Source organism: Astyanax mexicanus, chromosome 17 (genome assembly GCF_023375975.1).
Source record: "Astyanax mexicanus isolate ESR-SI-001 chromosome 17, AstMex3_surface, whole genome shotgun sequence".
In the NCBI taxonomy this organism is placed as follows: Eukaryota; Metazoa; Chordata; class Actinopteri; order Characiformes; family Acestrorhamphidae; genus Astyanax; species Astyanax mexicanus.
In genome coordinates, this window is record NC_064424.1 from 18,804,574 (window position 1) to 19,082,209 (window position 277,636).

At 37.2% G+C, this 277,636-nt stretch overlaps 8 protein-coding genes and 8 non-coding genes across 17 annotated transcripts; 10 read left to right on the forward strand and 6 right to left on the reverse strand.

The window, feature by feature from the left end:
• The first annotated feature begins 14,787 nt into the window (after window positions 1-14,787).
• LOC103034923 (actin-binding LIM protein 3) lies at window positions 14,788-149,910 on the forward strand. Of its 2 annotated transcripts, XM_022676244.2 has the most exons (23): window positions 14,788-15,421; window positions 46,976-47,095; window positions 80,032-80,215; window positions 87,610-87,725; window positions 91,375-91,501; window positions 93,669-93,762; window positions 99,495-99,582; window positions 103,587-103,645; window positions 107,499-107,570; window positions 110,558-110,713; window positions 114,151-114,180; window positions 115,439-115,568; window positions 118,119-118,217; window positions 121,566-121,616; window positions 125,361-125,474; window positions 126,216-126,280; window positions 127,479-127,632; window positions 144,069-144,098; window positions 145,790-145,848; window positions 148,244-148,304; window positions 148,421-148,428; window positions 148,548-148,628; window positions 149,713-149,910. In XM_022676244.2, exons 1-23 carry the CDS (start codon window positions 15,409-15,411, stop codon window positions 149,824-149,826), a joined length of 2,025 nt encoding a protein of 674 aa, XP_022531965.2. In that variant the 5' UTR covers window positions 14,788-15,408; the 3' UTR covers window positions 149,827-149,910. The 2 variants fall into 2 exon arrangements, 1 of the variants encoding a protein (XP_022531965.2); XR_007425027.1 differs by lacking the exons at window positions 110,558-110,713; window positions 121,566-121,616 and having other exon boundaries at window positions 125,343-125,474; window positions 148,421-148,628.
• A 2,396-nt stretch (window positions 149,911-152,306) lies between these two features.
• Window positions 152,307-160,204, reverse strand: cct6a (chaperonin containing TCP1, subunit 6A (zeta 1)). Its single transcript, XM_007231699.4, has 14 exons — window positions 159,992-160,204; window positions 158,237-158,300; window positions 157,958-158,092; window positions 157,606-157,779; window positions 157,161-157,264; window positions 156,830-156,940; window positions 156,531-156,690; window positions 155,792-155,874; window positions 155,439-155,535; window positions 155,184-155,331; window positions 153,824-153,957; window positions 153,539-153,641; window positions 153,003-153,075; window positions 152,307-152,677 (listed from the first exon to the last, which is right to left on the reverse strand). Exons 1-14 carry the CDS (start codon window positions 160,126-160,128, stop codon window positions 152,605-152,607), a joined length of 1,596 nt encoding a protein of 531 aa, XP_007231761.2. The 5' UTR covers window positions 160,129-160,204; the 3' UTR covers window positions 152,307-152,604.
• Window positions 152,794-152,926, reverse strand: LOC125782527 (small nucleolar RNA SNORA15). The gene has a single exon (XR_007425234.1). It is a non-coding gene; the product is annotated as a small nucleolar RNA SNORA15 (small nucleolar RNA).
• On the reverse strand, window positions 155,627-155,762 carry LOC125782526 (small nucleolar RNA SNORA15). The gene has a single exon (XR_007425233.1). It is a non-coding gene; the product is annotated as a small nucleolar RNA SNORA15 (small nucleolar RNA).
• Window positions 160,205-161,707: 1,503 nt separating the features above from the next.
• LOC103034276 (protein NipSnap homolog 2) lies at window positions 161,708-170,996 on the reverse strand. Its single transcript, XM_007231698.4, has 10 exons — window positions 170,838-170,996; window positions 169,490-169,629; window positions 169,259-169,304; window positions 167,840-167,934; window positions 167,427-167,497; window positions 165,599-165,739; window positions 165,388-165,419; window positions 164,372-164,466; window positions 163,245-163,328; window positions 161,708-163,156 (listed from the first exon to the last, which is right to left on the reverse strand). The coding sequence occupies exons 1-10, from the start codon at window positions 170,927-170,929 to the stop codon at window positions 163,092-163,094; spliced, it is 861 nt and encodes a 286-aa protein (XP_007231760.3). The 5' UTR covers window positions 170,930-170,996; the 3' UTR covers window positions 161,708-163,091.
• A 4,365-nt stretch (window positions 170,997-175,361) lies between these two features.
• tmlhe (trimethyllysine hydroxylase, epsilon) lies at window positions 175,362-192,609 on the forward strand. The gene is made up of 8 exons (XM_007231697.4): window positions 175,362-175,580; window positions 178,016-178,172; window positions 178,447-178,623; window positions 180,788-181,067; window positions 186,073-186,192; window positions 188,269-188,505; window positions 189,022-189,160; window positions 189,264-192,609. The coding sequence occupies exons 2-8, from the start codon at window positions 178,016-178,018 to the stop codon at window positions 189,393-189,395; spliced, it is 1,242 nt and encodes a 413-aa protein (XP_007231759.3). The 5' UTR covers window positions 175,362-175,580; the 3' UTR covers window positions 189,396-192,609.
• A 1,822-nt stretch (window positions 192,610-194,431) lies between these two features.
• Window positions 194,432-205,264, forward strand: dkc1 (dyskeratosis congenita 1, dyskerin). Its single transcript, XM_049466246.1, has 15 exons — window positions 194,432-194,498; window positions 196,302-196,360; window positions 197,140-197,226; window positions 197,648-197,739; window positions 197,937-198,121; window positions 198,254-198,318; window positions 199,350-199,476; window positions 199,700-199,830; window positions 201,201-201,344; window positions 201,502-201,622; window positions 201,816-201,934; window positions 202,931-203,034; window positions 203,378-203,426; window positions 203,517-203,702; window positions 204,414-205,264. Exons 1-15 carry the CDS (start codon window positions 194,483-194,485, stop codon window positions 204,486-204,488), a joined length of 1,560 nt encoding a protein of 519 aa, XP_049322203.1. The 5' UTR covers window positions 194,432-194,482; the 3' UTR covers window positions 204,489-205,264.
• LOC125782528 (small nucleolar RNA SNORD17) lies at window positions 197,278-197,489 on the forward strand. Its single transcript, XR_007425235.1, has one exon. It is a non-coding gene; the product is annotated as a small nucleolar RNA SNORD17 (small nucleolar RNA).
• LOC125782536 (small nucleolar RNA SNORD83) lies at window positions 197,780-197,859 on the forward strand. Its single transcript, XR_007425243.1, has one exon. It is a non-coding gene; the product is annotated as a small nucleolar RNA SNORD83 (small nucleolar RNA).
• On the forward strand, window positions 199,055-199,263 carry LOC125782529 (small nucleolar RNA SNORD17). Its single transcript, XR_007425236.1, has one exon. It is a non-coding gene; the product is annotated as a small nucleolar RNA SNORD17 (small nucleolar RNA).
• LOC125782514 (small nucleolar RNA SNORD83) lies at window positions 199,536-199,611 on the forward strand. The gene has a single exon (XR_007425221.1). It is a non-coding gene; the product is annotated as a small nucleolar RNA SNORD83 (small nucleolar RNA).
• LOC125782525 (small nucleolar RNA SNORA36 family) lies at window positions 200,978-201,112 on the forward strand. The gene has a single exon (XR_007425232.1). It is a non-coding gene; the product is annotated as a small nucleolar RNA SNORA36 family (small nucleolar RNA).
• On the forward strand, window positions 201,666-201,742 carry LOC125782535 (small nucleolar RNA SNORD83). The gene has a single exon (XR_007425242.1). It is a non-coding gene; the product is annotated as a small nucleolar RNA SNORD83 (small nucleolar RNA).
• A 1,841-nt stretch (window positions 205,265-207,105) lies between the features above and the next one.
• On the reverse strand, window positions 207,106-232,945 carry mpp1 (MAGUK p55 scaffold protein 1). The gene is made up of 13 exons (XM_007231695.4): window positions 232,825-232,945; window positions 232,441-232,576; window positions 214,000-214,128; window positions 213,817-213,895; window positions 213,022-213,107; window positions 212,662-212,730; window positions 211,344-211,540; window positions 211,075-211,181; window positions 210,893-210,973; window positions 209,652-209,732; window positions 209,260-209,462; window positions 208,768-208,842; window positions 207,106-207,859 (listed from the first exon to the last, which is right to left on the reverse strand). The coding sequence occupies exons 2-13, from the start codon at window positions 232,561-232,563 to the stop codon at window positions 207,683-207,685; spliced, it is 1,407 nt and encodes a 468-aa protein (XP_007231757.3). The 5' UTR covers window positions 232,564-232,576; window positions 232,825-232,945; the 3' UTR covers window positions 207,106-207,682.
• Window positions 232,946-247,266: 14,321 nt separating this feature from the next.
• On the forward strand, window positions 247,267-250,252 carry gpr34l (G protein-coupled receptor 34 like). Its single transcript, XM_007231694.4, has 2 exons — window positions 247,267-247,425; window positions 248,499-250,252. The coding sequence occupies exon 2, from the start codon at window positions 248,550-248,552 to the stop codon at window positions 249,564-249,566; it is 1,017 nt and encodes a 338-aa protein (XP_007231756.3). The 5' UTR covers window positions 247,267-247,425; window positions 248,499-248,549; the 3' UTR covers window positions 249,567-250,252.
• An 11,203-nt stretch (window positions 250,253-261,455) lies between these two features.
• On the reverse strand, window positions 261,456-271,789 carry LOC103032676 (V-set and immunoglobulin domain-containing protein 1-like). Its single transcript, XM_049466763.1, has 7 exons — window positions 271,666-271,789; window positions 270,632-270,792; window positions 268,434-268,641; window positions 264,765-264,920; window positions 264,533-264,649; window positions 263,280-263,403; window positions 261,456-262,388 (listed from the first exon to the last, which is right to left on the reverse strand). Exons 1-7 carry the CDS (start codon window positions 271,706-271,708, stop codon window positions 262,319-262,321), a joined length of 879 nt encoding a protein of 292 aa, XP_049322720.1. The 5' UTR covers window positions 271,709-271,789; the 3' UTR covers window positions 261,456-262,318.
• Window positions 271,790-277,636: the final 5,847 nt, after the last annotated feature.

The window sequence follows — 277,636 nt, forward strand, 5'->3', positions numbered from 1 at the left end:
ATCTCCTATACAAACATAGTATTTTAGAAACCAAAATCTGAATCTGAATCTTCTATGGCGTCACTGAAAAAAATAGACATTTTAAAGCACTTTTTAAAAATACTTTTTTTAAAAGATTTGGCTCTGATGTAAACACGTAGCAGCTCGGGATAGTAGTGGAGGGGGAGGGGAAATAATCAGATCTAAATATACTGTACAGTAATTACATCATGCTTCTCATATCTGTAAAGAATTGAAACATAACAGACAGAGCAATTTATTTGTGTAATATGTATTTGTGCTAATGTTTCAGAGATAGTATGAAATGATTTTGTGTCACAGATGCCTTTTATTCATCGTGCCATGCTTATTTCCAGTACATTAAATCATCCTAAAATGCTGTATCACTGAGCAGAGCACTGTTTATTTATTTATCTATGTGGAGCCAACTGCTGAATGTACAATATGGAGAATTAAATATGGCTGTTTGTAAAGCTGAAGTTGAAATGTGCTTGTTATAGACCACACTGCACTCTCTAGTGGTGACATGCTGTTAGCAATCCTCACCTCTTTCCCCTTCTCTTTCATGTTTTATATTTTATTAATTTAATTGGTCCTGACAGCAGGTTAGTCAAAACGTTGGTACAATTCTCAAATATATCATGATAGACACTGATAACTCAAATACTACTATTAACTCTTCTATTGTATTCCTTTCCACAGCTACCTAATGGTTCTTCAGTCCTTTTAGAACCAGCGCTTATGTAATGTTGAGTTGTTTTACTTATTAAAATAAGCTACTTATTGACTTTGCACATATACTGACCCATGTTTCTTATCCTTTTCATGTGTTTTTTCATAATAATTCTATTTTCCTTGGTTGCAATATACTAGAGGTCTGCACTCTTGCGGCGTGGGGCAGAATTGAATTGTTATTGGCGGGACCAGAACCACTTAAAAATGATGAGTTTCTTTTATTTTACCAAATTGAAAACCTCTAAAATACAATCAGGAGGAAGATGGATGATCATTGATTTTTGCACCAGGAGTGGCATAAAATGATCCAAAAGCAGTGTGTAAAACTGGTGGAGGAGAACATGCCAAGATGCATGAAAACTGTGATTAAAAGCAGAGTTATTCCACCAAACATTAATTTCTAAACTCTTAAAACTTTATGAATATGAACTTGTTTTCTTTGCATTATTTGAGGTCTGAAAGCTCTGCATCTTTTTGGTTATTTTAGCCATTTCTCATTTTCTGCAAATAAATGCTCTAAATGACAATATTCTTTTTTGGAATTTGGAGATATGTTGTCTGTAGTTTATAGAATAAAACGACAAAGTTCATTTTATCCAAACATATATCTACAAATAGCAAAATCAGAGAAACTGATTCAGAAACTGAAGTGGTGCCTAATTGTTTTTCCAAAGAAAAATCCCACAAATTATTAAATAGTTAAAAATATATATAATAATCACACAATCATTTCCATGCATAATGAACAGAAAATAAAACAACTAAACAATCAGTAATACTACTACTACTACTACTACTACTACTACTACTACTAATAATAATAATAATAATAATAATGCATATATTCTTTCATTTAATTGAATTCAATTTATATATATATATATATATATATATATATATATATATATATATATATATATACGTATATATATATATATACGTATATATATATATATATACGTATATATATATATATATATATATATATATATATATATATATATATATACGTATATATATATAAATCAATGAATTCCTGAATCAATTCCTTCAACTAGTGTACAGGCCTAAATCCATCTCTTCTGCAGGATTATTGATCTGCCTGCATAAATGCTTAAATCTTGATCAGTGCATTTAGCACTGAGAATAACCCAAAGAAATTCACTCTAAAATGTTAAATATACACAGAAGGGGTTGAATTTAGGGATGCAGAAATTAGCTTTTGAAGCCTCTTTTGTCACAATATAAACATACTTAACATATAAAATATAAACACATTATATTAAATTAGCCATTTTCCACTAATATGTTCTTTAATTAAGCCCAGGTCAGTTTGACCCACAATATAACAAAAGGATTTTTCAATAATGGTTCACAGTGAAAATGATTCATATTATTTGATACAAGTGATTGCCAAAGTTAAAACAAAGAAAAAATTAACAAAGATGCAAATAAATCACATTAAAACCATTTTTGATTCATGTGACCCTTCCCTCGTCACTGTGGAGAAACCCCCTCACTGTAACATAGCAGAGAACTTCCCAGCCTGGACACTTACAGACTGGAATGCAGAGTGTGTGTGTGTGTGTGTGTGCGTGTGTGTGCGTGTGTTCTAAAGTTGACTACCCGACTACTTACGCTGTTATAGTGTCACAATATGTTCTGCACATCCAAGTACCTGCTGTCTCATTTATTATTCCTCTGTACATTCCTGTCCCTCGTTTCTTTGACGCTATTTGCAGTTAAGAGTGATTCATTTTGAAAGCAGGACATTACTCAAACCTTCAGATACATCTAACCTTTTGCCCTTAATTTAATCTATGACTCTTCATGTTAATAAATCTCACATTGGGACTACATCTTCATTTATCTTGCATGCACTTGATTTGCTATTCGGCACCAAAGAAGGATAAATACTGTATAAAGGGCAGAAATGACTCCTATTAAAAATTTTCAAAGTGTTTTTACTCCCATCTTCTGAAGATGCAGTTGCCTTGGGATTGAAACCTGGACGTTATTTTGTTTTTGAGATTTAAACTTAATTAAACTCCAATTATCTCCTATCTCTTTAAGTTTAATTACCTAAATAAATAAAAAAACAGCTAATTATCATTATCTCATTCACGCAGCAGTGAGTTCTTTACCAGAGTTAAGTTACATTTGATTACGATCTGCTACAGCAAGTCGATACAAAATCTGAATATGGAGAGGTGGGATAATGTAATTAATACCACAGTTTTAGTATTAGTATTTGTAGTCCTGTCTGAATTTCCATTTCCGATTGTTCTGTGATACGTACAGGGGTTGGACAATGAAACTGAAACTGAATCGGACAGACGGACAGTTCTGGTGGAAACAGGAGAGTTGAGGTGCACAGTGAATTCTGCTGTGATTCGGGCAGCCGTGGTTTTATGTTTTTTGGATACAATCTGGGTTAACACCCGAACATCCCTTTCAGACAGCTTCCTCTTACAGCGTCCACAGTTAATCCTGTTGGATGTGGTTCGTTCTTCTTGGTGGTATGCTGACATTACCCTGGATACCGTGGCTCTTTATACATCACAAAGACTTGCTGTCTTGGTCACAGATGCGCCAGCAAGACGTGCACCAACAACAAATCCTCTTTTGTACTCTGGTATGTCACCCATAATGTTGTGTGCATTGCAATATTTTGATTAAAACTGTGCTCTTACCCTGCTAATTGAACCCTCACACTCTGCTCTTACTGGTGCAATGTGCAATTAATGAAGATTGGCAACCAGGCTGCTCCAATTTAGCCATGAATCCTCCCACAGTAAAATAACAGGTGTTTTTAGTTTCATTTTCTAACCCCGGTATGTAAACTGCTTTTTGCAAAATTTTGCAGTGTGCAAATCAAGTAGCCACTTCCATCCCAGCAAATCAGTCATAAAATAAGTTTGTAAATTAATACATGTTCAAATTATTTTCCTCAATGAATTTTTATGGTAATTTTGTATGAATCAAAAAGTAAAAAAAATCTTTAATTGAATTATTTACACTTTCATTTACACTTTCATTTAAACACAAAACACAAGCAATAACCAATCACAAGTTCTTATATTATCTATTTACCAAAAACTTGATCACACCCAAGAAAAAAAGAACGCATACTATAACCACCAAGTATGTTATAGTTACATTGCGATCCTCATCTGTTCACATTTGCCCTGAAGCATAAAATCAAGCTGTGGGTGGGCAAGACTCAAACGACTTCTAAAGCTTTGAGAGAAATGAAGCTTTTCAGGGAAAATGACTGTACTCACTGCGCACGGCTGCGTCTGACGTTATTGGGCTCATTAAATTCTTGTTCTGAAAACCATTGATGTTGCCCCCAGGCTATGCTTACAAAGCCTGCCACCTCTGAACTATCAGCTCCTGTGTAGGCACATCACTGCCCTGAAGATTTAACAATAAATGTACACTCTGAATTAAAAAAACTCCTTCAGGCTTTGTTGATCGACCCCGACTACGTTATATAAGAATATGAGGTTCAGCCATCATTGCTGAGAACTGGGAGTGCATTCAAAGTGAATTAAAGTTTCTAAAACAAATCAATGTTTTACTATAATGATTACATATTATAATGCCTATTAATTTGAATGAAAATACCTGTTTAATATGGTTACAATCATATATATTTAAGGTAATAATATCTAATACCATAATAATAACATTATTATGTAATAATAACAGTAATACTGCAATAGTAATACGACGATAGTAATAACATGATAATAACATGGTTATAACACAAACACAATAACATATCACAGTAATAATATAATGAAATCTAATATAATTGTTATAACACAGTAATGTCTTTATAAGAAAACTATGGTAATAACATGGTACCAAGTGAAATAACACAATATTAATAACATCAGCAGATTATTATATATTGTTATCTATTAGCTTCTTCCTTTTCTTATTCTTCAAAGATAACTAAAAAAGAAACTATCTATCTATCCATCCATCCATCCATCCATCCATCCATCCATCCATCCATCCATCCATCCATCCATCCATCCATCCATCCATCCATCCATCCATCCATCCATCCATCCATCCATCCATCCACCCCACCTATCTATTGGTCTGGTATATTTCTGCATATTTATGATGAGTATTAGTTTGAATAAAAAGACTGACATTAATTGTTCACGTTTTAGCTACAGACATACAACTCTGGAAAAAAAAGATTTTTATCAAATTGAAAACCTCTGGAATATAATCAAGAGGAAAATGTATGATCACAAGCAATCAAACCAAGCTGAACTGCTTGAATTTTTGTACCAGGAGTGGCACAAAGTTATCCAAAAGCAGTGTGAAAGACTGGTGGAGAAGAATATGCCAAGATGCATGAAAAATTATGAATTAGGAAAGACTTGTTTTCTTTGCATTCTTTGAGTAATGTTGTTATTTCATCATTTTCTGCAAATAGATGCTCTAAATGAGAATATTTTAATTTGGAATTTGGGAGAAATGTTTTATTGTAGTTTATAGAATAAAACAACAATATTGATTTTACTCAAACATCTACCTATAAATTGCAAAATTAGTGATTCAGAAATTGAAGTGGTCTCTTAATTGCTGTAAGCTGTAAATTTCAGGTTTTTTCTTTTGTTTCTCAGTAACACTTACTCAGTTTAGCTGATCCAATTACCTCTAAAATAATTACAAGGCTATAACACAATAATAAATCTTTATCATTTTGCCTGTTTGTCTTTATTTTCATTTTTTATTATCTAGTCTGAATTAAATTTTATCGAATGTTTCACTTTTTCATTTTTAGGAAACCCATATCTAGGAAATGCATGCATGTTCGTGCTTATAAAATAACTTCTTTACATGCTACAGTGATCTATAATCTACACTAGAGACAGGTTGCAGATGTACGCACCATGGAAAAGCTAGGAAGGTTAAAGTTACCAGTTAGATAAATGGGCCATGTTCTTACCGGGAAAGAATCCTGTTCAGGCAGCAGTATTTTCCCAAGCTGATGACCTGATGACCAAGCTGACATCCTCTTTTACTCCAGCATCAAATTGCTCAACACAGTGCAACTCAGACAAAAAAGGGGTAAAACTGCATAACTGACATAAAATCATTAACTTTATACAGGAACTAAATAACAGAGAGAGAAAGAGAGAGAGAGCTGACAGATGATACATTTGCCCAGGCAGTGTAATTAGCTTTAAATTTAACAAGAATAAAGCTAGCCAAAGTAAAGAAGACAGAGCAGACATAGAAAGTCAGAAGAAGTAAGCACAGTAATCTAAGGGCTGGAGAAGGTCCATTCATGGTTTTCTTTTCTTTTTCAGTTCTACTCAAGTTTTTCTCACAATCTCTCTGAATAGATGTATCATCTCAGCAAAATCCTGCAAAGAAAACCTCAACCTAACCTTTAAAAGTTATAATTAGCCGTTCCAACACAATCCAAGTTGTTGCATGCACAGGAGAAGGTGATCATTTAGTGCAAAGGTCACGCTGAATGGAAAGGCTATCAGTGATGTAACCTACTGGGCACAGATCAGATTTCCTGTCTCCAAGTGAACATTACAGATGGGTAGGAAAGAACTGCAGAGACAGTATTGCTAATGATGAATGAAAGCCCTGATTATGAAGTCAAATCCTTGATTGGCTGAAACTGAACAAAATGAAAGACTTAAAGAACACTGCTGCTTTTACACTGTTTTTTCATTTAATAAATCACGTAACCTAAATGTATTTTTGTCATTACAAAACTTCAATCTCAAAATATGTATTGACAGCTTTACATTCTTAGTTTCCCATCAGACAAGAACCTTAGTAGTTCAATTATAATCAAACATTTACTTCAGTAGTGCCATTCTGATCATAACAATCTCAGTAGTGCAATTTTAATGACATTCTAATCGCATCTTTTCTTCAGCCACATGTATAGACATGTGCACACATGTACATATAGTGTACCTAAGCAGTACAGTTTTAAGGATTAATTTACCTCAGCATTTCAGATTTAGTCATATATTTACCTCAGCATTGTTATCTAATCATAAGTTTCAATAGCATTTCAATTTTAGTCATAGATTTGCATTAGCATTGTTAGTTTAGTCATACATTTGAGAAGCACAGTCTGTCTTTTGGAAGTTAACTTTAGTCAGCTAATCCTAGCATTCTAGGATTCCAGCAGTTAGGTATACCGTAACAACCATTTCAACTACTTAGCAACATTATAGCAACCACGTGGGGCACCATAGCAAGACACCACAGAGACCAAATAGTAGCAGTACTGCATCCATCTGGGATCCACCAGGTCTACCATAACAACCATATGAACTACTTAGCAACACAATAGCAACCACTTAAGGCACTATAGCAACCACCTGGGATACCACAGCAACCACTTAGCAACACCACAGCAACCATTTTGGGATACCAAAGCAAACACTTTGCAATAGGATATTAACCACCTGAGACACCACAGAGACCAATTTGTAACAGCATAGCATCCACCCGGGATCCACCAGCTGTACCATAGCAATCATGAAATAACCATCATGAAAATACCATATTAACCACTTAGCAACATGACAGCAACCACCTGAGATACCACAACAACCACCTAGCAACACCATAGGAACCAGCTAACAACAGCCTAGCAACAACCTGAATGTGAAAACAAAACCATTCTCATTTTCTAGCTCATGCTATTTTTTTCGGCTACTTCAATCTGCAGTTTCATTGTCAATAAACACCATATATTAGTATTAATATACTTTTTTTAATAAAGTCTTAAACAGCTTGCCTGGTCACCAGGTCTCCATTTTTGGGGTATAAAGACTGCATACCAGGTACAATCCACGAGACCTGTCTTTTTGAAGATGATCTGACCCAGTCAAGTAATAATCACAATCTGGCTCTTGTCAGAGTGGCACTGATTCTTATTCTTGCTCATTCTCTCTGCTTCTAACGCATCAACTTCAAGAACTGACTGTTCCTCACTTGACAGGGGACACTGTAACCAGATTATCAATGCTATTTACTTCAACTGTCTATGTTGTTCATGTTACGGGCAGTGTTGGGAAGGTTACTTTTAAAATGTAATCCCTTACAGATTACTGATTACATCACTCAAAATGTAATTTGTAACGTAATCAGTTACATTACTTCAAGTGAGTAACGTAATCTGATTACTTACAATATTGTCGTTTTTTTAAGCCTGAATGAATGTAGCAACCACATACTGCATATTATTCTTTTATTTTTCTTTCCAGTTAACAAATAGATAAACAAATAAAAAAGCCTTTTCAATCACTCTATAAAAATACTTATGAAACCATTTCATCAAACAATTTTATGAAACACTTCTATAAATTGATAATAAAACAATTTAAAACCAAACAATGTAACAACAACTGTAAGCTATCTACTTGCAGGTTTGCCACCAGTGTTAATTTTGACAACAAATTTTGATTTAGTCTTAGTTATAGTCTTTTGACGAAAATAGCATTTAGTTTTAGTCACAATTTAGTAATTTAGTCAACTTAGTTTTAGTCGACTTAATGTCATAAGAATATAGTCTACTAAAATTACAGTAAATTTAGTCGACTAAAATGTAAAGGGTGTAAATGTAAATGCTTTTTCATGCAGCACAGATGTACACATAGTGAACGGAGTCGTGCAGCTGCAAGCAGTGAGCGCAGCACACACAGTGTGCGTAAACAGCATGGAGCAGGTTCATAGCTGTGGTAATTAGCATTATCTGGCCAATGTATCACATTAAACTGCGCCTTATCAGCAGTTTGGCTGAAATAAAAGGAGTATATTTGATAGCTGGGTTGGATCGAGAATGCTCCAGAGTTTGTTTGGGACCAGACCGAGACCAGCTAGTGGAGGTGGTCTTGGTCTGGTTGCTTTGATCCATACCTGAGTATGATTACTGTTTTCACACCTGCAAAATCCAATCACACTAAGGGTACAACAAAAAAAAAAAACAGAGTCCACTTTAACCGGGTGTGAAAATGCCAATAGTGAGTGAGTTGAATTGTAAAGATATCCGTTAAGTCGTTGCAGGATTTATCACAATAAATAATTTATATATTATATATTTATATATTTATTATAAATAATAAATTGTGGGGTTGTGTTTTTTTTGGATGTGTATACACATACATACTGTTTTTAAATAAAGTTCAGCTCAATCAAGTTAATGGGATTTCCTTACAAACTCATCGACCAGAACGGATCCGCTAGCTACATGTGACTTGAATAGCACAGCTGGGGTAGATTTATGACTAAAATTGCACTGCTGAGATAAAAAATATGACTAAATTAACACTGCTGAAGTAAATGTATGATTAGAATAACAAAGCTGAGGTAAATATATGGCTAAAATAGTATCGCAACATGCCTCTGAGTAAGCAGCCCTTGCTGAAGAACCTGTCCCACCCCATGCACCACTCTCTGACAGCACTGAACAGCTCCTTCAGTGCCCGGCTGCTGCACCCGCGCTGTGTGAAGGAGAGATAACGCAGGTCCTTCCTTCCACACGCCATCAGACTGTACAACACACCGCGCTCCCAGTAAACACTAGTTTACTATCTTAGTACTTCATACAAACTTACATACTACTCAGTATAGCTGTAATGCTTACCGTTGGCAATATTCATCTCGCTACATGTACTGTGATCCCCTTATCACCATTTGTGCAATATGTTTAACGTGCAATATTTTTTCACCTTTTTATTGACTATTTATTTGATATTTATTCACTGTTACTCTTTGTGCAAAAATACTGGTCCACCCTACCATAATCATATCTCTATGCACTAGATGTATATATTTTTTCTTTACTATATATCATTTTTAAAGTATCTTTTATATATTTCCTGTAATTGTTTTTTTTTTTTTTGTATATATAGATTTATCATTATTTGTTTATATTTTTTCCTGACCTGTTTATCTGTCCTTTCCTCTGTGCTGCTGTAACATTGTAGATTTCCCCATTGTGGGAATAATAAAGGATTATCTTATTTTAATCCTTTCTTCTTGCATTTCTGTCTAATTTCCATTTGCATAACATATTTTACATCACTGATAAAATATCTAAACCCTAAACCCTCATCAACACTTTGTAACAATTGCTTAAAAATAAAAAAAAAATGCGCTTTTTAATCTTGTTATGGCTACTGGTCCTGTGCATATATCCATAGCGAGGGGGGCCTTTCTGCTTTTGTGTTTGTTTAAGTTCAGGACTTTACTCACACACAGGCTCATAAACAAGCTCTCTGGCTGCACATAACCTGTCATACTGACCACTGTTCCTGTGTCACACGTCAAATCACTGCTGCTGCTTGATGATTAATGCTTTTGTTCCTTCCACCGTATTCTCAATCAGAGAAACCGTGAAAAAAGAAAGAGTTGAAAAAGTTGAAAAGGTTTCAGTGACCCTGTACAGAATGAAAAATGTGAAAAACAAAAAAGAAAGGTCTAAAAGACATTTTGGACACGCTGACGCTGGTTCTCTCCAATCTTCAGTGCACTTCCAGCACTTATTGAAGATGACAGCGTTTTTCTTGCAAGTGCCTTGCTGCTGTGTCTTCAAATTAAAGCTGTCAAGTCTGAAAAGCTCTATAAAACGACTTACATGTCACTCCAAAAAGCGGTGGGCTGTCCTTAACACTCAGCCGCCTGTTCTTTGTCTTTGTGATCGTCCTCATATTAGCGATGGCCATGGTGTTTATGACAGGTTAAACAGTGATGTGTGCGCGCCTATTGAATACAACTGTGAGTAATGTGTCTTGGAATGGAGTGCTAATCTACTGTATGTTCAAAATTAGCGACTCTGCACACCTAATACAATGATAATACACTCTTCTTCTAAATGCCATCCATCACGCTACCCATCTGTCCATGTATTCTCTTGTCTTTTCTCCATCTATTCATCTCTCACTCATTTGCCATGCATTGAAAGAGCGGCGTGTTCGTCACTGGTTGCCATGGTGTGATGTGACCACTGATGAATTTCTTGGAGGTGTTTTTTTAGTCTTTACAAAAATATGCTGCCGATGGTGCTACATTGATGTTAAAATGCATATTCATGAAAATACAGTATGTTTGTCCATTACCCTTTTTGTGCCTCTGTACATTTTTTACATTTATATTTAAATATACAAATCTCACATGTTAAAGCACATCTTTTCAGATTTTCAGATCTTCCCAACCTTATTTAAACAACAAACAGCAGAAGCCAGTTTTATTTAAATGCTGAAAGCTTCGAACACTTCACAACTGAGTTTGCGGAGGTAACCCATTAACGTGGTTGAGCTGATTTTTCAAACTTATTTAAAAATAGTCTGTATGTATATACAGCTCTGGAAAAAAATTTGAGACCAGTTAAAAAATGTAAACATTGTGGAATATAATCAAGAGGAAGATAGATGCTTACAAGCCATGAAACCAAGCTAAACTGCTTGAATTTTTGCACCAGGAGTGAAAGCATTAAGTTATTCAAAGGCAGTGTGTAAGACTGGTGGACGAGAACATGCTAAGGTGCATGGGCTAAACTACTAAATATTGATTTTTGAACTCTTTATGAATATGAACTTGTTTCCTTTGCATAGCGAAACTCCCAACACGATGTCAGAGGCAGTATTTGGAACAAACCTCTTAAAAAACACTCTTATTCCTGAAAGGCCAACATAAGGTGATTTTCATACAAAGCACACATTGCTTAAAATATAAAAACATGAAGGGGTTTTACAGGTTTCTAAGTAAATGTACTGATGGAACTGTGAAGCAACTCTTCAGTTGTTTCTGTAATGTGTGTATTTTGCGTTAGCCTGTGAGGGACTATCCTGTCAATGTTTGTCCTGGATCCAACACATTCCCACTATTGTTTTTGGACATCAATCATATGAAACAGACAGTGATTATAATTGTCTCTGGAATATTCATGTAATATTGTGTTTAATAATAATAATGTCTCCTGCAAAGCCCAGCTTTAAAGTCCAGGCAGTATCTTATCGCAGGGCTTAGAGACTGTGGCTTGGTTGGCTCCAGCTTCACTTTGGTAAAATGGTTTAAGAGTAAAATGTGGTTGAAAGAAAGACCTTCAGGCAGAGCGATTTTTTATTATGTTCCCTAAGGGGGAACTACATTTGATATCAGGGTTCATCACAACCTGGGGACATGCTTTATTCAACAGAGACAGAAAAGAGAATAAAGGCAGAGGATAAAGTGTAAGAACTTGCTAGTCTTGTGACATTTAATCACTTCAGTCTACCATAAAGAGGTCGGAAAAGTCTTACTCCTTATCCACATAGAGCACAGTTCATTTTTTCACTCCTACAGATTTGGCAGTGATATCCCTGGCTTTATTGTGAATCTATATCATTTTATGATGTAAAAGTTTTGATTCAGGTTTACACACTTATTCAAATATATTTTATATACATAGCTTTGGAAAAAAAATACGAGACTTTGATTTGATTTTACCAAATTGAGAATATTGAGGAAAATGGATTATCACAAGCCATCAAACCAAGCTGTACTGCTTACATTTTTGCACCAGAAGTGGCATGAAGTTATCTAAAAGCAGTGTGTAAGACAGATGGAGGAGAACATGCCGAGAATGCATGAAAACTGTGATATTAAAAACCAGGGTTATTCCACCAAATATTGACTCCTGAACTCCTAAAACTTTAGGAATATGAACCTCTGCATCTTTTTTGTTATTTAAGCCCTTTCTCATTTTCTGCAAATAAATGCTCTAAATGACAATATTTTTTTATTTTGAATTTGGGAGAAATGTTGTCCGTAGTTTATAGAATAAAACACACATATATATATATATATATATATATATATATATATATATATATATATATATATATATATATATATATATATATATATATTGAGTCTCTACATCTCTCTATCATTCCATGTATTCCTTCTAACTCTGTCTTCCATTTCTTCCACTTGCCTGTCTTCATACCGCAAGCAGGTTTAACCGATGGACTCATAAACAGGGACAAGTAACAAGAATTTGCATTTTTATATGAGATAAATCTTATTTTTCATTATAAATTACATTACAGTGGGAAATTTAACTGAGCCAGCTTGGATTCCATCCTGTGTGGGATCAGAAATGAGCTAATCTAACTGATAACTTAAAGGATTTTGCCTATTAATTAATTAATTCCATTATATACACAGGGATTACTCTCCATCAAACTTAGAAAATAAAATGAGAAGGGGTCACATTTACTTACTGTACTGTTCACACCACTGATTCCATTCACATTTTTCTACACAATATTTTAGGATTGCAGTGATATTACAACATTTTTGCACCACAATTTAGACAAAGTCTGATAATCTTATAATTCCTATTGACAAAGAATCCATGTTTCCATATCCATGTCATTTGAATTACATAACACATTAAAGATGTTTCAAGTATATTGACCCAACACTTGAAATGAACCAAACGTTGTCACTGTGTTTGTTAAAAATGTTGATACATTAATCTATAGATTATTATTAAAGAAAACAAACCAACAAAAAATAAACAAAGAAATGATTACAAAACTAACCCACATCAAATGTTACATGACAGGACAGTCACGGTTCCTATCTGCCTCTAAGGAGCTCTGAGTAAAAAAAAGTGAAAAGAGACGATCACCACAAGATGTCAGCAAAGGAGCAGCTTTGTTCACAATATAATTTACAACTTAAAAGGACTGAAAAAATGTAATGCAAATTAAAATAAAGTATTTAATCAGCTTAAGCTAAAATAAGGAACTTCATAAACAAAAGAATAAAACATTAATAGCAAAAACATAATTAAACCAAACAAACAATTAAGATTTCATTAATATGGATTAGAATTAATTTAAATAATAAAAGATAACAAACAAATAAAAATAATAGATAATAATAGCATGTAATACCAAACAAGTCCCGAGGGTTTAGATATTAGCTAGTTAGCTAGTTAAGCCTCTTTAACTAGAAGAATTTCTTTATTTACGGTGCTTTACAGCCCAGAACTTGGATTAATGCCTGCCTGGAAAACCGACTCTTAATTATGTTTGTACTTTTTATTTTCTGAAGTGTAATCAATTAACATTTTGTAATCTTTTAATAGGAGAAGAAAAACTATATGTATATTGCACCAAAGTTTTGCCACAAATTGTATGGGGTTTTGAACATAATTCTGTTTGGATAACTGACCACTTTTCTTGGCAGTAGCCCTTCTCTTTTATTACATCCACTTTATCCAGCCACTGAGCAGGCTTACCACCACCATGTTTCTGGACGGAAAATATTTAATTATTGGTATACATACATTATATTACTTTATTTTTTTAACAGTTAAAGTTTTTGGCAATTGGGAAACGTTGTGCCCTTTATATGTACATATATATTATATCTTTGATATCATCACATACTTTCAAGATAAGATGATTTGGGTGGGACAAAAATAGACACTTTTTTTTTAATGATCAAATACATCAATCAAAAATATATAATTAATAAAAGGTTATTTAATTTACTAAATAGTGAAGAACAATGGGTCCATTTTTGAGGCCCAAGTATCTACTTTCACACGAGCCATTAACCACCAGGGTAAAGTGTGTTTAATATTCTAAACTGAACAGAGGGTCCCTCAAAATAGGCCACTGTAAAAAGGGGTTAAAAAAGAGGTAACTAAAAAAAATCTAATTCAAATTAATTATCAGTCATGTTAAGCTAAAATAAGTAACTTCATAAACAAAACATTAATGGCAAAACATTAGAAAACCAAACAAACAATTAAGATTAAATTAAGATGGAGAAAAAAATATTCAGAACAAAAGGATAAGTGGACAGGCTAACATTTAAAGCAGTCAAATAAAGAGAAAATTAATTTAAATAATAAAATTACCAAACAATAGTTATTTTTATTCCATTCCCTCTGAAGCTACCACCACCATGCTTAACAGCTATAATATTTCGTTAAAGGTCTTGTAATACTGAACAAGTCCTGAGGGTGGACGTTTTCGCTAGTAGGCTAGCTGGCTAGTTATGCCTCCTTTTTCTCTGTGCTGAGAGCATCTCTCTGCACATGTAGACTCCTCACTGGAGCACGCGCGCACACACACACACACACACACACGCAGGAGGGGGCATGGCTCAGGAGCCAGTGACAGCATGGAGCTGTGAGCAGCACACCGCCACACACACAACTGCGGGACACAGGACTGCAGGAACCGGCAGAGTGCTTATACAGAGCAGCGTCCACCACCACCTCCACCACCGCCTTCCCCACTGCCTCCACCCCGGGAGCAGGCTGCTTTAATCGGCTTCAGGACGCAGGGAGCCTCCCTTCAGCACCGCTCTCCTCCTCCCCTACAGTCAGTGCGGCTCTGCTCTCCTTCAGCCTGACACCAAACAAAACTGAGCTCTGGGAGCTTTCGCTCAGCACTTCTTCACCCGGGGAAAGACTCAGCAACTCCTCTGTGTGTGTGTGTGTGTGTGTGTGTGTGTGTGTGTGTGTGTGTGTGTGTGTGTTAGTGTAAACAGCGAGCTAACTGTCTTTAAGCAGCAGTAAAAGCGCGGAGCATGGCGGGAGTGTAAGCTGCTCTGTCATTATTTCACTGGAGAAGCAGGAGGACACTTCTCAGCATGAACACCAACGGTAAGAACACACTTTATAACTATGGGATTTTCTCAGAGTGGCTACTTTATGGCTTATTATAAGCAGTATTACTGTACATAGTACAATACAGCACTGTAAGGGTTAGAGGAGCTATGATAACTACACTTATAGTTTCCTGCCATCACTCACCTCAGCACTGAGCAGGACATGGCTTTACAGTGGTATATAAAAAAAAGTTTGGGCACCCCTGGTCATTTTCATGATTTTCCTTTATAAATCATTGGATGTTCTGGTCAGCAGTTTCAGTTAAATATATCATATAGCAGACGGACATAGTGATATTTTAGAAGTGCCATAAAGTTTATAGGATTTGCAGAAAGTGTGCAATAATTATTTAAACAAAATTAGGCAGGTGCATCAATTTGAGCACCCCAACAAAAAAAATAAATGACATCAACATTTAGTAGATCCTCCTTTTGCAGAAATAACAGTCTTTTAAACCTTTCAGAGTCTGGCTGAATTCTGGTTGAAGGTATTTTGGACCATTCTTCTTTACAAAACATCTCCAGTTTAGTCAGGTTTGGAGACTGAGATGGCCATTCCAGTTAGTGTTTAGGGTCGTTGTCTTGTTGAAGTATCCAGCCTTGGCGCAACTTTAACTTTCTCACTGATTCTTAAACATTGTTCTCAAGAATCTGCTGATACTGTCTGAAATCCATGCAACTCTCAACTTTAACAAGATCACACAGCCCCACAGCATGATGATGGAACGGCCACCGGATTTTACTGTGGGTAGCTTTAAGTGTTTGTCTTGGAATGCTGCATTCTTTTTCCGCCATGCATACCGTCTCCAAATAACTTAATTTTAGTTTTAGCAGTCCACAGCACCTTATTTCAAAATTATAGCTGGCTTTTCTAAATGTGCTTTAGCATACCTCAAGCGACTCTGTTTGTGGTGTGTGCTCAGAAAAGGCTTCCTCTGCATTAATTACTCTGCCATACAGCCTCTACCTGTGCAAAGTGCACTGAATAGTTGAACGATGCACAGTGACTCCATCTGCAGCAAGATGATGTTGTAGGTCTTTGGATCTGGTCTGTGGGTTGACCATGACTGTTCTCACCATCCTTCTCCTCTGCTTATCTGGTATTTTTCTTGGTGTGCAACTTTGGGCCTTAACTAGAACTGTGCCTGTGGTCTTCCATTTCCTCACTCTGTTCCTCACAGTGAAAACTGACAGCTGAAATCTCTGAGATTTAAGCTTTTTGTATCCTTTCTCTAAACCATGATGTTGAATAATCTTTGTTTTGAGAGAGTTGTGTTTTGTGGCTCCCGTGTTGCCACTCTTCAGAGAAGATGCAAAGAGGGAGAATAACTTGCACCTTTCTCAAACCCTTTCTCATATTTGTTTTCACCTGTGTGAAAGTAGGTCAAGGGTCAGTGAGGTTACCAAACAAATGTTGTGTTCCAATAATTAGTGCTAAAGGCATTCAAATCAATAAAACAAGGGTGCACAAATTTATGCACCTGCCTGAAATTGGTGATCTGAACAACCAAAGATTTATAAGGGAAAATCATGAAAATCATCAGGGGTGCCCTTTTCATAATACAGTAATTAAGGCAGTAATAAGATTAGAAAGTAAGATATTGAATAAATATAATACTAACAATAAACCAGATGTAGTTACTGTTGCTGGTGGTAAAGAAAATACTTTTGGACAAACAAAATGCAACTACAATTTAAAAATAGTTATAGAATACCAAAAGTATAGTTACTAAATGTTCAGTTCATCCCTAGAATATGGCAATATTAGGTTTTAGGGTTACTTTTCCAGACAGAAATTTAGCTTAGTCCTAGACTACACATATCTTTCAGTGGAGAATCTCTTTCTTCACAGTTCAGTAAAGTCTAATACTAGGCTTAATCAATAGTTAGCACCTTGATCAGACACTTTTGATAGCCATCAACAGGCTTATTACAACATTCTGTTTGAATAGTTGACCACTCTTCTTGGCAGTAGCCCTTCTTTTTTTGTTCCATCCACTCTATACAGACCCTGAGCATGATGCTACCACCACCATGCTTAACAGCTGGTATGGCTCTGACCGTGTCAGTCTTTTTCCAGACCTTGGGAATGTTGCTCATGACCCAGTAACTTTACTTACATACAGTTGTTTGAACTGATGATTCTTTAGTCTGAAGAAATGCTGACTGTGGGTGGCCTTGTGTTGAGCCATAGTGCACCACATTATTACTTTTTTCTATTTAAGAGGAATGCTGTAGCTTATTCTGCTCCAAAAAGAACAGTTCCAATAAACTGAAAGACAGTCTGTGTTGTGACAGTCTTGTCCTTGATATGAGCATGTGAAAAGTTTCACCACAACTGCATATTTGTGTGTGAGCGTATGTGTGTTTGGCTTTGCATTTGGACTTTCAAATCAAGTCTCATAACTCAAACTGTATTTTGCACTCCGAGTGTGAGTATAATAATATAAACCATAAATAAAACATTTCATATATATTAAAGGGCCCATATCAGGACAGATTTTCTCTTTTTTCTAAAATGTAATTTTTAGGGTAGTGTATTGGCAATACATATCACGATAAAGGAGTTACAATCCAATATATTGCGATATAATGCGATGATATTTTTAATATGTTTAAATCAAATTTTAGAAAAAACTGTCAGTATAAAAAGACATTTTCTGAGTCAGCCAGTCAGGTTTCATAACTGGTCAGAATCAGTTAAAGAGTTTGTAAATTGGGAGCGTTGCCTCTTGGTTTGGTTTGTTTTTACACAGGGGAAAACGGAAAATACAAACAAACCATGTGAGAAAGTTTTCACTGCTTTTTGGCCAGACGTGTTTGGGGTGGGAGTAGGAAACTAAATACAGAGACCACTTTCTCTTAAGAGAAGTTAAACATGTAATATCTCTATCTATATATGTTACTGGAATAGACAGACATATCCCCTTTTTTGTTATAATTACGTTTTCAGAAGCCTTAATGCCTTAAAGAACCCTGTGATGGTCCTACTGATTAACTCCGCTATTTGTAAAGGTACAGGAGCTGCTGATTTACCCTCAGAGACACGTCTTATTTTAATCAGTGTGCAGTAAAATTCAACTACAGTCTAGCCTGTAAATCAACAGATACAGAGGGCTGACTTGGATTAAAACTCCATGCACCAGTGAATAATCACCCTTTTTATTTAATCACAGATTAGATGGAGTTTAATCCAGGACTTCCCTTTTTGCCTTAGGTTTGTCTGGCAAATAGGATGCCCAGTCTTAATCATTCCTGTCTATAAGCTCGAAGCTGCACCCTCCTTCTATAGTGCATCTCTGTCTGTCTTGATTTTCTACACTCTTTAAGGTTCTGGAACTTGTTTACGAATTGATTCTGGTTTCCAAAAGAACTCATAGAATTCAGGGATAAATGAAACTTCTAAATGTATAGGTTCTACTCTCATTATCGTTTTTCAACTTTGGTACTGGAGGAACCCTCCACTGCTCATTTTGCTGGTTTCTCTGCTTTTAAACTCCCACTGCTTGTCCATACATATCCATTTAGGTTTTAAAAAAAGTTTTTTTTGCATGTTTTGGCCACCTGTCCACATTAAACATTTTTTTCTGAAAATTGAGCTTTTTTTGAGACTTTGTTTTCAGAATTGTCATGTGGACAGAGAAATAGGAGCTCTATGAAAATCCTGAAATCACGATCTATGCATGTTTCTGTCTTTAAAGCAGACTCTCAACAAACTCTAAAGTACCTCCCTACATAAGGCCTAAAACAGCTATGTGCAGCGTCTGCACATAGATATCATTACGTTTTAGATTTCCTCCTGTAAATATATGAAAGTACTGCTCTATTACAAAAAACTGTCCTATTACAAATATATAATGTTCCGATTAGATTTAGAATCTGTCATATTGCATTTCGCTTGTGTAGTACACTACATGGGTAGTAGTGTGTGATTTGGGATTCAAGCTCTTTTCACAATTTGAAAATTTAAGTTGCAAAGGGACAGATTCTAAATCTAAACGCAGCATTATATATTTGTAATGGGACAGTACTTACATGTTCATATGTGAATAAATGAGTATTAGCAGCTTTTTGTGTGACTTTTGGTCCAAAGAAAGTCAAAAGCTGTAAAAGCTTTCTTGGTCTTTCCCAACCCACGCTGTGTGGGCTTCCCCTGTCCTTCAGTCCATCTGAAAACAGATGTTCTGCAAAGCTATGTCATTAAAAGTTTCTTTTTGAGTTACAAATGCAGGCTGTATATCAGAGCAGCTAATACTGTATTTTTCTCACTATAAGGTGCACCAGATTATTAGTGGCACTATCAATAAATATTTATTTTCTGGTCTATTTTCATACACAAGGCGCACCAGATTATGAAGCGCATTTTAAGCGGTACTTTTTAGAAAAAGGGTTATTGCCATGTTTCCCTTGTTATTCAGCAGGTCTTGCCGCTGGAGGGTGAGACCTGTAAAGCTAAGATAAGTTAAGTAAACAAAACTGTAATTCTTTTATATGTTTTCAGACGAGTCAGACCAGCGCTGGATGTTGATCTACACAGATTTCTCTCCTAAAAACAGTTTTTTGGACGAGTAAAGCATTTCCAATAATAACAGTAAGCTTAGATTTCCAGATTTCTGCTAAGGCTGAAGCCGCCTAACAGTGCTACACTGAGGTTTACTGGTTTACTGTTCCGGTAAACCAGGGTTATATTAGTTAGCGGTTCGTCCCACATAGCTTGTTTTAACACGATAAACACGCAGACTACAGTCCGATAATACTTACCTCTGAACGGCCGAATGGCTAGCATGGTTAGTGGATAATGCTAATAATGCTCTAGCAGTGCTAGCCGGGGTTATAAGAAGGCTACAGGCCGATAATACTTACCTCTGAATGGCCAAATGGCTAGCGTGTAGCAGGTAATGCTAATACTGCTAGAGAACTAAACTGAAAATATTACCATGCCATACCAATATGCAGATATTTGAGGACATGGCATTAAAGGACCTTTCAACTAACTAAAGAGTTAAACCAGCTGTGTTCAAGGTGCTTCCAGGACCAGAAGAAAGACTACTCTAAAGAAACATCTATTGATCTAATAAGTCTATTTTTAAAGTACAGAATACAGAGCCAGTTCACTCCACTGCTACATAAATACTCTCTTCTTTTCCTGTGACGTTTTGGCCAAAGAAAGCCAAAAGCTGTGTACTCTGTCTTGGTCCTTTCCAATCCAAGCTGTGTGGACTTCCTCTGTCCTTCCGAAACTCTCCTGCACTGAAAACAGATGTTCTGCAGGTACATCTGGAAGGCATAATTTCTTTTTTTTTTATTGTTTTTGAAACATGCTGGTCACACCAGGTCTCACAGTAATCAGTACATTTAAAATACCGCTCGGTCTACAAAGCTATGTCATTAAAAGTTCCTTTTGAGGAAGAAAGGCAGGCTGTAATTCAGAGCAGCTAATACTCGTTTCAGGGGTTCTTTGCTATTTTATAGTTTATATAAATCACATATAAGCAGTAGCCTTGCCACTGGTACTGAGGGTAAGCTTTGAAATATGGTATAGTTTAACTGACTAGGGTATAGTGTATACTGGTAAAAAAAGAATTAAGTATTAATAGTGTACATCCTCCTTCTTTAGAGTTGTAATAAGAGTTTTATAAGCAATAAATGTGTATTAAAGGCAAATTGCAACTGCATGTGTCAAGGTTGATATATCAAAATTGTTTGAATTAATATCATCAAGAGACTGACTTAGGGTTCTTTTAAATGTAGCGTTATAAGGAGCACTTAAACTCCTTAAATTTTTCCAAAACTCTGTTTTTCTGCGGGTTTATCTTGTTCAAACAAGCTATGTAGGATGAACTGCTAGCTAATAATGCCCTGGCTTACCGGAACACAGTATAGAGCTGTCGGGTGGCATTTTCTAGTCCTAACCGCAGCTAGTTAGCCGCTAATGCTAATGCTAATGCTGCTGCACCCAGTCTTACTGGAAATCTGGAAAGCTAAGCTTACTATTAATAAACAGAAGCACTTTACTCACCCAAATAAACAGTTTTCAGGAGATAAGTCAGTGTAGGTTAACACCCAGCGCTTGTTGGACAGTTTTGTTTATTTAGCTTTACTTATCTTACTTAGTTACCCCCTCCACCACCCAGCAGCGAGAGTTGTTATGTTATGTAAGAACTAAAAATAATCGTAATCGAGAATCCCTCATATATTTGAAGAATATCTGTTTTTTTTTTTTTTTACAATATCGCCCAGCCCTGCGTAAAATGTGCCGCAACCCACAAATAAACAGAACCATGGGCCAGCTCGCTTTGTAGCTTTCAATGTTCGGACCATTTACACAAAGTGTAAGGCAGGCTGTTGTTAACCAATTTGCAAATGAAGAAGAAAAGAAACTTTGTCGCGTTGTACCAAAATCAGACTCTGCTTAATGTGCACAGTCAGTATGCCGTAGCATAGATGTACCAGCTTTTACTTGCAATTTTTGTATCTACTATAACTGTAGATTAATCTTCATTTCTTACACATACTTTCTTATACAAACTTTCCATTTCTGTTCACAGACCAATATTTGGAACTGGAAAAGTTCCCAGCAACCAAACTATGTTATAGTCATAAATAATATATAAATACACATTGCTAAGTGCAGAGGCAGGGGAACCGTGGGTCTGCCCCAGACCATGATGTGCAGCCCAGGTCTGTCCCAGCTGGTCCACGTTGGACCAGCATAAAGACTTTGCCTCAGCCTTCCTTTCACTGTCAGCGTATCTCTCGAGTGAAGGCTCAAGAACCTAAGAGACACTAAAGCTGCACTGGGCCGTTCCTATGTTTCTTTAAGTTTTGGGTGTTGATTTTATTCATTTTTCCTAATAAAGATACGTTTTGAGATCACACCCACAGTCACAATGTACATGAGTGCCTTTTGTAAGTGCAAACACAATGGACGATGTCACGATTATTAAAATGATTGAGGTCATGTTCATTTATTGAACGATAAGTCGATAATGTAATTATTGTGACAGGCTTAACTGCCCATGTTTAACCATAACAGTGTAAAATACGTTTTTACCTCTGCTGTCACTTTTTACAATAATAATTCCATCAATCTAGACTCAGAGTTAAAAACATTAAAAACAGTGACAGATCTACAACTATGCAGCAGCATAGTTTGGAGACACTGGAGACTGCATTATTTGCTTAATTTAATTGTGTAATGAAATGGAATGGGGGAAGAGGGGGAATGATAAGGAGTAAAACGGAGGATAAGAGACGGTGAATCACCAATACCTCAACCTGTCAAAATAAAAGGCATCAGTACAAACAGAGCAGTAACACACAGTACTCCCAAACTAAAAATTTAAACATTTGATACCTTTTTCTGAAACTTTTTCTGAAATATATTTAAAGGACAGTTCACCTTGGTTAACTTTATTATTACTCTTTTATTACTACTGTTACAAGTCAAACAATGCTTTTGAGTACTGTATAAAATCCTGGCTTGCTTCTATTTTTTGGGGTTTTGTCATGAAAAACTGGCCGATCCGTGGTCTTGTAGTTCCAGCATATCCGCAGCCCAGTGAAAGAGGCTTGAGCGGCAGGCCGCGCGAGTGGCTCTCCGTGCTGTGTCGCGTGGGATTACACTCTCAAATCTCTCTGCTCTTCCGCTGCCCGCACTAGCCCATTACGTCAGTGGCGTTTCCCTGCTCTGGAGGCCTAGCCAAAAAGTATCCCTCATTAGAGTTAAGTGCTGAGCCCACAGGGAAACACTGGCACACGCTGCAGCTCTCTTTGTTTCAATGGATCCATTGTGAATGCCTCTAATGCCTGGCATTCTTTTACTAAGCTGCGGAACTCAGCTGACAGCGGGAATGTAGCAGGGGTGTGTGTATGTGTGTGTTTGTGTAGTGGAATAAGCATAGCCATGGAAAACAGAATAAAAAACAATTAATATTGCAGTAACACCCAATTCCGTAATATAATCACAAAACCCAGTCTATTAAATACAATAAAAGAGTGCATCTCATTGTGTCAGTCTGAAAGTAAGTGTTGACAAATATAAAACCCTACACGAAGCATGTGAACAGTAGAGGTTGAGTAATATTGCAGGATTTTACACAAGTATGCATCAGGTTATGTCTTGAGTTTTTGCAGAACAGGGCTGCACGATATATCGTTTAAGCATCATCATCACGATGTGCGCATGCGCAATAGTCACATCGCAGGACTTGTGATGTCACTTAAAGCAATTAAATCAAACACGTCATGTTGCAATGTTTTGATTCTTGACACAAGAAGTAGATACACAGCGCTGTCTCTGTGTCTGTGTAAGTTTGTAAGTGACAGGCTGCTGCTGCCTGCGCCAGAAGCACGAGGGGGGGCAGGAGTAAACACGAGGTAAACGCATGCCCTCCATCCACATGGCTGGGCACATGCTTGTAATGGCACGTGTCGAAAGCTGTGAACTTCAGTCCAGCACAGTTTTGCGCAGATATTTCCAATTACAGCTGAATTAGCTGTACAGCTAATTACAGCTGAGCTTGTAATCCTAGAAAAACGCTCTTATTTACCTTTTAAAAAGCCATTTAAATGCCTGATTAAAGGGCCGATTACTGTTTTTTTGCTTTTTTTCTCAGGTTTTGAGTGCTCGGTGCTGACTCAGCTTTTGGTCGGTCCAGACACGCGAAAGTGTGCGGGTGGGGGCGGGGCTGGTGACTTCATGGGCTCTGTATTGTTTAATATTGCGATATATGTCGTCGAAACAAGAACATTTGCAATTAAATTTTTTTTTCCAGTATCGTGCAGCCCTAGTGCAGAAGCAGTTTTCTAGAGATAATAACAGAGGCAAAGTAGGGCTGCAACTAATGATTATTTTGGTTGTCGACTAATCTGATAATTATTTTTTCGATTAGTCGATTAGTCAACGATTATTTCTGCCATGTTCTCCATCGCTAAAACGATAGAAACGGAAGCGGAACATGGGATTTAAAAAGGGGCATTTAAAGGTCTAGATGTGGTTTAAATGTGGAAAGTACTGATGTTTAGTGATTAACTATGTAATCTGTTATGTTTGGGCAGTACTGTTACAACTTAGGCATCTGGAGTGCTACTGCCATCAGACAGGTGTTTGACAACAGTGTCAGCTGGAGGAATAGAAAAACAAGGGAAAGAAAGGTGAATATCATTTTGCAATACATGCAGCGATTCATTTAAATTATCAGCCATAATTTAAATACATAAAGGCTTAATTTAAGGGTTCTTAACCTGGGCATATATTTTAAATCCTAACAAGGGGTCACACAGTGACAAAGGTTAAGTACCCCTAGCTAAGTATATAGATCCTGCAGACTTTTGAATTTTGTGCATTTTTCATGGCCAGTCTGAATAATTTCCATAATAATCATAAACAAATCAAATCTGCTTCATAAGTCTTACACCCCTTAAACAGAAGGTTGTTAGATTTACAGTAGTCAGTAGCAGACATCAGGCCCACTGTAAATGAACAGCAGTGCATTATCTTTCAAAGCAAACTGCAGGAGGTTAAAGCCAGCATCTGGGCTGGCAGCCCGCCATAGCATTTACATCAGGAGAGCAGGAGGAAAAAAAAACATGCTGAAAGAGGGACTTTTAATAGGAGCCAAGCGTGCAGGTTACTACAGCCCACTGAGCAGCCCTGCTGCTGCCTGTTTCTGTGTGTGTGTGTGTGTGTGTGTGTGTGGCTCCGAATTACAGATACCCTCACTCCATTCCATTAGACAGGAGGAAGAGCTGGGCAGGGCTGATGGAGTATTAGCTTTATGTTGTGGAAATGGGCTTCCCCATCTCATGCATCTTGTGAAGCACGGTCCTGTTCCACATCCTGTTCCACATCTATAACTTTAATGAGGCTGATCATTGGCTGATCATGAGCTGATCATTGCTGTGCCCCGTGAAGTTCAGTCTAAATTTAAAGTCAGATATAGGTATATATCACTTTTACAACAAAAGTCACAGAATAGCTTTACAGAGATCCTGGTCTGAGCCTCCTTTCAGTAAGCTAACGACAACAGTGGCAAAGAATAACTCTGTAATATCAAAAGAAAGAAATCTTGAGCGGAGACAAGATTGAAAATACAGTTATTGACTAAATGATCGCAATATAAAGAGAGCTTACTCTTTCATTCTATATCTGTGAATGGCCAGAAATAAACCGTTAAAATAGACTATGGCGCTGCCACTATGATCGGGAGATTGCCGGTTCGAATCCCGGTCATGCAGCTTGCCATCAAAGCCCTGAGAGAGCACATTTGGCCTTGCTCTCTCTCTCTGGGTGGGTAGATGGCGCTCTCTCCCCTCCCCTCACTCCAAAGGGTGATGTCGATCTGTGAGCTGCTGTATCGGAACCGAGTCGCTGCGCTTTCCTCCAAGCACGCTGTGATGCTACTTGGCAGTGATGCGTCAGCAGCAGTTCAAAAAGAGGAGGTGGCGTCTGACTTCACATGTATCGGAGGAGGCATGTGCTAGTCTTCACTCTCTTTGTGTTAAGGAATTACCAGTGATAGGGAATATACAGCTGGGTAGCAGCTGAATATGTGGGACAATTGGCTACATAAATTGGCAGAAAACCTGGAGAAAATTAAAAATGAAAATAAAAGTGTAAATGAGTGTAAAAACAAGAAGGTGGTCAGAATATTCTGATTTGAGTGTGAACAGTAAGACAGTAAGACTGCACATTGTGCACTAGATTGTAGGCTCTGCCATACATTTAGAGCTTATTCAACATTCTTGTCCAGCAGGACAGGAGAGAGAGACGTTTGGTCAGCACCCAGACCCTGCAGTTGTCTCCCGCAGGGCAAAAGGTTTCGGCCTTCGACTCAAAGAGCACGTGAAGCCTAGCATCTGTCACTCTCACACTGCAGTCAGCTGATTGAAGTCAGGTTCCCATTATGCCCCACATGGTATTCAGCTTAAACATACTGTATATACCACAGTAATGTGTAGCCATATTATTTACAGTCTCAAAATTAATCAGTAGTTTCACACACTCTAGAATAATGTTCCTGTGGGTTTGAGTTGGTTGTGCAAGTTTTAACATGAACCACTGCAGTCTTTGCTGGTAATAACAAAAGCTTATTAAAACGTTAAATTATATGTTTAAAGCATGTTAAAAGCTAGAACAAAATCAATAAAGGTGCATTAGAAGTTATTAATAATTAGTGGAGTTAGTGAATCTATAGGTACAGAATTTGAATTGAATGTGAAGGTAATTAATTATTATGCAATTAAGTTAACTTTCTCTGACCAAAATACATATTTGCACTGTGTGAGGGTTCATCTCAAATGCCGTCATTTTTTCATATGACATCTGAACATAGTTAATGTAAGGCTTCTGTTTTGTACAGAAGTAGTTTTGTAGTAGTAGAAGTTAGCCTCTCCACTGTGGCACAGTGGCGTAGTGGTCAGCAGCGCTGAAGGTCTTGGGTTCAAGTCCCTATCTGGGTGGAGTTTTTTATGTTCTCCCTGTGTCTGCGTTGGCTTCCTCTGGGGACTCCAGTTTCCTCCTGCAGTCCAAAAACATGGAAATCAGGTACATCAGATATTCTAAATTGTCCTGGTGTGTGTATGATTCTGTGCTCGAATATTTTCCGGATGAACGGTTGTTTCCGGTTGAGAGTACGCTGTGCGCTATTGGCTGCCGCTTCTCACCGGTCTGTGTGTGTGTGTGTGACGAGAACTGAATGTAAATGGTTGTGTGTAAAATGTGATTGTAAAATTTCTTCGGGTTTTTGACTGCACCTATTTTAAATAACATCATTATTTCATTTTTTTTACCTCATTACTAGCTTTTGGACTTTTTGGGAGTGTGTTAAAAGGCAGAAATAGCGAAATTAATGTATATTTTGCTAATTAAATAAAGCTGAGCAGATAAAACATAAAATATCTTGGATTCGCATTGTCTGCAATCAAAAGAAGGCCAAATAGTACATTTTTGAAACCTTTTTGCAAAAGGTCCCAGCCCTTTCTGTCAGATGAAAAAAATATATAAAATAGACGTTGTGATTGCTGATTTATTTCTTATTTTATTAAAAGAGACACTGCATGTTCATTATATAAATATTACAGAAATACATATCTAATACTGGGTTTTAGCTAAAGTATTCTTCTGAATTAAATGTTTTTCTTTGTAAATTTTGTAAATTTTCACCTCTAGAAGTTACACACGTTCTTCTGGCCTGTGGTTGGATTGTTGGTGGATTAAGCTTAGATGGCACTGTTTGTCCGCAAACAGAGAGGATTTAATCTGGCCTTTAGTGTGTGATTAAAATGGCATTGACTGGCACTCTTTGGGCACCCACTTTGAGTCCGTGAGCCCTGTGGATGGGCATGCCAGCCCAAATCACAAACGCAATTACACGCCACGTCTCAGGGAATGAGCTGATGTTCACCTGTTTCTTCCACACTCACATCTGTTCTCTCTCTCTATCTCTCTCTCTCTCTCTCTTTTTCTCTCTCTCTTTCTCTCTCTCTCTGTCTGAATGAAAATGGCATTCAGCCATTCAGAATGGCAAGCCAAGTAAACCGTGTTGACGGACAAATTGTCGCATTTCTCCTGCTCGTCTCGGAAGTCTAACAGAGTGAGTTATGTGATTTTACCCTGAGCTGGTGAAGAATGACATTCACTTGAGAAGGTGTGAGGCTATGGACAGAGAAGAATTGTCTCACTGCTTTCTCTCTTTCACTCTACTACTTTGCTACTATGTCCTTGCCTAGCTTAGACCTTCCCTTGACATATGAAGTTTAAATTCAAAACTGACATGGCTACTATTGTAAACCAATTTTTTTTAATGTGTTTTCACACTGTACATTACATTCTCATGGATTGTGAACCACAGAATTATACCACAAATCCAAGAAACAGCTCTTCCACTTTTTACAAGGGTCTTTAAGCTGTGGACAGCCTTGGTTAGACCCTAAAATATTTATTAAAACCTGACTGGAAACAACTATTTAATCAGAAATTGTTTCGCAAATATGTCTTAGTGGCATACATTTACTTTTGGTTCGTAAGCTTCCTTTTTTTTTCTTACTTTTAAAACAGAATTAACGCTGATTTTCCAAACCTCCTATATATATATATGCTTAAACTCATGGGGTAGTGCTATGGACTTTTGGTGTAGTAAGACATGATAAAAAGTACTTACCTTTGATGAATAGCACACATTTGTGAGATCCAGAAATTTTAACAGTTTGTCCAAACACCCTTCAGACTGGGTGACACGGAGGAAAATTTGCCCTGATAAATCATTTTTTCTACCTTTATCCAGGATTAACCCTAACCCTAACATTACAACCTGACTGGTAGAATTCATACATAAGGCACACTAAATTATAAAGCACACTGTTGATTTTTGGGAAAATCAAAGCATTTTAAGTGCGCCTTATAGTGCGATAAATACAGTATTTGTTTGCAATTAAATATCTTGAATATAATAGTGATGAAGGGCATAAGTTTCTCATTTCTCAGATGTGCATTCACATTGTTCACACCTCATACCTCTCTGATGTAGGTCTACAGCTGTGGTCCACACATGGTTTCTGTGATAACAATACATGGTGTGTCCACTGTGTACCTTCCATGGGCTTTATTAAAAAAAGAGCTGCATCAGCACTGCTTGTTGCAATGCCAGTGATTGCTGTGATAACTGTGAGCACGGTAACCTGGCGAAAATCCCCTGCAGACCTTTATGGTTTTCTCATACAGGCATCAGCCATATAGAGTTAATTAGATGCTGTAACGCGGGGATGAGACGGGAGGCGGATTTATATGCGGGTAAGACCAAACTTTTAATAAATAACAAATAAACAAATAAACAAACAGGGGAATAACGAATATAAATAGGTAAATAAACAAACAGGGAAAACCAACACTGAGCTAAGCTAAACAGAATAGAACAAAACAAGGTTAGGGAATATATACAAAGGATAAATACGAAAATATATACAAAATAAACAAAGAAACAAACAGGAAATTAACGTGACTAGAAATAACGTGAATAACAATAAACAAGAGCGAGTAAATATGAAACGTGGAGAAAGCAATAACGTGACGTGACAGACAACGGGGGAAGGTGCAAAGACCGACGGAGGACAAGGTGGCAGAGGAGGGCTATTTATAGTAACATGAAACACTGAACACCTGGGGAAACAGGTAACGAGGGGCGGAGCTACAAATTACACACACGTGATGGAAAAGTACAAGAGAAACACACTAGGAAACGGGGAAAACACAGGAAAACATAGCGAGGGCGTAACAGATGCTTACAGTATATAGCTATTGAACTCTGAACACACACCTGCAGTAATAGAAATTAACTTACTGTCTTCATCCTATTACAAAAGATATTTTAAAAAAGCAAATATTGCGGTTAGGTTCCAGGTAGGTGTCACCCTTTTTTTTATTTTTCCAATTTTCTTACCATCTTAGTCAATCATGTGGTCATGCGCAAAGAAATAGATTTTTCAGCCTTTTGTGGCTACTGCGCCTGCGCAGATCTCCACAGCGAGTGGGGACCCTCCTTGGGTCTTAGCGTAACCAGCAAGCTAATTGGATTTTTTTGTTGAAGGATGGAATTTCTGATGGTAAGGATCTCCCAACTTTTCGAGTAAGAAATTCAACTTGTTGGATGCATTCCAGTTAAAATGACCTACTTGACAATTCAATTACCTGAGTTTGAAAGAAATACAGCTATAAATACCACAGCATCATATCTCAGAGCACAAAGTAGAGTGATAGTTCTTATTAGGGGTGTGCGATATGGCCCTAAAATAACAATAACAATATTTTATGGTATTATGGTATTTTCACAATAACGATACTCTTGGCGATATGACAAAACACTTAAAACATGCAATAATACTGCATACCGCTAAGTGAGATATTAAAAAATACAAAAATTTTATCAGATTTGTTACAAAAGTCAATGATCCAGAATGTCAATAATAATGCACTCCAAATATCTCAATATATCCAGGATTAAAGTAAAATAAATGATACTGGACAGATACAATCTGTCCCTAGTAGATATATAATGGGAAACGGGATGGGTGATATGGCACGATATTTTAGGGTATAATATCGTTCACGCTATTTAAAAAGTTGACAGTATTATTGTGTATGATGCGATATGGCACACCCCTAGTTCTTAGGGGTCTTTTGACAATATCTTATTACAGTAGTTAGAAATTAGGAATTGTTTGGTCTCTGTTGTTTGTTTTTTAGTTTTACACAGATTCTACAAGGCTTTTTTTCCCCACTTTTCTTCCATCCGTAGTCAGTCGTTTAGCTCAGTCATGCCCAAAAAAATATTATTCGGCTGTATGCACCATATACAGCTCCGAAAACAAATACAAATTTCTTTGATTTGACCAAATTGAAAACCTCTGGAATATAATTAAGAGAAAGATGGATGATCACAAACCATGAAACCAAGCTGAACTGCTTGAATCTTTGCACCAGGAGTGGCATAAACTTATCCAAAAGCAGTGTGTGAGACTGGTGGAGGAGAACATGCCAAGATGCATAAAATAATGTGATTAAAAAGCAGGTTTTCGCTGATTTTTACCTTAGGTAAATGTGTAGGTCATGCAGTACCTGGCCTCCATGTTGTAGACTGTAAAAGAAAGTTATTATTTACTGAGCTGCAAACTCTGTGTTGGTTGTGTTCACAGTAATTTGCAACATTATGCATTATTGTGCAAAGAAAACTAAAAAACAAACTAGTTTTAAGGTTAATTAAGGTCTAACGAATTAGTGTTCATTAGACCTAGTAGAATATTTTGTCCATCTTTCTATGGTAAAATCTGTGAATAACAATCATAGCTCTAATTATATAAAAGCTGCTGGAAAAATCTTTATTTCTATGCAACTTATTCCACACACACAATATATGACACACATGTAAGTATACTTTATTATACATGAGTACTTCACCAATTACACTTTTTTACATGCATTGTTCCTGTGTAACTACACAGTTATTAGAAACACTAATTATAAAGTGGAACTAACATTTCTAAGGAAACCGGTTTCCTTAAATTATTTAGGGAAATTCAATTTATCCAGGTTTACAGTGCACACAAACACACACACAAAAAGTGGATCTAAGTTTATTTTCTTATTTCTTATTAAATTGTTATTTATTTAGTGAATAATCCACTATTTTTATTGTATAGACATAAGGCATTCAATAATTCAATTAAAACACTCAAGTATGTTAGTTTATCAAGTATGTCAAGTGAACTTCAAGTATTCAAGAATCTATACCTTACTCTAGAGTTGAGCCATAAGCAGTGCATATGAAGTGAATCATTGAAGCTCTGGAGGTTTTACGGCAGTATGTAAATGTAACTCATTGTGCATGCATGGCGAGGACATCAGCTATGGAATCATCTTGCCCAGTGCATTTACCAGTCTCGTAAAGAGCACCATACGGACAGACTTTATGGGCCTCCATTACACTTCCTGCTCTCGATTTTTTGCAGAGCAGCCTTGTGACACAGTAATTACACCTGGCCTTATGGATAAGGCGGATGTCAAAGCCCTTCACCACACTTCATCAGTCGTGACATTTAGAGATTGCTCTCCGACAAAATTTAAATCCCACAGTTACAAAATGTCAGTGAGCTCGGACTTGTTTGGTCTCTGTTGTTTTTTTTTAGTTCTTCAGTTTTACACATTACATAATTCTGCAAGGCTAATGTTGCTACAGTCATATGAAAAAGTTTGGGCACCCCTATTAATCTTAATAATTTTTAGTTCTAAATATTTGGGTGTTTGCAACAACCATTTCAGTTTGATATATCTAATAACTGATTGACACAGTAATATTTCAGGATTGAAAATATATCAGGAACTTAATAAGGAAATGGAAGACCACAGGGACAGTTCTTGTTAAGCCCAGAATGAAGAAGCCATTTCCGCAAGCACGCCACAAACAGAGTCGCCTGAGGTGTGCTTTTGCTTTTGCATACCTCAGGCGACTCTGTTTGTGGCGTGCTTGCAGAAATGGCTTCTTTCACATCACTCTCCCATACAGCTTCTCCTTGTGCAAAGTGCACTGTATTGTTGACCGATGCACAGTGACACCATCTGCAGCAAGATGATGCTGCAGCTCTTTGGAGGTGGTCTCTGGATTGTCCTTGACTGTTCTCACCATTCTTCTTCTCTGCCTTTCTGATATCTTTCTTGGCCTGCCACTTCTGGGCTTAACAAGAACTGTCCCTGTGGTCTTCCATTTCCTTACTATGTCCCTCACAGTAGAAACTGACAGGTTAAGTCTCTGAGACAACGTTTTGTATCCTTCCCCTGAACAACTATGTTGAACAATTTTTGTTTTTAGATCATTTGAGAGTTGTTTTGATGAGCCCATGATGCCACTCTTCAGAGGAGATCAACTTGCAATTGGCCACCTTAAATACCTTTTCTCATGATTGGATACACCTGGCTATGAAGTACAAGAAGCTCATTAAGTAACATTAAGTAAGAGCCTAATATCATTAAGTATGAGTCTAATACTGTTCTAATACATTCCCAAACAAGTTGGATTCCTGTTTCCTGGAAAGTCAGGAGATCATCACCATCATCCAGCTGATAAAGCACAGAAAAACTTCAGATATTAAGCATGTCTAGTTTGAGTATCTGACTGTGTTTAGGGTATGATAAAATTATGTAAATAAGGCTTATTTTATTCATTTGTAAATAGTTTACGCTGACCTATCGCTGAACCAGTCAACATGCCAGACTGCAGTTCTAGGAGGAGTTTGGTTGGTCATCTGCTGATCCCATGCCTGCCTGCATTTTGCTCTCCTCAGGCAGTTTTGGAAAGAATCCCAGTTAGGGCAAACTGCCTCAGACTGGGTGGATGAAGCTTAAATTTAGCATGCTTATAACAATATACAGTGGAACACAGATTTAAGGATGAAAACTGCTGTTGCATTTTTTCACACAAGCCTGTGTGAGATTTTTATTTTGTGAAATAAAGCTCTGGAAAAAAAGAGACCACTTAAAAATGATGAGTTTTTGATTTTACCAAATTGAAAACCTCTGAAATGTAATAGAGAGAAGGATGGATGATCATAAGCCATCAAACCAAGAAGGTATCCAAAAGCAGTGTGTAAGACTGGGGGAAGAGAACTTGTCAAGATGCATGGAAACTGTCATTAAAAACCAAATATTGATTTCTGAACTCTTAAAACTTTAAGAATATAAACTTTACATTATTTGAGGTTTAAAAGCTCTGCATCTTTTGTTGTTATTTCATCTATTTTTCATTTTCTGCAAATAAATGCTCTAAATGACAATATTTTTCTTTGGAATTTCTTTGCAAAATCAGATAAACTGATTCAGAAACTCAGAAACTGGAGTTTTATCTTATTTTTTTCCAGAGCTGTAGGTGTGCAGTTCACACAGTGCAAATTGGCCAAGTAATCATTTCCATTCAGGCTGAGAGTCCTAAGATTCCTAAGAGTCATTTTCTGGATTTGTGAGTTTGGTACTTTCAAAAGTTGACTCTAAAGCTTTGGACTTGATTTCACATTAGAGACATTTAGTTGAATCTAAATATTTTTCCATCAAAAGTGTCTTCTTAGTTCACTTCAGAAGAAAGCCTGTATTTTATGCCTGAATTTTCCTTTGGACTGGGTAGAAGACAAACTAAAGTGTTAAAAATTGAAGAAAAAAATGTGTCGTCTTTATCAGTGCTTAAAAACCTAACCTCCAAAGGAATAAACTGAGAAGATCAAAGACAGATTCTAAAATATCTGGATACGTATCTTGTAATGACTTGGTTTCCGTTATTTGTTGGCAGCATTAGCCAAGTAGCTTTAGTACAAATTTTAAAAAACAACAGTCTGTTCAATTCAATTGACTGGTTTACTTTTAAACCGAATTAAACACTTTATTTTTGCATGCTGTGTAAGCTAATGTAATTATCTCAACCAACCAATGATCTCAGAGAATAATTGTACGTAAATTTCTTAGCTAAAGCTAAGCGTTCTTAGCTAAAAACATCTAATAGGGATCTTTTGTTTTTCACCTGAATAAACAGACAACTGCAGAAACATTATTATTATTGATAGCATGTAAATAAACGATTTTGCATCACTGGAATTGATTGGGTAAAAACATTTAAACAGCTTTAGGGTTTTTTCTTAACCTACTCGCACTTGCATCCATCCTGTTATCATGTTATTACTGTTTAAATTTCGCAGGTTAGCTAGATTCTTGAATCTTAAAGCCTTGGTCATATGGCTAGTGTGAGAATTGGATGGCAAAAACTTAGCATTGTTGAGATTTTTGATGTGGTGTTAACTGTGAAATATCATTGTTTTTTTTTTATTAATTATTTTAATCAACTGTTGTGTTAAAAACTGATAAGTGTTGTCCCAGCTGCCTCACAAGTGGTATTTCTGCTTATTTTCAAATGCAAGATCACAAGAAAGAAACCAAAAAGGAATGTTTCAGACATTTCAGATAGTCTTCAAGACACAGTTAACACAAACTCCCACTGCTGTTGGCTCACACTGAAAAAAATAATCACTGCATTTACTGGCTTTTACATAAATAAAGTATGTATTAGTGCCAGAAGTAGCGGCAGGGAAAGGCTAAATATATTGATGCAGTAGATTTTATTCATGTCCAAATGATGTACACGTGTAAGTTAATTACATTACTTTTTTTTTTAATGTCGGGTGTTTGTTCTTTATGGAGAGCAGTGTATATCACGTCTTGCTTGCAGGGGCAGAGGAAAAGTTCCTGGCGAAGTTTCTGGCAGTTAAATCATAACTCAGGACAGTTGCTTACTAGGCTTGTAACTTACTGCGTCCCCACGCTATCTGGAGTCCTTTGATTAACAGCATGCTTTCGGAAGGAGAAAATTGCTTGGTCCTTCAAGTCGTTGGGGCTTGGCAGTACATCTCTGAAGAATTGGGGCGGAACGCTGAGCAGCTCTTCACACTAGCTTGGACCGTTTTCCAGAATGCTGGCAAAAGTTCCAAAGTTTTGCCGTGTCGTCAGTCATGAGGGCCCGTGATTGGTTCAGTCGCGGTGACGTTGCCATGGTATTTTGGGGAAGTTGATGGCTTACCTAGCAACACTACTCAGGATGCGAGCAACAGCCAAAGTAAAGACAGAAGCGGGTGCAGGAGGAGGCGGTGCCAGTTCCGGAGGGGGGCACCCCGGAGCCTGGCGCCTGTTCTGGACCCAGATGGCACAAGAGTGGCAGAGACAGTGGCAGCGCAGCCAAACCGGACTAAGAGCCACCTGGGATGAGTGTGTAGTGTGTGTGTGTGTGTGTGTGTGTGTGGAATTCATTACAGAGCAAAATGGGATCAATGCAAAATTATAGTGTCTTTTTTTTTTTTATATTTTCATAATATTTTCAGAACATTTCATAAAATTGATTGATTCAATTGATTAAAAAAATGTGCGAAAATTCATGAATTCTAGCTGTTGCTGAAAATATCACTATAATATTCATCTATATGCATTTCCACAAAATTAATTTTGCAATCTGTTCCCCAATCTTACCAATTAATTCGTGCTCCTTAGTTGCCCTTATCGTGTCTTTTTTAATGAACTACCTGTACAATTTCAAAGCTCTCAGTGCCTCATTTTAAATGTCAGGGCCCTCAGAATTCTACCAATGAAGTGTGAAGCTCCTTTAAGCTTTTTAATGGTGTATAAATAGTGATTTCTTTCCATAGGCAGCTCTATGCCCCTATCACTTGCATTGTAAGCTTGTTGGGAGCATCGGGTAAAAGCTCTGTATTTCAGAATGCCGCAGGCAAACAGAGGTGGGCTATTCAACAAAAGTTTGTACTTATTATTATATTTCACTACAACCCAAGTCCATTTCACACCGGAGTTCTCCTTTAACTTGTTCCTATTATAATAATTTTAAGTATTTCAGTGCATATCTGTCAGTATTCACAGTATTCCACATGACATCACTTACTGTAGATACAGTTTTTGAAGGAGCAAAGCATCATACTTATATTGAAAATTTGTACTGTAGCCTCAAAATAGTGCTGGGCAATATGACCTCATACAATTATTACAGTTCATTAGTTGCTTTAGTTACTTAAGTTGGCTCTGTGTGAGTAAAGGTACTGACAATTAACAATAAAAAACAATATAATTGACAGGGGCAAGATTATATCAGTCAGAGGTTCTGTATGTAAGATTAATGTAATTTTTGATTAATTGTTCAGCCCTACCCTGAATGTCCTCCATTTCTCAAATATCCAAAACACTGTCCATTACTAACAGTTAGTAATATTGTCAACATTTCTGAAATGATAAAAAAAACTCCATATCATAATATTGCGATATTCTTGAGAACAGAATTTACTGTAATTGTTTGCATGCGGTGTGTTTAAAGCCATTAAATATTCTGCACTTTATTTGGTAGACTAGTTTTGTTAATTTATTTATTTATTTTTTTTCATTTTGTTGCACTATTATTATTATTATTATTATTATTATTGTTATTTTATACAAAATCTTGGTCTTGGTATGATACTCTTTACAAAATGGAGAAAGGTTTCTACTGAATGTATGAAACTGTTATATTTATATACAGTATAATATAATATAATATATAATATAAAAAAAAACTTATTTGTTGCAGTAGTGTCACTTACCTTAACTGGCGTCACCTGTGTTCATTTGTAGGTCCGCCCCTCATTAGTCGGTCCCCAGGTGTTACCTGTTTACTTTCCCGCCGTGTGTGTGTATTTAAGCTCTTGTGTGTTCAGTTTTAGTTTGTCGGTTCTTGTGTGTGTTATGCGTCTGTCTCGGCTGCGTATATATGTTCGTGTTTGGTTTATTTGGTTTGTTTGTTTTCTGTTTTTAATAAATCTTTACTTGCGTGTGTGTCAGCTATCCTCGTCCTTCCTTTCACTCAGCCTGACAAGTAGTATATTTTTAAAATTAATTTGTACATTTTTTCATTTAGCCAAGAATACTGTTATTGCAAAAATACCCTGAAATATTGTGATATTATTTAGGGCCATATTGCCCACCCCTAGTAACCAGTGATATTGCCTTATTAATGTTATACCATTACTCCTCAGTATAGATCATCTTTATTATTTCATGTTTAATGACTTGGGTTTCTCCACATTGTCTCCCCTCTTCAGTCTTCAGTGAACTGTGAATGTTTTGTTGGTGGTTACAAGACACACAGCATTTCTACAGAGGCTGTTTATTCGATTCCAGTTGACCTTGAAATTGCATGATTGAGCCAATCGTTGAGATGGGAGATTTAGTCCGACCCCATCATCTGATTTCTAACCCTGTCAGTGAGGCAGGAAAATCCTCATAATTCTTGACGGACCACCTTTGACACACTGGAATCCCTTCTGATTAAGCCATAGAAGACAAGGTGACAAGGAGAGCGGAAGTGACAATGTAGGAGTGTGTGCAAATGTTAGAGAGTTAAGAGCACCTATGTCTCAGTAAAAATATCTAGAACATAGCACAAAAAGTTAGGATTTTTTGTTTAGCGCACTAATTTCTCTTTTAAATTATGTCACCTTCATAAGGAACATGCATTTGAGGGATGAGCTTATTCTGCCATTGACTCATCTGGTGTTGGACGATCTTCTTGGGGTGTTGTTCTTATAAAACGCCCAATTCTTGGCCTCTCTCTGAAATCCCCCGTTATATGAAACTTGGTCTTTAATTTGGAGATACTAGTACCAAGGCTCACTCCAAATAATGCTGCATTTTTTCTGTTTTGCAGAACTCCAGCTGGAAGTTGTCCTATTGCATGGACCCTATACAGATCAGTCAAACAAGCCGTGCCCGTTCTTAATGTCATTAAAAGCATTTATTTTCAGAAAATGAGAAATCGCTCATATAATAAGATAATACAAGATGCAGAGAAAGATGCTTTCATACATCAAACAATGCAAATAAAACAAGTTCATATTCATACAGTTTTAAGAATTCAGAAATCAATATTTGGTGGAATAACCCTGGTTGGTTTTTAATCACAGTTTTCATGCAAATTGGCATGTTCTCCTCCACCAGTCTTACACACTGCTTTTGGATAACTTTATGCCTTTACTCCTGGTGCAAACATTCAAGCAGTTCAGCTTGGTTTGATGGCTTGTGATCATCTATCTTTCTTTTGATTATATTCCAGAGGTTTTCAATTTGGTAAAATCAAAGTATATATATACAGTATATTACACTATGTTTCTGTATATATAATTAGTTATATAGTGATATGGATGTATTGATCAAGCCCTAATGGGTGATTCATCTGCCATCTACTTTTTTACGCCTCACTCAAGTTCCATTAATTTAGTTCACCTTGCCATAAGCATGTTGGCCAGTGTTCAACCTCAAGAAACAAGATACAAGATAACACCTCACAACTTATACAGGCATGGGTGATCTCTAACCGTTTGAGATCCGTTTACGACTTATGGCATGTCAGTGTATTTTACTAACACTGAAAAATGAGTGTTAAATATTATGAATTCCTGGCATTTACAGAATATACTAGGTAAGCAGAAAGAAATGGTTATTAGAAAGGTTTTAGACTGATCTTTAAATGCATTTTAGACTACAGAATGAATTTCAGGTATGACTCGCCATATATGGCAGGCCATTGCTCTTCATTTGGGTCAAGTAATGATGCCAGTGGGGGATAGATCTCCTGAAACAAAAGCAGTCCAATGTTTTATTAATGGAAAGTGGCTTGTTTTTCCCCCCCATGACCGTAATGCTTCTGCCAGCACTCTATGATGAAGCGCGGCCCCTCTTGTCAGGCAGTCATTTACACCTGTCATATAGCCAGTCAATACGCCAGGGCTGATAAATGCCTGTGCTTGTACTCGGCCAAGCCTGCAAGTCCACTGTGTACTCACACACCGCGCTGTGATCTCCCTTCAGGCTTCATCATGCTCCCACTTGCAGAGTCCTTTATAAAATGCTGCCTGTCTGCTTGTAATGGCTTGAGGGTATTGTGATGATTAGCGTTAGCATATTCAGTTCCCTCCAAAGACACAGCTCCTCATATCAAACCTGTTGTTACCAGGCCAGGCTAAGCTTAACCATCTTTCTGTTTAAATTTACATCACAAATTACTGCTGCTGTCGTTTTACAGGTGATTTCACTGTGCTTAGCTGAGCTTCTTGGTTTAGTAATGGTGGTGATGCTCTTTAGGATGATTGCATTGAATATGAGGAAATCAATGTGAGGTATCATCAATATAATGTAATATCATTAAAGAAATAATATGTACTAAATGACTAAAGCAAATGTGTAAAATGACTACCTGCAATCCAATCTCAAAAAACTGGAGAGAATGGTCATCCACACCTTCTTCTTCTTAGACCTGAAGTCTGAAGACACTTTAGCATTTGGAACACATAATCTAGAAATGCACCAAAGTTAATTTTTTTTGTCCAAAACCAAAACTAATCAAAATTAAATGTAAAAATGTTTTTTGTTTCCTTTTTTAAATATTAAAAATTCCAATGATAAAACTGCAGTTCTTTAAATCATGCTATTCTAATAATGAGTTTACATCAGCAGTGCAATTTAATCATACTAACTGCTCTAATATCATTTTTACTACTGAGGTAAATTGCACTGCTGAAGTAAATTCGTTATTAGAATGCTTAGAGGCTCTTTACATCAATACTGCAATTCTAATAACGAATTTACTTCAGCAGTGCAATTTTAGTCAAAAAGTTACCTCAAAGGTGCTGCTCTAAACATATATGCACATCAGTACTGCTTTTAATAATGTTTCTAATAATGAATTTACTTTAGCAATGCAATTTTAGTCATAAATTTACCTCAGTAACACTGCTCTATTCATATATTCACATCAGTACTGCGATTCTAATAATGAATTTACTTTAGAATTGCAATTTTAGTCGTAAATGTACTTCAGTAGTGCTGCTCTAATTATAATTTCAGATCAGCACTGCTATTCTAATGATGAATTTACCTTAGCAGTGCAATTTAAGTAATAAATTTACCTCAGTATTGCTGCTCTATTCATATATTCACATCAGTACTGTGATTCTAATAATGAATTTACTTCAGCAGTGCAATTTTAGTCATAAATTTACCTCAGTAGTGCTGCTCTATTCATATATTCACATCAGTACTGTGATTCTAACAATGAACTTACTTCAACAATGCAATTTTAGTCGTAAATTTACCTCAGTAGTGCTGCTCTAATCATATATTTACATCAGTACTGCGATACTGATAATGAATTTACTTCAACAATGCAATGTTAGTCGTAAATTTACCTCAGTAGTGCTGCTCTAATCATATATTCACATCAGCACTGTGATTCTGATAATACATTTACATCAGCAGTGCAACTTTAGTCATAAATTTACCTCAGTTGTGCTGTTCTAATCACAAATTGCCCACAGCAGTATTGTTCTAACCATGTATGTACAACAGTACTGCTATTATAATCACATATTTATTTAAGCTGTGCTGTTTTAATCATATATTTATTTCGGTTGCATGATTTTAATTATGAATATTCCATAGCAGTGCTACTTAAAATACACGTGAGTTAATTTCACAAAAAGAAAAGCAGCCATTCTTAGAAGAAAATTTGTCATCTCGGCAGTTGTCTAGTACTTCCTCTGGACTCTAAGGTGTCTTCATTTTTAAAATGTGTTTACCTGCTGTTGTGTTTTATACCAGGCAACCCGGGTGTGGAAATATGACTGAGAAACGGGCAGTGGGTTTCAGACATATCATAAATGAACATACTGACTGAAGCACTGTTGTTAACAGATGGTAGTGCTTAAACTTATCATGTTTCCCTAATATCTGATGACACGCCCTGACACGCCTTTCATATGTTTTGGTCTCACATTTACTTATCTAACAAGCTAGAAAAGCACAGCCTTCATGTGTACTAAAGTATTTAAAGTGGGATGTAGACTAGAAGGTCCAGAGGCAAACTTTGTCAGCTCCAGTCTTACCTCATCCCTTCCAACAGTGAGCTCCACTGTGACAGAGCTGTAACGCCACAATTAACTCCACACTCTCGTACTAATTGTTCTCATCAGTCTTAGGGAGGTTACTGAGTCCAACCACCTCCTGTAAAGCCAGTGAGCTGTAGGCCTTCATTTCACTGTGTGTTGCTGTGTATTAGTGACAGTGTTAGTGAAACGCTATCATTAGCGACTGTGTGCTCCACTCGTTACTGAAGCCTGTTTTCCAGTCATACAGTATGTTTGTACTTTTGCTACTTAACTTTAGATTTGCTATGAAGCTAATGTAGCTAATAACGTACCTTCAGTTAATAACCACCAGAAGGGTTGCACTACAGAGACACAAAATGTGTTATTCAATAAATCCCCTTAGTAGACTTCCACCAACAGTTTTCGCAATATCAGTGGTGTTCCAGAATCTTCAGTTTGATGTAGTCATGTATACAGACTTTTTCCCAAAGGAATGAATGAGGTACTGTATTTTTTTTTGCGTTATAAGGCGCACTGGATTATAAGGCACACTATCAATGAACGTCTACTTTGTGGTCTATTTTCATACATAAGGCAGACTGGATTATAAGGCACAATATCTAACACTAGTAAGGAACAGGGGTGTCACCATGTTTCCCTTCTAATTCAGCAGGTCTTGCCGCTGGGTGGTGGTGGTAACTAAGTTAAGGAAAGTTAAGCTAAGTAAACAAAACTGTACAAAAAAAAACACTTTCTTGTAAAGTCAAACAAGCGCTGAATGTTAATCTACACTTATTTTCCTCAAAAACTGTTTATTTGGGTGAGTAAAGCACTTATGTTTATTAACATTGAGGTTAGATGTCCAGATTTCCACTAAGGCTGGGTGCAGCAGCATTAGCATTAGCATTAGCAGCTAACCGTTAGCGCTAGCCGTCAGACAAAGGCTTTGAAAATGTATTTTTTTATCTATTACCAAAGCTCAGTTTATATCCATTGCTGCTTGCCAGCTGTAAGCTGTTTCTTACAATATTCTAATAATTTTTATTCTCTTTTTTGTACAATATTAACATTACATTTTAAGTTTTTAGTTGATTTCCCTAAAAGGCCCTGGCAGTTTACTGACACATTTTGTACACTGTATTTTGTACCATTTCCAGATATTGACTAGACCTGAAGCAAAAATGGCAAAAATAAAGGGAAAAAACACGGTAGTGTATCTCAAATACTTACTGCACACAGATTAGAGAGTATGAATGTGAGCACTTGAATGTTGAAATGACTGTAAATGCCCATCTTTAATATCGCTTATGATAAAATACCTAGCTAGCCAAGGTTAGCTAACCTTAGCTGAAGCTTAATGCTTACCTGTTTAGCAGATGTTTTGGGAAAGGTACCCAATAGGTCTTTAAGTCTATTTATTTTTATTTAGCCTGGTCTATGAAAGGTTCATCAGTCTATAATCTTCTGTTTTGTTTATCTGCCCTTTTGTAGGATCTTTGAGAACCTTCATCATTTGTCACAGCCTGCAAAAAAGCAAATTAACCCATTAACATGCCTTGTCGTGTATTAAGGCTGTAGGTGTAGGTAAAACAATACCCTTCTTCTCTGCAGTACAATAAGTTATTTACACTCTAAAAATTTTAAAGCTTTGAAATCTTGTACAGGATACTTGGAGAAGCTGCCTGTTTTCTCTTTACTTCACTTAATAATTCCAGATCGAGCATGTTTGAAAATAGACGTAAAAACTAGACAATCATAAAGAAACGACAGGTTTGAACTGGTTCATTTGTATTCAGGAAAATATTGATTTCAAAATGAAGTTCAGGAAAGAGCAAATTATTTATGATTTTATTAATTATATTTTGACAGTTGCAGATTTACTTGAATATTTTTCTATACTTTCTTTTACAATTACAATTATAATTTTTAGTAATGTTCCTTATCAAACATGAAAGCTTTTTATGTAATGCTTGAATCGAAATCCTGAAGATTTTAGGGTGTAATATCCGACAGACTATTGAGAAAAATTGTAGTGATAAGCTCTGTATTTTGCTCTTTTGGAGCAGTTATTTATGAGTGTTGGCTTATGCTAGATATCTCAATGGCTCCTTGTTCTTGAGGAGTATTTCCGTCGTTTGGTTTTTTGGCAAACACTCATGGAGATCTTTTGGATGCTGCCCACTCTCGCTTGACCCTTGCTCTTCTTTTGGAGCTTGTGGGTGTGAAGACTGTGGAGATATGCGCCGCTTTGTTGCTCCCACTTCTAGTCGTGTTCAGTCGATACGCAGCCAGGTTCACATCAGGACATCCACTTAAAGAGCCATCTCCAAAAATGCTCTCAGTGATGAAGTGATCTGAAATCCCACTTGATCTCCCCGGAGTGGGGCTCACTCAAAAGCCATTAGCTGTGATTGGCAATTTGCCCCACTGTTATTCGCGGACTTTCCAAATATACTGCAGTGCTCTTATATGTATGTATGTATGTATGTGTGTGTGTGTGTGTGTGTGTGTGCACATGCCTTTCTGAAAAACCCTTAAGCCACAAAGCTTTTCAGCACACTTCTGGCCAGTATAATCACATTGATGACTTGACTTTTAGTCTGCACTAGGCCTCATGGGAAATAGAGTCTTTAATGTGTTTAACTGTTTTAATGTGATATTGCCTTCGCATGGTAGAGATACTGTTCTAACTGACTCACTATTCTAAAGCATCTCAGTAAAAGATTATTTCTAAATAGTAGAGCAAGAATTTCACTGAAGACTTTCTCTACCAGTTAAAGAAGTTTTTTGGTTGACTGTGGCTTGATCAGTTTGTGGGTTGCAAAGTTGGCGCCAATCTAAAATCTGTTTCGGTAACATAAGGCACACTATCAATGAACATCTATGTTCTGGACTATTTTCATACATAAGGCAATAGTAAGGAACAAGGGTGCCGCCATATTTCCTTTCTAATGGGGAAACAAATGTTTTCTTTTAAAGTCAATCAAATGCTAGATGTTAATCTATACCGATTTCTCTTCTGAAAACTGTTTATTAAATCGCTTCCGTTAAGCTTAGATTTCCAATATTTTCAACAGCACAGTTAGCAGCATTCAGCGCTAGTAAATGACACCTGACAGAGCTACACTGAAGAACCCTGAGTGTTCTGGTGAGCCAGGGCGCTATGAGCTAGTGGCTCGTCCCACGTAGCTTGTTTCAACATGGCAAACAAGCACGTTACAGTCCGATAGAACATCAAAAGAGCTAAAGCTGCACTTAGCGGCTAATGCTAATACTGCTCCAGCCTCATTGCTGGAGAAACTTCACTGCATGTCCTTTATATTGCTGCAATTCAGCTCAAATTCCAAATACAAATATTGTCATTCAGAGCATTTATTTGCAGAAAATGGTGCAAAAATTCAAGCAGTTCAGCTTGGTTTGATGGCTTGTGATCATCCATCTTCCTCTTGATTATATTCTAGAGATTTTCAATTTGGTAAAATCAAAGAAACACGCCATTTTTAAGTGGTCTCTATTATCTTTTTGATCTTTTTTGTCTTTATTTTCACTTTTTTTATCACATTATTATGACTTTTCCAATCTATCCCAGCATATTTGCCTACAGTTTTTAAAATCTCCACCTTGGAGAGACTTTTTAAGGCTTTTTAAGTTTACAAATCAGATTTAATTAACTTTTATATCGGGATGCACAAATAGATATCAGGCTCAATACCATGCTAATGTACTTGTACTGGTACTAGCAATTCGTACTTCATAAAGTGCTCTGTGAAAAGCTGTGGAGCTCCAGCCCTCATGTGTTCCCCCACTCCACTTCTAAGACCAGCACCAGTCCAGTGGTGCCCACAGATCCAGAGCTCAGCTCCTCAGAGCCCATGCAGTGAACCCGAAGTGGACTTTATACACAGGCAGTAAAATTTAAACTTACTTTAAAATGCACATTAGTCACAACAAAAACAAATGAATTATGTGATATTTTCAGTCCCAAGCATTCATCAGCAGCTCTTATCTTCCATTACTGCTAAGTTTTTTTTTTCTGTAGTTTAATGCCTGTTCTGTTATATGATGGTTAATCAGGGGGTACTATGGCACAATGGACTGGGAGCATGCTGGTCTGCCAGCATTGTTGGACGTGACAATAGAACGACTGATACAGGGGAATGGCTTCCGGCCAAAGCAGATGAGCACAAAAGGCGAATCCAGAAGTGTCCATCTGACTGCGACAAAGCAGAGCATAGAGAAGAGAAAGAGAGAGAGAGACAGACAGAGAGAGTGCATTTAATCAACACTATTGGACATTACATCATTGCTCATTACATAACAGCTTTTTTTTTTTTACTGAGAGCCTATTTGCAATGACAATAATGTCTAAGCAGATATATGCTGTTCTGTGTTACTCCAATGTGTTCCAATTCATTTTCTATCAGAGATTTAGAATACATCATATTCAGCTCATGATATAGGTTTAGACAATAAAAATAAAATAAAACATATGATGAATCATCTTCTTGACCTTTTTTTTCAACATTGCGGCTGTTTTTAGTATTGGCCATTGTGCGTTTATCGTGATAGTTATTTAGACGGCAGGTCTTAGGTCTTAGGGACTGTACTAGTGAAATAGGCATCGTTGGTAACCAAAGTAATAGAAAAGGGTAGCCTTTGTTTAATTTCTATGCAAATACATTGTTTGATAACGTGTTGTGAATGCTTTAAACATTTTTCTTGGGCACATGTGAAAGACATATCTGCATACATACCGTATATTCCTCCATATTATACGGCCAGTGACCTTGAAAATCAGTTTTATAGTACATATCTTTCTCTAAATGTGATCTTATGATGTCAAACCAACAGTAAAATGCCCATATACAACTCTGAAAAAAAGAGAGTTTCTTTGATTTGACCAAATTAAAAACCTCTGGAATATAATCAACAGGAAGATGGATGATCACAAGCCATCAAACCAAGCTGAACTGCTTGAATTTTTGCCCCAGGGGTGGCATAAAGTTATCCAAAAGCAGTGTGTAAGACTGATGGAGGAGAACATACCAAGATGCATGAAAACTATGATTAAAAACCAGGGTTATTTCTCATTTTCTGCAAATAAATGCTTCAAATATTTTTTTTTTTTTGGAATTTGGGAGAAATGTTGTCTGTAGTTTATAGAATAAAACAACCATGTTCATTTTACTCAAACATATACATATAAATAGCAAAATCAGAGAAACTGATTCAGAAACTGAAGTGGTCTCTTAATTCTTTCCAGACCTGTATAATTTTACATTGGTTTGACATCATGAGATCATATTTTGAGAAAATTTGATAGATTTGTTCATTACTCATTTTGTCTGATCTTTATCCTACGGCCCTTAAAGCGGCACTTGGAGGGACACACAATAGTGTGGGAATATAGTGTGGTCTCAATCTTGTTTAAATATAATCATATAAAAGTTACACTTTTAAAAAAATAAAAGAATAGTTCAGTAAAGATGAGGGTTATGGTTTATATTATATATGTTTACATCTTTGTGCTTTGGTTTTGAAAATGGTTTTAAATGATCTTTTCCCCCAGGGCCTTACCAGCATCCTGGCCAAGCGGCCATCGCCTGCTTTCGTTGTCGAGAGATGTGCAAAGGAGAGGTGGTGCGAGTGCAGAACGTCCACTTCCACGTCAAATGCTTCACCTGCCAAGGTAAGGAATTCCTTTCCTAAGGTAACATCAAACTAACAACCGCAAAAATGCTAGCAAACAATGTATGAAAATCTAATTTGTGGAAAGCTTGCTGGGTGTAGCTGGCTTTACTCACATATGGATCAAATTTTGAATAGTTTTTAGATTTTTTTCAGTCTCATTTTCTTCTGGAATGGAAGGGCTCCCTCATGATGATCCATCTGTTAGCCCTAAGCTACACAAAGAATATACAATACAAAATCATAGAGCTGCACATCATAGAGCCTGCAAATCAGCTGACCTGTTCATAGTATGAATTATTACATGCAATATGTCCAGATCAATGGATTAGGCCATCATTAATATTTCATGGAAGCCTCTGGAGCTGATTATTAGGCTGATTCTTTGGGGATTTGGCTGATTGGCCATTTCTTTTGTCCAAAACCGCCTGGGGCTCACATGGTTCCTTGTTTATTATGCAAGCTGTTGCTGGGGTAACCATGTTTAAGGGTGGTTACAAACATCAAGCTCCAACCAATGGCAAGCCAACTTGGAGGCTTCTGCTACAGGCATAGGTGGAGTGGCCCTCTCTCTCTCTCTCTCTCTCTCTCTCTCTCTCTCTCTTTCTTTCTCTCTCTTTCTTTCTCTCTCTCCCCTCTGAATGCATTCCATAAGAAACCTTGCCTCTATGATTATGTGCCATGTCCATTTGAGGAAAAGTGAGGGAGAGATGAGTAAGACAGGCGCCTCTGACCCCTCTTTCTCCAGACCGCCGCCCCCTCATGTTTTATGAACTGCTCTTCCTCTCCATTCTCCTCACATGCTCTCTCTCTCAGGTCAGCTCTAAGGTTCCTGCCACACTCTTCCCAATCCCTGTTGCCCCAAATAAATGAGGTTTATTTGTCTCTGTCATCCACTGTCTATGTCCAGGAGGTGGAGGTGGAATGAATCACGCTCACAAGTGCACGCAAGGAAGCGTACACACACACACACACTCACACCCACACGTACACACACTAGTGCTGGGCAGTATACACACATTTAGAGCTGGGCGATTAATCGATTTTATCGATTAATTCGAATTTACAGTCAAGGACGATGTGTTTTTATAAAAAATCAATTTTCTCAGAGTTTTAATTTTCACCACCGACGCTCCTCTGTGGGCTGCTGTACTGAGCTTAGCCCCGCCCCTCTCTTCCGTGCACACCCCGCCCCTCTATCCCTCCCTCCCTCCCTGGCACATCTTCCAACCGTGTACCAGGTTCTGTAGGCACTACAGCTTATGTTTTTTTGCATATTCATGAGAAAAGATCATCTCATTTTACAGAACACTAGCACTTATTTAAAAGCTTTGTTTTCCAATTCAACCCAATGGGGAAAAGTCTTTACTTAATAGCATATTAAATTGTACTTGTTTTCTATTTTGTAAGTTTTGTCAAAAAGGGCACCATTTTATTTCTTTCTATTTGTTTTTTGAGGGTGGGTTTATTTCTTTATTTTTTTATGTTTGAGGGTGCATTGTGTCAGTACCTATACTTGTACCTTAAAGGGGACATTTAAGTGAAAAATAAATAAATAAAAAATAGTTTTTAATTTATTTTTTTAAAATCACCTTTACTTTGATTTTTAGTAGGGGAAAATCAATTTCAATTGAAAATCAGGTAATAAAAAAATCGAAGATTTTTTTTTTTTTTTGGGCCATATCGCCCAGCTCTAATATCGGTTCATACGGTATGCAGTATACCAGTATGCATTTTTTCCATACCGCCATACCACTAGAGGCGCTGTTGAGCACTGTGCAGAAGCACACAGTGTAGAACAGTGCCACCAAAGAAGCCCACAGCTCGCTACATAACGCTAGCCAGTTAGCATATCAAGCTAACATACTGCAGTGACTGGAGACTCCAGACAAGCCCAGACACGGTCATTTATTTATCCCAAAAGATTAAACTCCCTAAAACTCTGGATACGAGTAATTATAGCCCTTTTAAATATATTAATACTGTAGATGAAAGGATAATTTTAATGCACACTGACCTGAATTTATTTATTAACTAGAGAAAGAAGGGAATTGTGGCAGATTTTAATACTGTAATGCCTCTAATGGCTTTAGAAAAACATTATAAATATTAATATGATATTAAACGTGTGTTTGACTTGTGTAATAGAGCTTTTGAAAATTATCTCTTTTAAATACTTAAGATATATTATATATACTATTATATTGGTGGTAGACTCGACTACTGGACAAGACAAGCTGTGTTTATGCTTGCATTTTAGTGCATTTATGTCAGCAGCAATCAATGGGTGCATCCTAAAGTAGATGCATGCATTCATTAGAAGAGGTGTCCATAAACACACCTTTGGACATTTAAGGTCTTGTACTATACAGCATTTTAATCGAGATTTTAATTGAAAAGAAAATTATAGTCTATTACTAGCATGTGTCACTGTCTGGGAAACTGTGCCATAGTGTATATATTAAACATTTATACGAGTAAATCTCTAATGTTATAATATAAATAGGCATAAACGATACAACAATACATTATGATTTATTGTATATAAGTGTGCTTTCCTACCCTTTTCCAAAGCTCTTCTTGAGGAAGCCCAGTATTTACAGTTTCCATCCAATACCTACTTTATCTAATCAATACCTCATTAAAGTGAATCAGGTGAGCTGCTGCTGGACGAACTGAACAAATCCATACAGTGTCTGGAAGAGTTCACTGAGAATAAGCAAGCAGCCTGTGCTCTGTGCTAAATCATTTATTGGAATGAATCGCATTATTTGGTGTAGTCGTTTTATAATTGTGTGAATGCAGGGTGACCCCAAACACAAAAAAAAATCATGTGATTTTTATAGGGTGAACAGATTTTCCAGTTTAAACCAATTCTCGCCCAGTGAGAGCAGCAATGATTGCAGACCAGTTCTGATCACTGACTGTACAAATCACTTAAACCAACACAGTGCTGTTAAAAATGTCATCTGATTCTTCTACATAACAAATAACACATTTAAACAGGTTGTTCCAGATCAGCTAATTTCATAAATTCCAACAACTGTTTGCTCTCTGCTTACACTGGCACATTTTTCCTGAAATATCACATTTTTAAACATAATTTTTACTATAATGTATGAGGCCAGGGTTACACTTTAGATTTGAAGTGATTGACAAGCTTTAGTTGTAAATATTACAACATGCATTTAGATAAAAAGCAAAAAACTTGATGGGGTTATCACCACAGACAGATTCACAGTCGGATCAAAATTACTTTAATTATGGGAGTATTTTTTATTATTATTTCACAGATAGAGACCATAATACAGTAGCTATTTTTTGTCTATATCAATATCAATTTATTTTTTTTTTTAATATTGAGGCACATTTTTAATAAAACAGCATGACACACCAAAGTGTCATTCACAGTCATTACGGAATTTTTGAGTGTTAAATATGTTTTCAAAGCACTTACTATGGTTATAACTCCTCAATGATTGTAGCCTTTTGTTTAGCTTGTGTTCATACAGGTTGTGGTTTCTTGTTATAGTGGAGGGTCTTTAGGTGAACTGGAGCTCCACTTTGCTGTTGCTTTTATTAGTTTGTTGCTTTATCTAATGGCATTTTCACGCCTTCACAAGGTTTGTGTGTTTGTTACATTGTATACTTTTGGTCTAGTTAGTTTTGGCTTTACACTGCATTTTAATGAGCACATTAAAAAGCTTTACTGCTTCCTAACATCATCATTTATGTGGGCTGTGTCTACCTATACTTCACATGAATTGGTGTGTAGGATTCTGTCGATTGAGCAAGTTGCTTTCCCAGGTGTTGTGCTGAATTCTACCTCTCTGTGGGGGCATGCCCCGCATAAAGTAGAATGACCATAACAGAATCCTCTCAGATGGGATAATCTACAGTTACAGTAGATACAGGAATCACCAATGTACGTACTGAATACATTTGGGAGCATATGGGCTTCGGCCTTTACTGCTATGGATAGTCTTTATTTGAAGGGTCAAACTAGGAAAATGCATTTATGGCATTAAGAAAAATGAGTGGCATTAATAATTGAACATGTTCTTAACACATTAACTTTGACAGCACCATTAAATATTTACTTACTTTTAATTCATCCTCAAATGCCACTTGAACTGAGCTCTTTAGACCTGAACTGACTAAATCATCGGACAGCCTCTGTTAAAACGTGTGTTGCGGTGGGCACTTTTGCCAGGGTCAGCGTGCCATCATTTTCCAGCTGCCACTCAAAGTCTGTGAAAGACTGAGGTACCCGAGCATAGCGGCCCCTCAATGAAGTGGTGTTGAGGGCCCATCAGTTGCGAGATGCCAATAAAGAAGCTCTGTACTCTGTGCCGCTCCAAGTCATGCATGAAATCGATTTCCTCTTCCCAAACAAAAAGCCACTGATGAGTCACATTGCACGCCAAAGGACAGTGTGCTCGGTGCTCATCAGCAATAAACAACAACAAGAAGTCAAAATACGCCAAGCCCATGGCAACCAGAGGCCCAAAACTATTGAACCATTCATGAAACCAGCTCATGAAAGCAGGAGGTGCAGGGAAGTTTGCATACTTACGATTTTATACTTTAAGGGCCCTATCGTACACCCTGTCTTGTTAAAATAGCGTCAGAGTTCAGGAATATATCTACACTGATGGGCTCGATAGTCTAGAAATGATGTGTGTTCAGGTACATTTCTTGATGGCGGAAAACACAGGTGCGCCTTATTTAAACCGATTTAAACCCTGACAACCTGTCCATATCTATCTTCTTAGCTACACAGGTGTGTCATGCACGAGGCAGGCGCTCAGAGCACGTACATCAACAATAAATACAATAAAAAATAAAATAACTTGCTGTTCCTGTAAATTACCTGTTGGCACACATTTACAGTGTGAACGCACAGGTCAGTTTCCTCTGCAGAGATGCGCAAAGCAATACGCTGTCAAGATACCAACGCACCAAAGTCAGATTGCACCTGGCTCTTAAAGGGAGTGGCTAGTGAAATGCTGCTTAATTTGACACAAAAGCCAAGTTTAGGTCTTTTTGCACGCTTTGAGACGTGCAAAGCATATTTTTTTTGCGCCCTCACTATACCAAAGACACCATCACGCCCTAAATCCAGCTGTGCGAAGCCTTAAGATCACTAAAATAGGGCCCTAAATGTTTTAAATTAGACACTGAACTATTTTTACATTAGACATTGAGCTTATTTTGGGTAGTTTACTTCCTGGTGAGAGATCTTCTAACTTTTAGACATGCATCTATGATGCACTCTAAGACATTTTGGACAGTTAACAGGCTTTGGCGGGCACATCGTTGGACTGAGAGGAGCGGGTTGGTTGTTCAGAGAAATTACCCACCATCTACCTATATACCCAAAAGTATTGTATCTTGTATGAACAGGGAACTAGAGCCTTCTTTTAATTGTACTGTTTCCCAAATTGTGCTAAACTTCCCAAATTTTGCTTTAATAGTAATCAATTAACATACATCCTCACATTCACACATATACAAGTTTCAGTACATCTATTAGTCCAAGGTTTTAAAATGGTCTAAAGAAAGAAAAAGGGCAAAAAAGCATCTTAATGCAATTTAAAAAAAGCTTATTGGCAAAACACATACGAACATACAGCTCTGGACAAAAATAAGAAACCACTTAAAATATAAAGAGTTTCTTTGATTTTACCAAATTGAAAACCTCTGGAATATAATCAAGAGGAAGATGGATGATCACAAGCCATCAAACCAAACTGAACTGCTTGAATTTTTGCACCAGGAGTGGCATACATTTATCCAAAAGCAGTGTGTAAGACTGGTGGAGGTGAACATGCCAAGATGCATGAAAACTGTGATTAAAAACCAGGGTTATTCCACCAGATATTGATTTCTGAACTCTTAAAACTTTATGAATATGAACTTGTTTTCTTTTGCGTTATTTAAGGTCTGAAAGCTCTGCATATTTTATGTCATTTCTGCCATTTCTCATTTTCTGCTAATAAATGTTCTAAATTACAATATTTTTATTTGGAATTTGGGAGAAATAAAACAACAATGTTCATTTTACTCAATTATATATCTATAAATAGCAAAATTAGAGAAACTGATTAAGTAAAACTTAAGTGGTCTCTTATTTTTTTCCAGAGCTGTGTATTCCTTACTATTCCTATGATTTTTCTCCCCAGACAGCTTTATATAGCAGTAAAGAATCAGTTGGATGTTGGGGTCTGTGAGGGACAGGGTGTGTGGTAAAAGAACACTGGTTCTTAAGAAGTTGTGAGTCAGCTCTCGGTGACCACACAGTCAGCAGCTTCCACAGACAGAGCGCCGAGTGGGCAGTCACGCAACCACCCACCACTTCACTCCGCAAATAAAGACCAGGTGCTGGAGCTAATAGCAGGGCAAGTGGCTGATCCACGCTGCGGGTTTAAGAGTGTACTTAAGACTCAGTGTGTGTGTGTCTGTGTCTGTGTCTGTGCAGAAACTTTTATATTTTGGAATTTCACTGTATACACATAAACACATTATTTGAGCATTGGTTAATGACACCAAAATCTGAACAGAACATTATTATGCATTATTATCAATAAATGTGTCTACACAAGCCATGAGCATGCGAGACAGCGTTCTGACACCCTGTGTGCAAGTTGAGTCATGCTGCTGGGAGGGGTTCACATGTCATTTTTTGACATGCATGTAAAAATAAAAAAGACAGAAAAAGAAAGTTACAGTATGTGTCACTGGCTTGTTGTGGGTAAACCTTGATAACTTGATAACTGAGATATTTAAGATCTTTTAATTAAAGTACCAATTGCTGGACAGAACTTATTTATTTAATCAATTAAAAAAGCTAAATAAAAAAAGCTACAGTCCAGGTGTCATACACAGAAGATAGATAAATAGATAAATAAATACAAAATATAAAAATACATACAGATTACGAATTATGGGTGGAAACCTCCCTATTCAGAGTTGCCTTTTTTGTTATAGACCGGCTGTATAGATTCTGTAGTGACAACAGCTTGGCTCCCATACTTTAATGGCTTGATTAATCGCTTGGGCCAGCTCGTTCCTATATTTAATAGATCAGTAGATCAGTAGAAATGGGAATCGTGGTAATAAGGAAAGGGAAATCGTGGTATCAATAAAATTTACCCCAGATTTACCAATTGTCCAAGCATGACCTTTCACACTTGTCATTTTAAATATTTATCCAATGACCACTTGTAATAAAATAACGGAGTGGTAAGAGTCTTTCAGTTGTCTGGTTGCTTCCATTGCTTATGTGGCTGCTCACCTGAATATACAGTATGAGACCTACATGGATGTACGTATAATGACTTTCTGACCAAAGTAGAATGGGTCACCCCTTTATACAGGGGTTGGACAATGAAACTGAAACACCTGTTTTAAGACCACAATAATTTATTGTCCCGATGGACAGTTCTGGTGGAAACAGGAGAGTTGAGGTGCACATTGAATTCTGCCGTGATTTGGGCAGCCGTGGTTTCATGGGTTTTGGATACAATCCGGGTTAGCACCCGAACATCCCTTTCAGACAGCTTCCTCTTGCGTCCACAGTTAATCCTGTTGGATGTGGTTGGTCGTTCTTGATGATATGCTGACATTACCCTGGATACCGTGGCTCTTGATGCATCACAAAGACTTGCAGGATGCTCCAATTTAGCCATGAAACCTCCCACACTAAAATGAAAGGTGTTTCAGTTTCATTGTCCAACCCCTGTATATTATGTGAGCTTTGGTTCCTCTCAAGGATTCTTCTTCCTCCAGGTTTGAGGGAGTTTTTCCTTGCCTCTGTTGCTCACTTGGGGTTCAATGTTGTGTCATCAATGTTTTCTTTGATTGTCTGTGTTGCTATCACATTTCAGTAAAGCTGCTTTGCAACAAAATCAGTGGTAAAAAAGGCTATATAAATAAATTTTATTTGATTTAGTATGATTTTCTTTCAGTTTTATACCATTAGCAGCATTAATATTTGCTCAGGTAAACAGCAAATGTTGATATAGTCAGTAAAAAGTTCCAGGACCAGGATAATGAATAAATATGGTTTTGCAGGAATGGTGGCAGAAGATCACTCATGTCATTTATTATAATTTTGGCCTCTCCTTATTCAGGACCACTACTACTTTCAATTTAATTAGAAAAAAACCATAAGGACTGCTGCTGCTACAGGGTTCATTTTTACTTGGTTTACATGGAAATGTGGTAAAATCCCTGCATGCAGGTGGGCATTTTGAGGTTTTTGAGGGTTGCTGCCTGTGCCTCTGGCTATGCATGTTCATACCTGTCTGTAGTCCCTTCAGCACGGATTCTTAGTGGAACAACAATTAGCAACAGCATCCGGGAGCTGTGTTTTAAAACTGGAACTGAAGTTGCTTTGTTGCAGCGGTTGCCAAACAGAATGGTTGTCATGTGTTTTTTTCAATGCAATTAAGAGGCATTATGCACGGCCCTTCACTGTGAATTTAGCTGGCAAATAAGAGATGCGCTCGCTGCCTTTGTTTTAGCCTGTCAATCAACTGTTTCACATGCGAAAAGCTTTCACTAAGCATTTCTTCATAAATTGATTAAAATGGTGTTCTTTTCTTAATTGGTTTATATATTATTATGGTTATATATTATACAGCTCTAAAAAAAATAGGAGACTGATTAATGATGATGTTTTTCCTTGATTTTACCAAATTAAAAACCTCTGGAATATAATCAAGAGGAAGATGGATGATCTCAAGCCATCAAACCAAGCTGAACTGCTTGAATTTTTGCACCAGTAGTGGCATAAAGTTATCTAAAAGCAGTGTGTAAGACTGGTGGAGGAGAACATGCCAAGATGCATGAAAACTGTGATTATAAACCAGGGTTATTCCATCAAATATTGATTTATGAACTCTTAAAACTTTTGTTATTTCAGCCATTTCTCATTTTCTACAAATAAAGGACAATATGTTTATTTGCAATTTGGGAGAAATGTTGTGTGTAATTTATGTAATATAACAACAATGTCCATTTTACTCAAACATATACCGATAAATAGCTAAATCTGAGAAAGTAAAGTGGTCTATTGATTTTTCCTGAGCTGTATATTGCTGATTTATAATTGAAGTGTATACACAACAGCATCAATGTTGCTGAGAGAGCACAATTAGCCTTGCTCTCTCTGGGTGGGTAGATGGCGCACTTTCCACTTATTGCTCCAAAGGGTGATGTCAATCAGCACAAGGCGTCTGTGAGTTGATGTATCGGAGCCGAGTCGCTGCGCTTTCCTCCGAGTTCGCTGGCAATGCTACGTCAGCAGCAGTTCGAAAAAATGTATGCCTTGTTGTTTATTTACAACACAGTTTGCCGAATATTTAAGAAAAACTCTTTGTAGTCACATTTTTGGATGTTATTTTTTTAAATGTTGCATTACTGTTTTTCTTTTTCTCTCTGATCAGAGTATCGCAATATTGTATTATTATAATATTACCCACCCCTGTCCTGTAGGTATAATTTAAGCCCTGTGTTGATTTCAAAAAACCTTCTAAAATAAATTGTGCACTAGATTTTTTTATTACATAAAGAGACTATCCCTGAAAAAAATCTTTAAAGATATGGCCATGGTATTACTGACACTGTAGAAGAGCCTGATAATGTTAAGATGTGAAGCTTTGAAAGATCCCTTTAAAGCACAGTTGATCCAGAAAAGCTCTCGCACACAGACCCCTGTCCAACTGGAATAAAATGCTTATTTATAAATGCCTTCTTTTTACCCTGCTCTCTCGTTGTGTTTAGTAAGAGCTGCTTTCTCTTCCTGAAAGTAATTACTTAATAATATTGATTCAGCTGTTTTAACGACCACTACCACTAACGATCTTCCGTCCACAATTGCCCTTTCAGTTTCAGTCCCTTTCATTTCAGGGAAATGACCACTGAGAACCTGCAATAAATTAGCCATTTCTAAATATTAACCCTTAGTTGGCTATTTTTTTTTTTGGATAAAAGCCAAATACTGACAACTGGGGATGCACCAATGCAAAAATTCTAGGCCAATGTCTAAAAAAATTTATCATTTATTTGAACTTTTAACCAATTGTATGCAAATAAGAAAATAAAAGGTGTCTCCTAAAACAAAACCTTTTTTTTTTCTTGTTTCAAAAATTATTTAGATAAGTAATCCTTTCAAAGACTCTCCAGCTTCAAACCCAAGTTAAATAAAACAATAGATCTGTGGAAGCCAATGGATTTTAAAGTCCAGTGATTGCCAGTTGTAGTAGTGGGGCCAGCATCCTTTTCCAGCATAAAAATAATACATGAACAAGCATCAAACAAGATTTAAAATATCAGCCAAATCTAGCCATAGGCCCAATACCATTGATAAAAAAAAAGATATAATTCTGATATTACTGTGCATCCCTAGTGACAACAATATGGACAAAATAGTTACAAAGCAAGAAAAGCACTGCTCTATCTGCTTTTCTTAATCGTTTATTGCCAAGTAACTTTAGGCCAATAATCAAATATTCTGAATAATTGTGCAAATTACTGTTCACATGTGACATGGCAAAAAAGTTAATGGGATAGCAGTATGTAAGTTAGTCATGAAGTGTTGTCGCAGGGTATGGCTTGGGAATATTCACACCCATCTGTATAAGGTGAGAGGTGTTATCTTGTGATTGGGGTGTGCTTATAGCAAGGTGATTTAATCATCGGAGCAGAAGAGTGAGGTACCATACCATATGCTTACACGCCATGGAATTTGGCGGGTCCCATGGAACCTAAAAATACTGCAAAATTTGTGAGATGTTATGTCGTGAGTGAGGCTGAACACTGGTCAGTGTGCTCACGGCAAGGCAATGTGAATCATCATCAGAGTAGAAGACTAAGCCAAGCCAAGACATGCCAAAGTCACAGAACATGAACTAGTATCAAGTCCCATGGAACCTTTAGAATAATGCAAATCGTCACTGTCCAATAAAAAAAAACAGGTATCTCCATTTTTTTCTTGATTTTTAGTTTACTACATAATTTGAACACACAAACTGTCCCTTACACTGTAAAAAAAATCTTGATGAGTGGACCCATAGAATTTCTCCAAAATGAACTGAAATACACGTTTTTAACATTGACTTCAATTAAAAATTAAGAAGGTTTTTTTCTTTTTACTGTGATGTTGCCAGTTTGAAAATACTTGTTTTTCATTGGACAGCCATGAAATGTGAATATGATTTCTGCCATAGTTGCTGGATTGTTTGTACAGGCAATTTTAGCCAGATTTTCTCTGGTCATGATCATTAGCACCCACCGTGCTGTCCACACTGGGTGGTAATGCCTTCCATGATGTGAACAGTAAATGGCCACTATCAGATCTCGTTCAAATCCCTGCTAATTCACATTACCTTGCACACCAGGCGCAACTTATACAAATGTGGAAATTCCCAAGTTATCTCCTGAGGTAACAATTCATTATCATTTTCCATGCTGGCATCCTATGACTTTGGATGAAATGCCCCAGTAATAATAATAACTATATTGCTTGTCGCAGGAATTGTCTGCAGGCATTAATCATTAAACAAAATGTTAGAAGAAGCCCTTTTTAGGTGCATTTGCTGTGGGGTTTCCTAGAATGGTTTATGAATGAATGCTAATGGAGACCTCTTAGCATGATCATTTAACGGAAGCTAACGGATTAGCATCATTAGAATTTATGGATGAAGTGCTCGTATAAATGAGCGAATGCAGAGTTCATCTTCTGCTAAATGTAATCTTTGTATCTGTTTTGTTTGAGGCATCTGATGCTGCAGTGCAGCACAAAAGCTTCTACTGTTTTGAAAATACAGTAAGTTATTGTCGGCCGTGATGATGGAAATTATAGCAAATGTCCTTGGACTGCAGCCAGGCGTGGAGGAAGCTCTAGGAGCTGTGGTAAAACAATGGTAGCAGAGCTGGAGCCAGTTTCCAGCTATAAATTCCTATTTGTTTTCACTACCAGAGGATCTCTCTTTCTGTGTTTTCTCTCTCTCTCTCTCTCTCTCTCTCTCACGCTCGCTCTCTATCTCATGCTGTGTGTTTCTCTCTTCCTCTCCCTCGAGGCTACAGGGCAAAGCATTAGCGGAAGTCATCAGATCATCCGTAAAGTGAAGATAAACGAGTGCATGCTATAGCTGACAGTTATGGAAGCAGACCAGAGTGTCTCTACTGGGTTTTGAAGTGCACTCATGCAGTTAACACATGCTAACATGCAGTATGTAAACATGCGGCATATACACGTCGTGTTTACATGTACAGTACTCACTGTGCATGGACATCTAGCGACTCCTTCAAGCGCAAGATTGAAGACTTCCATCAATCATCATCTAAACACCAGCAGGATCACTGCGCTGCTGTCTTGACTTTAATTTGATTCATTAAATCAGTCTTGTCCTATTTCTTATTGATTCATTAGATGATCACCTGAGAGAGATTGATCGCAGGGTCACTCAATGACAGTTGCAATTGATTGTTTGGTTTACTGCAAAAGCTACCAATGTTTTACTGTATTTTTCACACTATAAGGCACACTATTACCAAACATCTTGTTTCTTGTATATTTTCATATACTAGGCGAACGTATTTATTTATAAGGCGCATTATGCGACACTAGTAAAGAACAGGGGTGTCGCCATTTTTTTCTTCTAATTCACCTGCAAAGCTAAGCTAAAACGAGGGCTCGATGCTAATCTACACTCTATTTCTTTCCTGAAAACTGTTTATTTGGGTGAGTAAAGCGCCTTTGTTTATTCACAGTAAGCTTAGATTTCCAGCGACAACGCTACACTGAGGAACCATACGTGCTCCGGTAAGCCAGGGAGATATTAGCTAGCAGTTTCTCCCACAAAGCTTGTTTTAACACGGTAAACACGCAGACTACAGTCTGATATACTCACCTCTGAACACAGCGAAAGAGCTAGCACTTACCGCGGTTAACGGGTTATGTTAATGCTGCTCCAACAGTGCTAGCCAGAGTTAACAGCAGGCTACACCCCGATAATACTCAACTCTGAACGGCAAAAGAGCTAGCGCTTGGCGTGGTTCGTAGCTAATGCTAATACTTCTTCTGTTTCAAACTCAAAATAAACTCAGATTAGACGACTTTAAACAGATTTGTTAGCCTTGGAGTAACTGCTATCAAATTTGGACTAACCAATTTGTGCCACACAAATACTTATAATTATGGTTGAGAGACAAGAAAAGCTGTACATGAATTTGGCAAAGACGAAGCAAAGATAATGCCTTGCCTTACCTTGGGATTCCCCTATATATTCACCTATATATTGGTGTGGCACAGTGGTATATAACACCACTACTAGTGATGATGACATCATGTGCATATGGGAAACTAGGGTTCAATTCCCAGTCTTGGTGACTAAATGCTGGGTTAGTCCTTGGGCTAGACTCCTAACACTACATTGGCCTATCTCTGTAATTGGACTAACTTTGTAAGTTGCTCTGGATAAGAGCGTCATCCAGCTAAATGCTGTCAATGTAAATGTATAGGATGTGAGGTGCTATCGTGTGCATATACACTAGCCACCATTGGTCATGGCAATGCAACGTGAATTATTATTGAAGTTTAAGAGAGGCATGAAAGAAGGTTTCAGATGCATGGGACTGGAACAGCCCCTAGTTAGCATGTTAGGAGAGTAACATAATATTATAATTTGCAATAGAGCATTTAGTAGAATAGGAAATGTACCAACCAATTCTACTTCTTGTCCAAGGTAGCTAAAAATTGACACTGTTGTAGTCTGAGCTTGTGTAAGATAACATAAAATAAGACCTTACTAATCCCAAATGGGAAATATGAGCTATGATAGGTCAGTTTAGTCCAGCGTTAGATTTTTGATAAGCAGACCTAAATGGCATCACATTTCTCTCTCTCTCTCTCTCTCTCTCTCTCTCTCTGTCACTGTCCCATTCCTTTACGGATTGCCCTCTAAAGTCTGAGAAAAAAAAACTGCCCTCCTAAACAATGCAGTCATCTGAGACAGATCAATAGACCTGGCTCAACATGTCTAGACTGTGAGATGAAGCACTCATGCCAAAGGATGGATGCTTACCTTCTTGCATTTTATAGGTCACCCCTTTCCTACTTTTAGATTAGTGTCCCTGTATAATCCACGTGAGATTAAGGTGTTGTCATTGAGAGGGGCAAATTAAGGCTTCGTCAGATTGTGTGTTTTACCTCCTCATAGATTCTTCTTCTTCCCTTCTTCCCCCCTTCAGCTTTCAGCTTGATCATGCATGATCGCTGACCAGCCGATTAGTTTAAAATATCAGATTCTGTGCTATGATTGGGTGGTATAATGATAATAACATATACTGTAGTATTTTAAAATTATGATATACCAGCAAACAAGGAAATAAAATAAACTGTAATTGGTCACTAAGTAGCTTTCCAAAGCTAAAAGCAACTATTCTTTTTGCCAATTTTAGTCAAACCACAGCAAATCAGTCAAATCAGCATTAATTAAACTTTGTACATATTAGCATTGATAAAGTTACTTTATTAGTGGTCAAATTACAGCTGACCTACTGTAGACCCTTGCAAGACACTTATATACACTTATACATGCATACATATATATTAGAGGCTTTCCAAATAATACATTTGTTGGATGCAAGGCATTGAGCAGGGTTTTTTTGTATCATTAATTTTGTGGCTGAAAATACACTTGTTTGTTGCGGGTGTACTTGGTGCACACTAAAGCTATGAGTGCTAATTTTCTAAACTGTTAAATTAAACTATAGATACATAGCTGTATAAATGTGCATTTATGTGTATAAATATACTTAATAATAAATAAGTGTACAATTTAATTTCAATACATACAGTGCAATTTTGCTCTTTTTTATATAAGAACTGTACATAACTTATCTTGTTGACAATTTTAGTCAAACCACATTCTAGCTTTGCTCCAATGCATTGATTAAACTTAGGCTAATTAATTAAAATAGGCTGATCTTCTGTAGACCCTTGCAATGACACTGCTATACAGTTGTATAGCCATACATATATTATTATACATATATTATTATACATATGTTTTTTGGAGTGCACTTTGGGTTTTTGTATATTTCTTTTTGTAGCTGAAAACACTTGTTTGTTGCGGGTGTACTTAACTCTTTTTCAAATAGTGCACACCAAAGCTATGAGGGCTAATTCTAAAAACTGCTAAATAAAACTATAGATAAATAAATGTAGAAATTAATGTTAATATACAGTGCAATTTTGCTGTTTTTTTTATATAAGAACTGTACACAACTTTTCTTGTTGCCAGTTTTAGTCCGTTTTAGGATTAATAATTTCAAGTAACCTTATCAATGGATCAGTTAGGGCTAAACAATTAATCTAAATTCTTTCAAAACCTACATGCAAAAACTCTAATCTGTGTTTCATTATTTTTTACTCTGTTAATGTGCATATATTGTGAAATATAGTGTGAAATATAATTGTTGCTATGAACTGAATATTATCATAATGCAACAACAAAGGGTAGAACAAATGTAACCCTGCATAAATTAGATGCATGACAAACAGCACAAATACTTAGCAGAATAGCCCATAAAGCTACTAAAGGTCTGGTTGATTGGATTGGGACATTATTGTTTTATTGCAACTTTCAAAAATAGCTTGATTTTATTTGCTATAACAATAATTAGTAGAGTAATCTGACTGAACAATAGTCAGTAGTGAAAGCTCTATTGTACATTTTAATCAGCAGCCTCCTGTTGTGTAGTTTGTTTTGTACAGACCTGAACTATTAGAAGAGATAAGCCAACATTGTCTTTCTCTGTCACTTCCTCTCTCTTTTCTTTCTCTTAACTTTTTAATTGCTTCTGATCCTCTCTCTCTCTTTTTTATCTTTCATTCCTAATAAAGCTGGATGGAGTTTTATGAATAGAGTACAAATGGTCAGTATAACCAGAAGGTTTCTATAAGGAACAGGTACTAATATAGAAGATATAGCGAATAATCTAGTAGATCTATATCAGTCCAATCACTCTGGCACCATATAGAATCTCAGTAATGGAAGGAGGTGAAGGAGAGACGAAGCTCTCAATGGGACCATTTCCTTTTGCATCTGAAGATGGGAGGATGTGTGTGTGTGTGTGTGTCACTGAGAGTCGAGCTGACAGAATACTTCTCTGTCGACCCAAGGTAAACTCTGCATGACTGCTCTTGCTGCTGAAGAGGGATGAGAAGCTTCAGTAATCCTCAGAGACTAAAGTGACTAAAATAAAGCAGGAATTTATGAATGTGGTATTAAAATGGTAAAAAGCGACACAGCGTTTTCTGAAATTGATGCAAAATTTATTTGTGATGCAGTGAAGTAGCATTCTAAACTGATTGGACAAACAAGTTTGTCGAACGCATCTTTGCACATACAGTAATAATCAAAAGTTTGAACCTTAAAAAACCTTAAATTCATTTATTTATTTATTTATTATTATTATTATTTTTTTTTTTTTTTCATTTTCTCCCCAATTTACAAGGCCAATTGCCCAACCCACTCATTAGGACTCCCCCTGTCACTAGTGATACCCCAACACCAGGAGGGTGAAGACTGACACATGCTTCCTCTAATACATGTGAAGTCAGCCACCTCTTCTTTACTAACTGCTGCTGATGCAGCATTGCCGAGTAGCATCACAGCACGCTCTGAGAAAAGCGCAGCGACTCGGTTCCGATACAACAGCTCACAGCTGCCTTGTGCTGATCGACATCACCCTTTTGAGTGATGTGTGGAAGGAGGGCGCCATCTACCCACGCAGAGAAAGAGCAAGACCAATTGTGCTCTCTCAGGGCTCCGGCAGTGCTCTCCTGATCATAGTGGCAACTCTTAGCCCGCTGAACCACTCAGAGGCCCAAATTCATTTTTTTAAATTATTATAATTGTAACTGAGTGACAAACAATAAAAAAACTTAGAATGTTTCCCTAATATCAGATCACACATCCTGATCATATTATGAGTTGAGTACAAATAATATATATAAGGATATATATAATGCATATTGGTTATATAACATTTTAACTAGATCTGTAAGCAAGCTGGAAAATGACACCCATCACATCTTTGGATCCAGGTTTTAAGAGATGGAGGGTTGCCAAAATCCTATAAAGTTGGAATGCAGTATAGGAGAAACACAGCAAACCCAACCCTGAGGTGGAGTAGGGAGGGGTTTGGTGCTGTTGTCATGGCAACTTTGGCCACTGCTTCTTATCACTGGTCCAGGCTCAGATGTTACGTGTGCTGCGATAAGGTAGAAAAGTGTGTGTGTGTGTGTTGTCCTGCAGGGTAGGAAGGCAAGGATTATCCTCCTGCTTACTGCTCAGCAGGTCTCAGACCAGAGAGGATTACGACAACACCCACACCCACACAGTTTCACTTTCAGTAATCAAACATACTTACACACACCAAAAATGACACAAACCACATGAACATGATATCTATTTATTCTCACACATGTAATGCTATTTTTTTTTTACTGTCATATTTAAAGTTGTGATTTTCATTTATTTTGTTACACTATTTAAAAATGGCTCCATACATTGTGTAGGCGTCTTCAGCTGCCTCGGCTTGTACCAGCTTGTACCACTTTATTATTATTATTTTTTTAATATTGTTTTAACTTGTTTAGTAATAGTCCCTTGGATTTCAGCAGCTTAAAACATTAAATCCAAGTGTTTCATTTCATCCCATTGCCACAAGTGTATAAAATCAAGCACCTAGAAAAATGTTATTGCAAAAAGAAAATGTATATTGAAGCTGATAACTCTGAAGAACTTATCCTTGTCACACTTAGAAAGATGGGAAGGCGGACTTAAAAGCAGGTATAAATAATTGAACAAAAAGAGAAACAGAAGCAAACCCAAAAGCAAGCAAGGTTAGAAAAATGAAAAAATAAAATAAAATAAATAAATAAACAAGACAAACCAAACTAAACTAGATTCATTTAACAACACTAAGAAAACAAGAAACAAAAATAACTGAAATCAGACTAAGAGCACAAAAAAACAACCCACACAAACCTGACTAGGATAAAACAAAGCATAAAACATTACATATGAGACAGACAAAACACTCCACAAGGAATACTAAAACAAAGGGGCTTATATACAAGAGGAGGGTGAGGAACACCTGGAGAAGGAAACGAGGGGGTGGGGTTACAAACAAGACATAAGCTGACAACACTAATGGCTAGACATGGCCATGTGCTTGCAGAGCACATGGGGGAGGAAAATAAAACAGTCTGAAAGGCAGGATAGAAACAGAAGGAACAAAAAAACAAGCTGACACACAGGCATACAAAGGCTGTGCAACAGAGATAACTTGTGGTCTTTCTTTTTTGGGGCATTCCTGATGAGGGCCAGTTTCATCATTTTTCTTTACTTGAATTAGAACATTGTTCAAATAGGGCTCTTCCTCTTCACAACTGATGCTCTCAAATACATTAAGAGGACTTAAAAAGGTTTACTTTTTACTAAACAAGGAAACAATTGGTTGACAACTTAAATCACAGCTGGTCCGTAGCAGTGAAAATATACTAAGATTTGGAAATGGCTGCAAAAAAGACAATTTACTAAGCTTTGTCTGTAGTAAAGCAGTGTTGTAACAGACTGTATTATTGCACTCACTACTCCAGCATTTACACAACACACAGCATATTCACACTTTCATCATAAACATTAGAAAACATCACAGAAACACAAAACTTTGCAACTATTAAAAATATAACTCTTTTCTTTAGTCCCGTACTTTCAGTGTTCAGCTGTGTATGTGTTCTCTGAAGAGCGTGCTGAGCTCACACCGAGAGTTAGGTAAGGTGTATTCTGGGCGTTGCTCTGACATCCCGACATTTCAGCTGCATTTGAAGCATGTAATTACATCAAAGACTGTTATTTGTGTGCAAGAAATAATCTAATAGGGACGTGTTGATGGAGATTGAAGATGAAACGGTGGGTACTCTCTCAGTTCCCTTAAACAAATTGACCCGAGTTGCTACACTGAAGATGTAATTATCTCGCAAAGGTTACTGTAATCTCAAATATCATTTGGTGGTAATGACACCATCTTTACAAATGTGTGGTGTAATTCTATATGTCTATCTACACTGAAAAGCCAAAAGTCATGGGACAGGAAATAACACTGTGTTAGCATGACGTTTGACTTGTCATGCTAGCCAGTGTTCAGTCTTAAAACTCGAAACATGAGTAAGATATAAATGTGCTAAAAATGAGACATATTGTTTAAGTTCTCTATAAATATTTGAGTGAGGGAAAAATATAACTTTTTCTCTCACTGGAATTTAAGGTGGAAGTGAAATTTCTGTGGAAAATGCTAATGCTAACTTGTTTGGTAAATGTGAGAGATAAATGTAATAGGAATGAGACACATCTTGTTTAACTACTCTAGTAGCCTCTTAGAAAAAATAAAATTAACTTACTACAAACTTGCTACAAATATGAATCTCCTTCACCCATAGCTCCGACATGCATTTAGCTTTGGTGTACTACCACACATTAGGGGGGTAGCAACTGTACTTATGTTTATAATAATTTAGACCCAACTAATCGATTATTTGGTTGCCAAATATTTTCATGATCTGTTTCAATCGATTAGTTAATGCAGCCCTAGTGTACATTGAAACAACACAAACAAACTGAGAATTAATGGTCAAATCTGATTTCATTCCACTTATAGCGATAGAAATGGACAGTAAAATATTATATGACTTATGACTTATTAAGGTGAAGTCACCTTCATCTTAAAAGGACACCTAAAAAGTATTCAAAGTTAATCTTTGAATAAGACTTGTTTTATCTAGTCTTTGTCATATAATAAAACATTTCTATCCTGATGCAGTGGTCAATTCCAGGATAATACTGCCCTTATCTACATAAAATGATGTAAATTATATGTGAAGGACTTCACAGTCAACTGTCAGGAATACCCAGGCAGGGAGACGAGGAGGCGGACACAAGTGCAGGTAAGGGAAAAATGAATAATTTAATAAATAAATATAAATAAACAAAGAAACGAGAAACAAGTAAACACTTAAACATAAAACAGGGAGATACATACAAGGAACTATGGAATAAACTAAATGACTGAAAATAACCAGAAACAAACGAGAGGAACCAGAGAACTAAAACAAACAAACTAGAGATAATAATAATGATAAACAAACAGGGAATATATACAAGGAGCTAAACTAGGAATCAACACAAAGCAGGGGTATGTACAAGGAACTGGGGAACACGGAGCTAAACAAGAAACTAGAAAAAACAAACAAGAAATAAACAAAACTAAACAGGGCAGGGATATATTACAAGGGAAACAACAAGAAGCAAAACACTAAGAAATAAACAAGGAAATAGACTAAGTATAAATATATGTATAAGGCAAAAACAGAGAAAAACACAGAGTAAGGAACTAGGAAACGAGGAGAATAAACTAGAGAAACGAGGAACGACAAAACAACAGGGGAAGGTACAAAGACCGACAGAGGACAAGTGGCACAGGGGATCTATTTAACAAACAGGAAACACACTAGAATTGGAAACACCTGGGGAAGAGGCGGAGCTACATTAGACACAGGTGGAAAAGTACTGAGACGGGAGACACAGGGGAGCACAGGTCACGTGGGGAAGACACACAGAGACACGAGACAAGACCAGGATGTGACATCAACAGATCTCCACCCATTTTAATAACGGCGTACCGTTACATTTCAGACTGATATGTTAAACAGCACTCTCCAACACTCTCCATCATTAAAACAGCTAGTGAAGAATGATGTTACATTCCTCCAGTACAATTCCAGAGACATGTCGAAATGTAGCACCCAGCTGTAGGTAATAAACACTTTGTAGTGAACCCCAAACTAAGGGCGTTTGCACACTAGCTTTAAGCAAATGGAAAGGACATCCCTTGAGATATACAAATAATACAGATAATAAATTTTGTTACAAAAGTATCACGTAATTGAATGTTGTGCAAATGTTTTAAATGCATGCTAAATTATTCATCCTACATTTTTTTCTGTTGTATACTGTTTTACTATGGTATGTAAGAAATGCAGACCATAGGGTAATTTTAAAAGGTCTACCAAATAAGCCGATGTACTGCCCAACACCAATTTGGCTTTCTGTATTAAATTATTAAGTTTATTAATATTGAGTTTACTGACTGCTGACACACTGATACATTCTTACCCCTTTAAAATGCTGGACCATCATACCTACCATGTGGAGGATGTTACTGATGTTACTGTCTGTTGTTTTGGGTGTATTTTTCTCACAACTCTCACAATACAATTAGCTACTGTTGTATAACTTGGCCTATCTGATAGATGTCTAGTTGTTAGGCCTAGTTCAGTGATTTCTCACTCTGCATTTACACTGCTCCGACCCGTCCACGCACAGCGATTTATTCCATTCATTTCCAATGGACTCCGTCAGATGCAGTCGCACAGTGCATCATGGGTCCGACCAGTTAAGTCCGGGGGATGCGATGCAATGAAAGTTGAGACGAGGTGAACTCTATGCAAATGAATTCTAAGTGCTCTATGCAAATGAATTCTAAGTGCTATTGCCCACTGTTTTCTCTATCTTGTCCTTCCAGCCATGTGCTTTTTTTTAATAACATGGCCTTGTTTTGTTATCATTCTGTCTCCGCTCTAGCCCCGCCCTATCCATTAGTGTTGTCACCTTATGTCTTGTTTGTAACCCCGCCCCCTCGTTTACCGGTCCCAGGTGTTCTTCACCCTCCTGGTGTGTTTAAGTCCCTCTGTTTCAGTCTTCCTGGTGGAGTTTTTTTGTGTGCTTCTAATGCTTGAGTTCTCATGTCAGGTCTGTTGGATTTTGTGCTTCTTGTTTATTGTTTCTGATTTTCTTAGTTACCTTTAATCTATTAAGTCTTCTTAGTTTTGCTTTCTCAATCTAGTTTTCTTGGTTAGGTTTTCCTTGTTTTTGTAGTTTAGTTTCCGTAGTCTTATATTGTGTTTTTTCATTTTGCTTTCAGTTTTGCTTTTATCTTGTTTGTTTAATAAATGTGATACCTGCAATTACGTTCGTCTTCTCACCCTTCCTGTGTGACAAATATACATTTGTATTTATTAGTTTGTAGAAAATAAAATCTTGTATAAAACCATTTCCCATTAATGAATTAATCCCATTTATTAAAATGATTTAATCGGACAAACGCTGGGAACGCCTTTGTAATGCCCACATATGTCCAGTTGGGGGGCAGCGTTACTTTATTGACCTGTCACTAGTCGTGGGCGATATGTATCGTTTGCGAAATTATCGTGAATGTTGATTTGACGATGTGTAATTTTGTAATATCGAGTTTTTTTTTTTTTTTTTTTTAAATCGCCAAAAATTAATAAACTGCATCGTATTTTAAGGCTGTTATTTATATATTTATACATATACATAATGTAAGTAAAAACAACTGATTAACTAAACTCAGAGTGCGTTGTGTATAAAGTAGAGACCTGCACCCGCTGGACCCAATGCATAGTAGTGCAGCGCAGGTCAAATTTTGAAAGCTCATTGCGGGCGGGTGAGGCAGACGGAAAGTCTCGGAAAGCTAACCTTAGCTGCTCTTCCTTTCGTTGTGCTGGTTCTGGTTAAGCTGGTGCTTTGCCAGTCGTTACATTGTTGTTTGTTTATTTCTTTGTTTCTGGGTGATTTGTTGTATTTGGTGTCGTCGTCCAGACGCAGTTTATTTACTTTATTATTTACTTATTTATTGTTTTCCTACTTTTGTGTGACGTTTTTATTTTTCATCTTTTGCAATTCGTTAGATTATAGTTTCGTTAGTTTCGGTTTAGTTTAGTTTGTTTTCTAATTTTATTTGTTTTTGCGATTTATTATTCATTTATTTTCCTTAAAGAGAGGGCCTTGGCCTGTGTCTTGTGTCTTGGCCTGCAGGCCCTGTTTGCTTTCAGTTGTGTTTGCTTTCAGTTGTGTTTGCTTTATTGTGGCGTTTATTTGTTTGGGTCTGTAGGTGGGTTTTGTTTAGTTACTTCTTTTTTTTAGTTCTAATTGTTTACTTTTTAGTTTGTTTTGTGTAAGAATTTATTTGTTATTTTGGTTAAATATTTCTGTTTATTTGAATATTTTGTCATTGCAGCTAGCTTAGTGATGTGTTCAGCTAAGTACATCACTTTTAATTCCTCAAGCCAATGACAAGAACTGCCTTGAGCAGTAACGCGAACGTCGGAATCATGCGGGAATTGCGGGCGGGAGTGGGACTGAAAATCATATTTTTTTGCGGGAGCAGGACTGGAAATGCTGTCCCGCGCAGGTCTCTAGTATTAACACGCCCTGTCCCGCCGGCGGGCCAGAAAAATATCATAATTCATATCTGGCTGTGTTTGAGTAAGTATAGGCTCAATATAGACACCCAATATGCCATTTTAAAGCTAAGAATCTCTACTTTTCAGTCACATTTAGCTGTATTTCGTTTTAGAGCTGAAAGCGTGCGCTAGACGGTCCGGTTTGTGATAAAAACACGCTCTTTGATCCGCCCGGGGTACCTGCAGAACACCCCCCACACCCAAACAGAGCGAATCAGCACCTACCTGAGAGCACTGGCTTCAGAATCCACCCAACCATCAGAAAATCCATCAATCCAGTCCCCAATAATCCCCATTTATGTCTGAGAAGCGCTCTTATAAATCCGACGCAGATTAAAACTATTGGAAACTCCAGCGCTGTGTTCTGAGACTTTCCCTTTGTTCTGGAGCGATCAAACTGTGCATGCGTGTTACCATGGTAGTTGGGCAGACTGAGAGCCCCCCTCTGCCCCCCTACATTCTGTCAGCCAATCAGGTGGCGAGTTATGTGGGACAGAGGAGAAGCCCGCTCTGAAACCCTCTGGGAAAAAAAAGCGCTCCCCCCTCCCTCTGGAAAATCTGCTCCAGCGGGTCTATTCTATAGGGAGAGAACAGGCTGAGAGACCTTCTTTATTGCGAAATAAGTTATAAAATTAATAGTTTTTATTCTTCTAAAGTTTCCAGTCCTTTTCAGAAAGAAAGGACCATCCCAGGTTCAGATCTCTATCATATCTAGGGAGCAGTTTATAATTTTACATGGTGATTTTAAAACTTCTAATAGCAGAATATAGAGCTACTAAAACACTTCATCCACATAAATATATCATTTTATGGATCTAAAAATAAAAAATAGAAATAGAAAATCTGAAAAGCGCCTAAAAAATTTCCTGTTTTTTACCATATTTTGAACCTTACATGTTCAATTGAATACTTTTTTTAGAATAGTTTTGTATTTTTTGGAAAATATCGTCAAAATATCGTTATCGCAAAAATTAAAAAAAATATCGAGATATTTTTTTTTGCCCATATCGCCCACCCCTACCTGTCACCAACTTTTTGTACAGCTTTTATGCAGATTTAAAGGTTGCCCATTAACGTTAACAAGCGTGCATGCTTGTTTGTGTGTTTGTTTTCTTGATTTATTCATGATGTAATTATTCCAATTCCAAAATCAGAATTTTCCTATTTATTAAAATTTTATCCCTTTTTAAAAGTATTTAAAGTGTTTAATGATTATTATGCTGCCATATTGTCATTATATCATTATATATATATTTTTTTTTAGAGCAATGGAATTGGGCTCTGTAGGCCAGGTTAAGACGTGCTGTCCCAGGTGAAGTGGTTGGGCTGCAAAAGGAATCAGCTGTTTGGCTCAGGCACTCAGTAGCATTTGTTCCGCCTAGACAGTGAAAGGTCGGACTGGTATTTGATTCCTGCCGACAGGAGCAGAATAATGGAGTGTGTGAATGTGCACATAAAATGGAGTGTGTGTGTGTATGTGTGCGTGTGTGTGGGTGTGAGAGAGTGTGCTGGGGATGGCCGTGGTGTGTGTGTTCCCATATGAACTGAGCGAATGCTAGAAATTCAGTGTACTGTTACCCTTTTAGTCTTTTTTTCATTCTCTGGCATTCTCTGACATACTATTAAATCTGGTATTACCCTGAATTTAACCCTTATATACCCATTTCCCCTTTCTTACAGCTCAGTATGTAATGCACTATGTTGAGCATTCAGGCTGAGTGTTCTCCCTGTCTCCCTAAAGATAACGTATTGATTTTGTTTAGACCCACACCGCTAGCCATACAGCATCGCGAGGCGCTGAGAGAATCCTTATGTGTCTCGACCCAATAAATGCGCTCAATACATGCAGATACCACCAGGGCTTTAACTGCGGTAACCTAAATAAATATATAAAAACAGTATATCTATCCAGGGACATGCTGGAACAGAGGGCTGAAAAAATAAATTAATAAATAAAAACCTTCTATGAACTCTTAATTAGCCCCAGCTGAACCCTGCTAGCATGCTAACTCTCCAAACTGAGTATATTATATACCTGCTCTCCTTTAGTCCTCAGCTGTACTGGGGTAATATATAGCTGTCCAGGGACAGGTGTTGAGGATATAAAATCCAATATTATGGTGTTAAGGAATTTTATTACCTTGTTTTGAGCTTTGTCTGCACACCAACAAGCTAAGTGGTTTGAAAGTAGAGCAGAAACAGAGCCATATTAGCGCATTTAGTGGAAGAAAAGGAAAACATGCTAGTTGCTAACTCCCCAAACTTAGTATATTATATCTGTTCATATCAGCACATTTAGTGGAAGGTAAAGAAAAACATGCTAGTTGCTAACTCCCTAAACTAAGTATATTATACCTGTTCATATTAGCACATTTAGTGGAAGGAAAAGGAAAACATGCTATTTGCTAACTCCCTAAACTAAGTATATTATACCTGTTCATATTAGTGCATTTAGTGGAAGGAAAATAAAAAAAATGCTAGTTGCTAACTCTCCAAAAAGAGTATATTATACCTGTTCATATTAGCACATTTAGTGGTAGGAAAAGAAAAACATGGTAGTTGTTAATATCTCAAGCTAAGTATATTATACCTGTTCATATTAGTGCATTTAGTGGAAGGAAAGGAAAACATGCTAGTTGCTAACTCCCCAAACTAAGTATATTATCCCTGTATATATGTGTTCATATTGAGTCCTCAGCTGTACAGCTGTACTGGGGAAAATGTATCTGTCCATAGACAGGTGATGAGAGTATAAAAACCAAGATTAAGGCATTTTATTAGCCTGTTTTGAGCCTTGCCTGTATGCTAACATGCTAAGCAAGTAGGATGAATAAAGAATGGGGACAGAGCTATAGAGCATGTTTAGTGTAAGAAGAAGTAAAGGAAAGCAAAACAGCACACATCCACTTAACTCAGACGTTTGCAGCTAGTTTTATAGCATCTAAAATTTGACAAATGACTCATTTAGGCGATAATTCTTGTCACTCTCAATCTGGAGGGAGAGAACCTTTCTGATTGATTGTATGACTGTAGAGACCTGTTTTGTGTCAATAAGGCTTATTTCTGATCCAGGATCAGGTCCTCTAGTTTCTTATAAAACTGTACGCAGTGGAATGTAAATGTAAAAAAAAATCTGAAGGGAAGTTTTGATTTAGTAGAAGATCACTTCTAGCCTGAGACTAGATTGAAAAGATTTTAAAAATTGGGTGGGGCTGTACCAATATGAAAATAGTGTATTTTCCATGTACAAATAGTATCAGTCAATTGGAACTACATTTGCTCCCATCAGGAAAAGTGCTTTTATATATATAAATACTTTTTTTAAACCTGTTATGTTTTTTTTCTTTGCTTTGACAATAATTTTTTTTTTCTGTGCTATGTGTTTTGATGGTGAGTTCTGTTTTATTTTTTGTTGATTTTGGAGCTGATCTCGAAGTTGAAGAAAGATTTTGTAAACAGAAATGTGCTGTTGATGATGAGTTTCTCAGTTTTGCAGATCTGTGTTTCTTGCTTGTTTCCTGTCATTCAGTGTACAGTATTTTTTGCACTATAAGGTGCACCTAAAATCCTTAAAGTTTCCCAAAAAATCATCAGTGCGACTTATAATCCGGTGTGTCTTGTGTACAAATTGTAGCAGTCAGATTGTAAGGAGCAGTAAAGCCACTTTGCTAAAGTAAAGCGTTATACAGGAGTTTCAGTGAAGTTTCTCTTCAGCACCGAGGCTGGAGCAGTATTAGCATTAGCACCACTAACTTCACTAAGCATTAGTTTGTTTGTTGTTAATATAGAGGTAGTATATTGGACTGTAACCTGCATGTTAACCATGTTAAAACAAGCTACAGGGGTCAAACTGCTAGCTGATAGCGCTGTCGAGTGGCATTTACTAATGCTAAGCGCTGCTAACCAGGACTAGCGCTGCTGCTAACCTCTCTGTTGAAAATATTGGGACTCTAATCATACTGTAAATAAACAGAAGCGCTTTACTCACCCAAATAAACTGTTTTCAGGAGAGAAATCTGTGTAGATTGACATCCAGCGCTCGTTTGACTTTGAAAGAAAATGTTGTTTTCTTTGTTTTTTTTACAGTCTTGTTTACCTGCTGAATGAGAAGGAAAACATTGCGACACCCCCTATTATAGCGAAAAACGTGCCTTATTATCGCTGCGCCTTATAGTTCGTAAAATACAGTAAGTGTTATCTGCCTGAATTCCTATTTACACCATTCTACACACTATATTGGCCTTCAAATCTGCTGAAATGTTTAAAACTTTCAAACTACTCTGCAGTGTGCAGAATAATACCATTCAATGTGCTGAGTAGGGATGTCTCAACCACAGAACATTTGTTTATCCTTACCAGTACCACTGAAGTTCAACAAATACCTATTTTTATCTTTTTTTATACCATTTTATAAACAATTTCTTTTACATGTATATAAAAGTTAAATTTAAACAAAAGACACCTTTTTCTGCTATTTTAATATTTTACACACTTCAGACCAGCATGAAACTTTGTGTGTCAAAAAAAACCCACAGAAGTTGCTGAACTCAATGTGCTAATATTCTTAATTATGGACCACCAGCAGTATCTGAGCTAACTGAGCTAATGTTTGTTTAATTTTAATGAAATATACATACCTTGACTGTACTAATCTGAGTGTTTTTCACTCTGTGTGCTCTCTGATTCTGTTTGCATGCTGAAACCTAATTATAAATATATGTTTTGGGATTGTTTCCCAAAAAGTTGCAGCAGACACCTTTCCCTGAGTTGATATTATGATTAACTCTTCTTTTTCTCAAGATTTACTATGTTGCCCCATACGTTTTGGAGAATTCACAGTCTTGCATGTCTATAGTGACAGCAGAAGTTCTTGGTTCCTTCTGGTACTACAAAAACCAAGGATAGTATTAACTTATGACAGAATTATTATATTTTATATACAGAACTAGTGCAATAAATTATATATGTGATAATTGCTATAAACAATGTTATTGCCATTTTAAGACCAGTGTAATAATGACTGCATAATTGCATAGGAATGCAATTACACCCTTTTGAAAGGCTTAAAATTATAGCTCTTAATTAGTGATATATTTTGAAATTATAAGGTGTATACTAATAATATCCTAAATTGATTTGATTTGAGTCATGCAATCCTGTCTGACAGTGTCTGTTAGCAATATTAGTATTAGTATTATTATTATTGCATCTCACATAAAGAAAATGACCATCAGATAAACAACCAGCATGTGTTGAATCATATTAATTAAATTTTTCTTCAAACTAACCCTTTAAATCTAGGTTCAGTAATTTATGAAATTTATGCAGAAGTCGATGCACTGGAAATAATATAAACCTGTGTGTCTAGCTCTTGCTTAGCATGGCAGTGAATAGATACCAGGGTACACCTCTCAGCAGCGGCATCGAATCCCAAACAGGAGCAAGAGATAACTACTCTCGCGCTCTTCCACTATCCATCCTGCCGAGGCCTCCTGTCACACATCCACCCACACTCTCTCTCTCACACACACACACACACATATATGCACACTGAGGAGCGATAAAAGTAATTGCACTGCATGCCATTAAGAAAGAAAGGCAGGGGAGGAGAGGAGGGCTGACCAGTCCGTCCCGCTGCGCTGAATTTTAATTGTGTCTGTTGGCTGTTGATAAATCCATAATCAACCTCTACGCTCGCAACACACTCAAACAGCAAAACGTTCACACACAGGCGCAGGCTGTACATACCTTCCATGAGCTAGTTCCACATCAGCCCAGTGTGGATAAGGGTGGACACACACACACACACATACACACACATGTTATTTATGGAGCTGCTGAATTATGCATGGGCCCGGAAAGCGAGGGTAAACTGTTGGGCGTGCAGATGTCTGTGGAAAGACTTGAAAGCTTCTTCTCTGTGGTGACTGGGGTGGCACAGGCTGCCATTTGCGTCTTTGGCACTTCAATAGCTGTAGCTGGGTGGTACTATGTGTGTGTGTGTGTGTGTGTGTGTGTGTGTGTCAGAGCCTGGCTGGTTGACTGAGGGCAGACATAGAGCAGGGGTGTATCTGATACAGATGTCTTAGTGAAGGAAGTACTAAAGGAAAAACACATCGCTTCAGGGGAAGGATGATGAATTGCAATGTTTTTGAACAGTATCAATCAGATCTTTTGAAAAAAATTAAAGACTGAAGTGGCTAATGTGATATATAGACTGTTAAAAATGCTTAAAATGCATTAATCAAGTATTTTTTGCTGCTTTGTAATGAATAAATAATAAATATGTGTTCAGATGCAGTTTTACAAGCCCATATACAACCCCTGTTATTTTTTATAAATTCATTTCAAATTTTACTCCATATTCTCCCTAATTGACAAGGTCAACTATCCAACCCACTCACTAGGACTCCCCCTAGTAATGCCCCCAATATAACTGTGCTGACCGATATCACCTTGGAAGTGTTGTGGGGAGAGAGAGAGAGTGCGTCATCTACCCACCCAGAAAGCTCTCTTAGAATCCGGCTGCTGATTGCAAGCAGCATGATCGAGATTCGAACCGGCGATCCTCTGATCATGGTCTGCACGACCACTTGGAACCCCACACCACAGAATTAAACTATTAATAAATTAAACTATTAATACATGACATTAAGTCTAAAAAGACAAAATATGATATATATTGGATTCACACGGTCTGCAATGATTTGATTTTTTTTTTTTTTAAATCATAAGCCCAATCTGGACAGGATTAGTTTCTTAAGGGGGCCTGGGGTAATTTTCTCTTTTATGAGGAGGGGTCCCCTGTGATTTTATTCCTGTCCGGAACGACCATATATGTGTTTTTCTCAGGCTGAATTACCTACTGTTTTTTCTCACCTCGCGTTTAGTAAAATAGCTATTTGTGCACTGCCACCTACCGTAATTACACTTTGGGTGAGCATTTCCACGGAAATCCACGCAAAAACAGTAGCGAGTGTAAATGGAGGAGCTACTGAACATAATGTCATGTGACTGAGAAAGCCAAAAGCTCACTGGTCCTCCTGTTTTTTTCAGTTGCATTCGGAAGCAAGAGTTTTTTTAAACAAGAGTAGACGTGTGAAATATTTTTCACAGACGTCCCCCTGAGAAACTAATCCCACCCAGATAGGGCTTTTTCAACACTTGGCCACACTGTTGAGTTGTCTCTTGGTCTTTAAAAACAATAGCAAAATGTGTCTTTTGACAAAGGGTACCAATACATGTGTATTTAACTGTAGTTTTTATCTGATATTTAAAATAAAACTCGATAATTTTCAGTACATTATTATATACAGTCTAGATATTTTTGGCCCATCAGCAGCACAGCCCTGGCTGAGAGTGGGTTGGTACGCTTGCATACAGTAAATGGAGGGTATCAGTTACCCAGCGAATACAGCTGCCTGCTCGGGAACACTGTAGCCGCAGGGTCCTGGGTAAGGCTGGATTAATAGAGATAGGAGCACTGTTCAGTCCTCTGGCATGACCTCCACTGAAAGACACACACACACACACCTGACTGATGTAATATGTGTTGCTTGCAGAGCGCAGGGATGTGGCGTGTTGGCCTCTGGGGAAGCGTGCATGCAGCAGCATGCTATCCGCGGACAGTTTGATGGCAGAGACAGCTCAGGGAATCAGGTTTCACACTGAGCAGGGTTATAGAAGTGGATATACAGCGGATGTGTCGGTCAGCTGAGGGCTAACACTCGCTAATGAACATAACAGCACTAGATTTTTATGTGGGAACCTTGTAGGAAGCTGGCTGATTCATATATTTTCACAGTTAATAATTAAAGATAGTTTAAGTAGTAGAGATTACCATTAGAGGGTGATGAAGTATCCCCACAGGGTGTAACCAGTAATATGAGTATAGAGGGTTTATATCCTTGTGCTGAAAGGAGAACTACGAAGAACCATGTCTGTAATAATGACATTATGAAGACTGAATGTGAAGATTGAGGGAAAAACATACATTTTCCTTACACTTTATAATCTGGTGCGCCTTATGTATGATTTTTACCAGTCAGGTATTAAAGAACAGTAAAGCCACACAGGATTATACAAGAGTATCAGTTTAGTTCTCCCACACCTTGGCTGGAGCAGCATTAGCATTAGCATTAGCCATTAACTGCGCTAAGCGCCAGCTCCTTCGCCGTTCCGTGTTAAAACAAGCTACGCTGGACGAACCACTAGCTAATATCACCCTGGCTTTATTGGAACACTCAGGGTTCCTCAGTGTAGCGCTGCCTAATGGCATTTACTAGCGGTTAGCCGCTAATGCTAATGCTGCTGCACCCAGCCTTAGTGGAAATCTGGAAATCTAAGCTTACTGTAAATAAACATAAGCGCTTAACTCTGTAGATTAAGGCGCCAGTATTGACAATTCTCTTCCAAGATAGCATTGAATGTCTGACTGTTTATGTCCGCCTAGGTTGTATTCAGTCAGTAGGTCACCTGTGTTCTCTGTTGCGAAGATAGCAATACGCCTGAAATTGACTGAACTCACCTAATTTTGAGACCACCATGATCATAGGTGCAGATATGTTCACAAGCATTGTTGTTATTTAAACAAAGCAGGCAGAAGGCATGAAAAATAGCAATGAGCATTGTAAAGTGGATGGCGCATGATGTAAGATTTTTAAGATTTTTTTTGGATGGTTTACACTTTCTTCAGTGTACTTTGTCATAAGCATGTCAGAGCATAGGCACAAATGCTTATGTATCTGTAACTATATGAACAGAAATAAAATAAATATGAGGGCAACTGACAACATTCTACAAACCAATCAGTGTCAAGTACAGGGAGATACAGCCCATGTGGTTAATGATGACAGAACATAGATAAATTCCTTAGGTTTTACACAAAGTCTTTATAGGCAAGTAAAAAAAAATCCAAAACACTCAAAACTAAGGGTCTTATTGCCATTTGAACAACATATTTTACGTCTCTGAAAAAAAAATATGGCTGCTGCGCCTGCGCACATCTCCACAACGAATAGCAATCCTTAAGCATTTTAACTCTCCTCTGCACAAGCAGCAAACTGATTGGTTCTTTTAGTTCAAGGGTGGATCTATAAACTGCCCCCATGATTAGAGGTACTAAATTGCTGTGTGAAACCAAAACTTTGTTTACTAGTTAACCAACAAAACATTCAGAATGAAAAAATACATATAGTATTTTTGTTTATTTTGTTTCAGGAAGAGTGTCTGTTGATTTAATATTAATGTCAGGATGCTTCAGACCACTACTGCAGCTTTAATGAGACTCTTATATAAGAGCCAAAAAAAACAGCTCAGTCCTGATCATCTCATTTCACTTAAAGCATATTTATTTAATGTGTTTACTCAGCCTCGCGTTTAAGATTTATGTCCTCAGAAGGCTCTCATTTGACGCCATCTTGTGCACTCCAAATGAATCAGTCTAAACTAATGGGATTATATAAAATGATGGTTATTATTCATCTGCTTGTGTAAATCTGAATGAAGAATTCTTTCCTGTGTGTTTTCTGCAGTGTGTGGCTGTGACCTGGCTCGCTCCGGCTTCTTCCAGAAGGGTGGAGAGTACATCTGCACGGAGGACTACCAGCGTCTGTATGGCACCAAGTGCGACAGCTGTGGAGACTTCATCACCGGGGAGGTGGTCTCAGCACTGGGTCGCACCTATCACCCCAGGTGCTTCGTCTGCAGTATATGCAGGTATGAAAACCTCTTCTCAACAAAAGCTCTTAACAAATAGGGTCAGAGAAAAACTATGGATCATCAACTTTGGATCAGGCTCATTCAGCACCAAGAACGAGATGTTAGCATGCCTGCGACCAGGCTCACATCGGTATACAGGGGTTGGACAATGAAACTGAAACAACTGTCATTTTAGTGCGGTAGGGTTTCATGGCTAAATTGTACCAGCCTGCTGGCCAATCTTCATTAATTGCACATTGTACCAGTAAGAGCAGAGTGTGAAGGTTCAATTAGCAGGGTAAGAACACAGTTTTGCTCAAAATATTGCAATGCACACAACATTATAGGTGACATACCAGAGTTCAAAAGAGGACAAATTGTTGGTGCACGTCTTGCTGGCGCATCTGTGACAAAGACAGCGAGTCTTTGTGATGTATCAAGAGCCACGGTATCCAGGGTCAGCATGCCACCAAGAAGGACGAACCACATCCAACAGGATTAACTGTGGACGCTGTAAGAGGAAGCTGTCTGAAAGGGATGTTCGGGTGCTAACCCGGATTGTATCCAAAAAACATAAAACCATGGCTGCCCAAATCACGGCAGAATTCAATGTGCACCTCAACTCTCCTGTTTCCACCAGAACTGTCCGTTGTGACCATAAATTATTGTGGTCTAAAACCAGGTGTTTCAGTTTCATTGTCCAACCCTGCATGTTGTTGTTTTTTTTTATTCTATAAGCTACAGACAACATTTCTCCCAAATTCAAAATACAAATATTGTCACTTAGAGCATTTATTTGCATAAAATGAGAAATGACTGAAATAAATATAAAAGATGCAGAGCTTTCAGACCTTAAATAATGCAAAATAAACAAGTTCATATTAATAAAGTTTTCATGCACTTTGGCATGTTCTCCTTTAACAATCTTGCAAACTGCTTTTGGATAACTTTATGCCACTCCTGGTGCAAAAAATTGATGACGTGTGATCATCCATCTTCCTCTTGATTATATTCCAGAGGTTTTAAATTTTGTAAAATCAAAGAAACTCATAATTTTTAAGTGGTGTCTTATTTCTTTCTAGAGCTGTATATTCAAAATCCTGCTTACTTCACAATTCTTTGTAGAAGAGCTTAAGCCATCTTTTGAGCTGTATTCACTTCCTCCAGTATGTTCACAGTCAAGTAAAAGGATGACTGTGTCTTTATTGCCCAAACCCCAGAAGCATCAGCTCACATTATGAAGGTAGTCTCACCTTTAAAAGCGGAACAGTGCAGGAAAGGGTCTCAGCTCTGAACCTGGCATCTAAACAAACTGGGGCATTACTCAGCCCCAGGCCTGGATCCCAACGTCAGACCCGCTCACTTCAGCCTGTGACGTAATCCCATAACTCAGCATTAGTGTAGTCGAAGTCCAGACTCCTATACTGAGTAGAACGCATGATGGACGGTAGGGACTGTATATGACAGCTGTTGGTTCTGGATATACTAAGCGATTTCTACTAATAATCCAGTGATGCTGAACAGATCCACAGATTGCACACAGGGAAGCTGCTGGAAGGCAGGTGGCTGGTGTACAGCAGCGGTGAGGCTATTTAAAGCCTGCCAGGGGAGCCGACACTACATTTGGCTTTAGATGAACAGAACACGAATAGACGGACCTACTAGGAAGCCAGGACACACACACACACACACACACACACACACAAAGTCAAACAAATAATCTTTACTACTTGCTTTGTTTTTAGCTGTTTTCTTATTTAGTAATGCTTGCAAAGATTTAAAAGCCTTTTCTAAGGCCTTTAACAGCACATTGTGGATAAAAGGCCCTTTCTGAAAGCTCAGTATTGTTGCTACACTATCACTCCATCTCTTTATAAAGTGTTTCACCAATAATGCACAACCCAGGTGGCCACTTTGCAGCCTAGCCTTTAAAGAAGAATCTACCAAAATTGCTTTTACAGCACTCTAAAGCAAGTTTACAAGTTTTGTTACACTTAATAATAATAGTGTTACGTTCATCCCGTTGTGCTAAAACATTCTAAACAAATCTAAAATGGGTTAGAACTGTAACATAGTATACCAATCATTATACTAAAGCCCTATCTGGACGGGATTAGTTTCTCAGGGGGACGTCTGTGAAAAATATTTCACACTTCTACTCAGTGATAAAACCCTTGCATGCGAAATGCAATAAAAAAAAGAGGAGTAACGGTGAGTTTTTTTGCTTTTTCGGTCACATGACATCGCGTTCAGTAGCTCCTCCATTTCCACTCGCTGTTGTGTTTACATGGTCTCCATGGAAACGCATGCCCAAAGTGTAATTAAGGTGCATGGCAGTGGACAACTAGCTATTTTATTAAACAGGAGGTGGCTAAACTCAAAGATGTGCTAAAAGGAGTTTAGCGAAAAAAAGTAGTTAATTCTGCCTGTAGTTTACTCAGAGGACGTCTGAGAAAAACACATACATGGTCATTCCAGACAGGAATAAAATCACCTCCCCCTATAAAAGAGAAAATTACCCCAGTACCCCCAGAGAAACTAATCCCATCTCGATAGGGCTTAATAGTGACATATGTAAACTTCTTATAAATGGAATTCTTGTAAATATAACTCCCCAAAAAATTAATACTTTCATATTATCCTTTCTACTCAAAACCATTGTGTCTACAAAATTAAAACTTTAAATGAGGACTAACTGTGGTATAATACACGTTATAGTACGGACCTCAAGTGTATTATTGCGATTATACCACAGTTCCATTATCACTGCTTATTGAAAGATTTTGAGTTAAAGAGGACGAGAAAATACGATCTGTTTGGTTATAAACACAAATTAAAATAGTTCCATTGCTGCTCTATTTGTAGCTGCGCTGTTTGGTTTGTAAGCACTGCATCGTTGCTAGGTTACCGCTAGGTTACTGCTAGGTGGCGGAGTAATACATGGATAGCTTCGGTTACAGTGCATTACTGGCTGATAATGGCACTCAAAAAACACCTCTCAGGCAATCACGTTACAGGGTCAGAACTAACTGTGGTTTAATGTTGTATAGAATATAGTTATGTGTTGTATAGAATAGCAAGACAACAGTAATAGGTAGATTTCTGAGGGTTAAACATGAATAGTGTGTGTATGGTAATTTGAGCATGTTGGTGTGTGTTAGGGTTCAGACCAACTGGGGATTCTTTGGCATGCTGGCAATGAACAGGTAGCTGACTAAGACCAGTTGGTTCAGTTGGCCAACAGCCACTAAGAGGTCAGTGAGTGCTGACCTGTGCATGTCCACAGGACCCTGACTGAGCTGTAGCCCCCCTGCCACTAACTGTAACTGGATCCAGCCTCCAGACCAATGATAGATTCATGAACGTACTGTCTGCAGATGTAATTATTTTAAAGGAGAACTCTGGTGTAAAATTGATTTTTGGTGTAGTAAAACATGACAAAGAGTACTAACCTTTGTTGAATAGTCTACCTCCGTTTTCCCACAGCCATCTGAGATACAGTCATTTTTACAGTTTGTCCAAACATGATTTATAGTGGAGGATATGGGGCATAATTTGCACCTGCAGATAAATTGCTTTTAACAACGTTATTTTGGCTCAAAGTAGCTCCCCACCTCATTGGTAGAATCCGGAGAGCTCTGACATTTAAAACGAGGCATTAATAACTTTAAAAGTGCACAAGAACCTTATAAAAAAAAACACTGTTTACAGCCTCACATTGGTTTTATCTCCCCACAAACATGCAAGTATATACTAGTACTTTGTTTGACAGCACTAATATAAATATAACTGCATTTTTAATTTCTTACATTCATTCCTTTATTTACATTTAAATATTCACTATGAAAACTTGCATTTTAAGAAGAACAAGTGTGATTAATTGCTATTAATTACAGAATATTGTTGTGATTAATCAGATTAAATTTTAATCGATTGATACCACTAATAATAAAATATAATTGTTTTTTTTCTATCAACTTTATTATATTTAATATATTATTATATTTTACTTACAAACACAAATGGGTCATTAACTGCACATTGTATTTTTTTGGTGAGTCATAATGAGATATAATTCAAATACAATTGCATGTTTTTGTTATTGAATGTGCAAACCTTTTTTTTCTTTTTTGTTATCCTGGCAGAAAATATAATTCATGCATCATGGATATTGTCAGTTTTCATCCAAATGCATTATTGGCATTGCAGAAAATAATAGTACAAAAATGTATATACATTCTATAGCTGAATAACTAAATATTATTATTATATATCATCCATCGAAAATGTCTTACTATACATTGCAGGGAGACGAGGAGACGGACGCAAGTGCAGGTAGGGTGAAATAAATAATTTAATAAATAAATAACAAATAAACAAGGAACAAGTAAACACGTAATAAAGATAAACGAATAACCAATAACCAAAACAAACCAGTGAAACAAGAGAACATAAACTAAACCAACAAGAGATAATAATAACAAAACAAACAGGGAATATATGCAAGGACAAACAACAAGGAGCTAAACTAGACTAGAATAAATAAACTATACAGGGCAAAGGGGAGAAACAAGGGAAATAAACAGGGAACTATAGGAAACAAGAAATAAACAAGAAGATATAATCATGGAACTAGGGCTAAGGCTGTAATTACAAAGAGACACGGAGAGACAAACAACAGGGGTTAGTGCAAAGACCGACGAGGTACAAGTGGCACATGGGGTCTATTTAACCAAACAGGAAACACACTAGAATTGGAAACACCTGGGGAAGGGGCGGAGCTACAAATGAGAAACACGTGGTGGAAAACTACTGACAAGAGACACAGGGGAGCACAGGTCACATGGGGATAACACACAGGCACGAGGACAGACAGGAAACAGGCCCAGGACATGACAATACTGTATCTCTTAGCTTCTTAATGTACAGTAATATTTGTCATATCTCTTAATCTTACTCTGATAGCATATGTGTACAAATGACATTATTATTAACACATGTATGATAGGAAAGATGTGCAAAACAAGCTCTTTAATGTGTGAATTGATGAATATGCGATCCCCCTTTCTCTCATGTTTTTTTCTCATGCTGGGAGAATAGCCCTCGTCATTACTTTTAATTGGTCTGTGAAACTGCCTTTGATGGTTTATTCCTAGACGGGGAAGCAGTTAATTGCTTTCTCTGACCAAATTCATCCTTTTTCCTCCGAAAAGAATTAGCTGAGTTTCATAAGCATAATCAGATCCAAATTCATGCAGGAATAATCTCCTCCATCTTCCCAGTGGTAGCGCACAGTAATTAGCCTCAGAGCTCGGCTGCAAAGATGACTTTGGTTACAGATGGTGCGGACGAGTTCTGGAGTGATCAGTGTAGAGTCACTCAGGTTACTGGCCTTGGAAACATTTGAATCAGTATGTTGATGGACCTTGGAAACATCCTAGCCACAGTGTGAAGTCGCATTGGTGACAGCCTTAAAAAACATCCAAGCTCAGTGTAGAGTCACAGTGGTTATGGACCCTAAAATATCCAATCCACAAAGTAAAGTCACTCTAGTAACGGACCTCAGAAACATCTGAGCCACAGGGTATAGTCACTCCAATAAAAGCCATGGAAAGGTCAGAACTGTGGTGTAGAGTAAATCTAGTAATAGGACTTGAAAACATCCAAGCTGCGGTGTAGAGTCACAGTGGTTATGGACCTTAAAATAGCCAAGCCACAAAGTAACGTCACTCTGGTAACGGACCTCAGAAACATCTGAGCCACAGTGTAGAGTCACTCCAATGAAAGCCATGGAAAGATCAGATCCGCAGTGTAGAGTCACTCTGCTAACAGGACTTGGAAACATCCAAGCCCCAGTGTAGAGTCACAGTGGTTATGGACCCTAAAATATCCAAGCCACAAAGTAAAGTCACTCTACTAACGGACCTCGGAAACATCTGAGCCACAGTGTAGAGTCACTCCAATGAAAGCCATGGAAAGATCAGAGCTGCAGTGTAGAATCAGTCTAGTAATAGGACTTGGAAACATCCAAGCTGCAGTGTAGAGTCACAGTGGTTATGGGCCTTAAAATATCCAAGCCACAAAGTAAAGTCACTCTAGTAACGGACCTCGGAAACATCTATACCACAGTGTAGAGTCACTCCAATTAAAGCCATGGAAAGATCAGAGCTGTGGTGTAGAGTCAATCTAGTAATAGGACTTGGAAACATCCAAGCTGCAGTGTAGAGGGACTCTGGTGACAGGACTTTCAAACACATTCAAACTGTAGTGTAGAGTCACTGTAGTAAAAGCCATGTAAATATCAGAAAAGCCATGTAAATATCAGAGCTGGAGTGTATAATCTTTATGTTGACATACCTTAAAAACATCAAGAAAAAAATCAAGCCACAGTGTCTCGTGAAACATCTGCCTTGGAACCATCTGAGCTGCTGTGTAGAGTCACTCTGCAGAAAACTAAAGAAGCTCAATCTAAAAAGTATAAATCTTCCGCCAAGTGGTCCAGCGGTCTAAAGCGCTGCCACTATGATCAGGATATCGCTGGTTCAAATCCCAGTCATGCAGCTTGCCATCTTGGCCTTGCTCTCTCTGGGTGGGTAGATGGCGCTCTTTTTCCTCATCACTCCAAAAGGTGATGCTGATCAACAAAAGGCGTCTGTGAGCTGATGTATCTGAACCAAGTCGCTGGGCTTTCCTCCGAGCGTGCTGTGAAGCTACTTGGCAATGCTGCTTCAGTGTGCTAGTTTTCACCCTCCTGGTGTTGTGGCATCATTTCTGCTTGGCAATATACAGCTAAGTAGCAGCTGAATCGGTGGGACAATTGGCCTAGCCAAAATTGTGAGAAAATTAGAAATAAAATTATTAAAAAAATAAATAAAAACTCTGAAGCAAATGCTATTCAGGACACTTAATTCTACAGTTTACAAGTTTGGAAACATTTGTATTAAAATACACTGTAAATAAACGTATTGAGATATCAAACACAGACGTAGTAGTAGTTGTAGCCGAGACGATGAGCAGAAAACTGAATAAAGGATATTAGCACACAGTCTTTGCCCTTGCTTTTCTTTGTCACGCTTTTGTAGTAACAAGATTATACTAAGACTTTCTAACAAATCTCAGTCTGACACCCACTGCAGTGTCTCAGGACCTGCCTCGTTATTAAATATGTGTGATTTCATGCCTGTCCAAACACATACGTGCTATCTGTCTATTAAGTCATTTGATCTGCTGCTCCTGGGTAAAAAAGGTGTCAACTGATTATTAGTCCTGTAACAGGAGAATATCTAAAGCAGTAAATGTCTATTATAATGAAACCGCCATGGGAAGAGCTGTTCAATGAGCATCATTAATAAGGACAGGTTTGTGCGTGTGCTTATGTGTGGCCTGACATGCTCCGTCTCACTGTGTCACAGGAAGCCGTTCCCCATTGGAGACAGGGTGACCTTCTGTGGGAAGAAGTGTGTGTGTCAGCAGTGCTCACAGACGCTCATCAGCAGCAACGAGCCCGTCAAGATCCACGGCCCCAGCCGTAAGTCTTCCTCCATCACAACAGCAGGCAACTCTATATCACCTCACATCACAGCAACCGGTGTGGTGCCCGCTGTAATAGGAGTGATCCACCTTTATGTGATTTAAAGCAAACATTTGTCCAAAAGTTGATTGATGCAAGGAAACGTCTGTTTAGAGAGACAAATCCAGTATTGTAAAAGAGATTTCAACAAGTGCTGTCCATTTTAACGTGTTAATGCATTCAGTTAAGCTAAAAATATGAATTTATTAGTTTTTTAAGCTTCAAATTAATAACATTACAAATTGCAGTAGCATTTTTTTATTTTTATGATTTTACGAAGCCTGGTACTGTATTATCATTTTTCTGACACATACACACACACAGCTTCTGGTACTGCATGTAAGTAAAAAGCAAAGCATTTTGCATATCGTCACTGTCCAATAAAAAAAACACCTCAATCTCCAAACAGCAACTTTACAGGAGAGAGAAAAAACTTTTTAAACTTTCAATGGAAGTCAATGTAAAAAGAGTTTGTTTCAGGTCATTTTTGAGAGTTTCTATTGGTCCATTAATCAAGAAATTTTGGCACAGTGTAAGGGACAGTTTGTCTGTTCAAATTATGTAGTAAACTAAAAGTGTTATATACTACTTTTAATGTGACACAACATAAACACAGTGTGACGACAAATGGGCCCCAGGCGGGAGAATTTGTCCACAGGACAGATAACTATAAGTTGTGCAATCGATAGATCCATAAATATTGCCCTTTATGGAAGAGTAGCAAGAAGAAAAAAAATCATTGTTGAAAGTAAGACATAAGAAGTGCTATTTGCAGTTTGCCACAAACCATGTAGGGTACCCAGCAAAAATGTGGAAGAAGGTGCTGTGGTCAGATGAGAACAAAGTTAAACTACACCATTCCCACTGTGAAACATGGTGGTGGCTGCATCATGCTGTGGGGATGCTTTCTCTCTCTTCAGTAGGGACAGGGAAGCTCGTCAGAGTTGATAGGAAGATGGATGGAGCTAAATTCAGGGCAATCCTGGAAGACAACCTGTTGGAAGCTGTGAAAAACTTGAAACTAGGAAAGGAGATTCACCTTCCAGCAAGACAATGACCCTAAACATACAGCCAGAGCTACAGTGGAATAGTTTAATTTAATATCAAAGAATATTAATGTGTTAGAATGGTCCAAGCAAAGTCCTGACCTAAATACCATTTAGCTTCTGTTGCAAGACATGAAAATTGCTGTTCAAAGACGCTCTCCATCCAACCTGGTTGAGCTTGAGCTCTTTTGCTAAGAAGAATGGGCAAAAATCTAAAAGTCTCTAGATGCTCACGGCAGGTTAAGATATTCCAAAAAAGACTTGCAACTGTAATTGCAGCAGAATGTAATTCTATTAAAGTGGAACTACAGTGTAAAATTGACTTTGGGTGTAGTAAAACATGATAAAGATTACTAACCTTACTAACCTGTTAAATAGCCCACCTCTGCTGTCCCCCACAGCTTTCCCAGATCGAGCAATTTTGTGCAGTTTTTCCAAACAGGCTAGAATGAGTTTTAATGGGGCATATTTTGCCCCTGCAGATAAATTGCTTTTTACACCGATACCCAGGCTCAAAGTAGCTCCACCTCTCATTGGTAGAATCCGGAGAGCCCTGACATTTAAAACGAGGCAATAAGAAATTTAAAAGTGCACAAGAAGTTTATTAAAACCACTGTTTACAACCCGTATTGTCACCTACATCTCCGGGCACTGCCATCTTAAAGGAAAGTCATGATTAATAGGGTGACGAGCACGTAATGTTGCAGCCTCGAAAGGCACGAACCATGTTTAAATGTCAAGGCTCTCTGAATTCTATCAGTAAGGTGTGGATCTACTTTAAGCCTGGATAACGGTGTAACAAGCGGTTTATATGCAGGGGCAAAATATGCCCCATTAAAACCCATTCTAGATTGTTTGGACAAAAAGCACAACATTGCTGGATCTGGGAAAGCTGTGGGAGAATGGAGGTGGGCTATTCAACAAAGGTAAGTACTCTTTATCATGTTTTACTACACCCAAAGTACCAGAGTTCTCCTTTAAGTTTTGATATAGGGGGCTGAATACTTTCATGAATACCCATGTAAAATCCTCAGCCTTTTCTTGTTGAAATAAGGGATATTTTTGCACCTTTTAAATTAGAAAAGTCAGGCCCCAGTTCCCTTTAGGGAGTGAGGTATATTGGTGTTCAGAAATGCAAACACTGCATTGCGGGAAGAAAACACACTTTTACTTTCATTTTTTGTACTGTGTGCACTGTGACTTCGCTGTACGATCTCCTGCTGCATTGTTCCTCGCTGTGGTCTGGGTCAGTACAGAGTGAGCGCTCTGCATGACTTGCCTTTTGATTATCCTCCTGAAGCAGATGTTGCAGGATGCAGCCAGATGGGCTAAAGCGGGAGCAGAGTAGAACTCAGCAGTGTGTCAGAGTGTGTGTGTGTGTGTGCTAAAGCTGTGTTTACCAAAGAGCTACAAGTGAATAGACCAAGCGATGTCATTACAGTGTAATAACATGCAAATTTAGTTTAAAATGAACTTTTTGCACAATTATTAAGTCAGAAAACATTGGGACAGTATGTAAAATGCAAATAATAAAAAACACTATATTTTATCTTTACTTGGCTCATTGCAGATATGACTGTGTATTGGCAATAACCTGGCGTTACAAAATGAGAGGATATATTAAGATTTTCATAGTATCAGCACCGTAATCTGCATACAATTGGATTAAAAAAATCTTTACTTTTTCCTTTTTTACCACTGTCTGACACCATTGTGTCCATGTAAACCATTAATTTAAAATTAATGCTGTGTTTTAAAAAAAAATATGTAGTATTGCAAAACATAATATCACAATACTTTACTATTTTCAATATTTTCTTACATCCTTAATTGCAGACAATATAAACCCAACACAGAAATATGGTGTATTAAAATTATTTAATTAAAAAAATGTATTTCTCATTTTTTAAGCTAGACCAATTGTCCCACATGCCTCTTCCAACACATGTAAAGTTAGCCACTGCCACTTTTCGAACTGCTTTGCCAAGTAGCAAGCACCTTGGTTCCGATACATCAGCTCACAGATGCCTTGTGCTGATCAACATCACTCTTTGGAGTGATGAGGGGAAAGAGCACCATTTACCCACACAGAGAGAGCAAGGCCAGTTGTGTTCTCTCAGGGCTCTGGTAGCTGAGGGCAAGCTGCATGACTGGGATTTAAACCAATGGTCTCACAATCATAGTGGAAGCGCTTTAGACTGCTGGACTACTCTGTAATTTAATGTATTTAGATACATAAATTCCTGCATTTTAGCCTTCGTACAAATAAAAAAAAAAGTAATAAATATTTGTGACAAAAATATTTTCAACGAAGATAAGAAACTGTACAACTCACTCAACAGTATTTGTCTACAGGGACTTGGTGGTCTGTAACTACAGTCTATTGCATGAGTAACCTACAACATTCTAAAACATTCCTCCATACTGTCTCATTGTGTGGAAAAGGACCTTGAAATCCAAGTGAACTACCCTTGCACACTGCCTGATACAATCTCTGCTGCTTCATTTTGCTCATTTATCCTCTCTCTCTCTCTCTCTCTCTCTCTCTTTGTGTGTGACAGAGTGTGCGGGGTGTAAGGAGGAGATAACTCAGGGTCAGTCGCTGCTGGCTCTGGAGAAACAGTGGCACGTCAGCTGCTTCAAGTGTCAGACCTGTGGAACAGTTCTAACTGGAGAGTACATCAGCAAGTAGGTCCACACAGTGTGATTTCTGCTCATCATCAGAAAGCTTTGTATCTACATACATTTTAAACACCCCGGTTGCCGAGTACAATATGGGAATTGGTCCACACTGCTTTAGCCAACTCTCCAGTTGCCATGTATAACCCATATTTGGTCCAGTTCCCTATGGCTGTTGCTAAGTCTTAGCCAATGCTGCCACGTGTTGAATAAGAAAAAGTTGATAAAAAAAAAATAAATTATTATTAGATTTTTAAAAAATTCTAGTGTTCATGTAACACTAACAGTTTTCTTTACCTGAAAAAACAATAATGCATGAGAGGGAATGCTATAATGTGATATAAATGGCACTGCCCAGATAGCACAAGTTTTCAGGCCAGATGCCACACACTGAGCCTGTGTTGCATTGGGTCAACTCTGGTTTGAATCTAGACCCATTTATGTCCAAAATACCAGAATTCGACCCAAACTGCTTGTGCAAACACAACAGTTGCTGAGTGTAATATGGGAATTGACCCGAGCTGCTCGTGCCGACACCCCGGTTGGCGAGTATAATATGGAAATTGAACCGAGCCGCTTGTGCCAACACTCCAGTTGCCGAGTATTATATGGGAATTGACCCGAGCCGCTTGTGTCAACACCCCGGTTGCCGAGTATAGTATGAAAATCAACCCGAGCCGCTTGTTTCAACACCCTGGTTGCCAAGTATAGTATGGAAATCGACCTGAACAGCTTGGGCCAACACCCCGGTTGCTGAGCATAGTATGGAAATCGACCCAAGCCACTTGTGCCAACACCCTGGTTGCCACTTATTATATAGGAATCAACTCAAGACGTTTCTGCCTACCCCTCGGTTGCGGAGTATATTATGAGAATCGACCCGAACAGCTTGGGCCAACACCCCAGCTGCCAGAATCGACCTAAGACACTTGTTTCAACACCCTGGTTGCTGAGTATAATATGGGAATCGACCTGAGCTGCTTGTGCCAACACCCTGGTTGCCGAGTATAAAATGGGATTTAAACCAAACAGCTTGTGCCAACACTCCGGTTGCCGAGTATAATATTAGAAATTGGCCCACACTGCTTTAGCCAACTCTCCAGTTTCCATGTATAAACCACATTTGGTCCAGTTCCCTATGACTAATGCCAAGTCTTAGCCAATATAGTGCCATGTGATAAATAGGAAAAGTTGATCAACAAAATGAAATTACTAGATAAAAAAAACTGTAAACAAATCATCCATAATGTAGCTCTTACATCAGCCTTCGTTGCCAGGTGATACCATAATACTTCCAAAAAATGCCATTATCGTGCAATATTGGCACTCCTAGAACATGTTTTAATCAATCACTAGTATAATATTTTTAAGTAAATGTAAGTAAAATGAAGTTTAAATTTAAGTACATTTAACATTTTAGACACACAAGCTATAGCAGGGGTCGGCAATTAAGTTTGGCCGCGGGCCAGATTGTTTCCAAGCCATTACATGGCGGGCCACAAGCACTTGGGGGTGGGGGGGCTCTTAAAATGACAAGCAGACATTCAAGTGGGCTGATGTGGGTGAAATCTGTGGACTGACCATTGGGGGCGCTATTAATGATATACCTGTTTGTTAAATAAAAAAAACCAAACAAATAAAAAAAATAACAGAATAAAGAAGCTAGCAGTTATCTAACAGCCCGTGGCTCTATCAAAAAATCTTTAATAAATTATTCTGTTTTGGAAAATTAAGTTTCTAAATAAAGAGCATTTTTGAGACGGACAGTCCAATTTTTTTTTTCATTATAGTTCAACCTCACGGGCCAGATGTTTCTAGCTTGCGGGCCGCATCTGGCCCGCGGGCCGCCTATTGCCGACCTATGAGCTATAGGGTTATATGTGTTCATAGTTAATAAGACATAATTATCACACTACATATACACTCAAATCTGAAATTTTATATTTGATCTATTGCAAACAAAGAGCATCGATTCATCAAATTCACACCGTCAGTAAACCCTGGATTTGGGTTTAAAAAAGCAGGGCTCAAATATTTCAATGTTTTAAAAGAAAATGAAGAAAAGCTTCAATGTGGGCTGTCTGCATGGCCTAATATGAGATGTTAGATATTGCAAAAGAATGACACTGACAGATTGATCACTCTGTTCTTTCTGCTATTTGTCTGTGTCGTACAGAGATGGGATTCCATACTGCGAGTCAGATTACCACAGTCAGTTCGGCATCAGGTGTGAAACCTGCAGCAAATACATCAGTGGAAGAGTGCTGGAGGTGAGCTTTGCCAACACTTGCCTTCTTATCTGTTTATTTGCTTCAGCAGATTACAATTAAGATTGTTTCCGTGTTCCGTGAGCATAAGTAGTCTTGTTTATTTGCCGTCTTATAATCTTGAAGGGACACACTGCTTTTTTGCCAAATTTTTACTTATTTATTTAGCTTTATCACATCATCTGGACAAAAGGCATTTCATTATCTTGGTTACACTTTACAATAATTAGGGTTACAAATAAAAGTACTTACAACAGTAATAAACATTGTTAATTGATAAATAATGTCTCAAATTCCGTATTTTTCGTACTACGAGATGCACTTAAAACCCTTTCATTTTCCATAAATCTTCAGTGTGCCTTATAATCCAGTGCACCTTATGTATTAATTTTTCCAGTAAGTTTATAAGGAGCAGTAGAGGCACTCCACTAAAAAAAACAGCATTATACAGGGGTTTCATTTGCACCAGCATCCAGACTGGAGCAGTATTAGCATTAGCCACTAAGCGCTAGCTCTTTCGCTGCTCAGAGGTGAGTATTATCTGCCTGTAGCCTGCAGCTAACCCCAGGATAGCACTGCTGGAGCAACATTAGCATTAGATGCTAACCATGCTAAGTGTTAGTTCTTTAGACGTTCAGAGGTGAGTTTCATTGGACTGTAGTCTGTGTGTTTACCATGTTAAAACAAGCTACGTGGGATTAACCGCTAGCTATTATCGCTCTGGTTTACCAGAACACTCAGGGTTCCTCAGCGTAGTGCTGTTGGGCGTAAGTGATAACCTATAAATCTAAGCGTACTGTAAATAAATGAAAGTGCTTTCCAAAAAAACAAAAAAAAACAGTTTTCAGGAGAGAAATCTGTGTAGATTAACACCCATTTCTCGTTTGACTCATTTGAAAAAGAAAATGTTTTTTTTTAAGCATTACAGTTTTGTTTACGTGACTGAACGCCATTTATAATCTGCCTTGTATAGATGTAATAGATCAGAAAATAGACGTTTACCTCATAATCTGGAGCGTTTTATAGTGCGAAAAATACTATAATTATTAATTGACACTAGTTAAGACAATTTTAAACATCAATAAATGTTAATGTTTAAAAATGTTAAAAAAAATAATAATTTAGACATTAGTTAAAAGAGTGCAATGACCAAAAATAACGTCTTAACTAGTACTGTTCATCTATGTACCCTTATTTTAATACCTTTTAATGATCTTTTTTATGCACCTTTTCTCAGCACCATCTTTTATCACACAACCTTTATTTCCTTTTTCATTCTTTTTTAATATTTAACCTTTTAATATTCTTCTCTTTCTCTCCTCATTCGTTTATAAAAGCTCTGTACTGTCCTTCTGATGTGGAACCTCAAAGTCATGAAAGGAGGTCAGGCACAGCTGTGATTAATGTAATTAGCAGTGTATTGGTACTTTAAATGATGATGAGGATGATGAATGAAAGTCCTTCATGAACTTCTTATGCTTTGCCTCTACTGTATGTTTCAGTTAGGAAGCACAAAATGAAGGAATGAAGGAATGAAAGAATGAATGAACGAGCAGATGAGTGAAAGTATCTGTTGGCACTCTTCAAACTTTCAGTCCTGCAAAGTGATTTAAAGGCTAGGCTGCTGGCTCCGGATCCTGCAGGCCCGGATTTAAGAGTGGAAAGTTCTCTGTGAATCAGATTTGGCCCAGTATGACGGGTCTGATCTCTGGATTGCTCTTCATTCCTGACTCAGCTGGTATGCAGTCTCACTTTGAGAAGTTTAGCATCTCAGCACAGTTAGCATACTGAGCTTTTTGGGCCATTTAGTTTTAGATTTGTTAGAAAATAGTTACAGCTGCTTGAGCAAGGTGGTCTAGAATGGATAATATAGCCACTAAGTTGCTGTAGTGTTAAAGTATCTATCTCTACTGTTCAGGTAAAACTTTGTAGTAGAATTTGGAGCCCTGCTGTGAGGGTTTGAGTCTGATTGCATTGAGTGACAAGACCCCAACTTCAAAACTACCAAAAGTATTGGAGGAGGGAGCACCATGATTCTACAGAACACAGTAAAATGCTGTGGGGTTTATAACCGTTTATAGCTCTTTATAACCCTTCTCTGGCATTATCAACAATAGGTTCAAGATTATCTGTTCTATTAGCAGTACTGCACTAGTTCTGGGTTCAAGTCCCTCTCTGGGTGGAGTTTGAATGTTCTCTTCCTGCCTTTGTGGCTTTTTTTCTGGTAATCTGGTGTTCCTCACAGCCCAAAAACATTGAGATCAGGTAAATTGGATACCCTAAATTGTCCTGGTGCATGTGTGTGTGTGCGTGGGTGGGTGTAAATGTGAATGTGTGTATGACTGTATCAGCGCCTCAAAGCCAGACGCAGGCCGCTTCACTGGTGTGTGTGGATGAGTGCTGAGTGTAAATGGTTGTGTGTAAAACATAAAATGTGATTGTAAAGCGTCCTTGGGCATCAGTCATGTATTCATAGACATTCGTTCATGTGTCAGCAGTGGGTGAATACTGTTTGACCCATGTAGAAATATGCAGAACACACATTAACTGGGATTAGATGCCATCCCCGATAAACTTTTTTCCTTTAATTAAGTATAGTCCACAGAGTGGACAGTGGGTGGACACAGTGTTTAAAAACTCCAGCAGCACTGCCATGTCCGATGCACTTGTACAAGAACAACACACACTAACACAAACAATATATCCTTCTGAGACCCAGACTTTTTGACTTTTAATTTCTCTTAAATTTGTGATTAATGGGACCTAACAAGTATATTAAACTGTTTTCGTACAGGAAAATGTTTAAAAAAACTTAAAAAAAAAAAAACAAACAATGTCTGCATATGGAGACAGTGGTTTATTTTATTGTTTAAAAATATCCTTGCCATTTGGGATCAGAAGGACCCATTAGAAGTCCAGACAAAATGTCAGCTTCCTACAGAAAGTAAATAAACTATTTTTTTTAATAATAACATTGGATGAGATTTTTATCTGGCCCATCTTTCTGTCAGGCGTGGCTGTAGAAACTTATGACTGGGATTCCGGCCCTTGTGTTCAATCAGTTGAGTTTAATTTTGTCATTGGACAATAGATGGTACGTGTAGTGTTTTTTTATATGAGGTCAAAGGGTCAAGGTTTTAAAAATATGGTGCAGAGAAGCTTAAATGTTATATCCCCTTATGAGCACGCAAGGTCTTAAGAGGTTATACTAACAACCACCACCATGCCAATCAGTGTCACTGCAGTGCTGAGAATGATCCACAATCCGATTAACAGCTGTTCTGTGGTGGTCTCTCCTGTGGGCTCCTGATAATTGAAGAATAGAGTGAATTGAAGATAATAAAGTATGCAGAGAAACAGAAACCAGACAGCAGTCTGAAATTATAGAACTGTGGAGCTGAAAAAGGTATGTATGTGCAAACAAGAATTAAAATTGTATTCTTGATCAATTTATTTCATTCATTGGCTTGGCTCAATTAATAAATTATTAATTCAGCTGCTTTGTTTTTTAAATAAATGCATACCTGGGCATCAGCATTACTGTTTATGTATTTGTCTTAAAAAATAAAATTTTACACCAAATTATGTTGCAAATATGCAATTTTTTTAAACATTAAACTTGTCAAAAATAGCTTCTGACACCACTTTAAAGTGAGGAAAAAAAGGGATGTGTGCTCAAGAATAGACTTTTTTTAAAGTTCATCAAGCATCCACACATAATGCTTGGGATTCTTTAAATCAGTCTTGTTTTCATGATGTTCTGAGCTGAGGTTGGACTGCAAGGCAAATGTATTCAGAGTCTACACCAACAGAGCTCTATAAATAGAGGATCCCCTTTAATGCAGTGTCATCATCACTTAATGTGAGTCTTCTCTGACAGCTCAGCCTCTGCTGTGCGTCTGTGTGTGTGTGTGTGTGTTTGTGTGTGTGGCTAGACAGAAGGTGGATTAATTTGTCTTGAGTGAAAGAGAGGATATACAGCAGCAGATCCGTGCACATGATTTTCTGGTGCCTTTTACCTTTAAAGAAGGCGGGTTCTGCAAAACCAGATCCAAAAACTTAGGACACTGTGTAAAATGTAAATAAATGTAAATAAAAACATAATTCAGCTATCTCATAGGCTCACTGTTTATTTAAAACAGTAACAACATTTTATGAAAAAAAAAAAAAACATTTAAAACTTATTTAGAACTTGATGGTAACAGTACATCTTTAAAAAGTTGGGACAAGGCAACAAAAGGCTGGAAAAGTAAGAGGTACTAATAAAATCAACTGTAATAGTTGCTATTAGCAAAAAATTAGCATTTTAAAGAATCATTGCTCTTTGCTATCTTACACCCCATCAGCAGTCTATTTTCACACCTTGCGCCCACGCCATTAAAATAGCGTTGGAGTTTAGGAACATTTCTACACTGATGCGTGTGGTGGTCTGGAAGTGAGGTGTGTTTAGGTAAATTTCTGGCATGTTTCTATCTTGGCAGCGGAAAACACAGGTGCGCCACTGATCGATTTAAACCCTGACAACAGTCGATAGTGACCCGTCCATGCCTATCTAATCAGTTATCCAGATTCATCGTGCACGAGGCACTGGCTCAGCGTGCGAACACCCCCACTCCTTACAAACAGATGCGTTGCAGTGCGAAAATCCCGCTTTTACATTAACAATAAACTGAGCAAATAAAATAACATTGCTGTTCTTGTAAATTATCTGCTGGCACACCTTAACAGTGTAAAGGAGCAGGTCAATTTCCTCTTCTGAGATGCACAAAGCATTGCACTGTTAAGATACCAATGCACCAAAGTCAGAGCACACCTCCCTCTTAAAGGGAATGACAAGTAAAATGCTGATTGTTTTTGTTTTTTTCATGTTGCGCCCAAAACACACCCATGATTAATTAAAGGAATTAGTACATGCGTGTTTTGATCTGGGCAAGGCATGTTTTTCGCACCCTCACGAAACCAAAGACACACCAACATGCCCTAAAATAAGCTGATTGAAATCTTGCCTATAGCTTTCAGAATCAAAGATGGGAAAAGGTTTAACCAATCCCTGTGAACAAGGGTCAAGGCCGACCACCAGTATTGGATGCTAGTAATAGTTGGCAGTGTATTAACAACAGGCATGATTCTGTTTTGAAAATCACTGGGTGGGCTCAGGAACACTTGTATAAAGTTGATGAAAAGGTGTTGCTGAGCATTGACTGGCTTTATATAGACACTAAACACAAAGCACACTAAGCACTTCACCACCAACACACGATCTCCACTTTGAAGCATGGTGGTGGTAGAGTCAGTTCAACTGTGGAGGAAGTGTCTCTTTTTTCATTTTTTCAAATTTTTTTTGCCCCACTATCTTTTCGAAGTCAGGACGACAAGAGAAGAGCTGGGACTGAGAAAGTCTGTGATTTTGAAAGATGCAGCTGCCGCTGAGAGAAAGTGTTCAGAAAAGACTCATTTACTGACTGCCTTCCTAATTGCCCTCTCAGAGTGGAACGGAGAGCGAGGCCAATTACTGGCGCACATTGGTTTTGATTCAGAGCTCCATCTTTTTCGTCTCCTGCCATCATTTTTCACTTCTTTCCCATTTCTCCTAATTATTTGCGTCTTTTCTGTCATCCTGTCTCTGGCTGTACTTCATCCAGAAGCTCTTCCCTGCCCATCTGTGTATCTTTTTACAGAAGAACACACTGATATGACTCTCTCTCTTTCTCTCTCTCTCCTTCTCTGTATCTCAGGCTGGTGGAAAGCACTACCACCCCACCTGTGCCCGTTGTGCCCGCTGTCACATGATGTTTGCTGAGGGAGAGGAGATGTACCTGACAGGTGAGCTTTAGAATATTTTCCGCCTAGCTCTGTGAATCCTGCAGATCACTGAGCTCCAAGTCAGAACCTCAATCGTATAACTTTTATGCCATATATATTTGACACATAGTACACACTGAATTATTGATGGTACATACTGAAAAAAATATCTTAAAAAAAGTCTTAATATTCCTAGAGTGAAGCAGATGTGTTAGATCAGGGGCATCTTAAAACACAGTAACTTTGTCTTTTAGAACATAAATCAAGCAAATAGTGAGTAATTTTATATCAAATTTATGTTATAATAGTGGTATTAAAGTGGGTCTTGTAATCTTGTAATATCCTATGAAGGGGAGTGAGTGTGGGACACCAGAATTCACTGCTAAGACTTCTGGAGGTGTTGTGGGCCTAATTCAGCAAACAACTGATGAAGGGAGGTGCCTAGCTGAAGACCTTGCTTCTTGTTTCCTGATTGGAAACAGCCACAGCAACCAATCTGAGTAGAGTATAGGGAAGGAGGGGCCCTACGTATAACTTTAGATTAAACCCCAGGATTTATCATCTTCCTGTATTATGTTATTTACACAATAAGAATTACATCCTTAACAGTTACAAGTTATTAACTTATGTCAGTTCAGGGGAACTGTGGAAGTCAAAGATCAAGAACAACTTATTATAAAGTGAGACCAAATGTTGCATAGTTAAGATGAGGGGTTGGACAAAATAATTGATACAGCAATATATTGTATTGCTTTCATTTGTAATACAGCTCTGGAAAGAAATAAGAGACCACTTCATTTTCTGAATCAGTTTCTCAGATTTTTTGCTATTTATAGGTATATGTGTGAGTAAAATGAACACTGCCGTTTTGTTCTATAAACTATAGACAACATTTCTTGTGTATATTTATTTTATTTATTGTGATTTACATTGTTATCTAGAGTTTTCAGACCTCAAGTAATGCAAAGAAAACAAGTTCATATTCATAAAGTTTTAAGAGTTCAGAAATTAATATTTGGTGCAATAACCCTGGTTTTTAATCACAGTTTTTATGCATCTTCGCATGTTCTCCTCCACCAGTCTTACACACTGCTTTTGGATAACTTTATGCTACTCACTCCTGGTGCGAAAATTCAAGCAGTTCAGCTTGATTTAATGGTTTGTGATCATCCGTCTTCCTCTTGATAATATTCCAGAGGTTTTCAATTTGGTCAAATCAAAGAAACTCTAATTTTAAGTGGTCTCTTTTTTTTTCCAGAAATGTAAGTTATTGATATGTCATGTCAAATATTGATGTTTGATTTGCATTTTTTGTATTATTGTTCTGTGAGCTTATGTTACACAGTTTGAAAAGATTATAGTATAGTGTTTAGTGTAGTGTCTTCTACTTTATATATTTTAACAGCAGCAGAACTGTTCTGCCACACTCAGAAAAGTGTACTATTTATCATGATATCGTTATCATTATCATATCATATTCAGAGATGCCTTGTAATTCCCACTCGTAGCTTATATTACTGAACTGTTAAGGACAGTTTATGATGGTACTGTTCATATTTCTTAAAAGGCTATTAAATAACTTTCTCTCTCCCCCTTTAAGCTCCTGTAAAAGTTTAGTTGGCACAAATCCCCAGAATCCTTTGCAGCGGCGAGCCAAGAGCCTCTATATATATAAAAACATTGCATAAAACATTTTTGTACGTTTTTATTTTGGGGCAGACCTGTGTGATTAATTGTCTCCTAATGGAAGTTGGGAGCTGATTGATTATAGGTTGTGTGGTGCTGAGCCTAATATTAATCCCCAGAGGGAATATTGATTTCCAAAATTTGCTGAGAGGGAACTTTTTTTTATTGATGATGGCAGGATTGACGGGCCCGATGTTAACTGTAGATTATGGTCGTGGAACCCAAATGGATTTGAATGAAGGCCAAGGGCCGTATATCCCAAGCTTCGCCTCCAGTGCCAGCAGAATTTGATATCGGGTAACAAGCCATTATACAGCACTGACTAACAAAGAGAGGAGGAAAGGTGGGGCTGCAGGGAGTGTTTTAAACTCACCTTGGACCACCCTGTCATGTAGGCCTTGAGTTACAGCTTTAATATACATAATTGGTTGAAATATTTATTACTCAACGGCCAATAAAGCTAGAGAACGGAAAAACCTTTGATTAAACTGATATCACATTTGTGTTTGTAGAATAAAGTTATTACAATATTAAAGTGAAAGTTTATAAGCTTATTGGGGAAAACATCTGTGCATCTGAAATGAGGCTCTAGGACTCTAAACACCTAGGCACCTCTAAACTGGATACAGTATGAGATATGGTTGGAGAATACATGATATAAAGGTATACAGGTTCTACATACAGCATCACTGCCCACAGGTGTTGCAGCTGGACCTGTAGATCCTGCACACTTACACACAGGTTGCTGAAGCTGGCATCGCAGCTGATCCCATAAATGCTTGACCGGCTATAAATCTGGTAACCTAGCATGCCAAGGAAATGTAGGTATTTGGCAGACATCCCTGGCTACCCCTATGTTGTGTTTGCGTGAGCATTATCCTGCTGAAACAATGCCAGCTGGAAGCCCTGCCAGGAGGCCAGAGCCAGAGCCAGCATATAATATTGCAGAATGCCCCACACTAGCATCTGTCATATGTTTTGCACTATTAGGTGCACTTAAAATCCTTTAATGTTTCCTAAAAAAATAGACTGTGTGCCTTATGTATGAATTTAGAGTTTCAGTAAAGTTTCTCCAGCACCAAGGCTGGAACAGTATTAGCATTAGCCACTAACACCAGCATAGCGATAGCTCTTTCGCTGTTTAGAGGTGAGTATATTGGACTATGGCGTGTTTACTATGTTAAAACAAGCTACATGAAACAAACCGCTAGATGATAGTGCCAGGGGTAGCTAGAACACGCAGGTTTCTCAGTGTAGTGCTGTCGAGCAGCATTTACTAGCGCCAAGCACTGCAAACCGTGGCTAGCGCTGCTGCTAACCGTGGCTAGCTCTGCTGCTAACTGCGCTGTTGAAAATATTGGAAATCTAAGCTTACTGTAACTAAACGGAAGCTCTTTCCTCACCCAAATAAACAGTTTTCAGGAGAGAAATCTGTGTAGATTAACATCCAGCGCTCGTTTAACTTTAAAGAATTTTTTTTTCTTTTTAAGAATTACAGTTTTGTTTATTTAGGCACCTTCCCCAGCTTCCCCATTAGAAGGGAAACAGGACGCCACCCTTGTTCCTTACTGTTGTCACTTAAAATGTGCCCTATGATCCAGTGCGCCTTATATATGAAAATAGACCAGAAAATAGACATTAATTGACAGTGCGCCTTATAATATGTTGCACCTTATAGTCTGTAAAATACGTTAAATTAAATAATTGAAAAATGCGTGAGCAAACCTAAAATCATATGATTAGATTAAAGCAGAAGATTGTATTAAAGCAAAAAAAAAAAAAAAACTTAATTATTACTAGTAGTAAATGGTATATTAGTACAGTTGCTATTTCAATAGTATATTATTAGTTATACTTTATTACAGTGTAATAAATCAAGAATCAGAAGTATCTGGAAGCCTGGTGGTAAGAAATGTGGACCAGCAAGTGGAAGATTGGGGGTTCAAATCCTAGGACTTGGTCCTTTTGTACATGTGTGTGTGTGTGTGTGTGTGTGGTGTATGTTTATATGTGTGTGTAAGCTACCGAGACCTGACAAGAGTTACAGCCCCAGAGCTCTCCAGCATCAGCTCTAAAATATGGCCTCCATGGCAGGTGTTTGATAAGTGGGAGTTGTTGAGAAGTGCTGATGCTCCAGTTCAGTGTCTGATCAGAGTGAGTGAGAGAGACAGTAAGAGAGAGAGAGAGAGAGAGAGAGAGAGAGACAGTATGTGAATACTAAGGAGAGAAAGGCTCTTTCTGCCAGACAAACCGGCTGGAGAGTTCTGCAGTCAGCCTGCATTGCTTGAACACTTTACTTAAATGGTCGAATGCTGTATGTGTCTGTTTGTGTGTTGCAGGTTCAGAGGTCTGGCATCCCATGTGCAAGCAGGCAGCGAAGATTGAGAGGAAGCTCAGGGTGAGGCTTAAAACACCAGCACCACACTGCTGCTGTCTATTGTAGGTGCTAGATAATTTAGAACATGTCACTAAGGGTGTTTTTCTCCCTGTTTGGTTTAGTTTCATACAGCCATAAACCTAAACGCACCAAAATGCGCATCAATAAACCATGCAAGCACACTAACGCCTCGGATTGGTCAGAGCTGTCTGGCACGGGAGCAAGAAAGTAAATATAGCAAGTAGATTCTGTGTTCCAGCGCAAATGTCTGTGCAGTGTGAGGTTGCTTTAACACTGAACACTGAAACACTGCTCTTTTAAACACAGTATTTTCAACAGGAAGTGCAGCGCAGATGTACACGTAGTAAACAGACGTAGTCGCACGGCTGTGAGCAGTGAACGCAGCACACACCGTGCATGTAAACAGCATGGAGCAGAGATAACATTTGTATTTAGCTGTGGTAATTATTGTTATCTGGCTAATATATCAGATTAAACTGCGCCTTATCAGGAGTTTAGCTCAAGTAAATGGAGTATATTTAATAGCTGGGTCAGATCGAGACCGGATCACGTTCTCACCACAAGTGAACCGATCCAGAATTCTTTTGGGACCAGACCAAGGCCACCTCCACTAGCTGGTCTCTAGTTTTGATCCGCACCCGAGTGTGATTAATGTTTTTACACCTGCTCAATCGAATGACACTAAGGCTACAAACGAACCAGAGTCAATTTTAACTGGACCAAATTGTGCTGTTGTGAAACCATCCTCCAAACTCCAATGCAGAGTTCAGACCCAAGGCTGCATTTACTCATCTGTGCGGAGTTTATTTTTTTTAAAGCAAGATTTCTCAGTTCAGCCAGATAATGGGGCCCCAGTATCAAGCCTGTCTCAAAAGGATCTGTCTAAACCCGTTTTTTTGCCCTCTAAAATATCCCCAAAGAGCTTCAGAGTCATGTTGATGCTTTACTCACTTGTAATAGTCAGAACAGTTTCATTGTTTTCCAGGTCCTGGATGCCCGATACTGCACTGTTTAACTTTAGTGGAGTTGCTCAAGAACTCTAGTAAAAACTGAGAAAACTGCAAAACTCATGTCATATTTGTGTTAAATCTTTATATCTACAGGGCTCAGAGTGGTCCAGCGGGCTAAGTGCTGCCACTATGATCAGGAGATTGCCGGTTTGAATCCTGCTCATGTAGCTTGCCATCGGCTACCAGAGCCCAGAGAGAGCACAATTGGCCTTGATTTTACATGTATCAGAGGAGGCATGTGCTAGTTTTCACCCTTCTGGTGTTATTACTAGTTATAGGGGGAGTCATAATGAGTGGGTTGGGTAATTAGCTGTGTAAATTGGGGAGAAAACAGGAAAATAATTAGAAATAAAATAATAAAAAGTCAGTCCACATGCTTCTTTTACAACAAATGCAAATACATTTGTATTTGTTCATGAGGGGAGGAATAAGTCATGATAATGTATTTACGTTAGTGCTGTAAACATGAATTACTCTCCATAAGTGTAGAGGGATCCCAGGAGCAAAAGAAACGCAATTTGTACATAATCCTGCTTTAAGGTTGATACATCTAACAATGTATATTTAATAGGGCCAATATCATGATAAAACTCTTTAAAAGGCTGTTGCTCCTGTATAAGCCAATCATAACAGAGGTAATATAAATGAATCAGTCATAAAGGCACAAAAAAAACATTATTTTTACATTATTGTTTTTATTATTAGATGAAAAGTAATAGAAAAATATTTTATGTTCAAAACACACAAATAAAGAAAACTCAATTTAGAGAGAGTTACTTGGACAAAAGTTATTTTGTAGCGCCCTTACGATACCAAAGACACACTGACATGCCCTAAATCCAGCTGTATGCTGCGTAGTTTGTTTGATGTGCTATAGAACACTAAAATCGAGCCCTTTAAGTCTTTAACTTTTTACTGTCAGCATAAAGATTTTTAGCACAATATTTGGTGTTGAAAGTTTCTGTATTTTTCTTCCTGGCATCAAAGCATACCAGTGACCTGGAGCATGCAAAGAACACAACATAAAAAAAAAAAGATGAGCAGCTGAAGCAGGTGTACAAAATAAACTCACACCTGCCTCGACATGCACAACAGGTTTATTATCCTGCCACAGGCAATTTCACTCAATAGAAAATTTAATCTCCTATAATTATCGATTGACAATGAGTGTTTACAGTAACTGAGTGCATGAATGCGTGCCGTCTTGTTACATAAAATCACTGATATCATTCAATTTCCTGTTGAAATGCATTTTGAAATGGTTTTATTAAAACAGGGAATTTTAAAAGTCTTCAAGGCTTTTTAATGGGGTTGTCAAAATCTTAACAATCAGTGTTCTTGGGAAAGCATATAATTTCATAAATAAATGTTTTTTTCTGTGTAAAAATGTATTAAATACATACTATTTTTAACCTCTATAAAAATTTATTATTTCGAAAGATTTACACTCAATAATGATTGATTTCAAAGGAAAAAAACATGCAGCCCCAATACTTTCATATAATACTGCCACCCCCATATTTCACAATTGGGATGGCATTCATAATATGTATGGACAGCATGTTTCAGTACCGTTCTGAGGTGTCAGGTACCTAAAACCATTATTTAAAGTGAGAAGGAGTACAGTAAACTATCAAAATGAAATTGCTTATAATAAATTTGCTAAAATTGTCCACCCTGTCTGTGTTGACCCTGTTTCTCATAACATGGATGATGCATACATGACAATAAATAAAAAGTGAAAAATATTTATGTGAAGTCTAATTCTATTAATATGAAAAATTAATAAACACTAAAAGAGAGCCTTTTTTTATTGAAAATCTATTTTTTAGATTTTCACAGCATTTTGATAATGACCCATTTGTGTTTAAATGAGCAAATTAACATTTACAAAACCTCAGCATACAGTACCAGTAAAACATTTGGACACACCTTTTTATATAATGTTTTTGTTTTTCCTAAAACATGGAAAATATATAAAGGAACCTATAAAGGAACATATAAGGAATAATGTAGTAACTTAAAAGTGTAAAAAAAAAAAAAAACTCATTTAGGTGCTCTAATCTGGGGTGCTGTTAACTTAACTCTGATGATCTTATCCTGTGCAACAGAGGAAACTTTTGATCTTCCTTTGCTGTGGCGGTCCCAATGAGAGACAGTTTCATCACAATTTTTTTTTTTTTTTTAATAAATTTATTTCAAATTTTTGTCCTATTTTCTTCCCAATTTACATGGCCAATTACCCAGTCCATTCATTAGGACTCCCCCTATCACTAGTAATGCCCCAAACACACCAGGAGGGTGAAGACTAGCACATGCCTCCTCCGATACATGTGAAGTCAGCCATCGCCTCTTTTCAAACTGCTGCTGATTCAGCATTGCAGAGTAGCATCAGCATCAGTAGCATGCTCAGAGGAAAGCACAGCGACTCGCTTCCGATACATCAGCTCACAGATGCCCTGTGCTGATCAACATCACCCTGAAATGATGTGGGAAGAGAGCGCCATCTACCCACCCAGAGAGAGAGCAAGGCCAATTGTGCTCCAGCTGATGGCAAGCTACACGGGATAAACGGGATTCGAACCATCAGTTTCTTAGCGATCATAGTGGCACTTGAGGATACTTTCAAATTTTTCGAATTGACTGATCTTTATTACTTAACGTTTTTTTTTCTTTGCTTAGTTGAGTAGTTATTGCTATAATATGGATTAGAACATTACTCAAATAAGGCTATTCACTGTATACCAACTCTACCTCTTCACAACTTCACAACTGATGCTCTCAAACACATAAAGAGGACAAGAAATAAAATTAATAAACTGTGTGTTTGTGTGTGTACATAGCTAAGAAGGACCTCAGAGGCCTCCATCTCCCCACCTGGCTCCAGTATAGGCTCTCCCAGCAGGGTCATTTGTGTAAGTATTACTCTTTACACACCCACACACACACACACACTTAGCGAGTGTGCATGCTCAGCATTTCTTAATTATGAACTCGTTTATCCCATAAAGCGAACATAAAGAGCCAGCATCACCCACTCTGATTATACCTAACAGTGTGAATGGGGTCGTATTAGGCTTAATCTTCCCCTGTCAGAATCTGGGCCAGGAATGAATAATGCTGCACATTTTTCAGGAGCGCTACTGTGTTTTCTGTAGCATTTACTGTAGTTTGTGTGAGCTACAGGCTTTGTGGGTTTATTTCCTACTCAGTGATGATCAGCAGGTGGTCTCAGTGACAGTCTTTGATCACTTTTTTCCCCAGTCCTCTCGAGCAGTGAGAGGGAGCATTAGGAAGTCATTATTTGTGGGGAGCTGGAGGTTTCAGAGACAGTGGTTTCTGTGTATTGGCTTTTTTTCACTGATGCATTTTTTATTGCGCTGGTGTCATTATAGTCTTGTGTACATGGAAGGGTTCAATAATAACATAATGGAATTTTCACTGTATTATACTAGACATGTGCCGATAGTCAGTAATAAGGGATGCAATGATATTCAGCACATGCCAGTCAACAGAGATGTTTGTAGATACACATATACACAGCTGCTCAGATTCACAAGCTTCTACTGTGCTCTCACACTATTTGATGGAAAAAAAAATAAGATACCACTTAAAAATGATGAGTTTCTTTGATTTCACCAAATTGAAAACCACTGACATATAATCAAGAGGAAGATGGACGATCACAAGCCAGCAAACCAAGCTGAACTGCTTACATTTTTGCACCAGGAGTGGCGTAAAGTTATCCAAAAGCAGTGTGTAAGACTGGTGGAGGAGGACATGCCAAGATGCACGAAAAAACTGTGATTAAAAACCAGGGTTATTGCACCAAATACTGATTTCTGAACTCATAAAACTTTGTGAATATGAACTTGTTTTCTAAAAGCTCTGCATCTTTTTTGTTATTTCAGCCATTTCTCATTTTCTGCAAATAAATGCTCTAAATGACAGTATTTTTATTTGGAATTTGGGAGAATGTTTTCCGTAGTTTATATAATGAAACAACAATGTTCATTTTACTCAAACATATACCTATAAATAGTAAAATCAGACAAACTGATTCAGAAACTGAAGTGCTCTCTTAATGTTTTCCAAAACTGTATAAATCTTTATATCCCAGTCAGTGTTTTTAAGCCATATACTGATCTTCAATAATATTCAGAATCAGGACTATGTGTGGTAATAATCTTATAAATTATGTTAAAGGTAGACCAGATGGGAAATAACAGGATATAGCAAGAAATGTCCGGATGTTTTTTTTTTTACTAATATAAAGTGTCTAAAGGTTCTTTTGTGGCATCACTCAAAGATTGTAGCATTGTAGCATCTTGATTTGTACAGTGTATTCTTACTTTTTAGAGTTTTACCTGTTCATCCAACTTATTAGCTCATTAGCATCTGGGGCCAGTTGTTCAGAGGTAATATGATCGGATTTTGGTTATCGGATTGGATCAAATCTGGAAAACGGGTTGTTCAAAAGGAAAAGAAGCATTCTGAAATCGGATGAGATCACGTAATCCAATCCTAGTTTGTAAATGGATCAAACCTTCAGTTTCTGTTGTTCAAAACTTTTCAGTAGGATTTGGATAACTTTGATCCAAAAAAAACAGGATTACCCTGATCCCAACAAGGGGTAGGATTTCAAGGGGGATTTCAGGAAGTAAATGTGGTAAAACTTTAAAATCAAAGTTTTAAAGTAAAAAAAAGTGCATTTGTACAATTTAGTGTATATACATTTACTTCTATTTTGCACCTGTTTAACCGTTACAGTAATAAAGTAGGAATTGGCTACCAATTAAGCCTTTTACTATAGTAACGTAAAAATAAAAACAATCTTGACCCCATTAAATAAACCCCCCAAAAGATTTCAATAACAAACAAAAATAATATATTCATTTTTTCATCTACGTCACTGTCATTCATCACTGTATATTAATGTCAAAGAAACAATTTATCAGATATGAAGCTGTCAAAAATAATTTCGAACAATTGAAAAGAACACCAGAGTTTGTTCTGGTTCTTCAACAGGCTCAGGTGCATCATGAACATCACAGAGAGGGACATTGCGTCTGGTAGCAACATTGTGCAGGACAATACATGCAAGTGTTATGTTGCATGCTCCCTGTGGTTCGACTGGCAAATAGTTAAGGCATGCAAAGCGTCTCTGCAGAACGCTCAATTGCTCGTATTGTTTTGCAATAAGCAGTATCTTGTTACTGCAAGAAAAGGAGTCATCAACCCCTGTTGGTTCTTCTATCTGTTTTTTACATAACTGGTAATCCGGATTAGGTAATCCTGAAAACTGTGTTTCTGGATCAGGTTGATCCAATCCAATATTGCTTTGAAAAACTGGCTTAAAAGTAAGACAGATCACCTGATCCTGGATAGCAAAAAATGTGATTACCAAATCTGGATAATTTTGATCTGGATTACATTTTTTGAACAACTGGCCCCTGATTATTGAGTTCAAGTGGGTGTATTAATGCAGGAAAAGCACTACAATGTGTAAGGCATTAGGGCTTGATAAGCAGGAGGGTTAAGAAACACTGGTGTCGACCAACCAACAGTGGCTTTGTGGGCAAAAAATGACTATGATGTGCATGGCAACAGTCTATAACTACAAACCAGAGGCTTGGCGTTTCTAATCTAAGTGGCCAATTAGTGTATATTTACTAAGCCAATGTATTATGTGTGTCCTAGGCATGTGTGTGTGTGTGTATCTGTGTGGTATGTGGCGTCAGAAGGCTGCTCTGAGGCTAGATCCAGTCTCCATCTGGATCTGAGTCTGTCCCTGTAGGCAGTCTGTCTGTCTCTCTCGCTCTCTTTCTCTGTGTGTTTGTGTCTCACGACCACTTTTTTCTTCTGTCCTGTTTCTGTCCTGTTCTTGTGTTTTGCTCCTCAGGCCAAAGTGCAGAATGAGATTCTCAATTACAAGGATTTGGCCTCAGTGTCTAAGATTAAAGCTATTTATGGCGTGCAGCGTCCAGATCTCATTCCGTACGAGTCCTATCACAGATACTCTTCTGATGACAGGCTAGAGCGCTACAGCTATGGGGAGGTACTGAGATGCTAGTCTTAGCGCTAATGCTACCCACTCTGGCTTCCCTCTGCTGCCCCAATTTGCTCAGTGCTGCAATGTTGTAGCTATCCATTTTGGTAATGCACTGAAAAAAAATGCTTTTTCTAGTGGCTGTTGGTTTTACATACAGAAAATATGCTGGTACAAGACAATTCAGTTACATTTTACATCTAAACAAGAATGCAAAGAATGCAAAAAACTTAAATAACAGGCTTTTCATGATACTTAGCTTTTCATGTAGACAAAAAATCATGTCCATAACTGACTACATTGTCTACTGAAGGTTTGGAGCTCAAGAACTTATGTTTGGGCAGCGTTTCCTTACTGTGTGCCTATCCCCCTGTCTCACCGTCACTGTCTAGTCTTTTTTAACCCATTTTCTGCACCATTAGTGACATTAAGCTGTCCAAAAGCAGTGTGTAAGACCGGTGGAGGAGAACATACCAAGATGCTTGAAAACTGTGATTAAAAACCAGGGTTATTCCACCAAATATTGATTTCTGAACTCTATAAACTTTATAAATATGAATTTGGGGTTTTTTTTGCGTTATTTGAGGTCTGAAAGCTCTGCATCTTTTTTGTTATTTCAGCCATCTCACATTTTCTGCCAAGAAATGCTCTAATTGGCAATATTTTTATTTGGAATTTGGGAGAAATGTTGAAAATATACTTCACCTATAAATAGCAAAATTACTTATGAAAGAGTGGTTCAAGGAGCATGAGATCATCATATTCACACATGGATTGGCCAACACAGAGTCCAGACCTAAACCCCATTGAGTAATTTAACTGTTTTAGATCAACATTATGACTTTATTAGTGTTAAGCAAAATTACATATTTTCCATTAAACACAGCTGTATCCTGTGCAACTGGTGTACATATTTTTTAATGTGAATCCAACAGACTCTTTTGTTTAGCATGGCTCATGCAGGGCTGGACAGTATGACAGAAATATAACATTATGAGTGTTAACATTGGCGTTATGCACAACATCTATTGTTATATCTATTATATGATTATATTATTATGAGATTAATTAAACCAGTTGGATCAACAGTTTAAATATATATATAAGAAAATGTATACAAGAAAATGTATACAAATCTATTAAAAGAGATCAAAATGAAGCATCTGATAAATATAAATGGATAAAAAAAAAATAATGTGAACTCATCGAAATTATACAGGGTGTCTCAAAATAAAGGAGAACAGTCTTGTCAGTTTGCCAGTTGCTGATCCAACTTTATATACAACCTGTGGCTGAGAACTTTTTCATTTTACTCTATTATGGGTGTGTCTTTGGGTGTGTCAGCCTGTACACTAATCAGCCATAACATTAAAACCACTGAGAAGTGAATGTATAACATGTATTATCTGGTTAAATTGGTACCTCTCAAAAGGTGGAGCATATTGTCTATGAGAATAGACATTTATCAGCCAATAGTACAGGAGCTTAGCCCTGCCCACAGCATTGGAAACATTAAAATCTGCACACTAAAGTAAAGCATGGCAGCATTCTAGCTAAGAGGCAGATTAAACACTTTTTTACTGCTTAGGAACAATTTGTGAAATAAAAATGTATATGCAATAAAATAAGTTAAACAATTGAGTCCACTGCAATAAACAAAAAATATAAATGATATAATTGATTATTATTTATGTACTTATTATTAAATTAATTTATTCACAGAATCTTGTTTCTGATTGCATCACATACAGAAACAGCATTAGAACTGAAACGTAATTTAGAACTGAAAGAGTTAAACTCGGACATATGGCTAACAAAACTTGACTGGACATTGTTATATTAGACTGGGTTAAAACATCAGGCAAGTTATTAATTCATACTAATTAATACAACCCATGAACATTCCACCTGGTAACTTACAGGACTGGGTTTAATATAAGGGTGGATCAGTGTATGGTACTGTTACTCTACAGAGGCTTTATTTATGTGCTTTGTGTTTTTGAACTACGGGTGATACTAATAACATTGTCACTAAATATATCGTCATATTGTCCACCCCTAGGCTCATGTATGTGTTAGCTTGCTTTGTTTGCTTTGGTTATGTGAGCAAATTATTTGAAGTGAAGTCTTAACTGCATAATAAATCTACAGAAAATGTATTGACTCGATGTAATAATATTAACAATAACAATAATACATTATATTGGACAATTGTAAAATATGGCATGTATTTAGAGTTCATTGTCCATATGCTGTAATCCAACAGACGAAAGTAAAGCATGGCTGTGCTTAAACAATGCCCAAATGCTGAAAATGTAGATGTTTATATACAAAACATGTATACATACATGCTATTTTTTACACTATAAGGCGCACCAGTTATAAAGCGCATTATGTGATACTAATAAGGGACAGGGGTGTCGCCATGTTTTCCTTCTAATTCTGCAGGTCTTGCTGCTGGGTGTTGGGGGGGGGGGGGGTAATGGTTCGTGCCACGTAGCTTGTTTTAACACAGTAAACACGCAGGCAATGCTGCTAGACAGAGTTAGCAGCAGGCTACAGACTGATAATACTCACCTCTGAACGGCAAAAGAGCTAGGGCTTAGCGGTTAATACTGCTCCAGCCTCGGTTTTGGAGAAATAAACTGAAACTCCTTTATAACGCTGTACTTTAGTGATTTGGCTTTACTGCTCCTTACAACCTGACTGCTAAAATTCGTACAGAAGGTGCGCTGATGATTTTTGGAAAATTAAACGATTTTAAGTGCGCCTTATAGTGCAAAAAATATGGTATGTCGAATGCACTGATCAGCCATAACTTTAACACCTCATCCTTGCTTATCACTTATGGTCCATTTCACCAGCTTCACTTCTTATTATCTTCCTTTTACCCTCGTCTTCAATGGTCAGGACTCCACAGCAGTGCTGCTGGAGTTTTTAAATACTGTGTTCACTCACTGTCCTCCACTCTATTAGACACTCCTACCCAACAGCTCCACATTGTATATGTAAAATCAGAGACAGAAACTCTTCTGTTGCTGCACAGTTTGCATTGGTCATCCTTTAGTTCTTCATCAGTGGTCAGAGGATGCTGGCCATAAGACGCTGGTCTGTGTTGGTGGTCCTGTGGGGTCCTGACCATTGAAGAACAGGCTAAAACAGGGTAAAAAGGCTACAATGTGCTCTTATGTGGAAAGTAGTACTTAAAAATGGACAGTAAGTGTAGAAACAAGGAGTTAGTGTTGTTAATGTTATACAGTAACAACAGTTAGTGTTGTTGACTCTTGTACAGTACTTTTACAGTACATTCTCTCTTTTCTTCCACCATCCTTAGGCTGGCATGGGCCAAGAAAGAACCAAGTAATAGAGTGTGAAATGCATGTATATTCTTCTGATCTGTACATTAACTTCTCTTTCTTCTTTCCTCTCTTTCTCTACCTTCACAGTCTCTGGGAACACTCTCTCCATATTCTCAGGTAATGGTGGTCTTTCTCAGGACATTCTCAGTTCCTGCTTTGACATTTGATGTTGTTTCTATGGCATCTTCTGTCTTATTGTGACGTCCTGTTTGTGTTGGTAACTCATGTCAGATCATCGTTTTGTTTAGTCTAGGTTTTAGGTCATGACGTCTGTTGATATTAGCGTTGCTGGCGTGTTTAGGCTGGTTTTAAATGTATTATTTAGTGTCTGCCAAGGTAATGTTGTCACATTGCTGTTTTAGACACTTAAGCCCCTTGTTAGTACGTGCAAAGGCAGTTTTCATAATATAAATAATAAAATCAGAATGATCATGTCACGTCCGTATCCTGTTTCCCTGTCGTTTCTCGTCTGTGTTTGTGTTTCTCTGTGTTTGTTTACCTTTTCCTCCTTCGTGCCAATTGATCTGTGGTTTTACATACAGAAAATATGCTGGTACAACACAGATCAATTACAAAAACTCTTGCATCCGGACTGCAATTGAAAAAAACAGGAAGACCATTGAGTTTCCTGGCTTTCTTGGTCACGTGACATCGTGTTCAGTAGCTCCTCCATTTCCACTCGCTGTTGTGTTTATTTAGATCTCCATGGCATCTTATGGTGTATGGCAGTGGACAAATAGCTATTTTATTAAACGTGAGGTGACGAAACTCAGAGATGTGAGTCTTGGCTGGAATAAAATTACCGGAGGACCACGGAGTTCAGCGAAAACAGTAGATAATTCAGCCTGTACGTCTGAGAGAAATACATACATGGTCGTTCCGGACGGGAATAAAATCACCGAGGATCCCCCACAAAAAAGTAAAGAATTACCCCAGGACCCCTTGAGAAACTAATCCTATCCAGATAGGGCTATCGTTGAGTTTAAGTGAATACTTTTTTTACTACACAATTTCCTGGTTTTGATGCCTTAAATATTAATCTTGATCTAAAATGTAGAAAATAAATTAAATGAAGTAATTAAAAAAAAAAAAAAAACATTGAATGAGAAGGTGTGTCCAAACTTTTGACTGGCACTTATTTGTGTGCGTTCACGGCACAAATGGGTTAAAAGCGAATGCCAAATTTGGTGTATATGGATGTCCTGTCTTGTCTATTAAAATCAAATTCATACCATTTCTTTTTTTAGCCTATAGATAAAAAGTTCTGGACAGTTTGAGGTCTCTTAGATGTTTGGACTCTTGAGCAGGCATTTGGTGTGTGTTTACCGATATCTCCAGCTCATGTTTGAGTAGGCCCTTGCACTCTGTTTGCCAGGATATCTTCGACAGCTGGGACTTCAGGCACCGGCGGTCCTCCAGCCCGGGCTACATCGACTCGCCCACATACAGCCGGCAGGGCATGTCTCCCACTGTGCCCCGCTCACCTCAGCTCTACTACCGCTCCGGTGAGTCCTCAATCAACCCTGGACCCTTCAGATCTCACCTCATACATCACCACACATATGCTGAAGGCTTTTGAACTCAGAGGTGTTCAAAGCCTCAGCCATGTTGCAGCATCTAGTGTAGGTGCTGTAAACATAGTCTGTTCTCAATAGAAATTAAGGCTAGATCAGGACTACACAGCTTTGAAAAGAAAAGAATAGTCCAGAATAAGACTTAAAACTTTAGAATAAGAGTACATTAATTAACAGTATTTATGAAAGTAACAAAAACAGCAAACATTATTAAATAATTATTATTAAATGATACTAGTTTAGACATTATTAAACATGTTTAAAAAAGAACGTTTTAAATAATAATGAATCCGTCTATCATCCGTTTTCTTATAATATTCAATTAAAAATCCAAAATCGGAAAATTAAAACACAATGCATTATTTAGTTTTTTGTTTTTTAAATATATAAAACAAAAAACAAATAACAGTTTGTATTTTGTGTTAATGTATTAATAATCTAAACAAAAATAGGAAATTAAAAAAAAACTGACCAGAAGACGAGTTTGATTTTGATTTTATACTTTACCCGCTAACCGCTACTGCTAGCAGTTAGCTGCTAAGGCTAATGCTCCAGCCTTAGTGCTGGAGATATTTAGGAATCTAAGCTTACTGTAAATAAACAAAAGCGCTTTAAAATGTTTTATTTGAATAAATAACAGTTTTGTTTACTTGGTTTAGCTTTACTTAATATATTAGGTTAATATATAATATATATAATACTTTATATATATATATATATATTAGTTTGGGGGAAAGAAATATTTCCCTTTTTTTTTGGTTTGGGGGTTATTTTTTGAATGAATTGTTTTTTTTTTATTTTGTTCAATTTTGGATTTTTATTTGAATATTAAAATAATGAATGTTACATAGATTAATTATTTTTTTGAGACATAAGTTGAAAATGTTGTAATGATTAAAACTTACCTTACTATTATTACCACTTAATTCATGCAAAATGTATAAATCTTTGTAACATCATTTCCTAGTTTTGTCAGACGTGTCATATTCTTAATAAATTAAGTTTACTAGTTGTTTTTTTAGCTTGGATGTGACGTGCTAGGTAAACTATTTAATGTACAAAGAACCTTTAGCTTATGCTTTGTTTTTTTTCATCATATATCATATCCTACCTATCACAAAATGTTATAATATTTAAAATGTAGGTTCCAAAATAAGTCTTGGGAGGATATGAAGTTTTAGAAAGCTCTAAAATCTTTTTAATAGACATAGAACCTTACGTTTTTGATGAGAATGTATTGGTAATTTCACTGAGCATAAAACACCTGTGTTTTAATTGTGCAAATGTGGCTTTGCAGAACTGGTAGCAGAAGCACATCAGTACCATTTAATATATATATTTCTCTCCTCACTCAGAAACACTACTACTTTCAATTTAAAGAAAAAAATCTTAAGGACTATTGAATTTAAGCTTATTTTATTTGTTAAAGATCCCCAAGTATCCCCAGTAAAATGTTTTGTGTTGTAACTGAGAAGAATATAGTATCCTATATTTTATTAGATGTTACATTTAATAGATTCAACCTCCAAAACTCTAGTTAATAAGACTTAATTGCTTAATTGAAAGGTGACTTGCTTGAATCTATACCTCTTTTGTTTGGTCATTTGTTTTGGTCAAGTTTGTTCATTGCATGTCTAGACAAAGCATAATTTCATGCTGCGTTCCATTTAAACTTGGATGTCGGAAAGTCTAATGGCTGCACTGCACATCAACAGTAGTAAAAGCAGCAGTTTAATACAGCTTACAAATACTTTTTTTTTAAATATGCGACTCTTAGGTTAGTTGTAGACACAGTATGGTTCAACTTTAATGTTTGGAAGTGCAAAATGCTGTATATTATACCACAGTTAGTTCTGACCCTGCAATGGATTGGCTGTGAGGCGTTCTAAGAGTGCCATTATCAGCCGATAATGTACTGTAACCAAATTACTCCACCATGTACAAGTAGCCTAGCAATGATGCAGCGCTTACAAGCCAAATGGCACAGCTACAAACAGAGCAGCAATGGAACTATTTTAACTTGCCAAACAGATATTATTTTCTTGTCCTCTTTAACTTAAAATCATGCAATAAACAGCGATAATGGAAGTGTGGTATAGTCACAATAATACACTCAAGGTTCAAACCTTGAGTGTATTATTGATTGTTAACAATGCTAACCTGGGATGTAAAAAACAAAATTGAGACATTTTTTGTTTAGATTAGCCATAAAAAACGGATATATGTCAAACTAGTTGTGGCATCCTCCAAAGTCTGGAAAGGATTTGAAGTAGTGTAAATTGATCTGACTGTTTAACTGAAACACAGGCAGCTCCAACTCCCAAGGTAAATGGAACGCAGCATTAGACCCAGCATTAGACTCATACTATCCCTCACTAGCAGTCACATAGGCTGAGCTTAGCTTGGGTTGATAACCTGGCTAAAAGGCTCATGCTCATGCTGTGCTTTCTGTCATTGTCATTGATCTTGGGCTGACCGCAGGCACTGAGAGTGGCAGAAGCTCTCCCTATTACACTCAGCTTGACGCCAGGTCCGGCACGCCCACCACCTACCAAGCACCCAAGCATTTTCATGTGCCAGGTAGGCCACTGCTTTTCTCCTCATCCATCCATGTCCATTCATCTCCATTACACATTACCACGACCTCAGCGGGCTAACGACCCAAAGTCCGAAGGCCACCGCCTCAGACAGCTTCACCAATCATAGCTTTTCATTTTTTCCTGTTCCACCACACACACAAACCCTCTCAGTTGCTCAGCTGTAAAAGAAGCTGTCACTCTCTACAGCATTTCTCTTTTTCTGTAGAAACAATTCTTTCATTTAATAGAGCTGCAGTGCTTTTGTTTGGTCTTCACACGCTTGTCAACGGAAATAACTTTTACAAGCTTTTGTGCTTCGACTGTGGTTTAGAAAAAAACACTAGAGAACAAACCATTCCATGGAGCTTTGCCTGTTATCCGCAGCCTTTAGAAGTACTGTTGGGCCTCCTCTAGGCTTTTTACAAGATTAAGTATTTGTATGGCATCTTGCTGGCACATTTGTCCGCAGATGTTGCAGCTGGACCTGTAGATCCAGGCAAGCTATATGGAAGTGTTGCAATCTGTGTTGCAATTTGCTGGGAAACGGACAAGCATTATCATGCTGAAAAATTCTAACTGAAATATTCCAATGCTAAAAAAAATCCAAAGCCCTGATGTGAAAGTGTATTTGAGAATAGATATATTTTTAAATACAACAGATATATTTTTAAAAGTATACTTAACATTAAAAAAGTACATACATTTTTTAAATATAAGACATGTACTTAAATACATACTAAATGTACGATTTTGGAACAACTTATGGCAACTTAAGTATATTTCAGTTGTAATTAAGCTCTATTTAAACACAACATAAAACTATTAAATTGTGCCTTTTAGGGCTTTTTTCGCACAACATCTGCAAACTTAAGTAGATTTAAGTATGTGTTTTTTAAACATTATTTTAAATACACTAAATAATAAGTATATTGTAAATCAGCGACGTCCAATGAAAAACAAGTATTTCCAAAACAGCAACTTTACAGGAGAGAGAGAAAAAAACTTTTAAACTTTCAATGAAAGTCAATGTAGAAAGAGTTTATTTCTGGTAATTTTGAAGTATTTCTATTGGTCCATTCATCAAGAACTTTTGGCACAGTGTAAAGGACAGTTTGTACTACTTTGCACATATAGCAGTCCTTAACACACTAAAGTGCACTTTAATCAGTATTTAATGCCTCTACATATATTTTCTCTCAACACAACATATAATTTAAAGCATGGCTTAAAAATGCATTTTATGGAAATACTAAGAACGCATATTTAAATGTCTATTTTCATAAAGTATGTTCAATTGAAAATGCACTTTTAGTATTCTTTACCTAATTTGAGGTATTCTTTACCTAATCACTTTTAATGCTTCCCATGTTTGTTGTGTAGATAAATGTATGTAATGTCTTCACCGCTGGGACATCTGCAGACATCAAAGACTGTGTTGATGGATCTTTTGCTGCTGACACCTCTGTTTTCAAAGCCTTTCATTCTCTTTTCAGCTCATTGTCTCTTGCATTTCTCCATTTTCCATCTTGACAAAGAGGTTAAAAAAGGTCAATTTTAAATTCTATAGAGAGAACATTTAGAGGTAACACTTAGGACTGTGCAGAAAGGAATACCAAGGCTGATGGTTCAATTTCAAGGGGGCAAACATTATGCAGTTTTAAGTTACACACAATTTTCCATGCATGTACAGAAAAACTATAAATGCTTCAGGTAAATTGAGCGAAATATGTGAACAAAAGGCTACTAAAAAAATGTCTTCATCTTACTATACCTCGACTGCAGATTTTGGAACACGGCAAGATTTAAAGTTTGTTTGTTTGTCTGTATGTCTGTCTATCTACAAGGTTTGTACGGTCATGAAAAACCAGGAAAAGTCATGGGATTTAAAAAAAAGCAATTTTCAAGGCCCGGATAAGTTTTGGAAAAATAAGAATACCTAGAAAGTTTGTGTTTTTTTGTGTTTCAGTTTATCGATGGAGAAAATACATTTTGAGCTAACAAAATACGCCAGCTCAGAGTAATTTAATTCAGTAATTTATCCCTACACATTATCTGATACATAATTACAGTTTTAGTTGGTTTATGGTTTTATTGTCCATGTCTGCACTGATGTTTTACAATCAATGGTCATGAAATTCTGCCTTAAAGGCATGGAAAAGTCATGAAAAAATCATTAAAAAATGTATTGGTTAAAAAGTGTATGAACATTGTATCTATTGCTCTGTCAGTCTTTCTATCAGTTCTTCTGTCTCTGATAGTTTGTCTACATATCCATCTGTCTATCAGCCTTTCTGTTAGTCTGTCTATCTATCTGTCTGTCTGTCAGTGTGTCCGTCTGTCCCTCTCTGTTTATATGTGAAATTGAAGGCAAGTAGCAATAATTGTAACAATATTGTTAGTGGAAAAATACCTTAAAAAAATTGTGATATTATTTTTGGGACATATCGCCATCCCCTACTGTATAGCATTACATTTTACCACTTTATTCCATTTAGCCTTATAACAAAGAATGCAAAAATTGGACTAATGCAATAATTCAAAAGAGAGAGAGAGAGAGAGAAAGATAAGCTAAAATTATCTCTTTCTTTGGGAAGGGCTTCGGATTTACAGTACAGGCCAAAAGTTTGGACACATCTTCTCTTTTTCAATGTGTTTTCTATATTTTTATGACTATTTACATTGTAGATTCTCACTGAAGGCATCAAAACTATGAATGAACACATGTGGAGTTAACAATATATATATATATATATATATATATTCTAGTTTCTTTAAAATAGCCACCCTTTGCTCTGATTACTGCTTTGCACACTCTTGGCATCATTCTCTCACTGAGCTTCAAGGGGTGGTCACCTGAAATGGTTTTCCAACAGTCTTGAAGGAAGGAGTTCCCAGAGGTGTTTGTTCAGCACTTGTTGCCCCTTTGCCTTCTTCACTCTGCAGTCCAGCTCACCCCAAACCATCTGGATTGGGTTCAGGTCCGGTGACTGTGGAGGCCAGGTCACTTTTTTGTTAAGTACATAAAACTCCACATGTGTTCATTCATAGTTTTGATGCCTTTATTGAGAATCTACAATGTAAATAGTCATGAAAATAAAGAAAACGCATTGAATGAGAAGGTGTGTCCAAACGTTTGGCTTGTACTGTATATAGAAATAAGCTAGTTTTAAAGTGGTACAGGCTGACTGAATCCTCTCTCTCTGATCCCTTAAAGAACCTAAAATACAGACTTTTGCAAAGCCATCGCTAACTAACATCCTCCCTTCCCTTTCGCCTTTGGGTCCAGTTCTCCACTGTTTTCCTGACTGCTTCTACTTCACCTGCGTTTTCCCTCTTTGTCTGTCTGTAGCCTCCGGGGAGTCCAACATCTACAGAAAGCCACCCATCTATAAGAGACATGGTATTTGTGTGGACGCTTCTCTCTAGATGAGACATACTATCCTTTCTCTCATTCTGGAAATAATTTAACAGCGTTTCAGTAGCTTGCAGTGTGCGGTGTGTGCTGTGTCTCCAATGCCAGTTGTGCTTATTCAGGGATGTCGGCACTGAAAATGTCCTTTTGGGTTGAACGTAAAGGAAAAAAACACTTTAAAAGTGTAATGTGGCCTCATGTAATGTACCGTAGCTGACTACCAGGCGTGCAGGCAGCTGCTGTTGGAGACAGTAATGCTTTGTTTAGAATAACGTGATTATTGAAAAAAAATAAAAAATGCTTGGCTTTAGTTCACACATTCGTGTGGAAGCAGTGCATGAAGCACATCATGCTTATGTGGCTTTGCTGTTTTTTTTTTTTTTTGTTCTTGTGCATTTGTAAATGTGTGTGTGAGGAGGGACGGGTGCTCTGCTCATTTTTTGAGATTAGTTTCTCAGGGGGACGTCTTTGAAAAATATTTCACACTTCTACTTCTACCAGTGAGTTTTTAGGCTTTCTCGGTCACATGACATCGCGTTCCGTAGCTCCTCCATTTTCACTCGCTGTGTTTACACAGATCTCCGTGGAAATGCGCGGCTAAAGTGTAATTACAGTGCGAAGCAGTGGACAAATAGCTCTGAGGACGTCTGAGAAAAACATATACATGGTCCTTTTGGAAGGGAAAAAAAATCACAGAGGACCCCCCCCCCCCCCCATAAAAGACAAAATTACCCCAGGACCCCCTGAGAAACTAAAAAAGTCCAATTAAGGCTTTTGACTAATAACTGCTGTTAAATGGACACTAACGTGCTGAAATGTCAATTTATTGCGGAAAATGTGTTGCCTTAATCTATATAGCTCGGGAATGCCCACGTCTAAGGTCATAAATTGTGAGGTGTTACCTTATGAGTTGGATGCAATAGGATATTCAAAATTGGGCTGGCATTTAACATTCAATCCACTTAATCCACAGCATGTACCACACAAATTTACCAAGAATATTTAATACAAGGCTTTACCACCTACCCAGTATTGACAGTGACTGGTGGTGTTATGCTAGAAAAGTCCATAATGGTACATTGTGCCTCTCACTTCTGCACAATTTCCTTTTATATTATAGATATTATAGATTTATTTATTTTTTTTACATTTTATTCCAGGGGTGCATTTCCTGAAAGCAAACCGACTTATCAAATAATAAATTAACTAACACATGATATGAGAAAAGAGTGAGCCAGTTCAAAATATATATTAATGCTTCAACTTATGTATATATAAAAAAAACATTAAGCTGATATATATATACAACTCCAGAAAAAAAAGAGGCAACTTAAGTTTCTAGATCAGTTTCTCAGGTTTTGTTTGAGTAAAAAAAAACATTGTTGTTTTATTCTATAAACTTTGAGGAACATTTCTCCCAAATTCCAAATAAAAATATTGTCATTTAGAGCATTTATTTGCAGAAAATGAAAAATGGCTACAATAACAAAAAGATGCAGAGCTTTCAGACCTCAAATAATGCAAAGAAAGCAAGTTCATATTTATAAAGTTTTAGGAACTTCAGAAATCAATATTGGGGGTAATAACCCTGGTTTTTAATCACAGTTTTTTATGCATCTTGACATGTTCTCCTCCACCAGTCTTACACACTGCTTTTGGATAACTTTATGCCTTTACTCCTGGTGCAAAAATTCAAGCAGTTCAACTTCATGGTTTGATGGCTTGATATCATCCATCTTCCTCTTGATTATATTCCAGAGGTCTTCAATTTTGTCAAATAATAGAAACTCGTCCTTTTAAAGTGGTCTCATTTTATTCTAGAGCTTTTTAATATTGGATATTGAAGACAATAAAGCTATACAGGAACTCATGTGGAATTATTCAACCAGAATATGTTTTATACTTACTCTTTTATATATTTGCAGTCTTAAGTACGAGTTCTTAGTGTGACAAAGCTTTTGGGAAAGGTACCCCAGTGCAGTAATCCATTTAACCCTAGCTAATTGTGGCTCTTAAAATACACTTCCTGATAATATCCAAAATCACAATAATGCTTAATAATTTCACAATGCCTAGACATGATCACAGTCACTTAAGATAATTATAAGGGTTCTACCAATCACATTACATCACCTGTACTCAGTCTGTCTGCATGACCTGTGTGTTGTGTGCTCTAGTCCATTACATACCTAAATAACCAGTGCTCCAACTTAGGGGTGTGTCATATCGTATCGTACGCAATAATACCATCAACATTTTTTAAATATCGTGAACGATATTATACCCTAAAATATCGTGCCATATCACCCATCCCATTTCCCATTATATATCTACTAGAGACAGATTTAATCTGTCCAGTATCATTTATTTTACTTTAATCCTGGATATATAGAGATATTTGGAGTGCATTATTATTAGTAGCATGACGTTCTGGATCATTGACTTCTGTTATAAATCTGATAAAATTCTTGTATTTTTTAATATCTCACTAAGGGGTGTGCAATATTATATTGTATGTAATATATATATATATATATTCCTTGCAGTGTATAGTGTATTTTTTTATATTTTATTTAAAAGTGTTTTGTCATATCGACAACAGTATCGTTATCGCAAAAATACCATGAAATATTGTGATATTATTTTAGGGCCATATTGCCCACCCCTCCTCCAACTCCTTGTTGTGTGCTCCTGTGTTCATGATCTATCCCTCATTCTATTCATTTATTCATTCATTCATTCATTTGTTTCTTCTTCTGATCTGCTTCTTTTCCCTCCCTCTTTTCCCTCCTCTCTGCCCTGCTGTTCTTTTCCTCGGTGAATCCATCCACCCTGTAAGTACCAATATCCTCCACCAGTACAGTACATCCACTGAGACTGCTCTGTTGTTTAAAACCTGCTTATTCACAAATTGTCTAATTACTTTTAAGAATGTAAAAATGTCATCCTAAACAGTTAATAATTTTTTTTATTGTATTAAGGCTGAGAGTTTGAACTGTAATCCATTGTTTTAAATAAAGCTTATACTGCAAGGGCTAAATAAATAATTTAAAATTCTTACTGTAATGTGTTCAGTCACAGAATGCATAAACATTGTATTAATATATTAATCTAAATATCTGAACATATATATCATACTGTTTTGAGAAAATACATCAGTTGCTGCAGATCTTGCACTCTTTGTATTTAATTCAGTATTTTGTAGTAGTTGGTCAGTATTTTTTAAGGACCAATGGCATTAACAATATTCACAGAAAAGTGTATTGTCTCTCATTAGAACTAATATTTAAATAATACATTTAAAATGATACATTTATTGATAAATGTATCATGGTTAGATAAAATATGTCATATTGCCCACCTCTACCTTAAACTCTTATTAGGCCTTACTGCACTGTGATCTTAAAACAGGTAATGGGATTTTTTAAGGTATGTGTGTTCTCCTCTTTCTCTCCTTCTCTTCTTTCTTCATTTCACCAGCAGATCAGTGCTCCCCTCAGCCTGAGTGATGCTGCGTCAGACGCTGCTCTGCCTTTTTCAATCTCGATATCCCTCTATCCTCATTTAATCCTTATCAACCTCTCGTTCGTCTTTCACGCTCAGCTGTTTCCCACGAAGGCTGCCCCGTCAGGGAGCAACTCATGCGATTGTCCATCAGCCTTTTTCAGGGCAACAAGCTCTGAGAGTAACGAATGCCTTTCATTTCTCTCCCAGATGACAACGAAAACGAAGCTGCGAAGAGTAAAACCAGTGAAGATATTTTGTCTTCCCCTTTTTCATCCTACTCTCCAGACCACTACCAGCATTCAGAGTCAGACTACTACCAGTACGGAGGCTCTCCGAAAGGTGGGTTTCTGAAAGAAACAAAATTTACATACAGTAGTTTTCTGCTTACCCCAGATGTACCTGATCAGCCCAGATGTGTCTGGCGTCCATATTTTGCTCTATAGTTAAAAGTCACTCAATTCTTTCCAGTGAAACCATAACCACACACCTCTCTTAACATTCTTAAACCACTTGCAGGCCTTCAATAAATCTGTGCATTCTTGTAGATACAGTTTTGTCCGCCATCTTGCTTGTAGTGAAAATTCACTACGGACTTGTTTCACGAACATGGTTGAAGCCTAGTTGTAGATCATATTTTCCTTTTAATGGAAAATCTCCATTTAAAATGCTGTGATGTCCAAGACTAGGTGTAATACCTCATAATGCATAACTAACCCTTAAAACAAAAACATAACATGCTTCATACATTTCTTATTTATTTGCAAATAATAATATTTATTTAATCCTGGGGACAAAATAGTAACAGCGCTAGTAACAGAATTAGTAACAGAGCTTCATGGAGAACACCATCATAATTACACTATTTACACATGAAATCACTCAGTTACAGGTTAATCTATAGTTATTCCATCTAACAGTTAAACCTTTTACACTGTACCTGGCGCTAATTGGTTTGTTAAAAGGTAGTTTGTTGTTAGATACATGTGTTTAATTTGCTTCGATTCTGAATTATGTACATAAAAACGTTATCTCTCTCTCACTCTCTCTCATTTTCTCTTCCTTTTTTTTACACTTTCTCAGTTTCTCGAGCTCGCAGATTCTCTTCAGGAGGAGAGGAGAATGGTTGCAACCAGAGCATTAACAGAGTAAAGACACCTTTCTTTTCTTTCTTAATTTTTGATTGTAAGCTTTTTGGCTTATTTTTGCACTTAATCAAATTAGTGTTATTTTGCTTTCTGCAAACAATTCTGCACACATTTTCTAGACAAGTACCCTCTTCTTTAGCAGCCATGCCTTTGTAATTTGTGCAACGTGTGGTTTTGCATTGTCTCGTTGGAAAATGTCTGTCAGCAGTGATGGGAGTAACAGCGTTGAAATAAACGGCGTTACTAACGCTGTTTTTTTTTTTTGTAATGAGTAATCTAACTAATTACTCTGACTGTAACTATAACGCCGTTACCATTTCCCACACCCCGTTACTGCACGTTACTTTAGCCGCTCAATGAACTTGTTTTTTTTTTTACAAAAGCATACCTGTCAAGTCTCCCGTTTTGGCCCGGAAACTACCGTATTTTACCCCTCTTTCCCGCTGTCCTCCCGTATTAGTATTTATGACCGTATTAATGAGAGATTATTAAATCTCTTAACGCCAATCATGGTGTCAGTTCAAGGAGAAAGTCCCGAGAAACCAATCAGCTTGCTGGTTTTGCGGAGCGCAGAGGAGGGTCAGAGTAGCTCCTCAATTTCCACCCGCTGTTGTGTTTACATGGATCTTCGTGGAAACATGTAAGTGTAATTACGGTGCGTGGCAGTGGACAAATAGCTATTTTATTAAAAGCAAAGTGACGGAACTCAGAGATGTGCGTCCAGATGGGACTTAAAATTCGGAGGACCACGGACGTCCATTATTTATATCATCGGGGTGGGACAATATAGTGTTAGGATTCTCTTATTGGTGTAGCACAGCATAGTCACCCAGACCTGGAATTGAACCCTAGCCTCCCACATTGTAGCTCACTAGCAGGAAGTGGTGTTATCCACTGCACCACATTAACCATGGATACTGCTTTTGTACCAAATCATATTTGTAATCATCATTATTAATCTTTTTTACCTCATTACTAGCCTTTTACTTGCTCCATCTCAACTTTTTTTGCTCATGAAATGCTAGCATGGAATATTAATACAATAAATGAAGTTGAAAAGTTTTCATATGCATATTTTCCAAACAATCCAAACTTTTTCTGAGTTGGGTTAGAGGTTAAACCCGCAAAAAGTTGGATCTCAAGAAGTGTGTCTGGTGTTCTGGTTCTAAGTTTTTCTAAATCTCATCCTGTTCTACAGATCCAAGCTGGGATTGGACGGATGATCCTGAAGGAAGAGATGAAGGCCAGGTCCTGTTCCTATGACAACGACCCTTGGGCCAGCGCTCGGAACTCTCGCAGTGGGAGTAAAGAGGCGCTACACAACCTCGGCTACAGTAACACTGTTAACGGCTGTAAGAACACAAACTCTCTTTCTCTCTCTCTCTCTCCCTCCTTCTTTCTTTACTACACACAATTACATTACCACAGTACAGTAGAGAGTACACATTTAAAGGACCAAAGAATGCATTTATTCAGTATTTTAGGCTGTTTTTATGTATAAATAGTAGGTATGTGTTTTTTAATGTTCTACTTTTTTTTTTTAGATGATGAAATTCATTATAATCATAATCTGGTCTTAGTCTTGACTTGGACTTGGATAAAATTCTTGGTCTTGACTTGGCCTAAGTACAGTGGCTTGCAAAAGTATTCGTACCCCTTGAACTTTTTTTTTTTTCTTCACATTTTTTCACCTTACAACCACAAACTTAAAAGTATTTTATAGAGATTTTAAGTGATAAGCCAACACAAAGTAGCACATAATTGTGAAGTGAAATGAAAATGATACATTGTTTAAAAAAAAGCTGTGTGTTATTTAGTCTCAGTATAAATACACCTGTTCTGTGAAGACCTCAGTGGTTTGTTAGAGAACACTAGTGAACAAACAGCATCATGAAGAACAAGGAACTCACCAGGCAGGTCAGAGATAAAGTTGTGGAGAAGTAGTTTAAAGCAAGGTTAGGTTATAAAAACATATTCCCAACCTTTAAGCATCCCAAGGAGCACTGTTTAATCGATCGTCCAAAAATGGAAAAAGTATTCTACAACTACAAACCTACCAAGACATGGCCATCTGTGGCGGCTCAGTGGTTTAATACCTGGTGCTAATTGAGATGTTGAAATATTTTTTTATTGGGCGCCAGTTATTAAATTAATTTAATTAGATTAATTAATTAATTAATTAATTAATTAATCAAATTAATTAATAACACAAGACATCTCAGGGTGTGGTTTCTACAGGTGACAGAAATTTTCATAACCAAGTTATCCAGAAAAACACACTGAAATGACAGGTTTTGTAAAATAAAAGTATTTATTAAATCACACAGATATGAGTAAATAATTCATTAAAAAGTCATAAATGTAGCCATTAGATATCAAATCATAGTGTAGAATGATAAATGAGAAATAAAAGAACAAACACGTTATAATGCTGATATGAAAGGAATAAAGATTAATATAACTATTAAGTGAGTATTTCTAAATAAGGGTCTAAGGCATTTTAAGTCTACGAAACCAATTCTTATTTCCAACCAAGCCACTCAAAATGAGTCATCTATACTAAAGACGCTCTATTAAAGACCCGACCAAACCATGACCAACAGACACCATCTGCCGAAAGATTAAACCCAGCTCTGCCTTACTCTGAGTTGTTGAAGTGGGCCTTGGTGAGTCCGCCTGGGTTGGTCGTCTGATGCTTCACCCCGAAAAAGGATCACGTGAGCCGGTCTGCAGGGTGGCTTGACTTCCTGTGTCAGCACGGAGCCCCAGTAGAACCCACAGGGAAATCCCTTCGCTCTCAGGTGGCTTGCTGGTGGCCTCCGGACCGCAGGTTTCTGGGTTGGATCTGGCGGATCTCCTTTTCAGCTGTACTTTAGCTAAACTTAGATGGAATAATACTTGGCTTCGTAGATTGTAAAATAACCTTAGATATTTTAACTAGGATAGCTAATATTAATATACTTGAAGATTAAATGCACTAGTCTTAAGAAAACTAACTTAAGATGACTAAACTAACAGTCTATCCTTTATCCATCTCTGGGCTCCCTAACCTCTCTCCTCTAACTGTTTTCCTCAACTCATCTTCTCCTCCTCTCCTCAACTCCAAACTGAACTGAACTGCAAACTCCTCCAACTGAACTGGAAACTCTAAAACTGGCAAACTGAACTGTGTCTGCCCAGTTTAAACTATTAGTCCCTGTGGCCTGTTTGGCCCCTGAGCTATGATTGGCCCTGTGGCCCAAATGTCTGTGTTTTGATTGGTCTAGGAGCAATTTCAAACTTTGGTGGGGATTCACAAAGGGCCATAAACCCCCCCCTCACATGGTCAGCATGCATCAGCTAGTGGTCTATTTGTCTAATAGACCCAACCAAAAGAAAACTCAACTAAACAGTGGATCAAAATACATTTTTCAGCATATCAGTTTGTGAGGATAAATTCAGGAAACACAATCTTACAATTGAATCACAATAAATGTAATATATATATATTGCCCACAAACAGTTTTGTAATACTCAAGATAATCTTAGAAATACAATGATGGATGGTACTCTGTCAGAAAGAGATCAAGAGTCATGATATTATTTAAACCCAATTAAATCACTTAAAAGAAAATACATGATTAAACCACTGATAACCAAATAAAGCTATATTATCAAATGCTAATTAAACCTTGTTGATTCAGACTTGAATGTGTAGGAGAATTCAATCAGGACACATCCAAACACATATACCATATACCAGACACATATACCATTATTTAGTAAACATTCTATAAAACACCTTTTTTATATAGTCAATATATATGTATTTTAAGCAAAATCTTCTTAGTGAGAAATTCCTCCCCTCTGCTGTGTTTAGATAAGCGGCTGTCGTCGGAATTTACGACCGTGGGGGAAGTTGGTGAAGTTGGTGTTGGGAATGTAATTTCCAAGCTAAGAGCATTCATTTTAACTTCATGAATCTTATTTCTAAGTGGTTGCAGAAAGCACAAACCCCTAAATTGGTATAATATATTTGGTGAATTAACAATTTCCAAGGCATTAATTAAGTTTTGACACTCTCTTAAGTCCGCAGTCCCGTCCTAGTGATGCAAATGTTGCAAATGTGTTGCAAATGTTCCAAATGTTTACATTAACTCCGAGGTTTATGACTTGGAGGAATGTAAACAGAATTTTACCCTAAACTCGCATTTAGGGCTCTCGGGCGAGGCTGAGTGAAGAAATAGTCAGTAAATGTCATTTTGAAATTTAAGGTTGTTTGAAAAAAGATTACTCCAAGGTTTTTTTAGAGTGTTCTGGGTTCGAAGTTTCCTTATAGGCCGTAAAGTGGGGGTAGTGTGTGTTTGTGTCCAAGCAATGAAGAAATCCTCTGGTTAATCCACTACATTCCCCCCCCATCGATCGATGGGCCACTGGACGTTGGGTCATCGGTCGATGTCAACGTGGATTTCTGTAGACAGAGCATGTTAGGGTACATCTTTCATGCAATTGGTGTCCTGTTGGTCATGCTTTCTTAAGACAATCTACTACAAGGTCGCTGACAGAGTTTTTGGTCTAATGGATATACAATTTCTCTGATGATCAGTTTTTTTTTTTTGTTGTTGTAGCTATTGGCTTTTGGTTCTGAATAGAATAGTTAATTTAATGTGATAGTGTGGCAACAAGCATATGAAAGGGTCACAAATAGTTTGCTAGCTATTTGTTCCTTTATAACTTTATCAAGACAACCTACCCATAAGGTATGCTTCAATAATTAGCCACTACTTAGTCAACAATTGAGAACAATATAGCGGAGCAAACGTAGTCAGAAGGGAAACAAAATATGTTTTGGGCACCTGAAGAGAAGAGAAAAAAAAAATTGGCACCCCCCCTTCTCCATGTATTTATTATACTGCTATGCTAATGGTTTGAAATGGTGATTCAAACACTAGGTTTAACAAAATATCCAATTTGTTGTGAGTTATGCTACTTGGATAGGTGAGTTCCAGACAGTGAATGTGTGGTACTTTCTCAATTTAACAATTGCGTCAGGTCAGAATATGGTGGACAATGAATACTCAGTGTGTGGCCCAGTATTATGATTTAACCTAGGGCATTATTGGTCCCGACTTGTCCCATGGGGCTTTTGCATAGTTTAATTGGGTTACAGTGAACTTGTTTGAGAATCGGTTTAATAAAACACTGACGATGCGGGATCTGGTTCCAGATGCGAGACAGTTTGTCTGCCTCTGCATGAGGACCAACCCAATGAGACCTGAGCTCGCGAATTGTTTTGCCAGTGCTGTGCTGGGACCTCACCAGTAGCTTGTCAGCAGTGTAGCACAATGGTTGGTATCCAAGCGTGCTTTTTCCCAGTTTTGGGTGTTTCCGCAGTTCTCCGCTAGAACGGTGAGATATACCAACACCTGAGAAAGTGTGGTTCAGCGAAAAAGTTGTGGCCTGGGCCATTTCAATAGGGTCTGGGGGACGTCCCCTCCATCTGGCAAATGCACCTGCCACAGTGATGAGATGTTTGTTCCTTCGAACAAATTTCATGAGTCTTTCGACCCAATCCATTTGTGGAATTGGCCATATACCCCACAGATCTTCTGAAGATTGGGGCTGAAAACACACTAGCCTTTTTCCAACAAGTGGCAGATATGTCAATTGTGGGAATGCTCTGTGTGTTTTCCCCATCATTTTGTGGTCCACCCATGGGTGATCGAGGGCCTGGGCTAGGCTCTCCCCCCCATGGCGCTGAGGCACCACGAATGAAGATGAAGCGTGTGTATCTGGGGCATAAACAAACAGGCCCTTGAGCATCCTGAAAGACGCACAGTAAGTGGCAAGTGGATCAAGGTGAAATGCCAGTGTTCTGAAAGAAGTGTTGTCACATGCACCAATTGTCATGTCAACTTTCCATTTGATTTGAGCATTCCGAAAAGCACATCCATCTGTGTAGATGGCGGGAATGTTTTTACCTTCATAAGAATCCAAGGGACTGTGTTTGTCTGGAACCACTGGTGCAGGAACAAGAAGAGAACAATCCTTTTGGTGCACGAACAGAGGATCACAGTTAGTCCGCGGCAAGGAACCTGCAGGTGTTCTGTGAACAGCTGACTTGTCAGCCCATGGAACAAAGATTTCACCGTTGACCGTTGTGTTAAGAGTGGATGACTTTCCAGCTTTTGGGTTGTACTCATCTACAGCCGTAGAGGGAGTCAATGCCCATGAACAGGTGTTTTGTTTTAGAATCATGGTAGGGGATTCTGAGGATGGTGGTTTCAGAACCCTGACAGTGAGCTTCTCATTGATTCCCGTGGAATTTGAAGGTTCAATGAGCTTGTGTGGCTCAATGTTGCTAGCAACATGATAGCATTGAACTCTATCCTGTGCCTTAGGACAGGGCAGGGGTTCGCAAACCTGTGCCCAGATTCTACGATGCTGAAAGTCAATCAATGGTTTGAACCGGTCAAGGAGGTCTTTGCCAAAGAGCAATGGGACGTTCTCCAATGGAGAAATGTGAATTGGATGGGTGAGGCTCATTGGACCGATGGCAACGTGCACCAGGGCTGCAGAATGCAGAGTGATACCAGTGTGCGAATATGGTTGAAGGTGAAGAGCACACTTTTTCAGAGGTATCTCTTTGTTGTTTCGGCGGGCTGTCGCCCTCACCTGGTCAAAAAGTGAATTTGACATTAAAGAAATGTCTGACCCCGTGTCCAAAAGAGCATCATACCCGAACACATCTTCCAGCCAGGTGGCTAGGTAGAATTTTGGTGTTGAACCTTTCTTGGTTAAGAAACCCAAGAATTGTTTAGGTGGTGGATCCTCCAGGCTGAGGGAAGGAGCTTCCTCAGTGTGGTTGTCTTCAGCGTCTGGCTGTACAACCAAGGCTGCATTGGAGTGGATGGATTTCGCACCCCCCCAAGCAGGTTGATCTGGAGCATGGACAATTGGCAAGAATTCAGATTCAGCTTGTCCTGCTTGCGTATTTCGTTACGAAATTGTCTGAGCAGACTGCCGTCTTTAGTGCTCAGGTTAGTTGGATATGTCTCATCCTTGTGCCCTTTAGGTGGACACCAACGTTTGTGGTGCTTTGGGCTCTTTCTCCTGAGCGGAGATTGAAGTTTGCTGGAGCTCTGTGCTCGAGCATGGTGCTGTGAGTGTTTGCCATTCCAACTGCGTTTTATCCTACCTTTCCTTCGATAGGAGGGCTTTTGGTCACTTTGCTGGGCCCAATGTAGGGACGAGCGACGCCAAGAGTGGAACACTCTCTGGTTTTTGTGGTTTAACTGGGTCTTAGGGGGCATTGGAGCCTTGTGTGCCCCTTTTTGCTTGACGTGGGAGGACTGCTCATTAATTATCAGGACGTCATTTGACTCTGATTTTTTATTAATGTTTTGTTGGAACTTAGCAAATCCTCTGAGAGCCAAATCACGCAGCTGCCGGCTTGTTAGCGTACGAGGGCAGGCTGCGACTCCAAAAGAGTGACTGGTGGAGGGATGGAGGTTTCTCACGAACAATGTTTTGAAAACTTCCTCTTCCTCCATTCCAGGCTCATTTCTATAGCCGAAATAAGCTAGCCTGAGGCGGTGATAGTACTGTAGGGGTGTTTCCTGGCGGCTCTGCTTAATTGCAAGAGCTGCAGCAAGGCCGGTTTGAGCAAGGAGGTTGGAGAACTCATTCTCTAAAGCCTTGCAAAGAGCAGGATAATCTCTCTTAACCTGGGGTGGTTGGCGCTCAATGAAACGTCCAACTTCCCGGCTAGAAGACACCTTAATGAGGTAGATTTTATCATCTACCGTGGCCTTGGGGAAACGGCGTAAGAAGAAGTCAATGTCGCGAAGATACTGGTGGACATCATTAGAACCGTCCGGTTCTGGTTCAAAGCGTGGGATGTTACGCGCAATTTTGTCCAAATCTCTATCAGAGGGTGCTTGAGGATGCACAGAGGTCCCATGTGGCTGGGAACGCTGAGTGAACCTTGGTTCTACTGGCGCTTCAGCACCTTTAAGGGAGACTAGAGGGATTGTATTTGTGGATGGTTGTTGCCTAGGATCCGGAACCCCAGGGGTTCCTGATTTACCAGCTGGATTGATGGGGGAGTCTCCCTCCATCATCAGCTCAAATGTTAACTCTGTTTGGTCTCGAGTTAATTTGACTGCATTGTTAGCATGTGCTAATTCAGTTTGTAGCTCAACCTGTCTTGCAATAGCATGTTTTAGTTTTTCCTGTGACTGAGCTGCAAGTTGGGTAGCTATGTTGGCTTCCTTTTGAAGCAGCTGCACTTCGGTTTTTAGGTCTCTTTGGTTCATTTCAGACTGTACAGTTTTGTTCTCTAGGTCTGCAACTCTATCATTTAAAGTCACAATCTCTGCTTGGAGATTTTGAATGGTTTTGGAGGAAGCAGCAAGTTGATCCTGTGACAACAGCAGTTGTTTCCACAGTATTAGGGAAATCGGATCCACTTGTTGCTTGCCCTCAAGGATTTTAGATACACACTCATTGAGGCTTTTGGCAATTAGTGCATGGAGACCCCCACTGTCCATTTGTTGGACTGGGATGGTAAGTCCTGGGGGTAGACCAGCTGTAAGCTCTAAAAGAGCTTTTTCGGTGGCACACATTTTGATTTACGTAAAGCACGTGGAATCAAACAATTTTGATGACAAACAAGTTTATTTTATGTTCGAGTCAATTAGCATTGTGCCTTTTCTAAGAAGAAAATCTGTTAAAAGTGGGCGACCTAAGGTTACAATTAGTAGATTAATTTTAAAAGAATAGTTAGATTTGTTGTCAGTGATGCTAGTGAACAGTTTAATAACTGTAGGGCACTATACACAATGTCTAAATCTAAATATGGGTATAGTTATTAACTATGTACAGGATGGGAGAATTTAACTATGTATTAAGCACAGGTGTGCTGGGTATATGGTTGAGTAACTGATAACTGGATAAGTTTTTTTTTTTTTTTTTTTTTTTATGGTTAATCAATTAATTAATTTCAATTAGTTATTAATAATTGATCTTAATCGATCAATAATTAATCTTGATTTATTTGAAGATGGTTGAATTAAATTGAAAATAATTAATTAACAAAAATTTAATTAACTTTACTTAATCAAATTGATTAAAATGACCAGTTAATTATTTTATGTTGTGATTAGTTACTCAATGGAGATAGCTATTTAGCTTGGTTCAATGTAACATAAAGAGTAATGTTTGAGAGAGCAGACCTGAAACTTAAATTTAACTATTTAATATTAACCGATTAAATGAATGCAGTTATTTGTTTACTTATTTACAAACCATTTAACCCAACCACAATGCAAATTCCCTTTATTAACTTAACAAAAAGTTTGTTTGAAATTGGCACCCTCTGGCGACAGAAACTCTAAATGCACTCTACAGGATGATAGCAATTACACAAATACAACACCAGGTGGCGACACAGCTATATGGCTAAGTGGCTCCCTCTGGTGGTCAAACAAATGAAATGCACCTTTCTGCACTGTATGCAGTTAACCAAATCAAACACCAGATGGCGATGTGGCAGTGTACCCCCCCTAGTGGTGAGGGGTAGTAAAACACCCTTTGAGTTTGAGTGTAAATAGTCAGGCTGTCCACCAGATGGTGGCAGAGGCCGACTGGTGGGAGTGGTCACGCCCACTGATGATGCCACGTTAAGGACCGCCCCTTGGGTCTGGGACCTGGTCAGCAGATTTGACTGACTCAGTCGACTGTGAATAGCAGAGGAGAAGGACTCGGCTGTCCTAAAGTTTAACACAGCAGCAACACACTTCACAAGATGAGCAAAGAGGATTTACATCCTGGCGTGGTTAGTTTAATCACGCACACAATAGACTTCCTGCCACTCAGGGTGGTGTTACGTAAAAGTTAGCTACTCTTTTACGCACGTGGAAGTGTCCAGTACTGCAGGGTTTTACGGATTTCGCGCAAAAACCGGCAGTTTTAACTGGAGCGCGGAGTCGATGAGCCGGAGATCCGCGACTCAGGGCTGCGCGAAGGCCTTATCAGATCAACACTGGCAAAATATGTCTATTTTACCGGAAACAGTTCGAACTTTATGTAAGTACACACGTATATACACGTATATACACCCGGGTTTAAGGTTGCCCACACACGGCGGTGTGTCAACCAAGCTTATTTTACAAATAAGCGTAATGTTTTCAAGAGCGCTCGCATACCACACACATAACTGTACACGTTATACAGACAAACAGGGCACACACAGCGGGGGACTGGCCAGTCCTGAATTGTAAACAAAAACACGTGTAGAACATGTGCGTGTGTTTCTAACACGCTGGGTTTATGCAGTTAACTCCAACTAGGCCAGCTAGCCAGCAGCTAACGCATTTAATAATAACAACAAAATACACTTTATTCTGCAACTTACAGCGCTATTTTCTGGAACTGGTTATGAAATGTGTATATATTCTGGTCTCGCGGCGGAGAACCAATAAGAATATAATCGGGCCCCACGTTGGGCGCCAATTATGTAGCGGCTCAGTGGTTTAATACCTGGTGCTAATTGAGATGTTGAAATATTTTTTTATTGGGCGCCAGTTATTAAATTAATTTAATTAGATTAATTAATTAATTAATTAATTAATTAATCAAATTAATTAATAACACAAGACATCTCAGGGTGTGGTTTCTACAGGTGACAGAAATTTTCATAACCAAGTTATCCAGAAAAACACACTGAAATGACAGGTTTTGTAAAATAAAAGTATTTATTAAATCACACAGATATGAGTAAATAATTCATTAAAAAGTCATAAATGTAGCCATTAGATATCAAATCATAGTGTAGAATGATAAATGAGAAATAAAAGAACAAACACGTTATAATGCTGATATGAAAGGAATAAAGATTAATATAACTATTAAGTGAGTATTTCTAAATAAGGGTCTAAGGCATTTTAAGTCTACGAAACCAATTCTTATTTCCAACCAAGCCACTCAAAATGAGTCATCTATACTAAAGACGCTCTATTAAAGACCCGACCAAACCATGACCAACAGACACCATCTGCCGAAAGATTAAACCCAGCTCTGCCTTACTCTGAGTTGTTGAAGTGGGCCTTGGTGAGTCCGCCTGGGTTGGTCGTCTGATGCTTCACCCCGAAAAAGGATCACGTGAGCCGGTCTGCAGGGTGGCTTGACTTCCTGTGTCAGCACGGAGCCCCAGTAGAACCCACAGGGAAATCCCTTCGCTCTCAGGTGGCTTGCTGGTGGCCTCCGGACCGCAGGTTTCTGGGTTGGATCTGGCGGATCTCCTTTTCAGCTGTACTTTAGCTAAACTTAGATGGAATAATACTTGGCTTCGTAGATTGTAAAATAACCTTAGATATTTTAACTAGGATAGCTAATATTAATATACTTGAAGATTAAATGCACTAGTCTTAAGAAAACTAACTTAAGATGACTAAACTAACAGTCTATCCTTTATCCATCTCTGGGCTCCCTAACCTCTCTCCTCTAACTGTTTTCCTCAACTCATCTTCTCCTCCTCTCCTCAACTCCAAACTGAACTGAACTGCAAACTCCTCCAACTGAACTGGAAACTCTAAAACTGGCAAACTGAACTGTGTCTGCCCAGTTTAAACTATTAGTCCCTGTGGCCTGTTTGGCCCCTGAGCTATGATTGGCCCTGTGGCCCAAATGTCTGTGTTTTGATTGGTCTAGGAGCAATTTCAAACTTTGGTGGGGATTCACAAAGGGCCATAAACCCCCCCCTCACATGGTCAGCATGCATCAGCTAGTGGTCTATTTGTCTAATAGACCCAACCAAAAGAAAACTCAACTAAACAGTGGATCAAAATACATTTTTCAGCATATCAGTTTGTGAGGATAAATTCAGGAAACACAATCTTACAATTGAATCACAATAAATGTAATATATATATATTGCCCACAAACAGTTTTGTAATACTCAAGATAATCTTAGAAATACAATGATGGATGGTACTCTGTCAGAAAGAGATCAAGAGTCATGATATTATTTAAACCCAATTAAATCACTTAAAAGAAAATACATGATTAAACCACTGATAACCAAATAAAGCTATATTATCAAATGCTAATTAAACCTTGTTGATTCAGACTTGAATGTGTAGGAGAATTCAATCAGGACACATCCAAACACATATACCATATACCAGACACATATACCATTATTTAGTAAACATTCTATAAAACACCTTTTTTATATAGTCAATATATATGTATTTTAAGCAAAATCTTCTTAGTGAGAAATTCCTCCCCTCTGCTGTGTTTAGATAAGCGGCTGTCGTCGGAATTTACGACCGTGGGGGAAGTTGGTGAAGTTGGTGTTGGGAATGTAATTTCCAAGCTAAGAGCATTCATTTTAACTTCATGAATCTTATTTCTAAGTGGTTGCAGAAAGCACAAACCCCTAAATTGGTATAATATATTTGGTGAATTAACAATTTCCAAGGCATTAATTAAGTTTTGACACTCTCTTAAGTCCGCAGTCCCGTCCTAGTGATGCAAATGTTGCAAATGTGTTGCAAATGTTCCAAATGTTTACATTAACTCCGAGGTTTATGACTTGGAGGAATGTAAACAGAATTTTACCCTAAACTCGCATTTAGGGCTCTCGGGCGAGGCTGAGTGAAGAAATAGTCAGTAAATGTCATTTTGAAATTTAAGGTTGTTTGAAAAAAGATTACTCCAAGGTTTTTTTAGAGTGTTCTGGGTTCGAAGTTTCCTTATAGGCCGTAAAGTGGGGGTAGTGTGTGTTTGTGTCCAAGCAATGAAGAAATCCTCTGGTTAATCCACTACACCATCCATGCAAATTGACAGATCGTACACGGAGAGCACTAGTGAGAGAAGCTGCCAAGAGGCTCATGGTCACTCTGGAGGAGCTGCAGAAATCCACAGCTGAGGTGGAAGTGTCTGTCGACAGGACAAATATAAGTTGCGCACTCTACAAATTTGGTCTTTCTGGAAGAAAGCCACAGTTGAAAGAAATATAAAGGAAGTGCTGTTTGTACAGCAAACATGAAACATGGAAGAAGGTTCTTTGGTCAGATGAGACCAAATTTGAACTTCTTGGCCTAAATACAATATAGTGCTTTGTGTGACAAAAAAGTAACACTGCTCATCATCCTGAACACACCATCCCCAGTGAAGTGAAACATGGTGGTGGCAGCATCATGCTGTGGGGATGCTTTTCTTTAGCAGGAACAGAGAAGCTGGTCAGAGATGATGAAAAGATGGATGAGGCTAAATACAGGGGAATCCAGGGAATAAAAAACCTGGTGGAAAAGGCTGCAAAAGACTTCAGACTGGGAAGGAGATTTACCTTCCAGCAAGACAATGACCCTAAACATACAGCCAGAGCTACAGTGGAGTGGTTTTGCACTTTTGCACGCTACTGTATGTCCTGGTTTTGGTCTTGGCTCAGACTCTGGTGCGGTCTTGTCTACAACCCTTGTATAGGATTAGGATTAGGGCTGGAGCAAAGGGATGTACAGTAGTTATGTTGTACAGTAATACGTGTGTGTCTGTGTGTCCTGCTGAGTGCACTCTGCATGCGTCTCTGTTCTCTACACGGCGCCAGTACAGTCCAAAAGCATACAAAAGTGTGCGAGGGTGTGATGAAAGTAGCAGTGTGTGTGTGTGTGTGTGTGTGTGTGTGTGCGTGTATAATACAGTGTTGAATAATGAGGGTGTCTAGCAGCTAGGCTGGCCCCCACTGTGAGTGGATTAGTGAGGGGGAGACAGTGGGCCCCAGCACCCCCCCAGGGTCCTGACAAGTCTAATGAGACAGAAAAAGGGAATCCCTGCCCCCGTATTACTCCTGTACTGGCCGGTAAAAGAAAACAGTGAAAGGAAATACACACACTTACTCAGCCATGTAGGTATGATGATACTTTAGTTCATTACTCACAAAAATACTCAGCTTATAAATTATTTTCAGATTTGCCCAGTAATTCGTAGTAACCGAATAACAAGCCATCAGTTACTAAATAATAATATTAATAATAATAAGACAACAGTTTACAGTAGCATTATGTACAAAGTGGTATTTATTGCTCTTGGGCTCCGTCTACAGTTGAAAAGAGCCTTTAATGCTCAAGACATGCATTTCTGGACAAGTTGACAGATACAGAAGTGGACTAGGACTGAAATAGGGCAATACAGAATTCTACACTAATATGACTCAAATTAAAGCCAATTTATACTTGGTTCGAATCCTGGTCATGCAGCTTGCCATCAGCTGCCGGAGCCCCGAAAGAGCACAATTGGCCTTGCTCTCTCTGGGTGGGTAGATGGCGCTCTCTCCCCATATCACTCCAAAGGGTGATGTCGATCAGCACAAGGCATTTGTGAGTCACTGCGCTTTCCTCCAAATGCGTTAGCTACTTGGCAATGCTGCATCAGCAGCAGTTTGAAACTGTGTTGGAGAAGACATGTGCTAGTCTTTACCCTCCTTGTGTTGAGGCATTACTAGTGATGGGGGGTATACAGCTGGCTAGCAAATAAATTGGTGGGACAATTAGCCACATAAATTGTTTAGAAAAAAGTGTATAATGGCTCATAATGGAATAAGTGTGAATGTTCCAATCTAAATTCTTAACCAATGGATAACTTACCATTATAGGGTATGTCATCTTCGAGATAACTAGCTTTTATCAAGATGACCTTTAATAATCAATAGGATTGGCCGTCCAAAACCAACTACCAGTAAAAGTTGGTCTTAAACTAGTCGAGAAGAGCCTTTCATGCTTTCAAGGCATGCATTTCTGGACAAGCTGACAGATACAGAACCATAACTGAAAGGGAAATAAGCAAGTGGACTGAGTCAGAAGAGCAATATTACAGAATTTTCCAGATAAGCTTTGATAATTACAATCAATGGGATTGGCCATCCAAAACCAACTACTTGTAAAAGTTGGTCTTAAACTAGCTTTTTTTAATAACTATGTATTTTTCTTCCTTTAGAAAAAGTAGTGAAAATGACTTGGAAACCCATTTTATATTTGCAGTAATTTTTTTTGGCCAACGATATGGAAACCTATTTAAATTAAACTTCTTAAAGGTACAGTATGTAGTTTTCATTTAAGATACCTGTGCAATGAATGATAACAAAAATGAATGCTACCTATAAGTTTAAATGAATAAATTGTACAAACAGGCATGCTTTAACTGAACAGGGCAGTTTTGACCTGTAAAATGCCTTTTTTTTCTTACTTAAAGTAATTTAAAGTAAACTGACATGCAGACAAATGCTACATACTGTATCTTTAAAGCATCTGGTTTTCTGTTCTAAAAAAATAAACAGTTGCTCATTGTTTGCTGGCTGCTGGCTTATTTCAGTACTTCACATTATTGAATCTGAATCCAGGATTAACATTTTGATTTCATTTATATAAAATACACATGCAGCTATATAGACCCTGACCCCATGCCTGTTAACATCACTAACCTTAATGTAATGTACTGTAGATGCGGGCATAGACTTCTAAAACCATTTGCTGCTCCCAGCTTAAAGAAACATGCACACACACTCTCACACACACACACACACACACACTGACACGCTGACCTTTGTCCTTTGTTGTGATTAAACTCTGCTCAATGCCACGGCAGAGAAATGTAATCTTGAGTCTGGCTGAGCGACTGACTCTTACAGCCACTGCAGTTTGTCACTCCTTCATTCTCCATAAGCCTTTCCCAGTTATTTCCAGCCTTTCTCTGACTTATACTCTGGGTGGTCAAAAGTTTCTGGACACTAGGAGTGCTCAGTGTGGTCCAGCCGAGGTCATGCCACTATGATCGGGAGATCACTGGTTTGAATCCTGTTTATGTAGCTTGCCATCAGCTGCCGGAGCCCTGAGAGAATACAATTGGCCTTGCTCTCTCTCTGGGTGGGTAGATGGTGATCTTTCCCCTCATGAATCCAAAGGGTGATGTCGATCAGCACAAGGCGCCTGTGAGCTGATGTATCGGAACCAAGTCGCTGTGCTTTCCTTCGATGCTACTCGGCAATGCTGCATCAGCAGCAGTTTAAAAAGAGGCAGTAGCTGACTTCACATGTATCGAAGGAGGCATGTGTTAGTCTTCACCCTCCTGGTGTTGGGGCATCACTAGTGATAGGGGGAGTCCTAATGAGTGGGTTAGGTAATTGGTCTTGTAGAATTGGGGAGAAAATGGGATAAAAATTTAAATAGAAATAAAAAAAAAAGGTTTTGGACACTGATTAACCAACGTTTCTACCAAATTTAAGAATATTTGCTCCACCAATATGGAACATTGTTGTAATGATCTGATTAAAATTCAGCTTTGAGAGCATCACTAAGGTTTGGTATGACTTTAATACTGGTACAAAGGGTAGACGCTAATATTAGAAACAGTGACAACACGATACATGAACCTGCCCCCCGCTGTGCATGCATGTGTGTGCCCCCCCGAATACCTCCTTTCTCTGTTCCCCACTGATATCGTCCCCCGTCCTCTATTATTCATGAGGCGGCATAAAAGCAAACCCTGTTTTCACTCATCTTTCTGTCTGAGAAAAAGGGCCACTTCAGTGTAAAATCTCTAATCTGGGCTTCAATAGAGGCCATAATGCAGCTGTGCCTTGAGGAACAATCTGTTACCTGCTATATTGTAACGTGCAGAGAGCTGCATGATACGAACAAAAGGACAAAAGTTTTGGGATTGCAGTTCTCAATAGAGTGCAGTTCGTCTTGCAGTTGGTTCTTAGCTTTTTCCACAGTGCGACCCCTTTTTAGGGATTAAAATAGTAATTGCCAGTACTTTATAATAATTTGATAAATTTACTTTATTCATTTAATGTGATGGTTGGGCCTTCACTAAAGCACAAAGATGTCCCACACTTGGCTTAGTAAGCTTCAAGAACTCTGAATACCTTTTATCTTATTTTCTTAGTTTTTTTTTTTGGTAGGTTTTTCTTAAGTTTCTGCATATTTTGTATTTATTTTCCCGCTTTCTGTTCTAACTCCTAAAAATCGCTCTATTTTTAAGCAAATGTGAATGTGTAGACCCACAAGGTGCATGCAAGAACCTGAATGAAGTAAATTTGAAGAGTCAAATAGAAGGGCAAATCAGATGGTCTGATTCAATGAAAGGACAACATATGGATGCAAATACTGGATTTTCATTTCTAAAAGGTCTAAAATTTGAACTTGTTTGTGACTCTAAAGTGTTGTGAAAATGGGAAAAAATAGAAATAAAGGCAGAGAATCTAAACTCTACTTCTGCGTGGCATTATCAGTTTTTAAATATGAGTTTTTTCGTGACCAAGCACCAAGTTTTTGGAGACCCTGTGCGGGTTCCTCCTGGTGGAAGATCTTGTAATTAGTCGTAATAAATCGTAATAAATTGTAGCTTGACTTTTGTGTACAGTTTTACCCCTCGTTTGATTTATACTGCTACAAATAACAGTTTAAAAGTACTGAATAAATGCACTCTGTGGAAACCTAGTGGTAACATCTGTCTCAAACTGCAGTTTGTCAGAAAGCTCACAGCACAGGACTGGCTAGAGGCTCATTTGCTTATAGGCCAGTATTGTGCTAACAATTAGCAAATGATATATCCTGCAGATATATTAACGTGTCAGTGAGGCAATGAGACAATCTTTCACCTTCTTTCTGTCTCTTCATCCAAATGTGCCTCATCTACATTCCATCTGTGTCAGTATTGAATTATTGAGTTGCCATATTCATTTTATTGCCTTATCAACATGTCAGTCTCTGTCTCTCTCTCTCTTTCTCTCTCTCTCTCTCTCTAGCTCCCAGATCTCACTACAGTGCAGACAGTGGTGAGTCATTTACAGAGTTAATGTCTTGTCTTCTCCTCTCCTCTTCTTTTCCCTGCATGCTGAGCGCTGGGTAGAATGTCTCTTCTCTCTCTCCCTCTGTAATGTAGAAGTTTGATGGGATGAGCTTCAAAACAGAATATTTGAACAAAGCTAGTTATAGTCCCTGGTATAAAATTGATGCATTGTATTTATCACCGGCCCAAAATAAAATATCAACAAAATTCGCACCCATATATATAGTACTATTTGTTTGACATCAGGTGGTCCCATTTTGAGAAAGATTTATTTATTACTCATTTTGTCCGGTATTTTTTCTACGGCCCCTAAAATGCAGCTCTGTGCTGGAGATAGATAGATGAGCACAGTGATATTGTGCCTTAACCTTGGTTAAATATAAGCATATAAAAGTTACATTAAAAAGTAAAATAAAAGCTCAGTTCAGGAAATATGCTGTTTATATAGTTGTTTGTTTATCATGAGTTAAATGGTTAAACTGATTTGCAGTCATAAACACAGGATAGCATCACTCTCATGGTCCCCCAGGGACCCAGGTTAACTCAGGCCAAGAGTCCATACCCACTTCTGAATATTAATCACAAAATTCAAAATTAAATCTGAAAAATTAATTGAGCAACTCATTCATACATGACTGTAAATATTTTAATTCTAAAATCCTGGACAACAACAATGTAAAATCCTTGACAACAACAATTTCATAAGCTGTATTGTAACATTTTGTCTTTGTCATAACTAGTTATATGGAATACAAAACATTTAAAGCATTTTAAATGGTTAAATGGTTGGAACAGCTCTTTAAAGGCTAAAATATACAGATCCACTGTGTTCTATCAAGTCTAAAGTCAGTGCAGTTTTGTTTTCCCACAAAATCTTACAGCACTTCATGCTTCCCTCTGCTGCTGACAACTTTTATGGAGATTTTCATTTTCCAGCAGGACTTGACACACTGACTGCCCACGTTGCCAAAAGTACCAATTGGTGTTTTAAAATATTCTAATATTCTGAGACACTGATTTTTGGGTTTTCGTTGGCTGTAAACCATAATCATCAACAATAAAAGAAATAAATGCTGCTTCAAATAGATCACTCTGTGTGTAATACATCTATATATGAGTTTCACATTTTGAACTGAATTACAGAAATAAAGTAACTTTTCAATGATACACTAATTTTCTGAGATGCACTAGTACATGTTTTAAAGGGTCTGTGACACATAGGTCACTATAGGCTCTTTCCCTGGTTTAGAGTAATATATAGATTTGAATGAAAAAAATGAATGTGTTCATTGAAAAATAATGCAATCTAGAATAAAGCAGAGGGCTCCCTCTACTGGTCATACAGTGGCATCACATGCTTACCTGCTATTTCTTAAAGCTTTATCTGAAAACAGCTATCCAGATAACCTGAGCATGTTCAGCTTTACTGAGAAATCTGTCTTTGAGAAAAATGAGAAAGAAAGAGAGAGAGAGAAAGAGAAAGAGAGAGAGAGTGTATGTGTGTGTTTGTTAGTGTTTATTCTCAGCTCATCCCACTCGGGGGTCAGCAGCTGAGCTGGGTCAGAGTGAGGGGGTGTTTAGAGCTCCTGGCATGAACAGCATGTGAGCTTCTTTTGTATGTGTAAATATAAATATACATATATGTGTGTGTGTGTGTGTGTGTGTGTTTTCTTACAGATACCTTCATTTCTAAATCTGCCTCGTTGCCAGGGTACGGGAGAAACGGAATAAACCGGGTAAGAGCTCAGAGATTCAGGTGGTGGGTGGAGGACAAATCCACTGTCTGAATGAATCAGTGCGCTCTGTGGGCTCTTTTGGATTACGTGTGGACTGGGGGTGGACGGATTGATTTAAAGTATTGATAATAAAGTTGGTATTGGGTATTGATTGATACTTATGTGATAAGATTGATTCTTAAGTTAAGTAACTCATGCTCTATTACCCCTCCCCTTTCTTTTCTTTCACTTTTAACTAAATTAATTATTTCACTGGAACTGAAAAATAGATGTACATATCAAACCTGAAATATGAAAATGGCTGAATAAATCTTTTATGTTAACTGTTAAAGGAACATTCGGGGGAAAAAAAATTGTTAAAAAAAATTGTTGAAAAAAATTTAGTTAAAGCTCACCTTCCGTCGTTTTTTCTTTCATTTTAAAATGTCTAGTTGTGGTCTCTAGTATGAATGAATGACATGTGAGCCGTTTTTGTAAAAAAAAAAGTGCTCAGGTGTCTCTGTATAGCTCTTTTTTAATGGACTGTTTTAGGGGTGTGTCCAAAATGACCGGATTCCAGCTTTGCTCATGAATATTCATACATGCAAACAGCATGCAAATATCTCTCCTCTGATTGGCTAGGAGCACTGCGACGCCCCTCCGCCGCTCTGCCGCTCACTGCCTCCCACTAGAGGTCTGCACTCCCGCGGGAGTCCCGCGGGACCCGCGGGACCCGTCAGAATATGTTGCGGCGCGGGACAAAACTGAATTGTTATTGGCGGGAGCGGTAATTTAATCAATACAGGCCATGCGGGAGCGGGACCACATTAACATGTGGTCCCGCTCCCGCAAATTGATAAATAGTTAAGAAAATTATAATAATCACGCTATGATTCCCATGCAAGCAACAAAAAAACACAAGAAAAATCTCTCGGAGGATGGACACACACACACACATTTTCAGCATCTCCAGCAGGCGTGTGCAGAGGAGGGGGGGGGGGGGGGGGGGGGGGGGGGTGTGTAATTTAAAGGACGACATTTACTATACTGGTGCAAAATAATAATAATAATAATAATAATAATAATAACAATAATAATAATAACAATAACAAAAACATTGTTATTATTATTATTGTTATTATTATTATTATTATTATTAATAATAATAATACAAATATTAATTAAACTAATTGAATTTAATTTTTTATATTTTTACATTTATTATTTTATATAATATAGATCCACTTCTAATCCACTTCTAGGATTCTTGATGCACCTGATGGCATGTGTTTGGACTGCGAACTGAATTGCTGTTTTAATAAATACATATGTAAATTTGAAGCACTAAATGTAATTAATTCAATTCATATTAGGACTGCGGGACGGGAGCGGCGGGAATGTGTATGTGGCGGGCGGGAGCGGGATTAAAAGAAGTGATTTTTTTGCGGGAGCGGGCGGGAGCGGGACAAAAAGACGCGGGAGCGGGCGGGAGCGGGTTTAAAAAAACAGTCCCGCGCAGACCTCTACCTCCCACCTCCTAACTGATGAGCGGTGATGTTGCGTCGCTTCAGCTCCGCCTCTGGGAGTTTCTCGAGCCAAGGTGGGCTGGTCTGTGAGTTTCTGCCTACGTACGCAGAAAGATAATTCAAAATTCACCCGTTTTTCGGAGGGGGGGAGGGGGGATTTCTTTGCTTAGCTCCTGCAGACAATGGGGGCTGCAAAACAGTTTAATGTGCAGGTGTACACATTCAACTCGGAGAGACCTACTGTATTCCACAAAAAACAAGAAAAATCTGATTTTCGCGGAAGGTGAGCTTTAAATGCAAATGCAGAGTATCACTTCAAAGGAGAAATTTAAGTATTAAGTTTTCTATAAACATTTCTGAGTTACCTAAAAAACAGTAGTTATTTGCCTTTTTTATTACTTTGTTTTATTATCATCAAAATCATGATTAATTAAAAAAACGTACAAAGTAATTAAACATTCATTTGCTGGAGTGGAGAAACAGCAAACAGCTGTTCAGATCGAGGAGAAGAAAAAAGACCAGACTGCTTGCTTTTGCTGTTTTTGCAGCTATAGCTGCACAGCTGCACCAAGAGATGTGTCAGTGGATACAAGAGAGAAGCACGTAGCGCGTGCGTAAAAGCAAATAGACGCATGAATTCTGATTTGACTGTTTACATTCGTGTCGCATGACCATGAATCAGATACGTATCCGATTTAGGACCACGTATGGAAGTGGCTCAGATCGGATTAGACAAAAAAATCTGATTTGGCACGTTTACACAGCCATGAAAAAAATCAGATCTGAGCCACATTGAGCAAAAAATCTGATTTAAGTCACTTCAGCCTGGTAATGTGAATGCAGCCTTATATACCTGTTACAGGTAAGCTTAATGATTTTTTTTTTTTTAGCCCCACAGTGCTGACTACTTCCACTATGACAGCACTAATGCAGTCAACTGGGGATACCGAGGTAAGTTAGCATTCTGTCAGACCGTGATTTCTATCTGATTAAACCTAAGCAAGCAGTTTAGACTATATAAGATGGTTAGACCTGACTCCTCTTGTCTCTATTTTTCTCTGTTTCAGAATACAAGGTGAGACCACTTCTTCTAACAACAGAAATCTCTGGTTTGTGCTGAAAAGCTGCACGCATTAGTCATAATTAAATCATGTTTGTTTTTAGTCATGTTTCTCACATTTTTGACTGGTGTAGATTTACCCATATCAGGATCTGATGGTCACTATCCGAGGGCATAACCAGCTCCCAAGTGATGTGGACAGGACAAGATTAGAGGTAAATTGATATTGCTGATACGTGTGTCCAATTGAAAAGGAGAAAAGGAAAGGGACACAAAGATTAATGTAGATAAGCAATTTCAAGTATATTGCACTTTTGATCATATTCAGAATTTTGTCAGTAATCAGAGTAAACATTCAACATGCACCTAGAAGTTAGTGCATGTAGTGCCCCATCCTAGGGCTGCACGATATATCGTTTAAGCATCGCCATCGTGATGTGCGCATGTGCAATAGTCACATCGCAGGGTGAGCGACGTCACTTAAGGCACTTCAATTGAACATGTCATGTTGCAATGTTTGGATTCTTGACACAAGAAGTAGATGCACAGCGCTGTCTCTGTGTCTGTGTAAGTGACAGGCTGCTGCTGCCTGCGCAATGGCACATGCTTGTAATCCACATGGTTGGGCATGTGCTTGTAAACGCACATGTTGAAAGCTGTGCACCTCAGTCCAGCACAGTTTTTCACAGATGTTTCCTGTTACAGCTGAATTCACGCTTTTAATCCCAGAAAAAAAATAATAATTTGCCCTTTAAAAAGCCATTTTAATGCTTGATCAAAGATCCGATTACTGTTGTTTTGCTGTTTTCCTCGGGTTTTGAGTGCTCGACGCTAACTTAGCTCTTGAACTGTCTGGACGAGAGACATCATTTTCAATCATTCTTAAATCATCCAGACTGTATTACAGTGACACGACCACTATAACACTAGCCTTGACATGAGAACATTGGCCAATGATTGACCTCACTCACAAGATAACACCTCACTCACAACTTACACAGGTATAACACTTCATGAGGAATTTACATACCACTATCCCATGAGCTTTGGCATGGCAGGGTACTTAAATATTTGTCTTTAAATACATTTCACAGCAATAATCACAATTAATCAAAAAAAAAAAAAATCTGCCAAACAAGTTAGTAAATGTCTGTGGTTGATAAACAACAATTATATATTGTGCAGCAATTTGCAGTTTTGAGCATGCTCAGACAATTAAATGTTTTGTAGTTATGTTTTTATAACTGATTGTTTTAAAACCCTCATGTATTTCATGTATTATCTTCCACATCACTGCAGAGACACCTGTCCCCTGAAGAATTCTACCGGATCTTTGGGATGACCATAGCAGACTTTGACCGCCTGGCACTGTGGAAACAAAACGAGCTGAAGAAGCAGATGAGGCTGTTCTAAAACTTTAACTGCAGGAGCTGGAACTGGACCAGGACCAGAAAGCACTGGAGGACCGAATCAGTCTGCATAAACTAAACTACAGGATCTGGTACATCAGTGTATAAGGAATGGAAGTTGACGGAAGTTTGGAGCAGCAGTTAAGACATTTCACAGTGGACTTAAAGCAGGAACAAAATGTGCAGTTTGTTTGCCTTCTTCCACAGAACTATGAGACTGAACTTCAGGTTACACCAGTATGCAAGGACTGTATGTAGAACTTTGCCTTATGACAAAATGGTTTGGTTAACACCAGCAACTGTGTGGAGACGACGGGCAGAACGCAGGTGACCTTGTTTGATTAGAATGTTTAGAACTAGGGGTGTAACGGTACATTAAGTCATGGTTCGGTTCACAACGAAGTGTGAATTAAGCAGTACAAGTTTTGGGAAGAGGAATATGACTAAAGCTCCTCATCTTTCCAGTCTAGCATCCTATAGATTTCCTTGACTTCTCTTGTCAGGTATGATGAGTTTTTGCAACCCTCCACCTGCCCATCGCCCAATGGACATCATGTATTCTCTTTATTTTTAAATGTTTTGTTGCACATAACCCTATTTGAGAGCTGTGAACCATGAACCAGCCAATTAACAAGTTTATGAACCAATGAAACAGTAACTTGGCCCCACCCACTGCACTGGAAAAAAACAGTAGTACTAGTACTAAGCAACAGCAATTTTTTACTCATTTAATGTAATTTAGAACCCTTTTAATCGTTTTTTTTTTACTGTTTAGGTACGGTTTATGAAATAAAATACACAGGCTTTTAATGCAATAAAAAAAAACTAATAAATATTTTAGTTAATTGGAGTTTTTTTGCTATATAGATTTTATAGTAAAATATGCATTTCAGACAGAAAACAGCATTCTTACATTTTTTTTCCCCATCACTGGAGATAATTCAGGTCTGAAGGGGTTAAAGGGCAGGACATCATCGGTTCCTTAACCTGGCAAAATAAGTGTGCAGTTGTTTACCACAGGTGGTGGCTTTTATTTTGTTCATCTCAATCCCAGAATTATACTGTATCAAAATTGAGAAATATAATCTTGACATCGTACAGCCCTTTTTTTTTATTAAATCCAAATTGTAAGGAGAGTGAGAGAGAAATGATAAAGGGACGAGTCATTCTCTCTATACAGCTAATTAAAGTTTACTAAAAGCTTACAGCTTAAGAGTTAACACATGGCATGCACACACATACCTTTTTTACTTTAATAGGACATATTCACTATACGAATGCGGAAACCAAACCGACTGATCATGACATGAACAAATACATGTACCGTTACACCCCTATTTAGCACACATTGTTTAAGAGCAGGATTGTGTTGTGTGATGAAAACGTTATTAATGAATGTCAGTTGTATCGAGTTGTTTCATTGCTTTCACTTCTGGAGGAGTGTGTAACTTACACTGCAAAACCAAAGTGGTTTTCTTTTCTGGTGCATATTTACTTACCTTTTAGAGAGGTCAGTCAAGGTGGTGTGTGTGTGTGTTTTTCTTTCTTTCTCTCCTCTGCTTTTTCTTTGGGTTGTGGAATTAACATCAGATTTATAGATCCAAAGAATGTATATCAAGCAAAGGGATATGTCAAACAGTTTTACGCAAGACGAGCTGGTACTTGAATAACTTTAATTTATATTAACCATGAATATTAACATTTGAGCGCAGATAATGAGAAATGTTTTTTCCCCAAACTTCTAATTTTATGCCTTAATTTTTAAAGTAGCTTACAATATTAATATCGTCTGTCATTAGCACAATCATTTACAAAGAAATATTAGTTCCAAACCTCCAAGACATATGTTGGCCATTACACTGTACCGTGTCTTGTTGATTTCAATCCGATTTAAACCACTATATTAGACCTTGATGTTAAAGAACTGAAGTGATTAAATGCTTTGGTTGAAATGGAAGGAGTTAGGAAGGAAGTATGAGGAAATGATGACACAAATGACAGACAGAATGACGCTGGTTGTGTAGAGAGATGGAAGGAAGGAAAGAAGGGATTTGATATGTCCGGTAGATTTTGAAAAAATTTAACTGAAGTGTTGCACATTCCAAGCAATCATTTTCATCAAGAAGCCTATAGCAATATTACTGTTCTATTATTGTTTGCAGAACTTTTTTTAAGTACACTTTTGTGCATAATTCTGAGTATCAGAGTCGGGACCTCTGAGAAGCTGACTTTAAGCCCATCACATTTCACTATTCTCACTAATCACTTTTGTTATCTGAACCCTAACAGCAGCATTGTTTTTGAACTCTTGCATTTTATATAGACTAATTATGCATAGCAAGTTTTAATAAACAAGATGACCTATCAGAAAATACTGTGTTCATTTTATTTAAATAAAATAAAAAAAGTTGAAGTGAGCAAGACTATCTGTGGTTTATCCAATTAATTTACAGTCACATCAGGGAAGGCAAATGACACTCAGCATTTGTGTGAACCAAAACATTTAATGGGAACAAAGAAAAAGTGTGTATCGCAGTTCAGTGCCTTATATAACGAAATCTCATAAATAACCCAATTGACTGGTGGAAGAGCGACAATTCCATGGGGGCATAAAAATGCTACTGGACACAAAATGAACAGACACGTAATGAGAGGCATTTGTCGCTGCTGTTCAAATCCAGACAGGATGCGCTTAGCTCGGAACTCGGGGCGTCTAGACGCTGAGCTACAGGCCACCTGCAGCCCTTCTTCATCCCGTAGGTTGTTGGCATGCTTGAGTATTTTAGCCTTTGAGTGAAGACATACCAGCTCTCATGATCTCGTCTACCAAGAGGATGTTGCTAGCAATTACCGTGCTGTGAGAAGAAGAGGAAAATGGAGAAAAGCAGTCAGAAAAAGACTAGACAGTTACTTAAATTCTTCTGTAATCAAGGGAAATTTTATATCAGCATTCAAGTCTTTTAGATAAATGCAATGTCCTCTCTTAAATCCATGATGAATTCTGCATCATTCATCACTGTTTCAAAATATAGGAGAGAAAGGTGCTCTTGCATGGTGTCTGACTGAATTTACTACAGATACAGTAAAACAGAATTCAGCCATGCCATTTATATAAAAATCAAAAATGAAAAAGTTTGTCAAATGTTTTTGCAACAAACTTAAGTATTAAATACTACTCACCACGAGTGAAGAAGCTGCTTTTTAACACTGTAGTTATCCCAAACACCAGCCTCGCCAGCAACCATGGGTTCACCTTCAAAATTTTAAACAGTAAAAATTAGCCAAAGTTTTACATGGATTTTAAATGGGGGAAATTAAATTAAAAACAGATAAATGCAACAGAAAAGTTCATAAATCCAACTCTGTACCATGCCATTGTTCCTAAATCAAAATTTAAGTTACTGTAACAAGAAAGGCCCTGACCACATGTATTCTGAGTATTTCAGATAACTTAGGTCTGTATGTTTTGGCATTTAATACAAATAAAATCACGATTTTTCACATCTGAAAAATGAAGGTTTTCAAAAATGAACGTTCGAGTGCGCTGCCATTTCAACACATGATTGTTTGTCTGAATCTCCAAAAAGCTCTTAACTCCCTACGGTTAACACAACTAAAATATCTACAATCAATTGACACAGTAAAATGAATGAACTAACAACTTTATCAAATAAGGGCGAGTTAAGAACATTTTAAGTATTTCAGAACAAACATACCTGTGCTCAAGTCCACCCCAACGAGCTGAGCAGACTCTTTGAATTCTGTCTGCAGCCTCACAAGAGTTTCCTGTGGATCATAGCCAGAATTCTGAGCCAAGACCTGCAAAGAGAACAACCAGCCGTGCGTTAGATCAGATATAAAAGGAAAAAATTAAGCAGCTGTATGAAAACCATTTAGTTCAAACATACAATAAAAATCTGTAGCAAATAAAAAATTATAATTGGATATGACCAATTGAATTACAGTAAGTGAACAGAAGGGTAAGGTGTATATCTCTCTACCTTTGGGATGATGAGCAGAGCATCAGCAAACGCCTGCACACCCAGCTGAGCTCGGCCCTTCACTTTGGGTTTGTGCTTCACCAAAGCATCTGCCACAGCCACCTCAAACGCCCCAGCTCCTGCAACAACAGCGCCTATGACCAAGGGGGGAAAAAAGAAGAAGCGTTAGACTGACTTGTGAAGTTGTATGAATGCCCCCTAGTGGCCTATCCATGAAGGTATCACCATAAATCAGGCATTCTTTTCAAAGTTGCTTTTAAACCTCAATTATTTAAATTACATATCAGCAGCAAACTACCAATAGAGGGATTTTGACCATCTTTAAAAAAATTTAAATGGCAGTAATCAAACTTGGTGGGTAGTTGTAATTTATTTTAATTCATTAGTCTTCATTTTTCTGAACACAGGTGTGCTATTCCAACAGGACAACGCCCATCTACTTTTTTTATCATTTATTGTACCTGGTAACCTTTATTTTTCTTCCAAATAGCACTATAATCTGACACTTGCTTTAGGATGCAACTATTGTTCTTTTACAGTATATTTTGCCCTATTAGCTCAAACATCCAGGCTCACACATCTTAACTCTCAGGTAGGCCTATAAGATATTACATTAGCAATTCATCATAAAATAAAAGGACACAGACTCAAACATACCTGACAACTATGAGAACTCTGGAAACAAATAAGAGACCACTTTATGTTTTTCCTTGATTTATATAAACCTCTGAATATAAATCAAGATGAAGATACATGATCACAAGCCATCAAACCAAGCTAAACTGCTTAAATGTTTGCACCAGGAGTAGCTTAAAGTTATTCAAAAGCAGTGTGCAAGACTGGTGGAGGAGAACATGGCATGACAACTGACTAAAAACCAGGGTTATTTCACCAAATATTGATTTCTGAACTCTTCTAACTTTATGAATATGAGCTTGTTTTCTTTACATTATTTGAGGTCTGAAAGCTCTGCATCTTTGTTATTTCAGCCATCTCATTTTTTTGCAAATACAGGCTCTAAATGACAATATTTTTATTTGGAATTTGGGAGGAATGTTGTCTGTAGTTTAATAAAACTACAATGTTCATTTGACTCAAACATATACCTATAAATATCAAAATCAAAGAAACTGATTTAGAAACTGAAGTGGTCTCTTAATTTTTTTTTCAGAGCTGTTTATGCCAGCAGCACTTAATGCTCCTAAAATTATAAAAAGTCATTTATTGCATTAATTTCTATGCCGATATATTATTATATATAACTTATTGTGTCAGGCCTACTCCCAGGGTTTCTTTAAGAGCCCTCATTCGCCCTACATTCAACTTCCAAAGGTCTTTTGCTAGCGTTCTACCATCTTACCGTCTTCAATGGCGTTTTTGACCGCACGCAGACCATCTCTCACAGCATCTTTGATCTGTGTCAGGGTGTGTTTGTTGGGGCCTTTGATCAGCAGGGTCACTGAACGAGGGTTTCCACACTTCTCAATGAATGTGTATTTCTCCTCGCCCTGTTACACAGACAGACAACACATTCTCAGCAAACCAGTCAAAATAAAAACAAAACTATCTTGTGCACAAGGAGAACACAAAGGAAACCAAAAGCAAATAAACTGACCAGTGTGTGTTCATAGACAAGACCAGCATGACCCAAGCATTCTGGAGTGAGATCATCCACAGAGTTCATTGCAACACCACCACAGGCCAGAGTGAGTCTGAAAAAGAAATCCATATTAATGTCTTGTAAACCGGTTAAACGGCGCAGACAGGCCAGAGCACAAAGCCTTTAGACCAAAGAATACATTGGTTTGTATACTCTCCCTCATGTCAGTGGTAACATAAATTAAGATACCACTAAAACAGAAAGAGTGAGAGTAGGGTAATCTTGCATGGTGTCTGACTGAATTTACTACAGACAGAGTAAAACAGAATTCAGCCATGCCTGTAGCACTGATTTAATTTGATCCCTACCTTTCCATGTTCCTCCTCTTTGCCCTGCGCAGGGCAACGATGCCCTCTTTGGCCAGAGCGTCCAGAGAAAACGGATCAATACCCTGCAAGAAAACAAAACAGTTTAGATACTACTACTGACGTCACAGCTAAGGTCTTGAGACAAATCAAACTACCTACTGATCCTGTTAAAATACACAGATCAAAGACAAAGAAGGGTGGTAATGCCTTACATTAACATAAAATGCCTATAACTTTAAATAGGGAACGACCTAGCAATATGGCACCTACCATCAGAGTGGGCATTCCCGAAAACAGTGTCTCTACAGCTTAAGACCAAAACGTGCTACACAAGCACCAAAGGGTGCAGAATAATCTTTGTTTCTTTGAAGACTAAAAAAGTATATTAATTCTTAATGTTAAAAAATCTTTGCACATGATCTACTCTGGTATGGTACTGTCATTCCCTCTTAAAAAACCCAACCACTATTGCACTATTGTCTTGTGTCTCTTGTCTCACACACGTCTTTATCTGCGACCTTGTTGTAGTGTCTCTCATTATTTTATATTTATATTTTTATCTTGCTGTACTTGTAACTTTGGGAAGCAGAGTAACAATTTCAATCCTGTACATATTGACCAGACCTTGTTTAACTCCATCAAACAGGTGTGACCAAATACTTGATGATCTTTAGCAAACTGTATTCTATTCTATTCTTACAGACTGTTTTTTAAAGCAGATTATAACAGTTAACGGTACCTTCTGGTTGATGACGACAAAACCCTTGTCGTTGTCAGCACAAACTTTGTTCTTGAGCGCAATGATCTTCTGGACACGTTCTTCAATGAATTTCCTCTCAGCCTTTACCAGCTTCTCCCGCTCATCAGCGCTCTTGTAGAAGAAACCAGAGGTCACCTCTCTGTGGAAACAGCATTACTCAACAGTAAGTATTCAATTAAACCCATCACAGGAGTTTTTTTTTCACAGCTAAATATCGCCTTTATCATACATCATAACACATTCCTAGCCTAAAGCATGGGGTAACCAGCTGAACATACGTTTTTTCATATTCCAAAGAAACATTGCAGGTCAGGACAAAAGCATCCTCCACTCTCTTCTTCATGTCTGGATGTCTGGCTCCATGATCCAACACCAAACCTCTAATCAACCTGAAAAGCAACAGATCACACAGGAGTTTAGCAACTCTGATTCAATTGTACAATATAAAAACACATGAATTACCAAGGGTACTTTTAGAATACTGGTTGTACACGTCTCTCAGTTGAACACCAAATACTCAAATTAAATTCAATGTCAAAATCAATATACATGCAAAGCAAATGTTAAAAACTATAGAAAGGAAAATAAACGATCAATGCAGTTTCTTACTGTGTGTCGCTCTCGGTTTTGTGCTTCATTTCCATGATCTCCACCATGAAAAGGTCAACAGGTTCATTTGGTTTCTTTATGGCCAGCACAGCGTCCACAACAGCCTAAAGCGATTAAATCAAAGAGCAAACACACAAAACAGTTATTGATTGTTAGGAATTGGACTGAATAAAACCAGATCAATAATCAACAGAAAAATAATTGTGGGGATCAATAAAAATTAATATTTAGCTGTCCCAATATAAAGCTGTCCTTACACCCGCTGGCAACATCTCTGAGATAAAGCAAAAATAACACTGCAAATGAATACTTGGTCTAAGCCTTGTTTATAAACAACTGCATCACCTTTTAATGGCAGACTAGATCATTAAAAATGTACTCCTACTATTAAATGCAAGAAAGCCATTATTTAAATATTAATAGGAGAAAACCCTCTTTTCCTGACCTCTGTGAGCAGGTCAGCCAACTGTGTGTGAACCTTGGTCCTCAGTGAGGTCCTGGCCACATTGATGAGAGTCTCTCGATCCATCTCCTTGGTGACCTTCACCTCCTCAAGCACCTCCAGGGCCTTGTCCTTAGCGGCTTCGAAGCCTTCTGCGATGATTCTGGGGTGGAGGCCCTAATGAAGTACACAAGATAGAAGGAAAACAGAAATTCAGTGACACTCACAAATTAGTTATCAACAAATACATTTATGTTAAGTAATCTTCCAAACACCTCAAATTTACTAATTTGTTTCTTCAATACATTTTCTATGGTGTACATTTAAACAGAATAAGCATAATACACATGCCAACCTCAGAAACGTAAAGGTCTGCCTGTTTCAGTAGCTCTCCAATTATGAGCACGTTGGAAGTGGTGCCATCGCCGGTGATGTCATCCTGAGCTGTGGCCACCTTTGCAATCAAGGATGCAGTAGGATGCTGGATTTGCTATAAATAACAATGGAAAAGATAAGCATTATCTTGTTTTGTTGCACAAAGATCCAGCACTACATTAGTGTACATCAGGTGTAATAATGAAACTGTGAAGAAAGGGGTGAAGCAGGATATAATAACTAGTAGGTAACTACTTACCATTTCGTGCAACAGAACATTGCCATCTTTAGTAAGCTTGATGTCTCCTGCACCGGACACAAGCCTGTAGACATTCAAACACACAAGAGCACTGTTAACACAAAAGAGCATCTGGTGACGTGTGACACAAACTCTTTAAACATTTGGAAAGCTAGGTACAGAACTGGGTCCGTCACTTTAACTCATGACATTTTCAAGTGACATACACTGAACATCCTGAGAGCATCATTACAGGACATTATGTAGCTACAGAATGTAGCTCAAACTAGGTGTACTGGGTTAGACCTGGAAATAAAAGTAGCTCCTTTAAAATGTGTACTTTTTGCTTTTACAGCTTTGTTACAAACAGTTTAACAACTTAAAACATTTATTTGAATGTTTTACATTCCTTATTCCATGTCAAGTTTCTAAACTAAGAAAAATACATGAATTAGATACTCACTTAGGTTAGTTCATCTGATTAAATAATCATTTGGCTTCACTTTTGAAAAATGGTTTACAAATTAATAATTATGAAATGAACCTAAGAGAGAGAACGTGGCTCCAGGTTAAAATCAACTAAAACTGTATACAGCTCTGGAAGAAATTAAGAGACCACTTCAGTTTATGAATCAGTTTCTCTGATTTTGCTATTTATAGGTATATGTTTAAGTAAAATGAACATTGTTGTTTTATTCTATAAACTACTAACAACGTTCCTCCCAAATTCCAAATAACCATATTGTCATTTAGAGCATTTATTTGCAGAAAATGAGAAAACAACAAAACAGATGCTGAGCTTTTAGAGTTCAAATAATGCAACAAAAACAAGTTCAAATTCATAACGTTTTAGGAGTTAAGAAATAAAAAATCGGTATAGTTATCCTGGATTTTAATCACAGTTTTGGTGCATCTTGGAATGCTTTCCTCCACCAGCCTTACACACTGCTTTTAAATATCTTTATGCCACTCCTGGTGTAAAAATGTGATCAATCCATCTTCCTCTTGGTTGTATTCCATATTTTTAATTAGGTAAAATAAAATAAAAAAAACAATCATTTTAAATGGTCTCTTTTTTGTTTTACCAGAGCTGTTGCTATATATGCCATTTAACCAACTCAGGTTAGAATACAAAACGTTAACCAGCCCAAGTTCCTGAGGAACAAGAGACAGTTGAGAAAAGGGTGGGTCAGACAGCAGACAGAAGACCGGTTAAAGTAAAGGGTGATGCTGGAGATGGTCAGACAGATTTATGCAGTAAAGTAGGTAATGTTAGCTAGCTTACATTAGTTATAGTCCTAAATATCAAGACAAATATATCAGTAGCTAGTTAGCTAACCTCTCTAGTATATCAGAGAATGAGTAAGTAATCTCTGCGCCTCTACAGCGCCGCTACCTCATAAAGCTAGCTTAGCTAGCGTTAGCTAACGCTACTAAAGCCGCCGCACAGGAACCATGTGGATTTAGGGGCAGCAGGGTAGCTAATTAGCTAGTTAGCAAAGGCGGCTACACTGAGTTTCAAGCAGTGAGTTAGCTTAGCAGTTTTCTGCCTGCGTATACGTACAGTTCAGCCCAAAAATGTTTCCGTTATTAGCACAGCAGAGAATGCCACTACCACAGACGCTGGGGCACTTCAAAGAGCGCTCTTATGCTACAACTGTGTGGTTTTGACGGTTAACTAAAAGCTAGCTAGCTAACAGGCTCGAGGTAGCAGACGGGCTAAAGCGCGTGCGCAGACAAAAGCGGTTAACAAAGCCGAACCAAAACTTCACCCACATTTTCATGGTCCCTTTCGGTCCAAGGTTACTCTTCAGAACATCCTGAAGCCCCCGAGCCGCGCTAATGTTCACGGCCAGGGCCGCCTGAGCCCTGGCGACCTCCGCTTTCGGGTTAAGCGCCTTTATCGCAGACATGGTGCCGAGCTACAGCGTCGTTAGAGCGAGGCCGTTCACGAGGGCCAGCTGGAGAGAGAGCAGCAGCGCACGGCTTCCAGAAACCTCCAGCACGCTCTACCCGGACCCGCCCACAGCCCGCCCTGATTGGCCACGGGCCGAGCCGACGATGGAGATTAGAGGGTCTGATTGGCTGTTCGAGGTGTCAGTAACGGCGGATAGAACTTACGCTTTGAATCTTTCGTAGTGAGGAGTTCGATTCAGTAGACTGAATCGATTCTTTCGACAATTATTTGTCTGATAATTCTGATAACTGGCTACATGATAGATATTAAACGTATAGATAGAGGGGTACTGGATAGTTTTAATTGTAATGTCTCTACTGTAGATATTTATTTTATTATACGGACACACGTTTTTTAATTATGGTGATATCTATGTACGCATATTAAAATGAGTTAAGTTTGTTAAATTTAAGGTTTTCTTAGTCGAATTGCATTTATTTTTTCTCTTAAATGTCTTGAATGTAAAAAAAATAAATACCTGATCTAAGGTATAATACGGAGTTAAATCTGCTAAAAAAAAGAATGCTCTAAAACTTACCTGTTTTACTTAAAATATACTTGGTTGTTTTATATGTTGTGTACTATATGCACAACAGAGTAATCAAAATATTATCAATTTATTTGAATTTATTTGTGGAATGACTGGACAGAAAGTTCGTCTGATGACTGATTCACTTTACTCTAATTGATTCATTTGAACTGCTCGTTTAATTCGATTCCAAAGTTCGATTCATTGGTTCAGTCAACTCAATTCTTACCTTCTGTGCCATATTTCTGAGTAACTCACTTCAGTAATCAATACATTATTTGGAAACTATGATTAAATGTTTTTTTTAAATAACTAACTTTTGTTTGGTGTTACGATATTTCTCCTATTACAATTTTATTAGTAGTCTTCCACCTGTTACATTGTTTAAATAAATGAATCGTTTCAAAAGAATGATTCTTTCCTGATTTGAACAATGCAGTCTGCCGTCCAGTAGTAAGTTTTTTTAGTAAAGTAACATTAATACCATTAAAGCATTTATATTACTTATAATGTAAAATGCAAACATGTGGGCTACCTGATGTTGGTTGTTTATTTTAAATACTGCTAAGATAATATGGGTGCAAATGTGGGCTTGGGCTGAGTGAGTTTGCATGTGTTGTTACTGGTACTCAGTTGGGTTTTCCAAACAGGCCCCATCATTACATTTAACTTTAAATCTTATGTGGGTCCCACATAGGCCCAATGTGGCCTGTTCAACCAAGTTGGGGCCCATGTTAACTCTTCAACATGAAACCCATATTCAAAAGCCTCTGATTCCCAATTACCATACAGACTCCACATGGGCAGGTTATCTGAGGTAGCAGTTTCTTGTAAAGGTACTAACTGCTTGAGGTTCAACCAAACTCATTTAATAAAAAAAGCAAGTTCAAAACTCACAATGTCATGTCATTTATCATCTCTGAAGAACACAATTTCCCCTTGTGAAGCTGTATCCCCATTCTTAATCTGCACTTCACACAAGACAGTAGAAAATGAACAGAAGAAATTGTCTGTAGTTCAATCAAATTTAATTCAGTATGTACAGCTAAACTTTTCAAAGCACTGGATGTTAAATAAAACCACATTACACATTAAGAAAGTGTTCATAATTCAGTTTCCAACCAAGTCTCACAGTATGGCTGAGCAGACCTAAAAATGGCAGGTAGGCCTGCACTTCAGAGTGTTAAGATGGAGTTTCTAGCTTTTGTGATACATGGCCAGGGTTTGATCAAAGCCAACATCATCCGATGATCAGTATTGAGAGTTTCATCTATAATTTCATTAATATAGAACATGTACTACAGTTTGTTACACAAGCCATGGCTGTAATCTAGTCAGTGATAGGTAATCAATACAAGAATGTTCTGCAAATCAAAAGTTTGATTTAGTAAAGAGGCATTTCAACCGTTTTTGTTCTTCATTTAAGAAGGGAGTGCAAATACAAAAGAAACTTGAATGTTTTCATCCATTCACCACACACATTATAACCATTCGGTAACATTTTCTTAGTCTTAGTTATTCAGCATCTGTGACTGAATGATACAAAACTGAAAAGTCCATACGCTTGTACATAAACCGCTTTTTTTTAAGAACCATACTGCAAGTGAGAGTGCAAGGCTAGTGGCATGACTTGGCATGATTTATACATGAAAGCTTTACACTAGATGGGTTAATTTCACTTACCCATGGGGTTTTAGGTATATTTACTGCAATGAAACCACCCACAGTAAATGTTCAGAAGTCCAAAAACGTTTGAAATGAGTGAAACCCCAAATTAATATTCTTTTCAAAGCGAGACTGCGTGCATGTCAACCTGTTTAACCTACAAACAAACAAAAAAAATCTCCTGAATATATGATTACCATGCTGGACCATGTCTGGCACACTCAAACAAATGTTCTTGCTACCAAAGCACTTTTTAAAAAAATGCGAAAAATATGAGTCATGCCTATGGCAAAATTAACAGCCCAAAAATGAACTGAGACTTATTGAGGTTTTGAATAAAACACCACCACTGCCATTTCATTAATTCTCATGCTGCACTGACAACGGTGAAAATATTTCTTGCTCTAAAGCTGTCCTCCATACTTTAAAAGTCAAATTTCAGGAGCCCTGCTGATGCAGAGTTAGTGTTTAGTGGTCAGTATGTATTTAGCTGTCTTGTGTTTGACAAGTGGGTTCTGATCAATCAGGAACAGATAAGACCACTGAACATGATGGAATGGGGAGAAAAGGACACGTCCTAAAAATGACAAATTGATGAAGGACCAGAACCCCAGAAATGATCAAAAACTGAGCAGAAATCCATGGCAGTGCAAATTCTGACTAATAATGGGAATCTTATAAAATCCTTTTGATTTGTGGGTTTCTGTGAGGACCGCTGCTAAAAACTACTTCAGGGGTGAAGTCTTCATTGGAATCATTATTCTTGACTCCATGTGCTGAATCAAGGGAACTAATGAGAGAAAAAAAAAGTCACAAAATTAGAGTTGGAATTCTTAATCGATAATATTTTAACATCAGTTCTATGTTCCTATACTTACCTGTGTAGTAGACAGCTTCATCCCAGCCCTCATGCTGCCAGGCTGCGTTTCTAGTTTCCTCTCTTGACTGCAAGTCTTTGTAAGCTGGAAAGGCAAGAAAGGTTAAGGAACAAAAAACTGCAATGGTTTTCAACCAAATCCATGTCTGACTATAGTCCTAAAAAGTCTACAGCACTGCAGACCTTAAGTGTTCTTTATCAGAATATTAGCAAAACCAAATGGCTGTGATAACCAACAGCTCCAGTGATTCTCAAAACTTAAAAAAGAGCCATTTATGGCATGTATCATACACCCTTTGAAAGATTATGGGACTTTGACTTTCACTTTAACTCAAGTCCAAAATGCCTGGTTCACATTACACAACATTTTGAATGTTGGTCATATTTAGGGGTGTAATTGTAGCAAATTTAGGTCCACTTCTTAGAAGTAACAGAGGGACAAAACCGGAAACCTGAATCCAGAAGAGATCATTTTGATGTGATTTGTCTGAACACGCATGAATAATGTAATAATACTCAGATTAGGGATGCACTAAATATTCTGCAACCAAAATCATTTGGCTCAAAAAATACCAATAATATTATGCTCTGTTAGTTTGTTTGCTGGAATGTTAAAAATGTTCACTGTAAATATATAAATATAGGTTAAAATTGTAGTTCTGCAATTTCTTCTGCAGGAACCATATTTACATTTAAACTATTTATTTTATGCAATTAAAAAAATGTCTAAATTTATGAAAACCTGCAAAGAAATGTTCAATATCCTGAAAATGTTTTGTTTTGTTTCACAAATTTTAATTTGGGTTTATCCCTAACTTGAATATTACCAAAACAGTCCCCTGAGGGGTGGTAATCTCAGGCTGGTTCCAAATCAACTTTTTTTGTGGTGAGAACATAATGTAAGACTTATGGAAAGCTGCTGGTTACCTTACCTAGTGTCCCTTAACAGCTTTCAAAACTGCTCCAAAGACAGATAAATAATGCATTACACAAATAAATTAGTCAGCTTTCTTCAGAATCTGAATTGTATAAATAAACATAATACAGACTACATAAAGGCATGGTCTATGCTGGGCTATTTTTTTTGGGCAAGTTAATGAGATGAAGATACAGCTAATGGTCACTTACCCCAGAGGTGATGTACCATGTACAAGCTTCCGATCTGAGAGAAGAAGCCTCCTACAGCCTCGTTGTTCTGCTGCCGCAACTCAATGGCCCGAGCCCTGTTGATATAATTCAGTCCCTTTTTTTAGACCAGTTATTACAGCTATTTTGTTCATATAATTTATTTATATATTATATCTAGAGATTGCTTTGGTATACTGAATTTCTAATCCAATAATGATGAACACCACCTCATTGTGGCCTGTAACAATAGCAATAAATAATTAAAAATAAATAAAATAATTAAAAACAATTGTCCAGTGTCCAAAGTTCATGTTGGAAAGGCACCACTGTGTGAGGTTTTCTTGTTGATCATTAAAATGATAAATGTTTTAATGATATTAACTAAAATTATTAAAATTGCAATTTCACAGTGGCAGTGCCGGACTGTTCATGCATCAGTGTGTGAGTGTGTCAAATGGTTGCCAGGTTATCAGTTTTATTTACCTGCTGTAATCCGACATCAAAACAAAATTAGACCATTGGCGATGCATCATAAACCCATAATTCCAAACCACGGTGGTTTAATAAATAACTACTCACCTATATAGGGCATGCTTTTTAATGTTTGTAGAATGATCACCAAATTTACTAAATTGCAATCGTTTCCAATATATCTTTTCTTTGTAATTATTAAGTTTTAAATAGAGGCATGCAGAATCCTTGATTTTGAGATTGTTCATTCAATTTAGGAAATTGTAAAGAATAAATTTCAACAAGCAAATATGTATATCAAAAATTAATACAAGCTGAATAAGGGATCAAATTGAAATGTGTTTATATTCATTCTCTCTCTAATCTGTTTTTAAATTTTCATGGTTTAAGCACGAGAAATGTTACCCTCCACTTCCACAATTCAGCAACTACTCATCTGTAAAGGCAATAATGGAGAAACATCCATAACACACTCAATTACATTGCTTTATATGACATACTTCCTACTACAAAATATAAGTGTAATGAGAAATGTTCTCACTTACCAGTAATTTCCCCATTCAATCATAGTTCCAGGCTAAAAGAAAAAAAAGATGCGCACAAAATCATTATAATAATGATTATAAAAAGTGTAAAACAGGACTAAACATCTGAAGTGAGCTGTATTTACAAGATTTCACACCATTTTGATTTCCATATCTCAATAAGGTCATTGGTCAACTGTTTAACTGAGGACAAGGATAGTCTCTTCCATACCCTCAGCTGGTAGGATCTGAGTTCATAAATGTTAGGTCCGGATCTGGGCACAGGTTCATTCCAGAAGCTGAACTCCAGAAGCAGCTGGTTCCTGCGGGACAGCAGCATCTTCCCACGCTCTTCTCGGTACTCCATAAACTCCTGATCAGAAACACAATTAATAATTTGTTAACTTTGCAAAAGGAAACAGAAGCAGATAAAACATTAATGAGCCATTGTCATTTAATTTTTTAAGTACAAATTACACTATATTTACACTATTTATTTATAGTCTTACAATCGGTTTGTTTTTTATTTATTTATAGTTAGGAAAATGTAAAACGGGATTAATAAAGGTATCCTACAGAACGTTAAGGGCAATGTTTCACCTTTAAGATAACAATTTAATTGTTTCTATCTGAAATGTCAATTTAAGGTAATTTTCACAAAACAGTTTATTTCTTCTGTGTTTTGGCCTCCAGTCTTTGTGTGGATAAGCAATACACAGCTTTTTGAAACCACTGACAATGCTGTTCACAAATGACTTCAGACTAATAAATGTCTCATTACACTGTGACAAAGCATCCTGTTCTCAACTTTGAAAAAGCTACAAAAACAACACTTTTCTATTTGATCACTGATGGGTGGTTAATTTAAAGATGTGGCATGGATATGTCAGTGTTAAAAATGTTTTGAACTCTACAGAGTGGAAAATAGTACTGCATTAATATGTTTGAATGTCTTTTCGATGTCTTTCTGACATCAAAATATGTGTGAGGTATTAGGGCTTTTAGGAGCATTTTTTGTTTTTGTGTGGATAGAAAGATTTTTTAATGCATGTGGAGAAGGCCTTAACAAATGATGATGGTTGTACAAACCATATGGCTACTAAAGGTGTAAATCCCTCAGTGTTTGGCTATTCGATTCGTTTCCGGTTTTTGGGGTCACGGTTCGATTCAGAATCGATATTTTCAATTCAAATGGTCTATAGAGCTTGTTTAAATTATATGATTGAGAAGATAAAATTATATTTTAAACAAATAGAACTTTTATTTAAAACAATAATTTTAGGTTCCTTACTGTATTAAATATTTTTGCAACATTTAATTTTTTGTAAATCTGTAAAACATAACCTTAAAATTACACACTGACATCACAGTCTTTTTAAGCATATTGCATCGTGGCTACATTTTCAAAACTTAAATATTAAACATACAACTGGATCCAGGAGTCACACATAAGTGGTAGTCTATTGGCATTAATTAGAGCTTCTCCCACTTTATTCTTTGTTACAGTGTAGAGTTGTGGCACTGCTTTATCACTAAACCATAAACTTAAAGCCCTCCCCTCGACTGAGCTTTATGGTCGTAATTTTCTTTGCAATATAGCAGCAATTGAGTGGGAAATCTTCAGAGCAGGAAGTTTGTTGCATTGCTCTAGAGTTCGCTGGTCTGCTTTTGGTGGCTTTTCAGCTTCTTTTAGCTCAGGGTAATTGTTGTATTTCTGAAGTACCTCAGTTTCATTTTACACTGCTTGCAAACAAGTGAGCTTATGTCAAGCTCTCTCTTCCCCGGAACATTGTAAAATCCTAATTGTGCCCAAACACAATGCGCAATGCGGTATGCATTACTGTCTGGATTAGGAGCAGCAAAAAATAAAATCTAAACGCATTTTGAATCAATTCAGAATCACCAGGATTAGGAATTACGATTCTTTAAAGAATAATTTTTTTTTCAGCTCCTCTAATGGCTACCTAGAATTGTGTTCACCTAGAACACTCTTGCACTGTAACAACATTGTGTAAAGGCTAACCGTACTCTTTCGCTTACAATTAGCCATATCTGCTTACCTTGTTCTTTCTGAGTTTGTTCATGACTTCAGTCAATGCAGGGTAACCTCCTCTGTACCGCCACAGGTGTACTGAGAAAGACAAAAGGAATCACAAACAATTGACTAGATTATGTAAAGATGGCAGCACAGTCACACAAAAAAAATTATGGAGTAATATGTAGCTAATGCAATGAATGTGGGTGTGATTTCTGCCATAGACACTTCTAACAAGATGCTGCTGGTCACGACCATTACCACCCACTATGCTGTCTACTGTTGGTGGTAATACCTTCTATGACACATTCCCAGTACGCTTGCTGTAAATGAACATTGCAAAGACAGGTACTTCATGTGCAACAATCCAACTATGTAAGAAGAATGGTCTGGTTGTGGGTCCTTAAACTATAAATAAGAAGCCAGACCCATGCTCACCTGCTTGGTCCTGCTCTCCATACCACGTGTTCCAGGTGCCCACCAGCTCACATGGGTACTGAGGGTCCGAGTGGATATTTGGTAAGACAGCTTCACTGTAAGTACAGAGAAAAAACAAGACAGTACATGACTGCAGTACCTCACAAAACATTTAGGATATTATTATACTATCTGCAGTATGCTGTAAAAATGCACCAAAGCAAGTACATAAAGAGCTCATCTACTTATATTAACGTTTATAAAATGTGTTAAATTGATGTTAAATCACTTGTTGGGAAAGAACAAAGCCTAGAACAGCCTAGAACTCTTTAAATTTCCCACTGGCTATTTCCAAAATATTTTCTACACAGCTGAGCAAAAATCATATTTATGATACACAGTCTTATACAGAAGCTAAAATAAGAACATGATGTTACTGTCACGTAAAAACCTTGTATCTTCATTTATTTGGCTCTTCTTGACATTATAATTTTTTAGTTGTACTGGAGACGTATGTCAAAATGACATGGGGAAAAATAAATTATACTGTTTTATATTGAGTATAAAAGCATATTTTACATAAACATATTTTAACCTTCTTCTCTGAAATTGACATTTTGTTTTTTTTCCATTATTATTTGCATTATATCATTATTTGCTTGTCTCTTAACCTGAAGTATTATTGTTTATTTGAACAGGCTGTTTTTGTAAATCACTACTTCAGGAGTCTTTTTACTAGATCATTTCTAATGCCACCCACACAAGACGAATCTCACACTCATACACCTAAAAACAAACTGAAAACTTGCAGGGTCACTGCTTGCAAGACTGCAACTACATTCCTTTGAGATTATTTCCCATCATGCTTCATGTGAAAATTTACAAGAAACTGTTGAACAATTGAGTAGAATTAGAAGCAGCTTTTGGCCACAGGCACCTTGGGTGTTTCTCAATACCACAAACCATAGGAATGTAGGACACCTATTAAAATAGGTTTTAAACTATTACAGTAGAAAATCTTCTGCCTTTTAAATTACTATTATTTAAGAAAACAAGATAAATATGCACCAACAAAATGTGGACTTGACTCATCTACTGTTTATTCCTAATGCCCGCATCACAGTTTGCATGAGCCAAGACATAACAAAACAACTTCTTCAACTTTAACTAATTATTCAACTAAATAGTATTTAAAAATAACAGCACTTTTACTTGAGTTCAGATTTTGACTACTCTACCCACTCCCATGTTTTGGAGATACAAGGTTTTTGTGTGACAGAAATAATTATTTAACCATACACAACATCTATTTACGTAACATAAGCCTGAAACTGCAATTACTGATTTAGTTTGGGTTAACTACTGTTGACTGAAACTAATTAATACAGCACATATTAGTCAGCAACTAACTACACACCATCTCAATATGGATGATCTTACCAAAGTTTGTTATAATCATCAAGGCACTCTGGCTTGACATTGTGAACTGTAGAAAAGAAAGGCATGTTATGGACTGTGACAGATCGTGCTCTGAGCGACCAAAGGAATAAATCTTCACATAATCCAGCTTAATCTGTCCTTTAAATCAAAGCAATTGCAGCAGTGTAATTCAGTGTTTTATAGACTTTTGAGTGCATCAGTGGTGTCTGTGTGTAGATTTTGGGGACATACACTGGATTTTGTAGAGATTGTTGTCTTCTTTCTTGGCCAGGAGGTGAGAGTGTGCATCTTTTCTGGGGTCGACCTTTCGGACAAAGAGAGATTTGAACCAGCTGTCTTCACGGTTTCTGTTTGAGGATGCTGATAGACTCCTGGAAGGAGAGAAAATAAATAAAAATCTTTTTGGCAAGTAGTCAATCAGTGGTATTTTTAGACACTCAAAAGGGGAACCCTTTTGTCAAAATTACCTCTACACATAGTTAGGTTGTTATATTCAGAACTGCCGAAGTCATTAAGACACACACTATATTAATGTTGCATATTGTCTAGCCAAAATCAATTCCATCTTTCTGCCTTTCTCCAAATTACTGACTGCCAACATATGCAGCCTGATACTGATGGATATTCAACCTCAGGTTCCTCTAAGACAGATGGAAGTCTCTGGAACTCTAACTCTAACTGGAACTCACAATACTTGCTCTAAGTGGATGTATAATGAGTATAATGACATTTTAACATTCACTTATAAGTTGTCTGACCACAAGAGGATGGGTCCCCCCCCCTCTTACACATTAGAACTTACAGTGCATGCAATTGTATATGTAATAGTATAAACGTACATGTGAGCCCTGGTTACACTCAAAGTATGTTCAATGTTTTGTCTGATTCTCTGCTCTGCTGTTACATTTCTGTAAAGCTGCTTTGTGACATTAGTTGTAAAACAGCAATATATAAATACATTTGATTTGATATCATCATAGCTATGTTTACCTGGACTCCAGCCAGCCATGCCACTGCAAGGCAAAGCCATGTCTTCCCTACATCTTATCTAACTATATAACAGCACACTCATTTGTTATTAAATGTAAAATCACTGGACAGAGCTTTAAAATCCTGGCCATAAGCCACAAACACAAATCTTATCATGTTACAACACTGCTTTCAAAATGACCTTGAGCTCAATCTTGTGGCCAGTGGCCACTGCACTGCATGAACACCCAGAAATCAGCAGCTGCTTAAAGTTTGTGCAGTACAGCAGACTCTACAAAATCCAACACAGAGGAAAATATTTCTCCTGACGAACATTTAACAGGCTGTGCTCATTCTGAAGCAACTCAAACTCTCTACAAGCCTCAGGACCCCTCCATACCATTCAAACCCAGCTAGCTTAGCTTAGCTTAGCTAGGTTAAGTAGCCTAGCCTGTCGCTGCTAGCTGGCAGCTCCGCCGAGTGCGCTGCTGTACTCGGGTCAGTGGGGCTCGGAGCGGAGAGTAAACACAAGACAAAAGTGTATGAAAACCAGCCGTGCCGGACTTCACCCCGACCTCCCGAGGCCTGAAGCGGTCAATATCAGTCTAACCTGAGAGTTAATGCCACCTGCTGTTTGGACCGAACCCCATTTTTCGCCTGGTTCAGGCCGTTTCCCAGACTCTGAAGGATTCTCGTCGCCATCTTCCCTGAATGTCGAGCAGATGCAGTTCCTGCTACATAAGGCTGGACTGAAGTTTCTCTAAATCGCCACCAGAGAGAAGCAGAGAACCGGTAAAGCTCTACAGAGCAATGAGTCACTGCTACAGAGCAGCCGAGTCCCAAATCACTGCCTGGTCGTGTCCCAAATACATATACATACTGTTTACTGTACTATTAATAGTAATTAATGTTCTAATAATAGTGCTGTATCTAATATTACTCACATGCTGTGAGAGACTGCCCTCATTTGAACCTTTAGTGCGCTTACTTTTGTTGATCAATTTAACTATATTTTTCATATTTATCCATTTATTTTCTTTTGTTCGAGAAATTTAGATTTTTATTGTAAACTCGTCCCATATGTTTGAAGATAAGAAAGGATTTTTTTCTCCGAGTGGTCCTGCGGTCTAATGCAGCTTTGCCATCAAGCTGCCAGAGGGAGCAAAATTGGCCTTGCTCCCTCCGGGTGGGTAGATGGCGCCCTCTCCCCACATCACTCCTCGGGTGATGTCCACATCACAGGGCGTCTGTGAGCTGATGTAACGGAACCAAGCCGCTGCGCTGTCCTCCAACCTCGCTGGCTGCTGCTCGGCAATGCTGCATCAGCAGCAGCTCGAAAAGAAGCGGGTGTTGGTCTTCACCCTCCTGGTGTGTTGGGGCACTACTAGTGATAGGGGGAGTCCTAATTAGTGGGTTGGGTAATTAGCTGTGCTAAATTGGCGAGAAAATGGGAAAAATTAGAAATAAAATTAAAATGTCCAATGAAAAACAGTATCTCAGTTTTTGTTGATTTTGAGTTTTATTACATAATTTGAACCAAAATAAGAAGATTTTATCTCTCCTGTAAAGTTGATGTTTTGTTTTTTATTTTTCAGTGGATGGCGACAAAATACACTTACAACCCAACCATCAACATATACCACAGCAACCACTTGGGATACCAAAGCCAAGCAACCAGTTAGCAACACCATAGGAACCACCTGGAATATCAGAAAAAGCACAGCAACATTTTCACAACCACATCAACCACTTGAAAAAAAACACCTGGAATATCACAGCACTCATTTAGCAACACTATTATACGTCAACCACTCGTCCCTTTTTTGTGGGAGCCGCAGATCTTTTGGTTCCACTGACTTAAAAGAGATGGCTCTATCAGTTCCCAAGTTTTTGTTAATTAAATTAATTTATTATATTTGTTTATTATTATCTCTGTGTGTATGTCATTGTAAATTTATTTACAATATGCAAATTGATTTATTAAATATCCCCTACCTCCTGTTACGTGCTTACTATGCTGTGTGTTCGTATCTCCTCCCTCCTGCTCAGTAAAGACTCACAGATGTCACCACACATCTTGACCAATCATGTGTGACTTTAACAGAAAAAAAAAATCCCATCACAATCAGAAGGCAGCTCCCATGGTTTACTTTAAAGAACTGGTTCTTAAAATAGTTTTTTCACCAATCACTATAACGATAATAATATATATTATATATAATCATTGTTTCCCTGTGTTTCCATTCAAATGTGTCTTGCAGGTTTAATATCTAGACCAGTCTGCAACTACCTACAACCAGTGGGACTGCATAGAGAGAAAACCATGTGTTCACCCAACGTATCTGCTGCATGGCATCACTAGTTCTCACATGCATTTAGTTCTTGGATTAGTTATGAAGTGTGAAAGCTATCAACTAATAAAAACTTGTGATTAGAGCACAAGCAGTCGAGTAGTGTAAACACCACAATGACAACACAAGATGGCATGTCGTGTGAACCAGGTATTAAGATATAACAACTTACTTACTTACCAACACCATATGCACCATTCAGCAACAGTGTAATAACCGAAATTCCTAGCTTTGCAACCATTCTGTGATTTCTTTAGAAAATGAACTTTTCTAGAATTTGAATATGGTGTAATTCTGACAGCATAGTCAGCATAAACAAGCAAAATGTAACATTCTGGACATAGTTCCTATTACCATCATTGTTAGCAATGATTGTTTCTCTTTAATTGAGCATTTTAGCTAATATTACTTCTAATGGTATTGTTTACATCGGAAACATATCATTATGCTGATTTTAGGAAAGATTATACACAAAGCATTACTACTTACTACAAATGAGGCATTTTTTAGTATACTAATTAACAAATAAAAACGTTTTTTAAGTTTTAAACACTTGTTTGATTATCAATAGCCAAACCAATACCAACAGCTTAACAAAAAAATAATAAAAAAAAAAGGAACATTATTTATTGATGTCTCAGAAGCCTCATCACAAACTTCACAAAGGGCTAAATGAAACATTTCTTTTTCTCACAAGTTGAGCGTCTTGGAAATGAAATCTGAAGACCAAGAAGCAGGCTTTCACTTGACCCCCACCCTTCCCCCACTCACCAGCCCCTCACCCCCAAAAAGAATTAACATTCCAGTCTCCACTTCTTTAAGGACAATGACAAGCTAGACAGGCAACATTCAATCCAAAACTAAAAAGTTGCTGATCAGTTAATCAGAATACATATGGCCTTAAACCAAAGCTTATGTTAGTTTTGCATGTCGGAAAACTGATGTCATTTAGTTGTCCTAATATTAATATTCCATTATGCTAATACTACTGCTCCTCTCTCAGACATCAGCAAGCTAGTGGGCTATAGCAATTGTATCACATTTAGGTTTGCCCTCCTTCCTTATGGATGATAAAAGTAATAAAAATACAATATAATATACAATATTATCCCAATATGTTGCACACAATAATGATGATATCATGATACTGTGATTCTGTGATACTCAATATCACAAAACAACGATACTTTACGCCATCTGTGTTACTGAAGAGGATCGAGTACTAGCAAATACCAGTAACTGTAGTAAGTCAAATTGGGGGTGAGTCTTTTAGAGTTTAGAGTGTCTATGTTTAAAAATGTATCAGTATTTGACGCTGCATTCAGTAAAGTACTGCAAATGAAAGCAATACAATATATTGCAATATCAGTATTTTGTCCCACCCTATTGAGCAGAAAAAATGTCAATTTGGCACACAGTAGGATCCGCATAAAATATTTTATGATCTCCTAATTCAGAAGATCCAGTGATGTTCAGTAGGAAAATGCACACAACAGAAAACATTTATTTTCCCTCTTGCTCTCAACCTGTAGTTAAGCTGTTGTAAGATCTGTTTGAGTGGTTAGGCACACTGATAATATTTCACATTTTTTGTCTGTATGAAAAAATATTATGAAACATAAATGATACTCAGGATTCTGAGCGGGAAGACACGCAGTCATGTTTTCATTGAAGTTTAGTTATCTAGACTTCTGTTTTAGTGGGTAATTAAACTAATGATGACCCAGCTTAACATTCAAAAACAGCAGTGAGCTCTCCACCTCTGGGCAACGTCAGTAGCTAACCGAATCTGTAAATCATTTGTTTTTAGTTTTTGAATATAAATCCAAAAAAAAAATATCGGCTTTTATTTTCCGTTTTGTGTCTGATTACCCAAACAAAAATGGGAAATTACAAAATTGGACCAGAAGACGAACTTGATTTAGATTTTTCGCATGCGTCTTATTCGGATTTGCGTTCTACCTTACATGCTTACTGCAGTAATACACAGACAGTCATCCTGCATCAATAAAAGGTTTATTTCCTTTATTCATGCTTGGAATTGACTGTATTTGTGTTCCTTTGGTCGCAAAAAATCAAACTAAAATGCAGGGGAAAATGCAGCGGAAAACCCCCGAGCCGATATTATCATAATTGATTTTAATATTACGACTTTAATCTCGTAATAGTACAACCTTTAATTGTAATTTTACGACTTTAATCTGACATTACGACTTTATTCAGGAAGTGAACTGCTTTTGTTTGTGCAACTCTTAGCCTAGCCTTCAACTCCCTGCCATATAACACCTCCGAAGAGAGGAGAGCTTAAGTTACTTTGTTTTTTTGCGACTAAAGGAACACAAATAGAATCAAATCCAGTCATAACTATAGAAAATAGAAATATTACTGAGACATGAATTTGCTAAACCATGCTGCCTTTTAAATTACATAAAATTAGCCTTGTTTCTGCGTTTCGGACACAATGACACAGCTCTCTGAAACTCTGTAAATGACAGTTTTGAGTTCTCTTTTTGCAGACAAAATATGAACTTCGAGAACTCTGCGTTCCCAAGCACAAGAGAACAATTCCTAATCCGTTTCTCTCTCTCTGTGTGAGACTGTGTGGATGCCTTGCTGATTTTACCATCGACGAAATCCCGCTTTCCGCGCCAGCATTGGCTACCCAGCGTCGACCTGCTGAAGCGCGCGACGTATTAGCCAATCACAGCGCAGGAACTGAAACCAGTTATCCAATCGTGTCGCAAGGGGGCGGGATTTTCCCCAATAAGGGTGGAAAACAAAATCGCGTGGGGATTTGATTGCTGCCACTTAGGGCTTTTACTGCGTATGCAAAAAGCAGCCATGGCGAAGAAGAGGCTGAAGTTTAATTATTAATGTTCGTGACGGTGAACTCATGTCTTCTGGAGATAAATGCGACTTAAGGGTCATTCTGGAGCTGAACTAGTGAGAGTGAGGGTCCTCGGCAGAGCCATCTTTATAACTAACAACACTCCTCAGCAGAAGTGAGTATCGCTGTGTGAGTGTGTGTGAGTGTCTGCGAGTGCAGGCTAGCTTGCTGTCAGATTATTTATAAATATATATAGCTGTATATCGTTAGTTCATGTGCTCTTGCTTCATCTCATTCCGTTAGTTGATAAGGGTGTTATTACTAGGCTACAGCGCAGACAGTCCAGCTCCCTGTGTAACAGGAAACAGCACACTGCTGAAGGAGAAGCTGCAGCTGCAGATGGGAACACCCTGAAACAAAATAAATACCCTTAATTTACTCTCTACCACTGCAGACCAAATTTTACCACGTGTAGTGTTTCATATGTGAGCCAAGAATGAATAAAGACCAACGTTAATATGTTTTGAGCCAGGGGTGTCCAAACTTTTTTGTTGGGGGCCAGAAGGAGAAATATATTTGAAGTCACGGGCCACACTCTGTAATAAAACAAATAATGAAATATACCACTTTAAATAATACTTTTTTTCCTGATTATTTCATTTACACACCATTTTACTTGACTCTTTTACTTGAATCTTTATCTTTGACAGTGTTGTGTAAACTAAGGTTTTTCAAATTGATGTTTAATTTCATGATGTCTCTTAATATTAAACTCCTTAATTACGGCAACTTTTAGACTCTTTTTAAGACCCGCTTTTCTGCGCTAGAAATACGCACCCTCTCTGCTTTTAGACTCTTTGGCTCGTTTTTCTGCCCTAGAAATGTGCACTCTCTCTGCTTTTAGACTCTTTGGCCCATTTTTCTGCGCTAGATTTGAGCACCCTCTCCGCTTTTAGACTCTTTGGTTCGTTTTTCTGCGCTAGAAATGCGCACCCTCTCCGCTTTTAGCCTCTTTGGCTCGTTTTTCTGCGCTAGAAATGTGCACTCTCTCCGCTTTTAGACTCTTTGGCCCATTTTTCTGTGCTAGAAATGCGCACTCTCTTCGCTATTAGACTCTTTGGCCCGTTTTTCTGCGCTTGAAATGCACAATCTCTCCGCTTTTAGACTCTTTTGCCTGATTTTCTGTGCTAGAAATGCGCACTCTCTCCGCTTTTAGACTCTTTTGCCCGTTTTTCTGCTCTAGAAATGCGCACCCTCTCCGGTTTTAGACTCTTTGGCCCGTTTTTTGTGCTAGAAATGCGCACTCTCTCCGCTTTTAGACTTTTGACCCGTTTTTCTGCGCTAGAAATGCCCACCCTCTCCGGTTTTAGACTCTTTGGCCCGTTTTTCTGCGCTATAAATGCACACTCTCTCCGCTTTTAGACTCTTTGGCCCGTTTTTCTGTGCTAGAAATGCGCACTCTCTCCGCTTTTAGACTCTTTGGCCCGTTTCTGACACCTAGCGTTCAAACTTTGAATCTCACATTATAAAAAACTGCTTAACAGCGGGCCAACTTTCATTCTATTTCTAAAATAAAAAGGAAATGGGCCGCAAATGGCCCGCGGGCCGTAGTTTGGACACCCCTGTTTTAAGCCTTGCATTTATAGAATAAAGCAATCTAAATGTATCTATAAGAAAGTGTTGACACCAGTAGGTTAGCTACTTTAAGATGGACCAAGTATCAGCCAAATTTTATTTTCAAACACAGAAGTAAATTAGAAAAACTTATATTGTATATTGTATTTTATATTTTATATATTGTAATTTAATATTTTGTCTCATGGTAATTCTTTGACAATTTGAGCTAACTTTGAAATTAACAATCATCACAAAGTAAAGCTGGACAATTTTTTGATATTTTATCGTATCGTGAAATTTTTTTTAGCACAGAGATGTATAAAATACTAGGAACCCAGACATAAGTAAAAGTTCTCAATTAAAAACTCTTCAATTCTCCTATTGATGCGATGAAGTAGTCCTGTTCTCTTTAGCATAGAAACACCCGCAGTGCATTTATAGAATATAGAATATAAATACAATAAATTTATAGAAAAAATTAATCTAAATCCATGCAAAAGAAAATGTTGAGTCCAGTAGGGTTAGCTACCATAAGCTTGACCAAGTATCAGCCAAATTTTATTTTTAACTTTTCAAAAGTAAGTTAGAAAATAAAAGCTCTATACTGTTAGGTATACTACATGTACTTTTTTAATGTCCAGACAGCGTCCAAACTTCAGAATCCTTGAGTGTGTTTGGAATTACTTTAGAATGGGTTGGTATCAAAAGCTTTCTGAGACTGAAGAAAAATAAAAATAACCCAGGAATCTTTTCATTTAATTTGAATGGATGTACGTGCAAGCTGTAGTTTGTTCCCTCTAGTGCCATATAGGTAGTTAATTTCAAACCACAACAGTTCCCACAATCCAAGTAAATCTGTAAAGCTGTTGGGTTACAGCTTAACGTTACAGGAGAAAGAGTGGTACCACTGCATGGGATTGATGGTTTTTTAAACCAAATTTGACCTAATAAATCATGCTATTCAATTAAAAACATGTTGTCTTAAATTTGCAGATGATGTCCTTAACCCGAACGTTGGTCAGCCTGCGAGGGCCTCTGCAGTCAGCATCTCGAGCTGGATGCAAACAAATCCAGTTAAAGGGTCAAAGATGGCAACACACAGTTCCTCAAGCAACTGCTAGTAACTACCAGCTGCTGGATGACTGCTTTGGTATGCGTTTATTTTTTAAACTTCTTATAGAGTACTTAAACAATTTCATAGAGGTGACGGTATCATTTCTACATGGACTACAAGGAGTTCCTGTTTGTTCAGTTGTTCCAATTTCTTGACTCATCTCTCTCCATTACATCCATGTTGACACAAGTGCTGACAAAACTTTCCAGTCCATACAAGTTGCCCTGCTTAGAAACAATGTGCTTCATATCTGGGTAATAGCTGACTGATTTTGAACTCTTTGGATTAACAATAACACTTAAATCCACAGAGCTCAGTTATGGTGGCGTCGTGATGCACTTTGACTATGTGTGGCTGAGGGACCACTGCCGCTCTGCCTCCTGCTACAACAACAAAACCAACCAGCGAAACCTGGACACTGCCAGCATTGAACTCCAAATCAAACCTGTAAAGACACGTATAGATGAGGAGAAACTTTACCTCACATGTAAGTCATTGCAGTATTTATTGTTACTTGTGGTTAAAACAATTTGTAATTTTTACTTAAATATGTATTCAGATATTTAGACACTGGCAATGTATGGGCTTTCTTTAGTACTGTACATAAACATTAGCTCTCAGTCATGTCAGTACATATTATTGCTTGTTAATTAATGTTTTACACGTGGAGTTACTCTCAATAGCTACTCTTAATGGCTGCTTAAAAGTGTGCATATGTGGGCCCCGAGTGGTCCACTGTGGTTGGGAGATCGCTGATTTGAATCCCGGTCATGCAGCTGGCCATCATCGGAGCCCTGAGAGAGCCAGTTGGCCTTGCTCTCTCTGTGTGGGTAGATGTCGCTCTTTTCCCTTATCACTCCTAGGTTAATGTCAATTAGCACAAGGCGTCTGTGAGCTGATATATCAGAACTGAGTTGCTGCGATTTTCTCAGAGTGTGCTGGCTACTTGGCAGCGCTGCTTCAGCAGTTCGAAAAGAGGCAGTGGCTGACTTCACGTGTGTCAGAGGAGCCATGTGCTAGTCTTGACCTTTTAAAAACCATTATTAAATGATTTGTCAACATCATTGTAAGTCACTTGTTAATATAATCAAAAGTGGCTAGAGGGGTGACGGTGATCAGAAACATCATAATATTTAATGATGTGACAATGCACAAAATTAGTATCTGATATTTGCAATTAACAATCCCCTTCATATCATGCACTGCTCTCCTCCTGCATCCTAGCTCTAGCAGATTATGTAACCACTGAATGGAGTCATGATTGTTCTTAAGTCAAATTTTGTTCAGATGTTTTGATCAAAGCTGTTAGGACATAATATCTTGCACTACAGAAATATCAGCACTCTAAACTGTGTTCCCTTAAGTATAATAAGCTCAATCTGATCTTTCATTCAATTAACTGTGCCTGCTATCCCCAGACTCAGGAAATCTGCGCTGTTCAGTTTACAGACCACACAGCATTTATTTGTTATCATAGTTTTCACTAGGAGATGGAAGTGAAACCCTCTTGGTCCGAATCTTTCTATCTGACTCCCAGGAGAGCCTTTGGAACTGCCCCAGATCTGACTTGAGAAGAAAAAATTGCACTGTGGGTCATAGCAAAGATGGATATCTCTTTAAAGAGCAGAGATAAGGCATTATAAAAAAAGACAGAACTTTGACTGCTGACTGAGCAGCTGTGCCATTCACGTCTAAGAAGTGCAGGGTACCTGTAGTAACAGATTGTTATTTAGTAACCACTGCCTACCCCGAAAAGATCAGCTATTTACTGCTGACGTTTTCCCACTTTGACCAAGAACTGTCATTTAGACATGTAGGCATGGTGATCACATCCTTTCCAGGTGATAGAGATGATTTAATCACACACTGAGGTGCTGTTTGTCACAGGACGTGTGTACAGATACGTGCTAACCTTATCTGTAGATCTGCTTGTCTGTCTGTCAGGGCCAGGAGCTGTTTGCACTATATTGGCTAAGTGGTTTCCCTCCAGTGCCATCACTAATGACTGGACTGGATGAATCATATTTTTTCAAAGAAAAAACAATGTCAAAACTAAAAAAAATATATATATATATTTAACACGATTTAACATTTTTTATCCTAGTAGGCATTCCAACAAGTTACAATGGGCTTACCTGAGCAGTGTTATTCTTCTCATGAATTTTCTTTAGCAGTGTTACTTTAGTCACATATTTACCTCAGCAGTGAAGTTTAAGTCATATATTTACCTCAGTAGTGCCTCAGTCACATAAGTCACATATAAGTAAAATTTACAATCAAATTAATCAAATCAAGTTAGGTCAGCTAACTATCCCAGCCCTGTGCAGCTAGTAACTTTCAGATGAAAACAGCCAGTTTGTGCTAAACTGATTCCAAGTGGGATTAGGGATCCTTTTTGTATTAATAACTGTTTACTTTGACATTATTCAGTTATAACAACCTCATCTGCTGTATTCCAAGGATTGGTTCTGTTTTACTGTATACGTGTTTGACAACTAAAGATTTAGGACTTTTAGGAGTTTTTAAGGGTATGAAGGGCTACAAAGGGCTCCTTTAGCGCTGCAAACAATCATTTTTAAGGGTTGTTTATATTCGCATATCTTGTACAAAATGTTTTTCCTTGCATTATTCTGTCTTTCTGATGCTACCAGGGCCTGATGGTCATGTTACACGTTACAATCTGGCCTGGCTAGCCGAAAACAGCTACGAGGGTCAGAAACAGAGTGCCGTGCAGCCACGCATCCTGTGGAACTCCGAGATCTACACCAATGCCAAGGTGCCTTCAGCCTCCTGGGAGAAGTTCATGAGCTGTGACGAGGAGCTGAAGAGGTTCCTGAAGAACTTTTTGCTGTATGGAATCGCATTTGTAGAAGATGTTCCAGCCACTCTGGATGGTACTGAGATAGTGACCCAAAGAGTCAGTCTGATCAGGTGAGATCATTTTCTGTGCTGTAATGCTGTTAGTTATTTAGTTTCATAATGACAATTTTCTGTGTCTTAAATTCATAAGCAACTGCTTATAAATATTAAATGTTAATAGTCTAGTGCTTAACATACCTTTTTCTTTGCATGGAATGATTGTCTATGAACATATAGGAAGTTGGCTAACAAACTAACTTTAGCTAGCTTAAACAAGCTAGCTATTGTTACCAGGGATAGAACTAAGGTTAGCGGAAAGCTAGCTAACATTAGTGGCGAGTTAGCTAACATACTAACGTTAGCAGCAAGCTAGCTAACATACTAACTTTAGCTAGCCTAAACAAGCTAGCTGTCTTTACCAGGGATGGAACTAAGGTTAGCGGAAAGCTAGCTAACATTAGTGGCGAGTTAGCTAACATACTAACGTTAGCAGCAAGCTAGCTAACATACTAACTTTAGCTAGCCTAAACAAGCTAGCTGTCTTTACCAGGGATAGAACTAAGGTTAGTGGAGAGCTAGCTAACATTAGCGGCGAGTTAGCTAACATACTACCGTCCGTGGAAAGTTGGCTAACGTTACTGGGGAGAGAACTAAAGAAATTTTGACTACATTTTTGGGTCTTAAATGATATTTATTAAAGTCTTTAAAAGGTCCTAATTTAAAGCATTAAATTTGACTTTTAAAATGGTGCAGGAACCCTGTTTTAGATATTGCTTTACTATTGCTTTTCCATAAAGTCCCCCAGACTTGTGATATCACACCCTGGGTAAATGAAAGGATGAATGACAGCACAAATGACAGTTAAAAAAAAAAAAGAAAGAAAGAATTTTAGTGGCTAAAGAGTTTAGCAGTGATTAGCCAAACAGCAAAACTCACTGCCTTCTTTATTGTACTGCAGTTTTATGTTTTTGTTAAGAAATGTCACATTTCTCAATAAATCTAATCCAGTCTTCTTTCCACATTTAATAAATTACACATAAATTATTTTTTTCACTTTATTTGTAGACACTTTTTGGATGTAAGATATTTTTACTTTATTTTATTGTCCATTTAAGAAAAACAGACATTACAAAAACTTTCATTATGCTCATAATGTTCAGACATCTCAGACAGCTGTCTCAATAATGTTATATATATAATAAAATAACAATGGTAATACAATTCTTGTTTCAAGTTGGATACAGCATTGAGAAGATATTCCCTTTACAATTTAACAGTCTAATTTCTGACCTCCCTTGGATGTAAATCACCATTTCTTTATTGTTATCTATTTTCTTATTTATTTTAAGGCAAAGAAATATTTACATTAAAAGAGGGAATTCAAGTCAGAGGTCATAGGGTCTACAGGAAATCTGGCCGTGGGGACTGATATAAGCTAGCCATTTAGACCAGATCTGATTAAATTTGTACGATTGTTTTTACATTATATATATATATATTTACTACCTCTGTTCTGAGCTCATGAAGTAATTAAGTAATGAATGAAATATGAGTTATGAGTATTGACCTGTGTCTGCATTCCAAGGAAATGCTTTAGCCACCTCCCGGGTAGTTTTATACCAGGGGTGTCAAACTCATTTTGGCCGAGGGCCACATTGGCATATTGGCTGTCCTCCGAGGGCCAGATGTAACTTATAAATGTAATAAAATGTAACCAAATGTAATATATGTAAATGAATGTAATTACTCCTTAATGTTAAATAACTCTCAATATATTATTTATTCAATCAAATATTACAGTTGCATGGAAAAAATGTTTGCTTGTTGCTCTATTAACATAAATCCTTTTAATTTGTCATGTCATGAAATCCAAAAACTCCATCAATCAAGAACCAAACTATTCAAGTGAATAGAAATGACATCAAGTTATATTAACTTAGAAATTATTAACTGAAATAAGGCTTAATAAATATAAAATCAAAAATTGTGAGCTGTTAAGAACATAGCATTTCCTCAGATTTAGCAGTTCCTCATCCAACCACTAGTGGGAGCTGCAGCAGCAGCACCACAAGTCCGCAGTCTTTACTGAGTCAGAGCTACAGCCCAGCCACGGGCTACAGGGCTCAGCTCAGCCAGTCTGGAGCGTTTTTACAATTTTTAAGTTCTTCTGTGTATGAAATAAAGATTTTTGTAACCGAATAATACAGCTCTCTACAGTTCATCTTTCAGCCCAATCAGCTAACAGCAGCCGTTTAGAGCATGAGTCACTGCTGGGATTACATTATAAACAGGTCAGTTATCGCGCTGCTAACCTCAGGATGTTTATAACTACGGAGTTTAGTGGACACACCACGGCTGCAAGGTTAGACTGTTGAAGGCTACTGAAGACTATTAAAGGCTATTGGAGGTTATTGAAAGGGTTATTGAGGGCAGAAATCAGTAAAGGCTGGTTAGATAAGTGATTCACGTCCTCGTACTTTGCTGCGGTGAAACTGCGACTAGCGCTGTCACAGTGATGTTTATTAACGTCATTAAAACAGATTTTGTCAGCTATTGTCTTATAAATGTTTACACAGAACTTATATCTCTCCTAAAAAGCGTTTATTTTGGTCAGTAACACTCTTCGTAACACAAAAGGCATACCGGTCTTTCGCCTTGAAGCACAGCCGTCCGTCTGCATCAACTTCTCTTTTTCTGGACATTATGGGATAAACATTTATATGTCTCAATTCCACCCGCGAAGTTACACCTTCCCTCCGGCAGGGTTTCCACATCAATGACTACACTGCCGTGTAGTGGCAGTAAGCCGTAACTTTGCGGGTAATACAATCGACAAGCATTGTGGGAAATGTATTTTTGGTCAAAGAACGCTTCTGACTTATTTATTATAGACACTAAGATCTTACAAGCTCTCGCGGGCCACATAAAAAGACGTGGCGGGCCACATTTGGCCCGCGGGCCTTGTGTTTGACACATGTGTTTTATACATATCTGATTCCGTTTTATTATCCTGTGCAATACACATGATGAGGAAAGTGAAGATGAAACATTCTCAGTTTAGTGAATAAATGGTTTAGCAATTTATAGCCTTGTATAACAGACGTAAACATTACAAATAATAATTCTGACCAGCTGAACACCAAGATGACACATTTATTACAGTTACTGTAGGTTTTCTTTGAGTTGTAGTTGGTAATTGAACACACTGTTCTATGACAGTATATTGTTTTATTAGTGAATCCCTTAATTGCTAGTCAGTTTTTGTAAAATTCCTTAAGTTAAATTTAAACAAACAGCTGAACGGCTATTGTTAGACTTGTACTTACTTTAAAAACAGCATGTTGTGCAGTGTGTGTGTATTTTAGTGGGTGTGTTCTTTTTCAAAAAGCTCTGTTGTTGCAGTGCCCAAAAAACTGGCCTGACTGGGGATTTAAGCCTTCAACTTCACCCTCAAGATATTTAGACAACCTTTTCCCATAGCACCTTCTGTGCACGTGATTTTTCAGCTTTTTCTGCCAGTATGAGATCTGGCAACTTGTACACACTGCAGGTGGTGAATGTCTGAAAGAATGAACTTCAGAGTCACTAATCCTTTCTTTTTAAAGCTTTAATTTAGAGAATGAGTGCAGTGGCCATGGGAAATCAGTGTTTTAGTCAGTGTTTGGAAAGAACCTTAATTAATGGATGAGTTGGGTCCTTTGATTTGAGCTAAATTACTATTTATTTTATAAAGTTGCATGCTGTCATTCAGGACAGACGGTATCATTAGTTGACTGTGGCTTTTCTGAACAGTTTGCAACAAAACCATGTTTATTCATAAAGACACTGTGGACGTGAGATAAAGAAAGGAACACATGTTTAAACAGAACCTTGTATTTACATAGCAGGAGGCTTCTTTTTTATTATGTACTTATAAGGAGATCAAAAGTCAGTATAAATGGTATAAATATGACTTTACTTCAAAATCTCTGATATACACTTGTTGACAAAAAAATGCATCCCAGGTTGCTGTAAATGTGTCTGATTAGACACTCGGTCATGCCCCAAGAGGGCGTGAAATTTCTTTCCCCGCTGGCCTACAAAAAGACTCTTGGGTAGACATTTGGGTAGTGTACCTCCTAGTGCAAGATCATTGACTGCTAGACATGCTAGCCTCTATGCCTCTTTTCTCAGCTGCTCAGCTGACAAAGAGAAGCATGATGATCATTTCACCAAATCCATCCATGCTCTCCATCTAGGTTCTCTGTCAGCCAGATAATAAACGATAATGTAATCAGCTGGGATGCCAGCTTTGGCAGGCTATGAGTTTGCAGGATCTACAGGTCCACCTGCAACATCTGTGGGCAAATGTGCTGTAGAATGACATATGGAACCTGTAACTGTGTCTCACTTAACTGTTTCACTCTAATATTGTTATTACTTACATACAGCTCTGGAAAAAAAAAAAGAGACTACTTAAAAATTGCACCAGCAGTGGCATAAAGTTATCCAAAAGCAGTGTGTAAGACTGGTGGAGAAGAACATGCCAAGATACATGAAAACTGTGATTAAAAACAGGGTTATTCCACTAAATATTGATTTCTGAATGCTTAAAACTTTATAAATATGAACTTGTTTTCTTTGCATTATTTGAAGTCTGAAGGCTCTACATCTTTTTGTTATTTCAGCCATTTTCAATTTTCTGCAAATAAATAGTCTAAATAAAATTAGTTGTATTTGGAATTTGGGAGAAATGTTGTCCGTAGTAGTTCATTTTACTCAAACACATACCTATAAATAGCCAAATTAGAGAAATTGATTCGGAAACTGAGCTTTTTCCAGAGCTGTATCTATATCATTTTTACTTTCTCAAAAAGAACAGCTTCCTAAGAACGTTTACTTCCGGACAAATTTTATAAGATTTGTTAGTGATATTTGTTCATATAAAAAGAATATAATTGAAAGAACTGTAAATTAATCAAATCATTGTGAGATTGGGTATTTACACACTTAATTGTCTCAGAAACTTGAATCTCAAATTCTTTTTGCTCTCAGTTGTCTCTATTTGCTCTGACCTGAAGTGCTCTTGTGTTTCCAGAGAGACCATGTACGGGCGCATGTGGAATTTCACCTCCGATTTTTCTCGTGGAGACACAGCCTACACCAAGCTGGCCCTGGACCGTCACACAGACACCTCGTACTTCCAAGAGCCTTGTGGGTGCGTACATGAACGAGCTCTTTGGGCTTGTCAGGTCCAGTTCGTGTTCACTTAGTCAGTTCTAATAACTTGGCAGAATGTCAGGAACCCTTTCCCTCCTCACCCACTGAAAGCATTGAAAAGAAAAAACACTTCTTACTGCTGAATAGTTTGAGGCGTTAGCTGTGCTTTCATTCCCATGCAGTATAGATGCACTCAGTGAACCCCTGTTTTCTTAGGCTTGCAGCAGTATGCTTTGCTATGTCCTGAGGCAGGGATGAAATCTAGTCCTTTGCGGTTTGTAGATTTTCCTAGTCAAATGCTCATGATCCAGTTAATTGCCTGGATTACGGACAACAGTTCACCACCTCTGCCCTCAGGCCAGTGCTACACCACATTGGTCACGTCTCCATTCTAGTTTTGCAGACAAAAAAACACTCAGTGGAGTGAATTATAGACCTACTGCTCTGCCTCCCAGCAGACACTGGTCTTTCCCAGCTTGGGGGTTTTGTAGAGATGTGTGTTACGTCATTATAAGAACCCCCCTAAGAGCAGTAATAAATCTTGGCTATGCAAACATTGTCATGGTTTGAGAGTTTGGTATAGTAAACATAACAGCAATGTTATAGTCTTTTAATATTAACCTAAAGGGCCTATATCTCTCATATATTCTACTTTGCAAATTAATTTTCTATATATTGTATATATGAAGCTTATTTAACTTTGAAAATGAAAGGACACATTCTATAGAAAAAATCAAATCATATCACATTTATCTACTATAAAACAGTTCGCCTCAAAAGCAGACAAACAGAAACATATCAGCATATCAGTCCAGAATGTGTACACAAACACACACACACACACACACTATATAAGATGTTATAACATATGAAACACGCTAAAAAAGAGTACTTAAATTAAGTACATTGAGTACAATATGTATTAGTATAAAAAGTATTTTTTCCAAATTATGTTTTTATTTCAGTATTTATCTGCAGCACATCTTATCTAAAGTGTGTGGCTAAATGATTCATATTAACACAAAGATCGAATCTGTTGATTGTAAACATTAAGAGATAAGAAGGCCAAATTCCCTAGAAGGGTTGTGACATCATGGCTGTAGCTAGGAAACATGACTAGAAGCAGCATGTTCCTTCTGAAAGAAAAATCAATAATGGTGATAATAGATGGTAAATAGGCATAAGGTGCTGCAGCTGATTAATGAGCATTTCCTGAGCTGTTTGCCAGGGCTTTCTCTCTTTATCTGTGATATAATGAGGTATCTGCAATGATATACAATAAAGATAAAGACAGAAAGAGTAGTTGTAAACAGATAAACAATATAAAATCTACTAAAAAATAATGTACACACTGAATTATGTATTCCTACCCTTTTTAGCTAAAACAGTTGATTATTTTGTGGCATTGCCATTTTACCTGGTTGCCAAAGCACACATTTACTGAAATTTAAAATACTGCACCTTATAGATTAGAATGGCATTATCTAAAGCGTGTGTGTGTGTGTGTGTGTGTGTGTGTATATATATATATATATATATATATATATATATATATATATATATGCACAGCTCTGGAAAAAAATAAGAGACCACTCAAAATTATGAGTTTCTTTTTGATTTTCCCAAACTGAAGATGGATGATCACAAGCCATCAAACCAAGCTGAACTGCTTGAATTTTTGCACCAGGAGTTGTTGAAAGTTATCCAAAAGCTTTGTTAGAAGTTTGTTAGACTGGTGGAGAAGAACATGCCAAGAGGATTAAAAACAGGGTTATTCCACCAAATATTGATTTCTGAACTCTTAAAAATGTATGAATATGAACTTGTTTTCTTTGCATTATTTGAGGTCATATTCTGCAAATACATATGCCTATGAAAAGCAAAATCAGAGAAACTGAAGTGATCTCTTATTTTTTTTTTTCTAGAGCTGTGTATATGTTAAATGCATTTCAATAGCTCAGTACCTGTACTCTGAACAATGACAAAAAAGTTGAATCTAATAACACTGTAGATTTTTTCTGTCCATTTCTGTGCATCACTTACACTCTTTTTACCCTCTCTGGCTTCATGGTAGGATCCAGGTGTTCCACTGTCTAAGGCATGAGGGCACAGGCGGCAGAACTCTGTTGGTGGATGGATTTAACGCTGCTGACAAAGTGCTCCAGCAATCACCTGAGAACTTTGAGCTTCTCTCACGCGTCCCCATCAAACACGAGTACATCGAGAACCAAGGCCACCACCGAAACCACATGATCGGCATCGGCCCTGTTCTGAACGTCTATCCTTGGAACAATGAAGTCTACATGATCCGGTAGGCAAAACTTGTACTGACTACTCAAGCTCTCTCTTTGTAGAAATAGTCTCAAGCTGTATTCAGATAAGATGGGACATGGAAAAGTGAAATAAATTATAACACAGATTTTAAAAAATGTGGCTTAAATGAGATGGGAGTAGCTACTCGATTTGCACACTATCATCGAATCATCAAATGACTTGCCTACTTAAAGCTGCAAGAGAGTTGTTGGCTTGTCTTCTGGATTTGACAAAATTGATTCTGTAAATCTTTACTGGTGCAGGAGTTCACAGTTAGTAAAAAGGCATGACATGGTGCATTCATTGTTAAGTTGTTGATGCATGGGTTCTTGATGTGGGAAAGCAATGCTGTTATGTCCACCAGCAAATACAAATGTTGTTTAAGGCTGATTTGAAGCACTAAAATGAGCTTCTGCACGTAGCACTGCTCTAGCTGGTCTGTGTTTTTTGACTGAGATATTCAATAGTTTATGCTGTGATAATGATATTGTCATAATGCCTCTTTGTTGTTTAGGTATAATAACTATGACCGTGCAACGATGAACACGGTTCCTCACAACGTGGTGCAGCGCTGGTATGTCGCCCACAGACAGCTAACTACTGAGCTGAGGAAGCCTGAGAACGAGCTGTGGGTCAAACTTAAACCTGGCAAGGTAAGCAAGCAAGATTTTTTACTTGTGAGCTACATTAGTAGCTAGATTAGGCTTTGGCTTTTGTGTAAAACTAAAGAAGCAAAATCTTTTTCTATCTGTTTAGGTTCTTTTCATTGATAACTGGAGAGTGCTGCATGGTAGAGAGTCCTTCACTGGGCTCCGCCAGCTCTGTGGCTGTTATCTGACCAGAGACGACGTGCTCAACACAGCCCGCTCCCTCGGCCTTCAGGCTTGAACAGCAAACAGCTAACACTAGGACACACCAAAGGATAACGGAAATAGCATTAGCGTAATCGGTACAGATCAGTCATATCCTTTATACATGTTTTGTGCATTTAAATCAAAGGTTAAGAACTTTTAGAGGGTCTGTCTCTCTGGTGGCCTTAAATGTCACGGCTACTTTGGGCCTTAATGAAATGTGTATGACAGGCTTTGGTCAAAATAGCACAAGAAAGAAGCACCACATCAACCATTTACAACCCTGTTTAGAACAGCGGTTTTGAGTGCCTCTATCTTTAAATGATAATAGACCACCGTTATTCCAACCTCCCCCACCGTTTTTCCATATTTATCACTCTTCTCTGCTACACGGATTCTTAGACTTTTAAGTTTATTTTTCTAGTTTAAGTTTTATTTTTTCCAACATTTACTGAAAATTAAGCTTTTTGAAAAGGTGGACATTTTCGAAAACCCTCTTTTCAGTGTTGTCTTGTAAATGAAGAAAACAGAGCTTTTTAAGAACAATTCTTGCTGAATATCAAATACTGTACACTCCCTACGTAGTGAAGTATATAAGGAAAATAAAACTACATTTGTATGTACAGATAGTTAAAGACTTCTGATTTTTACATGAATAATTGTCAGTTTTGTTCAATTACAAATGTATAATTCTTTATTGAAATGACGGTACTATAGTCCACTTCAATACTATAGTACCAGGGAGTAGTGTATGATTTAGGATTAAACCTTTATGTGTTCTTTTTTCATTATGGTCTTTTAAGATCTATCTTCTCTCTATGTGGTGCTATGCATCCAATTTTCATCTTCATGTTCTGCTTTTTGTCATCAATTTTTGGTATACACTTATAGAAAAAATTTAGAAACCACTTCAGTTTCTGAATCAGTTTTGCTGATTTTGCTTTTTATAGCTATATGTCTGAGTAAAATCACCATTGTTGTTTTATTCTATAAACTAAAGACAACATTTCTCCCAAATTCCAAATTAAAATATTATCATTTAGAGCATTTATTTGCAGAAAATGAGAAATTACTGAAATACCAAAAAAGACGCAGAGCTCCCAGACCTCAAATTATGCAAAGACAACAGAAACATTCATATTCATAAAGTTTAAGAGTTCAGAAATCTATATTTGGTGGAATAACTGTGAAATTTAATTACAGTTTTCATGCATCTTGGCATGTTCTCCTCCACCAGTCTTACACACTGCTTTTGGATAACTATATGCCACTCCTGATGCAAAAAGTCAAGCAGTTCAGCTTGGTTTGATGTCTTGTGATCATCCATCTTCCTCTTGATTATATTCCAGAGGTTTTTAATTTGGTAAAATAAAAAAACACATCATTTTTAAGTGGTCTCTTATTTTTTTCCAGAGCTGTATATTTTCAGAATAGCCAAAAGAAGTCACACCCTATGAACTGACAGTTGCTTTTTGTTTTCTTTTGTTTTGTATCTGTTTGTTAGTTTTTTATCTTTTGAAACTCTACCTTCTCAAAGTAAGTGGGTGGAGCTATTATGGTTGGGGTGGTGTAATTATAATCAGATGGCCAGCGACGTAGCAACTGTGACAATTTTGAATGGCATGTTGAATACATATTTTTATCTCCTACATGTCCCACAAAATGAAAATTTTTGACTGTACAATTTCACAGTTTGTGCGTTGGTAGGCATTCCAGATACCCAATGTGTGTGCTTAAATGTATGTTTTTCTGTAATATTCCCTAATAAGGAATAAGGAACCTTTTTTTTTTATTTTATCGCCAGTCATGTCAGACGTTAGTTGGAATGTGTAAGGGATGAAAAATAATAACACCAGGAGGTAAAATGTGAACAAATGTCTTAATAATAATCCTAATATTGAAATGGAACAAGCTTATGAATCAGTGTGAACAGGAAGCTGATGATTTGAAGTTCTTGGGGATCAGTCATCATCATCATCATCAGAGGAGGAGGAGGAGGAGGAGTTTATTTCCTGTGCTGCTGAACCAGACCCTGTTCTTTAACTGATAACAGAACAGGCAGCAGATTTAATGGAGATTACTTCAATGTGGGAGTGATCAGCATTCCTCCACCTTTGACCATGTTGTGATTTAACCTCAAGTAACTTATTGTCAGTGGCAGCGTATTGCTTATATTTCACTAAAGACTAGCTTATATTTCACTAAAGACTATAGTCCAGTTGTCCAGTATGCGGTCAGAATAGTATATAATAGAATTTTATAAATATTTGTAGCTATTTAGAATGCAAAACGTGGCCAAAATAAATCTGTTTTCTTCAGCATTTTCTTAATTCATATGTTTTCCCCTTACAGCTATCTTAAATATCATCTTAGATATGCTTAAGATTGCTGGTCCAAAGTTCACAGATATGAAAGCGCATAGGTTTCAGAACAAAACAACACTTAATTGTTTAATTATTGTATAATAAATTGAGCACTATAAAATACACATCCACCAATTGTACAAAATGTCAATTAGTCAAATAATTCTTGCTATAATACAATGCGCTGACATGGTACAGTTCATGGTTCAGTGTCTAGTATTGTGTCCCATGACTTTTGTCATGTCTAGCCAGTGTTCAGCTTCACTCAAAACTTATGCAGGTGTGACCTTTCCCAAGCTGTTGTCTGTGGTAACACTTCAATTTACATTCTGTTTTCCCATAACTTTTGTCTTGTCAGTGTAAAAATTACATTTCTTAACACAGGTTTAAAGAGTGCTAGCTAGCTAGGTTTCACTATTAAATTAAATTAAATACTGTTAAATTAAAAAACGATCATTTGAGCGACAGTTTAATTAATTGCCGCTTTTTGCAGTTTGGTGATTTTAATAAAAATACAATCAGTTGTGCTGCTCTGTGATCAGGCACTTGCTTACAGACATTTTAAGCAGTTCTTATTTCCATGTTCCATAATGTAAAATGGTTGTGAGGTCTGTTGTTGACACAGAATTTGGGATACATATACAGGGTGAGCAAAGGAAACTGTGAAGAGCAAAGTCAATGTTTTTGGTAATGTCACGATGTGTTGTACAGATAACAGGTACGATCCCAAATTGCTGAAGAATAATAGGCAGTTTGTACATTTGAAGGTCTGTTTGCTGCAGGCATTTTATTTTTACTGTATTTTTACTGTAGTGTAAAAAAATGATTGTACACACAACTAAAGCCTCAAAACCACCCCATGCAAATAAATATATTTTACAGCTTGCATACATTGTTGTTGTTTTTTTTCGTTTGTCTTGTCTAACTGTCATTACATCTCCTATTATTGGGGAAATGTTGATCATGTATATATAATATTCATTGTTCATTGTACACTTATTTCAGGACTCCCCCTGGTGGCCGGAGAGACTCAGAACAGATTCTGAACAGAAGTGGGTTTACTCCTCTCCAGTGATTTTTCTGAAGATTTGATTGGTGCATTTAATTTTCTATCTAGTTAAAGTGGCAGTCCGTATTATTGTGTTTCTAAACTGAAAGCAGAAGCATTTCTGAGTGGTGAAGGGATAAAATATTGTGTTTAATGGTACCAGTGTGCTGGAATGATCATCCCTGCTAAGCCTAATATATTAATTCTTAAAACTGGGCTGTCGGGTCACTTTTCGCAGAAGTTCTTCTGACCATGTCACGCATCTTTACGTCACATTCACAGCCTCTAAAAGAGGATCCGGCTCAGTTTTACTGAACGCGAGTGGCTGGTGGAGCAATGGCGACTTCAGAAGGGGAAATCAGAGCTCAGTAGCTCATTTACCCAGAGTAAAACCAAAGAAACGAAGAAGTGAAGTTTCTTACTAAGCACGCTCTCTCTCTCTGACTGAACATAACCTGGAATCGGATTCATCCGCTCTGAAAGGAGACCTCATCACACCCGACCAGTTTAAAATGATTCTTCCGCATGCTCGGTACAATTACCCATTCTCACCAGAGAGGGCCCTAAATCCCAAAACTTACAGACATCACCTTTAATTTGATTGGAGGATTGCTATGCAGGTGTTGTGGTGTTTTAGTATGGTTGGTTTGATGTTTTTGTGAGTTTTTGAGGACTCACCATCATGATGTAAATACATGCGGATATCGTATCTTATAAAGTCCACATCTCTCATTGCAGTTTGTGCAGGCAGGCAGTCACAACTGTACACTGGGAAAGTTACACTAGAAGAATTGTTTATTTCTCCTAGCATGTGTCTGAAATTTGCATGGTAAATTAGGGTTCCTTCCTTTTTTTTTTTTGCTTTTAGACACATTTTACTAAATATAAGATTTCTTACAACTGCAGTCAATTTTACCGGCATATCATTCTGACGAGCCGTTTAATGAGTTACTCAGCTAGTGGCAGTTGTCAACAAGTCACAGTTGCTTCAACCACTATCATGCCTTATATAGCCTCCGTCTCCCAGTGTAGTCTGTTTGGATAGCTGTGTCACTACTGTACACTTGGAAAAGTATTATGATCTTAATGGTTGCGTACTCATAGCATATAGCATGCATATTGTTCCTTTATAGCCCCCCCTCTCCCACTGAAGTACACTGGACTGCGTCTTAAATCATAGCTGTTGTCCAATCTGAAGGCAGCTGCATTAGTAGCATTCAATTTCATGTTATTTTGTTTGTATTGTTTTGTGTAAAAGTTTTGACATAAAATTATCTTGAACATGGTGTGACTGGTGAAATAATACTTGGCCCTTCTATAAATATTGTGGCCCCTTACTCAGAAAAATCCTAGATCCTCTTCTGGATGCAGCACATAAGAACGTATTAGATTAAAAGTGTTACATTAATTGAAAATATGTAGTGAGAAAAAGTGGAAGCAGGAGAAACAAATAATACCAGAGTAAATACGGATACTTCAGATATTTAGATATAAAATTCTAGTACTTAAGTACAATAAAGATGTACTTCGTTTATATACATCAACATTAAGCAGCTTTATCTCTCGGCATGTGTCTCCACCTGCTGCCCAAGCATTGTATAAAAACGTTTTTCCTTCTTATCGCGAGATTAGGCAGAATTATCCCGCGAGACTTGGGTCTCTGTGAGAGTCTTCACACGTGCTGGTCTGGTCTTCGGCGGGCAGCAGGGGAAGATGGCGGACGGAGAAAGTGGGTGCAGTGTTGAACTCTGTGTTTTATATTATTTCTAAAGCTTTTTTTGTGTTGTATAGCTTCGTTTGTGAGTTTCTGCATCTTTAGGACGCGGTTAATATGTTTTAGCTTTGTGTAAAGCTTAGTAAATAGATAGTTAGACCTCTGAAGGTAGAGAAAATGAAGAGCAGGGTGGCGCAGCTGCAGGGGAGATTGAGATTTGGGGAGCTAGCTGCAGTTTTAAAGACTCTTTGCTTGAGCAGAATTAGTAGCTTATGTCATTTAATGGAGCTAAAATGCTTTTAAAGTTGTTTAAATGTTTTAGATTGTTTGTATTTTGAAGCTTAGCTTAGTTTGAAGGTTACTTTAGCTCACTGAGGTGCATGACTTGGCCGACTTTTACCAGCAAAACTCTTTAGCTTAGCTGTGTAAAAGCCTGGTAGCTTGACTTTAACTCGTGTTAGTTCTATATTTTATTTCATCGCTTTATTTTATGGTATTTTGCAAAGATAACTAGCGTAGTATTTTTCACCTACTAACACCCGGTTAGAGAACTTGGCGTTAGCTAGGCTAGATTAGCTTGGCTAACTGCCTACATTTTCCCCAGTAAGTTAGTCATCAAAATTAAATTGACAAACCTAGCTTAATGCATTTTTAACGTGTCAGTGATAATGCCGTATTAAGGATGATTATTAGTTTAGAGAGAATATTTATTAAATTAGTCTTGGAAATTATTTTAGCTAGCTAGCTTGGGTTTGTGCACCACGTGTTGTCTGCGTTCGCCACGTGGGTGCTGTACCACCAAGGCACTAAATCGCTACAATTTGTTAACTAAGTTACCTATTAATACATTGCATGTTTAGTACAGTTGGTTGTTTTCTATTCCAAAATTTGAACATTCCTGAATAATTTATATTGTGTAGCTGGGGTAGAAAATGAAAGTATTAAATAGTTAAAAACCTAAGGGCTACTGAATTTGCAATGTTAACACAGCTTTTTTTTTTTTTTTTTACATGAAGCTGTAAAGAAAATGCTGAAGCATTGTGCTTTGTTTTTTTGTCGTTTTTAATTTAAATTGATTGCTCTCTTATAAGTGTTAATGTTGTGAATTTATTTTTCTTAATATGGATTGCACAATCCAGTTAATTAGCTAGTTAACTCATCTAGAAGAAACTTAACCATTTAACGTTACCTAGTCTCTTGAAACGTGGTCAGTGTTTCTGAGTGGTTAAGGCTAAATGGAAAATTGAGTGTAATTTTTTATGTAGTGCAGTGTAATTTTTCCAATTCGTTTTCTGGAAAAATGAAAACTAATCTGTTTTTTATTTTCAGATTTTTCCATTTTGGAAAGAGACAAAAATGGTCAAATGAGAATAAAGAAAAGATTTTCATTTTTCTTGAAATTCTGTTTGGGAAAGGCTGAAATTAAAAAACTAGATAGTAAAAAAAAAATGTATGAAAATCAATTTCTTCTTTTTCAAACTGATACAGCCTGACGTATTTGTTTTATGTCGAAAAAGGACTAAGCAAGTGCTGGCTGTGCTACTATAGTTGGCCACTACTAGCTGCTTTACTTTTAAAACATTTAAGATATTTCTCTTTAGTTTTATTAGCTTTAATGTTATACCAAGGTGGCTAGACTCTGTAAATTATAAATAATTATACTGACAGGTATACACGTGAGAGAGACACTGGATTTAACCCAGAATTCACATGTCTGGGTAGGTAGACAACATTTTTAGGTTTAGGCAGTAGAGCTCAAGTCCTTTGGTAATATCTCGCTGAATGTGCTTGTTTTAATAGTTGTTTTTTCCTTCACAGTTGGATCAGCTAAGAAGGAGAAGAAGAAGAAGTCAAAGATTTCCAATGATGAAATTGGGGTAATTTGACAATTTGATCAACCATTATACTGTTAATACTTTTGTTATCTAAAGTCAGAGTATTAGGTTGGACTAACCAATCTCACACCAGCTTGTTTGATATCTTTTATTGCTGACTTTTTATGCTATTTTTTATTGTAACTAAACCAAATGGGGAATTAAATCTGTAAAGAATTTCAAACAGTTAAATAATTACCAACCTAGACAGCTAGCTAAGGTTTCAGTTATATTGTCTAAACACGACAGCTGTTCTGTTCCAATTATTTCATTTAGCAGAGCTAAGCTTCGTAATTTTGTTTGTAAAATCACCCAGCAGTAATGTTAAAGACTGGTGTAGAGTATGCCAAGATATAAAATCTGTCACATCAAGGATAATCATTCAAATACAGTTTTTGTACTTTTTTTTTTTTTAATGTAAAGTTCACTGAAAGGCAGAACATTAGCATTGTTTAAATGTGAATATTAGCTTGACTTTGCATTTTTCAGTCTGAAAGCATTGAATGAAATTTTTATGTGGAATCTGGGAGATGGGTAATTTATGAATAAAACAATGTGCTAAAACCACATGCCTATAAACAGTAAATCTAGAGAACTTCATATCCCAATCACCCCCAGAAAAAACAAATGAGCAGTTTTAGACTAGTACTTGTTGTACTTAACACCTCAGCAGATATTTTTTGTTAAGTACTTGCTCTTAGATAATATGCCAGGGAGAGACATTGCATGTTTTTGTTTCTTGTCACATTGATCATGTGTTTTGCTTTGTGTTTGGCCCTCAGGAGATCCAAGAAACTGGCGATTTCCTCATTAAACCTGAATCCAAAGTTGCCAAGCTTGACACCTCTCAATGGCCTTTACTATTGAAGGTAACTGTTCCTCTTAAATTCCTAAGTCTTCCTTCATGGCCAACTCAGCAGGTGACATGATGAACGTGTTTATCCATTCTCTGAGTGCTGCCGGCTCTGTCTCTCTGCGGCTTCTGCTGTCCGTTCTGGGCTGCAGGGTTACGGTTGCCTGTTTATCCTCTGCTGGTTCAGTGTTCTACTGGAGCAGTGGTGGGATGTTCAGAACAGCCGGTGTGGGGAGATCAGACCAGCGCCAACAAAGACGAGCGGACTGTTCTGATCACCACTTTTAGATTTTTAGAGAATATTAACGCTAATATCCCTTTAAATCATAAATATTGATTAAGATTTAAAATAAATAACTATGCAAGCTAAGTTTTTAGTACTTGTTTGTTCTTGTTTGATTATCTTTTAATGTTTTTTGTTTTGTTTTGTCATCTAGAACTTCGACAAGCTGAACATAAGGACGGCACATTACACACCTCTGCCACACGGCTCAAACCCACTGAAGAGAAACATTCACGATTATGTCCGGTAAGCTGATATAAGGCTAACAGGCAGCACATTCAAAATAGCCACATGATGATCTTATATAGATTGCATTAGCATTCTGTGCAAAGATGACCATCTATCTATCACCCAAGACTGATGGCTTATAGTAAAATTAAAATATATATATTTTTTATTTGAGCTGGTAGAAGTACTTTAAAATCTTACGTTTCTGTGTTCAGGTCTGGCTTTATTAATCTGGACAAACCAGCTAACCCTTCCTCTCATGAAGTGGTTGCCTGGATCAAACGAATCCTGCGTGTGGAGAAGACCGGCCACAGCGGCACCCTGGACCCGAAGGTCACAGGCTGCCTGATTGTGTGTGTTGACCGAGCCACACGACTTGTCAAGTCTCAACAGAGCGCTGGTAAGTTAGTCTTTTTTTTTTTTGTTCTTTTTTTTCTATGAATTTCTGTTTAGTTGGTTTTGTGATTAGTGAGTCTGACCTCACCCAGTGAAACCAGTGGCCTCTCCTTACTACTCTTGCCGTGTGTTTCAGGCAAAGAGTATGTGGGAATAGTACGGCTGCACAATGCAATAGAAAATGAGCATCAGCTTGCAAGGGTAAGTGAGAGCGTATGTGTTGAATGTAAAATAACACCTGTTTGTTGATGTTAAGGACTAACCGGGAAACAAATTGGAACTTTATTTAAATTTAAAATATATTATACATTGTTTTAATGACTAACACTATGTTTCTGGTGGTGTTTTTTTGGTTATCAGTGCTTAAAGAACACTGATCAACTTTGTCTTGTTTTTTTTTTCTATTGGCCTCATTTTATCCATCAGTATTAGTCAAACAATGGGAGAGTAATAGATTAGTATCTTTAAATTGATATTTGTCTTGTATTGACCACCCATTAATGTTTTGTATGTAAAAGATTTAGTTCTGTCTCTAAAATTTGCATTATACAAATTAGTTCATTTAAAGTATTGTCAGTTAAAAATTTAAACCTTCATACTTTTGGGCACCTTAGTCTAAAATAACCGTATTTGGGGGGGCTGTATTAATGGATAGATTAAAAATATATATTTACTGGGATTGTTTACATGCACTGTGGTTTTGAACTGAAACAAGAATACAGATAGCATAGCCATTTTATTAAACCACTACAGTTCCCGCTGTTTTTTTGAAATGTTCTTTTTACCTATGCATATTAATCGGTTTATGTTGGTGTATATAAGCATATAAAAGCTGAGGTCATTGAAGTGAACAATTGCTATTTGGTGCAAACTACAAAGACTGTAAGCTTGTGTTCCAGCTGTGGTGTATTTATTTATATATGACCAAATGCAGTATGTAAAATGATGAACCTGTTTATCCATTCTCTGAGTGTCTCCAGGCCCTCCTCTCTATCGCCAGAGCTCTCACCTGTTCTAGGTTTGAGTTCTGGCTCTGCCGGCCTCCTCTTCTCTGCTTCAGTGTTCTACTGTTGCAGGTGATGCTGGAGGCCCATGCAGGTTTGGAGGGCCAGAGTTCACCAAAGACGAGTTGACGGGACTGATTGCATATCTGCATATCTGTTATGAATGACTGATTGCAAAGGTTCAGTGAAATTAAATTTTGACAGGATTTTGCTTGTTTTGGTCTCTAGGCTTTGGAATGCCTTACTGGAGCTCTCTTCCAGAGGCCTCCTCTCATAGCTGCAGTGAAGCGACAGCTCCGAGTTAGGACCATCTATGAAAGCAAGCTGATTGAGTATGACCCGGAGAGACGACTTGGTATGAACTTTGTTTCTTCATCTTCTTGCTAAGATGATACTGTTTACTCTTTTTAAAAAGCCACATGATGTGAAACAGATTGCAATAGCACACGTGCAAAGATGACTTACTATCTATCACCCTAGACTGATGGCTTTTATGTATTTTATGCACACTTTTTCCAGCTGTCTGACCAAGAGCAACCACCACTAAGCTCTGACTGTTTTTATGGTTGACAATGCAGGTATTTTCTGGGTAAGCTGTGAGGCAGGCACCTATATCAGAACGCTGTGTGTTCACCTTGGTCTGCTGCTGGGAGTGGGTGGCCAGATGCAGGAGCTCAGGAGGGTTCGCTCTGGAGTGTTGGGTGAGAAGGTACGTTACAGATTTAAAATTTTACAAGTTACTTGTGTGGTATTTTTTGTAAAATCAAAGACTGCAGCCCAGCTATGTAATGTGTGGATGTTTACCTATTTATACCTATTTTAATGGTCCTAGTATATTTTTTTTATATATATATTTTTCCCCCTCCATATTATTGAAATGCTCATTGATAGTTGTAGCTTGTTACAAAGAACATGCTTGCCCCTTAAATGTTCCAGTGACTTTTACAATTTATTTTAATTAAATTATCAAAGGTCTTGACTCTTGTATATGATTTGTTTTTCAAGAAAAAAAAAAAAGAAAACCTCTTACCTGTGAAGTTCCTATTGATTATATACAGCTTACTTTAGCTAAAAGAGCTTCATATTTGGAAACAAAAATTATATATCAGATAATAGCAAAAAAAAAAAGGCATTGAGCTAAATTGTAAAAAGGCAGATAAATTTGAGACCTTCATGATTAAATTGTTTTGCATATAGTTAGATGCTTATTGTAAATGCACAGTGATCAAATAGTTTCATTGTCAATACTGCATATATGCAGGACATACGGAGGATTAAAATTAAGTTACTCTCCTTCCCAAAGTTGCTACAAGTACAGCAAGATAAAAATCTAAATATAAAAGAATGAGAGTAAGTACAATACAACAAGGTTACAGATAGACACACGTGAGACACAAGACAATAGTGCAATAGTGATGAGTGCACTAAAAAGGAAATGACAGTTTATTTTGACCTTCAGCCAAAAGTTTTTTTTTTTTTTCAGATTTCAGTCAAATTTCCATTTTTTGCGTCCCCAGTTTTGTTACTCTGGATGTGTATATCAGGGTTATTGGGCTAGCTCCAATTGCTCTGCTTTTTCTCCACACATTCAGACCTTTGCATAGTATCAAAATGAAAAATAAAACGTTTTTACTAGCTTACATTAATGAAAAAATACCAGCCGAATTTCATCCTCCTGGTGGTAAAGCCAGCAGGAAGATTATTAAGGTGCTTTAAATGGTTCTTTAAACAGTGTTGTAGAAGCTCCATTGGTTCTGTTTTTTTTTTTTTTTTTTTTTTTTTTTTTTTTTATAATGGAGATGTGTGAATGTGTAAATTCTTGAATCTTTGTTTGTGATTGCTATTATTATGCATCTGACCAAAGTGTTGAGTTCAGCTCTGGGCTCCCTCCCCAGTGCTGGTAATTATTCTTTGGTACAGAATATGGCTAAGTGAACTCTGAATCTGAAGTAGCTTGAATTAGCTGCTTCACCATATCTTGGCCAACAGTCTCTACCCTCAAGCCGGTTTTTAAATATGTCCGATTTAACATATCTTAACAGATTCTAATTTCTAATTTAATGAATTCCTTTCTGACAGGACTGCATGGTGACCATGCATGATGTTTTAGATGCCCAGTGGCAGTTTGACCACAACAAAGATGAGACCTACCTGAGGAGAGTCATCTATCCTTTGGAGAAGCTGCTCATTAGTCACAAGAGAATTGTGATGAAGGACAGTGCAGTAAGTGATTTTCTGTGTATTTTAAACTACTTTGTTGTCTAAATGGAAAAAAAAAAATCTGATTTTGTATTCAACCTTAAACTCTCAAAATTGTATAAAGAAACATTACTTCTTTATGAAGACATGACCGGTTTTTAACTTCCCTCTTTTCTTATAGGTGAATGCTATCTGCTATGGTGCTAAGATCATGTTGCCAGGTGTTTTACGGTATGAAGATGGCATTGAGATGAACCAAGACATTGTTGTCATTACAACTAAAGGAGAGGCAATTTGTACAGGTAAATACCAGATCATCACTGAGATCCATGATTTTAGACAGATGCCACATGATGATTTATAGATTACATTAACACTCTGTGTAAAGATGACTTCCTATCTATCACCCAAGACTGATGGCTGTTGTCTATTCCAGTTGTCTGTAAACTAACTAACATTTTGACGAGTCTAAATAGAGTTTGATTTACTTTGCAGCGGTAGCTCTGATGACAACTGCGGTCATCTCTACATGTGACCACGGTGTGGTAGCCAAAATCAAGAGGGTCATCATGGAAAGAGACACTTACCCACGCAAATGGGGACTGGGGCCAAAGGTAAGGCTCTCCTGCAAGATTTCTTTTTATATTTTAAACGATCCATATTATCAACTCATTAGATTAAAAAAATAAAATAAAAAAACATGATAGTTGTAGCTATCAGTTTTAGTGGAACTTTTTTTTCTCTTCTGTGCTAGGAGAGGGCAAGCAAGTTGCATGCACACAGTACAGTTTTACTGCTGCTGCAGTCTTTTACACTTAAATTGCTTCTGGCCCCTTGTAAATGAAATGTGCATTTAAGTATCATTTATCATTTCAAAGTATAATTAACGTGGAAAGGTAAATACTTTCAACAATAAAATTTATACATAAATGCATACAAAACGTACTACTTTGAAACAACTTAAGTATATATCAATTGTAATTAACTTGTATTTAAATACAACTAACATTAGATTGTGGTTTGGGTGTTTTTTGTTTGTTTGTTTTTTTCCATATGTTCTGCAAACTTAAGTAGGTTTTGTATATTTTTATACAGTTCAAGTATATTGGAAATGTACTGCTTTGTGCATCAATGCTTTAATGCTACAAGAATAAAAAAAAACCTACACTAAAGTGCACTTTAATCAGTATTAATGCAAAGATATATATTTTAATTTAAAACATTGCTTGAAGTACATCTTATGGAAATACAGAAACATTGGTTAATGTGTGTTCATAAAGTATAGTCAATTGAAAATGATTAAGTATTCTTTACCTAATTTAAACAGTTTTAATGCTCTTAAGTATACTTCCTTTTCATAAGTGAGGTCTGGAGAATGGAGAGCATCTAACCAAATGTATGCCTGGGTCAGATTCTGGTTTCTATTATAACTCTAGTTGCAACATGGCAGAGATTTTGGCTTCGTTTCTATAGATTGAATTTGCTTACATTCTAATAGTCATTTGTGCCAAACAAATGTGTTTGTTGGCTGTTAATCTTTTTTTTTTTTTTTTTCCTCTACCCAATTTGTTTTGATCTTTTTTTTTTTTTTTTTTTTTTTTGGTCCTTAGGCCAGTCAGAAGAAAATGATGATCCAGAAAGGCCTACTGGATAAGCACGGCAAGCCAAATGGCAGCACCCCAGCAGAGTGGAAGGAGGGCTATGTAGACTACAGGTATTTAAACTGCCAGTTTTTTTTTTCTTTTTTTTTTTTCTCTCCTCCCCTCTTCAGAGTGTTATTCAAGATATTTTGTACAGCTTTAAAGATGACAAAGGATCTTAACCACAGAGAGCTGCTTTTTAAGCATAGCCTTGCAGACTGTTATCCCCTTTTAGTCTGCTGTGACTCTAGGGGGAGTCTGTCTGCTAAATTAGCACTCAGGATTCAGGTTATCTGTCTGCTTTATGCATGGCGGACCCCTGAGTTCTGTGGACATGCTATTTGTCAGGCAATTTTGTATCTTTTCTTGATTGCTATCCTCATCCTAACCACTAGGTTGCGTTCTTTTGCTCCGTAGTAAAACCAAGACTCCCGCAGCAGCTGAAGAATCTCAACCAGGAGCAAAGGTAAACCAGCCAGCTTTCTAATAGCTTCTGTATTAGGGCAAGTGATGCTGTGTGTTCAGCAGTTTCATTCTCCGAATTGCTTTGCTGCAGAGGAAACGGGATGAGAGTGGAAGCGAGGGTGAAGCTGCTGCTGCTCCTTCAACACCCAAGACAGACGAGGAGCTCAAGAAAGAGAAGAAGAAAAAGAAGAAAGAGAAGAAACTGAAGCTGGCGGCAGAAGCTGCAGAGGCAGCTGAAGCTATTGAGGAAACGCCAGCTGCAGAGGAGGAAGCTGAGGTGAGGAAATGTTCCATAAATTATTGTGGGTCTCTGTTTTAATAGGTGGTGGAATGTTCTTTTTAGTAAATTAAGGAGATGTCCGGAAGTTAATAGTACAGATTATGCAGCACAAATTTAACTGGGGCACTTTCTATTAGGAATGTCGATCACATTATTTTTTTTGCCCCCGTGTCAAATGATTTGATTTGAACAAAACAGCCTAACGTACTTAGTGATTTGTATTTATTAAAATATTACAAATGAATCTATTTTCCTAAATTAACTAACGTCACAACGGTTATTATCAAGACCAATTCATTTTTTTAAATAGTGATAGTTTTTTGCTGATAGTTCTGTATTTTTGAATTATGGATACTAATAATGGTAATAGTGCAGTGTGTTGGGCCTAACAGTAGATTTAAACTAGATTATTATTATTTTTTTTCCCTTCTCCCCCTTCCTCACACCTTTTTAAAAATTATTTGATTGGGATATCCCTACTTCTGTTGTGAAAAAATAGTAACCCATAAATGCTAGACATGTAACAATTAAATATTATATGGTATGAAAACCTAAGAATGTAATCTTGATGATAAACTCTTAAGACCTTAATGCACAGGGCAGTTAGTGGGCTATTAATGGCTAATCTTTAGCACATCTTTTGTTTTATTGATAAATCTGAGTATTTTGTATTAATGTGTTGTACTCGTATCTCTCCCCTGTCTGCAGGTCACAGAAAGTGCTAAGAAGAAGAAAAAGAAAAAGAAGTCGAAAGAGGCAGAGGCAGAGGCTGGTTCAGACTGAACACTTACACCCATCCAATAGACTAAGACCCCTTGTTGAAAAAGAGGGCCTGGAGACTGTAACTGCGCCATGAAGAGAACTCATCAGAGCCGCCCAAATGGGAATATGCCCACTCCTCCTATCCTTTTTCACCCAATCAACTCTCTCTGTGGTAGTCAGCCACCTGATTGACCCATTTTAAGGATGTGTGATGTTTAAACTTACACTCTATCAACAGGAGTGTCAGACCTGTCTGTAAAGAGCCAGTGTGGGTGCAGGTTTTCAAACTTAACCAGCAACACAACTGATTCCCGTTGTTTAACCGGTTGTTGGTCAGTAAGAGCTTTTTCTATGGTGAGGAAGCTTCAGAAGACGATTGGACCCCATCCACACTGTAACAGTCAAATTGAGTATTTACAAACCCTGTGGCCTATGTTTCATGCCTGCATAAAAGTAAGCCCCACACAGAGTAAATTAGTTATATCCAGGTGATAATTTCTAAGTTTTAGTATGGCAAGCTTTTGTATAATTAGAGGGGTGGATTAAGAATCTTGCCAACGGTTGTTTTTTTTGTTTTGTTTTGTTTTTTTATATAAATATATATAAATATCCTTTTCTCTCCCCGCCCCTTTCTTTTGTTCCAAGGCGCTTTTTTATTTCTGTTGTAAAAACCCTTGTTTTTGGGGTATTTGAATGTGAGGCGTGTGAAAGTGTGACTATTGTATTTTGTATTGTATATAAAAGATGATCACATTGTAATCCTAATGCAATGATGAACAAACAAGATTTTTTTTCTACTTGGTTTCCATCTGACTTCACTTATGGCAGGTTCACACTACACAACTTTTGGAGGGATCAAATTGTTTTACTATTTACACTTAATGTAATTGGGGAATCTTTAGAAAATGTTTTGCACACCTCATGTCTGATTATCTGCACATGCTCAGAATTTACCAGATCTTTAACCAAGGGGACATACTGTGGGACTGTTTGCTCTGTTTTCCTTCTAAAATGAAAGTCTAGGAAACTAACGATGCAAGTTGTTTGTGAGCTTGATCTGCAGCAAAGATGAGCAAAAGAAAAGAATACTGCTAAGAGAATTTGATGAAGCAGTAAATCGCTGGTTTATGTCTCTGACTCTGGCTGCTGATGGCAAGCAGCATGACTGAGAGCCCAATTAGCCAGGCTTGCTCTGGATAGGTAGAGGGTTCTTTCAGCACTTCACTTCCCAGGGTTGCCCTCCGTGCGCACTTGGTAATGCCTCAGCTGCAGTAGTTTGAAAAGAAGTGGTAGATGATTTCACATGCATCAGAGGAGGCATGTGCTAGTCTTCACCCTCCTGATGTTGGGGAATTTTTAGTGAGTGGGCGGGATAATCAGTATAGTACAATTAGGGAGAAAAGTGTGTGTTTTAGCAGGCATTGGAATGTTTTTGGCCAAATTGGATAATGTGAATTACTAAATATATAGAACATACTTCTTTTTCATGTTTCCTGCAGTTTAAGAACCACTGTCTTAAACTGTATCCCATTTTTGCTTTTTACCTCTTGCATCAGATCAAGTGCCCATTAGAATACACTTTTGTGTAGGTAATTACCAATGTCCTGTTGCAAAATATAACATGCATGAGTGCAGTCTATTATATATTTAATAGAACAAATGGTTTTGAGGGTTATGTGCCTAAGGATACAATAGTTTAACTTAGTTATGTGCTGTGGTAAGATTGAAATGTTTGTCTCCATATTTTAGTTGGATATGCAATAAAACACTGGGGAAAATAGCTTTAAAACCACTTGTAGTAAACTCTGGAAAAGGGCCAGAAAAAGCCATTTGGCTGTCCTAAGTACAAATTATGGTTTGTGCAATCCAAATGGGCATTTTTCTTAAGTTTGACCTTCCATTGCTCCAATATCACTTGATACAGTACTTCTTCAAAATCTTAATGGTGTCATTTGATAACAGTTTGATTTGCTGGCTTTAAAGGACTCCAAATCCTGACCTATATACAACCAAATACGCAAGTTTTCTACATTAACCCCCCGATTTAAATCAATTCTTACAGTGTTATCATTTGAAACACAATACATAATATTAGTGTTCCTCAAGATGTCAGTGGTGCCATTTAATCCAAAGTTAGTCTAAATTTGCTCTATATTTAACCAATAGGTATTTGTTCATAACTTTGCCATCATGTCTCTACAGTAATATTATTTGAAATGTAATATACTATGGAAAGTGTTTTTCAAGACTGATTTAGTGATTTTATTTGATAGCTTCTTTAAAAAGACTTTAAATTGTGATATATACATAACACAACGTTTAAAAATATATTAAATTTAACCTAAAACAGATTGATTTTCTTTTTATTAAGAAAAAGGTCTGCGTATCCAAAATATTACATTGTTCTGCAAATAATGTGGTCTTGCTGGTGTATATTTGTTGATTAGACCTGATGAAAATATGTTTATTGAGCTGAAAAACTCAATGCTTTTCTATTTTCAGTCTTTACAGGAGATCCGTGAGCAGCTTCTCCCCCAGCTCCACTGTGCATGCGGCTACCGTAATACATGAAATAATAATGAAAACCCCTTGAATATATTGTGTTGTATTGTGTAGATACTGCAATCAAGTGCCAGGATTACCATTGGTGGGAGATGTTTATTCAGTTCACTCCAAAAGTGCCATACTTTTATGAGCTACATCATAAAACACTGAGAAAGTTCAACTCACATGATTCAGTTCACATGATTTCCCTGTTTTAATACAGCACATACAGACAGTAGGAGCAGCACTTCCTGTTACATACAGTATAAAACCAAAAGCCAAGGTCAACTAAAAAGACCAGACCTTTTCATTCCCGAGCGGTGTTTCACAGTAGTGGTCCTTTTTTGCATCACATACTTAACCAACACATTCTGCCTGATATCTGCTGGCACTTGTCGATAGTGCACTGCTCTTAATAAACTGTGTCGTAAATAAAGGGTTAAAATCTATACTCATTCACATCTGATAAAAGAAAATATCTAACTTATTGCTTTTAAAAAACAAACATCCTTGCAAACACTTGGGTTCATCCAGTGCGAGCAGCCTGGAGATGCTGAGACAGCCGCTCAGACTCAGCTTTAGTCTTGTGATTTGGTATTGCACCTGCTTTAATACGGCAAGGTTTTTTTTTTTTCTTTAGGGGAGGGATTTGGTGAAGTAGGGTGGGGATGTCAGTAGACCCAGGACACAGGGACCCATTGTGGGCTAGAGGATGCTCTCTCTAAGGCTTCCTCCACGCCCTTCACACTCTCGTCCACGTCGTTGTTCACCAGTGTCAAGTCGAAGAAGTGGCGATATGTGCTGTGGATGGCCTCCGATTCCTTCTGGATTGCTTGCAGGGCCTCGGACTGTGGATAGTGGGAAACAAACATCATATAATAGTAATACACTTTATTTATCTACAGCTCTGAAAAAATAAGAGATCACTCAAAAATGATGAGTTACTTTGATTTGACCAAATTGAAAACCTCTGGAATATAATCAAGAGGAAGATGGATGATCACAAGCCATCAAACTAAGCTGAACTGCTTGAATTTTTACACCAGGAGTGGCATTAATTTATCCAAAAGCAGTGTGCAAGACTGGTGGAGGAGAACATGCCAAGATGCATGAAAACTGTTATTAAAAACAGGGTTATTCCACCAAATATTGATTTCTGAACTCTTAAAACTTTATGAATATGAACTTGTTTTCTTGGCATAGTTTGAGGTTTATATTTTTGCATCTTTTTTGTTATTTCAGCCATTTCTCATTTTCTGTAAATAAATGCTCTAAACGACAATATTTTTATTTGGAATTTGGGAGAAATGTTGTCTGTTGTTTATAGAATAAAACAATAATGTTAATTTTACTCAAACATATACCTATAAATAGCAAAATCAGAAAAACTGATTCAGAAACTGAAGTGGTCTCCAATTTGTCTAGAGCTGTAGATCATTTTATACAATTAAAATTGTTGTAAAAAGTGGTGTACATAAACAGATAAAAAAAAAACAACAACTGAGAAAAAACTCAAAAAAGTAAACCTAATTAAAAGCTAATGTAAAAACTTTTTTTTTTACAGAGAGGGCATGACGAATATGTATATGTATATTTATCAGTTACATCATTCTATCAGTCTTAAAACAAATAATTATAATAATATCAATAATAGCAATTATTTTTCACAAAATATATTGTTCAAAAGAAAAGTAATTATCGTGACAGACATATCACTAATTTACACAAATAAATATAATAGAAAATAAGGACTGACCTGGTTCCCAGTGTTGGTTGGACCTATGAACACAACTAGTGGAGCAAAATCTGCTGTCCTGAGGAGTTTTAGAGTCTGAAAGAAAAGTAGACAGACGGTAGTAAAATGAAGAAAATGTAATTTTGTCATAAGAAGCATTAAAAATGGAAACAAAAAGTTAATTTGCAAAAACAGATAATGGTATGTTTATAGAATAGCATCTGTCTTTGCAAATTAACTTTTTATTTCCAATGTGATAAAAAAAAACAATACTAACTTTTGAATATATATTCATTCTATATATTCTGAAAATGGGAGGGACATTTAGAATACATATAGCTGCCTTTTTCTGCATTTTTGTGGGGTGTTTTGCAGGTAAGCTTATAACAGTTTAATAACAGTAACTGATCAGGCTAAAGAAAACAATTCTGTGTAAGAAAAAATGCATAATACAGCAAATAACATCATATTTAATTCAAACTTAATCTTTAATAGTGTCGAGCATTGGCTTACCTGAGGTTCTACATCTAGAAGTGCGATCTTGCCCTGCTCGTGTATCTTCAGGATGGTCTCGATCTTGGTGCCGAACATGTTGCCCTGGAAACTGCCATACTCCAAGAACTCATTCCCCACGATGCATTTGGTCATCTCATCATTGGAGACGAAGTAATATTCCTGACCGCTCTCTTCATCTTTCTTGGGAGGTCTGGTAGTGTCTGTTTGGATTCATGGGGATGTTTTATTAGATAGGCTGGATATTTATTAATGCTAATAATGTGGAATCACTAAAAATAACAGATTAAACCAGTGAAACATTAATTATAAGTTTAAAATGTTCTCTATTTAATGCTGTGCAGATAAAATAAATAACTGGATAAACAGTGAAAGTAAGTCTCTCTACTTACGGGGTGCTGGGTAGGCAAACTTTTCAGGGTATTTGGTTAGCAGCGAACTTTTTATATGACTCCTTCCAACACCTGGTGCACCTACACAAAAAACAACATATAAAGACAAAAAGTGTACTTAATAATCAAATAACTGTAGAAAATCTAATAATATCTGATCAGCACATTCACACGCACTTGGTTGAGATGAACAGAATTCTGGGTTCACATAAGTCTGGCAATAATACAATATGTCTTATTTTGCATTCAGACAATAATCAACATGTTTCTTAAGCTTCAAACATCCTGGTACAGCGTTTTTATAACATGGCAAAATGGAGCTTGAATTTTTTTAATGCATTTAAAATAATAAGCATTCTAACAGCTCAGTCACTATATATGTGGCAAAAACAAATCCCAGAATACTTAAGTAAAATCCAGTTCTCTTTATCAGATTTCTAATCATTAATCTGATCTAAGAAACCAAAAAGAGTACACTTTTTATGTTACATTTTAATAATCAGATGACCGCAGAAATCCAACTATCTTTACTCTTACATTAACAGGGACCAAATTTGGTCTGATCACAAATATTGTTAAATAGGTATGAGGTAAAAAAGCATCATATGCCTTTAAGGCATATTTTCATGAACGTACGATTTTTAAAACATCAGTGCAGACATGGACAATTAACCCAAAAACCAACTAAAACTATGACTAAAACTATTACTAAAACGGATTATAGTAGGTCTAAAATGAATCTGATAAAAATGTTAATTTTTAATAATAAAATGTGTGTCAGATACTCAGAGCTACGTTGTGTAGGGTTAAATTACTGAACTTACTAGCTGAAGTACTTTTTAGCTCAAAAGAGATTTTCTTCATCGATAAACTGAAACACAACGATATGTAGACCAAATTTCCATGAATTTTCCAAAATTTATCCAGGCCTGAAAACTGCTATTTTTAAATTCTATGAGTTTATTCTAGGTTTTTCATGACTGTACAAACCCTGTAAGCTTCATATTATTATTGCTATGCATAATAGTAAATTATTGTGATTGTATGTGTGTGTATGTTAAAAATTTGGGTGAGTTAAATCTTCTAGTGAGCTGAAGATTCTTTTGTAATTGGTTTTAAGGATCTTGCTTCTATTGATAGTCGTAGTTTGATAGTACCACTGGCTTTTAATGTACACAGAACCAACATATTAAGACTTTATAATGCATAACTACAGATACATAACAATTTAAGCTTCTTACCGATGAGTACCAGTGTTTTTCTGTTGAATGCAGGGAGCTGCACGACTTCTTCGTAAGAAATGACATCAAGCTGATCAAAGACTGAGAAACAAATATTATTATTATTATCATTTTTCAGTCAAGTGTAACAATAAAAGTTGACAATCCATAAGAAAAAAATAATAATTGGAGGGGTTACTTACTGGAGCTGTGCTTGGCCAAGTACTTGTCTTTGCATTTCTTCTTTTTGCCAAAAGGACTGCATGACTGACTGGCTTCACCTGTCTTTTTGCTTTTACTGGCTGCACGCCTGCCAAAAGATACAAGCGTTATATATGATAAGTACAGAAAAATAGGTAATTTGACAAAAATTAAGGACAAGCTGATTAAAGAACACTCTACATTATATCATCTAATTTTATGAACATGTGGACTAAAGTCAATAAATAGTAAATTATCTATTAAAACGCACCATTCCTGAAGTTCTGGGGAAGGCAGAAGACCTGCAAAGTCTTTGGCTGAACTGTCCACCCTGCCCTGCCACCAGTTTGGGTCGCCTTTATTGATGATCTGAATGATGTCACCCGTTTGGAATTTAAGGCCTGCCTCTTTGCATGGGATGAGGTCATCCTTGGCGGGGTCGTAGTCGAACTGAGCCCTCATGTATGTCTGCAGGGAGAAAAACTTTCTAATTTCTAACGTAACTGCCATGATTAGTGCCTACTTCACACGAAATGCTTTAATGTATAGAGCGGGGGTTCCCAAACATTTAGCCTTGTGGCCAGAAAGACAAAACAATGTATAGATAAATAAGGTGGTGGGATATGAATTTAGTTTTTTGGAATGTTTTTTGAACTCGGTTCCGATACATCAGCTTACAGACGCCTTGTGCTAATTGACATCACCCTAGGAGAGATAAGGGGAAAGAGCGCCATCTACCCACCCAGTGAGAGCAAGGCCAATTGTACTCTCTCAGGGCTCTGGCAGCTGATGGCAAGCTGCATGATCAGGATTCGAACTTGCGATCTCCCAAGTTCAAATAATAGTGGCAGTGCTTTATTTCTAAACATTGTATTTATTTTTTGTGTAGCCAAAAAACTGAAACGGAACCTTTAGAACCAAAAAGAGACTTTTTAGTACAGAAAAGAAAAGGAGATTTAGTTGAGGCTGATAGATCTCTACAGGATGAGTCAGGTCTCTAGTTAGCCTACAGGTGGTACGCTAACACCAGAGCAAAAAGAGCACAGTCCACCAAGTGTGAGCTATGCTGTTCCCTACAACTGGTTTTGGGTTCATACGATGTAGACACAATATGAACAGCTTATATGTGCATGTTATGCTGATAAATGAGAAGACTGCCATCACGTATCACACTGTAGAACACAACGCCTCTTTTACACCAATATTTATAATGCTCAAAGAGTTTAATGCTCTCATTATCCTCCTTAACAAAGCATCAGAGCGTCGTGCCACAATGTGACCAGCAGATGACAGTAGAAACACAGCATGTTTCCAGTTCATTTATTTTAATGAGGAAATGTGATTATCTATGGTTAGCCACTACTGGAGTCTAATGATTGGATAGTCACCTGAGCCAGAGGATTAGAGGATTCCCCTAACAAAGAACAAACCAATGTGTAACACACAAATTACTTGCGCTGAAACAGATATACATATAAAAATACATGGATAAGATCCAACACTGTTGGCAAACAACGAAGATAATTTTGTACTAAAGAGCAAAACATAGGTTTGTTCATAGACTTATATAGACATACAATTTTGCTTACCTCACAAACCATTAAGCGATTTCGCTGGTTGGGGATGACTTTCAATGTGACAATGCCATTTGTGTCTTTCTGCAAAAACAACAGCCAAACATAAGCCCCAAATATACTGCTATACCACAAAAAAACATGCATATTTTAAGGCTCTTTCACACTGAGTATGAATCCCTCCCCTCTTTAAAACAATTTAAAGAGGGGAAATTCTACATCGAATACAAAGCGTTTTTTTGCCTTCAATCATCTATGATTGGTCAGTCTGATTTTAATGCATACAAGACCACACAGTATATATATATATATCTATCTGTCTGTCTGTCTAAAAGAAGGTCTTTCACTATTGGAAGATGTAGAAGAAATACTTGCCAGAATCTTCTGCAGCTGGTCCACACTCTGATTAGCAACACTTTTACCATTAATCTCTGCAATTTCATCCCCTTCATGTAAGGAGCCTAAAAAAAACCCCACAAAAAAGCCTCTGTTAGTGGCAGAGATAAAGCCAAACTCACATTTACATTAAACATCCATCAACTGCAACAATCTGTTTTTACACAACAGTTAATTCAACACAATCTCATCAAAAATATTTAGTATTCATCCTTTATTTATTGTAACTACTGGGTCAAACTGACTGGAACAATATGTGTGTAATGTAAACATATCATATTATCACATTCAGTTAGTCATTGGTTAAGGTTACAGTTTAAGACGGGTCAATTTTACCCAAGCGTTAACAGTGTATCTATACTTTGGGTATTTCTTATGCTAATTAACATGTAGATGGAACTTTGTATTAATTGAGTATTTAAAACTGTGAAAAAGGCTTCTTTACTCTTTTTTGTTAGTTTTTTCTGCTTGCAAATTTCTTAAGTTGTGTTTTTCATGATATCTCTGATAATCTATGATGACCAAATCACTGGTCTATTATCAAAAGTATATCTAGATAAGTAAGATATGTCAAACTCACTAATGTCCATATGATTAAATTTTTTAAATTTTTCTTTTTTTTTTGTTTTCACACAGGGGAAAATCAAAGTGCACCAAAATGAAAAATGTGTGAGAAATTCTTTCTGTTTACTTATGGAGCAATTAAATAAAGACAGGAAGATGATCCTGTGTCCTGAATGGCTCTTATATAAATCTAGTTGGAGCACTTCTAACCTTGTCTGTGGATCATTCCTCCGTGTAATATTCTTGCCACCGTACATTTCTGCTTTTCATTCAGTTTCAGAGTGACACCCTGATGAGGAACAGAAAACAAGAAGATTAAAGACCAACGTATGAAAATTAAGTTACATGTTGCTGCTGGAAAATTACAGTTTAAGCCTCAGTTTAACACAGTACCATTGGTTCTGATGGGTTCTTCTCGAAGGCCACTTCACGCATCTTGATCACTTCTTTACCGTTCATGTGTCCAGCACTGCCGTTGGTGTATACCTCCTGATCCTTCCCTTCAAATGTCTGCATAGCCGCCTGAAACACACACAGACAATCAGGAATGGCTTAGTGCCAGAAAACACATGACTATAGATTTCTGTGTGGGCTTTGTATAGATAAACACTAGCTGTGAGATAACAATGCAAAATGGATGTAGAGGAAATCGTTGTTGGGTGTTTATTTTCCGTCAAGACCTATTACCACCTCAAGGCTGTGAAAATACAGTTTTGGAAAAAAATATGAGACCACTTAAAATGATGAGTTTCTTTGATTTTACCGAAAACCTCTGGAATATAATCAAGAGGAAGATGGATGATCACAAGCAATCAAACCAAGCTGAACTGTTATCCAAAAGCAGTGTGTAAAACTGCTGGAGGAGAACATGCCAAGATGCATGAAAACTGTGATTAAAAAACAGGGTTATTCTAACAAATATTGATTTATGAACTTATAACTCTTAAACGCATTATTTGAGGTCTGGAAATTTTGCTATGTTTTGTTATTTCATTCATTTCTCATTTTCTGCAAATAAATGCTCTAAATGATTTTTTTTTTATATTTAGAATTTGGAAGAAAAATTGATGTCCAGAGTTTATAGAATGAAACAACTATGCTCATTTTACTTTAACATATACCTATTAATAGCAAAATTAGAGAAAATGATTCAGAAACTGAAGTGGTCTCTTAATTTTTTCCAAAGCTGTATTTGAGCATACAGATATTTGAGCTTCATTTGAACAGTATTAAGAGTTGTAGCTTAAGTACTGTATAAATTAGTTACTTAACACTGTTGGACTGAAAATAGCCCAACAACAGCATCCTGTGAGCTCTGATAAAGAACTAGAGAATGATCAACAAAAACTGCTCAGCAACAAATGAGTGGACAGTGTTTAAAAACTCTAGCAGCACTGCTGTCTATGATTTAGTGGTACACACACACACAGCAGGTCAGTGTCACTGCAGTGCTGATAATGACCTATAGTAAAGTATGCAGAGAAACAAAGTCTACAGTCTGATATTATAGGACAATAAACTGCTTCTATACGTTTAGAGAAGCTGAAAAAATGGACACTGGGTGTAGAATCAAGGAGGTTGCCTTAATGTTATGCTTGATCAGTGTAAATGCAGTGCGATGCTACAACACCACATCTGCCGTCCAAAGCTTTCAGCTCAGGCTCTCAGCAGATAGCTAGTTGTGACATTTGCTCTGGGTTAAAGATTAAACCTCCACATTTTCAACACCTCATTAGATCAAAAAACACATGATACAACTACCGTGGTTGCCATAGTTATGTCCAGCTTAGTGGGACGATATGGCAGCGTCTTGGAAATGGAAGGCGCCGGTTACCGTAGGTCGCATCATTTATCGCTTCGATCGGTGGGAATACATTGAAAGCTTAGAGCAATAAATGGATTTCAGAGAATAATCTGACAATGCCATTTATCAAGCTAGAGCTTGTTTTCTCAGCTCAAGAAGATCAATGGGATTTTCAGCCAAGATGTGTGTTACTGATGATAAAAGCCCTCAGGGCACTGCCCTTAGTGGCACACACATTTTTTACTAACCGGCCTCCTTATTTCTTATCCACACTGTCGTTATCCAAGTATTCTTTATGCTAGGAAAATGCAGCTAATCTTTAAAGATGCCCAAATCTGTACCTTGAAGAACCACAGCAGGGCATATTTTAGATAGTGTCAATATTTTATTGCTAATATATTGAGAGGCTATGAAACAGAACGGCAGCTGGTCATCTTCAGTTATCAGCGGCAAGTCCAGAAGACCTGGTGTCATGGTGTTGGGTCCCTTTTTTGTCAATGCCAGATCCCCTCTGGTCTTCATTACATGCACCTCAACAGTCCAATGTCACTTTAATGAAGTCCTGCAACCAGCAGCCCAAAATTGCCCCGCTCTGGTGCACTATTCCAACAGGACAATGCTCTTCCACATATTGCTGCCATCTGGAGAGCTTGCCTTGGAGACCCTGATGCTACATGCAGTATGCCATGGCCTGATGCATCGCCAGATCTAAACCAGACTGAAAATGTATGCGATGCTATTGGACAAGCTATCAACACTCCATCATGAGTAAATTCAAGCTTAATGGGATGATATAAAGTAGAGGGGAGAGCTCCACAGGGCACTGAGAAACTTCTACACTTTAAGAAGATACTGTTATACATACTACAGTGCACAACTCAGCTCTACAGCCTAGTGAGTGTAGTGTAACTTAATTTGTAGTGCACATGTAGCGCAAAACTGCTAATCTGATGAGTGGTGAGTGTTCCTGTGTGCATCGGCATACTAAAAGCTAAAGGTCACACTTTTCTTATGACTATAATTGCTTGACTTGGACTCTGGACTGGACCGTACTGCTGTGCTGACACAAAGACGGAAACTTTGTGAAAGAAATTATGCAAGATATACTTGGAAAGCAATAAGGCACTTATAGGGCAGAGACATTTATGATCATACATTTTGAGTAATCCTTGATTTGTCAAGGCTGGCACTAGCTGTTGATGGGTGGATTGTTTTTTTCCCTTAAGGTTACAATATCAAAAACATGAACCAGACAGAAATCGTAAAAGTTTCCATAAAAGAAACATACATTTTCTAGTATTATTTATACATATTTAAAAGAACACCAATATCAGTATTGACTACATTCTTAATGCAATGTACACACAAGCTTACATACACTGGTCTTAATTTATTTTGGGTTTAAAATGTTGGAAAGGAATTTACAGGCCTATGTTTAATTCTATAATACACAGAATAATTTGATACAGATTGTAATGTTTGCAAAGCCTTAGTCATGTGATGTGACTAGGCTCCTCCACTCACTGGAGGAGCATTCACTAAACCCAGCTGCAGCTCCTTTAGAGGACTGATGAGCACCTGATAAGCAGACTTTTTGTAAAGTCTATGTATATGTGTGAGTATTTATGTTGTTAGCTTTTGGTAAATAATATTCCCCTTAAATAAAGACTGCAGATCCAGGGGACATGGACATAGGGAGTTGTGGTAATTTGAGAGGCTGGTGCTGTTTTTCTGCCCACTGCACACGATCACTTAGGTTTGCTGACAGTGGAGTGGGTGCCTTTGTGTCTATGTTACCTTCTGGCTTTCCCTTTAGTTAGGCTGTTTTTTTTGTCTTTAGCCACACTCTGATAATGTTGCATATTGACTGTGCTCTATAAATCCAGTCAAGACTAATTCTCTTTTTCTGCCTTCCTTTACGTTATTGACTGCCCACCTGTCTGGCCTGACACTGATGGATGTTCGACCCTCAGGCTCCCCAGTCACCTGTACGGCCAGGCTGATGGAAGTCTCTGGAAGTCAGGCTTCCCCTTCACCCACCACAGATCAGCTGCCAATTTGATTTGTCTACATTGTATCTCTCTGCCTGTTTCCTGACCTCTGGCTGTCCTGATTGAGATTGGAACATTAGAGAACCCACAAATAGAAGTCTTATGCAGCCTACCTCAACCCCTTCTTTACACAGATAAATTAAACATTAAAAAAAAAAGTTTGCTAAGAAAAAGACCCATAAGACACTATAATTTATCACTAATAATCAATCACCAGTAAGATCAATTTAGTGGGGGCTTATGTGGTGTCCAAGCTAAACTAATACAGGGTTCTTACACCATACTAAAAGTCAAAAATAATGCTTTTTAAGACCTTTTTAAGACTTCAATAAATATAATTTAAGACCCATAAATGTAGTCATAATTATTTTAGTTCTCTCCCTGGTAACATTAGCTAAAGTTAGTATGTTAGTTAGCTTGCTGCTAACATTAGTATGTTAGCTAACTCGCTGCTAATGTAAGATAGTTTTTCGCTAACCTTAGTTCTATCCCTGGTAAGGTTAGCTGGCTCGTTTAAGATAGCTAAAGTTAGTATGTTAGCTAGCTAACCACTAAAGTTATTTTGTTAGCTAACTCGCTACTAATCTTAGCTAGCTCTTCGTTAATTTTAGTTGTCTCCCCAGATTAGATGCTTATACCTACAGCAAATTTACTGTAAATTTAAGACAATTTCATACCTTAATTACCTAGATTTTAATTTAAGATATATATATATTTTTTTTTTTCAAGGACCCGCAGGAACCCTGTAATAAAGACATTTTAAAAATCCTCAGGGTTGTACTGATTTAACTTAGTAATTTTGTTTTTATTGAGATTTTTCAATACGTACTGAAATTGTTACCTCATATATTAAGAAGTACTTAATCATAACTTAATTAATCACTTTTCTCTTGACAGTTGATAAGAGGATTTTTTTTTTCTCTTGCTGAATTTCAGAGCCAGCTCACAGTTTTTTTTTTTCAACTCAAATACCGCCTACTTTTGATCACAGAGCACATTCCTCACTGTTTATAACCTCCAGTCTGGCAGTTCATTTCACTCTTATCAGGGTTTACCCAGAGAACTCTGTGAACTTCAAAATAACTCAATAAGAATGTTCCCTTATCGCACCAGTGAAGCACGACAAGCTCAGTCACAGGGCTCTGAGTGGAAGGCAGAGTGCGCCCTACACTTGTTACAGTGATTATTCACAAAAACAACAATGGAATCCTAAAAAAGATGAGAAAGCTCCTTTCTTATCACAAGTGAATTTGCATTTGTGAAAACATAAAACAGACACGCCTCAAAAAACACACATTATATATTGTTTTTACCTTATAATAACAGCTTCAACATCACTGTGAGGCTCAAGTGATGTTTGATAGGGAGGATAGCTATTTTGTAACTTTGATGAGATGGGAAATTCCAGTATTATTTTACTGAATTGCATTAATACACATTCATTTTTCACTCTCAGTAAACGATTCTTTAGCTTGTCAATAAATGCATGTGTAAATCGTGTCCTTAAAGAATAACACTTCCCAACAAGGGGAAGCCCAGGAGCAAGAACAGCAGATTCTTGAATAATGCTGTTTTAAAATATTTAATGTTTACTCTATGTACACTTCCACAATTAACCCAAATGTGATTCCTCAGCCAAAGCAGGTTAAAATGCCAGGGCTTAGTTGATTTTAATTTTGAATTTAATATGGCATGTGTAGCATGTGAGACACCAGGAAGATGCAGTTTTTTTTTTTTTTTCAAAAAAGCATGCTTTAGAAAAATGCTGAGGACAGAGAACTAGCTGCTGACCCTTCCTTTTTGCTGCAAACAAGAATGCGCATTGGCACGCACAGTGACTCAGGATACAAAGGACTTCCTGCCAGTGCATAAATACTGGATGCTCGTAAAATGGAGATTCCATGATGATACTGAAGTCTGTCTATGTATCTGAAGCTTGCAAAGTTTTTCATTTTGGGTGCTTAAAAGTTGTATGTCACTGTTCTAATGCAGTCATTCTTTAATGAGATTTAGTTTTGCTTTAATGTCTAAAAGTGAAATATGTATACATATAATGGTGTTACATATTTCAATGTAGTTAAAATAACATAGCGTTTAGGCTAAATGCATGACCCAAATCTGGATCAGAACTAACTAGCGCCGTGTTTGTCCAATATGGATCCAACCAAAACCCAACATTTTAGAGTTCATTTATTTCTTCTTTCTCTTCTTATTTCTTTCAATTAATCTCATTTTTTTTACTCAGACTTTAGCCTTTTTATTATAATGTAAAAAAGGTAAAAATATTATATCACAATATTTAAAGACATTTTCATGATATATAATATGCATCACAAAATGTATAAGTAGCAGCATATTTGTAAAATCTGCTAAAATCTGTAAAAAAAACAGGGTTATTCAACCAAATATTGATTTCTGAACTCTTAAAACTTTATAAATATTTTCTTTGCATTATTTGAGGCCTGAAAGCTCTGCATCTTTTTTATTTTAGCCATTTCTCTTTTTTTAGACTTTTTCTATTTGGAATTTTTGAAGAAATGTTGTCTGTAGTTTATAGTATAAAGCAACAATGTTAATTAAACTCAAACATAAACCTATAAATAGGTATATATATATCAGAAAAAATATAGACTTTAGAAACAAATATCTAAAACTATATATATCAGAAAAAATATATATTTCAGAAAAAAGATATAAAAATATATATTTCATAGAAACTGATAACAATATGATAAAATATTGTTATATGCCCATGTTTGCCCTAAAGACTGTCTATGTTGTTATGTAATAAATGAATCTTGCCTTTTCCCTGTAGTGCTTTGGTGTCTGTCCTGATCATATTTCAATATTTGTATTTCTACATATTATCTATGGTAATTCAAAATTCTATAGTGTAAAAGGTCTAGTACACTACACGAAACAAAGCATTAGTAAGATACTTCTTCTTAAGTTTTTTGATAAGTCGATTAATCTAACAGCTATTTCATAGATTTTTCTGCTCTGTTTTGTGTCAATGCAAAATTCGCCACAGCCCTGATCTCAGTTACAACAAACCACTGTCTGTTTACCCATTATCAGAAACATTAGCTGCTCTTCCTGAAGCTGAAATGCAGGAGATGTTCCATTGAATAGCATGACTTAAAAGCCACAGAATTTTCCCTTTTAAGCTGCATCAATAATGGCCTTCTTATCGGAAGGTTGTGTTGCGTTATCTTTTTCACAGAAGGCGCTGGATGGCTTTTGAGAGGGATTTTATCATTTTATAAATCACTCAGAGGGGCATAAATTGGGTAAATCAAAAGTTCCTGAGGGGTTTGTCTGGCGTCTGGATGACCTCATTCTGTGCAGTGTAGCAGAGATTTACTTTGTAGTAGCAGACCAACTGAGGGTCAGTGTAATTTGAATTAGCAACTCACAGCTAACAGACATTATAGATAGTCTGCTTTCTCTTTGTGGCTTGGATAGGGCTGAGCGATATGGCCAAACATTTAGATCACAATATATTTTTCTAATTTAACATAATTTAAATATAATATATATATATATATAATATAATATAATTTTAATTTAACATAATTCTGATAGAGATATAAATGATATAAATTATGTCACAATAAATAGTAATACTAAATGAATATTGTCCATCTCTAGGCTTGGAACTTGTGTGTTGGAAACACAAATCATTCAGGTGTAAAGAACAGTGTTCTTTGCTGGAGTAATTGCTGGATGGGGGTTGGATAAGATGTACAGCAACAGCAAGGGGAGTCTGGGGAATCGCATTAAGGAAATTTCATCATGTTAAGAGCTCTGCTGATGTAATGGATTCTCAGTAGATTGATGGGAAAAGAGATGCACAGACATGAAGGGAGACACAAAAGACCATGTCTGTTTTCCTATTAAATTATTGGATCAATATTGGCTAGTAAATGGGGGAGAAGATAGGTTGGAACATCCACTGCATGGACAGAACTGTTGCAACCCCTGTTTTTTCATTGTTTTTTCTGTAATCAAGGGTTTTAAAAAGGTTTATACCCTCATCCCACATCTGCCATTAGGCATGGTGCCAATAGGTACATTTTATTTGCTACAGAGAGTCCAATTCTATTTATAATTCTGTAAAGTAGCTGGATTGCATTCATTAGAAAGAGTGTTCACAATGGTCATATGGTCAATCTGAGCAGTTCAAGTTGATTACCGTATTTTATGTCCTATAAGATAAACTGCACTATAAGGTGCACGATCAATGATATTTACGCCTATTTTCTGGTCTATTTTCATACATAAGGCGCACCGGATTACAAGGCGCATTTTAAGCGACACTAGTAAGGAACAAGGGTGTCGCAGTGTTTCCCTTCTAATTCAGCAGGTCTTGACTAAGTAAACTAAAATGCAATTCTTTAAAAAGCGAGTGCTGGATGTAAATCTACACAGATTTCTTTCCTGAAAACTGTTTATTTGTGTGAGTAAAGCACTTACATTCATTTACAGTAAGCTTAGATTTCCAATATTTTTGAGCGGTTACTCTGAATGGCGAAAGAGCTAGTGCTGCGGTTAGCGGCTAATGCTAATACTGCTCCTGCCTCGGTGCTGGAGAAACTTCACTGAAACTCCTGTATAAGGCTGTACTTCAGCGGAGTGGATTTACTGCTCCTTACAACCTGACTAGTAAAATTCCTACATAAGATGCACTGTCAATTTTTGGGAAAAAATGATAAAATAATTATAAGTGCCTCTTATAGTGCGAAAAAATAAGTTTTTAAATGCTATGTTTCCTCTAATGTTAGGACTGTAAATCAGACCACTGCTGCATACTAGGTAGGAAGTGTGGGTGAGAGCTGTGTAAATTTCCCTCATATGTCACTTGAGTAGCACTACTGAGGTAAGTGTATGATTAGAATAGCACTACTGAGGGGATGAATTGTGCTTTGTTGGTGTGTCTGTTGGAATACTAAAAATGTTAGGTGATAATTAAATATTTGTAATTTGTAGTTTTGTAACTGCTTTTTTGTTTAATTCAGATCTCATTTTCCATTTATTTCTAATCCAGAACTAGCTGAGTCTGACTCAGAACGGGAAGCTCCGTTCAGACCTTGCGCAACCAACTAGCTGATTCAAGAAGAACAATGCCGTAAGAAGTGTCCCTCCATTAGAACTCCTCCAAATCGCTGACCCACGCTGTCTGAAAGTCACATGACTTTAGTAAACTACCCAAACAGCGACCCAAAGGTTAGTGACTATCGCTGTGCTAATCAAGATTCACAGGGAACAGCCTGGCTCAGCTAAAGCTAGATTACTCACCCACAGAGAGAGAGCGAGAGAGAGAAAGAGGAATATGCAAGCTAAGGTTCAGTCCCAATTAAATGTTATATCTGCAGAATTTGATGTTGCACAAGATCAAGGAGTTGGTCAAGAAGCTGCTTTGAACTGGTTTGTCCTCATGATTAGCTAGCTTCTCACCACCAGTAGCTAATGGTCGCTTTGCACAGCACATATATAATCACATTATTTTGAGATACAAACACGTTATTTTGAGACACAATCACATTATTTTGAAATAATATTGCATTATTTTAAGATACTACTGCAGTACTTTGAGATACTCATTCATAAGTTTGAGATACTATTGCATTAATTTAGATGCAACTGCATTTTTCTGAGATATATTTTAATATCTCATAATTTTAAGATACTACTTAAATATTTTAAGATACTATTTCATTATTTTAAAATAGTTTCATTCTTTAAAAATACTAAGTCATTTTAATATACTTTTATATTATTTTGAGATACAATTCTTCTTCTAAGATACTATGTCATTATGTCAATTTCTCATTATTTTGAGATGCTGTAAGCTTTTGGACTGAAATTAAATTAAATGTAATTACTTTAAGTTGTGGATATGGGGTTCTTTAGACATTATATATAAGAAGAAATGTTTAAATAACTATATAAGAAACATCAGATTTGGTCATATTATGTATCATTCATTCCTTTCAATTTGTGCAATATTTATGAACATTCACAGCTATTGGAAGCTTTTAGATTTGCTATGCATGTGATTAATCTTCCTGAACACATATGGATGCTTTTTTGACACTGACATTGACTGAATAAATAATGGTTTACAAAGAATCAGACTCCTTTAGTTGCCTTTTTCTTATTAAACTGAGACCGCTAATAATATTTTTCTGGCAGATATTACAGATCACCACTGATATGGAATATTTACCCAACAACTCAAAAAACATCTTTGGCAGTAAATTAGGAAGAGGCGATGTTTTGGGACAGGTTTTACAGCTCTAATTGTACGGATACTACAGTTACAAGTTTTTTAAGAGCCTTAATGAACTGTAGACTCTTTCCTGCCACAAAAGCCCTGACAGTACGTGTCTCCAGGTGCAAAACAACAACTATCTGTTGGAGCTCTGTAGCCTGAGGCTTCCTCTTCTCTTCACACTTCCTATATTTGACTCTTGCAGAGTCAGGCCCGTCACGTGACGGTCGACACCGAGAAAAACAACTTGTGCCTCGAACCCCTCGTCTCCCCTCACTGTGTTTCAGCTTAACCATAGTCTAGTCACTAGGAGCTGACTTTTGCTCTAGAGAGAGAGAGCATTAAGGGTGGTATTTTACATATGTGGCCTGTAGAGAAGCTTCACCAGTGACAAATATACAGCTAGATCACTATAGATGTAGGGTAAAGTACATGAGTAAAGAGCAAAACAAAAAAAGAGATGTTAACCAGAGAAAAACAATCTTCTGCAGCAAAATAATAAACATGATCAATTATTATTATACTCATGAAAAACCCTGGTTTTTCATCACAGTTTTCATGCATCTTGGCATGTCCTCCTCCACCAGTCTTACACACTGCTTTTGGATAACTTTATGCCACACCTGGTGCAAAAATTCAAGCAGTTTAGTTTGGTTTGATGGCTTGTGATCATCAATCTTCCATCTATCTTGATTATATTCCAGAGTTTTTTTCAATTTGGTAAAATCAATAAAACTCATAATTTTTAAGTGGTCTTTTAATTATTTTTCCAGAACTATATTTAGCAGTATAGTAATGTCAGTACTTTATAAACACTTATCAACTGCACATTTCAATGCAAAGTGTATACTTAGTCTTATGTAATTGGATGTAATAAACTTTCAATAAAAATAATATTACTTTTAAAAGTGATTGATAGCAGTGATAAAATGATCATAATTATAAATATTGTGGAAATGCCTATAACTAATCTAATATGATTTTGTTGCCTCAACACTTAAGGAATCTGTATGTTACGGTGTGTATAAAAAGAGTTTCAAAATTATTTTTTTTAAATACAAACTAAATGTTTAAAATATATTAGAGCAACAACACAGAACAAGTTAGACAATAATAACTGAGACGAGTCAGTCAACACTCCTATACTAGATCTCCAGCATGTGCCCTGGGGGCGAGAGGCATGCTGTGGGTGTACATAGAAAGCTCACGGGGGGAACGCAACTCCATCTGTGTGTGGTATTGTCTTTCATAGCACCAGTGCAGTGTGAGTATGTTGACAGTCTGATGGTCCCTGTGATCCTGTGAATCATGTGATCCAGTTGGTTGCTTACAAGCAGTTACAGAGTCAGACTCAGTAGTGGGTCAAATCAAGTGCATACTATAAACATAGTAGTAGCAGAATAAATCTGTAGGGTAAGGATTAATGTTTAGAGCTGTAAACCACAGGTCAGCCATCTCCTATTTCAGTATTGATGTGTTTTCATTTATACATTGACCCACATATGGTTACTTTCTGTCCATGTCATTTATAATACATTACATAGTGTACTAGAATAATAAGAGGAAGAAATCTTAATTGACGATTGCATGTTTTCGTAAAATAACCATGCACTCTGCTCATGCTATTATTCGATTCACAATTCACGATTCTGGATTCACAATTGGATTTTCTCACAATATTTGGAGAATAAGATGATTTTTTTTTCTACTTTTTATTTCTCAAGTGTATAAATCAACCTTGTATAAATGCTTCCTGTACTGTTCTAAGCGTAAACAAATCACTGTGCTCTTTTATTTGTCAATTAATCACTTTATTTAGGAAATATTAAGCAAAAGTATCTTTGTGTAAGTGGACAGTAACAAAGAAAAAATAATTAATTACTTTTTTTAATAAGATTCTTTTGTATATGTTTTTTGGTGACTTTTTATTTTAATTTAATTTTATTTTAATTATTTTAATTATATTTTGTCTTGTATTTTCTTTTTTATTCATTTTCTTTTAACATTGTTCTAACTTAAACTATTTTGTTAAATTACAAATATATTTTCTTACATGTTTTTAATTTGACTTATCTTTGTTTTTATCATGTTTGAATCATGCTTTATCCATGCTTTTTATTGTTACATGTTTTTGTAAATTGACTTCTCTTTGTATTTTCTAATTTGTAAAGCACTTTGAATGACCATTGTGTATGAAAGGTGCTATATAAATAAACTTGCCTTGCCTTGCCTTTAATTTGGCTGCATTTAAAATTGAAACGTCTTACTTTCACTCCACTACATTTTTGGAAATCTGTTGTTCCTTTTGGCTTGTGAGGGCTGGGTGGAGGACCTGCTCTCTCTCCTGGCCCACGAGAAGAGCCAAAACTTGTGCAACAACTACGGTGAGACACCGCACCCCTCACACAGCGAAAAAAAGGGCTTGTGTGATTGGCTTCAGTCAAAAATTACTGACCTATACAGTACTTTGCCCCTTTGCTTACGCCCACTGGTTCTTTGGACTGCACTAGCGGGATTGCGACCTCAAATCACTTCAAAAACAGAACATGGAATCAATTTTTTTCAATTTTGGCAATGCATTGTGCAACAAAGCTTTGTTACACCCCTGCTGAAGTGAGATTCTTCAAATTAAGACTCTGTACAAAATGTTATAATGTAACAGTCCTCGATCCACTGTTTCAAGAGTATACCGGAAATAGATCCTTAAAGGCATTTACACCCACAGTAGACAGTGCAGTGGGTGGTAATGATTATGACTTGCGAAATCTGGCTAGAATTGTCTGTCCGAACAGAAAAGTAAATAGTTTAATGCAGGAGTCATGGAAGACAATACACAATTTTGTCCCAATACTTTTGCTATTTAAGTATATACGTGAGACATTTCCTCCAGTTCATTACAGAGGACAGTATGTACAAGAAATCTAGTATTAATCAGTTTTCAAGGCCTTGACTACATCATAAACACTTTTACTGAAGATTATCCCTTGACACAGTCTTTTTTGACAAAGTCTACTTACCATAAGACAAAATATCTGTGTTCAAAGACCTATTCTGTCCCACTGTGCTTCATTTAAATAGAAAGGGTCACAGAAGGACTTGTTGTTTTGGCACAAACAAGAGAATAGGGAGACACGGTTTGTGTTACGCAACCAGCTTCAAGCTGTTTCCCAGACTTCCCTGCTTCCACTGCAGCGATGAGACATGGCACGGCAGGCAGACGCGACCGTATCTATTTATAGTGTGCCTGGACTCTTCAGCCTGACAGATGAAGCTCCTCTGATACATGACTAAGAATGGATTATCGCCAACAACAGCGACTATTCACTGGAGGCAAATGAGAAATTAACATATGTGCATCCATCAGCCATTGCTCTGAAAGTACTGACTAAATTCCATACATGTCAATAGGTCACCATAGGTTAATTACGTATATATATATGCATGTCCTGAATATGTTTATATGATTCTCAGACTTGATATAGTATGTCCCTAAACCTACAGTATATAACCCAGCTGGCCACCAACGTCAACAGACATTTTGTCAGATGACAAAAAAATTTCAGTCTAATACTGTTATGTGCCTGCAGGGAAAACATGCCGAGGCAGGAGTAGCATTAGCAGTAGATGCTAACCGCTATTTCCCCGTTCAAAGGTGAGTATTATCAGCCTGTAGCCTGCTGCTAACCTTGACTAGCACTGCTGGAGCAGGATTAGCATTAGCCGCTAACCACGCTAGCTCGTTTGTCGTTCAGAGGGGAGTATAGCAGACTGTAGCCTGTGCATTTACTGTGTTAAAACAAGCTATGTGGGATGAACTCCTAGCTAATATCACCCTAGGTTACCGGAACATTTAGGGTTCCTCAGTGTAGTGCTGTCAGATTGCATTAGCCGCTAATGCCAATGCTCCAGCCTTAGTGCTGGAGAATTTCGGGAATCTAAGCTTACTGTAAATAAACAGATGCGCTTCACTCAACCAAATTTTCAGGAGAGAAATCTGTGTATATTAACATACAGCACTCGTTTGACTTACAGTTTTGTTTACTTAGCTTAGCTTTACTTAACTTAGTTAGCTACTCCTTAACTTAGTGTCTCTTAAAACGCACCTTATAATCTGGTGCGCCTTATAGTGCGAAAAATACAGTATAAGTTGTAAGGTGTTATTATGTGAGAGATACTGAATACTTGCCAGTGGACTCAAGGCAAGAAGAGGTGAAAGCCTGATAGTGGATGCCAGATGTATGGGACATTCCATTGCCACAGGTGTACAGGGTTTTCATATTCCTCAATCAACAGTGCCGCATACGTATCATTTGAAATGAATCATAGAAGTAATTGCCCACCTCTACTGACCCTTTTGTGCTTTTGAAACATTAATAAAATGTGCTCTTTGATGGAACATCTAGATAAAAGTATACCCGGTCATAAATAGCTTCAAACGCCCGCTGGTAAGAAGAGACGAGATAAGGACAGAGAGTCAGGACAGAAGCAATTTCAGATAGTAATGGACTATGCCCAGCATTTTCGCACTGCAGCTAAAGTGTTCTGCTGCAGTCCAGAGCAAGTGTGTCCCTAGCGTGCATTTATTCCTTAAGTCAGCATCTTCTCACAGGTGTGGGATGCCACCGCACATTTTTATAGCCTCAATTAGTGCTGTAAAAAACATTTCGTCACTTTACGCTGCTAAGAATGTGAAAAAACTACATTTGATACTATTACAAGTAGGGGTGCCACGATTAATGATTATCTTTTTATTAAAAAAAAAAAAAACTTAAAATGATGTTATTATTACTCAAATACCTCTTTTACTACAGAAAATGAATCCTTTACCAGTAGGAACTTGACAGAAGTTGAAATAAAATGTGTTTTCTTTAATAAGTGTACATGACTTATATATGACTGGAAATTAAATGAAAATTGATAATGCAGGTGGCACAAAACTATGTTTAATTATATGTTTAAATCCTAAACTGACCCACTATCCAGTAAATCTATATTTTTAGTGACATTTTTGTGAATAACTGAAAGTCTCAAAATGAGCATTATATCTGTTACTTGCTAATATAATCAATAGCACAGCCAAGGGCTGGGTGATTTTTAATCGAACTAAAACACTCATATCTCGGTACGCGTGAAAGAAATGACACTATATTATTAGATATGATATGACGAAAATCTTAATAACACTACAATGCTAAAATATCAGTGTTTATTTAATCAAAACCAAAATACAGCATATTTAGTAAAAAATATAGTAAAAAATATATAACAGTCCAATGCAAAGACCAATGCTTCAATAACGGTGACTCCATACACACAGTGCAGGACTGTTGTCTTTAAAATTATATGAATGCTTTGTTGTGCTATTTCATTATCATTATATCAAGGGCATTTAATAGTCTAAAAATGACAATAATATCGTTTATCGAAATAATTTCTGAGACAATATATTGTCCACGAAATTGGGTTATCATGACAGGACCACATGCCCCATAATCTGATGATTTTGAAGAAAATATATACATATATTTTTTCTTTTTTTACATTGGCTTTATCCTTCCATTTATCATAATGGACCTCAAGGTACCAGTTCACGTGTCACATTTCTTGGACCCAGATGACTCATATGTGTAAAGTCAGATTTAATCCTTTTGTTTTGCGTGTTCCTACATACCACAAGTTTTACTGCAGGTCTTTGACCTGTTATGAACACGAAGCCTCCGCTGTTGACCGAGCAGATTAACTCAGCAGTAGCTTGTGCTTATGACCAAAGTCTTTACGAAACAATCTGTCCACAAAAGCCACTCTAATGCAAGTCAGTCTAATATGGTTGCTTCTTAAAGTCTCAACCTTCTCCTGAAGAGACAATAAAGCTCCAGTTGGCTTATAAAGACCCTCCTGATGACACAATAGAGGGCAGATTGGTCTTGTTCGTTAACCCTTCCCCCAGCTACACATTCACACCTAGAACGGTTTCGGATCCTTTCAAAGAACATTATCTCTAGACCCTTGTATACATTAACGACCCAATGGGTGGGTTTCAATCTGTCAGGCTAATCAGAGAAAAACTGCATTAGGCTCATAACAACGTCAACCAAAGAACAGCACTTGTAAGATTAACGATTAACAGAGCATGTGTTCCTTTTACGTAGATGTTCTCAGCTAGTGTGTCTCAGAAGATGGCTCTTTGTCTGTTTGATTACATCACAGTGTTTTTTGTGCTAATACATTAGTCAGTGATGAGCCTGCTTTTATAAACTGGGCTTCCAATAATGACTGGAGTTGAGTCATGTCACGTGTTACATGAGAACAGAGCAAAATAATCAATCAATTAATCAATACTCTGATGTATTTCTGTGATGAAAAAGACCAGAGATTTGTGTGTAAGAGAAGCAATTTTATAGGTTAAAAGTGTTGTTTATATATACACACAATACACCAGGAGAACCATTAAAACTCTATATAGCACCCTAGAGGATTCCACCATATTAACTAGTCAAAGAACCCCCTTTTAACACTATAAAAGACCCTTTTTGTTTTAAAACGAAGACAAAGTCAACCCTTTATGTTGGACGCAGATGGAATTTGACTTATGCCTTTAACCCCTCTGTGCAATGAATACACACACAGTGTGTTATTCACCATTGAGCAAACACACATGCTCAAGGGCCTTTCTCAGGGGCCCAACAGTGGCAGTGCAGCAAACCTGGGTCTTGATCCCCCAACTTGATCCACAGTAAAACTAGTTAACTAGTGCTCTAGTTAGTCTAAAAGAGACTCTAGTCTAAAAAGAGGTCTAAAAAGCTAATTTGTAAAGATGTATTAAACCTCTTTAATACCATTTATATTTGTGATAAATGGTACAATGGGATCTATGACAAATGCCACAGAAGAACCATGTTGTTATAAAATATGTGAGAAAAATATGTATGAAAAAAAAAACTTATAATAGTTTCAAGAATTTTACCAATTTAAAAGTACTTTACACAAACATGGTTTGTTATGGAATCCAATGTTTTTCTTTTTTTCTATGGAACCAAGCATTTCTAGGGTTGTTCTTTAAGAGGAGTCTTCTAAGGGCTAAGAAACATCCACTGAAATATTTATATAGAAACCAAAAGTGCTTCTCCTAAGAAACGGTGGGCAGTATGATGATATTTTAGAACTGCCAAGATGTAACCGACAATGTCAACTATGAAAATTGTCAACTCTATAAATAGTTAATTTGTGACACCAGTGCTCTACACAGAGTGTTAGGGAATAAAACACAATGGAAAAAAGAGTTCATAGGCTCATTCACATAGTTTACAATTACAACCTGGTCTGTCTCCAAAAGTGTCCACACACAACAGATTACATATTTACTCTCTAAAAACCCATATTCCACATTTAAACATCTTTTATGCATTTACAGGGAACTTAAGTCCCACTTTCAGATGTTTATTTCATTTTAAAGTGATGGGGGCATGGCAGAAATAACTGTTGACTAATCAACAACCAATCAGAAAAATAACCATCAGATTAGGTATCTACCAATTTAACAATTAGTTACAGCCCTACAATTATTTAGTGCACTGTGATAAATGAAGAACACTAATTCAAGAACACTAATTCAACTGTACATTTAATCACAGCGAGTGTAATAAGTCCTGTTTGATTAGATTAATTGCATATTTTGAACAAAAAACACTGACCTCAGTCTGTGAGTCTAAATATTGCGATAAATATCATGAAACCACGTATCATGAAAAATAAAAAAATAATATTAATTTAAAATTTAAATATCATTAATTTTTTTTTACCATTTTGACCAGCTCTATATGGTCTCATTTGAAGACCACTTAGCATTTATCTAGAGTCCTTGAAGAAACACTTCTTAAGGGGTTTAAAGAACCATTGTGAACTAAATATCTTATATTTTCATATATATATATATCATATATAAACCAAAATTGGTTCTTTTATGGCATCCCTTCAAAAACTCCAGAACAGCTTGAGCACTTTTGTTTTTTTGGAAAAAAAAAATTGAGACAACTTAAAAATGATGAGTTTCTTTGATTTGACCAAACTGAAAACCTCTGGAATATAATCAAGAGGAAGATGGGTGATCACGAGCCATCATACCGAGCTGAACTGCCTTTTTGCACCAGGATTGGCATAAAGTTATCCAAAAACAGTGTGTAAGACTGGTGGAGGAGAACATGCCAAGATGCATAAAAACTGTGATTAAAAAAGGGTTATTGCACCAAATATTGATTTCTGAACTCTATTGAGGTCTGAAAGCTCTGCATCTTTTTTTATAGTACATATATTTTTTATACTGTCTACAGTCAGTGCTAGATGGATTTTGGGGTCTACAGCAGTGCAGCTACTAGCAGCTCCAGCTGATCTGTGCTGTGAATTGGCTGAAGTTGAAGCAGCCTGAGGCTGGGGGTGATGTTGTTGATGTTGGTGATGATGATGATGATGCTGAACACAAACCGGGCTGCGCCGGTCTGAACCAGCACCACCACATCTGCCTACACCGCAGGCCAGCAAAGACCAAACGAATACAGTCACGATACACGAGGAGGAGACCTGAAAGCTACCGAGAGAAAGGGAAAAGAGGAAGAGGAAGGGATGAAGGGAAAGAGGGGAAAATGGAAGAGCACTGAGGACAGTACTGAACTGGGTTCAGTACAGGGCTCTCAGCTAGCTAGGTTACTCACCTTGTCAGCCTTGGGCTTGTTCTGCAGCAGCTGCTCCAGGTAGAGGTCCGAGAGAGCCGTGCGGACGCTGCTCACCCGCTCCAGAGTGACGGCAGGCTCGTTCTTACTGCACTTTAACGTCATATCTACAGAGTCGCTGCAAAAAAAGGTTGGTGGGGGATAGAGGTTAAAAAATAACCTCTGGTCAGATGGGGAGATAGAGAGAGAGAGAGAGAGGGGAGTCTTGAGGGCGGAAAAAAGAGCGATAAGGAAGCTGGAGATAAAGTGTGAGATAAAAGTTCAGCTCCTGCTCGAAGTCCGAAGTTCAGGGCGATGGAGCTCCTGCTGCTTCTACTGCTGTTACTGCTGTGGAGAACCAGCTGACAAAAGCGCATAAACACTTACGTATGGAGGCTCTGGAGGAGGAGAAACCTGGGGGTGGGTTCGCTGCAGCTTCCATCAGAGCGGAGCAGTTACGTGGATATGATGACGGAGCGGAGGGAGGAGGGGGCTAATGCTAAAGCTGAGACTGAGCGAATGTGTGTGTGTGTGTGTGTGTGTGTGTGTGTGAGCGAGTGTGTGTAAGAGTGTGTGTGTAGTGGTAGAGTGGTGGAAATGTCAACAGCCTCTGAGAGAGCTGTCCAAGTCTTAACCTTAAACAACATTAACCAGTTCTGCAATGAGCCTGTACAGAACTAACGCGAGCGCTGTGGAAATGTCAACATTAACGGGTTCAAATATGGCGGCCAAAACAAACAGTGCAGTGCTGTCAAAACAAATATACGAATATCTGCAAGATTACTGTAAAAAATATAGCGTTAGCTAGCATGGCATTTGCCATTGTAAGGGTAGGCAAAAAGTCCACAACGACGTGTTGTATTTTTATCACCTTCCTTTAATAATCCTAAAATATGGGTACGTTACTTGCTACAAGCGGGATTTAGAGGGTCTAACCAGCTACCAGGCTCAGAAGTTTGGGCTTATAGTGGTTTGATATATTTTTTCAGCAGAGAGTAAGTTTTTTTCAATACTGCTTATTTTTTGCCACCAAATAAATATTTTTATATATTTTTATGTATCAAACATTTTGTCCAAATGTCACAAACTTCAAAATAATTTTTATTGGCATTTACAGTATACATTTCAATAGCATTCATTTATTGTGTTTCACATTGACATCAGGATATTCAACCGCTTTATTATACATTGCACTGTTTAAAAAGCCTAGACTTTTATTTTTAGTGTGTCAGAGCCCTTTGAATAGCTTATTATGGGCTCAAGAGCTTTTATTTTTATCCAATACAATATTGGCTATGGGATATGAAAATCAAGGTGGTTCCTCCAAGTAGATATCCCAAATAGCTGGAATGGTAAAGCATTTACCACCTGTCAATGTTGCCATTCTTTTTTGGTGTTAGTTTGTCCCATTCTTCCTGCAAACAGTCCTACATACATTTAATTTCAAAACTCTGCACATTCACTATTAGGGACAGCTAGGAACTGCAGGCAGGCCACTCCAGTATCTCTACTCTCTACGTCAGTAGATATGTGCTGCATTTGGTTTTGCATTGTTTTGAAGAAAATTGTATTGATGTTTCTGAAATATAAATTGCTTACACAATAAACATTTAAATAACTAAATACTGATTCAATTATGTAAATAAAAATTTCTCTTTATTTTTTAGAACATTCTATTCAGTATTCAATCAAACAATAAATCGCAAATATTAACACTAACAGACACTTAACAAAGAATGCATTTTCTAGCAATTCAAAAATGTTAATCTTATCTTGTTAGAAGTGCTTCCATTGATCATCCAATGCCTGCCGTCATCTGGTTCACTGATAGCATTTTATTAAGGTAGCATGCATTAATGAGTTAATCAGCTTTATAAAGCTGCCTTAGAGCAGCATTCATTACACAAGCGAGGCAGCTTTAAATAATCGTATACAGTGCAACACAATTTAATATTAAATCTATTCATCTTTAGTCATTTATTTAATCTAAATAAATATATGTGCATTTGAACAAATATAAAAAGTAGAATTTAAAAGCAGATTTTAAGCACGTGCCACTACAACACTACAAGAGGGATCCTTGTAAATTACCTGGAGTACATTTACATAATTACAATATTTCTTTACTTCAGGATACTACACAAGTGCCATATATTGCTGTAGAGAGGAGAAAACATTATAGCTGATCATTGAAGTATTATAAAACACTACATAAATAAATTATTTTTTTTCAAAAGTTGCAGTCTTAGTGGAGCTAGACTGGTATTTTCAACTTCAGTTTTTTTTTATTCAATTGTACACAATGTGTGTATTGCAATTACTATAGTTTCCTACATACCCTAGATATGTTACGTAGAGATAAACATTATAAAGTGATACAGTATTATCATAATGTTGTAAATCAGTATAATTTTATAGTATTTGGCACTACAGCTCTGTAAATATAGTGCACATACAATATCTATAACTCCAATGTTTTCAATTTGTGTTGTACGCCTTTGTGTGTGCAGTTGAAATGTCATCAGCATTCACATATTCAGAATTTGTGAATGCTGTCAAAATGTCAGAAACACTGCCATTGCAGAACAAACTTGTGAGCTTTTTGTCCCTTTTCAAAATAACCCCTTCTAGCTGAAGTTGGCACTGGGCATGTTGACTTTAAGATGTGCAGCTTTTACTGAGTGCCATTTCCTTAACCAATAAGAGCCCAGACCCATTTGTCAATATTGATGTCAAATTAAAAACTGAGTAAGATAAAAATCAGTAAGCAGCTCATTCCTGTTTTTTTTTTCTTATGTAAATACTTTAAGGTTAAATCCTGATAACTTGTATTTGAACATTTTGTTCCAGAAATCAGGCCTATACTATTTAAAGCATTTGAACTGTTAAATGGTTGTAACAGAGCTGTAGAAGTTAATAATACATTTTAAAAGTAGCTAGTTTTATCTCAGCACTAACCCAGCACTCCTACATTCGGTAAATAAGGTCAGATGAATGAACACAGATTCACACATTGCCATGTAATCCGCTCAGGATGTTGAGTATATGTTAGTTAGGGACTTTGTGAGTTTAAATGAAGGACATAGTGCTGCAAGGAACGTTCCAAATATTTTAAAAGGTCTGAGGCACATACATCACCATTGGATAAGATTTAGGAGTACAGATCTACTGTGAAATAGTAACACGCACCATTACCATTTAATGATATCATGAAGTGGTCAACATAGATACACTCCATGTTCTGTATGACCAATGTACATCTAAGCTGTGAACCAAATGGGCACCAGAATGGCAACTAACCACGTGCCTCACAGAACAAATGTTTTTAGAGTCTCTTTTCTGAAAATCTGCTGCCATCTGCTGGTGTGTAACTCACAATACACACCAAACACTGGCAAAAAAACACAACGAGACAACTAGGCCCATCTAGCTGAGGAAGTTCTATGAGGCTGATGCTGGAGAACTGAGGGCTTGAGTCCAACACAGTTTTTAATATCTTTGCTGATTGGTAGAGATGGCACAATGACAACTTCACAGCACCCATCTGTAAGTGGTGTAGAAGCGATTAATCACATTTTTTTCTGTACTTCTGGTTATTATTAGATCCAACTAAAGGTCACTTTACAACCTAAACATGTTACTTCACATTACATTTACTGTTGTTAGAAACAATTATGCATGTAATGTCTGAATAATATAAATATATGACAAAAATATTAGATAAGTTTTCATCTAATATTTTAAATAATATAGCAACAGATTTGATTCTTCTTCTTCTTATTATTATTATTATTATTGGCATGTAAATTTTGTTGTATATTTACAAAAAAGTGTGAAGTAAAAACTATATTTTTTATTTTATTATTATTTATTTTTTCTACTGAAAGTAACTTACTTCTTATGATGGTGTCATTTTATTAAAAATATTTTTGGCAGCAGATAATATAAACTTTAGATAACCCAAACCCTCCTAGTCTATTAGCAGAACAAGACATTATCCAAAAGTCGTTTTTATTGCACTATATTATTATTGTTGAGATTCATTGCTCTCATCACCAACCTGCGTGTAAAGCTGGTGCCCAATGAGGCGAAAGCTCGGGTCAGTGAAGCTGCTGCTGACTGCAAGATATTTCTGAACAGGCATCTGAACTGAAGCCTAAACAAAGTGAAAGACCACATAACAGTCAGCGCCAGTTGCTAACAACAAACACAGCACGCAAAAGTTTAATTTAAAACAATTTCATGCTTTTTCTGCTGTATTATTTTTGAGTGGACCAATCCATATATTTTTAATATTAAATGAACACCCACTTGCTTTCTTTTTTTACCTGAAAAGGCACTTGTCTTATCTTTGATTAGGCCTTTGAACGGCTCTTTCTAATGCACTGGGTACATGTTAATTTTAGAAGTGTATATAAAATGAGGTGTTGGAATTGTACAGCTATAGTTTTATAGTTTTGGTTATGCTGAATTAATAATTCAGTAAAATAAATACTGTTTGAGGTTCACGGTTTATCATTTGCATTTAAATTGAAATTTCAGTCTGTAACCATGGCTCTAGTCATCACTCTATGAACAGATAACAGCAATTCACTTTTTTATTATTAGTAAATAAAGTTAAATTAATTAAATTAATGTTAAAAGCCGTTCTTTTAAAAAACAAACTCTGTATGTGTTTAATTTTCCTGCTTATGTGCTTTGTCCTCTGAACAGCAAAGTGATAGAAAGATTAGCTAAAACCTTAGTTTTACCTAAAGTAGCACTCATATAATAAGTCATGTAATGTGGAAAAATGAACAGCTTAAAGAGCAATAGATTATACCAGTTGAATATATGTGCAAAAGTTGAAGACATGTCATTAGTACATGGGGACTCCCACACACTGCCACACATGCAAACGCACTTGCAGACCTTCCTGTCTTCCTGTCTTTGTGGGGTATTTCCATTGACTCCTATTACTGTAACTGAGAAATGCTCTGATCTGACATCTAACCTCAACCCTCACCCTAACCGCAGTAAACCAAAGGAAAACCCTCTAACCCTTTTATTTTTCTAAAAACTAATAAATAAATAAAAAAAAACCTATGCAATTAATGTATTGCCTGTAGTAACGCAGTGATGTGTTCTGATAACACAATTTAAGTTAGATACAAACTTTTTTACATACATTTATATGTATGGAATTATTCATTATTTAAATATAAAGATATAGCAGCATACATTATTATGAATTATATTCATTTTTATATTTCGGAATTACTGATTTCAGAATTGTCAACATTCACTTATTGTAGGTAAACTATGTTTCAGTTAAACAGGTTTGTATTTGCATACAATAATGTATTTGTGAATTTGTATTTTATGAGTTTTGTGAACCACATTTACACATACCGACCACATGACACATATTCAAGAGGGCCTCTCATTATTGCTGTATTTAATGGACATAAATTGTTCCAGGGTTTATGTTTATTTGTCATAATTAATTTAACTTTATATATGTAGATTTATATAAACACACATGCATAATAAACACAGCTTTTAAACATAGTTGACATGCCCTCCGAGCAGACTGGAGAAAAGGATAACACCTTGACTTATCATACAATAATTTTTTATTTTTTATTATCATTTTTGCCGATGACGATAACAGCCCATGTGTTTCTGTGGGGGTTTGTTTACATGAGAATGAATTGCAACTGGATTGACTTTGTTTTACAGTTCCACAGCTCCGGTGTAAGAGTATTTTGGCTTTAAGCCAAATGAATGAGGAGAACCCATCAACGCGAGTAAGCCCGTATGTTTACTTTGTTTCAAAACAGTGGCAGCGAAGCTGAGATCTCATTTAAAGCACAACCATCCAGCCCAATTGTCCAAGCTAAATATTTAATATGAATATTGGTACCCCAGAGAGATCCTGCCTCGGTAAACAAGTTGGTGTTCCTTGTTCTGGATCTGTCTGACAGTTACATTAAAAATACATTTATAGAAAGAGCTATGAGCTGCTGAGCTTTCCGTGTCTTTGATTAGATGGACACTTGTGTTTTTGAGCCAATTTGAGTTTTATAGCATACACATATATGGACAGAAAAAAAATATTAATGTAAATGTTACTTTAGTCTATTTTGTTGTTACATTTTTAATCTATAAAAGTCTGTTTAATATTTAGTGTTGTTTTCTCAGAACCCAGAGTGGTTGTACTATATTTGTTTTATGTACTTAGGATATTATATTTTTATATTCGAAGCCCTATATCTGTTCTTAATAATAAAAAGTTACTTTCATATTAAAATGGAGTAATAGTATTATTATGCTAATATATTTTTTACTGTGGCACATTGTCTTTAAGCTCCTTTGGAAAGCCCAGAAGCAGGAAAAAAGCATTTTCTATAGTGGCGCTTTAAAATGACAATATTATCGCTTATCGTAATAATAATTTCTGGGACAATATATCGCCCTGAAAATTTTGTTATTGCGACAGGCCTACGTCTGATTGAAAGTCACCTCCTAAATACATGCACCACTGCAAACAAAGGCTAGCTTTGATTGTGGACAGTTGGTAGAACCAACCATTTAGGCTTTTTTAAAATAAGTCAGTTAACTTGGCAAAATGCTTTTAAGTGAATCATAGAGGCATGTCTAACAGACAATAATCTTTCACAAAAAGGTCCACTACCCAAAAGTAGCGTCTGAGAGACTTTTTATAGGGAAGCAATGAAAGCATACAGTATCTAAATAGACCACATGCTAATTCCGTCCTGCACTCACACACACACTGTAACTAAGGCCTATTAAACATAACATCCTGACCACAGTGGACACCTGTGACTGGTGTTCTAGTTTTTGAAAACCAACATTTAGTCTTGCTAACCTTCTCTTGGCTGTGGACAGCTGTGCACACAGCTTGTATGACGTGTTCACAACAGAATGGGACTTGGTAAAAGCTGCACATAAGCCTAAAGTCAACATGTCCAATGCCAACTTCAGCTAGAACAGTTAAAAGCCCCTCAGTACTGAGCCGTGGAGCAGTAGAACTGTGTTCTCTGGAGTGATTAAGCACTTTGATTTTAAAAGAAACATGGGATGAGCAGAGTTCTGTACACACAATAAGGCAGTTTAATGACTTATACAGTGTTATACAATGTTAAATGCAACCTAACCACAAAAACAACCTTATCAAAACCCAGTCATATCGAAACATACACCCACACACTCAGGAAGAAAGAAGAAGTGACATTTTGGCATAGGTGTAGCTTTTTATAGCATGATCTTTAGAAGATTTTAAGTAGGACACGCTGATACAGCTAATGTTGCAAAAGCATATAAAACTTTCACAACATGCTTTTCTTTAAGAAGTTATTTTCAATTGTTGCAACCTACATATGCTCATACACGTGTTTCATTTAACCCAGTGCACTCAATCCAAACAGCCTTGCTTTATCTGGAAGAGAAAGCGCTGACTTATCATATGGTTTGTTCGAAAGCGGTATTCGAAACTACTTATTCAGCTGTTGTTTTTCCAGCCACTGAATCTAATGTTAGATGCGATTGGAAGATTAGTGCCTTAAATGTATAGGTCAAGCTCTGCTCCCTGTCTGACAATAAGTGTCACATACATCAGTACAGAACTAAATCACTTTGTATAAAGTGCTTTATTTGATCTCTTTTTGCTACCAATGCACCTATGCATCACCAGGGAGCCAACACACTTGAAGGAAAGCACTGGATCCCCAGCACTCTCAGGCTCAGTCAGGACAAACCTGTGTCAAGCCAGCATCACAACTGTAGTGATGAGGGGAAAATGCCTTCTACCCGGATTGAGCTCAGTTGTGCTCTCTCTGGCCAGTTGGGCCAGTTGTGCTCTCTCTGGCTCTGGCTGCTGATGCTAAACCAGCAGGAGCCGGGATTTGCGGTCATTGGGCTATTGTCTTGATTTTCCCAGTAATCTAGTTAACACATTTACATGAACATGGGTAAAAATATAGTGGGTAATCTCTTTATGAACTTGTACAAAATTATATCAGCAAGAAGATGATTATGTAAACCCTTCAGTTTCAGCATCACTCTGCAATTGTTTTGTCTTTATTTTGCAAATGCTGTGTTAAATGCTGCTATCATATGTCCACAGTCTGTTTTCACACATGCATAGACTAAGAAATCCAAAAATACTACGGTTAAGAGTTAAATCCAAAACCTAAATTATGCTGTCTTTATCATATTTCTAATAACTGCAGAAATTAATTTATAATTTGATTTAACATGATGTAAACATCAAGACGGCCTGGGTTTGATTCCTGAATGGGATGACCCGGTATTTCTGTGTGGAGTTTCTATGTTCTCCCAGTGTCTGGGTGGGTTTCCCTCGGGTGCTCCGGTTTCCTCCCGCAGTCCAAAGACGGCATGTTCAGGCGGATTGGGGATCGGTTGAAATTGCCCCTAGGTGTGTGTATGTGAGTGTGTTTGTGTATCTGTCCCACAGGTCCTATGGTTCTTCGGTTTATGAAGTATGAAAATAACTGGGATCTGATGTATTTATGAGAATTTAAATTGAAGTATGGCTCTATGTACAGGATATAATGGGTTAAAGCAATAATACTGCTTTAGTTTGTGAGTGTAATTCACTTTTATACCAAAGTTGTGCTACCAACTCATGTTTTGAGCACCTACCAATGAACACATGCATTTGCTGACAATCTGAGGTGAAAGAAGCATGTCAACTTATGTGGTTTATTTATATTGCAGGATTTTACACCAATATAACTTGTTTTCTGCTGTGTTAAGACTCACCATAAGGACAGAGCCTCTGTACTTTGCCCGCATTTGTCTGTACTTTTTCTCTGTAATGTTGTGCACATTCTCTGAAAGCTTCCCAATACAGAAAGGAGCAATACTGTTTACTGTCAAGCTCTCCTCCTTGTCCGACAATAAGTGTCATTAATATATACGTATACATATATATGTATACATATACATATCATATACAATATATGTATACATCAGTACAGAACAAAATCACCTTAAATGAAGTGCTGTGCCACCACTGCATCACCAGGATCCCCAAACTACTACTGTTCTAGCTTCCCTTGCTACTGAGAAAGGAGGGAAATTAAAGAGAGTAAAATCGGCACGACTTTAAAATAAGACTACCTTTATAAAGGGTTTATAAATGGTTTACAATTAGTTTATTAATAGTTACTAATTAGGTTGTAAATTCCTTAAAAATCATCAATCAGTTATAACACATACGTAGAAAGGGCAACAATATAGATGGCTGGGGGTTCACTATTTGGTCATTGTTGCCCTTTCTACGTATGTGTTATAACTGATTATTAATGATTTTTAAGCCATTTACAACCTAATTAGTAACCATTTATAAGCTAATTGTAAACCATTTATAAACCCTTTATAAAGGTAGTCTTATTTTAAAGTGGTGCCGTAAAATCCAAAGAGTGGTCATTCATGAGCTCTAGCCCTGTTTACAGGAATTGGTGTAAAACTGCTTTTGATTTGATTGTCCAATTACTTTTGAGTCTGTCAAAATGGAGAGAGTTATTTTTTATTTGTTAATACACAAATGATTATAGCCTATATTAAATTACATTTTTTTATTTAATTACAGCTGTACTCTACACTTCACTTCTGCTCCTCCCAAAGGTCAGGGGATGGTGGAGGCTAAACAATTTACTACATAATTCCATGTGTGTCCCTTAATTTTTTTTGATGTTTTAAATAATAATTTACAATATGGAAACTAAAGAAAAATATTAAACAAAAAGGTGACCACTGCACGTCTTAAATGAACTGAGGTTGAAACATGTCAAATTCACAGAGGTGTATTCAGAACAGAAAAATACCAAAATCGCTGTGTCATCTGACTTTAACCTAGAGCAGCGGTGTTTCACTGACTGAAAACAAAACTGAAGATAGAAATGCCCATAAACAAGCAGCATCTGTGGGCGACAGCAGCAAAAGCTTGGAAAGGTATCTCAGTCGTGAAAAATCAGCTACTTTTCTAGGTTGTCCAATTACTTTTGCACCTTAGAAAATGACGGAACTGTGTGAAAAGAAAAAGATTACAGCAAAACTCTGCTTGTAGTTATGTATCAGGCAGAAATTTGTAAATGTTTACAGAGGTGGTTTGTAATACTGAGCTATTCTACAATGTGTTAACACTTATGCCAGAGCTTCTATCTGGCATTTTTCAACACACAGCATATTTTTTTCCCCAGAAATGTCCGTGGCCTCACTATATTAGAGATTTATTGCCAATTAAACATGTTTGGTATCAGCAGGGATGCTATCTCCAGCTTTCTATATGTGTGCAGGATGTACAGCCCCAGCTTTAACATATGTGGGCAAATGTGTACAGTTACAAAGCTTCATTTCAGTCCAACAACACTTCTTGGAGCATCAATGAGTTTACATGTATTTATAATTTCTAAACTATATTCTGTACAATATTAACTGTTAAGATATTAAATGCATTTTTCCAATGTATAAATGTGAAAAGTACAGGCAAAAAAACTAATTCTAAATTAACATGTAAAGTAGTTATGTCACATCTTGGCCTCGTCTCGTGTCTCTGTGTTTCTTCCCCACGTGACCTGTGCTCCCCTGTGTCTCCCGTCTCAGTACTTTTCCACCTGTTTCTCATTTGTAGCTCCGCCCCTTCCCCAGGTGTTTCCAATTCTAGTGTGTTTCATGTTACTATAAATAGCACTCCTCTGCCACTTTGTCTCCGTCGGTCTTTGCACCTTCACCTGTCGTTTGTCTCTCTCAGTGTTTAATAGCTTTTCTCAGTGTTTCCTTGTCCTCTCATAGCCTTAGTTCCTTGTTTCTTGTTTATTTCTTGTTTTCTCGTTTATAGTTATTTTCCTTGTTTATTTCTAGTTTCTTCCCTTATATATATTCCCTGTTTATTTATTATCTTTATCTCTTGTTGGCTTAGCTTATGTTCTTTTGTTTCACTGGTTTGTTTTGGTTTTTGGTTATTCGTTTATCTTTGTTACATGTTTACTTGTTCCTCGTTTCCTTGTTTCTTTGTTATTTATTTAATACATTATTTATTTATTTCGCCCTTACCTGCACTTGTGTCCGCTCTCCTCATCTCCCTGCCTGGGTCTCCGTGACAAGTTAGGGCTGTTAGATTTAAAAATATATATATTAATTACACAGTTAGTTTAAGAGAGAGGTGTAAGAAAGTGAGTATTAGTTATGAGATTTAATACATATTTTAAAATAACCAAAAAATGAATGTACTTTTTAAAATCTGAATTAGCGACATTGTGTTTACATTGCTAAAAAAGGCTAATAAAATGCTAGTACATCACCAGGCACTGTATACAGAGTAAATTATGGCAGAAAATTGTGTAAAATTTTTAAAAATTGTTTTAAAAACGTGTTAAAGGTTCCAGATTAATCATGTACCTTGATATGGTAACGCTGACCGCAGTAAAAATAGTATACACACATACATAAGTTGACACTCTGTTTGACCCCAGAGGTGTTAAGTTATGGCTAAAGTGTGTTTTCTTTATCTTCTTGGTGGATCTGACGAATGCATCAAAGAATGTGTGTGTGTGTGTTTGTGGGTGTGTGTGTTCGTGTGTGTTCGTGTGTGTGTGTGTGGGGGTGCATCGATTGGTCTTAAACATTTTCCCACCAGCACTGAGAGAAGAAGAGGTGAACCGCAATGCTCGTTCTGGTGCAGAGTGCATTATTCGCTGACATAAAACATTGCTTCATTTGATTTGTGTTTGTTTTTTGTGTGTTCTATTGTGGTGAAATTCAGTGGTGCACCTTTTTCACCCAATCAGTGTTTGCAACTGATCCTATATCTCTTAGAAATGTTCTCTTACTGATTTAAGACCAGAAAATTGTAAGGGCCTAGACAGCATATCTGACAGCATGTAAGCTATGACCTATTTTCCACTGCAGGGTCAATCGGTTATCGTTCTAGTGGCTTTTCCACAATGACAGAATATTTTCAAATTAGTGCTGCAACTGATGATTATTTTGTTTGTCGACTAATCTAACTATTGTTTTTTCAATTAGACGGTTAGTCAATTATAATTTCTGCCATACCCTTCATCTCTGCTTTCTGCTTCTTGTTCCTAGCTTTCTCTATTGCTTCAATATGGCAGAAACAGCTAAAGATCATATTTTAATGATCTTTAAAGAAGAAATGGACTTAGGGTGTAATAGTGAAACATGATAAGGAGTAAAAACTTTTCTCTAGTAGACCATCTCCATTCGCTCCCAGCATTCCAAAATACAGCACATGTGCTCCAAACAGGCTTACAATGATAGCAATAGGGGCATAGAGTTCTCAGTACCTCGTTTTAAATGTCAGAGCCATTACAATTGTACCAATGAAGTGTGGAGCTACTTTGAGACTTGTTAAATGTTCTGTAAAAATAGCGATTTCTTTGTATGGGAAACTCTATGCCCCTATTACTACCATTGTAAACCTGTTGGAAGCATTGGCTAAAAGTGCTGTATATCAGAATGCTGGGGGACAAGCGGACGTGGGCTATTTGACAAAAGGTTGTTCTTGTCATCATGTTTCACTACTACACCCCAAGTTGCAATTTGCATGGCCACAGGTCTCCCCCTATCACTAGTGATGCCCCAACACCAGGAGGGTAATGCCTCCTCTAATACATGTGAAGTCAGCCAGCGCCTCTTTTCGAACTGCTGCTGCTGCTAATTGCCGAGTAGCATCACAGCGAGCTCAGAGGAAAGCGCAGCAATCGGTTCTGATACATCAGTTCAAAGATGTCTTGTGCTGAGTGACATCACTCTTTGGAATGATGTGGGGAGAGAGCACAATCTACCTACCCAGAGAGAGAAAGGCCAATTCTGCCCTCTCAGGGCTTCGATAACTGATGGCAATCTACATGAACAGTATTCGAACTGGCGATCTCCTGATTATAGTGGCAGGGCTTAGCCCGCTAGACCACTCGGAGCCCGTTACCCCAAGTCAGTTTTACACCTGATTTCTCCTTTAAATGCCTAGAAGACATTTAAACATAACATATCATAAATTGTAAATGTACATACGTGATCTATTGCATTTGGGCACATTTGATGACAGATTTGATGATCTGTGTGTGAAGTGAGTGAACAGCCCCTAACCCTCCCCATTGTGTTTCTGTCCCCAGCACTTTGTGTAGTGATGCAACTGGTGATGAGACTGGAAGTCACCTGGTTAACATTGGAACATAGAAACCCTGCTACTGTATGTGAGACAACACATATGACTGCAAGGTTTCCTGAAAATATTACTGGGCTTATAGTGTCCCTTGTATCACTACTTGAGGTGACCGACTATTTTATTCAATGGTGTCCCAGATCATTACACCAGTGGGTGGGACAGTGTCTCGCTCCAAAGCTCCTCAAAGCAGGATTGAAGCGCTTAGCACAAAGCTTCCATACTTGATCCTGATCTTTGTCAGATCCCAAGCATAAACTGGATTTGTCGACAAAAAAATATACAGTTCCAGTCTATAGAGGTCTAGGTATCTTGTTGTTGACACCTCTGCAATCGGATGTGATAGAGACTTGCTGATGGTGGCCTAGATGGTGGGCAATTTGTCAAAAGACCATCCTGCTTCTTTAAGTCCAGTGATATGTCCACTCTCAGGGCCACATCGTGATGCTCTTTGCTTCCTTACACTGTTGGCGAACCTTCAAAGCGTGAACGCGCAGGTCAGTATCCTCTGCTGAGACTCACAAAGTGCTGTGCTGTTAAGATATAGAAGTGCCAAAGTCAGAGCTCACCGGCCTCCTAAAGGTAATGGCAAGTGACATATGTTACGGCCAAAACACACCAATGATTAATTAAGAGAATTAGTACATGTCTTTTGCGCATTTCGAGCCGCCTAAGGAGTATTTTTTGCACCCTCACGATACCAAAGCTACACTGACACACCCTAAATCCAGCTGCACAATCCACAATTGACTGGTGCACTATAGATTGCATAAATAGGACCCTCAAAGTTTGTAAACTGGGAAAAATACAGGGGTTGGATAATGAAACTGAAACACCTGGTTTTAGACCGCAATAATTTATTGTCCTGACGGACAGTTCTGGTGGAAACAGGAGAGCACCTAAACAACTGGTGCAATGTGCAATTAATGAAGATTAGACCACCAGGCTGCTCCAATTTAGAAATGAAACATCCCACACTACAGTGACAGGTGTTTCAGTTTTATTGTCCAACCCCTGTATGTGTTATAGAAACATATCTTACAGTCAACAATCTCTCACCCAGAGGTACACTAACCGTAAGTAAATTCTGAGAGTCTTTTTTATAATGCATTTAATAAGAATCACTTGTGGCAAAACTCAATGTCTAATCAGACCACATCTGTAATGTATTTTCTAGCATTTAGTGCATTATGGAACATTGGCAAATTGTGTAGGTTAACTTCATATTGGTTTTCTTAATTAAGAAGGTGTTACAGATCACAGTTATATGAGTCTGCAGATGCATTTATATGAAATTATGAACGGATACTCTATATTTTAGTCTAATTTCGTAGACTGGCTAAGATTTTTGTAGGGTAAGTAGTAAGTTTTAGACTTTTGAGAAATAATGTAGAATTAATTAATTTTCTTATGTACACAGTGGTTAACTGTCCTGGATTGTCTTTGTTTTATATAGTCTTGTAACTTAAAGAAAATGAATTAGACTCCTTTAACTTGATTGTAATGTTCATGTATACAGTATTTTCCGACAAATACATTTGATGCTACAAGAAGAACGTTTTAGTTCTGCTGTGGAAGACAGAAAAAAAGACCTATAAACCACACAGCTCATCAAACCACATACCCGTGAAGAAATATGGTTAATGCTTCCTTGAACTTCAACCACACTGCAGTGCAAGAGATGAGCAGGCGGTTCAGTGCAAGAGCCTAAACTGGGCACGCACTATCACCAGCTCTTCATTCTTCTCAGGTAGCTGAGGAACACAGTCACACAGGTAAGCGCTCTTTCTCACTTCTTTTCTCGCTGCTTATTTCAGCAGATAACACTCAAATATGACATCAGCCTGCATTCGTCCTGACATTAATTTAGATACATTTTTTTACTTTTCCTTTTTTTTCCCCATATTTGAATTCCTTTTATAATTGAACATTTTAAAAACACTTCATTATAATTAACTTCTTCATCTTTACTATCCTTTGATGAGGTTATATTGGAAAGAGTGGGGCACATCAATGTAGTCTTTTTTGCTATTACTTTTTTTATCTTTTTGAACAATTTGCACAAATTTTACTGTAATTGATACAGATGCACAGTTAAGTTGTTAGAGCAAACATTACAGCTCACCTCATAAATAAGCCTAATTGCAACTAACTGATGGGATATTATATGAAATACACAATAAATAAATATATTCAATGAAATTAATATGTCTAAATAAAATCTGTTACATTTCTAGTCATTTTTTTTTAAAACAACTGCATACACTGTATGGATTTTGTCTCACTATGAGCTTCTTGTGTGCTATAAATTAGGGTGAATCTTAATAATCATCTGCCTGAGTTTCTTTCCAGGCTCTGTTTACACTAAGACACTTATAATGGAATAATAAGAGAACAAAAATTAAATATAACCTTAGACATAAAGCACATTGTGTTTGTATCATATCTATCTATGTTTATTTTTAATCAGATATTAGTTCTAATGCTCTAAAACCATTCTGAACTTTTTGGTAGCCATTTAGCCAAAGCCTCAAGGATCTGTTTTGGGGTTTATGAAGTTCTAATTACTGCTAATTGTGGGAGTAATTAGTTATAAAAGTAAATAATTGAAGTCAGTAGGATAATGGTCCCTTTAATTATTTCCTTTCTCAAACCACCTGATTCAATCACATTTAATTAGTTAATAGAATTGATAGAATTAACATGTCCTTTTTACAGGTGTAGGTCAGGGTATGTTAAAACAGGGATCCTCTAAAATGTGCAGGGCAAATATATTTTGTCATAAACCACTAGTCTTAAACTGATGTGTTGAAGTTAATGTCCTTTGCTATTTTTCATTTTGTCTCAGGATCTCCACACAAATCTGGCACTTAACTGCTCATCTAATCTGCTCATATAAATGTGGACCACAGACACAATGTCTCCTCAGGGATACAACCACAGTTTCAGCGAGAGTAACAGTACCTGTGAGGTCCGGGATACCCTCCCATGGTTGTTCCTTCCCATCAGTTACTCGGCCATCTGCTGTATCGGACTCCTCAGTAACACCATCAGCTTGTTCGTCTTCCTGCGGCGTCACGCCGACACGTCCATGGCGGTGTACATGCGGCACCTCACTCTGGCCGACTCGCTCTTGGTCTTGTGCCTGCCGCTGCGGATCTACTACCACAACAGCCAGGGTCCGGTCATCTTGTGCAAACTGGTGGGCGTCTTCTTCTACATCAACATGTACGCGAGCATCTCCTTCCTCAGCCTGATCAGCCTGGACCGCTACCTGAAGATCATCAAGCCAGTCTGGGTCTTCCGCATCCAGAAGGTGTGGTGGAGTCGGATCACCAGCTACGTCATCTGGGCCATGCTCTTCATAGGAAACAGCCTCTTCTTCGTGGGTAAAAAGAAGGACAGAATTAGCCCTTGCGACAAGATCTGCTTCCACTTCCATGACAAAGGGTCGCTAGCAGGAGGCATCAACCTGGCTGTGGTGGCCCTCTTCGGCGTCTTGATCATGGTCTTCATCATCTTCTACGTGAAGATTGCTCTGAAGCTTAGAACCATGGAGATGGGGAACGGTGACCCCAAGGCACAGAGTCGCAAGCAGCAGCTCATCCTGAAGACCTACTTGGTCCCCGCCATATTCACGCTGTGCTTCCTGCCGTACCATTTGGTGCGAGCGCCATATGTTCTGGCTCAGATGGGTGTGATCAAAGAGCTGGACAGCAAGCAGATGCTGCACTCTTGGAACGAGATGACCTTGCTCCTGTCCACTCTCAACAGCTGCCTGGACCCTATTATATACTACTTCCTGTCCAGCACGTACAGGAAGACCATCTTGTGTGCCATCAAGGGCCAGTTTAAGAGCGTGTACGACTTGAACCGCAGACGAATCAGCATCAACCGCTCGGTTACAGAAATCTAGCTCTGGAAATCACAAGGATTTTGATTGCCATTGGATTTTGTACATTTTGTAGACTTGTAAACTCATTTTACCTTGTTTTCATAGCTTGTAGAGTACATTACTCATCTAGAGAGCAATAACCTTTACCTATTATACTCAAAAAAACAACATGACCTTTGCAAATGTCTTACAATTCAAATCCTCCCTCTCTATGTAAAGTATTTCATGTCATGTATCCTGTGGTGTGGTTAGTGTAAGCTTATTCGTATGACTGGTTTAAAAAGTTTTTGTGGCTGTGCTAAAAAGTTACGCATGTGATGATGCAGCTGTGATTGGAGTTACCGGTTGACTGCTGGATGATTCAAGCTTTATGATGATATGATATGATATGATTATGTATTACAGCAGACAGTCAGAGTCAACATTGATGATCAAGCTTTTTCAAATCAGCACACTGTCAGCAAGGCATCATCAGGAATTTCCCACTTACTTAGCAGGTAATTTCTGAGATTGGGTGCATGTATGCATGCTTTTGTAAACATGAACATAAATGTGTCTGTGTCATTTCTATTATATTTGTAAAGGAGAAGTCAGTGTTGTATTATTTAATATTATATCACATATTTAAGTCATTTAAAATGTATATTGATGTATAATAATGTATGTATGATGTATATTAAAAGTATAATAAAATATTTACAGAAATATTTGTTGCTGTGTTCATTAATTCTATAAGCATTTATTTTTATGGGAATATATCGCACGTGCGAGGGATGGATACCCTGTTCTTAAATCTGAAACCATTGGGATTTGGGTTCAGATTTGATTAAATCCTGTTAAAAAAGAGAATATTTAAGTGATTTCTACAGTATAGTTCTATTATAAAATAAATTATAAATTATAAAATAAATTATAAAGCACAAAAAAGTATTAAACACATTATACATCACCATGATTTTATACATTTCTGAAAAGCATAATTTTAATTTTATATGTTTGGTGTTAGCTTTATTAGAATGCAGTTTGGAAGGGATCATTTGCACAGTAAAGTATTAGAATATTTGTATGTTTTGTTTGAGTTCATAGAGATTTACTATTGTGTAAATAAATGCACATATTTATTTGAATATTTACAAGAAATTGAAATATGAGTGGTCAAGCAAATTATAAAAAAGTGTTTATAGAGTGTACACCCAGTTTCAACTGGAAAAAAAAATACATGTGCACTAACTGTAGAGGTGGTTGTGTGTAGGATTATGCACTTTCACTATTCATTGATCACTGTAATTTTGTGGTCGAAGCCAGTTTATTTGGATACCAAATATATTTTTTCCACGGATTTTCATAGATTTAGTCACTTTTTCAAATTCAATAACCTAAATATATTTTGTCTTTCTTTTCAAATGTAATTTGAGTGAAATTTACAACAAACAAACGTCAAAGCCACATCTTCTAATGGTTCTTTACCAGCCCTATTCAGCTTCTAGCTTTCAGCTGGAAAACAGCTGAGCTAGTAAAGTCATTCAAAGTGTGATAAGTGATGCTGAATGCAAGTTTGCAAGAGCCTAAAATTAAATTAAATCTTCTGTTTTTTCCCTTGGGAAAATATTGAGTATTTAAATATAATAATAATGTATTTGAAATATATGCAGAATACTTAAAGTATAGTTTTTCTTCTTACACTTATAGATATAGTTTATCTACTTAATCTGTATTTAAGTATACTTTGAAAAGTAAACTATAAAAAATATACTTAATTTGTACTGGTGGTGTGCTTAATAAAACATATATAATTAGTTTTATTTCATAAAACTGTACTTTTTTATGATAGAACTATACTTGTACTAAGTGTATCCTAGGAGCCTATATGTATATATGCAATAAAACTGTACTTCATTGAAATTTGCTAGCAAAACATTTATTTTGTGTTACTCATTAAATTGATTAACATTTCATGTGTTAAATCATTGCTTTAAAAGTTTACATTACTTGTCTGTTGGTAAAAGATATCATGCTTTTTAGTTTTTATCAGTTTTTGTACACTCCTCAAAATAAATGTGATATTAAATCTATACTTGAATCCCTCTTTTAATATGCCTTTAATCTTCAGTTGGACAGCTCACACAAATATATTTAAGTTGTATTAGATAGTGGTGAAAATTACATATGATCAGTATACTTAGTGTAAATGTAGTGCAAATGTATTTAATTTTAATTACAAACAAGTAGTAATTAAGTACAAAGTAGTGGTTCAAAAATAACATAACTTAAGTACGTAATAAGTAAGTGTAATTTAAGTATACTTTTTATTCACAAGGGACTCCCTGCCAGCACTGCTGGGATTGCTGCCACTGATGCTGCCACTTATAGAATTTTCAGTTCTTCTGTTTAGGGAACACTGAAATGAATTAGTAAAATTGTTGACCTGGTGCTTTTTTTTTGTTGCCATTTTTGTTTAAATATTTTTGGTTGCCAAATATTCTGTGGATAACCAAGCAATAGTTTTTACAGGCTTAATAGAACTCTTGCTCCGGTGTTTCTATTTAGCCCCGCTTTATTTTACTGAGTTACTGGTCTCTGAAGAAAGAGAGGTTTGGCTATTGCTCATGAATATTCATACATACATACATGATTGGCTGACAGCACTACAGCAGAGAACGCCTAGCTGCCTCCCCCCCCCCCCATAGTCAATTTTACAGCTCTAAAACTCGAAGGACAAAATGTTTTCAGAGATACAGCCTTAGTTCTAAAGATACAGCACTGAATGCTAGGTAAAGTTAACCCTTAAACTTTGCTAAACGTCAGACTTATCAATGCTATCAATGCTGCAGGCCGAGCGTAGGCTGCCCGCCCTGGCTGCATTCTTCCCACAGCTGACAAATACAAGAAAGCTAACGCTAACTAGCTCTGTAAACAGGAATATTTCTTTGGTGCTTTTTTATTATATCAAGGTCTTTTAGTCTAGGGCAAAGTTCTAGACCTTTAATATTTCCCTTTTTGAAACTATATGTTTTGTGTATGACGTATTAATCAAATCTAACTATATAACTAGCAGTACATTGCTTATTAATTTGCTGACGTTCAGCATCTTTACAGCCAATTTCCTGACCCCTGCTTGTCTGCACGTATTTGTTTTCACTGTGCATCAATGTCGATAAGCGTAAAGACGTCAGTCTGAAGGCGTAAAGCGCAATGCTGGCTTTGATTGTATCACTTCTTGTCTGATGAAGGGCGAAGTAATGTGGCTGAAACTGAAAGCTGAATAGCAGATAAAAAGATGATGCATCTTTTTTATGGACAGAGCTTGCATGGTTTGCTCCGCATTAAATAATGTTCAAATGACCCCAAACAGCAAATCTGTTTACAGCTAAAGCTGCTAAATGTGTGGAATGAATTGTTTAATATCAGGTAGGCTACTGGTATCGATGGGTATAAGCATATTAATTTTCCTCTTGGAAATAGTGGGAAATATTGGGAACATCTTACAAAGAGAAATCTGATGTTAAATCCAATAACAGTACAAAATCAGCTTTTTTGAGAAGACTAATAATCTGTTTTGTATGTCTGACTATGGTAACTTGCTGTTCCATCCAGATTTTCCGGGTTCTTAGTCACCTTGCTCATTAAACACTTTAAGTACTTAGTGGAGTTTAAGGGAATGGTGTTGTCTTGGTTTACTTTCTACTTAAATCATAGAATGGCCTCTTTGCTCTGGAAATGCCTTCTCTATAGATACTAACTGTGGAGTGCTGCAAGGATCAATACTTGGCCCTCTGCTATTTTCTCTTTAAAGGTGCACTAAACCCCCTGATTTTAGTTGACTCCACCCTCGGCTCAAAAAAATGGGACCAGTAGTTTGGGAGCGGCAGTGTATGATGTATGGGTTTAGGGGCGGGGTAGGATGAAGAGCTGATTGGTTGAGCTTCAGCATCAGCAGTGTGCCTCTGATAGCAGTTAGTGATCTCCAGTCTTTGCTAAATTTTTGCCTGTGACTATTCTGTGACTAAAAAGCTTGGAACATATCTCAGGTAGATATGTAAATGATTGCAGGTGTGGTATAGTTAGACACTCGCTTCTGCTAAAAATGGCTTTGTCTGCCGATCTATTTAAAAAAAGCTCACAGAAATTACAAAAGGGCATGAAAAATTTATCCAGCTTAGGTGTACTTGGGTTCTGCAGCAGGACAATGATCCTCTAGCACACCAGCAAGTCCCCATTGGAATGGCTAGTCTATAGTGGTTCATGCTCAAAAACCCTCAAATGTGGCTAAATTAAAACAATTGTAAACTTTCAATGGAAGAAAATGTAAAAATAGGTTATTTCAGGTCATTTTGGGGGAATTTCTATTGGTCTGTTAATCAAGAAAGTTTGGCACAGTGTAAGGAACAGTTTATCTGTTCACATTATGTAGTAAACTAAAGATCCACAAAAATGGAAACAAGTGTTTTTAATTGGACAGCGACGATATGTACTAAGGTTATGAAATTGGTCTGATATTAGAAAGTTTTTGATAATCTGAAAAATCTAAGTATGATAAAAAAAAAAAGAAATATGTAGGGGGGAAATGCTTTTTCACAGCACTGCAAGGTTGCATAACAGTGGTTATCTTTGGTTAAATCTGTGATTGTTGAGATAAGCCCCTTTACTTCTGAAAAACAATGCTGCATCTTATTTACAGTCTTAAAATTCTGTAATTCCACATTTTGTACTACATTATTTTTGGAATTATTTACCCTTGATTAAATAAATAGGAAAATGTAATGAATCAAAGTGCAACACTCAAAATCAATACAAATCTATAGCTCTATAGAGTTAGGAGCTTCATAACAGTGAACTTAACTGCACCCTCAAAACAGGAACTGACTAATTCAAAGATTTTCAATGACACACATTACCATGCCCCCACAAGAAACCCACATAAACACCTTTAAACCTTTAGCATATTTGCCTGCTAACCTACAAATGACATTCATAAGAAAATAATAAGAGACCACTTCAGTTTCTGAATCAGTTTCTCTGATTTAGCTATTTATAGGTATATGTTTAAGTAAAATTTACTTTGTTGTTTTATTCTATAAACTACAAACAACATTTCTTCCAAATTGCTAATAGAAATATTGTCATTAAGAGCATTTATTTGCAGAAATCATGTCGTGGAATACCTCTGGTTTTTAACCACAGTTTTCATGCATCTTGGCATGTTCTCCTCCACCAGTCTCACACACTGCTTTTGGATAACTTTATGCCACTCCTGGTGCAAAAAATCAAGCAGTTCAGTTTGGTTTGATGGCTTGTGATCATCCATCTTCCTCTTGATTTTATTCCAGAGGTTTCCAATTTGGTACAATCAAAGAAACTAAAATTAAAACTAAAACTAAAACTAAAAGTGGCCTCTTATTTTATACTTATAAGAGAGTTAACTAGGTACCCTTATGAAGCACATTAGGAAGCACATTTAAGAGCATTAAAAGTATGTTCAATTAAGTACAGAATACTTAAACTGAATTTTCTATTTAATATACTAATATATAATGTAAATACACATTAAATATACTTAAAGTGCACTTTATACATATATATATACAAACAAGCACTCAAAGTAATTTTTTAATGCGCAAAGTATGTACTTTTTAATGTTTAGTATACTTTAAAAATATATACTTAAATGCACTTTTCTTTCACAAGGATAATTTTAAAATAAATATATGTTTGAATATGTAAATACTTTCATGGTAACAGAAACCATCTCACTTGCACTTTCTCATGTGCCCCTGGGGCGTTCCCAGACCCCACTGTGAAAACCACCTGCCTAAACTTTGCCATAGAAAACCATGACCTACTTTTTGAGTGAATGTGGTTTTGATGAGACTCTACAGTTTGTTCACATGAAAAAAAAAAATTCTATATGATCTTGAAAGAAGAACAAGTATTTATTTTGAACTTGCCACACTTTAAGAAATAGACTACTTTAGGGTTCTTTAGGAAAGGCAGTGGCTTTTTATAAAACTATGGCAACTTCTAAAACCACTTTTCATGATTGAATAGTGCTTTATCTACTAGAAAAAAATGGTTCTCTTAAGAATAATTTAAAATGATTTTCTTTAGCATTGAAAGTGTTCCACAATTGTAATAAGTAAAAGAGCCCTTTTTAAGGACCATATGCATCTTTGCTCTGAATCATGTGAATTTACACAGGATGGGATACAAAAGAACAGGAAGGTTAAAGTTTAGTGCTGTTTATTTACCTACACACTATAATGTATTGTTTTTTATTATTTATTACGGTGGCCGAGAAAGCCCAGCGCAGTGCAAATTGAAAAGCGCTGCAAAAGCACAAAACACATCCATCAAAATTACAACACAGGCGCAGCAAATAGAAAAACGCGCTGCAAATACAACCACAACACAAAGGAAGTGAGTCACAACACAACGGAATTTTCCCGGGGGACCTTAAAAGATGCTGTACCAGCTAAGCTTCACTATGTGTACAAAGGACAATAAGTGGCAAACAAGGCGTTTTGTGAAGCAGAACTTTTAATAATATGCACACAACCGTGGTAATCACAGGTAATAAACATAACTTACTTTTCAGAAGCTTGTTTGCCACTTATTGTCCTTTGTATACAGCTGGTACAGCATCTTTTAAGGTCCCCCGGGAAAATTCCGTTGTGTTGTGACTCACTTCCGTTGTGTTGTGGTTGTATTTGCAGCGCGTTTTTCTATTTGCTGCGCCTGTGTTGTAATTTTGATGGATGTGTTTTGTGCTTTTGCAGCGCTTTTCAATTTGCACTGCGCTGGGCTTTCTCGGCCACCGTAATTTATTAATTTTTTTACCAAAACAAAATATGATTGATGTTTATATTTAAGACATGCTCAGTAAGGAGTATTAGGAAAAAAAAAACTGAACAAAACTAAACAGATGAGATGAAGCAGATGAGATAAACATGTATCTTTGCTGTCCTCTCCTGGTAGTATTGTGCAGTACAACTGAAAATAGATCTACAGCTCTGGAAAAAAAAAAAAAGAGATTACTTCAACATGATAAGTTTCTTTGATTTTACCTAATTAAAAACCTCTGAAATATTATCAAGAGAAAGATGGATGATCACAAGCCATCAAACCAAGTTGAATTGCTTGAATGTTTGCACCATGAATGGCATAACGTTTTCCAAAAGCAGTGTGTAAGACTGGTGGAGGAGAACATGCCAAGATGCATGAAAACTGTGATTCAAAACCACCAAATATTGATTTCTGACCTTTCTGGGTTTTTTTTCTCCAGGGCAGTTCTTACAGATAAGATTAATTATACAAATACTACTGTAATTTCAAGCAGGATTACAATAAAACCACTCTTACATTGGATGGACAGCATCATCCATCCATCCATTCATCCCCCAACTTATCAACCCATTGTCAACTAATAAATACATATTTTTAACTTTCTCAAAATGTGTTAAATGATGTTAAAAAACAACAATAAGTATAAACCATATTTTTTCACACTACAAGATGCACCGGATTATAAGATACACTATTCATGAATTTCTATTTTCTGGTCATGAGGCGCACCAGATATATAAGGTGCATTATAAGGCGACACTACTAAGGAACAGGGGTGTTGCCATGTTTCCCTTTTAATTCAGCATGTCTCGCCACTGGGGGGAGGTGGTGATGGGTAACTAGATAAATAAAGCTAAGCTTTAACTGCTGGATGTTAATCTACACAGATTTCTTTTGTTTATTTACAGTAAGCATGTTCACTAAGGCTGGAGCATTAGCATTAGCCGCTAACAGACAGCGCTACACTGAGGAACCCTGAGTGGTTTTCTGGTAAGTAAGGCAAACACGCAGGCTACAGTCTGATATACTCGCCTCTGAACGGCGAAAGAGCTAGGGCTTAGCATGGTTAGCGACTAATGCTAATGCTGGGAAGCTATAATGAAATATTGTATAGGTGTGTAATGACTTTATTAAGATACTGGTCATGTGGCATAGAATCTTTGTGTTTAAGGCAAGCTCTTGAAAATCAGTAGCAGTATGTGGATATACTAAGTGGTGCTCACCACTTAGTAAGTGGTGCTCACCACTTTCTACGTAAAAACAAAATTTCACCACGTCCCTTTAGGTGCTCCGTAAGGATTAAAGGATAAACGGAATGAAAAATGTTGGCTAATGGCCCCTAGCAGAACCACAGCAGCCCACTGGGGGGGCTGCAGCCCACAGGTTGAAAACCACTGATCTATACAATATGACGTTCAAGTGCGCTCTTTCAGAAAATGACCCACCGGTCCCATCAAACTTCAAAACAAGCCAATGGTTAGGGAAACGATGGTACACAGCATGTGAATGGTGAGAGGTTCCTATTCTCCCGAGCTCCTTGAGCACAATGGAAGCCTCTTGTAATCTTACCCTCCATTGAAAAAATGCAAAGAAGCTATTGGCTCTCATTTCAGTAGCTGATTGTGTTACTAAGCAACCGTGTTAGCCATCATATCCCTCCAGCATCTGTTGCCAATCCATTTTGTTGTACGGGCTGATTCAAACAGCAGCCACTTAATGAAGGCAGTGGGCATGATATCATTGAAGGAATAGTGCAGACAAGCGAGATCTAGCTTCAAGCATCAGTCAGAGCTTTCCCCAGCCCGCCCTCGCCTGCCTGCCTGCCTGCCTGCGTTCATCATTTTCCAGGAAAAAGACCTGCTTTCTGCTGCTTAATATAGTCATGTGCTGATCTCACACAGCTCCAGACATTATCCCTATCACCCCTCTCATTTCCTCCTGAGGGGCTTTGAGAGGTCAGGTGGACATTGCTTTCTGAAGTAGACTGAGAATTTTAGTGAGTGTGTGTTTGTTTGTTTGTATGTACAGTGCCCTCCATAATTATTGGCACCCCTGGTTAAGATGTGTTCTTTAGCTTCTCATAAATTGAGTTTTGTTCAAAATAATATAGGACCACGATGGGAAAAAAAAGTAAAGTCCAACCTTTAACTCAAGTAAATTTTAAGGGGGAAATAAAATCCCTGACTAAGAAATAATTATTCTTCATAAAATCACCTGTTCCACAATTATTGGCACCCCTAACAATTCTTAGGAAATAAATTTAATAAAAGTATTTCTGTCACTTCTACAGTAGTTTACGAAGTTGATCAGAGTATGTAGGAACATTTAGTTAGTAATTCACAACTTCCTGTTTCCCTGGGGTATAAATATGACGTGACACAGAGGCCATTTATCTTCAACATGGGAAAGACAAAGGAACATACCATTCAAGTGAGGCAGATGTGTGTTGACCTTCACAAGTCAGGCAATGGCTACAAGAAAATCGCTACTCGCCTACACCTGTCCATATCTACTGTCAGAGGAATTATTAAGAAGTTTAAAACATCTGGAACAGTGGTAAACAAGCCTGGACGAGGACGCAAGTTTATTTTGCCACCACGCACAGTGAGGAGGATGATAAGAGAAATAAAAAGTTCTCCAAAGCTCACTGTTACAGAATTGCAACAAATGGTAGCTTCTTGGGGTCACAAAGTCTCCAAAACAACCATCAGGCGCTATCTACATGCCAACAAGCTGTTTGGGAGGCATGCACGGAAGAAACCATTTCTCACTCACAATCATAAACGCAAACGTTTGGAGTTTGCTAAGCGGTACTATGACTTCAACTGGGACCGTGTGCTTTGGTCAGATGAAACAAAGATAGAGCTTTTTGGCAACAAATGCTCTAAGTGGGTCTGGCGTAACACAAGAGCTGAGTATGCAGAAAAGCACCTCATGCCCACTGTGAAATACGGCGGGGGATCAGTGATGCTGTGGGCCTGTTTCTCTTCTAAAGGCCCTGGGAACCTTGTTAGGGTGCATGGCATCATGAATGCTCTAAAATACCAGGACATTTTAAAACAAAATCTGGTGGCTTCTGCCCGAAAGCTGAAGATGGGTCGTCACTGGGTCTTTCAGCAAGATAATGACCCTAAACATGTGGCCAAATCTACACAGAAATGGTTCACCGCACACAGAATCAAGCTCCTCCCATGGCCATCTCAGTCCCCAGACCTCAACCCCATTGAAAACCTGTGGGGTGAGCTGAAGAGGAGAGTGCAGAGGAGAGGACCCAGGTCGTTGGATGATTTAGAGAGAATGTGCAAAGAGGAATGGTCAAAGATCCCTCTTTCTGTATTCTCCCATCTTGTGAAACATTACAGGAGAAGATTAGGTGCTGTTTTGTTGGCAAAAGGGGGTTGTACAAATTATTAACATCAGGGGTGCTAATAATTGTGGCACACATGATTTGATGTTAAATAATTATTTCTTAATGTGGGATTTTTTTCCTACTGAATAAATTCACTTGAGTTAAAGGTTTTATTTTTTTACTCTTTTTTTCCATCGTGGTCCTATATTATTTTGAACAAAACTCAATTTATGAGAAGCTAAAGAACACATCTTAACCAGGGGTGCCAATAATTATGGAGGGCACTGTATGTGTGCATCTAAAATGAATCTATCCATCATGCTTGTATGTTTTTTTTTTAATAATATCTGCAGTTGTGTCTCAGGAAGATTCATATATGTAAGTGATTACAAGTGCAAGTATGATAAGACACTGGGTGGAAAAGTAGTTGCCCCGATGCCATATAAAAACAGCTCTCAGAAGGAGCTCTTTTTAAGTAGTGTACCTCTTGGTGAGAGATCTTCGACTAATAAGCATGCCTCCTTAATGTGCTCAAACACAATGGCCCTGTTGTCAGATAGGGCTACAACTAATGACCATTTTAGTTGTCGACTAATCAGACGATAATTTTTTCGATTAGTCGATTAGTCATGGTCATTTCTATTATGCCCTCCATTTGTTTTTCCTGTTGCTGAAGCTCCTGATTCAATGCAAGTTTTACTGCATATTGACAGCTACATTTTTAGAGTCATAGACAGATTTTGCTAGTTGACCTACCTATATAAAACTCTACTTAAATATCTCCAATTGGGATATTACATATTAACAGACAACATTACTTTGAATTTGACCATGTTTTGTTAAAAAAATAATAATCTCTTCTTTTGTGAGGAAGTTTTTTTGTAATAGTTTTACTGAGCAGAAAATGTATGCTCATTTTTTTAGTTAATGTAATTTGTCATTAAATCAGTTTATTATTGCTATACTACTTGTGTGTGTTTTTTTTTTTTTTTAGAATTTACTTATTTTAGTATTAATAATTCCTTTTAAATTGCACTCTTGAATTGCCTCTGTAACCTGAGTTGCCAAGTTCGTGGTTTTCCAACCAAACTGGGCTTGTTTGTTGTGGGTAAAAATTGAAAGGATGAGTTATGCCTTTATTTTGGGCTACTTTTACATTTATTGCAACCGCCAAAAAGCCTTAATTGCAAACCGTTAAAAAAGTTTAATGTTAAATGTTGTGAATGCCTGTGGCAACCTTAGATATTGGGCTTGTTTAAGCTTCTGACAGGTGGGTTCTATACAGATTTTGCTCCAAAAGAACACAGAGGGCTCTATATGTGGGATTTTATCACTGAGAATATGTTTAACTGTATAATGAGCTGATGTACAGTGTGTGTTGTCTTGTCTCTTATCTGGTGTGCTTACATGTTTGGAGACAGGTAGAGCGAGTCACATATGTAAGCCCATTAACAATCCCACCAAGTCTATTCTGTCTAGGCTTTGAAGCAGTCCCAGATCATTACACTACCGCCACCATGTTTTACGTTCAGTATGATGTGATATGATATTTACTTAGGTTATTGTCTGCCATTAAAATCATTGTTTAATAACCAGAAAAATATCAGTATGACAAAAAAGCTAAAACAAAAAAATAATCTGTATGTGGGCAAATACTTTTTCACGCCACTGTATGTCAGTAAAAGCTAAAATAAAATAAATAAAATTAAACCACAGCAAAATTCTAGGTTTAGGATGTGTTCTTTATTATTAAATCAAAAAGAATCCAACAGTATGAGATGCAACAATATAAAAGATCAAGTACCATCACTGCCAAAATATAAAAATGTTAGGAAAATGACATGATGACATGAAAATGGCATTAATTTTCACTGCACAGAACATTACTACACACATCTTTGTGTCAAATTCATAAGGATTTTACAGCAGTGGTCTTAAACCTGCTCTCGCAGACTTGGATCCAACCCTAATCCACTCCACCTAATCCAGCTAATTACTGCCTTCACAAGTCGTTGATTGTCTTAATGGGGTTTGGTTGTAGACGAAACCAACAGTGAGGTAGCCCGGCTTGAGAGGAGCATAACTATAGAATCTACATGTAGGGTTGTAACAATTCAAATCATATAGTGAGATGACATTTTCAAAACAGTGCCTGAAGAAAGTGGTTTAATGTTTTAATTGTTGGTTTATTACAGCAGTTAACAGTATGAAATATTCAGATTCAGATTCAAAACATTCTAGTCACAAGCTATTTAATATATTAGCCTCAAGCTTAACAGGACAACAATACAATTTGATACTACACATTTGTAGCGTTACATTTCTGGTAAATTGAAATCGTATACAAAAAAAAAAAAGAACTAAATCAGTGTATCATATTCAGCAACTATTCTTGGCCATTTCATTCAAGATTCAAGAGTTTGAACAAAATATATATAAAAAAGACCAAATAAAAAACCTAAAACTGACATTTTGATATCAACACAACATGAATGAAGAAATTGTGCAATCAGTAAAAGATTAGTCATATGTCTTATATGTTGTATATAGTTGGTTGGCGTGATGAATTAGGACTTCATGTTTCTCAGGCCTGCATGTCTTTCATTTCTTGGGCAGCAGCTTGCTGTGGAGGAACAGCTGCATAGTTCTGCGCCCTGTCCAAGAGAAAACATGTCCGACTTATGTTTCTGTGCTTTCTGAACTGATCTTGGATCTTGGATTATTTTGAGAACTTAATGACAATGAGAAGCCTGAAGCATTAAACTGCACCCAACAAAATATATATAAAAAAAAAATCCTCTGTACAGTCCTAGGTACAGATTTGGGTGAAAGTTAAAGTTGAAAAGACGTCTTATTTAAGTGGTTGAAAACACATATATAAGTCTTACATAACCATCTTTAGGACTTCTTAAAAATACATTTAACCAAACTCATAGGTAGAAAAAAAGTTCTTCTTAAAACTACTTTTCACAAAAAAAAAAAAAAAAAAAAAAAAACTACTTTTCAAACATTTGAAAAAGACGTCTTTTCATCTTTTAGCATAAACCAATTACATATGAATGAAAAACGTTCTAAATTTTTTTTTTTACCTAAGGGGAAATAAGCTAAAAAATGGGAGTGGTAGTTTGGGGGGGGCACTAGGTGATTTATGGGCAGGAGAGAGAGATGATGAGCTGCAGCAGTTTGCAGCAGTTTGCCTCTGATAACCGTGAGACGCAGTTGTTTGGATGTCAGCAGGGGGATGGTATTATTGATTGAATGATCTGTATATTGTAATAAGGCTGTATACCAAAGCACACGGACACATCATCCTCGCCTATAGCACAGTTAAACCTAAGAGGGCGCTACAGAGGCAGAAATTACCACAAAAAAAGCGTTTTTAAAGGTTAAGAATTTTTACAAAAGTTACTTCTAAGCAACACATTTCAGCTATGAATGGGATACTATATGGTTTAGGGTTAAGTGGCTCTTTGACCATTTAACAATGTTTATTACTGACTATACATAATACATATTTTGTATTTGATTACCAGTAACAGACTCACATGTTAGCCTTGGCGTACTTCTCCTTCTTCATCTTATGAGTGATGAACCACACGAGCAGCACAATGAATAGGACAGCCAGCAGCGCTCCGATCACAGCACCCACTATCGCTCCGGTGTTCATCTCTGGAAAACCACATGTTATCATCTCAATAACTTACATCCTAAAATGTGCTCTGATTGCTGTGACTTCAGCATCAACAACCTATAAATACTGGAGAGCTGTTTACATGCATTTGTTGGAAAGCTTAGAAGTCCACACTTTTTCTGTCTCAATGTCTTTTTAATGTGGCAGGCATTCCGAGTCTGAGGGCAACCACTGGGCAAACACATGGTTCTTGAAGGAACCAAAAGTGGTCATTTTATGGCATCACCCAAAAAAAAAAAACATTTATAGGAACTTACTTTAAATAACAGTATTCCTTTAAATACAGAAATACATAATACATGTTATTTTAGTACCATAAATGACTATATATAAATATTCTGCTAATTCTGTTTAATGGCTGTTTATGTGTAAAAATTGTTATATTTATTCAGTAATTGTAATTGTGAATCACGGGGATAAATATCGTGTTCCAAAAACCACACCTGGCCCATGTCCAGGTCATCATTACACATGGTAATTGGGCCACTTGCAAAAGCCAGATGTGGCCACTGAAACCAATTTTTTATCCTCGTAATTCACATCTGCATAAAATTGTTGTTTTCTGGGTAAGGTAAAATTGCTACATAAAGTTAAGCATTTACAAGACTTCTTAAGGGGACTATAAAAAAGTATTATGTCTGAATAACTGACATTAATTTAATCATTTATATTAGCCAATATAATAATTAATCAATTTATCCAATCCAATGGTTTAGGGTTTATGACTAGATCACTGATATCATAACATAATCATGTCCATATTAGGAAATCTGGATCTATGCTGAAGTTTTGCAAGACTGAAATGAATGGGATTTTCCAAATTTGTTTGTTTGCCTTTTTCTAAAAATCCCAAAAGTATCCCACAAATTAAACATAATACTATTAGTATTTGATACTACAGAATGGCACACAATTTCATAGGCCTGCTTACTAATTCACTATTCACTAATGTTGATGTTAGTTAAGAAAACCTTTAATACATAACATCTAAAATTAACCCAAAGTGACTAAACTGTTTAAATGAGTTTAAAATGTTTAAAATAACTGTATAAGCTGTAGTATATGCAGTTTTGCATGATTAATTAAATATACACTCAAAGACTCTACCTGAGCTCAGCTCCACAGTGCAGATGGAGTAACCGACAGCATTGGAGGCATTGCACTGATATGTTCCAAACTCAAACTGAGAGATGTTTCTGATGTACAGGGTACCGGTGCTCGGATCTGGAGCCAAGAGAAAACAAAGCAACATGTGCGACAAAAGAAAACACAGCCTTAATCAGTTATGTGCATGTTTTGAAACAGGTTCAGTGATGTAATAAGATGCGCATTCATGTACTTGTGTAGCCCAGCGCGTTCCTTTTCACCCCCTGATCAATCCAGCTCCAGGTGTAGCTGGGAGCTGGGCTGCCTTTAGAGGAATGGCAAGTGAGAGTGACCAGGTGACCGGTTGCTATGTCTCCATGGATAGCACAGACTGGGTAGGATGGTTTCTCTGTAAGAAAACACAACAGGACAACAAGGTATCTCAGTATTTCACTTCATTTTATATCCTCATGGTCATATGAATATATCATGAAAAGAACATCATCCCTTATGAATAAAAAAGGGTGTAATTTCTACTAAGCAGTCTATGCAGTCTATTTAAGGACAAAATGTTGCATAAACAACATGCATAAACTATTTTTGCCTGGTTTTACAGACAGATCAGTTTATTGTAGCCACTCAAGGCTTAGAATGAACTTAATGAGCAAAAAAAAAAAATTGCTGTCATCCAAAAGACATAATAAAAGGATACACCACAAATGATAGTAGTATCTCTAAAACCACTTAATTCATTTGGAGTTCTTGAGCTGCTTTAATGAAGATTTACCAAGAATGACCTTTTTTACACTCAGTGCCTCCCAGTGGAATAAAGGCTAATTTATACTTTTGCGTCAAACCTACACCATAGCTTCATACCATTCAGCATAGGTGGGTGTGCGCAGTTCTTCTTCATTTATACCAAGGCGAGGGGGGGGGGGGGGGTGTGTGTGGGGGGGGGTTGGATGCTCGCTGTTCTTCTTCAGTTGTTAAACGGGGGGTTGGGCGGGGTTGCCGCCGTTCTTTGAGCCTGACACTCTGGCTGAAACTCCACCCTCTTTGACTAGGTCTGCCTAACAACAGAGCGATCTAAATTCTGATTGGCTCAACGAGAGTACATTATAATATACAGCCGATGGATTGGCAAGCGTGAGAAATACCATGTGTGGCGTGTGAGAGTGTGAACCCGCTGAGGTGCGTGCGTCACACGCTCAAAGCGTGAGACATGAGAACACTGATAATAGCCCTTTAAAACAGTGAGCCCCCCCTCTCTCTGCACCTTAAACACACACACACACACACGTAGACAACGCTGTCTCTTGCTAGGCTCCCCATGCTCTCCCCCAATCACACGCTTGTCCTATACCCTAAACACAACAATGCTTCTGACAAAGTGCTTCCTTAGTTCAAAAACACAATGTCAAATTTGAAGAAACCTTTGGAGTTGCAGCGACACACTTACAGAACAAGTCACAAATGTGGAGCATCATTTGAACTCACTAGATAATTTACATTGACTTGCCATGAGCACATTTGCCAATGTTCAGCTTTGTGAGATAACACCTCATATCTAATACAGGAGTGGGTATTTCATGATCAGTGTACATACTGCTATCCCATGAATTCTGGCATGCCCTATGTCAAAAACACAACACTAATGCGCCAATATCTACTTACAGTCACCAAACAGCCAAATCTACTGTATAAAAGACTGTACCATATTGATTATACATCCATTTTCATAACCTAGCGATAAATATCTGTTTTTTTTCATACAACAAGCGTCTGGTATAAAAAGGAATAGTGATGTTTGATGTAACACATCTTGACTAGGTATATCCAAGATCTGCTCCATCACAAACAGAACCCCATCTACAGTGATGTCATGGCTGCTTTGAAAGACCGGGAGGAAATGGCTTCCGCAGACGGAACGTGAATAACACAGGCCCCGGCATGTCAGAGAACACTTCCCCCCTCCTCCGATCCAGTTCCTGACACACGCTGACAACGAGGAGACTAGTCGGCACTAGTTCCCATGGAAACCGGCATGGTTACCAGGGCCAGTGAGGTTGTCCTGGTAACATGGTAAAGGAGCGGGCGCTGTGGATAGCGCTTAATTCACTGATCGCCGGTGTGGCGAGACTCTGGCTTCGTCACCAGCTAATTCAGCAGACCTGTTTACAGTGTGGGTCGCTGAATCCAGAACGCTAGAGGTTCTAGACTATCTAGGGGTTCTAGAGCTGCACGTAAAATCATCAGGATGTGGAGAAATTAGTGGCAATTTTAGTATGTAAAAAGGTGTAAGAACTGCAAATGTTTGTCCATGTCTTGAATGGTGGAAAAAATAAATGTATAATTTAAGCCCATTAACCAACACATTCACGAGGATTCACAAGCATCATTTGCAACCCCTCCTCCACCAGACACTATAAGGGTGAGGACAAACACACGCCTCCTCCAATACATGTGAAATGAGGAAATCATCACCTACATTTTCTCTCTTTTCTCTCCCAACAGTGCAACATCACTAGCCTGCCAATGCACTCAGAGGAAAGCACCAGATCTCCAGCTCTAATACATCAGCCAACAGATGCCTGTGATGACTAGCATTACAATGCAAGTAATAAGAAGAGAGATTGCCATCCACCCACCCAACGAGAGAGAGCAATGCTAATTGTGCTCTCTCTGACTCCAGCTGCTGATGGCGAAGCAGTAAGACTAAGGCCATAGTGATAAAATCTAGACCAGACTACATTCAAAGTTTCCTGTCTTTGTTACAAGTTTAAGTGTTTGCCTCCACACTGTCTATACTGTTGCATGAAGCATGTGCACACAAATGGTAGTCAGATTTTGGCATAACACCTGTTTGTTCTTCTATTATTTAATGAGGGATGATAGCCTAGCTCAACTTCCTGTAACTAATGCCTGAATCATCTAGAAATGTGCTTTAACACTGTAGATAACCCAGACTAATGAGGTTAATTTGTTTTTTTTTGGTCCAAACTGAAGAGTCTGGAAGTCTAAACCAAACAAGGTACATGGGAAAAAAAAACCTTAATCTGCTGAAAGAGTTACTGTAGATTCCTTCCAAAGTCCAATTTAACATAATATAACATAAAGAAATACGTAATTAAATAAATGACTTGATGTAAAATGTTGGTCCTACTTTATAATGTGTTCCTAAGTACTTTGTAGTTATACATTAACAATCCATGTAACTACAGTGTAACTACTGATGAAGTATGCATTGTCACAGATGTGTAATTACATAAATTACGTCTGATATATACAGCTCTGGAACAAAACTAAGAAACCACTTCAGTTTTTGAAACAGTTCTCTGATTTTGCTATTAATAGGTATATGTTTGAGTAAAATTAACTTTGTTGTTTTATTGACATAACAAAAAAGGCAGAGTTTTCAGACCTCAAATAATGCAAAGAAAACAGTTCATATTCATAAAGTTTTAAGAGTTCAGAAATCAATATTTGGTGGAATAACCCTGGTTTTTAATCACAGTTTTCATGCATCTTGGCATGTTCTCCTCCACCAGTCTTACACACTGCTTTTTATGGATAACGTTATGCCACTCCTGGTGCAAAAATTCAAGCAGTTCAGCTTGGTTTAATGGTTTGTGATCATCCATCTTCCTCTTGATTATATTTCAGAGGATTTCAATTTGGTAAATTCAAAGAAACTCATCATTTTTAAGTGGTCTCTTTTTTTGTCCAGAACTGTATTTAGTATATGTGTAACATGCATTAGTCCAAGTTACACTACTAGTCTAAATAGGCTACAAAATAAAGCTTAGTTTAGTGCTTTAATGGGTTTTTTGATCAAACCCATAGAAGCACTACTTTTTATTAGTTTCGTCTTTGGTTCCTCACATTCATACATTTTTATTACAAAAATTAGGAACTGCATTACCAAGTACATTGACCACCACGCTGGCTTCAGCCTGGCCTGAAATGTCAGGGAAGTTGCGGACGTCACATGTGTAGGTTCCAGCATCTGCACTCTGCATGTTGGAGATGGAGATAGAGGCGTTCTTGGTGGCGTTAATGGCAGTAAGGACCTTTACTCTGTTCTCGAACTGCTTGCCTATTTGCTGCTCTCCAGACTGGTAGTAGAACACCTAAAATAGGAATAAAATATATTTTAAAAATTTCATGGGCACAGGAGCATGTATTCCAAGGATCATAATAATAGAAATATATGTATTTATATTAATGGTGTCAATTGCTATAGAAACTGTAACATAAAATCTGTAATTAGTAAAAAACGTAAATACTAGTACTATGGTGTGGTATGTGGCAAACACCCTAAAGCTAAAAAATTAAGCTTTTCAGCTTTTAATGCTATAGAAATGACATTTTTTTAATGTGCTGAGTAAAAAATTAACAGAGAGCTTTGGTATTAAACACACAACAGCTGTGCTCAAATCTCAGTTTCCCTCAGTCGCTCACCTCAGATGTTATAAAAGGTTTTGGCCTGAAGGTTTTACATTGAGAAAATACCTTTATCCTTTTCATGAGTATCAACACACTGCTTTTCAACCAATCATTCATTTCATACCTTTACTTACATACTTAAAATAACCTGAGCTAGTATGAATGCTGTGACTGTGATTATGGTCTTATCTTTCCAAGCCCTAATGGTCAACGCCCTCCAACAGTCAGTAACTCCAACCGACAAAATCAACACGTGATCATGAAATTCAAACAGTTGCTGTTTGAATTTCGATACATGCATAATGACATTGGTCCTGAATGGTTTAGAAAGCAAACTACAACATTTAATAAGAATGAACAAAATGAAACTGAATGAATCAACCATACTCTTTTCATAAGGATTCGTAATGAGTTTAAAATGCAGTAGTTCTCTATGGAACCAAGACAAGACAAGGAACCAGTTAGATGAATGGCAAGTAAAGAATTCTCTTTGGTGCAAAACATTATGTTGATGGATTTTTTGTTTGGCATAAACTACATATGCATTCTAATCAACTTATTTTTTAGTGTTTGGGCCCTACTTTAGTGATCTATAGGCAAACTGTTAACTGCAAAACTTAAATGAAGGGTGTGTCTGTCTGCCTTTGCTATCGTAATGATGGGAAAAGTACGCTTTGCATGGCCTTAAACATGCAAAATACATATAATACTTCATACTCTTCATTATTCATGAGAGTGTTTGGGGTGTAACGTAAAATAAACCAAGAAGTGTGCCATTTGCTATTACCTTTAAGAGCCAGATGCTCTCAGATTGGTATTTTAACATTTTTTTTACAGTATTTTAAAAGTTGGGTTTACATACTGCGAAGTTTCCTTTGTGCGTAATAAGGGGAAGGGTGGTGTACCTACATTGCCAAGATAGCAATAAACGCCTGACTGTTGACATCTGTCTAGATTCATTCAGTCAGTGGCGCACCTGTGTTTTAGTTGCCAAGATAGCAATATACCAGAAATGTACCTGAACACACCCCATTTCCAGATCACCACACCCATCGGTGTAGATATATTCACAAGTGCTGTTGCTATTTAAATAATGCAGGCACAAGGCTTGAAAACAGACTTTTGGTTGGGTGTAAGATAGCAATGAGCATCATCACACACCTTGCGTAGGGAGAAAGATAGGGCTCCATTTGTTTGATCGTTAAATAGACTTAAGGGCACTAGCTGCTGCTGCTGACTACTGTATTTTTTAACAAATCAATACACTGTGTTCAACAATCTATACTTAATTCAATATATATATCATGTCATGTTATTCATTTTACTTGTCTCCTAACCAAAATAAAACATGCACGTTCTGTAATGTGTTAATATAGCTACAAACTCATTAATACACTTATATCCAGAAGTAATGTGGTTAATATGCATTATGCATATTCCTTAATGCATAAAGTGTGTACAAAATAAAATGGCGGTCTCATCCACCTCACAACCGTTGAGTTCAAATGAAGCATGATTGGGTGTGGCAATAAAGCAGTAAAATCAGTAAATCAACACTACACCCTGCCAAAAGGTACCTATGAAATCCAGTTGTTGTCCAACTCTGAGATTTTTAACACCTTTTTTTTAGCAAAAATTATCAACCTAAAGACTTAAAGTCTCTAAAAGACCCACCTCTTCTGGATTCATGGAAACCTTAGGGTAGAGATTCCACTGGACCAGGAGATTGGTCATCGGCACATCGGTGGTGAAAGTGCACTGAAGATTTGCAGTCTGACCGATGGTCACATTGACAACCTTTCGAGGAACCGTTACCCAGATGGACACAGTGCAACCTACAAAAACAGGCATCCATGGTTTTTTTGATAAGCTTGAAAATATGGTCACTGGTAATTCATCTAAAACTTTGCCAGCTACAATGAAATATTGAGATCATGAATTACAATTTTGGCTCAAGGGCTTAACAGAGAACAACAACATAGACAAAATCTGATAGCTGGCCTTTGTTACAAAACAACATGCAAAATTCAACTCTAGTTCTGCAATATGTTGAGATTAAAATCATAAAAGCAAATTTTGACTCTTAATACAAAATAAAGATAAAGTACAAGATAAAAGTTTGCACACACCCCTTTTGTTTTTTTTCTTCTTTATTGCTTTTATTTTCTACAATGTAGATTAATATTGAAGACATAAACAAAACTATGAAGAAACACAAATGTATTAAACAAGCCAAAATATGCTTAAATATTTTTAGATTCTTCAACGTAGCACCTTTTTTTTCTCTGATGCAAACTGCATCAAAATGCAATGTGTTCCTTCATAGTTCTTAAGCCTTTAATATAAATTTTTAAAGGAGAAAATTATACAAATAAAAAATATACATATTATGTTGCTGAGAAGTTTTTGAGAGACTGAGGATAGTGTATTTAACCTAAAAGGTGCTTATATTTAACCCTAATAAAAATCCTTTTCTACAGCTGCTGCAGTATTTAATACTGACAATAAATAATTATAAAAATAATAATAATAAAAAAATCTATTTCTCTCTCTCTCTCTCTCTCTCTCTCTCTCTCTCTCTCTCTCAAATATATATATATATATATATATATATATATATATATATATATATATATATATATATATATATATATATATATTCATAAATCAGACTCTACACAATATCACATAATTCAAAAATTACTCACCTATAACACTGAACAAAATGATGATGGTCTTGAACGGCGACATGTTTTTAAATATATTCACAGCAGTTACAGAACAGCTACTGCGCTCAAGCCGCTAATGCAATGCTGTGTACTCAAACAGGAACAAAGATTTTTTTTTTCTTATATCCAACTTATCTGTCCAAGCCCTAATGGTCAACACCCTCAGAAACTCCAACAGACAAAATCAACACGTGATCATGATCACGCTGCAGTCTCGGTTTGAATTTGCTTTCCCAGTGACCATACAGAACATGCATACATGACATTTGCCCTGATTGTCTTTGAATTGGTTTAAAACATGTATATTGTTTAATAACCTAGTAAAAAAATAGTAGATTAAAGTATACTAAGCATTAGCCACATTATTATACAGTATATTTAAAGAGTGCTAAAATGGAACAACTTTTGTTAACACTTTCTATGAATGTCATCTCTATTAGGCTATATAAACACATTTATAACATATTATAATGCACTAATAAGACATTATAAACATGGCTATAAATATTTATAAAAATGCGTAACCCATTTTAGCCATGTTTAATATGCATTAAGAATTGTGATCATAATACATTATGAGCTGTGTATGTTAAAAATAGTATATATCTTTAATTGAAGTGCACAAAGACCTGTTATAATACATTATAAGGGACTATAACTAATATTATATTTAAGACAAGTATAATTCGTGAGTGGTTAAAGATATGTTTAGAGTATTTTACAGAGTGTGTTTATATGTTGGAAGCTTTTTTAGTAATAATGCATTCTGCAAGCTAGGACTGAGTTTCATAGTACTGACATGTTATAACCACATTATAAACACAGCTAGTGATGTATTTTGATTTGATTTATTAAGATTTGAAATAAGTTAAAACAACAAGAAAACAACTATAAAATATGTATATTGTGTATTACCCATGTAAAACACTTTCTATGAATGTCATCTCTATTAGGCTATATAAACACATTAATAACATATTATAATGCACCCATACGACATCATAAACATGGCTATAAATATTTATAAAAATGCGTAACCCATTATAGCCATGTTTAATATGCATTATGAATTGTGATCATAATACACTATGAGCTTATGATTTGTACAAAACTATATTTGAAAATAGGTATTTTAGAAGTATATTGAATTACATTAAACTAAAGGTGTATTTCATAGTAGTCTATTTATTTAAAGTACACTATATTGTACTTTAAAAAAAAAGTATGATCAAAGTTTACTTTCAAACATTTGATGAAAGCATTATATTAATGTATTTTTAATATATTTTAGGCAGGTACATAAATATGTTAGTATGTTTTTATGCATTTGTATAGGATATAGTCAATTCTATTAACCAAAAATAATAATAAATAACTAAATGAATACATAAATAAGGATATAACTTCAGTTTTGGGTAGTACCCTGAAAAAGGGAACTGGAAAATAGAGATCTGTGCAATGCTTTATGGGAAAAAAACAAACAGAAAACTGCTTATCAAATTGCATGACTAACAACACACACCCAAATACACTGATGCTAGTGTAGCGAGAGCTGATTAAATATACACACTGCAGGTTAATGATTAACTCCGGTCTCTGCAGTCGATCTAAATTGTGGAGACATTGAATGGAACAGCCTGACCAACGGACTTAATCATCTGAAACTGACCTTAGCACTGACTAGTTTTGTGATTCAGTGGGTAAAAAAATGTGCAAAATTATAATCAACAGGTGCGACAGATGCACAGTCCAGTCACAACATAATGACCACCTATTTGTTTCTACACTCATTAATCATTTTGTCTTTTTCGGCTCCACTGGCCGTAGAGGAGAACCTCATAGTTGTATAATTACAGACTGCATCCCTGTATCTGTCTCTCTGCATACTTTATTATCCTCCTTTCACCCTGTTCTTCAATGGTCAATAGACCACTGAAGTCATGCATCATTCTGTAGTCCTCGTACGGCTTCCGTGTCTAAGCGTTTTTTTCCCTATGAGAAAAATTAATAAGTTTAAAAAAAAACCCATCTCTGTCACATTCTGTTCAGACCCCTGTATGTTTAATTCTGTATACATTTTACTCCTGAACATCACTGGATCCTCTGAATTACGAGATCGTTTAACCCTGCGTTCACACTGGAACGCGACGAGTCGCTTGTGTCGCCCCGCGTTTGTCGCTTGTGGGCGTGTCAAGCTCAACGCACGAGTGTATCATGGTCCAGCCTCCGACAAGAAAAAAGGCACAAAAAAGGAATCGCTTGGCCACTTTATTCTACAGCTATAACTCCCATACTTGCTGGACTCTTGGCCGTTCCTGCGATTTACCTGCGCTGGAAACGCAGCCGTTCCCTCAGATCGACGTGGGTCCACCCCATTCAACAGCATATTAAACACAGCTAAGCCAACTAATGAGCTAACTGCGCTTACTGAGGAGAGCTGAGAGTGTCACAGCATAAAATCACTAAAACAGGTCAGTGATACTCCAGAACCAGCTGTAACACGTTTTAACATTTACCCTCTTTATTATGAAGTGAAATAAATGAGTGTTTCTGGTTGGTTGTCACCTCAGTGAGGGCAGGTATTAGTTGATTAGTTAGTTAGTTAGTTGTTATTTGATGATTTGGGTCAGGTGTTGTAATTAGTATAAACTAATGACCGTAATTAAATACTAAACCTGCAGGGAAGCGCTTCTGAACTGAGAGCCATTTTCTCTTATTATCTGCCTTTTAAAGCTGTAACACAGACTACACTGCTCAACATCACACTGCTCAACATTACTGAAAGAGTTTCCACCTGTTTAAATGCTTTAATGATCCTCTTTGAGTTCGCTGTTGTTATGCAGAATCCAGTTCGGGTGTGATGTGACGTCAGTTAAGCATTAGCTTAAAGTTAGCATTTTTCTGATTACTCCCCTTAAACAATCTCGAAATTCAGAGGATCCAGTGATATTTAGGAGGTAAATGTACACCATGTACACGTACACTTAAACCTCTTAGACATGAAACCCCAAATATGGGCATAAACAACATGGCGCCGACTACAAAATGACGACACGACTTCAGTGGTCTTTACCCCACAGGAGATACAAATACAGAGCAGTTATTGCTTGAGAGGTCAGGCAAGGTAGGTTAATTTGTGTAGCACCGTTCATAGGCAGTGGCAAAAACAAAGTGTTTTAGCTAAAAAAAATATATAAATATTATTAAATAAAGTAATTATTAAAAAAGCATATTAAAAAGTAAAGATTGACAGTCATTACTGACAGAATTCGAGACAGAAATGCTGAGTACATTAGCAAATCAGACACAGCAGTGCTGCTGGAGTTTTTAAACACCGTATTCACTCACTGTCTGCTCTATTAAACACTCCGACCTAGCTTCTCCTTCTTGTAGATGTAAAGTCATTGACAAGAGCCAACACTGAAAAAAAAGATACTTTGGACCAACCTAAAAAAATATATAAATATATTTGTTTTAACAAATTATATTTATGATTTAGTGAGAATGTAAAATTTTGATTTAAAATCATTCAATATATTATTTAACCCAAGTAGCAAAAAGTAATTTAAAACAAAGAAAAAAGATTATTTTTTGATAAGTGTTTTTTGTACACTTTTTTTTATCTGGAAAACCTATTATTTTCTATTTCAGCCATGTATAGTTTTACCTTTGAATAAACTAATTAAATGCTTTTAATTCTGTCAATAAACTATAAACTTTTTGTAATTTCCTTTTCATCCAAAATGCATTATATATTTATAAGTATGAAACCTATTAAATGATGTTAGAATAACTCAAAATGACTTACTATTCTAATGTTAAGCAACAATTCAAGCTGGACAAACTTTCAAAGTTTCTAATCAGGTTTTCATTCCTTAATTGACCAGAGAAAAGCAGTATAACTGTGCAGTAACACAACTGTAAACACAGTAATTTGCTCTTACAGGCATCTGTTGCTAAATTGGTTGTGTTGGTCATCCTCCATTGATGTTCTAGTCCTTCATCAATGGCCACAGGGCACTATTAGCTGGACTTTCCTGGTTGGTGGACTATTCTAAGCCCAGCAGTGGAACTGAGGTGTTTAAAAACTCCAGCAGCACTGCTGTGTCTGATCCATAAAAGTAGAAAAGCAGGATAATAAAGTATCCGGTAGTCGAGGTCTAATCTAAAACTGAATTAGAATTAGAATTTGTTCCCTTATCACCAGAAATTGTGCCTTAACTCAACAACATGCTACAAAATGACTAAAATGTCTTGAATGTCTGCATTTTCTCTCAGGCTTCGGCAGTAAATCATCAATTTAGCAAAGTATTTTACAGTATACAGTATTTTTATTTTAAAAATTAACGTGTTTCAAATTCATGCCTGCATGCACATTTCAACACAGACCACACATGTCACTTGACTGGCTGACCCTTAACTGCCCCCTGAACTTCTAACAGTTTTTCAAACCTGTTTTTTGGGGCCACTCTTCCCTCACTGTCACTCTCATCAAGTTCACTGCCCTCACTGTCAGAAGGAATGACCCCAACTGCCATATCACATTCCTCGCTCCCATAAAATGTTCTTCTGTCCATTTCCTGTTAAACTAGTTCATGGTTTTAATACTGGCATAAATATGCACAACACATTTTTTATTTTAAATAAAAAATAACCTATTTTAAAAACTACTCATTACTTTTCACCTCTGGACATGCAGCCGTACAAATACCCATAGTGCGTGCCTGTTGGTAGCTTTGTAAATTTTTACATAAACAATAAACAGAGAGCACCTGGCTTCTAAAGGGAGCCACGTAACTCGCTGATTGGTTTATTGTATTTTACACCCAAAACCCATGATTAATTAAAATAATTAGTGCATACATATAGGTGCATAGGTAGGCTAAATCTGTTGCATGAATATGATGCATGAAAAAGAAGTACACGCTATTACACAGGTTTTTGTATAGCTGTATAGTCCATGTGTGTATAAAAGGTGTTTTTACATGCATTGGGGATGGGCGTGTTGACAATTACTGCCAAGATAGCAATGAACATCTGACGGATGATGTCTGTCTAGGTTGCTTTCAGTCAGTGGTGCACCTGTTGTTCCTGTTGTCAAGATAGCAATACACCAGAAATTAAAAATTTACCGGAACATACCTGATTTTGGGACCACCACGCCCATTGGTGTAGATATACTCTGTTGCTATTCAACCCTTTGAACCCTACAGTAGGCTGTTTTGGTGTGTTTTTTTCTCTCCAGTTCCTCTTTTAGGTCTTATAACACAGTAATTATATCAGACAGACACATGCTCTGAGCTCTTTTACTCCAGAAGCCATACAGCTGCTCAAAAATGTAATCATTTAAAATGTAAAAGGAAGCAGGATTGTTATATATTCCTGGAAACGGCCATGTTTTGGTCACAATTTTACCAAGCACCTGTTTTTTTTTACTTATTTTTGAATGTATAGATTTTAAATATATTCACACCTAAGATATCTTTTCAAAAATTGTTAGACTAGAGTGTATATGAGTTGAAAGCATAAGAACATTGATGATAGTTCATTACATGGCTTATTACCTTGACAAAATACATGAACAGGCGGACTTATTTTTTTTGAATAATCACACCTCTAGGATTTATGTAGATAAAAACCTGACACTAAGAGCAGCCTATGCCTTTCAGTATTTTGATCAGGACACACAAAGAAAACTATATACAAAAATGTAAACTTTTTAGTCTAAATAAATAAAAATGTTTCGTGCAAAATAACTACTTAGTAAAAAAGTAAAATAAAAACTATATAAAGTAGTGCACACCATACCTAGCTTTAGTTTGAGTAAAGCAGGTAGTTTTACACTTTTTCTGTGGACACTTTTGAGTCTTTATTTACTGATATTATTTGGTTTGAAACATCATATAAATACGTTTGAAGCACTAAAGGTAAATAATATTGGTTGGGGACG

Excerpts from the sequence above, each read along its gene's own strand:
- LOC103034923 (XM_022676244.2), top strand. Across the intron at positions 107,571-110,557 it reads CTCCCAGCAGGGTCATTTGT|GCCAAAGTGCAGAATGAGAT; the intron begins GTAAGTATTACT and ends TTTGCTCCTCAG. Across the intron at positions 114,181-115,438 it reads CACTCTCTCCATATTCTCAG|GATATCTTCGACAGCTGGGA; the intron begins GTAATGGTGGTC and ends TCTGTTTGCCAG.
- cct6a (XM_007231699.4), bottom strand. The coding sequence starts at position 160,128 with ATGTCTGCGATAAAGGCGCTTAACCCGAAAGCGGAGGTCGCCAGGGCT. Across the intron at positions 153,958-155,183 it reads CAAAAACGCCATTGAAGACG|GCGCTGTTGTTGCAGGAGCT; the intron begins GTAAGATGGTAG and ends CCTTGGTCATAG. Across the intron at positions 153,076-153,538 it reads TGGGGTGGACTTGAGCACAG|GTGAACCCATGGTTGCTGGC; the intron begins GTATGTTTGTTC and ends AAAATTTTGAAG.
- LOC103034276 (XM_007231698.4), bottom strand. The coding sequence starts at position 170,929 with ATGGCGACGAGAATCCTTCAGAGTCTGGGAAACGGCCTGAACCAGGCG. Across the intron at positions 169,305-169,489 it reads CAATCTCTACAAAATCCAGT|TTCACAATGTCAAGCCAGAG; the intron begins GTATGTCCCCAA and ends TCTTTTCTACAG. Across the intron at positions 163,157-163,244 it reads TGAAGCTGTCTACTACACAG|TTCCCTTGATTCAGCACATG; the intron begins GTAAGTATAGGA and ends TTCTCTCATTAG.
- tmlhe (XM_007231697.4), top strand. The coding sequence starts at position 178,016 with ATGATGTCCTTAACCCGAACGTTGGTCAGCCTGCGAGGGCCTCTGCAG. Across the intron at positions 178,173-178,446 it reads GCTGCTGGATGACTGCTTTG|AGCTCAGTTATGGTGGCGTC; the intron begins GTATGCGTTTAT and ends TTAAATCCACAG. Across the intron at positions 181,068-186,072 it reads CAAAGAGTCAGTCTGATCAG|AGAGACCATGTACGGGCGCA; the intron begins GTGAGATCATTT and ends TTGTGTTTCCAG.
- dkc1 (XM_049466246.1), top strand. Across the intron at positions 196,361-197,139 it reads TTTCCAATGATGAAATTGGG|GAGATCCAAGAAACTGGCGA; the intron begins GTAATTTGACAA and ends TTTGGCCCTCAG. Across the intron at positions 197,227-197,647 it reads AATGGCCTTTACTATTGAAG|AACTTCGACAAGCTGAACAT; the intron begins GTAACTGTTCCT and ends TTTGTCATCTAG.
- mpp1 (XM_007231695.4), bottom strand. The coding sequence starts at position 232,563 with ATGACGTTAAAGTGCAGTAAGAACGAGCCTGCCGTCACTCTGGAGCGG. Across the intron at positions 214,129-232,440 it reads ACAAGCCCAAGGCTGACAAG|GCGGCTATGCAGACATTTGA; the intron begins GTGAGTAACCTA and ends TGTGTGTTTCAG. Across the intron at positions 208,843-209,259 it reads TTCTAGATGTAGAACCTCAG|ACTCTAAAACTCCTCAGGAC; the intron begins GTAAGCCAATGC and ends CTTTTCTTTCAG.
- gpr34l (XM_007231694.4), top strand. The coding sequence starts at position 248,550 with ATGTGGACCACAGACACAATGTCTCCTCAGGGATACAACCACAGTTTC.
- LOC103032676 (XM_049466763.1), bottom strand. The coding sequence starts at position 271,708 with ATGTCGCCGTTCAAGACCATCATCATTTTGTTCAGTGTTATAG. Across the intron at positions 268,642-270,631 it reads TTTCCATGAATCCAGAAGAG|GTGTTCTACTACCAGTCTGG; the intron begins GTGGGTCTTTTA and ends TTCCTATTTTAG. Across the intron at positions 264,650-264,764 it reads GAACGCGCTGGGCTACACAA|ATCCGAGCACCGGTACCCTG; the intron begins GTACATGAATGC and ends TCTTGGCTCCAG.